This window comes from Tursiops truncatus, chromosome 2 (assembly GCF_011762595.2).
Source record: "Tursiops truncatus isolate mTurTru1 chromosome 2, mTurTru1.mat.Y, whole genome shotgun sequence".
Taxonomy (NCBI): domain Eukaryota; kingdom Metazoa; phylum Chordata; class Mammalia; order Artiodactyla; family Delphinidae; genus Tursiops; species Tursiops truncatus.
Window position 1 is genome coordinate 59615572 of NC_047035.1, and position 254736 is coordinate 59870307.

Consider the following 254736-nt stretch of genomic DNA (forward strand, 5'->3'; position numbering starts at 1 on the left):
AGCAGATTGAAGAGGATCAGAAAATCCAATTATGCTGGGGGTTCCCAATTAGATGGAGCTGTTGCTTATCTTCAGTGTTAAATTACACTCCACTAAGTCTCTCATCATCAGATAAACTTAAATTATCCTTTAGCCTCCAAGGCAGAGCTCCTAGATTTAAATTCCCTTAGCCTTTTCCTGGCAGCTTTTACTTGTCTTCCCTGTGCATCTCAGGGGATGGTTTCATAGGCAGGGCAGAGCATGCCTGAAAGGTCCAGTTGAGTTTTATCAATTTGCAAGTGCATACACCCTATTTCAATTAACTCACATTGCTTATCGACTTTTATCTAATAATAATTTACCCTGAGCAGGTCCTGTGTTTTTATTACACAATATTCTTATCATTGTGCAGCTTCCCCAGACTGAAGCCAGGTTTTTCCTCCCACCAGCAGGCCTCACTATGTCTCACTCCAGGTGAAAAGTATAAATTAACAGAAAAAAAGGGCAGAATTGTTAATATCCTTCTTTCACATTAATAGGAATCAAGATACTAACTAAAGTTTAAAAGAACAAGAAATAGGAGCAAATAAAAGGAATTAAACAAACAAAATTAAGCACTTAAAAAGCTAAAATTAATGTAATATTTAAATAATGAGAAGTAGAGATAAAGTAAATAAATTATATCTATCTTATTTGCAGTTAAAAGTTGGATTAGTTTTCTAATTCTGCATAACAAATTATTATAAGTTTATCAGCATAAAACAAAACAAATTTATCATCTCACAGTTTTCTGTGGGTCAATGTCCAGGTTAGCTGGATCTTCTGCTCAGGATCTCACCAAGCTGAAATCAAGGTGTCAGCCAAGGCTGCATTCACACCTGAGGCTTGTAGTTCTCTTCCAAGCTCTTTAATTGTTGGCAGAATTCATCACCTTGTAGTTATATGACTGAAGTCCCTGATTTCGTGCTGCTGTCAGCAAGGGATCACCCTCCAGAACTGGAAGCCACCCTCAGGTCCTAGCCATATGGCTCTCTTTTCTCAAAATATGGCAGCTTTCTCTTCAAGGCTGTAGGAGTACCTTTTTTGGAAAGGCCCAACCACTCTATTAAGGGCTCATCTGAATAGGTCAGGTCCACCCAAGATAATCTCCATTGCATTAACTAAAAGTCAATTGATTAATAACCTAATTATTAGAGTTACGGCCCATAATATTCACAGGTCTCACCAACCCTCAAAGAGAGATTACATAGGGCATGCACACCACAAGGAGGGAATGAATCTTAGTGGCCATCTTATTAGACTTCCAAATAGCACACAGTCATGATCTAAAGTAGGTAAATGAAAAATCAGAGGAACAGGGCTTCCCTGGTGGTGCAGTGGTTGAGAGTCCGCCTGCCGATGCAGGGGACACGGGTTCATGCCGCGGAGCGTCTGGGCCCGTGAGCCATGGCCGCTGAGCCTGCGCATCCAGAGCCTGTGCTCTGCAACAGGAGAGGCCACAACAGTGAGAGGCCCACGTACCGCAAAAAAAAAAAAAAAAAAAAAAAATCAGAGGAACAAGCATACTATTCGAACTTAAATTTAGACTTTTAACAACCAAAACATAGAATTAAACATATATTGGTTTTGAGGAATGGACCTGGGCAGGGAGAGAGACTGTTACTTTTCATCATATGTTTTTATGTACTATTTCAGTGTTATTTTATATTACACAAGAAATTATGTTACAGTAGAAAAATTAGAAACCGCAGACAGGAGTGGTGGAAAACTCTCACCTTCACAGGCTCACTTTTTCTTCTCTTAAGTGTTCAAGTTACTTTGAGTTGATTCTTTGGACTTATTCTCTTCTTTCTCTACCTACTCTCCCTGGATGATTTCACCCATTCCTGTGGCTTCAACTATCTTCTATATGCTGTTGGTTCTCGAATATATATTTACAGCCCTGACCTGTCTTTTGAGTTCCACACACATGTCTTTAATTCTTCCTACATATCTCCAACTACTTAACTAACCAACATCTCAAACCTAGTAAGTCCAAATTTTAATTTATTATTTGCTACCACCATACCTTCTCCTTCTTTTATTTCCTAAATCAGTTGATAACATAACTATTCACTCAGTCTCTCAAACTATAAATTTTGGAATCATCTGTCACACCTGCCTATCATTCATGGTCACCAAGTCCTCTTGGGTATAATCAGACTAGTTCCACATCCAACACTATCTCACCATCACCACTGCCACACCATGCCCAAGTCTCATTTCTTTTAACTGATTTCCATCTACCAACCTTCCACCTACTAATCTATCCTCCAAACTCCTAAGGGTCATCTTCCTAAAAGACAAATGTGATTACACCACTCCCTGCTTGAAAACTCTCCTTCTCGCCAGTTTCCTTAGGGAAAAGCCCAACCCAAATCTCATCCTCATCTCCATTTGCTTCACATCCCTCCTGTTACTCCTTCTCATCTCTCTGCCATGCAAACACAGTCTATCTTCCAGCCATACTGAATTTCTCACCGTTTGATAAATATGCCGTGTTCCTTTATAATTACTGAATTTTACACACGCAGTCCTCTCTTCCTAAAATGTTCTAGCCTCATACCCATCCACTTTCTTTTTTTTTTTTTTTTGCGGTATGCGGGCCTCTCACTGCTGTGGCCTCTCCCGTTGCGGAGCACAGGTTCCGGACGCCCAGGCTCAGAGGCCATGGCTTACGGGTGCAGCCACTCCGCGGCATGTGGGATCTTCCCGGACCGGGGCACGAACCCGCGTCTCCTGCATCGGCAGGCGGACTCTAAACCACTGCGCCACCAGAGAAGCCCTCCTATTCACTTTTAAAGATCCAATTCAAATGTTGCTTTCTCTAGCAGAGGCTTCCTCATCTCCTCACAAAGAGTTAATTCCTTTTCCTCACAACATATAGTTCTTCTGCATTTTTCATTACCATCTCACTTATTATCTTCCCCACTCAAGGGCATTTTCAGGAGGGAATCTCTATTATTTGTATCTATATCATTAGTACCAAACACAATTCCTGGTGCATACTACATGCTCAATAAATGTTCTATAAAACAAGATTAACTTGCACATATATGGCCACTTGACTTAAGAAAAACGCAAAATTATAACGCATATCTATATGGAAAAGTGAATTTTGTCCTTACCTCACACCATATGCAAACATCTATTCCAGATAAATTATAAAGATAAATGTGATTTTAAAATAAAGCTTCTAGGGACCTCCCTGGCGGTCCAGTGGATGGGACTTTGCCTTCCAACGCAGGGGTTGTGGGTTTGATTCTTGGTCGGGGAGATAAGGTTCCACATGCCTCATGGTCAAAAAACCAAAACATAAAAAAGCCAGAAGCAATATTGTAACAAATTCAATAAAGACTTTAAAAATGGTCCACATCAAAAAAATAATAATAACTTAAAAAAATAATAAAGCTCCTAGAAGATAAATTTGGAAAATATCTTTATGACTTATGACCTCAGAGCAGGCAAAGGTATCTTAAGCAGGACACAAATGTGCTAATCATAAAAGATTGATAAGTTAAACTACATTGAAATAAAGAACTTCTGGCCATTAAAAGACACAACTAAAAAAACAAAAAGGCAAGTCACAGAATGGAAAAGATATTGGCAATGCATCCATTCAACAAAGAACTTGCACCAACTACAAATAAATTTTTCTAAAAATAAAAAACAGACAACCCAATAGGAAAAATATGGACAAATGACTCACAAAAGAATATACCTAAATAACCTATATGGATATAAAGATGTAGTCAGTTTCATTAGTCATCAGAAAAATCAAACTGACAAATGAGATATCAAAACCTACTCATCAGATTGGCTAAAATTAAAAAGACTGACAGTATCAAATGCTGATGAGATTGTGGAACAACAGGAATGCTCATGCACTACTGGTGACAGTTTAAAATGGTACAAACTCTATATAACTATTTGACAGTCTCTACTAAAATCATATACACTACACCCCTTGACCCAGCAGTTCCACTTCTAGGTATATACCCACAGATATCCTTACATATGAATACCAAAGAGAATTAACAAGAATGTTCACAGAAGCACTATTTGTAATAGCCCCAAATGGAAACAACATAAATGTCATTTATCAATAAAATAGATAAATTGTGGTATATTTATCAAACAGAAATTACACACTAACAAAACTGAAAGAACTACCGCTATATGCAAAAACATTGGTAAAGTCACAAAATGTTGAACAAAAGAAGCTAGACACAAAAGAGTACATACTACATGATTCTACTTACATAAGCTTCAAGAAACAGGTAAAACTTCCCTGTGGCAACAGAAGTCAGAGTTGGGTGTAATGGTTGGGAGGGGGCACAAGGCAGACCTCTTAGACCTCTAGTAATATTATATTCCTATCTGGGTACTGTTTATATGGGTTTGCTGATTTTGTGAAAATTCATCAAGTTGCACATTTATGATTTTTGCAGTCTCCTCTATGCATGTTATACTTCAATAAAAAGTTTACTTAAGAAATTAACTTGCACTGCTCTTACTTTCTGCAGCATTAATGACTGCTGGTTGGACTGTAATTTCTATAATCAATAAGGAAGTGAATAGCATGCTACCATGTTATTATTTCCTAGAGTCAGTTTCTGAACTGAGATCATTATCCCAGAATGTTAAATCATTTAAAAGCATTATAAAAGCCTATTACAATTGAATATCCACTTAACCTGTAAATTTTTCTTTTTATTATTATTTATTTATTTATTTTTGGCTGCATTGGGTCTTCATTGCTGTGCACAGGCTTTCTCTAGGTGCGGTGAGCAGGGGCTACTCTTCGTTGCAGTGTGTGGGCTCCTCGTTGCAATGGCTTCTCTTGTTGTGGAGCACAGGCTCTAGGTACTCTGGTTTCAGTAGTTGTGGCACGCGGGCTCAGTAGTTGTAGCTCACAGGCTCTAGAGTGCAGGCTCAGTAGCTGTGGCGCACAGGCTCAGTAGTTGTGGTGCACGGGGTTTAGTTGCTCCACAGCATGTGGGATTTTCCCAGACCAGGGCTGGAACCTGTGTTCCCTGCACTGGCAGGTGGATTCTTAATCACTGCGCCACCAGGGAAGTCCCAACCTTTTAATTTTTCAAAGAACAAAAGTTTGAAGAGCATAATTTCACAATGTGTTTACAGTTAATTGGCTAATAACATTTAAGCACAGCATCAAAGGGTTAAACTAAGTCATTCCGCCCATTTCTAAGAGGTTACACTAGGAAGATTTCAAATGAAAACTCTGTTATTGTCAAAAAATCAGGCTATTCCTTATGTTCCTTTAGAAGGCTGTGTTAGGTTATTATGGTAGGCTGACAATGGTTCCCCAAATATATCAGGTTGTAAATCCAGGAACTTGTAAATGTTACCTTATAAGCAAAAAGGTCTTCACAGATGTGATAAAGTTAAGGGTCTTGAGATGGAGAGATCATCCTCAATTAATTAGGTGGACCTTAAATGTAATTATATGTATACTTAGAAGAAGGAGATTTAACTACATGTAGAAGAAAAAGTGATATAAAGACAGAGCAGAGAGAGATTTAAAGATGCTGGTTTTTAAAGATTGGAGTGATGTGGCCAGAAGCCAAGGAATGCTGGCAACCACCAAAAGCTAGAGAGGCAAAGAATGCATTCTCCCCTAGAGCCTCCAGAGGGAATGTCACCCTGTCAACACCTTGATTTCAGGGTAGTGATAAACGTTCTGTACTTCTGGCCTCCAGAAGAGTAGGAGAGTAAATTTCTGATGTTTCAAGCCATCAAGCTTGTGGTAATTTGTTATAGCAGTTACAGGAAAACAATACAGGTGCTAAATATCAACACTGAAAATTGTATAATATCTCTAAAAATAATACCCTTTTTTCAAACTTGTATGTTTATTTTCCCAATTGATATTATGGATTGTGGCATTTTATAGGACACAGAAGTATTCACAGAAAGTAGAAAGATAAAACAAATACTAGAACATAATTTATATGGTTCATCATGGGGACCTTAAAAAATACAAGTTTGTGATTTTCTACTCTCAAGTTATCTTTTGTCTGCTAAGGGCTGGACTTTAATATTCACTAGTTCTTAAAACTTCAAGTGGTGTTAAAAATGGAATGTAAGCCTTCTAACTCAAAAACTCAAATAAAGAGTATAAAAAGCATTTATTTTATTCATTAAGGATTATTTAAAATGAAAATATATAGGGATATATTGAGATTTCAGAGGGTTCTCAAATAAAACCTAAGTGCCTTATGGTAATTCATTAATCCACTTATCCTCAGTGAATGCTTGAGTTAATTTTAGCATATTGTATTCTCAATGAATATGTCCCAATTCACCCAAAAGGTTAATAGTTTATGCAATGCATTCTTATCAGGTACAGGTACACAAAGCAATGTGCTAGTTGCTGATGTTGGGAGGTGGAGGAGTGAGCCACAGAAAGCAAAAACTTTTCAGTGCTGATTTCTGCTGTATGGGACCTGCAGCAATAAGATACAGAAAGATAAAATGAACACAGATAGCTATATTACAAGATTGTTTCTCTAAGTGTTATACGAGAGTTATAGGTAAAAAGTTAGAGTTCAGAAAAAGGAGAAATTTCCATAGAACTAGGGTGGGAAGAGGGCGAAGACAATGAAAATAGTCCATGGAGAAGGTGGACCTTGAATTATCTAATGTGCCAATTACCTAATTATCTAATGAACAGTCCAGGTGATAAAGTATCATGTGTCCAAGTTACTGTACAGAGATGACTTTGGCTGGTGTTTACAACTGATTGGAAACAACTCAGTAAAAGTCAGGCTAGGGAGGTTGGACTTGTCTATAAGCCATGAAAACCCACAAGAAGTTCTAAAGCAAAGGAGTGATAAGATTGAGAAATTAATCAAGCAAGGTGTAATAGGGAATGGGGCTAGGGAGAGAAGATGGGCAAAAGTGAATCAGATTCTAGCTCTGCTACTTGCACTAATCTCAGGCAAATTACTTGTCTTCCTGTATCTCAGACTCTATTTCCATAAATGGAGTTAACTGAAATGACCTCGTAAGATTGCCGTGAGGGTCAAAAATAAATAAGGAACATAATATTACATAACTTTTAAAACAGGATAAGTAAAAGGTATAAAATACAAAGTATGCACTTACATTCATAATCCAGGCAAGATTTAAGGAGGGCCTGAAGAATTAACTGGGAATCTTAATCAAAAAACATATACCAGAGATATTTCAGTGGTAGACCTGACAGACTCAGCAATTGATATAATGGGGATGGAGACGCAGGGAACAAGGACCAAGAGATTTTAACCTTAGATGACAACAACAATGAGAACATAAAAAGAAGAGTAGGTTTATGGCTCACTAGATCTCTCCTTGACTCAACAAATAATCATCATGTGCAGGTACCACTCAAAGTTCTGGGACTGCTGCAGAAATAAAGTAGACAAAGAGCTGCCGCACAGAGCTTGTATTCTATGGAGGGACACAGGTAATTAAAGATAAATAAACACATGGTATGTCAGTATATTAATCATGTTTTTTAGTATCTGTATTTTATGATATTTTGACAACTCCTTTTATGAGACTCCTGCAATCTGGTATACTATCTCCCAGGCCTAAATCACCCCAGGACCAGGTACCAGACAACTAGGAACCACCCTTGTATCTCAGAGCCTGGAAAAATTACTCAAACTAAACTTGTTCAGCTACTTACTCTGCCTTTCTCAATCCTTCCCCCAAGAACCACAATAAAGGCCCTGGCCCATGCTTTCCCCTCACTCCTGCATCCTGACCTACCCCTGTGCTTCCCCATCTGGCCCTGCATGGCATGGCATGTCTCCTCCTCTTGCAAACTATAACAAACTATCTTTTCAATGGCAATCATCTTTTATCATCTATTAACCAAAAGAATACCCTATCATGGCAGTTAACTGAGGTTTTACTTCACATAGATTAATTTTTAGAGTACTAAATTTTATGGTTCAATACAAATTTTAGGATTGTTTGTTCTGTTTCTATGAAAAATGCTGTTGGAATTTTGATAGAGATGACATTGAATGGACATTTTACAATTTACAATAATCTTCTTCCCCAAATTATCTCTTTTCTCTCATCTATACTGCCTATCTAAATAGAGGATTCATATAATATAATAGTTCATATTTTTCAAGCATATAATATAGTTCAATAAATATTAACATGTTATTAATATTTTATAATCAAAATAAACCTCTACATGAATTTTTACAGTTATTTCAAAATGCCATTTAAGACAAACAGTACCATTATTCAAAAACTTCATGTTGGTATAAATATTGGAAACATTGGAAATTAAAAAAATTTTTAAACCTTGAGATTATACACATTAAAGAGGCTTTACATGTTGCTATTTTTGGCTACCTAAAACTAACTAAAATTACTTTCACCAGCGTGTTTTGAAGAATCTTACTCATTGCTGCAGATTCCCTAAGTAAGGTAAATATAACTATTAATGTCAAAAGATAGGCAATATATAGATACAAAGTATCATAATCCAAATAAACCAACATAAATGTCTCCAGAAAAGATTTGTGATAATTTTGACTTGAAAGCTTATTTATTATCAATTGTTTAGAACAACTCATAGTTATTTGTTATAAGATGCACTTGAATCCGTAATGAAGCCACAATTATTTAAAGCCTCAAGTTGGCAAATCAGTTATCCCATAATGAATGGCAAGTGATATCAGTTGTAAATGTGCATCACAAGGATCATGTACCATTTTAGTAGAAATACTGAAAAAATACCCTGAACAGCATTTTATTACCATGCTAACGCAACACAAGTTTGTGGCAACTATATAGGATCCAGAAAATAATGTCTAAATACCCAAGAAGTACATTTAGAATTTCTATGAACACTAATGTCTTCAAACAACTGTTTACATTACACTAAACCAGCAGTACTCAAACTTTTTGGTCTCAGGATCCCTTTAAACATTATGGAGGGCTCCAAAGAGCTTTTGTTTATGTGGGTTCAGTCAATCGTTTATTACCATATAATAAGTTAAAACTGAGAAAATATTTAAATATGTATTTACTTATTTAGTAAAATTTTTTAAAAAATCATAATAAACTCACCACATATTAATATCAGAGCAACTATACTATCATGTGCTGTAGCCTCTGGAAGAAAAAGGGAGAAATAAAAGTCTGAGTATTATTATGGAAACAGTTTTGACGTTGCAGACTCCCTGAAGAAGAGAACTGCTTTGAGAACTGCTGCTCTAAATCTTTCATTTTTCAGTAGGAAAAGTTGAATTTGTCTACTAGGTCACAAGAAAATGCAGTTTTTAGAAGGGAGAACTAACAGTAACCAAGCCGGTTCTTAGAGTTTTAAGAAACAGCCCAAGCCCAATGACTAAGATAAGGGCTATAACTTCCAGCTTTACATAGAGTTCAAGTTCAGAGCCTGAGCCAACAACAGCATAGCCTGGATACACTCATAGACAGGAGTAATGTTTGTGAAATGCAAATGGTCATCAGCAGTTAGTTAACTGTGACAATGCTCTTAGTTAAAAAAAATAAACTTAATGATTTCTTTATGACTGTTGAATCCATTAGAGTTAATTACATATCAATATTGCAATTAACTGATAAAAGTGATAAACTGTGCTTCTGTTCATCTTGTGTTGTCTAAAACACCTTCTGTGTGCTAAAATTCCTAAGGATAGATAAATAAGTCCTTGAGCTGGATCTGGCAAAATAGCTAATGAAGAACATTTGTACAATATAGTGCATGTGTGAGTAGCAAATGTTTATATTTATTTGGCATATATAAACATGCATGTATATTCACAAATTTCCTAGTCTCCTTAATTTACCATATTAATTTCCTTTTTTAAGCAGAAACAAAATATGAACATTGTTCTACAACTCAATGAATTCCAAGACAAAATTACAAAGATTTTAATTTTTTGATGTCTATATAGTAGACATTTTGTTTGTCCACTATTAGTACCTTAAATGATCCTGATTGTTACAATCTGGCTTCAAATTGATTAAAAGCCAACAGAATATACAGTGGAAAAAAGACAATCTCTTCAGCAAGTGGTGTTGGGAAAGTCAGACAGCCACATGTAAATCAATGAAGTTAGAACAAACCCTCATACCATACCAAGAATAAACTCAAAATGGCTTAAAGACTTAAATTAAGACATGACACCATAAAACTCCTAGAAAAGAACATAGGCAAAACATTCCCTGACACAAATCGTACCAATGTTTTCTTAGGTCAGTCTCCCAAGGCAATAGAAATAAAAGCAAAAACAAACAAATGGGACCTAATTAAACTTATAAGCTTTTGTACAGCAAAGGAAACCATAAACAAAATGAAAAGACAACCTATGGACTGGGAGAAAATATTTGCAAATGATGCAACCAACAAGGGCCTAATATCCAAAATATACAAACAGCTCATACAACTCAACCACAAAAAAACCCAAACACTCCAATTATAAGCTACCTACATCTCTTCTCTTCATCGTCAAATTACTCAAAAGGACATCCTTGAGGGGTAGAAAGCAATATCTTAAGAATGAAGTATATGACAAATAACTGGTGAGCACAAAGAAATAATCACTGTGATGCCACCAAACGAAATGCCCGTGAGCCACTGAGCTGCACATTGGTCCCTCCTCTTCCTGGGGCTACCTGCTTCTCTGGATGTGAAGGAAGACCAAGGTTCAGAGAAAGCACCCCCAGAAATGATGTGTGCTCAGGGGATGTGATTCAACACACTCAAACTGTATACACCAGTTGACAGCAACCTCAGTTCACTTTCCCTTTACTACCAGGTAGCTAAAGGCCTTAACAAAGATTACAAGCTATATGTTTCCAGGCCTCCAACTCAAAACCAGCTCTATTTCTAGGAGTACAACTGAGAAAGTACCAGGTTAGAGTAGGAAGTCAAGTCAAGGAGAGTACACGCGTAATTCTCTAGGTAAGCAGTCCTCTATAGATGAATAATAAACAGAAAGACTTGAATACAGGGCCTGTGCAAAACTATTACAAAATGAACTAAATAAATCTGTGTATGGTATAATACAGGGACCGAGTTCATTCTTCTGCATGTGGATATCCAGTACTCCCAACATTTACTGAAGAGACTATCCTTTCCCCATTGCATATTCTTGCCTCCTTTGTCAAAAATTAACTGACCTTATATACATGGGTTTATTTCTGTACTTGCTGTTCTGTTCCATTGATCTACATGTCTGTTTTTATACCAATACCATACTGTTTTGATTACTAGAGATTTGTAATATAGTTTGAAGTTAGGAAGTGTGATGCCTCCAGCTTTGTTCTTCTTACTCAAGATTGATTTCACTTTGGGGGGACTTTTATGGTTCAATACAAATTTTAGGATTGTTTGTTCTATTTCTATGAAAAATGCCGTTGGAATTTTGATAGAGAGGACATTGAATGGACATTTCAACAATATTAATCCTTTTAATCCATGACCATGGAATATCTTTCTATTTATTTGTGTCTTCATTTCTATTATCAATGTCTTATAGTTTTCAGTGTACAGATCTCTCACCTCCTTGGTTATATTTGTTCCTAAGTATTTTATTGTTTTTGATGCAATTACAAATGAGATTGTTAACTTCTCTTTCTGATAGTTCACTGTTAATGTATAAAAAAGCAACTAATTTTTGTATATTGATTTTGTATCCTGAAAATTTACTGAATTTTTATTAGTCCTAACAGTTTTATAGTGGAGCCCTTATGGTTTTCTATATATAATATCATGTCATCTGCAAAAAGAGACTTTTATTTATTCCTTTTTGATTTGGATTATTTTATTTATTTTTCTTGTCTAATTGTTCTGGCTACAACTTACAGTACTATGCTGAATAAAAGTGACAAAAGTGGCATCTTTGCCTTGTTCCTAATGTTAGAGGTAGTTTTTAGCCTTTCACCATTAAGTATGATGTTAGCTGTAGGCTAGGTGTCTTGGAAACCCATCCCTCATGGGGGAGTCAAAAGTTGGGGTGCTAGGTGTGCAGTCCAAACTCTGTTCCTCAGAGAAAAGCTGGGAGTTGGAGTTCCCTCTCAATAGTATGACACTGCTGGGGGCGGAGTTTATGGTGAGTGTGTGTCTCAGCCTTTCCTACCCATTTTGTATTTTCTCATATGCCTGATACGTAGGAGTTGCTTAGCTAGTTTCTCGAATTTTTTCAGAGGGAATTTCTTAGAATGTAGCTACACACTTGTTGCATCCATGGGAGGAAGAATGTTTGGAGCCTCCTATGTTGCCATCTTGATAAACTCTCCAAATGTTAGCTATTTCTAGGAGACACTGAAATGGCTCACTCAGTACATGTTTTAACTCCTTCTAATATGCTGAAGCTAAACAGCTGAAAACTATTTCTCAATCCCTTTGTACCTAGGGTTCTAGGTTTTATTCAATTTCCTATGATCAGATGTTAATCTTGACTTTTGTATTCACTTTTGTTGGTGTGGCTTGGAACAGCAGTGGCACACTCCGGGACAGCAGCTCTAACAGCAGCTTCCTAAATTGGCAGACTATTTTCTGCTCGTAGCAGAGGCTCAGGAGCTGATAGTTTTGGTGGTGTCTTTCTGATACTATAGTATCCTGCTTGGGGTAAAAGCAACAAACCCTTGCCAGCCAGTGTGAGTTGCGAACCATTCCTGGAAGCTCAACCTAGAATCTGTGAGCCATTTAATACTCCATGATAAATCTCTTTGTGCTTAAACCCATTAGAGTGAGTTTTATTCTCCAAAACTGAACACAGGACAAAATACTACTGTTATTTCTTCTGGAGAAAATTTCCATCTGTGAACAAAAAGATCTGTGACCAAGATAGCATTTGAGAGACAGATTTCACTCTGCATATTTGACTTTAAGTCAGTGAAGCAGGAACCAACTCAAAAACAAAGTATGGCAATTACAAGATATTGAATATAGTTCCCTGTGCTATAGTAGGTCCTCGTTGTCTATCTACTTTATATATAATAGTGTGTATCTGTTAATCCCAAGCTCCTGATTTATCCCTCCCCACTCCTTTTCCCTTTGGTAACCATAAATTTGTTTTCTATGTCTGTGGGTCTGTTTCTGTTTTGTAAATAAGTTCATTTGTATCATTTTTTTAGATTCCACATATAAGTGATATTCAGTACCTTGTAATAACCTATAATGGAAAATAATCTGAAAAATAGTACATATATTTACATAAATATATATTAAACTGAATCACTTTGCTGTATACCAGAAACTAACACAACATTGCTAATCAACTATGTAACTATATTTCGATTAAAAAAAAAAGAATGACAAGCAATGGTTTGTAATGGGCCTCAGTGGACATTTGGGTTGTTGGAATTTGGATGCAGCATTTAAAAAGATATCCGAGGGCTTCCCTGGTGGCGCAGTGGTTGAGAGTCCACCTGCCGATGCTGGGGACACGGATTCGTACCCCGGTCCGGGAGGGTCCCACATACCGCGGAGCGGCTGGGCCCGTGAGCCATGGCCGCTGAGCCTGCGCGTCCGGAGCCTGTGCTCTGCAACGGGAGAGGCCACGGCTGTGAGAGGCCCGCGTACCGCAAAAAAAAAAAAAAAAAAAAGATATCCGAATTTCTTGACTATAAGTTAGTTTAATAAAATAACATGCCACTGTTTTGCTATATATTTCTTTCTGTAAGCATGTATCAGGACTCTTCCATACAAACACCTTCAAGAAGCAGTAACTACTCATCTGCATGAACCTACAGGCCCTGGGAAGGCCAAGCACTGGATGTGAACTCCAACAGGAAGCATAAAAGAACTCAGAATCTAGGTCTCCTGGAACCTCAGTGCTGTTCTGTCTGAATTTAGCTATCATTCTTTCTTTACCTCTGGGCCCTTGAGAAGCTCTATAACTTTACCCTATACCTTTAACCCTACTTCAAGTACTGCCTGATGAACAGCTGAGAAGGATGTGTGACACTCTCCATGGCTTTGACTTCTATAGCCCCATCACTATTTTTTAGGTACACAAACAATAGCCGTAAAATAGACCTAGTAAATTTTTGTAGCAGATAGTATGGCAACAAGAAATATTTATTGAGTGCCAAAGGTATAAAGCATTCCAGGTAGTTGAGATACAGATCAAAAAGTAGACCTAGTTCCTGCTCTTAATTCACAGGCACTGACCATTTTGCTTCTGAGCGTTTCTGCTTACTTGTAAAGTCACTGAGCTCAAACTGAAACAATAGCAAAAAGCACAAATGCAAACCTTAATCTGTGTTTCTGTACCTATAAATAAAACTCACTTAAAATCCCTTATACTATAATAAGTAATTTCTCACCAATAGCGTACTCAGACCTGGAAATGTCTAGAATTTAACCATTTTACACTCCCTGTGTGTGGAAAAACTAACTAACAAATAAATCCTCTATGTACATTTTCTGTATCTTGATAGGGGTTTAGATAACCCAGGCTTTTGCATTGCTCAAAACTTATCTAATGGTATGCTTAAGATTTGAATATCACTGTTACATAAATTTTACCTCAAAAAAAAAACCTGAAAATAAATATTAAACTCTAGTTAATTACATGCATGCTAAAATGTCTAGGAGTGAAATGTACTTATGCCTGCAACTTAGTTTGAAATGCATCAAAAAATTAGATGGACAGAAGGCAAATATAACAAAATGTTAACAATCATAGACTCTAGGTGATAGATTCAATAATTTTTCCAAATATTCTTTATATTGAATATTTCCATAATAAAATATTTAGGGGAAAAAATGGTCCCCTATAGCAGAGCAATCACCAATTTCCTAATTGGCCCTAATTCTGGGACCACATTGACTTGCACAGATAAAGAACCCTATGGAAAGAAAAAATCAAGAGCAAATAATGCAAATATGATAGATCATGGAAGAGACTAGGCACATTTTCTAGGCACATGGAAGATGGAGAGAGGTGCAGAGGACCCTAACAAGCTCACTTAATATCACCCTGCTAAAGAAAAACCTGCAAACACTAGCTGAAAACCATGATCACAGGTGGTGTTTTTTTTTTAATATCTGCAGGGCATGTTTTTTAAAGTATTTTTATTACACTGAAAACAGAAAAATTGTTCTGTTTTCTGTTTCAAGGTAATAAACTGCTACCACTGCCTTCAAGGAAGGGGCGAATCACACAGAGTGAAGGGCCCTCTACTGTAGAGCACCTTAGTGGGTTTGGAGGTGGGAGACCAGGAGGGAGAAAAAGGGAGAAGGAGAGGAAGAGGCAGGGAGAGGGGACAGGGAAATTGGGAGAAGATGGAGAGAGGGGGAGAGGGAGAGAAGGAGAATTTGAAGTTCCAGGGCCAAGAAGGGGAAAAGAGGAGCCAACAGATAAAGAAGGGCTGAAACAAAAGAAGTCTGTGAAATTCCATGATGGTGGGTGGCCAAAGGACATTCTGAGACCTGGGAGGCTGATTCATTTGTGCTTGTTTGCATTGCTGCTGTGTAAACTCTGCTGTTATCCTTTCCCCAAATCTTCACTAAAGTCTCTTAAATTCATGAATATTTTATGCAGATTGGCTTTTAGTGGACATCAGGCAGGGAGCTCAGTTTTGTTTCTGGGTCAATGTAGTGCAGAAGTCTTGAAAAGGGCTTCAGACTCCCACAGGCCTTTGAATGAGAGGTGTCCAAGTCCATTTTATGGAGATCTCTGGGGCTCAGAATGAATGGGAAGGGGGGATTGGGGAGTTCAGACATTGGCTTATTCAAGGAAAAGCTGGCCTGCCAAGAAAAAAATTGTCAAACTCACTTTTTCTCATCCATTTTTAACCCAGAACACCCTCATTACCAGATTTGGAAATTCTGGAAAGTCATTTTCAGCTTTTGGCGATCATTCTTTTTTTATGGGATAATATTGCCACCTGCTGGTATTTGAAAAAAAATACCTTTATAATATTAAGTTTTAAACTTGAAATTGTTTGGAAACCTTAGAGACTCATTGGCAAATGTTTCCTTTGTGCCAGAATACAAACTTGTATAGATGAAGTTCTTTGGCCTCAAAGACTTCATGTTATCTAATGTCAAACTTAACAAAAACACTTTCTTACCTTTCAAGATTCAGTCACCATTTCATCAGTAAAACCTTTCTTGACGGCAGGTTCCCATACTTCTGAGGCAGAAATTGACTACTCCCTCCCTTGGGCCCTAGTCCATCCTGTATATATTTCTTTCTTAGCACATACAATATACTACAGTACTTGGTTTATTACAATACCTGTCTCCTATAACCAGACCATAAACTCCCTAAAATTCAGGGACTGTATCTTTTGTGCATTTATATTCCCAGCACCTGGAACAGAACCTACATATTGTAGCAAGTATATGGCAAATGAATAAATGAATGACAGTCAAAAAGCATAGGCAAAGCAAATATCACTACATATAAACTTTTATTAATTCAAAATAATTTTAAATAAATATTTTGGCTCCAGATATGCACATTATATACTTCCTTATATATGTGCTATCTTTTACCTCATGCAAAAACCCCACATTTTACAAAATTCATATATATGAAATCAGTAGAATAAAGAATAAATATGAAGTTACCTCAGCAGGTAATTTTCCCATCAGCATATAATCCATAAATTCTTCACTTTCATAGGGTAATCTAAAACAAGATACTGATGGACTCTCTTATCAATTAAGAGGACCAACTAAGAGGCAACATTCAGAGTAAATAAATTTTATTTATTTGATAATGAGTCAGCATTGTTGAGGTACAAAGGAATCTGAAAGTTGCATTATTTGAATTATCCATATTAGTTACATAACCCAGGATCACAAACATGAGTTTGAGATCTATTGAGATCCTCATATGAATTCTGTGGAACTCCAGGGCACCCAAGTCTCCTATCTGAGTTTGAACGAGAACTAAAGAGCTCTCTCCTTCAGAACTCTTTGGAAAGGCACTTCCAAGGAGCATGGCTGCTTACTCTCAGTCAAGAAAGGGTCAAAGAATGCGCAAAAGAAGTGTGGTGGGTAGAGAACCAATTTTCACAGGGTTCTGTACACATGCACTCTTAGCAGATAATCTGGACACCTATTTCACTAAGCAAAATCTGATGGAAATTCCTTCATGTTCTTCCCATTTGCCTCAGATCTTCTATTTTCCATTCATTCCTCTTTCCTTCTTGCCTTCCATTCTAAGGTTGATCTCATCCTTTCCCAGTTAAGTTCTGAAACCTTAATTTATAAACCGTCTCTTTCTTCCGTCTTCCTCCTCTTTCCCTCCACTAGTTCCTCCCTACATATCAAAACACCATTTTGATGTGTTTTGGGCCTCTTTAACTTCACTGAAAAGATTACAAAGTCTCTTAACTGATTTTCCTGGGAACAGTGCATGAGGATAGGCCTGTGGGAGTGGACATAAAATACGAGAATCTTTGTATCACATATTAATACCCATCAGAAGACACTCCACCATGGAAGAGGCACTAAATAACTAAGTATACAGAATACTAACCCGCTGACATCATCCAGCTTGTCATTGACCCCCTTAGTGCTGGCATAATGGACATAGTAGCCATGGTGGCATGGACAGAGACTATGCATGGGCCCAACAGTATGGCTCCCTCTCACCAAGGTTGATCTAGCTAACTGCTACAACAGATCATCCAATCTGCCAGTAACAGAGACCAAAGCTGAACCCCCAATATGGCACATTACCTCCAAGAGATCATCAGACAGTGTAAACTGATTACATTGGACCCTTTCCACTCTGGAAGGGGCATCGATTCACCTTGACCAGAATCAGCACATATTACAGGTATGGATTTGCCTTTCCTGACCATAAGGTAGTAACCAGCACCTGAGACCTACCAATGTTTCTGGTTCACTTTATATCCTGCTTAACTTTGCTACAGACCAAGGGATCTTCTTTATAGAGAACGAGATATGAGCACAGACCATTGGTCCACTGGTCATACCACATACCGCAACATTCAGAAGCTGCCAGTCTGAGAGAGCAATGGAAGAGCATTCTGAAGGCATGGTTGAGGAGATGATACCATGTGAAGATACGACACCCTCCTCCAGGATGCAGTTATACCCTAAATCAGTAACAATTATGGTATGGCATCTGTAATAAGTAACATACATGCAAGCAACAAACAAAGGGGAGGAAGCAGGGATGGCCTCATCATTCCCAGTGACCCACTTTGAAATTTATATTTCCCTTCCCTGCAATGCTAGGTTCTATGAACCTAAAGGTCTTGTTCTTACCAAGGGACATAGCCCATTAAACTTTAAGTTACAACTGCTACCTGGTCACTTCAAGTACCTTGGGCCAAGAAACCAGAGGGCAAGGAGTCACCAATCTGGAAGAAGTAATTGACCTTGGTCATCAGAAAGAGGTAAGACTTCTGTCACACAAATGCAGGAAAGAGTATTTTTTATCACCCAGATGACAAACATGTTAGTCATATGAAGGGTATATATGGAAGGTATCTATCTCTTCATACTCCTTTGCCCAATTTTGACAACAAATGGACAAATACAACAGCCATAGTTGGACCATCTCAGGTCCAGAGCTCACAATGCAGAAGATGAACTGCATCACAGGTGAACTTTCCCCTCTTCCAATCCTGCTTTGTTCACTCCCTTACAGGTGTTTTTCCAAAATGTACTCCCCAGTAAATCATCTGTGCGCACTCTCTGCCCTTTTGACAGGTCCCCATTCATCATGGCACATTTCCTTACTTTCTGTCATGTTAAAACAATGCAGGCTCACCTTCTATTTTTCCTGCCCTACAATCAGCCATTTCTAAAGAATTAGAAGTGATATACTACAAGAGAAATTGGTAAATCTAGGTAAAAGTCTTTCAAATTTTTATTTTGAAAATTTTCAAGCTGAAAGGTAGAGAAAAAAGAATACTTCTTTAGAACTTACAGTAAGCATTTTCCAACAATTGGAAACAGCTTCATTAACCACTGAAATTGGACCATGTGTATACTGACGGTTTCATTGCTTACCACTATTTCCTCTTTTATCTTCCCATATCCTACAGTCACTGTTCAAACACTTTTGTTGGTTAGTATACCTTCTCAAGACTTCTCTAATCTCTGACTCCTCAAACATCTGCAGATCTCTCTCTCCTTGACAGATGACTGATAGCTTAGTCTAGTACAGGATTCATGGGGTGTAGTTCTCTCACTAGTCCATTGACATTATCCTACCATCTTCTAGTCTCCAAACTTGGATGCAGGAAATTCAATCTCAGTCTGGTTTTTTTTCCTTCACAAGTAACTTGTTTTTTCTATCTGGAACCCAGCAAGATTTTATTGTTTTCCCTGCATTTTGAAAATTTTATAGGGATATGCCTATTATCAGTTGTTCTCATCAATGCTAACTGAAACTTGGGTCAGGGTGAGGGAATGGGGTATCCTTCAAGATGCAGACTTAGGTCTTTCTTCTAATATGAGTTCTTGTTATTTTCTCTCTCCGTTTTTTTTTAACCTTGTAGAACTCCTCCTTATACATCTCCTGGATCTATTAAGTCTCTGTTGTCTTTCGTTATTCCACTTTATTTTTAATTTAGGTTTGGGGGGGTTATTTTTGGCAAAATCTCACATGTACATCATTTAAAACTTTATAAGACTTGTTATGAAAAACATCAGGCCCCACATATTTCAAATTTCTCACCCTGGGAGGCAACTGCTTCAACTCTTCCTGTTGGTTTTTGGTATTTACTCCCAATCTCTAAATAACATTCTTACAGTCTTACGTTCTTCCTGACTTTCAGTTATAGGCATTACTATCTACTGATAATATCTATTACAAAAGATGAGAATTTAGCTCTCTTTCACATATAACCACCATTCTCACCACACACAAACACACACACATGCATGCATGCACACACACAAACACTTGGGTTCCCTTGTTCTTCCAAAATCTTATAAAGTTATGATAGATCAATATCCATTTTTTTCCTAGTCTCTCTCCTCCATACTACCCTGCTAGCCAGCCCTTCTAAAAGCCTCTGGTATCAATACCACAGGATCATACTACAGGATCCATATCTATTGCTTAGATTAATATCCAATGTTTATGTTGACCATGTAAATACTATGATAGCTGAATCATGTTTACTATGATTATTTTCCCTAATTAAGAATTATCTTTTTTCCATTTTTTACTTTTCTATGCTTTTAACATTAATTTTCCCCCCCATATTCTCCAGAGCTTATATAAATCTCTTCTCAATAGACTCAGAACCATTAGGTATTTTATTAATTTCATCTTTTTTTTTTTACATCTTTATTGGAGTATAATTGCTTTACAATGGTGTGTTAGTTTCTGCTTTATAACAAAGTGAATCAGTTATACATATACATATGTTCCCATATCTCTTCCCTCTTGCGTCTCCCTCCCTCCCACCCTCCCTATCCCACCCCTCCAGGCGGTCACAGAGCTGATCTCCCTGTGCTATGCGGCTGCTTCCCACTAGCTATCCACCTTTCGTTTGGTAGTGTATATATGTCCATGCCTCTCTCTCACTTTGAATTTCATCTTCTTGAAGAAGTCTCTCCTTGAGCCTTCTGACCTGTTCGAATCTAGATTGATTCATTTTAGGCCTACTGTACAGCTGTCATTTGGTGTGTCTCTTCACCAACACTCAGTAAATTCCTTTGCCTCTCTTTTGTGTTGGATCCTGTTCCCTCAATTTTGTTTACACCTTCCTTGATTTATACACCATTATTTTGATGATGCACAGGCTCCAATAATGTCGGTAGAAATGGTGTGTGGAAAATGAAGCTTTAACCAAATGTCTTTGTTATAATTTATCTCTCTGTATGTATTTGTTCTTAGTTTTCAGATATTTCTTCCTCTTGAGTTTTCCAATGCACTAATTCAGGCAGATCTCCAGAGTGACTCTCCTTAAATTCATCCTCTAAAGTTTTATTTCAGTGATTTTTTTTCTATGTTTATACGTATGATGGTTAATTTTATGTGTAAACTTGATTGGCCATGGGGTACTCACATTAAACATTATTTCTGGGGTGTCTATGAGGGTATTTCTGGATGAGATTAGCATTTGAATTGGTGGACTCACTGGATTGCCTTCCCCAGTGTGGAAGGGCATCATCCAATCTGTTGAGGGCCTAAATAGAACAAAAGGTGGAGGAAGGAGGAATTTGCTCCTTTTTTCTAGCTTCACTGTTTGAGCTGAGACATCTCATCTCATCTTCTGCCCTTGAAGTGGAATTTACATCACTGGCTCCTCTGGTTCTCAGGCATTCAAACTCAGACTGGATTACACCACTGGTCTTCTTAGGTCTCCAGCTTGCAGATGGCAGATTGTGGGACTTCTCAGCCTCCAGATGTTATGTTTCTCTGAAGAACCTTGACTGTTACAGATTTGGGTACTGAGAGTGGGATGCTGCCATAACAAATAACTTAAAAAGTTGAAGTGACTTTGCAACTGGTTATTGATAGCAGCTGGAAGGGTTTAGAGGTACATGATAGAAATATGAGCATTAATGGTAATTATGGTGAGGGTTCAGAAAGAAAAGAGGAGAATTGGAGAGAAAACCTCAATCTTCTTAGAGAATATTTAAGTAATCCTGAGCAGAATGTTGGTAGAAATATGGACCATAAAGGCCGTTATGATGAGGTCTCAGATGGAAATGAGGAACATGTTATTGGAAACTGGAGAAAAGGTGATCCTTATTATAAAGTGGCAAAGAACTTGACTGAATTGAGTTCATGTTCTGGTGTTCTGTGGAATGCAGAACTTGCAAGCAACAAAATTGGATATTTAGCTGAGGAGACCTCTATGCAAAGTATTGAAGGAGTGGCCTGGTTCCTCTGGACTGCTTATGATAAAATGTGAGAAGAGAGAAATGATTTGAAGATGGAACTGTTAAGCAAAAAAGAACTAGAACTTAAAGATTTGGAAAATTCTCAGCCTATCTATATTGCAAAATAAGAAAGCATTCCTGGAAAAGAATACTAAAGGTACAGTAAAGTGACTGTTTGATAAGAAGATTTATATGGATATAAACCACAGCCCTCAACAACCATCTCAACAGAAGCCAAATGTTATTCTTCAAGACAAGAAAAGAATAACACCACTCCCCTTCTCCCCCTACTTCCAAGGCACTTCAGATATTATCAGGGCTGCCACTGCCATCACAGGTCCAGGGTAGGGGTAAGCAGAATGGTTTCAAAGGGTGAGGCCACCTCTCTGGTTCAGATAGGCCAGCATGCCCCTGCCCAGTGCCTTAGTAGCAGGACCCTGACAGAGAGCTGCAGCATGGGCAGGGTCACTACACAGAGCCACGGTGTGGGCAGCATACCACCAAGCCATGATGGTGACATTGCCACCCCAGTGAGTCTGGAAGGCAAAGCATCAGGCCAAAGAAGATTATTCTCAAGTCTTAAGGTTTAATAGAATTTGCTGCATTAGGTTTTGTACTTACTTGGAAACTGTCACTCCTTTCTTTTTTTCGACTTCCCCCTTTTGGAATGGGAATGTCTATCCTTTACCTGTCCCACCACTGTATTTTGGAAGCACATAACTTGTTTGCTTTCACAGGTTCACAGCTGGAGAAGAATTCTGCCCCTGAATAAATCATACCTCAGTCTCACTCATAATCTGATTTAGATGATATTTACAGTGACTTCGAACTTCAAACTTTAGAGATGATGATGAAAATGAGTTAAAACTTTTGGGGCTGTTGGAATGGATGGATGTATTTTGCATGTGAGAAGAATATGAGTTTTGGAAGGTCAGGGGCAGGATGTTATAGACTGTATGTTTGTGCTCCTCCAAAATTCATATGTTGAAATCCTAAATCCCAATGTGATGGTATTGGGAGGTGAGGCCTTTGGGAGTGAGGATGGAGCCCTAATGAATGGGATTAGTGCCCTTATAAAAGATATCCCAGAGAGCTCTCTTGCCCCTTCTGCCATGTGAGGACACAGCGAGAAGACAGCCTTCTGTGAACCAGGAAGCAAGTTCTCATCAGACAGGTGCCTTGCTCTTGGACTTTCCAGCCTCCAAACTACAAGAAATAAGTTTTTGTTGTTTAAGCTACCCACCCAGCCTGTGATATTTTTATTAAAGCAGCCTGAACTAAGACAGTATGGAATCTTACTTCACTCAGTGAGACAATTTACACTTTAATTTGCTCACAGATTTATAAAAATTTCCACAAAGCAAACCATAAGAAATATTTAAAAGTAAATATACTATAAGTCACAGTCACTGATAATTCAATAATATAAGAAATAATTTTTAAATGGTTTGAAATATCTTAATGATTTGAAAATTAACTCCTGATCAATGAGAAAAATCATACTCTAGAAATTAATGAAAAGGTAAATACATAAAAATTTATGGAACACAGAAAAAGCCATAATTAGATAAAAATTTATGTCCCTAAATCCTTTCATTATGAAGACAAATGAATAAAAGTCCAGAAACATTATGTTTATCCTAAGTTTTGGGGTTTTTTTTTGAAAAAAAGCACAAAATTAACTGAAAGAAAATTTGAGGAGTGAATGGATAAAAATAACAGATATAATCTACCTATAATCTATATCAGATACAGGAAAATAGTAGAAGAATTGATAAATAATTCCAAAAGATGTTGTTTTGAAGACTAACAAGATACAAACAGACACACACACACACACACACACACACACACACAACGTTTTACGATCCTGCTTAAAAATGTAAGACAAAACAAATATTAGCAAGACCAGGAACAGAAGAAATGTATGATTTCCTAGAAAATACAAATAAACCAAAGTAAACCAAGTAGAAAACCCAAACTGACTACTTACCAAAGAAGGGATTGTAAAGTTGACTATTACTCTAGATAATAAGACAAACAAAAAACCTTTCAATTTGAGTCCACCTAACTGTTAAGGAACAAATAATTACACTATTATTTAAACTATTCCATACAAAACAAAAAGATAAAATGTGTCTCATTTCATGAAGGCAGCATAACTTTATTACCAAAACTTAATTAAAAACTAAACCCGGGCTTCCCTGGTGGCGCAGCGGTTGAGAGTCCGCCTACCGATGCAGGGGACACGGGTTCGTGCCCCGGTCCGGGAAGATCCCACATTCCGCAGAGTGGCTGGGCCCGTGAGCCATGGCCGCTGAGCCTGCGCGTCCGGAGCCTGTGCTCTGCAACGGGAGAGGCCACAACAGTGAGAGGCCTGCGTACCACACACACACACAAAAAATACAAAATAAAAAAATAAATAAACCCCAAACTATAAACCATTCTAATTACTTCAGTTACTAAGACATTTAAAAATTACCCTAAACCTTATTGACCTAAAGCAACAATATTTTTTTGTTCATGAACCTGCAATTTGGACAGGGCTTGGACAGGACTGCTCATCTTCGCTCCACTCAGCAACAGCTGGAAGGGCTCAAAGGCTGGGGACTGCAATTATATAAAGCCTCATTCACTAATCTGGTGGTTGATGCTGTCAGATGAGAATCTGGTGCCAGAATACCTACACATGGCTTCAATATGTGGCCTAGGCTTCCTCACACCACAGTGGGTGGCTAGATTCTAAAGGTAAGCATCCTGAGAGAGGCAGGCAGAAGCAGTACCATCTTTTAGAACCTAGCCTTGGAAGTCATACAGTATCACTTCCCCCAATTTTACTAATCCGTGCAAAGTCCAGCCCAAGTTTAAGGACAGGGGAAGTAAACTCAGTCTCTTGATGGGAAGTGGCAAGTTTCTAAAACAGCATGTGGGACCAAAAATATTGCTGAGACCAGTCGTCAAAAATATAACATACCACAGTCCACCTTCTGGCCACAGCAGTTCACATCCCTCCTACATGCTAAATATACTCATTCCCTCCGACCGATACCCATAACATCAGGCTGAGGTTTGAGGTCCAGGTATTGATGAACTTCTTGAGTATAGTGCCTTAAATATAGCCCCTTGAGAAGAGTTCCTCTTGATCTGAAGAGCTATAAACAAAAAAAGATAAGTTATCTGCCTCCACAAACACGAATACACAAAGGTAGAGCAGGCATAGGATAACACCTACAGACACTCCCATTCAAAAAGGGGGAAAGGAGACAGAAGTCACCGGTCAATTAAACCCAGCTGGGCACATGCTGCTAGTTCCTCTATTACAGCTTAGTTGTACTGCTCAGGAATGATTCACTGTGGCTCATGGCTTCCCAGCTCTGGGTTGTTGGTTCATGTTAAGTAGCCATGTTCTTAGCATGCTTCCTGTCTATAGAAGGTTGGGATCCAAAGCCCTCTTTTCATTTTGTACTGTCTCTGTGCCTTTCAATCCAAGCTGATATAATCATTTTAAAAACCATGTGGATCAAGAGACTGAGAAGACAAGCCACAGACCAGGGAAAATATTTGTAAAAAACATATCTGATAAAAGATTGTTACCTAAAATATACAAAGAATTCTTTTTTCTTTTTAAAATGTTATTGGAAAAGCTATCCTTCTGAAAAAGACTTCTTGAAAATAACTATTAAGAAATGAGCTATCAAGCCATAAAAAGACATGGAGGAAACTTAAATGCATAAGTGAAAGAAGCCAATCTGAAAAGGTTACACACTGTATGACTCCAACTATATGACATTCTGGAAAAGGCAAAACTATGGAGGCAGTAAAAAGATGAATGGTTGTTAGGAGTTGGGGGAGGGATGGAGGAATAGGCAGAGCACAAAGGATTTTTAAGGCCTATAATAGTGGATATATGTCATTATACATTTGTCCAAACCTATAGAATATATACCAAAAGTGAACCCTAATGTAAACTATGAACCAGGCATGATAATGATGCGTCAATGTAGGTTCATCAATTTTACCAAAGGTACTACTCTGGTGTCCGAGAGGGACAAGGGGCTATGTGGGAACTCTCTGTGCTTTCTGTTGCATTTTGTTGTGAACCCAAAACTGCTCTAAAAAATAAAGTCTTTTTTTAACTGTGTAGATTTCTTGTGAATCAATTTATAATCCACTCCATTAGAGAAAAATCACACCCATAAATTTCGGTATAGGTCCTTGAGCTCCTATAAGGGTCCTGAGGGACAATTCTCTTAAAATTCTTAGAGGACCTTTTCGTTTAATAGAGAAGATCTGTGAGTCATCTGTGAGAACAGGCATGGCATGTTCTCAAGATCCTTAGAGGGACTATTTGCCTTTCTGAGGCACGACATTAAATCTCCTGCAGCCTTAACTAGGAGTTTTATAATCACTCCCTTGGCTTTGTAGTTAAACCATGTTTTCTCACAATACTCTAGATTTGATCTCTTTCCATAAGACTTTTCTTAACTTGAAAATTGTCTGCCATCTGGAGAAACTGGAAAAATGAGTTTTATTTTCAAACTCAGTAAGTTCTGCTTCCTCTATATTTAACAATTCTTTCCTTAGCTTCTCTTTCTTAGTCCAGTTGGACTGCTATTAACGAAATGCCAAAGTTGGTGGCTTATAAACCACAAAAATGTATTTCACAGTTCTGAAGGCTGGAAGTCCAAGATCAGTGTGCCAGCATGGTTAGGTTCTGGTGAAAGCCCTCTTCCAGGTTACAGACTGCCAACTTCTCACTGTGTTCTCTCATGGTGGAAAGGGTTAGGGAGCTCTGCGGGGTCTGTTTTATAAAAGCAGTAATCCCATTCATGAGGGCTCCACCATTATGACCTCTCTTTTATAAAAGCAGTAATCCCATTCATGAGGGCTCCACCATTATGACCTAAGTGCCTCCCAAAGGCCCCATCTCCTAGTACCATCACATTCGGCGTTAACACTTGAATCTTGGGGGATACAAGCCTTCATACCACAGCACTGTGTCCTATCAATTTTACTATAGGCAGCAAGTAATAGCCAGAAAACACCTTCAAATTCATGCAATTCATTATAACCGTTTTCTACTTTCCACGTTACCATAAGTACAATGTTGCTAAACTTTCTGCTATTACATAACAAGGATCTTTTCTCCAGCTCCCAATGATACTTTTTCACTTTCCTTTAAACATTCACATCCTCCTTGAGAGCCATTAGGTTTCCACTAACAATCTCTTCAAGGTCCTCCACCGTCTGCCCACTGTCTAGTCCTGTCTAGTTTAGCTTCAGTCACTGCTGCATTTTGAGGTTTCTGTTACATGGCACCCTACCTCCAAACACCAAAATCTAACTCAGTTTCTATGACTGCATAACAAACTACTCCAAAATTTAGTGGCTTAAAAGAGCAACAATATTTATTTTGCTCAAGAATTTGCAATTTGGGCAGGCCTTGGTGGGGATAACTCATTTCTGCTCCATTCAAGGGAGACATAAGCAACAAAGAATTATAGATGTTATGATAGATGTTTAGAGTACAGATGAGGGGCAAAAAGGAGACAGTGGTTAATTCCACCTGGGAAATCAGAAAAAGTAACCTTTGAACCAAAGTTGGGGGCTGACATGAAGAGGAGCAGGTATCGAACAGTGGGTTATATTTGGAAAACCACAACTATATTGGTATGAATAAGTCCACTGAGGTGGGAAAGCAGGCAGGAAGTGACTGGTGAGAGCTGAGGTGAAAAGCAAGGCTGGGATCAGATGATGTTGCTACAGGAGGAAGCAGGGGGCCTGGGGTCAAATCCGCTTAACGCTGCTACGGGGAATGGCTGCAGCTGAGAACTGCTAGGGACCGTGAAGAACTACAGCCGCTGAAGAGAGGCCCCTACGATAAGAGTCAATCAGAAGAAGCGAGACCAAGAGGTGCTGTCACAGAGAGAGGTTGTCGGAAGGTGCCACTTCAGTGGTACCTGAGAGAAAAGCTACCAGAAAGAAAAGCAAGAAAAGCCCTCAAAGGAAGCAGCCTGTAGGTCAGGCTGGGGTTCCCTGCACATTCTGTATTTCTAATTTACCTTTACCTTGGAGAGAGAGGTTTTCCCCAGTATCTACTTAACAGGCAGAGATGGTAATGATCATGAGAATTTCAATACAATTTATCTCCAGAACATCTACAGAAACTCAGTGAGGCCTGCAGTTATTGACACAGGCCAGACTATTTTCTCAGGTTCATGGTGGAGAAAGTATAAACCTGGAAAAGAGATCTGTATTCTCTCACAGTCATATTCTCTCTCTCTCTCTCTCTCTCCCGCTCTCCAGTTTAACCTACTAGATTTCTATATAACTACACATTAATCTCTTATTTCAAGCCCACTAGAAGCCAACAGGATGAACTCTCTATGGAATCCTGACTGTGTATTACATGTTTTCTCCTTGAAATGAAGTTTTATTTAGCAGTGACACTTTCTGGAATAGAATTGAGAACAACATTCAGAGAAAAGATTATTACTCTGTAAAATAAACACTAAGCCTTCCTTTCCTGACAGCCTAACTGCACTGCCGGTGCCTAAGGAGTCATGACGACAACTGAAGACACTGTCAGTTCTTATAGCTCAAGTGGACAGGAATTATAGTGGAAATTTCAAAGAGAATCACTAGCGCAACAACTGTAGCCACTCAGATAAGTAGATATGTATGAAGAATGGAAGTAGAAAAAAATGCCTCTTGTAAACTGACAAACCATGAGCACAACTCCCTGTAGCCTAAATCTCACTTATGCTTGAAAACAAGCTTACATGAAACTTAAATAGAACCTGATCAGATTAAAAAAAAAACATTTTTTAATATTTAGATTCAGGCAGCTCTAGCAGGAGTTGGTGGATCTCTATTTTATTGTTTCAACACTGACATGACTCAGTTATTTACTTGTGTTTTCTGATTCTTGCTCCTATAACCAACTGCCTATATCACTGTAACTTCTGTTTAAAAAAAATCAAAGAAAGAAAGAATCTCATTGACCAGCAAATGACCATTTCCATTATGCAGGCAGTGCATTCATGGCAGCATCTTGTAGGCCCTGGCTGGCTACAGAAGAAGGGATGGACTACTGAGTACAACAATCACCAGTCAGCTGCAGATGAACTGGCAGAGTCACGTGGCACTGCAAAGAGCCACCATTTGCAAGGAACTGCCTAGAACTGCTTTCCTACCAGGGACTGTGGCCATAACAAGTTCTACACAGATCGGATAGTATCCTCCTTGAGAATCTCCAGGCACTGATGTGCTCTGTTCTCAGCTCTGAGACCTCAGCCCAAAATCAGAGGGAAGAGGAAAAGTCCCATTTATCAACTTACTACATTAGTCTACTTTGAAATTTACATTATCTTTTAATTACTTATTTTAGTAGCTCTATTTAATAGCCTTTTTAAAATGTAAATCTTTAGGTAAAATCTTAGACAGTTGGGTAGCAGAAATCCTTACATTCTTTTGATGTATGCAGTAGTTTCTTTATCCCAAAATTGTCCCCAGAGAAATCCCAATACCCCCAAAAGACTCCACAAAAAAATAAACAATTTTCCCATTCTATCCAAAAGAAAATAAGTCAAGATAATTTTCCTTTGTTCAGAAAATATTTGAAGGCCTTCTAGTTACAACAGGTACCATTTGGACAAGTAGATTAGAATCTTGTGTAATCTATTCTCGGGAGTGAGCAAATATATTTTGGCTATTGCCAAAAGAACAGACATGCAGAAAAATAAATGCAGTTGTGTTTGGGTAGTGATCTGGGCAGGAGAGGTTGGGGGAAAGGAAGAGAACATTGCAAACTATGACGCCAGCAACCTGCTATAAAGCCTACTCTCCATCATACCGTTTAAAGATTCTTCAAAACGAATCTATTTTCTGCAAAACCTCCCTACGACAGCTTACAGAATTGCAACATTCATTTTGGAGGCAAGTGGTCTAGTGACAAAAAAGGATGTTAAACTTAAGACCTGAAACTATACAACTCCTAGAAGAAAACATAGGGGGAAATCTCCTTGACATTGGATATGACAATGATTTTATGATTTTACGGATTTGACACCAAAAGCATAAGCAACAAAAGCAAAAATAAATAAATGGGACTATACCAAACGAAACAGCTTCTGCACAGTGAAAGAAAAAATCAACAGAATGAAAAGGCAATCTTCTTTTGCAATTCTATGGAATGCAAGAAAATATTTGCAAACCACATATCCAATAAAGGGTTACTATCCAAAATATACAAGTAACTCATACAACTCAGCAGCAAAAAAAACCCCCAAACAATCCAATTTTAAAATCGGCAGAGAGGGGCTTCCCTGGTGGCGCAATGGTTGGAAGTCCGCCTGCCGATACAGGGGGCGGGGGTTTGTGCCCCAGTCTGGGAGGATCCCACGTGCTGCGGAGCGGCTGGGCCCATGAGCCATGGTGGCTGAGCCTGCTGTGCTCCGCAGCGGGAGAGGCCACGGCAGTCAGAGGCCCACGTACCGCAAAAAAAAAAAAAAAAAAAAAAAATCGGCAGAGAAAGTGAACATTTTTCAAAAGAAGATATATAAATGGCTAACAGGTACATGAAAAGATGCTCAACATCACTAATCATCAGGGAAATTAAGACAACGAGATATCACCTCACATCTGTTAGAATGACTATTATCAGAGAGACAACAAATAACAAGTGTTGGCGAGGATGTGGAGAAAGGGAATCCTTGTGCACTGTTGGAGGGAACATAAACTGGTACATTCACTTTGGAAAACAGTAGGTAGGTTCCTCAAAAAATTTAAACTAGAACCACCATACAATCCAGCAATCACACTTCTGGGTATATATCCAAAGGAAATGAAGTCAGGAACCCAAAGAGATACCTGTAAACCCATGTTCATTGCAGCCTTATTCACAAAAGCCAAGATACAGAAACAACCTAAGTGTTCATCAATGGATGAATAAAGAAAATGTTAAACACACACATATATTATTCAGCCACGAGAAAGAAGGAAATCCTGCCATTTGCTACAAAATGGATGGATCTTGATGGCATTATGTTAAGTGACATAAGTCAGACATAGAAAGACAAATACTGTATGACCTCACTTATATGTGGAATCTGAAAAAAGCCGAACTAACAGAAACAGAGTAGAACAGTGGTTGCCAAGAGCTTAGAGGTGGGGGAAATGGGAAGATGTTGGTAAAAAGTATAAACTTCCAGTTTCAAGATGAATAAGTTCAGGGGATCTAATATACAGCATGGTGACCCTAGCTAACAATACTGTATTATATACTTGAAAGTTATTAAAAGAGTAGATCTTAAACATTCTCACCACACACACAAAAAAATAATAAGGTGATAAAGGTGTTTAGTAACCCTATTGTGGTAGTCACTTCACAATATATATGTGTATCAAATCATCACACTGTATACCTTAACCTTACACAGTGTTATACATCAACTGTATCTCAATAACGCTGGAAGAAAAAAAAGGATGACCATAGAAAAACAGGTGTTTATAATACACAAATAATGAGCAATTTAAAATGTCTACTAATTTTACAAATTTATCAATCTAAGTTAAACCTGTTTACCTCATTAACTAAACATCAATCCATGAGAGTACCATCTTGACTGTAGGTCCTTAAATGTATAAATTCAAAAATATGTCATATTAGAAAGTGCCTGGCTATTCCACACATTGATACATTTCTCAAGTCTCAACATTAAGTATTTATTGTAAGCTATGGTAAGAATTGTGATCTTCATCTTAAGAGCCACAAAAAGTTACTGATACTTTTTTAGTAGAAGAGGATGTGACCAGATTTACATTACAAAAGGAAGCCTCCAGTTGTAGTATGGAGAATGAATTTCTGATGTGTTGGAGGTGGGGAGGTTGAAAAAGGTGGATGTGTGATGCTACTGTAAAATATTATTGCAGTGGTACATATGAATAGAATCTTCGACAGTAATCTATGCCCAGATTATGGACTAGTGTGGTAGCAGCAGAAAGAAAAAAGGATGAATTGCCGAGATAAACTGACAGAACTTGACTCTGCATAGCATACGGGGAGTGAGGGTAAGGGAGCTCCTAAAGACAGGTAGTTTCTGGTTAGAAGAAAAAAATATATGGTGATTCCACTTATTAAGAAAAGGGACGCCAGAACAGAACCAGGTTTTAGGAGAACAGATGACTCTGATCTGAGGCATACTGAGTTTGAGAGGGAGCTCAAAGGAGTGTTTGGCACATACTAAAGGAGCAGATATTATTATTATCATAATCATCCTTAATCTCCCACTTTTTGTCACATGTAGGGTCATATACAAATACTCTTCGTCTTGAGATAGATATGGCTGATGGGGATGTTGTGGCATTGTCTCCTCATAAATTATGGGTCAGATATGAGGATCCCTGAATTTCTTGCCTTGGGGTAAGCTGAAGGAATACAGCTGTATCTCCGAGCACCATCTACCCATGTTGGAGGTAACAGAATCCAATACCCCTAGATGAGGGCTTAGACTTCTCACAACAGTGCTCCCCATCCCACAGCTCTGAGACTTTAGAGTAAAGCCTGCATCTCACCAGACTGTCTTTCCCAAGATTTGGCATCAAAAGTTGAGGATTATCACTTTTTTGCCAGCTCCCTCCCAAAACCCAGCAAGACAAGTAGAGAATCTAGTTACTATTCAAATGTTTTATCTTACTAAGGGAGGAAAAAACGTTGGCAAAAAAAAAAAAAAAAGTATAGAAATCAAAATGTCCTTCTAACTAGGCCTCACTGACCATTTATCATATATCTGAAACAAAAATACACTATCTAAATTCTAAATATAGTATTTTTTCCTTCATTTTTTTCCAAAGGAAGGAAATCATAATAGTCTGTAGGAAATTTTCCAACACACAAGCTGTACACATATTTGTCATTTCTTCATCAAGCTGAAATCTTCACAATAGAATCTTAAGAAATCTTTTAAATATTGAGAAATTCACAGAGTTTTTGGCATATATATACACAAATATATACATTGACAAAGACTCTCACATTGACCAAATTTTAATCAAGCTCCTCTGAACCCTCTTCTCAACTAGGCCTCAACCTTTGGCCTTCCACATTCATCTCTGTATCACCCAGTTTTAGCAAGAATCCTGCTAAGTCAGTTTAGCATGAATCTCCCACCTTGGGTATCTAATCACTCTGGCCTGCCTCCAGCAAGAATCCTGTCAGTTGGTTTAACCAGGATCCACCCTATCCCTGATGTTTCCTCTTAGTAATTTTCCATCCACTGATCTCCACTGATCTCCATTCTGCTCCTTGGCTATAAATGCCCACTTGTCCATGCTGTATTCAGAACTGAGCACAGTTCTATACTTAGGTCTTTTTTCCCCTACAGCAATGGCTCCTGAATAAAATCCATTTTTACCAAGCTCACACACGTGCAGCTCTGGTTTCTTTGACAATATGAAGCTCTATATACAGTGTATATAGACACACACACAGACACACATATAAAGGAAATCATAAAACATTATTTATAAAAGTAAAAGAATATTTAAGTAAATAGCGTATCATATCAAACCCCAGAGAGGATGGCTAAACATAATTTCCTACCCCTTTTTAAATTAATACCCTTTGCAATATGACTTTGTGACCCTTCCCATCAAAAGGGTGTATCATATCAAACCCCAGAGAGGATACCTAAACATAATTTCCTACTCCTTTTTGAATTAATACCCACTGCAGCAATATGACTTTGTAGCCCTTCCCATCAAAAGGTGTAGTCTATTCTCCTACTCCTTGAATCTGGGCTGGCTTTATGACTTGTTTTGCCCAAAAGCATCCAACAGAAGGGATGTTGTTAAGTTCTAAGCCAATCCTAAGTCTGTACTTCAAAAGTCCTTGCAATTCTGCTTACCTTGCTTAAGTCCCAGCAACTGTCATGTGAAGAAGTCTAGGTTAGCCTGCTGCGGGATGAGAGAGACACAAGGCTCATTGCCCCCACTGCCTCAGCCAAGAGCTCATCACCCTCATAAAGAATGCTGAAAACATTTTTCGAAAGAAGGACTAGAAAATTAAGGCAGAGGTATTTCCTAGAACATACAGCAAAAAGAAAGAGGAAAATATGGAACAAACAATATAAGAAATGGAATATAAACCTAAAAGATTCAACATCTGAATAACAGATATTCCAGACAGAAAAAATCAAGAAAATACAGGAGAGGAAATAATCAAATAAATAACAGAAGAAAATTTCAGAGAACTGAAGTAAAATGTAAGTCTTCATATTGAAAAACTATATACCAAGCACTAATCAGATGAATAAAAATAAGATCTTTATCTAGGTACATTCTTGAGACTTTTGAGCATGAGGTGTATATGAAAAATATTTTAGGGATTTCACTGGTGGTCCAGTGGTTAAGAATCCGTCTTGCAATGCAGGGGATGCTAGTTCAACCCCTGGTCAGGGAACTAAGATCCCACATGCTGCGGGGCAACTAAGCCCGCACGCTGCAACTACTGAGCCTGTGTGTCACAACTAGAGAGCCCACACACCACAACTATAGAGCCCACATGCTCTGGAGCCCACATGCCACAACTAGAGAGCCTGCATGCTGCAACTAGAGGGCCCACGCACTGCACCTAATGAGCCCACATGCCACAACTAGAGAGAACCCCATGCACTGCAATGACGAGCCTGTTCACCAGAATGAAAGATCCCACGTGCCACAATGAAAGATCCCATGTGCTGTAACTAAGACCCAACACAGCCAAAAAATAAATAAATAAATATTTTAAAAAAGAGAAAGAAAAATATTTCAAAAGTTTCCAGAAAGGCAAGAAATAAGCAGGTATCAGGCTTCTCAGTAACAACACAGAATGCTAGAAGGCAATGTGCCTTGCCTTCAAACTTCTGAGGAAAAAATGTTTATAATTTTGAACTTAAAACTCTATACCCACAGCTCCATCAACAATAAAAGTCAAGCAAAAACATTCTCAGACACACAACAGCCCTAAAATTTGTGGTTAAGCAACGTTACGAAGACATCAAGGATGTTGTTCAGTGAAATGAAGTGAGAGACAAAGAAAACATAGGATCTAAGAAACAGAATATCTAATCCAGTAACACAGCAAAGGAAAGATCCAGAATGACAACCATGCAGCAGACCTAGACAGTAACAAATCCCACACTGACAAAAGGCTCTAAAAAACTGTCTCCAAGGGCTTCCCTGGTGGGGCAGTGGTTGAGAGTCCACCTGCCGATGCAGGGGACACGGGTTCGTGCCCCCGTCCGGGAGGATCCCACATGTCGCGGAGCGGCTGGGCCCGTGAGCCATGGCCACTAAGCCTGCGCGCCCGGAGCCTGTGCTCCGCAACGGGAGAGGCCACAACAGTGATAGGCCCGCGTACTGCAAAATAAAAAAAAAAATTAAAAAGAAAAAAACTGTCTCCAAGAAGAAAGTGGATTCTTAAAACCGAGTGTGACAGGCCAGATAATTTTGAGAATATAATGGTGTCTTATTCTTTTGTCAGTCAGAAGAAAAAAACAGTAATTCTAAACTCTAGAGAAAAAAAAAGCTATATATGAAAGTCAAGATTCAATTATAAAGAAAACTATAGTATATAATTTTAAGAAATTTATGTAGAAGAAAAGACAACCCTCAGAATGGGGGAAAATATTTGCAAATGAAGCAACTGACAAAGGATTAATTTACAAGCAGCTCATGAAGCTCAATATCAAACAAACAACCCAATCCAAAAATGGGCAGAAGACCTAAATAGACATTTCTCCAAAGAAGATACACAGATTGCCAACAAACACATGAAAGGATGCTCAACATCACTAATCATTAGAGAAATGCAAATCAAAACTACAATGAGGTATCACCTCACACCAGTCAGAATGGCCATCATCAAAAAATCTAGAAACAATAAATGCTGGAGAGGGTGTGGAGAAAAGGGAACCCTCCTGCATTGTTGGAGGGAATGTAAATTGATACAGCCACTATGGAGAACAGTATGGAGGGTCCTTAAAAAATTAAAAATAGAACTACCATACAACCCAGCAATCCCACTACTGGGCATATAACAGGAGAAAACCGTAATTCAAAAAGAGCCATGTGGGCTTCCCTGGTGGCGCAGTGGTTGAGAGTCCACCTGCTGATGCAGGGAACATGGGTTCGTGTCCCGGTCCGGGATGATCCCACATGCCGCGGAGCGGCTAGGCCCGTGAGCCATGGCCGCTAAGCCTGCGCGTCCAGAGCCTGTGCTCCACAACAGGAGAGGCCACAACAGTGAGAGGCCCACGTACCGCTAAAAAAAAAAAAAAAAAAAAAAAAAAAGAGCCATGTACCACAATGTTCACTGCAGCTCTATTTACAATAGCCAGGACATGGAAGCAACCTAAGTGTCCATCGACATGAATGGATAAAGAAGACGTGGCACATACATACAATGGAATATTACTCAGCCATAAAAAAAACAAAATTGAGATATTTGCAGTGAAGTGGATGGACCTAGAGTCTGTCATACAGAGTGAAGTAAGTCAGAAAGAGAAAAACAAATACCGTATGCTAACACATATATATGGAATCTAAAAAAAAAAAAAAAAAAAACTGGTTCTGAAGAACCTAGGGGCAGGACAGGAATAAAGACACAGAGGTAGAGAATGGACTTGAGGACACGGGGAGGGGGAAGGGTAAGCTGTGAGAAAGTGAGAGAGTGGCATGGACATATATACACTACCAAACATAAAAGATAGCTAGTGGGAAGCAGCTGCATAGCACAGGGAGATCATCTTGGTGACCACCTAGTGGGGTGGGATAGGGAGGGTGGGAGGGAGATGCAAGAGGGAGGGGATATGGGGATATATGTATACGTATAGCTGATTCACTTTGTTATGCAGCAGAAACTAACACACCCTTGTAAAGCAACTATACTCCAATAAAGATGTTAAAAAAAAAATCTATTTGAGCTTGATCCTAGAAACGTTCTCCTTAGGGTCATGACTTTGGATACAGAGACAAACGTAATCACAGCATAAACTATTTGGTTCCCTATTATATAATCATAAATTAGGTAAATGTCATTTATTGAGGTTTTTTAATTTAAACAAACTTTTTTAGAACAGCTTGATATATAGAAAACTTACCAAGATAGTGCTGAGAGTTCCCATATACCAGTTTCCCCTATTATTAACATCTTACGCTATATGACATGGTTGTCACAACTAGGGAATGAACACTGGTACTTTAGTATTAACTAAACTACACATTTAACTTGGATTTCACTAATTTCTCCCTGATGTCCTTTCTGTTCCAGATCCCATTCAGGATACTATATCATACTTAGTGATCACATTGTCTTATCTTTTTCTGGTGACAGTTTCTAAGGACCTTATTTTTGATGACCTTAACAGTTTCAAGGAGTACTGGTCAGTTACTATGTTCGTTCTAGCCTTCCCCCTCATGCTTATCTCCAATCTCCCTTTCCAATAGTGAGAAACCTGGCCCCTATCAGCCACCACACTTTTACATATTTGTTCATTCTCAGTACACATGTAGTTTCAGAATTGTTAACCTGTACCCGTGAGACACAACTTTATCAGAGTATAGTGTTTATGTATACCTTTATCTTTAGTCTTACAGTTTCCGAGTCAAAGCATTCTTTTCCAAAGTTATTCAAGTCAAGCATCTTTTTACCCATTCCTTCAGTGAGGCTATGCCATATACATTTCTAATACATTGGTTAGATTCTTTTATCAGTCTGCATTCCATTTTGGAATCCCTCAAACTCCTGGTTGATTTTTTTTAATATGCATACATTAACCTTTTTATGCTATAAAGTTCTATGGATTTTAAAGAATGCATAGCATCATATGTCCACAACAGTTTAGTTCATCACCCTAAAAACTTCCATGTGCTTGCCCAAGTCAAACACTCCCCCTTCCTCAAACCCCAACAACCACTGATTTGCTTTCCATCCCTATAGTTTTGCACTTTCTAGAAGACCATATGAATGGAATCATTTAGTATGTAGTCTTTTCAATCTGGCTTCCTTAACTTAGCATCCATGTTGTAGCATTAATTAATAATTCATTCCTGCTTTTCGCTGATTAATAACCCATTGTATGGCTGTACCATCATCTATTGAAGAACTTCTTGGTTGCATCCAGTTTTTTGATGATTATGAATAAAGCTAGCAGTTGTGAATAAAGCACACATAGGTTTTTGTGAGCATACATTTTCAAATCAATTTGGTAAGTACCTAGGAGTGCAATTGCTGGGTCATATGGTAAGTCTGTGTTTTGTTTTTGTTTTTTTAAACATCCTTACTGGAGTGTAATTGCTTTACAACGGTGTGTTAAGTTTCTGCTGTATAACAAAGTGAATCAGTTATATGTATACGTATATCCCCATATCCCCTCCCTCTTGCGCCTCCCTTGCACCCTCCCTATCCCACCCCTCTAGGTGGTCACAAAGCACCAAGCTGATCTCCCTGTGCGACGCAGCTTCTTCCCACTAGCTATTGATTTTACTTTTGTTAGTGTGCATATGTCAATGCTACTCTCTCACTTCCTCCCAGCTTACCCTTCCCCCTCCCCGTGTCCTCAAGTCCATTCTCTACCTCTGCATCTTTATTCTTGTCCTGCCCTTAGCTTCATCAGAACCATTTTTTGTTTTTAGATTCCATACATATGTGTTAGCATACGGTCTTTGTTTTTTCTCTTTCTGATGGTAAGTCTGTGTGTAACTTTATAAGAAATTGCTAAACTGTCTCCCAAAGTGGCTACACCATTTTGCATTCCCACCAGCAAGTATGAGATCACCAGCATTTGGTACTGCCAATATTTTGGATCTTAACCATTCTAATAAATGTGTAGTAGCTCCTCACTGAGTAGCTCCTCATTATTTGTCATTAGGGAAGTAATTTTCACTTCCCTAATGACAAATAATGTTGAGTATCTTTTCACATGGTTATTTGGCATCCATAAATCTTCCTTGAAGTGTCTATTCAGATCTTTGTCCATTTTTTTAATCAGTTGGTTGTTTTCTTATTGTTGAGCTTTAAAAATTTGTTATATAGTCAGGATATATGTTCTTTATCAGATATGTGATTTGCAAACATTTTCTCCCAGGTATAACCTGGTTTTTCACTGTTTTAACAGTATCTCTTGTAGAGCGAAAGGTTTTAATTTTGGTAAAGTCCAATTTATCAATTTTATCTTTCATAGATTGTGAAAGGACCATCTCCAAGAAGGAAGTGAGTTCTTATAACCAAGTATAACACAGAAGCCAGGTAATTCTGAGAATATGATCAAAGTATCTTATTTTTTGTCAATAAGAAGGAAAAAAGTAATTCCAAACTCTGGCGGGGTGGGGTAGGGCTCTATAAGAAAGTCATTATCCACTTATAAATAAAATTAAAATATTACATATTTTTTTAAATATATGGAGTAAAAAACATATGGAGAAGAAAATATAACCCATTTGACTTTGGTCCTAAAAACCTACTGCTAAGGTTATGATTCTGGACCCCAAAATAAAGAAATATAATCACAATGTACTATTTGTTTCTGCACTGTGATCATAATAAGTTAAACAGTTAAATGTTGTTTATTAACTGTTAGAATAAATTGAAAGCATGGAAGAGTTAATTATGATTACAGAATAATTATGATAACACTAATAGCAGTCATTCATATAGTACTTAGTATGTACCAGGCCTTGTTTTAAATCCTTTACATACAATAAGTCACTTAATTATGACAATAATCCTGTGAAATAAGTACCATTATTATCCTCATTTTACAGTTGAGGAAAGTGAGGCACAGAGAGATTAAATAACTTGCCAACTTCACAAAGTTAGCATGTGGTAGAGCTTGGATTTGAATCCAGTCAACCTGGCTCCAATGTCTACATTCTTAACCACAATGTTATATTGCCTTCTTTAAATAGAATATAAATATTATCAACTTTGATAATTTTAAAATAAATAAATATTTGACAGAAGTTAAAAGACAGGACTTCCCTGGTGGCGCAGTGGTTAAGAATACACTTGCCAATGCGGGGGACACGGGTTCGAGCCCTGGTCCAGGAAGATCCCACATGCCGTGGAGCAACTAAGCCATTGCACCACAACTACTGAGCCTGTGCTCTAGAGCCCGGGAGCCACAACTACTGAAGCCCGTGCACCTAGAGCCCGTGCTCTGCAACAGAAGAAGCCACTGCAATGAAGCCCACACACGACAACAAAGAATATCCCCCACTTGCCACAACTAGAGAAAGCCCGTGCGCAGCAACAAAGACCCAATGCAGCCAAAAATAAATAAATAAATAAAATTTTAAAAATAAATAAAATAAAAGACAGGAAAAAAGGTAAAAGAGTTGAAGTAAAGGATATGAGTGATAATATCCTCACTTTATAAAAAGGGAAATAAGAGATACTGCTCAAAATTAATGGAACATGAAATAGGGGCTTAGTTATACTGGAGTTGCAAAAATAGAGGAAATAACATCAACAATATATAACCATATAAAATCTGAAGGAGAGTAGAGTAGCACAAGAATAGTATAAATGAACTAAAGCCTCATCTTTCTTTTTTTTTTTCCGGCTATGCTGCACAGCTTCTGGAATCTAGTTCCCAGACCAGGGATCAAACCCAGGCCCCCTGAAGTGGAAGCAGGGGAATCCTAACCACTGGACCACAAGGGAATTCCATAAAGCCTCATCTTTAATGGCAGGTCATCAATGGTATTGCCTTAGATGATAAATCAAGAAATAGTGGTATATTATTTTAAATTATAGAGGCACCTATTAGAAGACAAAAAGAAATAATTAAAATTGGCTTGCAGTATTTCAGACAGGCTAGTATAGTACAGCAGTTAAAAATAAAAGCTCTGGATCAAAACTTCCTGGGATCAAACCCTATTCCTCCACTTAGTATTAATAGTGCTATTAAAGAAAGTTACTTGGTCTTCTTTTCCTCAAGTTCCTTATCTAAAAATGGCTATATGCTGAAAATAGCTAATGTACATGATGTTACGAAGATCAAGAGAGTTAATACAGGTACAGCATTAGAACTAACTGGCCCATAGTAGGTAAACTCTAAATAAATGTTAGCTATCAGCTATGAATTAGAGAGAACACACACGCACACGCACACACACACACAAACACACACAAAATAAGTTTACATTTAGTTCCTGACTTAGCCAAGGATCCAAATCTTATCAGCAGTCAGATTGCCACTAAGAGCAGGGACAGATGTAGTATATCTCAGCATAGCTTCCACTGGCCTCTAAAGTCATGCACTACCAGTGAAAGGACAAGGTAGGGTCTTGCAATATTTGGCAAGATCAATTCTTATGGTTCCACTTCTCTTTTATGCTTAGGGCTTACATTACCATTTTGGTAAAAACAAGCTCTAAGAATTTATGCCCTTTAACGGGAAGAAATTATAAACATCTGGGCTCCTGCTAGTTCTTGAGCCAAACTCATTGCTAATAAGGCCACAACTTTTTATCTAATGGGAGAAAGCAGAATCAATGTCCAGATGTTCCTGAACAGCCTTGCTTCCTCCAGGTTTCCAGTGTTTGTAAAGACTGTTTCTCCACAAATATACCCTGAGGAGTAGAACTGGGGTTCTGATCACTGCAGAAGACATTAAAAATCATGGTCCCTGCCACAGATTTCATTACATCATTAGGGAAAAAAAGGACACATAATAAAAATATGTTGAACTTCACAATACAGACAAGGTAAGGGGGGAGTGGAATAAAGACGCAGACTTTTCACAAAATGAAAAAAGTGGTGTTTGAAAAAGAAATAGATCATTCAGTGGTGATAAGATAAAGATGCTTGGGGCTTCCCTGGTGGCGCAGTGGTTGAGAGTCCGCCTGCCGATGCAGGGCACGCGGGTTCGTGCCCCGGTCCGGGAAGATCCCACATGCCACGGAACGGCTGGGTCCGTGAACCATGGCCGCTGAGCCTGTGCGTCCGGAGCCTATGCTCCGCAACGGGAGAGGCCACAACAGTGAGAGGCCCGCGTATCAAAAAAAAAAAAAAAAAAAAAAGATAAAGATGCTTGGAAAAAGCTAGATTTCAGTTGGGTAGAAAGAAGAAAGCATTCTAAGGAAAAGGAAAAGGATGAGCAAAACCAGGAAGGCAGCAATGCAAAAGGAGAACTTAGGAAACATAAGTATCCAATGTGACTGGCATAAGAGATTTGTATAAGACTACACTGTGAAAGGCCATGGAGAACCTGGAGCCTTTCAAGGTATGTACTAAGCAGAGATATGGGGTAAGGTGTTTCAAAAAGTTTAATCTTTTCTTTCTACATTCATTCTCCCGATGACTCAGTCTCATAGTTTTAGACACTATCTCAATACTGATGACTCCCAGATCTCGTTCCTGAACTTCAGTCTAATATACCCACATGATCTTGCTCTGCTTGGATGTCAAGCAGGAATCACAAACTTAGCATGTCCAAAGCTTAACTCCTAACAAACCCACTACCAAACCTGCTCCTCTCAGAGCACCTCTATCTCAGTTGGCAAACCCATTCTTCAGCTGTTCAGGCCAAAGACCTTCAGATAATCCATGACTCTTCATTTCCCCTCATGCTTCACATCCAACCCATCAGAAAATTCTGCTAAACGTCAAGCTTAGAAAATTCTGCAAACCACTGCTAAACGTCAAGCTTAGGTAATGACAAAAATAGTAGTGCTATTAAAAAAAAAAAGAGAAAAGAGGAGGAGGTTTAAAGTGGATGAAAAAATGTTAAGTCCAACATTAGACATGTTTGTTTGAGGTAACACCAGATCACATAAGAGAAAATTTCAGGACAGTTCTAGACTGAGAACTATGACTCAAGGTTAAGAATATAGTTGATCCTTGGACAACACGGGGTTAGAGGTGCCAATCCTCCACCCAATCAAAAACTCATGTATAACTTTATAGTCAGCCCTCTGTATCCATGGTTTTGCACCTGTGGATTCAACCAGCCACAAACTGTGTAGTGCTATTTAAAAACCCACATATAAGTGGACCCACACAGTTTGAACACATATTGTTCAAGTGTCAACTGTATAGACTTAGGAGTTATTTTCTCACAGAGAGATAACCGAACTGACAAAGGTGAGATTTCTAAGCAAAAAACTAAAGGCAAAAACCATGAGAAATAGATAACCTACAGGGCAGGGGAAGGAAGAGGTACAACTGAACATAACAAAGAAAAAGAAGTTAGAGAGGAAGAAATAAAACAATGACACCTCAAAAGATATATATATATATATATATATATATATAGCTATTAAAAATTTCTCCAGGCTTTAAAAAAATAACCAAGCTACCATCCACTTTTATATTTAGTAATTTTGCAAATGTTCATTTAGGTACTCAAAATATCTGATAAAATCAAAGCAATAATTCAGCTCAATCTGGACTTAGAATTGTCAGACTGGTGAAATTAGGCATTTTCCTGGTAATCTCTGAAACAAAAAGCAGCTTGTGTACTTTTGCACATTTAATGGATTGGAGTGTGGATGTAAGATAAAGAAAATGACACAACAAGACCCTGTCACCCAGGATACCACCTAATGGCAAATTGCTCAGCCTTCTTTTTAAATGTAACTCAACCGTGGTCAGCATCTGGCCCAGTTCCACATATATAAGGAGTATTCAATATGTATTCATTTATAATGATAGCAAACAGAACAAGTAAGAAGACACAAAAATAGGTAAATTTAAAATAATTAGTTCAGGGCAGAGATGGGAAATGAGGAGTTATTTTTTAATGGGTATAAAATTTTAGTTTGAAAAAATGAAAAAGTTCTGGAGATGGATGGTGGTTAACAGTCGCACAATAATGTGAATATATTTAACGCCAGTGAACTGTATGCTTAATATGGTAAATTTTATGTTATGTATATTTTACTATAATAAAAAAAACTAGTTCAGCTCATATTTTGTTTTATAAGCTAAATGTTAATTCTTCAGGAGCAATGTTTACCTCAATATTCTTTTTAATCCCAGATCTCTAAATTAATGACTGTAATTCAGAAGGAAGAAAAGCTTTAATCTAAGATAAAACTGACAAAGGAAAATAGAGAACAAGATAAAAACAAGTTTTTTTAATTTAAAATAATTTTTATCAGATTGGATCTAGATCAAGATGGCAGACAGAATAGGAAGATCCCAAGCTCACCTCCTCCCATGGACGCACATAGAACTACACATAGAACAACTATCTCTGAAAATGTCTAAAGACTAGCAGAACAGATTTTCTACAACTAAGGATATAAAGAAAAGGCCACATCAAGATGGGTAGCAGGGGCAGAGAACCCACACCCCAGTGCAGCGACCCACAACTAGGAGGGATATCACAACTGCAGGCATTCCCCCTGAGGAGTAAGGGGTCTGAGTCCCATGCCAGGCTCCCCAGCCTGGGGGACCAGAACTGGGAAGACAAGCCCCATAACATGGATGGACCTACAGAGTATTACGCTAAGTGAAATAAGTCAGAGAAACACAAATACCACATGATTTCACTTATATATGGAATCTAAAAACAAACCAAATGAACAAAACAAAACAGAAACAGAGGCATAGATACAGAAAACAAACTGGAGGACACCAGAGGGGAAGTAGGTGGGGGTTAGGTAAAATAGGTGAAGAGGATTAAGAGGTACAGACCTCCATTTATAAAATAAATGAGTAACCAAGACGTAATGTTCAGCACAGGGAATATAGTCAATAATATTCTAATACATTTGTATGGTGACATTTGGTTAATAAACTTATAGTGGTGATCAATTCATAATGTATATAAATGTCAAATCAGTATGTTTACACTAAACACTAAGATAATATTGTATTCAACTATACTTCAACAAAAAAATAATAAGTAAATATTTTAAAAGAACCAACCCAAATTACAAAAGTAGGAAAAGATAAATGAAAAACAGTCAGTGTTAAAATTAGGGAATAAAGTCAAACACCTAACTGCAAACTTGGAGGAAATCATGAAATTCCTGACAAAGGAATTGTGTGGTAAAAGACAGAAGGATCCTTTCATATCTCAATCTTGAGGAGCAAGAGCTGAAGGCAAAGTCAAAGTAGAACAGTAGAAAAAATAGATGATTTTAATAGTTTGGCAAAACCGAAGCTACAGACAACTATGTGTAGGTAGCTATGAGCGAGTTCAGAATACATAGGGAAACAGACATACCTAGTATGGAGAGTAGATTTTTTTAATTGATATTTTTTAATTGATATTTTCACCATTGTGTTTACTGTGTTCACTCAAAATGAGAGCTGGCAAGCAACTTCCATGACAGGAAGATCACCAACTGAATGGGATACTTCACTCCTCCAGTGTAGCAGAATTTTCAATGCATCTTCATGGTAGTCCTGAAATATAATGAGACCAGAGTCAAGTAAGATACTAAAGCTTCTCTTCAGATGCAGCAATTTCTACCAAAAGAATAAGTACAAATTCCCCTACCGAAGCTGTGAGTTCCAAACCCACCACCTTAGGATTCTGAGTGATTAAAACTATAAGAAAAACTAGCCTCAAATTCCCCCTTTTCATGGGCAGAACTGTTTCCCCCAAATTTCATATACTGAAATTCTAACCCCCAGTACCTCAGAATGTGACTATATATATTTGAAGACAGGAGACATTATATAGGTGATTATGGTTAAATGAGGTCATTAAGGTGGCCCCAATCCAGTATGACTGATGTCCCTATAAAAAGAGGCAATCAGGACACAGCCACAGAGAGGAAAGACCATGTGAAGAAGGAGTGAGAAGAAGGACATCTACAATCCAAGGAGAGATGCTTCAGAAGGAATCAAGTCTGCAGACACCTTTATCTCAGACTTCTAGCTTCCAGAACTGTGAGAAAATAAATTTACATTGTTTAGGCTTTAAAAATAATTTAAAATTTAAATAATTTTTATCAATTATTCTTTTAGTTTATATTTTACTTATTTACTTATTCATATTAAATCTACAATAAATTCAGCAAAAACTAAAGTATCAATAAGCCAACCATAAAGGCTAAATTAAAAAGAAATGTTTCAAACAGGCAAAATGTAAAATGTACTCACTACTACTAGTCCCATGGAAAATCAGCAACAGACATATGGGAATGAAAGGTCTTCATCATGCAGTAGCTCAAGCAGTTACCAAATAAATGCTCCGGTAACTGGTTAGCTCTCTGTGGACTTAATTTTTTTAATTTAATTTTATTTATTTATTTATTTTTGGCTGCATTGGGTCTTCATTGCTGTGCGAGGGCTCTTCTCTAGTTGCGGCGAGTGGGGGTTACCCTTCGTTGCAGTGCGCGGGCTTCTCACTGCGGTGGCTTCTCTTGTTGCGGAGCACAGGCCCTAAGTGCATGGGCTTCAGTAGTTGTGGCACGCGGGCTCAGTAGTTGTGGTGCACGGGGTTAGTTGCTCCGCGGCATGTGGGATCTTCCCGGACCAGGGCTCGAAGCCGTGTCCCCTGCATTGGCAGGCGGATTCTTAACCACTCCGCCACCAGGAAAGCCCTGTGGACTTAATTTTTAACTCTGCTAGGATTCTTTTCTCTCCAGATCATATTAGCACAACTCTCCTCCATTTGTAATCCAAAACCCTGTTATCCCTACTGGAAATGCCACAGTGCTTTCCAACCATCCAAATCCTATGCACCCTTCAAGAAGAGCTCTCATCTCCTTTGTGAAATCCTCTTCTACTGGTCCAAAACATACTGATCTCTTCACTGCTAAATACTCATATGCTTTGTAGTCTAAATTAGTGCTTCTTGGAAATTCCCTGGTTGTCCAGTGGTTAGGACTCAGCACTCTCACTGCTGTGGCCTGGGTTCAATCCCTGGTTGGGGAACTAAGATCCCGCAAGCCATGAGGTACGGCTTAAATAAATAAATAAACAAACAAACAAGTGCTTCTTGAACTGTGGTGAGATGTCTTTTTTTTTAAATTTTCTAATCCTTTGTGGACAGAGCCCTTTATAAAATGAAATTTAAATGAATTACCAGAATTTTTTTAAACATGTAAAATAGAAACCAAATTTTATTATAAATTTGACAGACATATAATTTCTCTGTCAAATTTCTATAAAAGTTTCTAAAGCTTATTCTCAATTTCCGTACTTATATTCCAGCATAGTGGTAACAGTTCATGCTCCAGTATCAGTCTGCAGACTGCACTTTGGTTTTTTTGTTTGTTTTTAAATTTTTATTTTATATTGGAGCATAGTTGATTAACAGTGTTGTGTTAGTTTCAGGTGTATGGCAAAGTGATTCCATTATTCTGCTCAATTTAGGTAATAACCTAAATGGGAAAAGAACAGACTGCACTTTGAATAGCACTGGTCTAAACGACTTAAAGCTTCAATCAATGAATATTTATTTAGAAAAAAAAGTGAAATTTGAATTCAGCATTTGTATCTAAGCAGGACTCAGATACGAAAGGGACAGTAACTCCAGAAAGTAGAGACTACATGTACAAAGGCACAGAGGTGAGAAATGACTGGCATGTTGATGACACAATGAACTGAACAGTTCTCACTTGAGGGGCATGTACTGTTAAGAGAGGGAATTGAAAACCAGGGAGGGTTTACAGAGGGAAAGATGAGCAAGGAAAAAGCACCAAACATTTCTAAAGAAGTACCATGATAGAATCAGTTGTCTGAAAAAGTAAGCCGGTAGTAGAATCAAAGTTGGGACAGAGTGAGTGTGGACTCTACACTTATAGGAATTATATATTATACCTTTTTACATGTCCTCCAGAGCCTGGAGAAAGTGCTCGGCACATGGTAGACAGTAAAGCATCTTCATTAAGCAGCAGGTATTAAAAAATAATTGAAATTCTCTTAGAGGTACTAACTGAAGATATTCTATATTTATTTCAACTGACTCCTAAAACTTAAACAAAAAACAATGTACAGATACTTAGGCCTGTATAACAGTGAAGAAAACTCAGCTTGGAAAGAGCTGATCATTGGCCAGCAAGAGATTTCAACAAATTTCTGAAAGACAAAAATAGAAGTGTATTGACAACTTAAACAGAACAGACTACACTAGGAGGAAGGTGCAATTGAGATGAAAGCTGATCTGCCCACTGGAACCCTAGAGGGATTCTAGGCTCAGGGATACCTGAGGAACTGTCTTAAAGGGGCATTAAGAAAGGAAGTAGCTAAGGACAGAGATGAACTGAAGATCTGAATATAGAAAAACTGTACCAAGTCAAATATTCCATGTCTACCTTCCTCTTCCACCTCTGCTCACAAAGCACACAAGGAGCCTAATATTTACCCCCAGCCAAAAACAAGAAGAGGGTAACTCTCCTTTGTGGCAAAAATGGCCAAATGTCGACCAAAATTCATACACTTCCTCCTATAACATAGAGTTGTCCCTAAGAAATAACTACTTAGCCAAAAACATCATTTCTTAGACCCCTCTTGTATCTAGGCACGACCATAAGACTAGTTTTAGCCAATGGAATGTAAATAAAAGCAATGTGTCATTTCCCTGCCAAGGCAATTAAGAAGTGCCTTCTCTGCTCTCTTCCCCTTCCGCTAGGAGGAGACAGAGAATCACAAGGAATTTTAAGGATGGCAGAATCACAAGACAGAAGAAATTCAGTGCACTAAATCCCACGAAGGAAAGTTGCCTGCTGAGAGGAAGACCTTCATTGGACTAATACAGAAGTAAAAAAAAAATGCTATTTTCTTTAGCCATTGAAATTTTCAGGTTTACTGGTTTCAGCAAATAGCATCCTTATTAATTATAGCCCCTTTTTAAAAAGGAAATAAGAAAGAGAGGGAGGGGAAAACATCACCAGAAAAATTAACTTTAAGCTATGGTTTTAGTGACCCAGAGCCAGGCCTTCCTCTTTGTGGCATTTGGAAGACCAGCAGCCTGATAGTCGGCTATCCACCCACGCTAAAGGAAAGCCTGACAGCTGGCATGTTCCATCACACATACATATGAAGATGAAGAACTACGTCATTGGAACAAAAGGGACATGAATGATTATCACCAAGAGATCAGATGTGGTAGATTGAATTATGCTTGTAGTACCTTATCCTATGCAGCTAACAGCAACTAGCTCATGCTTTCATCTTGAAAGTTCCTTGCCAAATACTGCAACTTAATTAAACTGTCTTCCATGTTACCACAGACAAGTTTTATCAAACATTTTGCTACTACATAACACAGCCATTTCTCCAGCCTCCTATAATAGTTTCCTTGCTAACCACCACCCAGTTCCAAAGCCAATGGGCATGCATTTTTAGTTTTCATTATAGCAGCACCCCACTCCTAGGTACCCATTTTTAAATTGATCAACCTTTTCCTGCAAAACAAGCAAACACAAAAATCTCAGTAACATATGAAAAATAAGCATATATTTCTCACTTAGAAATAAGTTCTTTAGGTCAATTGGGGCATCTCTGTTTCAGGCTGTAGGTCAAGTTGACATCTTTTCTATGTTTCTCCATCTGGGGCTCTACAGTGGCCAGCAGATGCCTGGGACCTGTTTTATTATGCAAAGATTGGAAACTCCCAGAGTGCCAAGTAGAAACATTTAATACCTCTTAAGCCCTAGGCTCAAAACTGGTATACTGTCACTTCTGCCCAAGTTCTTCTGGCCAAAGCAAGTCGCAAGACCAAGGAGTAAACATCTGCTGAAAGTTACCTAATCTGTCATAATCCACTGTCTTGTACACAGAAGATTGTGACTGCTATGCAGTAAAAGCTGATTAATATAAGAACCAAGACATAAAAAAAGATTAAATTTTGCCATCTGGTACAACATGGATGGAACCTGAGGGTATTGTGCCAAGTGAACAGGTCAGTCAGAGAAAGACAAATACTGTATGATTCCACTCACATGTGGAATATTTTAAAAATAACAAACAAAACAAAAAGCACACACACATAGATACAGAGAACAGACTGGTGGTTACCAGAGGTAAGCGGTGGTGGGGAGACAAAATGGATAAAGAGGATCAAGTGTATGGTGATGGATAGAAACCAGACTTTCGGTGGTAAGCACTTTGTTGTGCATAAAGTCGACAAATTATAATGCTGCACACATGAGATTTATGTAATGTTATAAACCAATGTTACATCAATAAATACACACACACACACACCAAGAGAAAAACGTAAAATTACAATTAACTATCAAATATTGGTAGGAATTTGGGGGAAGGAAGGGGAAGTAACTGAATTAAATCTTCATCTTTTATAAAAGGAAGGAAATAGTGTTTAATCAATCAAGGAGTGTAGGTAAAAGCATATAATTTAAAGTTACCTAAAGAACAAACAACAAAATAGTTCAAATGTTTGTTTCTGGGGGCAGGCCTAACAATGGGAGGCAAGGAATGAAAAACTGTTGCTTTTCATCAAAAGTACTTTTGTACTACATTTTTTTGCTGCCATGTTCATGTAATACTCTAAGAAAAAAAAGTAATGAATTTCTACTAGATGCTTCTTGCTTAAAGGCTAGATTTTAGAGAGAATATTCCTGTATATAAACTGAATACCATGGGAAAAAAAAACCCTGTATCCTTCAAGTGAAGGGAAATTTTGTTATATTTTCCTTGTGGGGCAAAAGCATATGAGTTCCCCCTTAATATTCAATATAAGTGAAGTAGTTCACATTCTTAGAGAATGCAGTCAGGAGCTGATAAATTTTAATATTTAGAAATTTACTTAACATCACTTTGGCTTTAAAAAATTCTTAATATGGAAAAACTTACTTATAAAACTTGAGTTATCTGCTGTTACTCACAATATAAGGAATTGATATGAACACTACCCATTGAAAAGTATATAGGTACAACAAAATGAAGGTAGAAAGCAAACACTAATATATTATTTAAACAATAATTACAGACTACAGATAGAAAATACAGGTCATTCAGGTCAACAATTCTTTCCAACCACAGCAGACATCACAAATCAAACATGGCACTCTTCCCAGCAGAACAAGAGAACAATCTCAAATTCCAAAATCCTTCCCAACACAGTAGTACTTAGCCTCGAAAACTGTTTAGAGTTGGCATATCAAGTGAAACTTTCTTGCCCTAGAGCAAAGCAACACTCCAATTAATGTTTGCTGTATGAAAATATTCACTTCATTTCACCTTTTTGGCACTTAAAAGGCTTAAAAGATTTTTCCAAAGGATTAAATATTAAATTCTGCAATTAGAACATTGTGGTAATTGACCATGAAGAATATATCTCTTCATGACAGTCTCATGGCTATTCAACTAGGATAACCTGAAAGTCTGATGAGTACTCCAGGAGTAAGGGAAGCCAAACAGACTGCCCGAACACTATTCAACTATTTAAAAGATCAATTGACAGCTTAGGCCATTTTTGTTCTATACAGAGCTCTAGGCATCTCTGGATAAAAAGTTACTGAGCCATGGTATCTAGTAGATAGATTTCAGAGTGGTCGCTGGCTCACACCCTGTTCGGAACAAAGCTCCTTCCTCTCTTCATCCAAATCCCTAAATCCATCTGTCCAAAGCATTCAGCACATTACTCCATTCTCCCAAATTCAGCTAATTGGACTAGGGCAGGACTCTTTACCTTAAAGCAGCCAATCAACAGGAATACCATCAACTTTTTTTGTTGCCTATCTCCCAAAAATAACCCAGTCAGATCCTCACAAGAACTTCAACAGGAGACAAAGAACAAATTTACAAATGATACTGGATACTTGAACTAGAAGACCATGTAGACTAGTAAGGGCCAGCAGTTGGGCCCTATGCAAAATGAAAAAGCAAAGGAAGCCTACTGAAAAGGAGAGACAGACTATGGAACAATTAGTTCCTGTTTTTAGTTCCCCATGTAGTCCCTGTGAGGATCAGGTATGCTCTAATGCATGTGTATGGATGTCCTCAAAACTCCCTAAAGTAACCAGGAAAAAAGAAAAAAAAAATCCCCTCATTACTTAAGCTAGTTTAGAAACTAAAGGAATCCAGTTAAAGTGACTGCTTAGAGACAGTATCCTTGGAGTAACAGTCCTATGAGCCCCACTGTGGGATACTGCCTATATGTAATATAAGCTGTACAACTCAAACCAAGATCATTAAAATCAGCCAATTACTGATTTTGACCAGAAGTCAAGGAACACTATTGGCTGTATCAGCTGCATTAAAGATAGTGATATTCAGTTTTTAATAATAAAAGGTACCCCTAAAAATACCCATCCTCTTGAATAAAAGGCAAGAAAACAGTAATGCTATAAAATAGACATTCAAGTTAAACCTCTTTTTCTTTCTTTTTCTTTAAACTCTGAAAGGAATAAATGAAAAAAATAGCTCTGGGAGTGGACTTAAAACACAGGAATTAGCTAGCAGGCCTAGTTCTTGGAACACAAAGTGGCCCCAGCCCACATGTATGAGAGCTCTTTGGTTAAAAAGTTGTAACCAGGCATCCTGCAGACTAATCTAGTTTTGTTTGAATCTGGTTTTGTTTGCCCACGGAATATTTTTAATGTGAAAGCTAGCAATCAGGACATTTCATCTTTTAAAAAATTAGTATTTTAGTTTCTCTTGAAAAACTAGGAAATCTGGAAACACAGCCCAGTTTCCCACTGGGAAAAGCATCCTCTGGTAAGCCGCAGTCCTCCCCACTACCTATCATATTGCTTAGGACCCAATTCTTCTCTTATTGCTCCTGTCTCCTTTAGGATATGAGCTATCAATCCCTGCTTTATTGATATAGATCCTCCAGTTCACAAATTTGCACAACCAACTTGTGAGTGGCTTGCTTAAGATCAGTTCTAACATCAACAACATGGTGCAACTAGGAAAAAAAAAACAACAGACTTGGTCCTTTGTCCTGCATCCAGCTCACCAGTGCAGACTTTCCCTACCCTAAAGACAAATGCCTTTCAATCCTTCATTTCTTTTTCCTGTAATATGACCTCACCAGGAACCATTCCAATCTGTCAGACAAGGGTGAAGAGAAAGAATCAAGTTCCCAGTTCTATTCTTCCAGGAGGCTCCTGTGCCTCTAAGTAACTTTATGGGTGCAGATAATAGATAATTGGAAGGACATCATCTCTACCTGCCAAAAGCGTCTGAAACCCACACCCTGCTCAGAAAAAAAAAAACATTCTTTCAAAAAATGTTTGAATTTAGGCAGTTTGCATGTCTATTGGTAGCCTTGAACATCTTTTCATGATGTAGCTAAAATAAAATCTGTATCACAGGTTTTTTCTGTTATGAAATGTCAAGTGATTCAGCATAATAAAAGTTATATTTTTATAACTATTGTTTGGCAATGGAGAGAAAGCTACAGTAAAAATATATTTAATATCCTAATAACCAAACTGGAAAAAGCACTAAGCTTAGTATGTTAGAAAAGGAAGAACATAAGAATATTGAATGTTTAATTTCTCTCCAGAAGAATACATTAACAGGAATTAAGGTATCTCTATAAAAAAATCAATCATAATAAACATAACAAGAAAAACGGAACGAACACTTGACCATCAACAGGCACGCATATCAACCCACCAGGGTACATATCCGTCTTGATGTTATACTCTTATCCACCATTTGTTGCCTGGGTTTCAAATCCAAATAAGCATGGGTAGTTGCTATAGTGACAATATGCCACTTTTGGAACCAGAAGCTTAGTACTACTGAGTACTTATGGGCTTCATAACGTCAGTACTTCCTCCCACACTTTGAATCATAGCTCAGACATTATAACTTCACAAAATGTGATTTCATTCTGTCCTTTAAAGAAGTCAATTTTGTTACTTTATCAAAAAGTTTACCAAAAATAATTTATAATTTACATAGTATAATAAACGTCAAGAGAAATAACCTAACTCACTTAACATGCTAAGAATATACATACTCAATAAGTACTTAATGGAATAATATTAAAGATGTTGGCTTAATAAAACAAATTGTATGCCATCATTGAAATGTACTGTGTTTTAACTGTAACTGAGCAAGATCATAACTTATTAATTCATGTCTTAGCTCATTGTTATTAATAGCAGTATTCCTACCATCCTTCATTTAATATGAAAATTAAATGAAGTTTTAAAAATTCAAAAACAACACTGAGAAGCTTAATTTTATTTTATAGCAGATTGATATAGAGGTCCTTCCTGACTTATAATGAGGTTATGTTCCAGTAAATCCATCATAAATTGAAAATGTCAAAAATGCATTTAATACACCTAACCTACCAAACATCATAGCTTAGCCTAACCTACCTTAAACACACTCAGAACACATTAGTCTACAGTTGGCTAATCATCTAACACAAAGCCTCTTTTATAATAAAGTGTTGAATAGCTCATTTAATTTATTGTATACTGTTCTGAAGTGAAAAACAGAACAGTTTTTTAGTCTATTGGTTGTTTACCCTCAGTACCATGGGGACAACTGGGAGCTGTGGCTCACTGCCACTCCCCAGCATCATGAGAGAGTATCTTACCACGTATCACTAGCTCGGGAAAAGATCAAAATTCTAAGTATGGTTTCCACTGAATGCATATTGCTTTTGCACCACTGTAAAGTTGAAAAGTCATAAGTAGAACCATCTACTTTGGAGACTATCTGTATTTTTATTTCCTTTAGGAACTACTCCTAATACTTAAAGATTAATTATTAATGGTATCCAAGGAGAAGGTAGTTTGTTGCTAGTAAAACACTAAGAATAAGGAAAAATATCGGTCTCAAATCAATCAGAGAAAATCTCCAAATCATCAAAGAGTCAGAGACTAGGAACCTTCATACATTGCTGTTAGGACTGGAAAATAATACAATCACTTTAGAAAACAGTTTGGAAGTTTCTCCAAAAGTTACACATAGAACTATCAAGCAACCTATCATTTTCACTTCTAGGTATCTACCCAAGAGAAATGAAAACATATGTTCACAAAAGACTTGGACATGAATATTTACAGAAATGGTATTCATAATAGCCAAAAACTAGAAACCTAAATGTTAATCAGGGAATTCCCTGGTGGTCCAGTGGGTAGGACTTGCACTTTCATTGCCAGGGCCTCGGTTCAATCCCTGATCAGGGAACTAAGCACGGCCAAAAAAATAATAATAATAAATGTTAATCAACTGGTAAATAGACCAAAAATAAATAAATAAAATAAAATTCTATTCAGCAATAAAAAGGAATGAATTAATGACACATGCTACATCATGGATGAACCTCAAAAATATTATGCTAAGTGAAAAAAGCCAGACACAAGAGATCATATATTGTATGATTCCATTTATATCAAATGTTCAGAAAAGGCAAATTTATAGAGATGGAAAGTGCATTAGTGGCTGCCTGGAGGAAGAAGTGAGGATTAGCTGTAAATGGGTATGTGGAATCTTATTAAAGGGATGAAAATGTTCTAAAACCGATTTACAGTGTTGGTTGTATCATTTGATAAAATTACTAAATTGTTAAGGTGTATACTTGAAATGAATGAATTATATATCTCAGTAAAATAGGTTTTTTTAAAAAGTCAGAGAATATCAGAGTTGCAGGGAACCTTGCCAAAACTCTCTACTTATACAGATGAAGAAAGTGAGGCCTCAAAGGGTTAAGCAACTTGTTTTAATGTCACCCAGCTAGATCATGACAAATGTAAAAAAGAAAAAAGACCAAAATCCAGCCTCACGTTCCCACCCAGTCCAGTGTTACCTCTACTAAAAATGCTCAAGGAATTTTTTTTAAATTATAATAATAATTACATAGATTTCTTTGTGAAGAGTTCTAGAAGTATCAAAATCTGAGAACTGAAAAGAATGATTGATTAAAACATAACAAAAGTGTTATGAGAATGTGATGTTCAGAAAAAATAAAAGCTAGAAAAACTAGTTTGTCACTCTTTGAAGCCATATAACTTACTTTCAAAACTGGTAATAAAAGAAAAAGAATTCAGCATTTTTTCTGCCTTTTCAATAGGAGCTGTATTTCAGGGTAACTAAATGTTGCCAGTTTGTGAAAGAAAGCTTCTCCTATACAGAAGAATGCAAATTAATAAATGTAAATGGAATGAAAGAATTAGAAATTATCGTTTTGGAACCCATAATACAATTAAGATTCAGGCAAGAATTATCAATTATTGTTAAGGCCATTAAGTGAATGGTTGATGGAGAAGTTGGACATTTGTAAAAAATAACATCTCATAGATTTTGTTTTAAGGTTTAACAAAACACAGAACTTTATATGGAGGAAGATCAAAATTAACCTAATCAAGCCTTTAGCATTAATGTCCCGGTTTATTAGAAATTCAGGTACTAGAATAGTAAGCTAAACACCAAGAGAAAGTAGTCAAACAATTACAAAAAGGGAGATATTCTACAGGACAATAAGCCTCCTCTCTTTAGCTAATCAGAGAGGCAAAAAAAAGAAAAAACTGTGTGTTGGGCGGTGACTATTCTAGATTAAAAGAGACTTGAAATACAAACAAAAACAAGTGTGGTCCTTAATCGGATCCTGGTTTGGACAAAACAGCTATAAAGAACATTTGGGAGATAACTAGATAAATTTGAAGATGGGTTATTAGATAACAGAAGTTATTTAAGTGTAATAATATTATTTTTGTTATATAGTAATATGCTTTTAGAGATGCATACTGAAGTACTTATAAGTGGGAGATCCAAATGTCCATGGTTCACTTCAAAATATTTCATGAGTTTAAAATATAAAAAATTTAAATCCAAGTCTCAACTTCCTAATTCACTGCTGTTTCTATTAGTGCTCATTCATAAAAATATAATAATAATTACATAGAAGAATCTCTTGCAGACAAGAGGTTCAGAGAAGTGAGCTACCATGAAGGCTAGCTTTTTTCTTTTTTTTTCTACTGGTACCAAAATGAAGATAACACATCACTGGCAACGTGGTATGTGCAAGACACCAAAAGTCATCAAAGCAACATGAATGGAGAGTTTTGCCTTCAAAGAGCTAAAAATATCTAGTAGAACAGCTTATTGGAGTTAATCACTAGAAAACTAGGCTGTTCCAAGATCATAGTTAAGGCTTTGAAGCGGCAGCCTCACTGAAGCAATCCTCAATTATTACATAAAATCACTTACTCCTTTTCTGACTTCCCTGACCCTTACAATCAGTTAACTACTTCCCAAGTGCGATGAAGTTAAGATACACTCTTTCGAAAGTCCCTCTCTCAAATTAGGGGCGCCAAGCTAAAGAAAACCTTTACCCTAACAATCAGCTTCTTTACACCTAGGGCCTCAAAATCGGGAACTCGGAGCCTCCCTCAAACCGCGGAGAAGAGGCCCATTATCAACCAACAAACCTAACTCATTCGCCTTTTTTTCCTCCTCTCCCTCTAAATCCAAAGGGTGGCGCTGTCCTCACTCCTTCCCCACACACCAGGTGTACGCGCAAGTCCACTTCGAGGTCCGAACAAGGAATGGGGGGTGTCCACTCACGACCTCCGTCCGGCCTCCAGCCGCCCCGCCCCGCGCTTCTCCTCTACGCGACCCAGCCCCTCCGGGGAAGCCCGCGACTGCGCCCGCCCCCCATCCTTAGCGGCTCTCTCTCAGAAACTCCCAACAATACTCCGGGCAGGTGGAATGGCTGAGAAAGACCCAAGCCACCACTCTGGCTCTTGAGTCCTCAGCCCAGCAACAGAGAAACGTATAATGAGAAGCGTCACGAGCCCTTGCACCAACGCGAGTTCCGCCACCTCCACCGCCTGAGCGCCCAAGTTAACCGACTTACAGACTTGACGGAACTCGGCGGCCTCTGTCAGACGGGAGGGGGCGCCCATCGCCGGCACCACCAGCGCTTCCCGCCCCGCCCCGCCCCGCCCCGCCCCGCCCCGCGCCGGTCTGCCTGCCTGCGTCAGGGATCACATGCTGCGTCTCCCTTCCCTACCGTCAATCTGGCGCTCCCTTCTTCCGGAAGTCGCGCCCAGTCACGCAGGGCTCCTCCCACCACCGGTGACGTCAAACTCAGCTCCTACCACTGCTCTGCCTCCGCCTCCAGGCGCGGGGAGGGCTGCCGTTTCCTTACAATAAATCCTGCCGCTTCCGGGCCCCTAACCAGTCCAAGCGAGGGTTTTGAAGTTCCTGAGTGTGCAGGCCTCGGATGCGCATGAGTAGAGGTTGAGAGGCCAGAGCCTGGCTATCTGGAGGCCACCCCCGCAGAGGCCATTACCCCTCTCCGCAACTTGTGCTGCACTTGGTTCCGCCGAGACCCACGACGGTTCCGCCCCCTTCTTCCTTGTCATTGATGTTGTTGTTCTTGTCAGTGCCGCAGCCCCGACCACCGGGAGCCCGAACCCGAGCCGGGGCCGCCCGGGTGGCGCGGTGGCGGCGGCAGCGGCTGCGGCTGCAGCAGCTGCGACGGCTGCGGGGGCTGCTCCGGGGACTGCGGGGGCGGCCGAGGACCGGCAGCCTGCGGCGGGGCCGAATGGCTCTGTGCGGACAAGCGGCAGGCGCCGCGTCGCTGCCCAGCGAGCTAATCGTGCACATCTTCTCCTTCCTGTCCGCTTCCGACCGGCTACGGGCCTCGGCCTCCTGTTCTCACTGGCGCGAGTGCCTCTTCTACCCGGCTCTCTGGCCCCAGCTCCGCATCTGCCTCCGCGTCTCGCCCTCGGAGCAGCCACGGCTCGAATTCCTCATGCGCAAGTGCGGCTGGTTTGTGCGAGAGCTGCGCGTTGAATTCGCCGCGGAGAATTACCTGAGCGGCGGAGGCGGCCCGGGCGATGGAGGCCGCGTCGACACCAGGACTGGCGGGGAAGAAGTCGAAGCCCTGCAGCTCTCAACCCGTTGGCTGGAAGTGCTACGCACCTACTTAGAGCTGGTGCTGTGCGTGCTGGTCAGCATCCGGAACAACAGGTAGGCTCTTCGCGGCCCCTGCGTTCAACCTTCTCTCCCCGTTCCTCCTCTCCGGGGCGCAGGGTCGCCTCCTTCCTCACACCTCGAAACAGATTCAGTGCGGATACGCCCCGCCCGCTTCAGCGTTGCTCGTTGCTCTTTTCAGTGACTGGGGGTGTCAGTTCTAATCCGGCGATTCCTTTGAGGTGGGAGGGCGTAATGGGACTCATAATACTTTATAAACAGTGAAGGACTTAGTGTTTATCAGACAGCACTCCTGGCGCCTTCCAGGCACTGTCTCATCCATCCTTTCGGTACCAGTAGGATGGAGTTGACAGGCGCCGTCATTCTTCTTTTTACAGATGGGAGAGCTGAAGCTTGGAGGGTGAGGCCCAGAGTGAGTCTTGGGAGAAACAAACCATAATCCGTTTTTTTTTGTTTCTGAATCTATCCATTCAGAATAGTTTGTGGTGGAGGAAGGAGTAGGTATGCTACTGGTTTCTCATAGTTACAAGACTCTCCTTGCAAAAAATCTTTGACAGCCATTTTCTTACCGGGAATAGTTTTGATTAACTAGGGCAGGCACAAAGAGTAGGAGGAGTGTTTGTTAAAGGGATTGGGGAACAGCCTGATCATCAGGACTGGAAGTCTCTCCCCGTTTTACCTCCAGACTCAGCTTATCCCCAGTGATTCACCTAAAAGTAGCACAGTACAGCTTGGTGTTTGTGTGTGTTGGGGGAACTGGCCGGTGTCTGCAAAGAGTAAGCCCTAACGGTAGTGGTTTTGCATCAAGACTTTACTGTAATTCTGGGGCTAACTTCCTATGTTCTGGCCCATTGTCCTAATCAGTATTTTCCATTATTTATCTACCGCCCTCTCCAAAATCCTATTAATGTAGATTTTCTGTATCTGGATATTCTAACCAACCTTGCAATTAAACTATGAGGTAGAGGAAAGCTCAGAAGTTCAAAAAAGGAGCAACTTAGCAATAATAGTTTAGCAGTTTGCAAGTACTTTCACATTCACTGTCTTATTTGATCCTTTCAATGACCCTGTGAGTTAGTCGGGACAGCTATTATTATCCCTATTTTATAGAAAGGAAACTGAAACAAGTGATGTGCACATTGTCATACAGCATTGTTTTTCTCTAAGAGCAGTGTTCTTCCTTTTGCAATAAATACATTATGTTGAACAGGGTGGAGTGAAGGTCCTGGTTTAATGCTAGGTGAGATAGATAGATAGATATTCTTAATTCTGTGTTTGAATCATAAGGGTGGGAGATAAGCATATAGCTCCAAGTTGTATCTGGAACATGGCTCCATCATTCCAGTGGGCTGTGTATTTCCCCAGCTTTTCACACCAAGCCATTTCATTTTATTACTTTGATTTTATGTGGCAAAAGAGGCTGTTCAAGGCTGTAAGTTGGTCTTGATCAGGTTGGAGACTCTTTGTCAGAGTTGAATGTATGGCTCGAGGCCCAACTGACCTAGAAGTTAGAAAGATTCAGTCAGGGAGCACTTACTACTGATGAGACCAATGTGGGGGTGGGGGGTGTGGTTTGAATTCAGCAAGTATCAATTAGATTTTTCTTGAGATCAGATAGCAGTTCTGAGCAGCCATCTAAAAATGCGTGTCTTTTGACCAAGTAAGAACAAGTCTTGCAAAGTGCCTGGTTCCTTTTAAGTGTTTTAATAACTGGATGGATAGGTTATATAGGCAAAATAGTGGTACACCACATCAACATTTGACATTGTTCTTTACATTTCCAAGTTAAATTTACAGTGGTTTTTCTTTATGATTTCTACCATTTTGTAGGTAGAAATGGGGGATATGAAACCTACCAAGTCACAAGCTTTATGTTTCCAGGCCTTGTGTTGAATTTCTTTAAACAATTCATACAATTCAGACTGTTATTTTGTTGTATTCAGTTATTTTCATGTCTTTAAAGAAAAGAACTAAAACCATAACCTTGAATTGTGGGAACTTTTCAAGGGTACTGTTCTGAGAGGATAATTGGCATTTTGTTTTGCTTGATTCCTGGGTTTCATATACACACGTACTCTCAAGAGTGACTATAGCCACCTTACCAATATCTTAGGTGTTGGGAACAACTGATGAGTATCAAAGAGGTACAAAAATACCTCGCAGAGGGTAAAATACAGTCCTCTACCTTCAGAGCTCACTTCTCTACAGGGGGCTAGGATACCTACCTTCTTGATCAACAACAGTAAGAGCAGAAATAAAATAAGTACTCATTCAACTGTATTAGAGGTTAAATCGGCTGAGTTTCTTCTATAATTGTTCTACAGGAAATTGTACTTAGAAGTTCAAAACAACAAATTTAAATATGCATTTTTAGGATTTAACCTGTCAAGTTGAGTACTGCCTATTAAAATGCTGTATTTCAGACTCCTTAGGAAAAATGAGACTTCATGGACAATAAGATTTATGATAATAATAGCTAATAGACTCAGTCACTAAAAATACTTATTCTTAAACAGTAGGCATAGGTACATTGTCATCATCTGATTTATGCTTTCCTGGACTGTATAAATATTTTGCATGAACCTTTTTTGGATGAAATACTATTTGGGGGGCAGTACTTTTTTAAAAGATGCAGGCTAGAGAGATTTTGTATAAGGGTGATTTTCTTGTTACAACTCTAACTACATGTATCTAGATTGACCAATTTTATGACTGCTTGCTATATCCCCTCTTAGTAGTAGAAGGTCTATTAATAATTCTTAGATTTGTTTTGCTGATTTGGCACCTGCAGTGACTGAGAGTCTTACCTTTGTATTGTTTTTTCAACATCAGTCTACTAAGACCCAACAGCTGATAAGGCAATTTAAAAATACATCTTAAAATAGATTAAAAATTGTTTGGACATTTCATATTACTACCTAAGAAGGTAGGAAATGTCTTGAAGGTATTACCTCCAGCAACCCTGAGCCTTATTTTTCTTGAAATACTTTTCCCCATCATGGGGTAATAAATAACATGTGATAATAACATTTCACTTTTGAGAGCTTACTTTTATTATTTGCTTTAAAAAACCCATTTACAGAATATGTATACTAAAACATTGGGATTCTGACCCGTCCTCGCACTCCGAGAAATGGTTGCCTTTAGAGAAGAGATACCATACCCAACAGACTCCTTACCTTAAAACTGACAAATTTAAAGTGGCTCCATGGGGACAGCTTCAAGGTCCTTGAGAAGGAAGGAGACTAACCTGCTGAAGAAACTAATCTCCTCTGAGGGCTGCTGAGAGGAATTAGGGCTCTCTTTAGTCTATAGGTCCATTCCTACAATGACTGAGAACTGATAGAGGATAGGAAGATAAAACTCAATAAAAGATTGTCAAAGTAAAGTATTTTTTGTGTTAAAAGAAGCTGTTGAGCAGCTTTTGAATGAAGGGATTAAATTATTTCCATTTTAATGTGTTAGTTCTGAGGCAGCCTTGAAAGAGTTCACCCAGTTTGATCAATTTATGTATGACCAAAGATGATAGTTACAAAAAGTCTGGTTTTTTTCCCTCCAAATATTGAGAGCTTACTATGTGCCAAAGCAGTGAAGACAAGCTCCCTGTTTCCATGGATTCAACATTCCAGAGGGAAAAGATAGGCAGAAACAAGTAAACAAAGATTATTTCAGTTGTAAAAGTAAAAGAAAATCTGAAAATAAAAGAGGACTATGTAATAGTGACTAGGTAGCAAAATGAGATAGAGTGGTGAGGGAAAAACCTCTTCTGAAAAGGACATTTGAGCTGCAGCCTGAATGACAAGAGTCACCTATCTGAAGATATGAGAAAATAGCATTCCAAGCAGAAAAAAACAGCACCAACGCCTTAGGCCAGACAAATTTTGGGCCTGTTGGAGCACTAGGAAAGAAAGTATGGCAGGACCATGTGAAGGGTGAAAAGTGGTGTCACAGTGAGCTCTAAGATGTAGCAGGAGGAAGGAATGGTGCTGTTTAGGTGGGCTTGTGGAATAAAGTTTGGACTATATCCTAAGAATAGAAGAAGTCATTGAAAAAATTTTAAGGACAAGCATAAGGTGATCTAATTTGCATTTTAAGACAATCACTCTGGTTGCTGTGTAATGAATGAATTTTAAGAATGAACAGAGAGGAAGCAGGGAGACTAAAGGGAAGCTGTTGCAATAATCTAGGCAAGAGATGATGGTAGCCTGGAGTATGGTGGAGGAAAAGAAGATTTTAAAAAGTGAATGGATTTGGAATATATTTTGGAAGTAGAGCCAAGAAGACTTGCTGCTGGGATGTAGATAGAGGAAGGGAAGAATCAAATATTTTTCATCATTTCTCTGTAAAACGCACTCAGTTTTGTTGTCCTTAGTACTGTTAAAATTATCTTTTAATAATATGTTAAATAACAATTTTAAATGTCAGTCTTATTTAAGTAAACCTTTTTTTAATAACATCTGGGATTTGAGGATGATGATAATTCTTAGATGGTAATTGAGTAAGTGAATTGGTAAAGCAAATTCTGGGAAATTACTTTTAATTAATGGATCTTAAGAAAGCTAATAAGGAATACTATTATAGGCCCGTGACTGATTTCTGGAATCTCTAAAGCTGTGCCACTAGCCACGTATAGCTATTTAAATTTTAATTACTTGAATAAAATTAAAGATTCAGTTATTTGTACTTGCCACATTTCAAGTGCTCCATAGCCATATGTGGCTAGTGGCTACCATTTTGGACAGCATAGAATAGAGCATTTCCAGCGTGGCAGAAAGTTCTGTTGGACAGCACTTCTCTAAAGTGTTTGTTTTCTTTGTTTGATTTGGCTGTGGTCATTCATTAACATTTCTGAGAGGAGGAAATATGTTATCAAAAAGTGTTATGTGACTCTAAACACATTTGATATTGAACATAGACTAAGAAAATTAGAAGTGATCTGAAAGAATTTCATGCAATGATGTAGATTATTTTAGCTTTTTTCAGTTCAGAAAAGGAAAAAATTGCATTCTGTGAGCTCCTTTACATCATTGAGAAAGACTTCAACCGTTTTAAGTGCATCTTTTTAAAGTACCAATTTCTTATATATTCTCCTTTTCTGTAGTTAATTAAACTTAGCTGTATTAACTCTAAGGTGGCTGTGTTTCACATTTTTACACTGATACTACTTATTACATCAAATAAATAATTTTGGATCCTCTGAAATGAAAGGAAACATACTAGAGTTTCTGCCACGGATAAAGTTTGCCAATTCTGAACCACAGAAGAGAGAAAAGGTCTTCATGACCAAGACATCAGAAGCCTTTGGGTCTCAGTTGTACTAAACAGTCCAATAGAAATCCCAGAGAAAGATGAAGAGTGTTCAGCACTCTGCAGTTAGACCTTGAGGAATCTTTCTTAAGCTCATAGGATGTTAATATTGTTTTCAAAGAATAGTCCAATCTAACACATTGAATCTATATGTTGTAGGTTTTTGTAAAAGGCTGTCAGAAATTGTGTTGGTTGTTTGATTCACAGGGAAATTCTTACGCTAGAAAGAGAATAAGATACCTCTTTTCAGTGATTTTTTTTAAAATTTTTATTGGAGTTTAGTTGATTTACAATATTGTGTTAGTTTCAGGTATACAGCAAAGTGAATCAGTTACACATATACATATATCCACTCTTTTTTAGATTCCTTTTCCCATATAGGTCATTACAGAGTATTGAGTAGAGTTTCCTGTGCTATACAGTAGGTCCTTATTAGTTATCTATTTTACTGAATATATATAGTAGTGTGTATGTGACAATCCCAGTCTTCCAACTCATCCCTGCCCCCCCCAATCCCCTGGTAACCATAAGTTTGTTTTCTACATCTGTAACTCTATATCTGTTTTGTAGATAAGTTCATTTGTACCCTTTTTTTTAGATTCCATTATATAAGCAATATCATATGAAATTTATATATATATATTGAAGTGGTGTGTGTTTTTTTATTTTTTTAATTTTTTTATTGAAGTATAGTTGGTTTATAATATTGTTAGTTTCAGGTGTGCAGCAAAGTGATTCACTTGTATATTTTTTCAGATTATTTTGTTATAGGTTTTTACAAGATATTGAATATAGTTCCCTGTGCTGTACAGTAAATCCTTGTTGCCTATCTATTTTATGTATAGTAGTTTGTATCTGTTAATCCCATACCCCTAATTTATCCCTCCCCGCCTCCTTTTCCCCTTTGGTAACCATAAGTTTGTTTTCTATGTCTGTGAGTCTGTTTCTGTTTTGTTTTGTTTTTTTTTTGCGGTACGCGGGCCTCTCACTGTTGTGGCCTCTCCCGTTGCGGAGCACAGGCTCCGGACACGTAGGCTCAGCGGCCATGGCTCACGGGCCCAGCCACTACGCGGCATGTGGGATCTTCCCGGACCAGGGCACGAACCCGTGTCCCCTGCATTGGCAGGCGGACTCTCAACCACTGCGCCACCAGGGAAGCCCTGTTTCTGTTTTATATATAGATACATTTGTATTATTTTTTAGATTCTACATGTAAGTGATAACATATAATATTTGTCTTTCTCTGTCTGAATTACTTAGTATGATATTCTCTAGGTCCATCCATGTTGCTGCAAATGGCAATATTTCATTCTTTTCTATGGATGAGTAATATTCCATTGTGTATGTATGCCACATCTTCTTAAACCAATCATCTGTTGATGGGCACTTGGGTTGTTTCCATGTCTTGGCTTTTATAAATAGTGCTGCTATGAACATTGGGGTGCTTGTATCTTTTCAAATTGGAGTTTTCACTTTTCCAGACATATGCCTAAGAGTGAGATTGCTGGATCATATGGTAGATCTATTTTTAGTTGTTTTTTTTTTTGTTTTTGTTTTTGTGGTACGTGGGCCTCTCACCGTTGTGGCCTCTCCCGTTGCGGAGCACAGGCTCCGGGCGCGCAGGCTCAGTGGCCATGGCTCACGGGCCTTGTCGCTCCGCGGCATGTGGGATCTTCCCGGACCAGGGCACAAACCCATGTCCCCTGCATCGGCAGGCAGAGTCTCAACCACTGCGCCACCAGGGAAGTCCCTATTTTTAGTTTTTTAAGGAACCTCCCATACTGTTCTCCATAGTGGCTGTACCAATTTACATTCCCACCAACAGGGCAGGAGGGTTCCCTTTTCTCCATACCCTCTCCAGCATTTATTGTTTGTAGACTTTTTGATGATGGCCATTCTGACTGGTGTGAGGTGATATCTCAATGTAGTTTTGATTTGCATTTCCCTAATAATTAGTGATGTTGAACATCTTTTCATGTGCCTCTTGGCCATCTGGATGTCTTCTTAGGTCTAAGAAGAACTCTACCGAACTGTCTGTTTAGGTCTTCTGCCCATTTTTTGATTGGGTTGTTTGTTTTTTTTGATATTGAGTTGTATGAGCTGTTTGTATACTTTGGAGATTAACCCCTTGTCAGTCACATCATTTACAAATATTTTCTCCCATTCTACAGGTTGTCTTTTGGTTTTGTTTATGGTTTCCTTTGCTGTGCAAACGCTTTTAAGTTTGATTAGGTCCCATTTGTTTATTTTCGCTTTTATTTCTTTGCCTTGGGAGACTGATCTGAGAAAATATTGCTACAGTTTATGTTCGAGAATATTTTGCCACAGTTTATGTCTGAGAATATTTTGCCTATGTTCTCTTCTAAGAGTTATATGGTGTCATGTCTTATACTTATGTCTTTAAACCATTTTGAGTTTATTTTTGTGTATGGTGTGAGGGAGTTTTCTAACTTCACTGATTTATATGTAGCTGTCCAGCTTTCCCAACACCACTTGTTGAAGAGTCTATCTTTTCTCCACTGTATATTCTTGCCTTCTTTGTCATAGATTAATTGACCATAGGTGCGTGGGTTTATTTCTGGGCTCTCTGTTCTGTTCCATTGATCTATATGTCTGTTTTTGTGTCACTACCATTGTGTTTTGATTACTGTAGCTTTGTGGTATTGTCTGAAGTCTGGAAGGGTTATCCCTCCAGCTTTGTTCTGTTTCCTCAGGATTGCTTTGGCAATTCTCGGTCTTCTGTAATTCCATAAAAATTTTAGGATTATTTGTTCTAGTTCTGTGAAAAATGTCATGGGTATTTTGATAGGAATCACATTAAATCTGTAGATTGCTTTGATAGTGTGGCCATTTTAACAATATTAAGTCTTCCAACCCAAGAGCATGAGATACCTTTCCATTTCTTTTAAGCAACTTCAGTTTCCTTTATCAGTGTTTTGTAGTTTTCAGTGTATAAGTCTTTCACCTCCTTGATTAGGCTTATTCCTAGATTTTTTTTTTGTCACAATTTTAAATGGGATTTTTTTTACTTTCTCTTTCTGATATTTCATTGTGTAAAGGAATGCAACAGATTTCTGTAAATTAATCTTGTATCCTGCTACTTTGATGAATTCACTTATTCTAATAGTTCTTGTATGGAGACTTTAGGGTTCTCTATGTAGAGTATCTTATCACCTGCAAATAGTGACAGTTTTACCTCTTCTCTTCCAGTTTGGATACCTTTTGTTTCTTTTTCCTGTCTGACTTCTGTCACTAAGACTTCTAGTACAATATTAAATAGAAATGGTGAGAGTGGGCATCCTTGTCTTATTCTTGAATTTAGTGGAAAGGCTTTCAGCTTTTCACTGTCGAGTATTATGTTGGCTGTGGGTTTGTTGTAAATGGCATGTATTATGTTGAGATAAGTTCCCTGTATACCCATTTTGGTGAGAGTTTTTATCATGAATGTGTGTTGAATTTTGTCAAATGCTTTTTCTGCATCTATTGAGATGATCATGTAGTTTTTGTCTTTCCTTTTGCTAATGCGGTGTATCACGTTGATAGATGTGCATACATTGAACCATCCTTGTGACCCTGGAATGAATCCAGCTTGATCATGGTGTATGATCCTTTTTATGTGTTGTTGGATTTGGTTTGCTAATTTTTTTTGAGAATTTTTGCATCTATATTCATCAAAGATACTGGCCTGTAATCTTTTTTAGTAGTGTCTTTGTTTGGTTTTGGTATCAGGGTGATGGTGGCTTCATAGAATGAACTTGGGAGTGTTCCCTCCTCTTCAATCTTGTGAAATAGTTTGAGAAGGACAGGTATAAGTTCTTATTTGTATGTTTGGTAGAATTCTCCAGTGAAGCTGTCTGGTCCTGGACTTTTGTTTGCAGGGAGTTTTTTATTACAGGTTCTGTGTTCACTTTTAGTGATCAGTCTGTTCAAATTATGTTTCTTCTTGGCTCAATTTTGGCGGGCTCTGTGTTTCTAGAAACTTACCCATTTCTTCTAGGTTGTCCAATTTTTTAAGTTGTATGTTTTTCGTACAACTTAAGTATGTATATTAATATACTATGTGTATAAAAACTATGGTTGAAAAGATAAGTGCAAATCACAGGTCTTGAGAAGAGAATTTTCACTTTTCTGAGCAAATATGTTATTTTAGAGGTATTCCTAGTATATAATGTACCTGAAAACTGATCTACATTATAAATCCATGATGTGTGAGGTATAGATAAAAAGCCCCTAGTTTTTGTCATGGATTAAGGTAAATAAACTATTAAACATATTTGTTGAATGCCAGGCCTTGTTCTAGTGACTGGGGATACAGCATTAATTAAAAAGCTGTGCCATCATAGAGCTTATTCTAGTGGGAAAACAAGACAAATAAATAAAATATATAGTATTACAGTTGGTAATACATGCTATGACACAAAATGAACCAGTGAAGGGAGATGGGAATGGTGGAGGTGGGAAGGAGGGTTGCTGTGTAAAATGGGGAATTTAAGGAAGGTCTTAACTGCTGAAGTAGTATTTGAAGGAAGGGAGGGACTAAGCCATGTGTGTCTCTCTCTCTGGAAAGTGATTCCTGGGAGAAATAGCAGTAAGTGGAGGAGTGGCTCTGCAGTGGGACTATGACTGGCATGGTTAAGTAAAACAGCATAGAACCAATGAGATGTAGAAAATGTCAGCCAAGTAAGAGGGAGAGGTGATATGGAAATCAGTAGGCCTTTATTGGGCTTCTATAAAGACTTTGACTCTAACTGACATGAGGAGCCATGAAAGGGTTTTGTGACAAGGAGTGACATGACCTAATAGTTCAAAAGGAATATTCTAGCTGCTGTTTTGGGAATAGTTTGTAGCAGGATAAGGGTAGAAGCAATGAGCTGGTTATGAGGCTATTGCAGTAACCCAGACAAGACATGATGGTGGCATGGACCAGGGTGGGAGCAGTGGAAGTGATAAGTAGTCTGATTATTTATTTTTATCTGGAGGCCTTCTAGAAGTAGAATGTAAGTATGAAAAATTAGATACGATTGTTCAGCTAACATTACAGTGCTCTTTTAATTGCTACTCCCTAAATATATCTATAAAGATATTTCCTTTGGCTGTTTTTATTCATTTTGTTTTCCTTCTGTGTTTAAAAAAAAAAAGAAGAAGAAAAGAAAAAAAAGGAAATACCTAGGCTTTGGACACAGTTTATTTTCTGAAAGCATGGCTTATCTTTGATATTTAGCTCCTTTACCACTGAATACTTTCAAGCAGGGCCCGGTTCATATAGGCCTTACGTAAATTAGAATCAGTTTGTTGAATTTCCTCAGAAACTTCTTGGCCTTCCTTACTGCAGTCATTCGGATTTTTTTTTTTCTCCTCTTCTCCTCCCTCACTTTCCTGCTTCATGTGAACCCATTACTCCTGGGAATTTGCCTAAGTCTGGCCCACATATGGGCTGTGGGTTCAAGATGGTAGGACTAAGTGGAAAAGAATAAGTAAGTGGTACTCTGCACAAGGCTTCTTCCCTTCCTTTGTCCCAAATCACTGGTCTTATCACTGTTAATGCTATGTCAGGTAAATCTGTTTTTCTATCGAGAAACTCATCATGTGTACTCTTCTATTACATCTCTTAAGTGGACAAGGAAAAAGCAGGAAACGGGCCACACTTGAGCTAACTTTTAACCTGGTTTGTTACTCAGATGTTGCTGGTAACTTCCAAAAAGAATCTCATTCTTAGAAACCTCAAAAAAGCAACTTTGGTTCAAGGCAAAGAAGAAAGGCTTCACCTGAGGCAAGAGACTTTGATCTTATGTATCTTAGATTCACCTTCTCAAGCCACACACCTTCTCCGTAACAAAGTCCTAGTAGAGTCACCACCATATTCGTGGGGCAGGGCAAGGTCCAGTCATATTGCCAGTACTGCAGAGAGCTGAGTGGATGTGTTCTTGATAGTCCTTAAAATCCTAAACTAGTTCTCCCAGAGAAACAGCAGTACTGAACAACCATATGAGGTAGGCAGCAGTATTATCTCTATTTTAAGGATGGTGAAACTGAGACACAGAGTAGTTAAGTGAGCTTGCCATTTACACAATTAGAGAAATGACTGCCTTTTTTTTCTAATTTTTTAGTGAAATTTTTGAACACACGCAAAAACTAGACAATGAACCTATCATCCAGATTCAGTATTTAAAGATTTTTGCCACGTTTGCTTTCTTTTATCTGTACTGAAGTATTTGAAAGGAAATCCAAGATATAGATGTCATTTTATACTGCACACTTCAATATAAAATTCTGAAAATTATGGACATTTTTATATATAACCACAGTGGCATTAATACACTTAACAAAATTGTTGATAATTCTTTAGTCTCACCTGATTTTTTTAATTAGTCTTTTTAAAACCTTTATTTCCACTCCAAGAGTCTAAACTCATAGACATTTGTAATTTAATCACAATAACTTTTCATGTAATTGGCACACAATACATATTTTGACAACTGAATGAGCAAAGAGTAGGAGAGCAGTCTGTAGACTAAGTTTCTAAATTATAAGTACTTAACAATCTGACTTCACTCTGAATCTGAAACTGATGACTTTTAAAAATAGGATTAAAGAAGAATGCAATTAGGTTGAAGAAATTCATTCTCTTTTTGCAATAGTATTAGAAAGATTGATTATCAAACACTTTATGATTTTGTGCTCTTTCACAGCATATCTTAGGATTTGCAAAGGGACTATTAAGTAGGTTGTATCCTATTAATATTACCATAGGAACAGAGCTAAGTTGATTTGAAGAATTAAGATGAAAGAAAATATTTCTAACCAACTGAACTGTTTTCCCAGTATGTTTTTGTTACCTGCCTTTTGAGCAAAGGCATGTTGTGGACATTGTACAGGAAAGAACTCAGTATTGTATACCTGGAACTAAAACAGAGATCTTCCAGACAGTCTCCTTATATTAACTTGTTAAATTTTACTAACATGCAGGGCATTAACTTTTTTTTTTAAGATTTTGATGTGAATTAAGCTTTTATGAAGGTGAAAGCTATGTAAAGCTAATCTAAAGTAAAAATTCACCAGAGGTAATTCTAGTAAAATGTGAAACATCCTTTTACAAAATTGGAATAATAATATATATGTGGTTTTGAATAAACCTTTAGCCAGACTCATCAAGAAAAATCTCAAACAACCTAAACTTATACCCAAAGAAACTAGAAAAAGAAGAAAAAACAAAACCTAAAGTTAGTAAAAGGAAATAAATAATAAAGGTCAGAGCAGAAATAAATGAAATAGAAACTGAAAAAACAATATAAAAGATCAATGAAACTAAGAGCTGGTTCTTTGAAAAGATAAATAAAATTGATAAACCTTTAGCCAGACTCAGCAAGAAAAAAGAGAGAGGGCCCAAATCAATAAAATCAGAAATGAAAAAGAAGTTACAGCCAAACAGTACAGAAATACAAGGATCATAAGAGATTACTACAAACAACTATACACCAACAAAGTGGACAAGCTAGAAGAAAAGGACAAATTCCTATACACGTGCACTCTACCAAGACTGAACCAGGAAGATATAGAAGATATGAAAGGACCAATGACTAGTAGTGAAACTGAATTTCATTTTTTTAAAAAACAGCCAATAAACAAAAGTCCAGGACCAGATGGCTTCACAGGTGAATTCTACCAAATGTTTAGAAAAGAGTTAACACCTATGCTCTCAAACTGTTCCAAAAAGTTGCAGAGGAAGGAACACTTCCAAACCCATTCTGTGAGGGCAGCAGCATCCTGATACCAAAGTCAGAAAAAGACACCACCCTGATACCAAAACCAGAAAATGACACCACAAGAAAAGAAAATTACAGGCCACAGTAATTTTCAAATTTCTGTGTTGATCACTGATCAACATAGATGCAAAAGTCCTCAACAAAATATTAGAAAACTGAATTCAGCAATACATTAAAAGGATCATACACCATGATCAAGTGGGATTTATCCTAGGGATGCAAGAATGGTTCATTATCCATATATCAATCATTGTGATACAACGCATTAACAAACTGAAGAATAAAAATCATGTGATCATCTCAATAGATGCAGAAAACGCTTTTGACAAAATTTAACATCCATTTATGGTAAAGAAAAACTCTCCACAAAGTGGGTATAGAAGGAACAAAGTAAAGGCCATATATGACAAGCCCACAGCTTATCAGACAGTGAAAAGCTGAAAGCATTTCCTCTAAGATCAGGAATAAGACAAGGATGCCCACTTTCACCACTTTTATTCAGCATAATATTCAAAGTCCTAGCCACAGCAGTCAGACAAGAAAAAGAAATGAAAGGAATCCAAGCTGGAAAAGAAGAAGTAAAACTGGCACTGTTTGCAGATGACATGATACTACATATAGAAAATCCTAAAGACACCACCAAAACCTATTAGAACTCATCAATGAATTCAGTAAAGTTGCAGGATACAAAATTAATGTGTAGAAATATGTTACTTTTTTATATGCCAACAGTGAACTACCAGAAAGTGAAATTAAGAGAACAATCCCATTTACCATCACATCAGAAAAAATGAAATAACTGGGAATAAATCTAACTAAGGAGGTGAAAGACCTGTATTCCAAAAACTATAAGACATTGATGAAAAACATTGAAAAATGACACAAAGAGAAAAATATACCATGCTCATAGATTGGAAGAATCAGTATTGTTACCATGCTACCCAAAGCAATTTACAGATTCAGTGCAATCATTATCAAAATACCAATTACATTTTTCACAGAACTAGAATAAATAGTTCTAAAATTTGTATGGAAACACAAAAGACACCGAATAGCCAAGGCATTCTTGAGAAAGAAGAACAAAGCTGGAAGTATCACACTCTTTGATTTCAAACTATACTACAAAGCTACAGTACTCAAACCAGTATGGTACTGGCACAAAAACAGACACATAGATCAATGGAACAAAACAGAAAGCTCAGAAATGAGCCCACACTTATATGATCAACTAACCCACAACAAAGAAGCTAAGAATATACAATGGGAAGACGTATAAAGGCAGCCTTTTCAGTGTTGGGAAAACTGGACAGCAACATGCAAAAGAATCAAACTGAACTATTTTTTCACACCATATACAAAAGTAAACTGAAAATGGATTAAAGACTTAACTGTAAGACCTGAAACCATAAAAAGTCTAGAAGAAAACATAGGCAGTATGCTCTTTGATATCAATCTTAGCAATATTTTTTTGCATATGTTTCCTCAGGCAAGGGAAACAAAAGCAGAAATAAACAAATGGGACTACATCAAACTAAAAAGCTTTTGCACAGTGAAGGAAACTATCAACAAAACAAAAAGGCTGCCAACTAAATAGGAGAAGATATTCACAAATGAGATATCCCATATGGGGTTAATATCCAAAATATACAAAGAATTCATAAAACTCAACATCAGAAAAACAAAAAACCCAATTATAAAATGGGCAGAGGAGCAGAACAGACATTTTTCCAAAGAAGACGTACAGATGACCAACAGGTACATGAAAAATGGTTCAGCATCACTAATCATCAGGTAAATGCAAATCAAAACCACAATGAGATATCACCTCACACTTGTCAGAATGGCTCTTATCAAAAAGGCAACAATAACAAGTACTGGCAAGGATATGGAGAAAAGGGAACCCTCCATGCACTGTTGGTGGGATTGTAAATTGATGGGGCCACTATGGAAAACAGTATGGAGGTTCCTCAAAAAATTAAAAATAGAACTATGATATGATCCAGCAATTTCATTCCTGGGTAACATGGTAAAGAAAAAAATTTTAAGGGTATCGTATATATGTTGTATACATACATATGTGTGTATATATGACAACTTATTTTAAAGTTTATAAGAAGAAGCAAAAGATCTAGAATAGCCAAGACAATATTGAAGAAGAAGAACAAAGTCAGAGGACTGAGACTACCTGACTTGAAGACTTACTGTAAACTATACTAATCAAGACTGTGGAATTGATGAAAGTCTAGATAAATAGGTGGAACAGAATAGAAAGCCCAGAAATAGACACACATAAAGTCAAGTCATCTTTGACAAAGGAGCAAAGGCAATATAATAGAGAAATATAGTCTTTTCAACAAATAGTGTTGGAACAACTGGACATCCACATTGGGGGGAAAAAAGAGAATCAAGACACAGACTTTATATGTTTCATGATAATTAGCTCAACTTAGGATCACAGACCTAAGTGTAAAACATAAAACAACTCGTAGAAGATACCAGGAGAAAACTTAGATTATCTAGGGTTTGGTGATAACTTTTTTGATACAATATCAAAGGGATGATCCATGAAAAGAAGAATTGATAAGCTGGACTTCATTAAAATTAAAAATTTCAGTCTGTGAAAGACACTGTCAATGGAATGAAAACCCACAGACTGGGAGAAAATATTCATAAAAGACATCTGTTAAAGGCCTATTGTCCAAAATATACAAACAGCTCCTAAAGTTCAATAATAATAAAGCAAACAACCCTGTTAAAAAGTGGGCCAAAAAAAAAAAAAAAGTGGGCCAAAGACCTTAATAGACATCTCATCAAAGAAGATATATAATTGGCAAATAAGCATGTGAAAAGGTACTCCACATCATATGTCAAATTAAAACAGTGAGACGCCACTACACACTTATTAGAATGACCAAAATCCAGGACACTGACAACACCAAATGTTGATGAGGATGTGGAGCAACAGGAACTCTCATTCACTGTTTGTGGGAATGCAAAATGGTGCAGCCACTTTGAAAGACAGTTGGGCAGTTTCTTACACCACTAATTCTCCTCCTACCATATGATCCAAATATCATGTTCCTACCCAAAGGAGTTAAAAACTTTTTTTGTCCACACAAAACCCAGCACACAGGTGTTTATAGCAGCTTTGTTTCTAATTGCCAAAACTTGGAAACATCCAAGATGCCCTTAAGTAGGTGAATGGATAAATAATCTGGTATGTCCAGACAGTGAAATAATATTCAGCACTAGAAAAAAAAAAAACGACCTATCAAACCGTGAAAAGACATGGAGGAAACTTAAATGCATATTAGCAAGTGAAAGAAGCCAGTCTAAAAAGGATATATACTGAATGGTTCCAACTATATAACATTCTGGAAAAGACAAAACTATGGAGACAGTAAAAATATCAGTAGTAGCCAAGGGCTAGAGGGAATAGAGGGAGGACTAGGTGGAGCACAGAGGAATTTTTAGGGTGGTGAAGCTTTTCTGAATGATACTGTAGTGATGTATACATGTCATTTTGCATTTGTCCAAACTCATAGAAGGTACAGCATGGAGAGTGAACTGTAATGTGAACTATGGGCTTTGGATAATATTGATGTTTAAATGTAAATTCATCAGTTGTAACAAATATACCACTTTGGTGGGGGATGTTGATAATGGGAGGTTATGTGTGTATGGAAGTAGGGGGTATAAACATGAGAAATCTGTACTTTCTGATCAATTTTGCCGTGAATCTAAAATTACTTTAAAAATAAAAAAAGATGTGTATGTATGTTTAAAATTCTTCTCTAAAAGATGATTAGACCAATAAAGCATCTTCTGATAGTTTGTTTTCAGAGAATTAAACTTAGTATACCAAAGCATGATTAGCCTTGATATTGTTTATATCGCAGTCAACTTTGTGTATTAGTCCATGACATGAGAATTATCTTGGTTTTATCTGAAGAAACTACGGGATTTTAAAATACCAGGATTTAACTAGCCTGCGTTCTTAATAGACAAAAGAAATTTATAAATTCCATATGCTTTCCACCCACTTCCCCACTTGAATCTGAAACAAATTACCCTCTATTTCAGCAGTACTCCTTTGCATTTATAATTATTTTCATATGCGAAGGGCTTCTGACTCAGAAGCAAGAAGATTCTGCATTAAAAAGAAAATAGGGGGACTTCCCTGGCGGTCCAGTGGTTAGGACTTCACCTTCCAATTCAGGGGGTGAGGGTTCAATCCCTGGTCGGGGAGCTAAGATCCCACATGCCTCACGGCCAAAAAACCAAAACATAAAACAGAAGCAATATTGTAACAAATTCAATAAAGACTTTTAAAATGGTCCACTTCAAAAAAAATCTTTAAAAATAAAGAAAAGAAAATAGGAAACAATTAAGGCTTCCATTATTATATTTATCTTATACCAGGTTATCTGTGAAAGAATCCAACAAAGTAAATGAAATTTGCCCATTTGCTTAGAGTTTTACTTGGTATTTATGTAGGTTTTACAGGAAAATACAGCCTAGAAATATAAATTATCCTTAGAGAATCCTAAATTGAAATCACCCTGGGAGCTAGTGTGAACAGTACCAAAAAAAAAAGTGCCAAATATAAGAGGCCTTTTTATTTATTTATTTATTTTTTGGTCTTTGTTGCTGCTCATCAGCTTTCTCTAGTTGTGGTGAGCAGGGGCTACTCTTTGTTGTGGTACGTGGGCTTCTCATTGCAGTGGCTTCTTGTTGCAGAGCACAGGCTGTAGGCGCGCGGGCTTCAGTAGTTGTGGCATGCGGGCTCATTAGTTGTGGCTCGCAGCCTCTAGAGTGCAGGCTCAGTGGTTGTGGCGCACAGGCTTAGTTGCTCCGCAGTGTGTGGGATCTTTCTGGACCAGGGCTTGAACCCGTTTCCCCCTGCATTGGCAGGCAGACTCTTAACCACTGCGCCAGCAGGGAAGTAACTAAGAGACCTTATTTTCTTTGAGAGGTTAACTGAGCAGACAGTCTAGCACTTTTGTGAAGAAAAGGTTGGGCTAGAATTTTTTGAGGATGATTAAACACTATATATATGACAAAGTTCTTTAAGAATTTCCAAAGTAAAGCATTTTAACTTTCACCAGAAACGGGGAAACTCCATGTAATTTATGGGTTTTTGTTTTTGGTTTGGTTTCGGTTTTTGACAGCTTTGCCTTAGGTTGATTAAAAAGTAGCATTTCTGATTTAAAAAAGTCTTTTTCTTAGAATTTGAAGGCTTGCCAACAAAATTGACAAACACTCAACACTCTAGGCCCCAAACAAATTAGGTATTGGTCCTAACATAAATGTACTTAAATTTTGCTTCTCCTTTTACTACTTTTGTGTTAATCTTTATAGTAATCTCTGTCATTAGCCGATGGCTGCTTGTTCTTTCTTAAATTACAGAGAGAAGTAGCTCTTAGAACTTGGCAGTTGTGAGAAGGGGTATACATTCGTAAATGTGGTTAGTATTACATTTTAAGTGTGGACGGGTCATGTATGTAAGTCTAGAGTTTTTGTTGTTTTACTGTTGTGTTTTTTAACATCCCCATAGGACTCTAGGCCTAGGTCAATGGTTCCTGATCTTTTTTGGTTAATCTTTGAGGAGCTGATGAAAGCTAGTGATCCTTCTCCAGAAAGTACACATAAACACAATGTTTTGTCAACAGTTTCTAGGATGGACTTCAGCTTAAGAGCCTATAAATCCTTTGTATCATTTGGATGTATTTCTTTATGTAATATTGGGGGGGTATTTTTTTATATTTCTTAAAAATTTTTATCACAGTATAGTTGATTTACAATGTTGTGTTAATTTCAGGTGTACAGCAAAGTGATTCAGCTGTATATATACATATATTCATTTCAGATTCTTTACTTATATAGGTTATTACAGGATATTGAGTAAAGTCCCCTATACTATACAATAGGTCTTTATTGGTTATCTATTTTGTATATAATTGTGTATGTTAATCCCAAGCCCCTAATTTATCCTTCCACCCGATGTTTCCCCTTTGGTAACCATAAGTTTGGTTTCAAATCTGAGTCTGTTTCTGTTCTGTAAATAAGTTCTTTTGTATCATTTTTTAATTGGATTCCACATATGAGTGATATCATCGTACTTCATTTCATATAATAATCTTTAGGTCCATCCATGTTGCTGTAAATGGCATTATTTCGTTCTTTTTTATGCCTGAGTAATACTCCATTTTATGTATGTACTACATCTTCTTTATCTATTTATCTGTCAATGGACATTTAGATTTCTCCCATGTCTTGACTATTGTAAATAGTGCTGCAGTGAACACTTGGGGTGCATGTATCTTTTTGAAGTAAGGTTTTTCTCCGGATATATGCCCAGGAGTGGGATTGTTGGATCATATGGTAGCTCTATTTTTAGTTTTTTGAAGTAATCTCCATACTGTTCTCCATAGTGGTTGTACCTATTTACATTCCCACCAACAGTGTAGGAGGGTTCCTTTTTCTTGACACCCTCTCCAGCATTTATTATTTGTAGATTTTTTAATGATGGCCATTCTGGCCAGTGTGAGGTGGTACCTCATTGTAGTTTTGATTTGCATTTCTCTAATAATTAGCGATGTTGAGCATCTTTTCATGTGCCTCTTGGCCATCTGTATGTCTTCTTTGGAGAAATGTCTATTTAGGTCTTCTGCCCATTTTTTGATTGGATTGTTGCCTTTTTGATATTGAGCTGTTTGCATATTTTGGAAATTAAACCCACGTGGGTCGCATTATTTGCAAAAATTTTCTCCCATTCCATGGGTTGTCTTTTCATTTTATTTATAGTTTCCTTTGCTGTGCAAAAGCTTTTGAGTTTAATTAGGTCCCATTTGTTTATTTTTGTTTTTATTTCCATTATTCTAGGAGATGGATCCAAAAAATATTGCTGCAATTTATGTCAAAGAGTGTTCTGCCTATGTTCTCCTCTAAGAGTTTTATAGTATCCAATCTTACATGTAGGTCTTTAATCCATTTTGAGTTTATTTTTGTATAAGGTATTAGAGAATGATCTAATTTCATTCTTTTACATGTAGCTGTCCATTTTTCCCAGCACCACTTACTGAAAAGACTGTCTTTTCTCCATTGTATATTCTTGCCTCCTTTGTCATCAATTAGGTGACCATAGGGGTGTGGGTTTATCTCTGGATTGTCTGTCATGTTCCATTGATCTATATTTCTGTTTTTGTGCCAGTACCATACTGTTTTGTTTATTGTAGCTTTGTAGTATAGTCTGAAGTCAGGGAGCCTGATTCCTCCAGCCCTGTTCTTCTTCCTCAAGATTGCTTTGGCTATTCAGGGTCTTTTGTGTTTCCATACAAATTTAAAATTTTTGTTCTAGTTCTGTGAAAAATGCCATGAGTAGTTTGACACGGATTGCATTGAATCTATAGATTGCCTTGCGTAGTATGATCATTTTAACCACGTTAATTCTTCCAATCCAGGGACACAGTATATCTTTCCATCTGTTTGTATCATCTTCAGTTTCTTTCAACAGCTCCTTATAGTTTTCGGAGTACAGGCCTTTTGACTCCTTAGGTAGGTTTATTCCTAAGTTGTTTTTTTTTTTTCATGTGATGGTAAATGGGATTGTTTCCTTAATTTCTCTTTCTGCTATTTCATTGTTAGTGTATAGAAATGCATCAGATTTCTGTATATTAATTTTGTATTGTACAACTTTACTGAATTCATTAATTATTAGAAAGGTACAATCTCCCAACTGAACCAGGAAGAAATAGAAAATATGAACAGACCAATTACCAGTATTGAAACTGATTCAGTAATTTAAAGACCCTCAACAAACAAAAGTCCAGGACCAGATGGCCTCAAAAGTGCATTCTACCAAACATTTAGAGAAGAGTTAACACCTATCCTCTGAAATTATTACAAAAAATTGCAGAGGAAGGAACTCTTCCAAACTCATTCTATGAGGCCACCATCACCATAACACCAAAATAAGACAGAGGTATCAGACAAGAAAAGAGAACTACAGGCCAATATCACTGATGAGCATAGATGCAAAAATCCTCAACAAAACACTAGCAAAATAACTCCAACAATACATTAAAAGTATCATACACCATGATCAAGTGGGATTTGTCCCAGGGATGCAAGGATTTTTCAATATCCACAAATCAATCGGTGTCATACACCACATTAACAAACTGAAGAATAAAAACCATATGATCGACTTCCGGGAAGATGGCAGAAGAGTAAGACGCGGAGATCACCTTCCTCTCCACAGATACACCAGAAATACATCTACGCATGGAACAACTCCTACGGAGCACCTACTGAACGCTGGCAGAAGACCTCAGACCTCCCAAAAGGCAAGGAACCCCCCACGTACCTGGTTAGGGCAAAAGAAAAAACAGAGACAAAAGGATAGGGACGGGTCCTGCACCAGCGGGAGAGAGCTGTGAAGGAGGAAAAGTGTCCACACACTAGGAAGCCCCTTCGTGGGTGGAGACTTCGGGAGGCGGAGTGGGGGAGCTTGGGAGCAGCGGAGGAGAGCACAGCAACAGGGGTGCGGAGGGCAAAGCGGACAGATTCCAGCGCAGAGGATCGGGCCGACCGGCACTCACCAGCCGAGAGGCTTGTCTGCTCGCCCGCCGGGGCGGGCGGGACTGGGAGCTGAGGCTCCGGCTTTTGTCGGAGCGCCGGGAGAGGACTGAGGTTGGCGGCGTGAACACAGCCTGCAGGGCGTTGGTGCGCCGCGGCTGGCCGGGAGAGAGTCCGGGGAGGGGTCTGGACCTGCCGAAGAGGCAAGAGACTTTTACGTCCCTCTTTGTTTCCTGGTGCGCGAGGAGGGGGATTAAGAACGCTGCTTGGGAGGGCTCCGGGGACGGGCGCGAGCTGCGGCTGGGAGGGCGGAGCCCAGAGACGGACATGGGACGCTGAGGCCGCTGCTGCCGCCGCCAGGAGGCCTGTGTGCGAGCACAGGTCACTAGCCACACGCCCTTCCGGGGAGCCTGTGCAGCCCGCCACTGCCAGGGTCCCGGGATCCAGGGACGGCTCCCCGGGAGAGCGCACGGCGCGCCTCAGGCTGCAGCGTCACGCCGGCCTCTGCCGCTGCAGGCCCGCCCCGCACTCCGTGACCCTCCCTACCCCCCCGACCTGGGTGAGCCAGAGCCTCCGAATCAGCGGCTCCTTTAACCCCGTCCTGTCTGAGCAAAGAACAGATGCCCTCCGGCGACCTACACGCACAGGCGGGGCCAAATCCAAAGCTGAGCCCCTGGGAACTGTGAGAACAAAGAAGAGAAAGGGAAATCTCTCCCAGCAGCCTCAGAAGCAGCGGATTAAAGCTCCACAATCAACTTGATATACCCTGCATCTGTGGAATACCTGAACAGACAACGAATCATCCCAAATTAAGGAGCCCTGTGGATGAAAGGCTCTTGGTGCTGCAGCCAGGAGTCAGTGCTGTGCCTCTGAGGTGGGAGAGCCAACTTCAGGACACTGGTCCACAAGAGGCCTCCCAGCTGCACATAATATCAAACAGCAAAAATCTCCGAGAGATCTCCATCTCAACGCCAGCACCCAGCTTCACTCAACGACCAGCAAGCTACAGTGCTGGACATCCTATGCCAAACAACTAGCAAGACAGGAACACAACCCCACCCATTAGCAGAGAGGCTGCCCAAAATCATAATAAGTCTACAGACACCCCAAAACACACCACCAGACGTGGACCTGCCCACCAGAAAGACAAGATCCAGCCTCATCCACCAGAACACAGGCACTAGTACCCTCCACCAGGAAGCCTACACAACCCACTGAACCAACCTTAGCCACTGGGGACAGACACAAAAAACAACAGGAACTACGAACCTTCAGCCTGCAAAAAAGGAGACCCCAAACACAGTAAGATAAGCAAAATGAAAAGACAGAAAAACACACAGCAGCTGAAGGAGCAACATAAAAACCCACCAGACCTAACAAATGAAGAGGAAATAGGCAGTCTACCTGAATAAGAATTCAGAGTAATGATAGTAAGGTTGATCCGAAATCTTGGAGATAGAGTGGACAATAGAATGGACAAATTGCAAGAATCAGTTAACAAGGACCTAGAAGAACTAAAGATGAAACAAGCAACGATGAACAACACAATAAATGAAATTAAAAGTACTCTAGATGGGATCGATAGCAGAATAACTGAGGCAGAAGAACGGATAAGTGACCTGGAAGATAAAATAGTGGAAATAACTACTGCAGAGCAGAATAAAGAAAAAAGAATGAAAAGAACTGAGGACAGTCTCAGAGACCTCTGGACAACATTAAACGCACCAACATTCAAATTATAGGGGTTCCAGAAGAAGAGAAAAAGAAAGGGACTGAGAAAATATTTGAAGAGATTATAGTTGAAAACTTCCCTAATATGGGAAAGGAAATAGTTAATCAAGTCCAGGAAGCACAGAGAGTCCCATACAGGATAAATCCAAGGAGAAATACGCCAAGACACATATTAATCAAACTGTCAAAAATTAAATACAAAGAAAACATATTAAAAGCAGCAAGGGAAAAACAACAAATAACACACAAGGGAATCCCCATAAGGTTAACAGCTGATCTTTCAGCAGAAACTCTGCAAGCCAGAAGGGAGTGGCAGGACATATTGAAAGTGTTGAAGGAGAAAAACCTGCAACCAAGATTACTCTACCCAGCAAGGATCTCATTCAGATTTGATGGAGAAATTAAAACCTTTACAGACAAGCAAAAGCTGAGAGAGTTCAGCACCACCAAACCAGCTCTACAACAACTGCTAAAGGAACTTCTCTAGGCAAGAAACACAAAAGAAGGAAAGGACCTACAATAACGAACCCAAAACAATTAAGAAAATGGGAATAGGAACACACATATCGATAATTACCTTAAATGTAAATGGACTAAATGCTCCCACCAAAAGACACAAATTGACTGAATGGATACAAAAACAAGACCCATATATTTGCTGTCTACAAGAGACCCACTTCAGACCTAGAGACACATACAGACTGAAAGTAAGGGGATGGAAAAAGATATTTCATGCAAATGGAAACCAAAAGAAAGCTGGAGTAGCAATTCTCATATCAGACAAAATAGACTTTAAAACAAAGACTATTAGAAGAGACAAAGAAGGACACTACATAATGATCAAGGGATCGATCCAAGCGGAAGATATAACAATTGTAAATATTTATGCACCCAACATAGGTGCACCTCAATACATAAGGCAGATACTGACAACCATAAAAGGGGAAATCGACAGTAACACATTCATAGTAGGGGACTTTAACACCCCACTTTCACAAATGGACAGATCATCCAAAATCAAAATAAATAAGGAAACACAAGCTTTAAATGATACATTAAACGAGATGGAGTTAATTGATATTTATAGGACATTCCATCCAAAAACAACAGAATACACATTTTTCTCAAGTGCTCATGGAACATTCCCCAGGATAGATCATATCTTGGGTCACAAATCAAGCCTTGGTAAATTTAAGAAAATTGAAATTGTATCAAGTATCTTTTTGACCACAACGCCATGAGACTAGATATCAATTACAGGAAAAGATCTGTAAAAAATACAAACACATGGAGGCTAAACAATACACTACTTAATAATGAAGTGATCACTGAAGAAATCAAAGAGGAAATAAAAAAATACCTAGAAACAAATGACAATGGAGACACAACGACCCAAAACCTGTGGGATGCAGCAAAAGCAGTTCTAAGGGGGAAGTTTATAGCAATACAAGCCCACCTTAAGAAGCAGGAAACATCTCGAATAAACAACCTAACCTTGCACCTCAAGCAATTAGAGAAACAAGAAGAAAAAAACCCCAAAACTAGCAGAAGGAAAGAAATCATAAAAATCAGATCAGAAATAAATGAAAAAGAAATGAAGGAAACAATAGCAAAGATCAATAAAACTAAAAGCTGGTTCTGTGAGAAGATAAACAAAATAGATAAACCACTAGCCAGACTCATCAAGAAAAAAAGGGAGAAGACTCAAATCAATAGAATTAGAAATGAAAAAGGAGAGGTAACAACTGACACTGCAGAAATAAAAGAGATCATGAGAGATTACTACAAGCAACTCTATGCCAATAAAATGGACAATCTGGAAGAAATGGACAAATTCTTAGAAATGCACAACCTGCCAAGACTGAATCAGGAAGAAATAGAAAATAGGAACAGACCAATCACAAGCACTGAAATTGAAACTGTGATTAAAAATCTTCCAACAAAGAAAAGCCCAGGACCAGATGGCTTCACAGGCGAATTCTATCAAACATTTAGAGAAGAGCTAACACCTATCCTTCTCAAACTCTTCCAAAATATAGCAGAGGGAGGAACACTCCCAAACTCCTTCTACGAGGCCACCATCACCTTGATACCAAAACCAGACAAGGATGTCACAAAGAAAACTACAGGCCAATATCACTGATGAACATAGATGCAAAAATCCTCAACAAAATACTAGCAAACAGAATCCAACAGCACATTAAAAGGATCATACACCATGATCAAGTGGGGTTTATTCCAGGAATGCAAGGATTCTTCAATATACGCAAATCTATCAATGTGATAAACCATATTAACAAACTGAAGGAGAAAAACCATATGATCATCTCAATAGATGGAGAGAAAGCTTTTGACAAAATTCAACACCCATTTATGATAAAAACCCTGCAGAAAGTAGGCATAGAGGGAACTTTCCTCACATAATAAAGGCCATATATGACAAGCCCACAGCAAACATCATCCTCAATGGTGAAAAACTGAAAGCATTTCCACTAAGATCAGGAACAAGACAAGGTTGCCCACTCTCACCCCTCTTATTCAACATAGTTTTGGAAGTTTTAGCCACAGCAATCAGAGAAGAAAAGGAAATAAAAGGAATGCAAATCGGAAAAGAAGAAGTAAAGCTGTCACTGTTTGCAGATGACATGATCCTATACATAGAGAACCCTAAAGCTGCTACCAGAAAACTACTAGAGCTAATCAATGAATTTGGTAAAGTGGCAGGATACAAAATTAATGCACAGAAATCTCTGGCATTCCTATATACTAATGATGAAAAATCTGAAAGTGAAATCAAGAAAACACTCCCATTTACCATTGCAACAAAAAGAATAAAATATCTAGGAATAAACCTACCTAAGGAGACAAAAGATCTGTATGCAGAAAATTATGACACTGATGAAAGAAATTAAAGATGATACAAATAGATGGAGAGATATACCATGTTCTTGGATTGGAAGAATCAACACTGTGAAAATGACTCTACTACCCAAAGCAATTCAATGCAATCCCTATCAAACTACCACTGGCATTTTTCACAGAACTATAACAAAAAATTTCACAATTTGTATGGAAACACAAAAGACCCCGAATATCCAAAGCAATCTTGAGAACGAAAAATGAAGCTGGAGGAATCAGGCTCCCAGACTTCAGACTATACTACAAAGCTACAGTTATCAAGACGGTATGGTACTGGCACAAAAACAGAAAGATAGATCAATGGAACAGGATAGAAAGCCCAGAGATAAACCCACGCACATATGGTCACCTTATCTTTGACAAAGGAGGCAGAAATGTACAGTGGAGAAAGGACAGCCTATTCAATAAGTGGTGCTGGGAAAACTGGACAGCTACATGTAAAAGTATGAAATTAGATCATTCCCTAACACCATACACAAAAATAAGCTCAAAATGGATTAAAGACCTAAATGTAAGGCCAGAAACTATCAAACTCTTAGAGGAAAACATAGGCAGAACACTCTATGACATAAATCACAGCAAGGTCCTTTTTGACCCACCTCCTAGAAAAATGGAAATAAAAACAAAAGTAAACAAATGGGACCTAATGAAACTTAAAAGCTTTTGCGCAGCAAAGGAAACCATAAAGAAGACCAAAAGACAACCCTCAGAATGGGAGAAAATATTTGCAAATGAAGCAACTGACAAAGGATTAATCTCCAAAATTTATAAGCAGCTCATGCAGCTTAATAACAAAAAAACAAACAACCCAATCCAAAAATGGGCAGAAGACCTAAATAGACATTTCTCCAAAGAAGATATACAGAGTGCCAACAAACACATGAAAGAATGCTCAACATCACTAATCATTAGAGAAATGCAAATCAAAACTACAATGAGATATCATCCCACACCAGTCAGAATGGCCATCATCAAAAAATCTAGAAACAATAAATGCTGGAGAGGGTGTGGAGAAAAGGGAACCCTCTTACACTGTTGGTGGGAATGTAAATTGATATAGCCACTGTGGAGAACAGTATGGAGGTTCCTTAAAAAGCTACAAATAGAACTACCATATGACCCAGCAATCCCACTACTGGGCATATACCCTGAGAAAACCATAATTCAAAAAGAGTCATGTACCAAAATGTTCATTGCAGCTCTATTTACAATAGCCCAGAGATGGAAACAACCTAAGTGTCCAACATCAGATGAATGGATAAAGAAGATGTGGCACATATATACAATGGAATATTACTCAGCCATAAAAAGAGATGAAATTGAGCTATTTGTAATGAGGTGGATAGACCTAGAGTCTGTCATACAGAGTGAAGTAAGTCAGAAAGAGACAAATACCGTATGCTAACACATATATATGGAATTTTAAAAAAAAAAAATGTCATGAAAAACCTAGGGGTGAAACAGGAATAAAGACACAGACTTAGCAGAGATTGGACTTGAGGCTATGGGGAGGGGGAAGGGTAAACGGTGACAAAGCGATAAAGAGGCATGGACATATATACACTACCAAACGTAAGGTAGATAGCTAGTGGGAAGCAGCCGCATAGCACACGGAGATCAGCTCGGTGCTTTGTGACCGCCTGGAGGGGTGGGATAGGGAGGGTGGGAGGGAGGGAGACGCAAGCGGGAAGAGATATGGGAATATATGTATATATATAACTGATTCATTTTGTTGTGAAGCTGAAACTAACATACCATTGTAAAGCAATTATACTCCAATAAAGATGTTAAAAAAAAAAAAACCATATGATCGTCTCAATAGATGCAGGAAAAGGTTTTGATAAAATTCAACATTCATTTATGGAAAAAAAAAAAAAACTCTCCAGAAAGTGGGCATAGAGGGAACATACCTCAACACAATAAAGGCCATATATGACAGAGCCACAGCAGCTTGGAAACCCTTTCCAGGCCATTATCTGAAGCAGTCATAGTGCTCATCTCATTTTATTCCATTCTTCAGTGATCACATCCTATATTGTTTATTGTCCAGTGTGTGAAAACAGCTGTCTCACATATTTTGTCCACTTTTCTTGTTGTTTACAGTGGGAAGGCAGTTCTTGTAGCTGTTTAATCCTTTGTGGAAGAAAAGCTTCTCACACATGTGTTTTAATACCACAAAGGACAGTGTTACGGTTATACAGTGATAATTAATGGAAACTGGGTTGGAAGGAGAAAAATACTAAGATTGTGTGACTTGTTTAGGACGCTCTGAACATTATTAGAAATCGAATGTGATATCTTTATTTTCTACTTTATATAAAAACTTGTTCTCCAAAAATAAATATTCTTTTAGATACAAGGTCTTAAATTTTCCTTTCTAGAAGAGGCTATCAACATCTGCTCTGAGAAGCAAATCAACCTCTTTATAATTCATGGATGTGGTGGCAACTTCAGAATAAAGAAAGGGTAAAAGGGAAAATACTTTAAAAGCAGTCATAATTATATATATAGCAGTGTACTTTGGAGTCTGATATGGTAGCCATGCTCTCAGGAACAGTTTTATAACCTTTTTTTAAATGGGAAAAAAGATTTAAGTAGGTGTCTTCCTTTGAAATGTTTTTAAGAATACAGTTTCATTGGTAATCACATGGAAAGTTCATTAGGTTTTTTAGAGTGATTAAATTTTTTTTAAGTCAAGAAAATATTAGATTTTTTCCATTAGCAATCCTAATATATTCCTTGACATGTTCTACATTGGTTATTTTATAAGCTTTTACCATTTACCAGTATGATTCTTAATGCTTTTGTTCTTGATTTATGTGGAGTCCTCTTATATCTTAAATAATGACTGTAGCATTTGTTACAAATTTTTTTCTCATTATGTTGGTTTGCCATTTTTAGTATACTATTAAATATCAAGGTTTTTATTTATATATAGTCAAAATTTTACCTTTTCCTTTCTGATTTATTCTATTATTTCTAGGCTTAGAAAGCCTTATCTCAGAAATTAGATTAAAATTCATTACATTTTCATGTACTTTTCATGTACGGTTTTACCTTGACTTTTTAGTATGTAATAATATCTCTGCAAATTATTTTGGTCTATTGAGTCAGAATTGGCTCTAATTTGATTTTTCTCCTAAACTGCTAATCACTTATCCCAATGCCATTTATTAAATATGCCTTTCCCTATTGACTTGTAATACCTTCTTTATCATTTATTAAAATCTTTCATGTAACAGGGTCTACTTTTAGCTATCTGTTCTATTCCATTGATTTGTCTTCTTGTTTTTCTGCTAATACCAATACTGATTTTGATATTGTTGGCCACATAGTACGCTTCACTATCTGGTATGAAAGTCCTTCATCCTTCCTTATCTTGCTAATCAAGAGCCACATCCATTCTCCTCTACCTTTACCTCTCATCTGGAGGCTTTTATGTATTCTCTAGTCCCTTCTGTTACTCCTTTTCATAGCATATTTTTTAAAATATTTGTATCCACTATCTCTATTTCTAAACATCCAATCTGACCTCTTCTCATCACACTGTACAAAACAACTTCCATTCTGATCACCATGTTGCTAAGCCAAAGGGACATACATGTCTAGTCCTCATCTTATGAGACCTCATGACTCTGCTGTGGATCACTTTATTCTCTGTAAAATACTTATCCCTTGGTTTCTGTGACTTCGTATTTCTGGCTTTTCTCCAACTTCTGACCTCTTCTTTTGAGCCTCATCCTTCTCTAATTATTGGAATTCCTCATAACTTAAATTTTTGCCTGCTTTTCTTCTCATTTATGCTCTTTTCCTAAGCCCCATTCCCCCCATCCATGACTTCAATTATCATCCAGATAACTGCTCAGCTCTAGAACTGGAATAGCCTACTTGACATCTTAATTTGACTATCTTAAAGGCACTCAAGCTCAACATGTGCAAAATAGAGCTCATAATCTAACTATTCTACCACCTCACCTCCACCCCGTAAGCCCCCCAAAGCCCTAATTAATTTCTGATTCATTTCTATGAATCCTTGTCTGAATGAAAAGCTCTACCAGCTATGCAGTTCCACAACCTCAAAAATTTAGGAGTTATTCTTGACTTCTCTCTCCCTCCAGGACCTTTTCCTGTCCATTTTAGTAACTAAATATAGTTTTCAGACTGTCTTTTTTCCTTCACCTCTACCACTAAAAATCCAGTTCAGGATACCATTTTTTAATCTTTATTACTAAAATACGCTCTTAACCAGTTTCCCCACTTAGACTCTGCCTCCTGCCAGGCTATACCAATGCTACAGCAATATTTTCCAGACACAAATTTAATCATTATTATTTCCTGCTTAAAATCATTTGGGGGCATCTCATTATTTTGAAGGCAAAAACCAGAAATTTTTATTTAGCATATAACTCAGTCTACCTCTACAACCTCATTTCACTTTATGTTCACACTCTCTGTATTCTAGATTCCTTTCCTTGAGTGTCTCAAGCTCACTTTGTTCCTTTCAACTTCAGGGGCTCTGCATATGCTTTTCCTTTTCCCTACAACAGCCTCTCCTCATGCTCCTTCTCCTGGTTAGCTCCCACATTTCCTTCAGGTCCCGTTTTTCATCAGTTTATTTAGGGAAGCCTTTTCTGACTTACACAGTGTCAGATACCCCCATTAAGATGTGACACCATGTGCTTGTCCTTCACAGCGCTTGATCCCTGTCATGTCTCTGATGGAGCACACAGTGCCTGGTATTTAGTAGGCCCTCAGAGAAAATTTGGTTGAATGAATTAATGATTTATTCTTCAAACTAAGTTTTAGAATCATCAGGTTTTTTAGTGAAACTAAGGCTATTAATTTGGGAAAATGTGACATACTATCAAGAAGTGTTATCTTTCATTTACTTAAATCTTCTTTTGTCACTCTTGTGATTATACATTTCTTATTAAAGTTATCCCAAACTTCTGTGTTACAGATGTAATCTCTAGTGCTTATGTTAAAAAGGAAACAGCAGACCCAAAATGGAGTCACTTATGCTAAACCCTGTGTCACCAAACTAAGACTTAATACCTAGCGCAATTGCAGTTTCAGTCTACCCCAGGAATGTAATCAGTCAACCTGGTCAGCATTAGTAAGGTAATCTGCCCTATAGGCCCTTCAGTTCCCTTTAGGAGGGTGACCATTGCCTGCAACAGTGCATTATTTGCTAATAATTTACTTTTTCTGCCCCCTTTCCACCTTTAAAAGCCTTTCCTTTTCTACAGCTCTGCAGAGCTCCTTTCTGTTTGCTACATAGGATGCTGCCCAATTCATGAATCTTTTTTTTTTTTTTTTTTGCGGTACACGGGCCTCTTACTGTTGTGGCCTCTCCCGTTGCGGAGCACAGGCTCCGGACGCGCAGGCTCAGCGGCCATGGCTCACAGGCCCAGCCGCTCTGCGGCATGTGGGATCTTCCCAGACTGGGGCATGAACCCGTGTCACCTGCATCGGCAGGCGGACTCTCAACCACTGCGCCACCAGGGAAGCCCCATGAATCTTTTAATAACCAAGTTGATCTTTAAATTTACTCAGTTGAATTTTTGTTGTTTAACCATTATTATTAGCATTTAGGAATTTTTAATCTTTATTCTGTAACCAACTTTCTCCTACTTTATTTAGAATTTTACTGTTAGAAAAATATGTTTTGTAGCTAAAGTTACTAAAATTGAAAGATTTTTACATATTTTTTTTGATAAGCTGTACATTTGGTCATAAAACTGGGGAAGGTTCTCTAGATTTTAGTTAAAGAATATTTCTTACTGAGACGATATCTCCGGGGCAGTGCCCCACCCTTGAGCATTTAACACACTAAGTTAACTGGTTTGGGGAAATTTTATATTACAGTTAACATATATATAAAACTTAGAGCTTAAATAGTTCTTTCATGTGTCATTTTGTTATTTATTCATCCCTAAACCTTTAAGGTAGCTAGTATTATTACTGATAAAGAATTGAGTCCCAGAGACTTTAAGAAGACTTTTTCCTGGTCACTAAAACATTGAGTTTCTGAACTAATTGTTATGCCTCATTCTTTAACGCTTATGCTATTTCTCTTGTATCACATTGCTTTTCATTGTATGTTAAAAGCAATCTGAAAGTACTTAATTGGATTCTAAATTATAAGATAGGAACATCTCTAGAATATTGGATTCTAAGTTATAAGATAGAAACATCTCTAGAATATCCCTTCTGCATATTTTTATTTTTAACATTTATATTTTTATGTTAATTATTTAGACAATTACTTTAAATTACTTCTCTTGTAGGAACCTCCAGAAGTTTAGCCTTTTTGGAGACATAAGCGTTCTACAGCAGCAAGGAAGTTTGTCAAATACATACCTCAGCAAGGTGGACCCTGATGGCAAAAAAATTAAACAGTAAGTTATATAGTTAGTGGAAAGGGACTCATATTAATAACAATTTCAGTTTTTTCTGAAAAATTAGAAGATACAATTAGAAGAGTAATGATACTTGTTTCTGAAAAGAACATCTACCCTGGAAATGTCTTAACTATGAAATACAGTGATCAATACATGCCATTCCATGTCATAAATCTTTCAGACATATCAAAGAATTTACTGGGTAATTATTGCTATTTAAGACTGTTATTACTCTACTTGTCTTTGCTATAACATAAATTGTAAATCATCAGTCTTTTCTGACGTACTGGTGTAAAATGCTCCTTTACTTGAAGAACATATTTCTATATGTTTAATACATCTATTTGTTTAGTACTTCTTATTCATTATATTTTATAACTTTTTTTTTTTTGCGGTACGCGGGCCTCCCACCGCTGCGGCCTCTCCCACCGCGGAGCACAGGCTCCAGACGCGCAGGCTCAGCGGCCACGGCTCACGGGCCCAGCCGCTCCGCGGCACGTGGGACCCTCCTGGACCGCGGCACGAACCCGTGTCCCCTCTGCATCGGCAGGCGGACTCGCAACCACTGCGTCACCAGGGAAGCCCCCCATTATATTTTTATGTGAATTTTAATGATAATATTACTTGTAGGTTGAACAGAAATTAACTAATGAGAGCAAATGGATCTCAACATTGTATGCCATTTAATTCCCTATTTTCAAAAATCAGTGTTAAAAAAAAATCAGTGTTAAAGATTAGAGCTAAGTCTTAACAGGATCGTGTGGCATGTGTTTTCCTTACAGAATTCAGCAGCTGTTTGAAGAAATACTTAGTAATAGTAGGCAACTGAAGTGGCTGTCTTGTGGGTTTATGCTGGAAATAGTAACCCCAACATCACTGTCATCTCTCTCAAACTCTATTGCCAACACCATGGAGCACCTGAGTTTACTGGACAACAATATTCCTGGTAACAGCACCCTTATCACCGCAGTAGAACTGGAGCAATTCGTGAATCTACGCTCACTTGCCCTGGATTTCTGTGACTTTACAGCTGAGATGGCAAGAGTCTTAACCGATAACAACCATGTGCCTTTGCAGCGACTTTCTCTCCTGGTCCACAATGTTTCCGTGATGCACAAGTCTCTGGACAACATGCCAAATGATGAGCATTGGAAAGCCTTGTCAAGAAAGAGCACCAACCTCCGAGTCTATATAATGGCTTTTGATATCAAGAGTGAAGATATGTTAAAGATTCTGAAACCCAGTATACCACTAGAGAGGATTCATTTTGACAGCTACATCACTTGTGTTTCAGGAGCTATTGTTGATCTTATATCTAGGCAGTATGACAAGTTCCTCACTCATTTTATATTAATGAATGATGTGATTGACACATCTGGTTTTCCAGATCTTAGTGACAACCGAAATGAAGATCCGTTGGTTTTATTAGCATGGAGGTGCACAAAGCTCTCTCTTCTGGCAATTCATGGTAGGTGATTTTTGTTCACTATAATTTGATATTGATATTACACCTAAAACATTTTATACCAGTAAAAAGATAGCACTGGCATTTATACTGTCAAGAACTCTTACTAACAAGTTGATACACAGATTTTTATACTTTTTAACGTGTATAAGATATACCACTTTTACAAGTGGAAAGTCATATTTTACCCTAAGTGTAGTGTTTTGTTCCAGCTCTCATGTTACTTTTTTCTTTTACCATGTGATTGATGGTATTCACAAAAATGGCATTTGAAATTATCTAAGAAAATATACATACATATCCACCTGCAGTAGATATATTTCTTTCTCTAATCATAAGAGCTCTTAAAAATATAACACAGAAGGAAGAAGAAAGTATGATTTCTTTCATGCTCACTGCCTAATCTTCTAGATTCTAGGTATCAACATGTTAATTTGTACAGTATTTTTTAAATGATGGTTCTCTTGGCTGGGATATGTTCTTTTCTTACTGGCGGGCCTGTCATCTTGCTGTGAACTGTTTTCATTTGGAGAGCATTCCTCTTCTTACAAGTTTGAAGAACATAATACTTCCTTTCTGTAACTTATAAGACATTTAAAGAATACAAAATAGGAAGTCTCTATGAACATCTTAAACATACTTTATTATCTCTGTTTCATTATTTTTGAATTAATTTTTTAGCTGCATTTGAGCGGGAGTATATTTTGCTTTTCAAGTTTTGCTTTATGATTTGGCCAGTCATCAGAGGTAATAGCAAAGAATAGATCAGTATTGAAGGTAATAAATAAATAAGGATTTTTTTAATAGGATGAAGAAATGGCAGGTTATTGAAAATTAATTTAAGCCAGTCTTTTTAAACCTTTTATTTTGGGGGGGGGGGGGCGCTGTGCCACGAGGCTTACGGGATCTTAGTTCCCCAACCAGGGATTGAACCCAGACCCTGGCAGTGAAAGTGCCAAGTCCTAACCACTGCACCACCAGAGAATTCCCTAAAGCTTTTTCCTTTTCTTTTTTTTTTAAACAGGCTATTTTAATATTTTTATTAAGGGCTATAAAAATATCCAGAAAGATAAATAAATGTGATGCAATGATATATGTCCTAATATGAAGAACTTTCTTTCACTGCATTGTTTTCCTTCACAATGGCCTTCAAATCACAGGAGGCAGTGATTCCATGCCATTTCCTCTTCTTTCATTACACGCTGCAGAATTTCTGAATCGGTATCCCGCCCTCAGTCTTCTCATTTATAAATCAAATTCATTTTCAATCCATTGTTTAGAGGGAGCGTATTTTTTTCTGTTCCACAAAGAGGACTTTTTTTTTCACTAGTGGATCATAATGCAAGACAGTTTCTCCCGCAGTCGGCTTCTCTTAGTGTTGAAGGAAAAACCTCTTCCAGCTTGGCTCAACATTTTCACCAGAATTGTTTTTGACTTGGTCTTGACAAAGGTGACCGCGGACAGGAACATGGCGACAGCAGCCTCGGTAACAGGTCCAAATTCCTAAAGCTTTTTTTCTTTTTTAAGAAGTAAAATGTAGCTACAGCTAAAGCTCCTCCATCTATTCAACTTTATTCCTTTCCAGAGGTAACCACTATTCTAAAGTTAGTACCTATCATTCCTATATCTGTTTTATACTTTACATATTTGCTACTGACAATTAACAGTTTATCTTTAAAGTATCACTTTATAACTTTGGACTGTGAAGCACCATAGGAGATGACTTTTACTAATGAAAAATACCAGTTTACTATGTATTGTTTTGTTTTTTAATTTTTATATATTTTATTTATTTATTTTTGGCTGCATTGGGTCTTCGTTGCTGCGCACGGGCTTTCTCTAGTTGCAGTGAGCAGGGGCTACTCTTCGTTGCGGTGCACGGTCTTCTCATTGCAGTGGCTTCTCTTGTTGCTGAGCACGGACTCTAGGCACGCGAGCTCAGTAGATGTGGCTTGTGGGCTCAGTAGTTGTGGCTCACGGGCTCTAGAGTGCAGGCTCAGTAGTTGTGGCGCACGGGCTTAGTTGCTCTGCAGCATTTGGGATCCTCCTGGACCAGGGCTTCAACCCATGTCCCCAGCATTGGCAGGCGGATTCTCAACCACTACGCCACCAGTGAAGTCCCCTATGTATTGTTAATAGATACATACATATGAAATAAAACTCTTTTTTTTGATACGACACTGTCAGAAGCTATAAAATGATACTTTAAACTTTAAATGTCTTCAGTTTGACTAACTAAAATGATATCAGAATACGATTACAGCACCTATCTGTTCACCAGTCACAGTAATATTCTTGGAGACAGTATCAAGTTTCTAGTCTTTTTTTCCCTGAGCTAAGCAATCATACTTCCTTTCAAATTTCAGCATATTTTTAAAGGCAAAGGACCCCCAAAGTGCTAAGTGAGATACAAATTTGTGGAAAAGACTAACTTATAAAACAGACAAAATAAAATGCAAGGAAATGACTGCTTCTCTTTTGCTTATTTTTAAGGTTACACAGTGTGGGCACACAACCTCATTGCCATTGCTCGTCTTCGTGGCTCTGATCTAAAAGTACTTGAAGTCACTGAAGAAAGCATTGATTTTGACCAAGGTGAACTGGCCGACCAGGATGTGGATCCAGTACATAACCTTATTGAGCAGGTATCCCTGGGCCTAGGTCAACCTTGGCACGCGATCATGGACATCGAATCACTCAGTGTCTTCACTGAACCAAATCGTCATTTTTACAGAGAGATGCAAAGCTTCAGCGAAGACATTTAGCTTTTTTTAAATGTACAATTCCTGTGGTTACATATGCAAGTAGGGTCCTATTACGTTTTTTTTCTTTCAGTAGTGTGAATTAATCCCTTTGTGCTGTGTTTAATCAGTATTAGCTTTATAGAATTATATATGTATATTCTACTTCTTGATCAAAGAACGTAGTCAGGTATTGGTTTAGAAGTTCAAAGTGACAATGTATAGGGCTTTCACGGTTAATGGACTTGTTACCAAACCTTAAGAATATACAACCGAAGGTTGTCTGAGGTTGCTGGCTAACTTTATTTTTTCACTGAGTTACTCTGCCTTTTGATGTTTTTATTCTTTGTGTGTCAGAGCTCAGGAGCCAAAATATTTTTATACATATATAGATATATATCCATAGCCTGGTGGATTTGTATGCAATGCACTGCATTCATTCATTGTGTGATAGCATTTCATTAATTTTTCTTTGAAATGGAAGGAGGGAGGATAATACAATCCCAAATGAGTTATCTTTAACAGAAAAGCCAAGCCTTTAACTTTCATTACATATATAATAGTTGATATCACCAATTACCATTCTCAATTTTGTATAGTACTAGGTTAGAACACTGCTGAATCCTTTTTTAAATGCATTTACATCAATACAAATACTCAAATTATTGGATTTTTTTAAACTATGTCTGACATAATTTAATTCATCAATTACATCATACATTCAAGTTAGCTTTTTAGCCAAGATTTCAAATAGTGGAGGAAGAAAGAAACAATATTCCAGGGTAAAACCTCCTAAATGAATATCAAAACACAGAGTTTGTAAACACACATGGCTTGCAAACAAACATTAGTCGTGAAATCCCTAGCAACAAGTCACTGGATTTTTCTCTGTCAGCGCGCGTGTCAGCTGCCAAAGAATAGATTTAACTGAAGAAGTGCCCACATGCTGGCAGGGGCTGGCCCACTCTGGCCAGCCAGATACTGCTAGATTGTAATATTTAAGGTCGAATTTCGACCTGTGGTACACAGCTGTGCTGTGGCTCAGTCAGCAACCTCAGAACTCTGAAAAACAAAAAAAAAAAACAAAACAAAAAAAAAAGAAAAAAAAACCATGCACCTGTTTCACTGTGAATAGTGAATGTAAAGGAAAGAAAGGAAAAACTGAAAGCTTGTTCTATCACAGGTATGAGCTGCTATGTTACATGAAGAACATTCCATGAAGTATGTTTTAAAACCTTGTTATATCTGAGAGGCTTTAAAAGCCGACTTAACTGTTTCAGGGCAACCGCGGTACAGACGTGGTCTCTGTGAGACTTCCACCTGACCCCAGTTTTAAGTGGTACGAATGTTGTGCATTTAATGTTAAAGGACAGTCTGCAATAATAAAGTAAGTAGCCAACGTGGGTGCCCAGCAGTGCTGAGACCTGGCTGCTCTAGTGTAAGCTTTGGAAACACAATTTATGCAACAAATGTCCAGATATGATTCTATTTATGGAAAAAGTTTATATGTATTTTACAAATGGTTTTACCATCTTATATTAAAATGACCTTTTGACAGGTGTGCACTGTTTTGTCTCCAGTGAGCACATACCATGCGGATTTTATATGTACATCAGTAGTGTGAATCCACTGGCACAGTGTGTGTAAATGCCAGATGTGGTGAGATTTTATCTTATAAATGTGATCAGATAAAATAACTCCTGACAGAAACTGTAAGGAAACCAGCTGAATGTTTGACCTGATGACTGATGTTGTTGTATGGTTTATGTTAAATGTATATTCTTTTAATCAATGAATAAAGCATTAAAAAGTGATCACTGTAACATTTTATTGTTCATGAAGCATGAAAACCTTTAGTGTTAAATAAACTGCAGTAATCCTTATAATGTGTATAGTCATGTTAGCTCCTATTGTATTCTGATGCAGCAAAGCTTAAATTTGAGAATATATCATAAAACCTATAGGCAGAATAATTTGGAGGGTTTTAATTTTTTTTAACTCACTATGGCAAAACATAAGCTTAAAAGCAAACAACAGACTGTTTAGCACAAAATCCAAGTGTATTATGCATTTAGAGTACATTATTTATATTGTAAAACTTAATTTATAGACTATAGGAACTTCTTACTTTTAAAAATTCCTCTACTGGGTGAAGAAAGTACTTCAGTATGCCAGTACTGAATAGTTCTTAAACCCTTATACTGCTTTAGTTTGGCTTTGTCATCTCCATTCTTGGTTGCTGAGGCAAACTGCTGTGGTTGATGAGAAAGAAAATGGCTGCTTTTCTTTCTTCCTTCTCTTCTTCCCTAATCGTTCCAGACACTGCCTCTTCTAAGCACTGCCTCATCATGGAATAATCTGGTGTTCACAAAGAACTGTCATTATACCTATTGCTCCCTTATTTCATGGACATATCTAACCCCTTTGGATGAATCAACATGTCTATGTATTTAAGGACTTCCTAGGTGGCTCAGTGGTTAAGAATCCACCTGCCAGTGCAGGGACACGGGTTCGAGCCCTGGTCCGGGAAGATCCCACATGCCGCGAAGCAACTAAGCCCTTGCACCACAACTACTGAGCCTGCGCTCTACAGTCCGCGAGCCACAACTATTGAGTCCACGTGCCATAACTACTGAAACCCACGCGCCTAGAGACTGTATTCCACAACAAGAAGCCACCGCAATGAGAAGCCCACGCACAGCCACAAAGAGTAGCCCCCCGCTCGCTGCAACTAGAGAAAACCCGCACGCAGCAACAAAGACCCAACACAGCCAAAAATAAATTAATTAAAAAAAAACATGTCTGTGTATTTAAAATACCAAAACAGTACCCAAAACATATGAAAAAAGAAAGTCTATTAATATATATATATGTAGTATACAAGTGAAGTTGCACATAGTAAAGCACTAAACTGGGAGTGTCGACCTCTGTTTTCTCCACTAAGCTCTGACTCTAATGCTACATGAGCACAGACTCTTCCTTGAGCCTCACTTTCCTCATCTGTGAAATGAAGGATTCACCTTGGTTACCTAAAACTGATTCTTTATTGAAAGTTTCAGCTGTTAGTCTGACAGCTTATAGAAATGTACAAGGTCATCTTTGAACAAACGTATTAAATATTTTCAAAACACAGCTTACTATATGAAATTTATGTATCTAAAATTACTTTCCCATTTCCTCCACCACCCTGGGAATAAAGAAGTTAGGGAGCTGGTAGGGTGGGGCTTGGGAAGGACAGTGTGCTTATGACTGAACACACAGATTCAGCAACTAACTTGCTTGAGGCTTATACAATAGCATGAACCAAACTGGATTGTTATGAAGCCAGTAGTATTAAATGGTGCTGATGGAGTAATATACAGCAGGTGTGACTAATACCCAAGAGTCACACCACATTGTCTATATCAATGCTTCCTAAGCTTTTTCATGTCCTGACACATAGAAAATATTATGCAGCATACTCGTTTAAACTAGAAGGAATTGAAGCAAAAAAAAACCCCAAAAAACATTGTTTTCTTTATTATATAATTGATGAGAAAAATAAAATGCAGAGGCTTGGAGGAAATAATTGCTGAATGTGTATAAAACTTTCAAATAAAATCTTGTCAAATGTTTTAACTTATAACCTATTAAAAATTTTAACATTCCTACCAAGAGAAACACCCCACAAATGGGTGATAATTTTTAAACCTTTCTGTCCACAACATTCAAAAATTTATGCAGCTGAAATTATACTTATGAAATCTAACAGCTTTAAATGTAATGGTAAGTGTAATGTTGAGATTTCTTATGTAATGTAAATTAATTTCAAATTCAAGTGATTTTTTTCACTACAAATATTTCAAAATAATGACGAAGCTCTAATTTTTACATACATAACCCTGCTGCTAGTTTAGCCACCGTTGAGAACACACATCAGCCACCAACATGCAGAAGTATCTGATTTATATGCAAGCAATTCAAGGCCTGCAGGGAGCCCTGCTCCCCCCTCCATCTTGCGACCCCCTCACACCCACCCGCTCCATCTGGAGCTTCACACCTGGGCTTCCTACCTGCTCTTCAAACATTTGCAGCATACTTCTCTCACAGCTTCATAGACCCCCGTTGTCCACGATGGACAGTGGAACACTCTGCATCTGGCAAGGGAGAAGTGAGTGCCTAGGTACAATTACAAGTACACATCACTCTGGTACACTTATGATTACATTGCCATAGTCATTCCATACTTACTACCATTCATCTATTTTAAAGATGCCCTAAGCTCCTGATCATCTATTTTAAAGATGCAATAAGTTCCTGATCATTTGGAAATTTTATATCATTTTCCTCCTTAAACCCATATATTGTATCAATTATTAATTTACTGCCTCAGCTCTGAAGTCACCCTTCAATATATTCCCTCCAATAATGGAACTCCTTTAAGTAACATACCTTTAAAGTCAGCACAATGTTAAGTTTTTTCAGTAAGGGCCATGGGGGATATGGTAGAAGGCAGAGGTTCTCCTGTAGTTCCCAGGGCAGGCCAAGGTAGGCCATGGTAGGCAGCCTGGATATAAGACTTGCGGTGGAGCCTCCCCCAGCCATGGTCCCTCTGCCACCTTGCAGCCTCAGCCTGACCTTCCTTCACACAGAAACTAGAGCTGCTATATAGCTCATATGCTTTGAAGGCCTCCTGCCTGCACTGGACTCCCATTCCCTGCCCTGAGCAGCCTGCATGTCGTGTGGCCCACCCACTGGCTCTGAAGACCTCCCCATCCCTGGCATCCACACTCCCACTGCACACCCAGTGCCAACGGTTGCTGTTCACCTGCTCCCCACGTGCACCCTGGCCAGTGCCTATTGCTTGCTCAGCATCTCCAGACCAGCTCAGGCCTTGTGGATTCAGCAATCTTCTCTGCTATCCTGGGAGATGAAGTACACCTTCACCAAAGAGGGCTGAACCCCTTCCAAGTTTGTCCTACCATGAGTGACCTCCCTCAGCTCTAGGGGGTTATATACAGTTTCCTCACATTTTGTAATTATTCTTGCCACAGTTAATAATTCTTTATATTAAACTTTCCCACTTTGAACTACTGTGTGCTTTGTCTCCTGATTTGACCCAGACTGCTACATATATCCTTTCCAACTATCCCACAGCTTTTTATGCAAATGTAATGCTTTTTGTTAGTCTTTCATTGATTACTTACATATTTTCTGCAAAAAAACCCCATAGAATTTAAAATGTGTGATTATTTTCTTAAAAGCCATGTTAAATTTTTTCTCTTACTAGATTTCATACATATTAAATATAATTGATCAAAAATATTATAAATTTAAATTAGTATAAAGAAACTTATTAGAACTGCATTTCTTAATGAAATGGATAAGGCTGGGTCTTTTTTATTTTACCCAAATAGTTCATATTCCATGGATGAATATTACCTGTTCCTGACATGAGTCAGGTCCATCATTCATTCTATTCCTATTTTCATTTTTATAAAAACAAGTGCTAAAAATCTTTTTCACATAAAGTAGATAAGAAGAGAAAGTTTTGTTACAGCAATGTCACCCATTCTTCGAACTTCTGAGCTTTTAGGACCAAAAAAAGCACTGGTCTATTACCAAAAATTATTTTAGATAAGTCAACTGGTTGAAAGCATTCACTAGAGTTATTCACTTTCTCAGCACTGACACCAATATTTCATATTGTCTCTTGAACTCCAGAGGTTTACACACCTTAGTATGATGCATCATCATAAGACTAGGACCAGGTTAAAGGTGTGTGCTCATTTTATACATGCGAGAAGGGTAACTGCAAAATGAACAGTAGGAAAGGAGAATCTGCACCTTGTTCACAAGTTCTTCCTTAGGCAGAACAACTTTGAAGAAGAATATACATGGAAGGTGAAATTCTGTGAATTTGCCTAGAAGCATACCTGTATACTGCTCGGAAATTCTTTGCATACTCTGAGGGGGTGTACCCCAGTTTGAAAACTACAGCTCTAGAAAACTGCTTCTGTGACAAATATTAAAAGGCTTATTTCCACATTATTTATAACAAAAAGTCAGCAGCAACCTAATGACCATTAATAACAGAATAAAGTTATTGTGGCAAAGCCACACAGTGGAATACCACACAGTGGTCAGAATGAACTAACCTGACATACATTTCTTAACTTTGATGGATCTCAAAAAATGTTGAGTAAAAAAAGCTGACTTCTAAAGGATATATATATATATATATATATATATATATATAAAATGAGGCTATTGATGTACATTTTTAAAAGGCAAGAAAAATAAACCTACATACTATACATAAACTCATTTAACTGGAAAAACAAAAAATATTCACATCATTTTCACAAGAGTACTTACCTCTGCAGCATGAGGACAACTATCTGTAATGTTTTTTCTTGAAAAAAATTAAGGCAAATGTCAAATTTGCTCTCTAGGTAATAAGGAAAAGAGTATTCTTTATATTATTTTGTTACAGAAAACCTTACAGAAAAAAACCTCAGCTATTTGGGGTGTGGCCAAGAATACACAAGTAAGTAAAAAAGGCTTGTGGAACCAGGTTATTCCCTGCATTAATGCTTAAAAGGCATCAAATTCAGAAGAGCCACTTGTTTCCTTTTAGCTCATTTATTCTTATGTTCAGCATAATTCTAATAAGCCTGTTCGTCTTGTTTCTCAGTCTCCAGTAGATTAGAAATGGAGAGAGGTGACTGTGAAAGGCATAGAAGTTTACAATCCTAAAAAGAGAACATAACTAATCTTAAGCCATTTGTAAAGGAACTTGAAACAGAATTAAATACCCCTATAACAAGCTTGAAATACACAGCAATGATAAATGTTTGTAATGACCCTGAATCAATAGGAAAGTATATTCAAAATATCTCTGCAGTGAGTTAATAGAGCATTTAATACATCTTAGAAATCTTTTCACATAAGATGGTTAAAATAAATATTTGTGTTTAAAAGAATGGATTTTAGTTAATCAAGAAACATTCATTTAAGTGAAATTTTCTGAGAAAACACAGATAAATTAGCTAAGAAATATCATGACTGACAGAGAATATTTACTGTGTGCCAAGCATGATTTTAACCAGGTAATTACACATTATCAGTTCACTGATTTGATCATGTTTTCCACTAAATTAATAAAATCAACAGAGTATTTGGACATTTTGTAATCCAAGGGGTCAACAAATTCACAGATCCAAATTTTTCAGACCTAGGTAATTACCTGACTCCTTTCACCAAAAAAAGAAAATTAAGTTCTCTTTTTATCATAGTGCATTCATTCTTTGATAATACTTCCTATTATACTAATAAGTATAACTTTATGAAAGTATCAGTTAGTTAAGTGAGACTTTAAGATTTCTTTATATAAGTTTAAAGACTAAAATAAAACAGACTCTGAGGGCAAACTATTTCAAAATATAAAGTTAACATAAATATCTAGCAATTTGAAAAACTATCAAAAAGACTTGAACTTAAGTTGAGAGAAAATCAGTTAACTTTGGTTGAAATAACCATAATTCAAAATGACAAGTTCCAACAAAGAAGTGGTAATAAGTCTTAGAACATCACTTATATCATTTCTAAATAAAGGAGAATCAATATAATTATAGGTTAATGAAAGAACATATGCCAAAAATTGGAACAACCAAGCAAAACTAGAGGGAATGTACCTCAACTTTAAAATAACCATACATGACAAGCCCACAGCTAACATCACACTCGACAGTGAAAAGTGGAAATCCTTTCCTCTAAGATCAGAAACATGACAATGGTGCCCACTCTTACCACTTCCATTCAACATAGTAATGGAAGTCCTAGCCAGAGCAATTAGGCAAGAAAAAGAAATAAAGGATATCCAAATCAGAAAGGAAGAATACTCTGCATTGACATGACATTATATATAGGCACACCTTGTTTTAGTCACTTCACTTTGTTGAGCTTTATAGGCACTGCAGTTTTTACAAATTGAAGGTTTGTGGCAACCCTGTGCCATTTTTCCAACGTTTGCTCACTTTGTATCTCTGTGTCACATTTTGGTAATTGTCACAATATTTCAAACGTTTTCATTATTATATTTGTATGGTGATGTGCAATCAGTGATCTTTGGTGTTACTATTGAAATTGTTTTGGGGTGCCATGAACTGTGCCCATAAAAGATGGCAAACTTAATTGATAAATGTGTGTTCTGACTGTTCCACAGACCAGCTATTCCCCTATCTCTCTCCCTCTCCTCAGACCTTCCTATTACCTGAGATACAACAATACTGAAATTAGGACAATTAATAGGCCTCAAAGTCCTCTAAGTGTTCCAGTGAAAGGGAGAGTCATTCATCTCTCACTTTAAATCAAACATGTCGAAAGATGAGATAGGCCAAAAGCTAGGCCTCCTGGGAACAAACAGTTAGCCAAGTTGTGAAGGAAAAGGAAAAGTTCTTGAAGGAAATTGAAATTGCTGCTCCAGTGAATACACGAATGATAAGAAAGCTAACAGCCTGATTGCTGTAATAGAGAGCGTTTTAGTGCTCTGGAAAGAAGATCAAACCAGCTACATCATTCCTTTAAGCCAAAGCCTAATCCACAGCAAGACCCTAACTAATTTCAATTCTAGGAAGTCTGAGAGAGGCAAGGAAGCTGCAGAAGAAAGTTTGAAACTAGCAGAGGTTTGTTCATAACGTTTAAGGAAAGAAGCCGTCTCCATAACATAAAAGTACAAGGTGAAGCAGCAAGTGCTGATATAGAAGCTGCAGCAAGTTATCCAGGAGATCTAGCTAAGACAATTAATGAAGGTGACTGCACTAAACAAAGGATTTTTAAGGTAGATGAAACAGCCTTCTATTGGAAGATGCTGCCATAGAGGACTTTCATACCTATAGAGAAATCAATGCCCGGCTTCAAAGCTTCAGAGGACAGGCTGACTCTCTTGCTAGAGGCTAATGCAGTTGGGGACTTTAAGTTGAAGCCAACACTCATTTACCATTCTGAAAATCCTAGGGTCCTGCGGTAGATTATGCTAAATCTACTCTGCTTATTCTCTATAAATGGAACAAAAAAGCCTGCATGACAGCACTTCTGTTTACAGCATGGTTTACTGACTATTTTAAGCCCACTGTTGAGACCTACTGCTTAGAAAAAAAAGATTCCTTTCAAAATATTCCTGCTCATTGACAATACACCTGGTCACCTAAGAACTCTGATGGAGATGGACAATGAGATTAATGTGTTTTCATGCCTGCTAACACAACATCCATTCTGCAGCCCATGGATCAAGGAGTAATTTCAACGTTTAAGTCCTACTATTTAAGAAGAACATTTTGTAAGGTAGAGCTGCCATAGAAAGCAATTCCTTTGATGAATCTGTGCAAAGTAAAGTGAAAACCTTCTGGAAAGGATTCTTCATTCTAGATGTCCTTAAGAACATTCTCATGGTTCATGGGAAGAGGTCAAAATACCAACATTAGGACCTCCCTGGTTGCCCAGTGGTTAAGAATCCGCCTGCCAATGCAGGGGACACGGGTTCGAGCCCTGGTCCAGGAAGATCCCACATGCCATGGAGCAACTAAGCCTGTGAGCCACAACTACTGAGCCTGCGCACCTAGAGCCCGTGCTCTGCAACAAGAGAAGTCACCGCAATAAGAGGACCATGCACCATAAGGAAGAGTAGCACCCGCTCGCCGCAACTAGAGAAATCCCGCACACAGCAATGAAGACCCAAAGCAGTCAAAAATAAACACATAAATAAATAAAAATTATTAAAAAAAAAAAAAAATATATATATATATATATATATATATATAAGAATTACATGAAAAGGACTCAAATTCCCTAAGGGCAATTACTTTAAAAATTGAGATATTTAGGAAAGAAAGAAATTTTTTTAAAAAATCAACATTAACAGGAGTTTGGAAGAAGTTGATTCCAACCTTCATGGATGACTGTGAGGGGTTGAAGACTACAATGGAAGAAGTCACTGCAGATGTAGTGGAAACAGCTCGAGAACTAGAATTAGAAGTGGAGCCTGAAGATGTGACTGAATTGCTACAATCTCATGATAAAACTTCAACAGATGAGGAGTTGCTTCTTATGGATGAGCAAAGAAAGTGGAGATGGAATCTACTCTTATGAAGATTGCTGAAATGACAACAAAGGATTTAGAATATTACAGCAGAGTTTGAGAGGATTGACTCTAATTTTGAAAGGAGTTCTACTGTGGGTAAAATGCTATAAGACAGTGTTGCATGGCTAGAGAGAAAACATTCATGAAAGGAAGAGTCAATTGATGTGGTAAACTTCATTGTTGCCTTATTGTAAGAAATTTCCAGTCACACCAACCTTCAGCAACCACCACCCTGATCAGCCAATAGCCATCAACATAGAGGCAAGGCCCTCCACCAGCAAAAAATTATGATTTATTGAAGGCTCAGGTGATGGTTAGCATTTTTTAGTAATTAAGTATTTTTTCATTATGGTGTGTACTTTTTTTTTAGACATAATGCTATTCCACACTTAATAGACTACAGTATAATAGAAACAACTTTTATATGCACTGGGAAACAAAAAAAATCATGTGACTCTATTGTGATACTCACTTCACTGCAGAGGTCTGGAACCAAACCCACAACATCTGCAAGGTATGCCTGTATAGTATACCTTAAAGACTGAACCAAAAAACTGTTACAACTATAAAAAAAATTTAGTAAAGTTACAGGACACAAAATTAATATACAAAAATCAGTTGTACTTCTAAACATTAACAATGACCTACCTGAAAAGGAAATTAAGAAAGCATTAAGAAAACAATCCCATTTATAACATCAAAAACAATAAAATACTTAGGAATAAACTTATCCAAGGAAATGAAAGATCTGTGCACCAAAAACTATCAGACACTGATGAAAAAACTGAGGAAGACACAAATAAATGGAAAGATAGTCCATGTTCATGGGTTGAAAGAATTAGTACTGTTAAAATGTACATACTACCCAAAGAGATCTACAGATTTAATGCAATTCCTATTCAAAATTCCAATGACATTTTCCATAGAAGCAGAAAAAAAAAAAAAACTAAAATTTCTATGGAACCACGAAAGACTCCAAATAGTCAAAGCAATATTGAGAAAGAGGAACAAAGCTGGAGGCATCACATTTCCAGATTTCAAACTGCATTACAAAGCTATAGTAATCAAATCAGTATGGTATGGGCAAAAAAACAAAAACATAGTCTGATAGAATAGAATAGAGGACCCAGAAGAATAAGCCCATGCATATATGGCCAATTAATTTTTGACAAGGCACCAAGTATACACAACAGGGAAAGGATAATCTCTTCAATAAATGGTGTTGGGGAAACTGGATATTCATATGCATGCAAATAAAACTGGAACCCTGTTTTACACCACACATAAAAATCAACTCAAAATGGATTAAAGACGAACATAAACCTAGAGCCATAAAGCTAGAAGAAAACACAGGTGGTAAGCTTCTTGACGTTGGTCCTCGGAATGATTTTTTGGATTTGACACCAAAAGCAAAGCCAAGCAAAATAAAAAATAAACAAGTGGGGGCTTCCCTGGTGGCGCGGTGGGTGGGAGTCCACCTGCCGATGCAGGGACGGGTTCGTGTCCCGGTCCAGGAAGATCCCACATGCCGTGGAGCAGCTGGGCCCTTGAGCCATGGTTGCTGGGCCTGCGCATCTGGAGCCTGTGCTCCGCAACGGGAGAGGCCACAACAGTGAGAGGCCCGTGTACAGCAAAAAAAAAAAAAATTTTTTAATAAAATAAAATAAACAAGTGGCATTACATCAAACTGAAAAGCTTCTGCACAGCAAAGGAAACCATCAACAAAATAAAAAGGCAACCTATGACATGGGAGAAAATATTTGCAAACCATGTATCTGATATGGAGTTAATATAAAAAATACACAAGGAACTCATACAACTTAATAGCAAAAAAACAAATAACACAATTTGAAAAGTGGGCAGAGGACCTGAACAAGCATTTTTCCAGATATACAAATGCCAACTGATACATAAAAAGATGCTCAGTATCACTAATCATCAAGGAAATGCAAATCAAACCCACAATGAGATACCACCTCACACCTGTTAGGCTATCTATTATGAAGAAGTCAAAAGATAACAAATGCTGGTGAGGATGTGAAGAAAAGGAAACCGTGTACACCGCTGGTGGGACTATAAACTGGTACAGCTACTATGGAAGAATTATGAGGAAGTCCCTCAAAAAATTAAAAGTAGAATTGCTATATGATCCAGCAATCCCCACATCATGGTATATACCCAAAGAAAACGAAATCAGTATCTTGAAGAGATTTTAGTACCACCATGTTCATGCAGTATTATTTACAATAGCCTATATATGGAACAACCTAAGTGTCCATAGACAGATGAATGAATATACAATATACATAATATATAGAGAAACAGTTATCAGATAGCTCTCGTGTTCCACGAAAAAACCCACCATCTCTTTTGTAGCACTTGTATCAAATTCTGTCAAAGTAGCTGCTACTTCGAAAGAAACAGGAGATTTAATTTGAAAAGGTTATCAAGCTAGATGCTTATTTAAGTAAACTCATGATGAACCCTGAACCACACCTGCAGAAACAGACTAAAAATCACCAACTATACTCATAAAATAATTTTATAGCATCTAACCACATCTACAAATTGTCTGGGTTTAAAAAAAAAAAAAGTCAATTTTTTTTCAACCAACCTGGTTCCAAAGAATGTGATCCTTCCTCTTAACGATCCTCTCTCCCCTGCCCCAAATACTGGTCCCAGAATATATTTTAAAAATATATCCCTAAAGAATTATCCTAAATTCAGGGCGGGGGGCATGGGTAGAGTGTATATACTTCTTAGATGTTATACTATCATATATAATTCTTTAAAAATTCTAAAGAGAAAAAGAAAGAAAACAGCTTTAGTGCTCAGCAAGAATAGTCAAGTAAACTATATTCACAAAAGGGAAACTTAGACAACCATTAAAAATGAGCTTTACCATGACTACATAAAAATTATTTATATTAGGAGATTACATTTAAGAATATAAAATTATAGACATAATTACAACAATACAAAAGATACTTGAAGGATAAAAGGCCTGACAAACTACAACATAAATGCAAAAAGTGATTTTGTTTTGGTGATGACCCTGGATGGTTGTTTTTTCTTCGGCTTTTGAACATTTTCTAACTTTTCTTATAGGACCACATTTTACTTTTCTATTTAAAATATTATACAGAGGGGAAAGTTATCCAGCCAGGACCAAGAAGCATTCTTTCTTGAAATGTCCAAGCCTATTGCATATCAGTCCAAAATAATGCTCCGTTCAATATCTTGAATGTTGCCTTATCCCTTTAACTATCCCTTCAGATGCTGTCCTGATGTTATCAGGGGCTGGGAGTCAGTCTGCCTGATAGAACCTGAAGCTGGGCTCAGAGCCAGTCCATATACTATGTATAGAACCGAGGTATGAGTGTGAAAACAGGGAGATTAGCTGAAAATCTGTATACAGATAACTAATAGTTGCTACCGCCATTCCCCTGACACAACCCCAAGCACAAGGTAGTAAGCCAAGATTTGGCTCCAGCTAAAATAATGTATAGATATTCCCTAAAGATACTAAACTGTCTGGAACAAGCAAAAGCGTCTAGTGTGAATGGCGGTGTCCTAGATGAAGTCCTTCTAATTCTGGTATCTGGAGGGCCTACACACAGTCAGCCAGATCCCTATCTGCTCATCCTAAGACAAAGCTCGTCAGTCACAGATGCCCTGTCTCCACTCCTGCCTGCCTCCACACAAAGATCTCCCAGTCTGAATCCTCACTCAAGAAAGAGATCTAACAAGAAAACCGTCTTTCTTACATACAAAAAGGTTTAAACTACAATCAGCTGATCAGTTCATCTTTATTAAACGTGGACGACTTTATGAGGCATATAAGGAGAGAAAGGCCAAGATAAGCAAACAAAATTATTAACGTCAGAGAAAACAGATAATTCAGAAGAACGCTTTTAGAAACCTCTAATTTACTATGGAGAAATTCAAGGTATTAGATCCTTACAAAAAAGACAGAATCTAAGGAAAAGGAAAGAGGTATAATAAAAAATGCTCTTAACGATTAAATATCATTGGTGGAAACAAAAATTTTAAATGAGTAGAATACACAGTTAAGAAAATTTTCCAGAACAAAAAAAAAGGAAAGAGAGAGAGGAAAATTATGAGAGAAAAGGAATTTACCAAAGATAAAGAATTTCCCAGGGTTTTAGGATGTGAGACATGAGTCTTCAGAGTTTACGTGCCTAACAATGTGGGAGCCAGGAGTGCACAAGTCAAATATGCCCCCAGGAGAGAGATTGCTGTGAGGAGTCTAGTTAGCTGACAGCCTCTGGCCAATGCAGCTTCAGCATTCATGCCAAGCCCAGGTCCTCCCTGGTGTCTGCTTCTGGCAAGGAAGAACATGCAGGGGTACTAGGTACTAGAGCAGACCATTCCTACCCAATGAGGAACCCTTCTAATAGGCCGTCTCTGCCCTGGGGACTGCCACTGCCCCAGCTCGGGCTTTCTTGGAGATGCACTGTAATCTGAGGCTCTTCCTACCCAACCTTCCTTCCTGCCCTTCTCTCTTTTCACAGATGTGAATCTGAACCACAGTCTGAAGGTTTTCTCCACCTCATTCTGCATTCTCACCCCTTAATCCTTCACAGGTGTTCTCCCTAAATAAATCTCTTTATGTCTAATTACATCTTAGAATCTGCTTCTCAGAGGACCTGAACACAGAAATGAGTGAAAAAAGTCTTACTTGTAGATGCATCAAACTGTGATTTTTTAGAATACCAAGGATAAAGAAAAAAATCCTAAAAGTTTCCACAGGAAAAAGGTCACCAACAAAGAGAAAAGAATCAAATTCCCTTCAAACTTCTCATCAGCAACAACAGATATTACAATATACTGATGCTAATTAACTGATATTAAAAGAACAATACATTCAAAATTCTGACACAGAATTATATACCCATATAAACTAACCCCAAAAAAGGGGTTGGAGGGCTGAATTTTCAGACATGCAAGGATTCACAAATTTTACATTCCCTACATCCTTTCCTAGGAAATTACTTGTGAACTCCAGCAAAACAAAAGACTTAAATTTAAAAAACGGCAAGATAGAGGGTTTATAAAACAGGAGCAACCCCAAGAAATCAGTTAAAATGCAGGCTCTATTCCCAGGCCTAGAGAGCAGGCAGTGTGGTTTGCAGCAGGAGGACAAAGGCCTGCAAAATAAAAGTCTTTAACAAATGCATATAGAATAATATATCCAACAGAAAAGATATGAAAGGAAATTTTTTTAATTAGGGTATGATAATGGCAAATAATATGAGGGGGGAAAAAACTACATTAGGAAAGTGGGTGGGGGGGTTGTATTCTTGGCCCAAGTATAAAACTAACCAAAATATGTCATTATTTTAGGATATTATTGGTAAATGGGGGAAGAGAGAATAGGTAAGAAAAAATTACTCATTTGACCCTGATGTTTAAAAAACAGGCTCTTCAGAGTGGCCCAGAAATTATGATACTGGCATTCATAGAGAAGGAAATGCAAACTTTGTACAGTTGACCCTTAAACAATGTGGGTGGCAGGGGTGGGGGGCAGTTAAGGGTGCCGACCTTCCATGCAGTTGAAAATCTATGTATAAACTAGAGTCAGCACTCCTTATCCGCAGTTCCTCCATATTCAAGGTTCCTCCATATCCGAGGTTCTGCATCTGCAAATTGCAACCAGCCGTGGATTGTGTAATACCGTAGTATTTACTATTAAAAAACATCTGGGTATAAGTGGACCTGCACAGTTCAAACCTATGTTGTTCAAGAGTTAACTGTATATGATTTGGCCTGCTGGTGAACAACATTTAATGATGATAATGTTGTAAATGCTACTTATGATTTTCAAATTTTATTTTATGTTTTGAAAGATTTATTTATTGTTTACTTATTTATTTATTTTTGGCTGCGTCAGATCTTACTTGCAGCACGCGGGACCTTCATTGAGGCATGCAGGATCTTTCATTGCAGCGCGCAGTCTTCTCTCTAGTTGTGGCGTGCAGGTTTTCTCTTCTCTGGTTGTGGCGCGCAGGCTCCAGGGCGCGTGGGCTCTGTAGTTTGAGGCACTCGGGCTCTCTAGTTGAGGCGCACGAGCTCAGTAGTTGCAGCGCATGGGCTTATTTGCCCCACAGCATGTGGGATCCTAGTTTCCTGACCAAGGATCGAACTGGCGTCCCCTGCATTGCAAGGCAGATTCTTTACCACTGGACCACCAGGGAAGTCCCTGATTTTCAAATTTTAGATCAACTGTGCGCCAAGTACAGAAAGTAGGTTATGCTTGTAAATCAACTATACTTCAGTTTAAAAAAAAATTTAAACAAAAGAAGACAGGTTATGCTTGTAGGCATAATATAATTATTAGCAACCTTGAAAATATAAATGTATAGCTAAGAGAAAATAGGATTTTGGCCAGGGTAGGGGAAGAAGGGAAGTGGAATAAAGAGAAGGGATACTAATAGGGTTTAAATATGTTAAAAATTACAAAGGCAACAATAGAAAACTTTAATTTGGATAAACATCAAACATGAAGAGGAAAGGAAAATGTGGATGGTAATAATACAAGTGCATTAAGTCCCAATTTTTCATCTCAAGGAATCAATATACAAACTGATAAATTTAATAAATTAAGTTGATAAATCAGAGATTAGAGGTATAAGATATCTTCTAAAATTCTAAAATCATCAGAATTAAAAAGGGAAATAAGAATTAAAAGAGAAACTGACTAGGATGTATAAATGGGGATAAAGAGTAAACAGAGAAAACTTGCTATTCATCCTAAAATACTATTATTTGATTTATTCCCATTTGTTTATATTACTTTAATAAAATATACTTTAAAACTAATTATGTTCCTTTATTCTGGAATCCCAAAGTATTTTAGACCAGTCAGCCCATATCAAGTCTTCTTGCCTTCCACCATGCTCTCATCCAATGCTCTCCTTGCCTCCTCTACGATTCTGCCTCTCAGTTTATTACCACTCTCTCTACTAATGTTTGTTTGCCTTCCCCTCTCTCCTTCTCTTCTGTCTTAAGCCAAGACAAGTCTCCCCTATCCCAGGGCAAACAAAAAAATTTTACTTGATTGGAGCATTCTACATCACTCCTCTTTCGTTGCTCTTCTTTCTTTCACTTTCCAACTTGAAAAAATAGTCTATTTCCCCCTGAAATCTGGCTTTTAACACCAAATGTAATGATGCTTTTATAATCCTCATTCTACTTATTATTTTACCCAGGCATTTCACACAGATCCTTTCTTTTTAGCCTTTTTTCTAAGCCTATTTAGCCTATTTTCTGTACATAAATAGTATAATATTTATTACCTATACTTAATTGCCTTTCCTTTCATAATCATACTAATGTGCCAGATGACTAATAATAGAACACAAACATGAGTTAGAGAGACATTCTAAAGATACTGAGTCCAAAGCTCAAAATGACACACTGCCTCAATACAGTTACCTTACAGTAAATCTCAACATTCCCCACTAAAAACAGTAAATATCTTACAAATGAAGAGAAAAACAAGAAGAAAAAAAAACTGCATAGGAAATCAGTGAATGAACTAAGAAGATTCAAATTCTGAAATTTGCCATTAGACAATATCCTGGTTTTCTTTAAAATACAGTGAACTTTGACTTTTAAGAGTATTAATTTGTTGCTTTGGGTCGTTCATGTCTATTTGCAAGAAAGAGAACACATTTTTGGTTAAGATAACTGAATGGGAAAGACCCATATAGAGCATTAGTTTTGAGCCTCAAAACTATCGGCAGAAGTAAAGAAACTAACTAATGGAGCCATATTTATTTAAAAAAACTAGCTCATTTTATTATTATCAATGCCAAACAAGTCTTTAAATCAATTAATATTTATTTAATTAAGCATAAAGTTACTTTCACATTTGTCTACAACCATAGTAAATACAGTTCTTGGAATAAAGACACAGCCTTTGGAGTTCAAATTATCCCCAACTGCAAGATTACATATATAAAACTCTCATTATTGTTTATGTGATAGTGGATGTGTTAAATTAAAATAATTATACTATCTAGAATAAAATAAGATGGAAATAATTTACTCATAAGATTCATATTTAAATCATCTTTATTTACAAAATACTATCCTGAGAATTATAATTCCATTAAGCTTCAATTTGAGCAAAAATATAATCACTTAAGTAACAGCAGTTACTTAAACTGAAAATGAGAGAGAAGTCAAAATTACTTTTGAGGAAAGACCCAACAATATTGTCAAGTTTCTTGCTGTGGTTCTGGATGTTCAGTAGTAGGCTCATTTGAGGGCGGAATCAGCCCTGATGGGAAATCACTTCTACTTTCAGGATGCGGGGGTGGAGGGAAAAATCCAGCTCTTGGGGGAAGATAATGAGGAAAACCTCTTGGTGGATAGACATTTCTCACTGTTCAAAGAGATTGGTAAAAGACATTTTTTAACTTTCAGCACCTGTACTGCAGCCCCAGTAAATCATTAGCTTATAACTGCTAGTACCTATCTTTATTTTCAAAAGTTGACACCAGAATAATTACCTGATCTAACAAATGAATTTTTACAACATTGAGCAACACATATTCTCTTCAACTACATGCGATTAAAGGGAATATCATTAATCTAGGTGCAACTTTTTTGTCCTATGAAAATCTAACATCTTAACACTTTTTGAAAAGGAGAACAATTATTTCAAAATCTAGTAAAACTTGCTCTAAAAAAAGCTTTCATGTAATATAATTTTCACGAGACTTAAAACTCAAGTCTAATTTGATACTACCCTAAAATATTTCCAATTATATCAAAAACTGTCTTTAAATTTCCCAATTAAAATTCATTTTAATTCACCTTAAACTTTAAAAATAGAGGTGGAATGAGGGAAGGAATGACTATATTAGGCAAATGATAGGCTTTTTCCTAGTGTTTGGTAACCCTGTATTTATTCTGCTGAAACCTATAGTTCTAAATGGCAATGCATAGACATAAAAGCAATAACTATTCCGTTTTTCGTATGTGAGGCTATGAGGAATTTCAATAAATTCAACAATTAGTCCAAACATGATAAACACATTTTAGGTTTTAAACAAATAAGACTGCATGGGAGCTACTTATGAAAAAAAGATTTTAAAAAATACTTTAGCCAGTGATTTTAATGCAAAAATATAAATTGAAATTACTTTTACTAATTGACAGAGTACCCAATTTCTATCAAATAAGATACAAACAATTTTAGTCTTAACATAAGACTGCTGCAAAGAGCCAATGATTTTCTTGATTACTGAATCATAGAAATAATTCCACATTATTAAGATGAATCAAGTTGAAGCCTCATTACTGATGAGGCCTCATTACTGAGGCCTGGCTATCTTCCCAATCTGGAAAAGTAATGGCACACTCACAGAAGCTGAGAAAAATTTTCCTCCACTGTATTACTACATGAATAGAAAGTAAAATTAATATTTCTGATCTACTCTATAAGACATATATTAAGCTTAAAAAAAAGCATACTTGCAAATAGAGGAGGTGCTGGGCCAGGGAAATCCCTTGGTGGAAAATAATCGCGGGAAGCTCCGTACATGCTTCCTGGAGGAGGTGGAGGAAAAGGAGGACCCCTTCTAATGAAAGGGCCCCTTGTACCCATTGGAAACAATGGGCCTCTGATTGGAGGGTGAGGTGGGGGAACCAAGCCGGGGCCAGGTGCTTCATTTTCAATGGGATGAGATGAATCAGGCACGTTTAAATTCTACAGCAAATTGACAAATGGCAGTCATTAAACAACAGCAAAATTTGCAATAGTTTTCCTGAAAAGCTTAGGCTTAGAAGAAAGCATCTAGGCACCTAGGCAGAAAGCAGTCTATGATATCCTAAAAGGCTCCAGAGAAATATTCAGTTTTCTACATCAGATGAATTTTAGCTATCATGAATATTTTATTAACTCAACAGAAAACAGCTTTAACCAACAAAGTAATAATCTGGCTAAAGATAAAACATAAGAATAGTCCAAGAGTACCAAAATATACATTTCTTTTATCAAGCATATACTGAGAAAAAGAAATGATGCTTATGTTAATATTTCCAAGGTGACCAAAAACCAAGACTGTAAGCGCAGTAAACAGAAAACATACTTTAAAACATTAAAATAAAAATCCAAGGGGGAAAATTCTAGTTCTTGTTTAACTATATAAACTAAATCAAACCTCAAGTCTGTACCTTGTACTTTATCACCATAGGGTACAATCCAGAAAGGAAATAGCTATAATGTTAAGTACGAAGTATATTTGTGGAAAATAAAAAAGCAGCTTTTAATCAAAAACTAGATGGCTAGCTAAATTTCTATTCTAGTAAACCAAGAGATTAGAAAGATCCTGAATACATGGATAAAATTCCACTTTCAATACTTACTCCAAGATCATCTTTGCTATCATTTCTACTGGATTCCATTTCTGAAGACACTGGCCCATCTAGATATAAAAGTTAAACCGTGAAAAATACATGATTTATCGCTCCATTCTTAGATCAAGAGATCACAAAGGACACTGACAACCAGCTTGACACCAGCATCCTGTATTAGGGCCACAAGAACAGCTTGAGGTCCCTGGAAATTTTGGCAGACTCACGAGTTCTGCAAAGGCATGTGACTGTGGTTTCCCTATCCTGTGCCTAGGCAATCCTGAAAGGAGCATCATTAAGGAAGCTTCCAGGAGGTAGCATCCCTCTCCCTCCCTCCTTCCTTCATATTTCTCCTGCCTTCCTTCTTTCCTTTCTTCCTTCATTTTTCTCCCGCCTTACTTCTTTCCTTTCCTTTCTTCCTCCCTTCTTCCCTCTCATCTTTCCTTCCTTATTCCTCCATCATGTAACACAGACTAACAATTGGATTAGCCACTGTTTCAAAATAAATATTTCTGGACTTTATCATCAAGAACTGCTTAGGCTCTAAGAACATAAATTCAAACAACCCTCTCTCCGACCAGGACCACCTATCCTCTCCTAGCCTTCTCATTTAGTTACTCCCGCTATACCTGTCCTTGGATTTCACTGAAGCTTCCAGTCCTCTGATCTCTCAGTTTCCTCCTTTCTTCATTTCCTTCCCTAATTAACAGACTTCAAACTCCATCACTAACAGCCCGTCACTAGTGTCCTTATCCTATTGGCCATTTTTCACATGTGCTTGACAACATTCAGCCCTGGATTAATTCAACTCTCTGCTTCCACTCTGCCTATACCTGAGCCACTTAGCACTTGTCGGGGGTAAACTACACCACAGAGCCATGTAGACTCTCTCCACTCCAGGCTGGCAGACCTCTAGCCACATTTCCAGCTGCCTGTTGCCTAGCCTTCCTTCTGCATCTTCTAAGCCAGTTTTCCCTTCAATTTGAAACCTCCATTCTCCTCAAACCTACTATACCAGTCACTTAGAAACTCCCTTAACTTTTTGTAGTCAAACATATCAATGTATCAGCCACTATATTCCTATGATCTTACTTCCTATTATCATGGGAAAGGATTCTTCTAGACAATCTAAGACCCTGATTCTGTACTCAGAGTCCCCCTCCTCCAGCTTCCACAGGGATCTTCCTCTCTCTGTTGCCTCCCTCCACCCTTTCGGCTAGACCCATCCTATCAGCAGGTCTCTCCCAACTACTATTTTAAAATAAGACAGAAAAAGAGAAGCACCTCCTTACAGCTAGCTCTCCCCTTCACAGTGAAAAACTGTTCTATATATATTATTCAGAATGCCTCCCATTTTGTCCTCACTGTAGTGCAATCTAGGTGCAACATCCACTGCTCCACTGAAGTTACTTCCCCCAAGATAGAAAAGTCTCTTTTTTTGCTAAATTAAAATAGAACTTTTAGTCCTCATTTAATTTGTTTGTTTGTTTTTTTGCTGTACGCGGGCCTCTCACTGTTGTGGCCTCTCCCGTTGCGGAGCACAGGCTCCAGACGCGCAGGCTCAGAGGCCATGGCTCACAGGCCCAGCCGCTCCACGGCATGTGGTTATCTTCCCGGACCGGGGCACGAACCCGTGTCCCCTGCATCGGCAGGCGGACTCTCAACCACTGCGCCACCAGGGAAGCCCCCTCATTTAATTTTATTTCTCACCATCGTTGACTACTCCCTCCCTCTTTAAGTCCTCTCAGCCTTCAACTACTGGGATGGCACCCTCTCTACCTCTCCTTTCTAGCTGCTCCTTCTCAGTCCCCTCGGTGGGCTCCACTACTCCTCAGTGGTGTCTCCTCAGAGTTCCACCCTCAGCCCTACTCTCTTCTCATTCTTGACTTGAGAAATCTCATCCACTCCTACAGCTTTAATTTGATGTATATCACTACAGACTTCCAGACGTATAATTCAGATCTAGATATTTCCCCCAGGACTTCAGAGCTTGAAATGCCTACTTGAATAGTAGTGCAGGTGTATCACAGGTGCAGCTAAGTCTGTAAGTTCAAAATGTAACTTATAATCTTTCCTGTCAAATGTTCTGCTGCTCCTTGTTCCTTGTCTCCAAACAATAAATGGTCCAAGTGCCCTAGCCAAGAACCTGAGCATCAGCCAAGACTCCTCCTCCTCCTTCACTACCACATGCCTTCAATCTTAAGTCCTCCCAATTCTATCTTTTCTGTGTCTGTTCACATCTATCTGATCTGCTAAGTCACCACCATCAACCCTGTAGACTTGTCACAGTCCCCTAAAAAGTTACCCTCCTGGGCTTCCCTGGTGGTGCAGTGGTTGAGAGTCTGCCTGCCGATGCAGGGGACACGGGTTTGTGCCCCGGTCCGGGAGGATCCCACATGCCGCAGAGCAGCTGGGCCCGTGAGCCATGGCCGCTGAGCCTGCGCGTCCGGAGCCTGTGCTCTGCAACGGGAGAGGCCACAGCAGTGAGAGGCCCGCGTACCGAGAAAAAAAAAAAAAAAAAAGTTACCCTCCTTCCAACCTTTAACCGCACCCTCCAATCTATTCCCCATAATGTAACCAGAGCAATTTCTCTAAAATGCAGATCTGATCTGATTATTTCTCTGTTTAAAGTCCTTTAATGTGTTCCTATTATCCTGCAAATAAGTCCAATATTTCTGAACAGGTTTGCAGGTCCTTGAAAACTTTATGCACTGCTTACCTCTTCACTACTTGTTTCAATATTCCCTGACGTGCACCTTCCACTCCATGTTGCAGCCATAATTTAAGAGGCATTCTTAATTCTAAGTCTTTAAAGATGCTATTCTTTCCTCCCAAAACATTATCAACATCACTTTGGCCCAGCTAATTTCTCCTTTAATTCTCAGCTTATACGTCACTTCCTCCAAAAAGATTTTCTTGACAATCCCACATTCAAAATACCGCCACCTAGGGCTTCCCTGGTGGTGCAGTGGTTGAGAATCCGCCTGCCAATGCAGGAGACACGGGTTCGATCCCTGGTCTGGGAAGATCCCACATGCCGCGGAGCAACTAAGCCCGTGTGCCACAACTACTGAGCCTGTGCTCTAGAGCCCGTGAGACACAACTACTGAGCCTACATGCCACAACTACTGAAGCCCACATGCCTAAAGCCCATGCTCTGTAACGAGAAGCCACCACAATGAGAAGCCCACACACTGCAACGAAAAGTAGCCCCCGCTCGCGCAACTAGAGAAAAGTCCATGTGCAGCAGCGAAGACCCAACACAGCCAAAAAATAAAATAAATTTATAAAAAAACAAAAATACCACTCTCATCTGGGTTAGTGGCTAGTGGCCCATATGCTCCCATAACATTTTGCACTCATTACTTTTGTCACTATATAGTGCAACTGCCTACAGACCTTTACTAGACCTCAAGGTATAAGGAATGCTGACCTATTCACCACTGAAATACAGCAGCTACCATAGTGCCTATCATACAGTAAGCATTCTATAGGTACTTAGTGCATCAATGGCAGGGTTGATGCACTAAATTGATCCACTACCCTCTCATTTCAGTATAGGGATCAAGACAATGGCTCTGGAGTCATACAGACATGGGATCAAATCCTGGCTCTAATACCTCCTACCTGAGACCGTGAGCACCTTTTTGAGCTTTGGTTTCTTCATCTGTAAAATCAGGATAATAGCATCTACTTTATAGGTTCATTGTGAAGATTAAATGAGATAATTCATTTCATTCAATAAACATTTACTGAGCACTAGTGCTAAGTTAATGTATCAACCTATCTCTCACCACTCTCCTTCATGTAAATACCATAAACTGATAAACCAATAATAACATATTACATATATAGAAATTTTTCTATTTACAAAATACTTCCACACACATTAACTCATTTAACCCTCTTAAGATCTTGTATCAGGGGATTAATAGCTCAGTTTTACAGCCATTCTCCTTCAATAACTCATGCTCTTTTGTTTTTGCTTATACTGTTCATTATTACTAGCACAGACCCTTACCTCTTAACTAATTTTTCAAATTCCCTCAAAAGCAGCTCAAATGCCACCTCCTTCATGGAGTTTTCCTTTATCCTTCAACTATATGGGAGCTCTCCCTTTCTGTGAACATAACATATTCTCTCATAGGACTTACTATTCTAACCACTATTAGTTAAGCATATATATTTGTCCTTCTCTCCTATTTAATTATTAGCTTCTTACAGCTAAAAACTATACTTTACTGTAATTATATTATCTACCACGTCATGCAGGCTACCTTCCAAACAGAAAGCACTTTAAAATTATTTGCTAAATTGGATACTGTTCTATTACAAAACAAAATGGACATGTGAAAAATTTTAAATAGTATTAGTTTAGAAACAGATGTTCAATCATACATGTACTTTCATTCCATTAAGCTTGAATTAACGAGGGAAAACAATTTCAAAAGCCAAACAATCAGAAATAATTAACTTAATTATAATAACAGAAAAAACAGGCCACAGGTCTGCTTTTTTGCCTTATTATTCAGAGAAGAATGAGTTTCTAAAATAATACATGTTTCAACTGGATAAATGCCTCCCCTAAAATATATACCCTTTCCTGAAGAAACCTTCAACTCATAAATTTTAATTTTCCACTTACTTTTAATCTTTTTATTTCCTTAATGTTATGTACTTCTAATAGATTCACTGGATATATATATTTCCCAACTTCAATGGGTTGCTGTGAAGTGGTTTAAGAAAAAGAGCCCCTGACAAATAGTTGATTGCTCAGTAAAATTTAAATCTACCTAAGCATGAAAGGTTTAAACAAGGTAATTGATTAACCCATCAACAGAGTATGCACTCAAATTATTTTTCTGGTAGACTGTAACATATCCATTCACGCCAGCCTAATTTCCCTAATTACTAAACAGGATATATGTCAGTGGACTGGAAAAACTAGAAAATTAATCACGGAACACAGTAAAATTTACCGTCTTGGGTTCATATAGTAAACTCATCACAATGGTGCCCAAACCAACCACCAACATATGTGCAGACGCCATGGATGTGTACAAAATAACAAGAAACATAAAACCAGGAAGTTCTCAGGAAAGAGACTGTGGCCTTAAGAGCTAAGCAGAGATCACAATTATATTAGTCCTTTATGCAGCTTCCAGTTCTTTAGTATGCCACCATTATTAAAAAACACATACACACAAGTATTTCTTACCCGTTTTATCCAAAGATGGCATATTAAAACTTCTGAGTTCTGCTGGTCCAGAAAGTCTACCAGAATTAGAATAAAATCTGTCTTGCCTTTGTGGAGGAAGAACTGGATCAGGATACGGTTGGCCTAGAAAACACGTTTTTAAAATATCTTCATTACGATAAAAATAAATCGAGTTTCCTTAAGTTTCATATAATGAATGTAGATATTTTTCTTGCTTTCTAAAAGACTGACACAGGGACTTCCCTGGTGGTGTAATGGTTAAGAATCCACCTGCCAATGCCCGGGACACGGGCTTGAGCCCTGGTCTGGGAAGATCCCACGTGCCGCGGAGCAACTAAGCCCGTGAGCCACAACTACTGAGGCCTGCACGCCTAGAGCCCGTGCTCTGCAACAAGAGAAGCCACAGCAATGAGAAGCCTGCGCACCGCAACCAAGAGTAGCCCCCACTCGCCGCAACTAGAGAAAGCCAGCGTGCAGCAACAAGGACCCAATGCAGCCAAAAATAAATAAATAAATTTTAAAATAAATAAAAGACTGACATATATTCTGGGTAGATAACAGTGGACAATTTTAGGAAAATTACACACTTTACTAAAGGCAATAACTTTGTTTTTGCAGTAAACACAAGTATAAATGCTACCCTGGAGTTTGATAGATTCCATGACTATGTGTAAATTAGAATATATGAATAGAATTTAGTTACATATATTAACTTTCAATTTTAATAACAGTGGAAGGAAGCAGATACATCAATATATCAAAAAAGGCTGTGAGAAGCTAGCTACTAGCAAAGAAAGAAAAAACAGAATATGCTGTAAACATAGCAAGAAATTTAGCAGAACTGACAACGATAAAAGAAATGGTCACCAAAGCAGAAAGAGTTATCATTGAGGTCATCAAGTGATCAAATTTTCAGTAACTTCAACATTTTGGAATTTAGCATCCCTCCAAGACTAAAGGGAAAGATCTCTGACTCAAAAGAGGAATGGAAGGTTCACAATACTCAGATTAAGTATATCTGGAGAGACACAAATTTAGGCACAGACTCTGAGGTGCTTCTACAGCCAGACTCCTTTGTCATTTACAATGACAAACTGGTAATAATTCATGGGTCTTTGTGGAACTCATCATTCTTGAAAAAATATAGGTAGTCTATCTCATCTCCGATAGGTGATGGTAGACTTTGATAGATTAAGTAGGCATTTGCCAATCTCCAAAAATATGGCAAAGGACAAAGGGGATAAACTGTGTGACTCTCCCCCACCCTAACAGATACAGACAGATGGCCTCAAACTACCTTCCATGACTGTCTCAGGCTGTGGTTCATAATGTGAACTCCATACAATGTTGGATGTCACTTGTCATCTGACTCAGCCACATGGGACCTTATTGACACATCTTTCCCACACAAAGCGAAGGATACCACCTGGCAACAACTAGAGTCAATGAAGAGAATATTTAATGAGCTCTCAAGGTTCAAGGGATGTGACTTAGAAGAGGAAGATCCAGATAGTCTTGAAGGCTCATTTCCTCCCCGTTTCAGAGCTGTCTCAATGGTCTGAATGAATTAGCCCAGTGGAAGAAAAGGCCAATAACAACCACTGAGATCTAAACTGAATTTTCCCTTTCTACTTTAAACATGGGATTAATTAAATGGCAGAGCTGGGCAAGGGGATAAGGATAAGATGGGGAAACCTGAAAACTTCCCAACTCTTTCTCAATCAGCTCTCAAGATACCATATCATTATTTTGCTTCTAAAATACATCCCCACAATATCAGTAACCTCAGAAATACAAAATTTTGCTACAAGTATTCTATTTTATCAATTATATGTCCACATTGCCCTCCTCTGGGATAATTAAATCTACCAGCTCCTATTATGTGCCAGGCATTAGTGATACAAAGTTGGTTTTGATACAGTCTGTGCCCTTATGGTGACAGAAACAAATAAATTAATGCCTTAAATAAAAGGGCATACAAATAATATGAGAGATGGCCTATCTAATTCTGATTAGAGGAGTCAGAAATGATATCACAGAGGAGGTAAAGCTTGCCCTGAAAGAAAAATAAGGAAGGATGAACAAGTAAACAATGGTATTCTGGTCAAATTCAAATACACATATACATGTATATGTACATGTACACACACACACACACACACACACACACACACACACATTTAATGTAATAAGATAAAACTATGTAGAAAGCATATGACTAATCAAAGACTAAAATACAAATAAGGACATGAATGGTTCCCTTCTTTTTTGCCTTTTTACCTTTGTTTCCTACCACCCTTCTAAGAAAAGAGCTGATTAAAAAGAAATAATGGGAGAAGGAAAAAAATCAGAGAAAAAATGAATAAAAGAGTGGGAAGGAATGTACAGTGCATTGTGAAGCAATTTCGTAAACTAAAAATCAGAAAAAAATTCAAGATGTCTAGTTCAAACAGAAGTGTTATTCATCTCTTTTCATTCCAAAACAAGTCTTGGATTGCAATAGTTCCTTGGGTAACTGTTTAATAATTTGGGGGTCTATCACATAACAAGAACATCAGCATGGTTGAGAAGAGAATTATAAAGATGGATAAAGGGTTTGAATTTTTTTTAATTCAATACTGTTTGCTAATCAAGTACAATAAGCACCTTCACATAGAATGTGAAGAAATAGTTTAATCTAATGATTAAGGAATTTAAAAGGAATGGAAAGCAAAATTTCCAGGAAGTAGTTGATAAAAGCATTGATATGGACAGGTTATGGCTCTGGAATAAAGAGACCGATGGTACAGAGAAAATGTCTAAGAAACAGACCTATGCAAATATGGACATTTAAGATAAAAGTGATATTTCAAATTGATATACCAATATACAGTATTAAAACAACTGTCTATCCAATGGGGAAAAAAATAACTCTCCAACTAAACATTAAAACAAAAATAAAATCCAGACTAAAGGCTTAAAAATCAAAACAAAATTTTAAATATTTAGAAGAAAACAGAGAATATATTTTTAATCTAAAGATAAGTCTTAAAGAAAACAAAAATTCCATAAAAATAAATTAACTTACCTATAACAAAATTTGAAAACTTGTTTTTTGATGTATAACAATAACATACATAATAATAAACTAAGAAAATATTTGCAAAATATAAAAGATTAGTATCCAAAGGATACTAAGAATTCCTATTAAGCAAGAGGGAAATGGATCAGGCAATTTACAGGAGGAAATACAAATGATCAATAAATACGAAAAGAGGCTCAAGCTTACTAATAATAAAAGAACTACAAAAAATAATCAAAGGAAGAAAAATGAGAAAACTTTTAACTCATGTGGCTGGAAATATTCAAAAAAGTTTTACATCAGGTATTGAAGAAATAGCTACTCTCAAATTCTTCACACATAACTACTCTTGAGGCCAAAGGGCAACATTTATTAAAACCGAAACTACACATATCTTACTTCCCAGCAATTTCATTAACTGGACTCATCTCTAAAGAACACATGTGTAAAACAAAAAGTGTTAATTGCAGCATTGTTAGTAATGGTGAAACACTGGAAACACCGTATATGTTCATCAGAGGAGATTAGATAAGACTGGATAAATATATTGTGGTATATTCATATATTTATTTATACAGCAATTAAAATAATAAACTTTATATTAAAATGGAAAGAATTCAAGAATATATGCTGATAAAAACTTGATAAAATAGAAAAATACTTTTAAAAAAATCATATATAGACTGTAACTTTACACACATTAAACTCATGAGTGGTTGCCTCTGGGAAAGAAGGAACGTAATGACCTTCGGAAAGGAAACAGAATAGACTTCAACTGATATAGTGTGCTATTTATTTTTATGTTTTATGTACCCATTCTCTCTCTCCCCTTCTCCCTCCCTCTCTCTCTCTCACACACACACACACACAGCTACACACACACACACACACACACATATATATATATATATATATATGAAACAAACATTAATATGTAAATTCTGGGAGGTGATATACAGTATTTTGCTATATTATCTATGTTTTTGTTTCTTAATCTGTAAAATGGGAATAACACTCTTAAGATTCTTCAAATGATTAATATAAAGCACTTAACATAACATCTGGCACAAAGTAAGCACCCCAAAGTAACTGTAATGATAAATTAAATTTTTTATGATTATAAACTATATTAAAACATAGTATTGGCTAGTCTCTTTCAAATCTAGGACCATAAGCTTCAAGTAGATATTCAACATTGCTCTGTAATCATACCACATTTCACTGACATTTAAGCAGCTTCACTCTCCTAAATGGCTACTCTGTACCTTTTTCTCCCTCCAAATCTCTGACAATCCCCTCCTCTCCTATCCCAAGTTAATGATCTTGCATATCAAGAAACTTGATGCAGGGACTTCCCTGGTGGCGCAGTGGTTAAGAATCCGCCTGCCAATGCAGGGGACACGGGTTCAATCCCTGGACCAGGAAGATACCACATGCCGCAGAGCAACTAAGCCCGTACGCCACAACTACTGAGCCCGCGTGCCACAACTACTGAAGCCTATGCGGCTAGAGCCTGTGCTCCTCAACAAGAAAAGCCACCGCAATGAGAAGGCCACGCACTGCAACGAACAGTAGCCCCCGCTGGGCACAACTAGAGAAAGCCCACATGCAACAATGAAGACCCAATGCAGCCAAAAATAAATAAATTTATTTATTAAAAAAAAAGTACAAGGAGGGGAAATGACATAATTCACCTTTAATGCATATCTCTCTACATTAAGTAGCACAAGATCTGCTGAGAATTAAGATTCTCATTCTTCTCTATTACTTCTCTATTCCTAGAAAAGGAGGCTGTGAGGCTAGATAGAGGAACAGAAGGACACTGAAGTCAGAGTACTGAAAGATCAAGAGGGGCACTGAGAGGTCAAGAATACCAAAGGGTGAAAAAATGATAAAAACTGAAACTTTTTTCATTGAAGTATCTGTGGTTTTCTTACTTTTTTTTTAACTTAAAATTCTAACAAAATAAAGTATTTACATGAACTTAGACACAATTACTATCTTTCTTGTTAGATTCATGAATATATTACTGATTAATACCTGCACTACATATTATTTGTAGATATAATTCTCAAGAATCAGTTAAAAGACTAAAAGCCAAGAATCCTGCAGATTCATACCCTGACAGTCAAAAAACTATCCTTTAAATTCTAGCATTACTTTTCTTATTTGAATTATTTGTTACTAGTATTGTTGAAACATAGTTACTAATTACAGTTTATAAAAAGCATAAGAATATTTTGATATGCATGCCTCTTAAAATGTATTAGTAACTACTAAATATGGGAGTTAAGAGATCGTATTTTAAGACTTTCTAAAAACTTGCTTAAATTATTACTCTTCAAGATTGCTTACTATGCACAGCTTTGTAAATAAGAGCAAGTACAAAGAAAACAAGGCAATTACTTAAGTGGAACTAAACAGAAAAATCATATATTCCTTTCTTCCAAAAGGTAATTTTAAAATCTAAGAAATTATGTTACCCCAATATATTTTTAAAAAGATAGTTATATAATAAGTGAAAACACATTATAAAAGTATAACCCCTCTGGGTAGACTGCATTCATGACCTCAATTCTTCACCCTTCCTTGTATCCCTGTTCTTAAGAGGTAGAATATATATCCTGCCCAATGGTTCCAAATTCTGTCATGTGACTTGCTTTGCCAATCAAATGTTAGCTACTGTGATTCAAAGAGAGGTTTTAAAAAGCACTTTCATGTGTTTGCTTTTCTACTCCTGAACTTCAACAGGATGAGAACCGCACAGAATAAAGTTCCACTTCTTACAGAATGAAACACTGAGCAAGGTAAGTCACACTGATTAAATTTTTGTTGCAGTCCAATATTTATTAAGAATTTATAATGGGCTTGTTATTTCCAGAACATTTTCCTGTTAAAATTCTAATTCTGATTACTTATGATATGTGAATATTAACCTATTTATATTATTTATCAAGAACTTTTTTCTGCTTTAATTGTAAAGATTTCTATCTAAATTCATAAGATGAATAAAAATAATCAGAAAACTGTCCCTTAATCTGAATGCTGGTTTATAGGTGTGCTCAAATTGTAAAATAATCATCAGGTTAATATGCTTTAAAACACCTGCACTTTACTATATGTGTATTGTATCCAGATAAGAAGGGTTTTTTTTAACTTTTGATTTTAAAATAAAGATTCCCAGAGAGCTGCAAAAATAATACAGAAAGTTCCTGCATACCCTTTACCCAGTTTCCCCAAATGTTTACATCTTTCACAAATATAGAGCAATATAATAACCAGGAAACTAACATTGGTCCTATGACTAACGTGTATAGTTCTTGCCATTTTATCACGTGTAGATTTGTGAAACCACCACCACACTCAAGATACAGAACTATTCCATTACCAAAAAGATCTCTCCATGCTACCCTTTAGTCACATCCACTCTCCTCCCCCTTCCATCCCTAACTCATGGCATCCACTAATCTGTTTTCTAGTTCTATGATTTTGTCATTTCAAGGATGTTATATACATGAAATCATATAATATGTGACCTTCTGAGACTTTTTTTTTTAGTCAACATAATGCCCTTGAGATCTATTCAAATTATTGCATATATCATTTCTAGTTCATTTCTAGTTCATTTCTAGCTTGATTCCACCAATGTCAGAGAACACACTATATGATTTCAATTCTTTTGAATTTGTTAATGTTTGTTTCATGGCACAGGATATGATCAATCTTGGGAAATGTTCCCTTGGGGCTTGAAAAGCATGTCTATTCTGATGATGATTTATCTGATGATTTTTGAGGATTTTTTTGGTGGTTGCTCTAGGTATTAACATAACTTATCACTGCTTACTGGTGTCAACATTTACCAATTTGATTAAATTGTAGCTTGACCTAGAACAGGAACTCTCCCAATAAGAAGTTTTTAAGAACTGAAAAAGGTATGTTCATCAATTAGGTTTAGAAAAGAATGTGTAAATAGTCTTTGGTTTTACTAACATTGTATATTACAATACGCTATTTGGTCTACCAACTAGATTGAACATTATCTAACAAATTCAGCATTAACCATTAATACCTAACTAAATTTTCTTTTTTTTTTTTTTTTTTTTTCGGTACGCGGGCCTCTCACCATTGTGGCCTCTCCCGTTGCAGAGCACGCGCAGGCTCAGCGGCCATGGCTCACAGGCCTAGCCGCTCCGCGGCATGTGGGATCTTCCCAGACCGGGGCACGAACCCGTGTCCCCTGCATCGGCAGGCGGACTCTCAACCACTGTGCCACCAGGGAAGCCCTACCTAACTATATTTTCTACTACTCAGATAAACAGATTACACAGCTCACTCAGTTCATCTCTCTCACTGTATATAAGGACTGAGGTCCAAAGAGATAAAACAAGTTTCAAAACACATAAAACGATTAAAAAGAGTGAAGATTAGAAACCAAATTTCTTAATTTCCAGTCCAAATACTTTTTCAGCTGAACCATTCTTGCTCTACAACATGCACTCTAAATTATAAACACATAAAAGAATGTTAGATGAACATATACATTACACTGCAGAATTCTGGAAGAAAAGATGATTAAAACCTATATTGGTCTATTAAAAGATTGATTTGCAGCTAAAAATAGTGAAAATAAAATGTTGATTACTTGAAGAAACTAGATCTATACTGTTAACAAAACTTCTAAGTAATAAAAATATCTGAAATATAATATACAGGAAAAAGACAAGTTAGAGTATATCTTTTTTGACTATATAAGGTAAGAACATTCCCCCCACCCCGAAGTATTTAACAGTGCAAAAACAAATGATTCCTTGGAATTATAGAATCATTTAAAATTATTTCTGCTTACTCATCTTAAGTAAAGAAATTTTTTTTTAATTTTGGCCAGGTACTAACATGTTAAGGGAATATATGAATTTTACAAAGTATGCTTAATAGGACTAAATTACAGAAAATCTGAAACAACTACGGAGGCCACATCATTCAGAAATTTAGTTATTCTCGTTGTCATTATTTTTTAACACAAGTGTTTTAAACTAAAATATTTTAAAATTTAAGAAAAATCTTAAAGACACAATTATTACTAGAAAGCAGGACTCTTCATGAGTCCTGATAATTCAACATAATATAAAATGTACGTAGGGGGAGATTAGATTATTGCCATCTCTTATTTTATGCAAGTCCACATTTTAGAGCTGAGAAAACAGTGACAGGTAAAATGAAAAACTCAAGATTATACAAAAAATTAATATCAGTGTTATGATAAAAACCTAGGTCTCCTCCTTCCTTATTCAGTGTTCTAATTTACCAATTAGCTAAGAGTAATACAAAATAAAAGAATCAACCCAGAAACCTGTTCAGTGACTATTTAGATGAAATAGGGATGTACTGAGGGCAAACACAGAATATTTTTATAATTTTACTCTAGGTGAAAACAGGGCTAATAGCTAAATACATTTATCAGCATTGCTCCAATTCAAGTAGAATCTTTGGAGTCATTTAACCCCACTCATTCGTAAAGTATAGGACAGTCTCTAAAATTCCTTTGCTCTTTCTGTAGAGTTATCCTATTTCATTAAGATTAGCACTGGCACAGGTGCCCCTGTGTTAAACCAAATGGATCAGCTACATTATTTGGAAACACTCTCTATCGAATGGATATATATCTCTTCTATGAAGACGTTAATTCAGAAGCTCACGATTTTGAATTTTCAGTTAGACTTTGAAAATAATGGATACCAGGTTCCACTTCTAGCATGGCAGATTCAGAAGCTCACAATTTTGAATTTTCAGTTAGACTCTGAAAATAATGGATACCAGGTTCCATTTCTAGCATGGCAGAGTAAGCTCATAACAGACTAACCCTCCTACATATAATAAGTCCAGACAATTTACAAAAAATAACTACCTGAAGTGTAGTTACTATAGAAAACAGTATCAAAGTTCCTCAAAAAATTAAAAATAGAACTACCATATGATCCAGGAATTCCACTTCTGGGTATTTATCCCAAAAAAACCCAAAAACACTAACTTGAAAAGATATCTGCATCCCCATATTCACTGCAGCATTATTTACAATAGCCAAGACATGGAAACAACCGAAGAATTCATTGATGGATGAATGGATAAAGAAAATGTATATACACATACAAACAATGGAATATTATTCAGCCATAAAAAAGAAGGAAATCTTGCCATATGTGAAAACATGAATGGACCTTGAGGGCATTATGCTACGTGAAATACAAATCCTGCATGATCACACTTACATGTGGAATCTGAAAAACCAAAAACCAAACTCATAGAAAAAGAGATTCGATTTGTGGTTACCAGAGGTGGGGGGAGAGAGAAGGGAAACTGGGTGAAGGGGATCAAAAGGTACAAACCACCAGTCATAAAATAAATAAGTACTAGGGATGTAATGTACAACATGATGACCGTAGTTAACACTGCTGTATGATACATAGGAAAACTGTTAAGACAATAAATACTAAGAGTTCCCATCACAAGGGAAAAAAAAATGTTTTCCTTTTTTTTGGCTGAGTCACGGGGCTTGTGGTATCTTAGTTCCCCGACCAGGGATCAAACCCAGGCCCCGGGAATGAAACCACCGAGTCCTAACCACTGGACTGCCAGGGAATTCCCAAACTTTTTTTCTTTTATTTTGTATCTATATGAGATGATGGATGTCACTAAACTTATTATGGTAGGTAATCATTTCACGATGTGTGTAAGGCAACACATTGTGCGGTACACCTTAAACTTACACAGTGCTGTGTGTCAATTATGTATCTCAATAAAACTGGAAAAAATCAAAAAATTTAAAAATAATGAAATAAATAGCTGAAGACTCAGGACCATGAACAAAAGTAGGCAGATTTGGGAAAGGAGTGGGAACTTGAAAGAAGGGACCCATATGGGGTGAGTTTTCCTTTATAGTTTAGCCTGAAAGCAGACCACAGTCAAACTATAGCACAGAGCAGTCAAAATTCACAGAACTTTCTGGCTTGAAAAACCAAAGGACAGAGCTCATGAGAGCCAGAGAAGTGGAACCTAAAATTCTGAGTTTTCTGCCCAAGTCTATTGCTGCCCCTGAACCACATACATGTGAGGCAAACTTAAGCAGTTCTCAGCAAAGGCTAAAAACTGAACTGATATTTGAGCTGCTACCCACCACAGGAGAGAATAAGTCTACAGTTTCACCAACTTAATTGTCTTGTAACACAAAACAAACAACAGTCTTCAGAGAAATACGGTAGAATCCTGAACCTCCACAATGTCTATAATACAATCCAAAATTAATATACAAAGAAACAGAAAAATGTGACCCATTCTTAAAGGGAAAATACAATTAATAGAGGCCATCCTCAAGATGACCTTGATGTTAGAATGACCATACAAGGACTTTAAAGCAGATATTGGGGTTTAAAAAAATACTTATAGTGATTTTTAAAAAGTAAGAAATTTCAGCAAAGAAATCAAAACTTAAAAAAAAAAGGAAATTCTAGAACTGAAAAATACAATATCTAAAATAAAATTGTACTGGATGGGCTTAACAGCAGACTGGAAGTGACAGAGGGAAGAGTCACTAAACTTGAAGACAGATCAAAAGAAATTATTCAACTGAAAAAAGAAGGGAAAAAAATTGGAAACAAAATGAAGAGACTGAGACCTGGGACAACACCGAAATGTCTGAAAAATTACAGGTTTCAGGCAGTTTTTAAAGGACATGTAAAATTTGTTCCAATTTTATGGATAACAGTCACTACTATTTGAGCTCTAGTCTCAGCTCCTCACCTGGCTGTTTTAACCTAAGATTGTTAGCTAATCTCTTCAGGGACTCAATGCCCTTCTGCATTTAGTAAGGGCACTGAATAGATTAGTGGTTCTTAAATTTAGCTAATCCTCAGAACCTCCTAGGGAGTTTTTTAGAAATACAGAGCTTACCTCCAGAGTTCATGTTCAGAAGGTGTAATATAAATCAACATTGTAAATCAACTATACTTCAATAAAATTTACCCAAAAAAAAGGTGTAATGAGGTGAAACCCAAGTATTTGCATTTTTTTTTGAAGTTCCCTAGATTATTTCTGATGATAAGCCAAGTTTGAGAATCACTACACTGGATAATACTTGGGGAGGTAGGCAGAGCATGTGACAGGGACTCTTGGTACTGACAGCTTGTAAATTCTCAAAAGGAATGTCCTCTACAAAGATATACAGAAATATGATATCCAACAAAATCCTGAAATCAAGTTCCTTAAGAAAGGGGCTGTAGTTTATTAATCTTTATTTTTATCACAGCTAAACTTTAAAATGAAAGTTACTCAAGAAAAAGTCCTTGAAAAAAGGATGTTCTATGCCACCTGCTAACAGATTCTTAAGTTTTTAAGTCACAGCATATATATTTCTAAATATAAAAACAATGAGAAAAAATATTCAGCTTTCTGTGAATTATTGGGGTATTCATTCATTCAACAAATATTTACTGGGCAAGTACTACAGGTCCAGCATTGTTCTAGGTGCTGGAGATACAGCAGTGAACTAAAGTGACACAAATCTCTGTCTTTATGAAGCTGATATTCGAGTGATATCAAGCCGAGGAAAGTGATATCAAACCAAAGGAGGTACCACTTCATAGAACATACACACTATCAAAGCAAAGGCTAATTCTTGCAATTAAAGGTTTTTTTATCACAGTATTCTTACCTCCAACTCCTCAGGAAGCAATCTGAACTAGTATATTTTTTTAATTGTAACTAATTTATACAAAGCAGGCATAGTTCATTTTACATAACAGTGTCTGTCCGTGAAACACTATGCATAAATAAAAGTTTAGCAAGCTGAATAATTTAAAATACATCCCTTGAGAATGTAGGGGAGATTTTAGTTCTATCAGGAGAACAGCAGTTATTGCCTTACTTCAGGATGTTCTGCTGTGAGTCTTCTGGTAAATATATTTATTTTGGCAATTAATCTAAGATATACTGTTCAAGGTAAAAAGACAATTACAGGCTTCCCTGGTGGCGCAGTGGTTGACAATCTGCCTGTCTACACAGGGGACATGGGTTCGAGCCCTGGTCTGGGAAGATCCCACATGCCGCGGAGCAACTAGGCCCGTGAGCCACAACTACTGAGCCTGCGCGTCTGGAGCTCGTGCTCCACACAAGAGAGGCCATGACAGTGAAAGGCCCGTGCACCGCGGTGAAGAGTGGCCCCCGCTCGCCGCAACTAGAGAAAGCCCTCGCACAGAAACGAAGACCCAACACAGCCAAAAATAAATAAATAAAATTAAAAAAAAAAAGACAATTACAAGAAGGTGAATAGTATAACTGCACAGAAGTGATGAAGGAATTGGTATACCTAGGTTTATGAATGCATACCAAAAAGGAACTCCCTAAAAGATATAAAACTAAATTCTGGGAAGGGCATGCTTAAGATGATGAGGGGGATTTTTTTCACTTTCCTAATTATACATTTCTCCATTGTTTGGATTTTCTAACATAAATATAAACATGTATCACTTCTATGAGCAACAAAAACAATAAAGACATTCCATGGGGCGGCGGGGGGGCGGGGGGGGTGCAGAGAGGACAGCCTTCTGTGATGTGAACAATTATCCCTAATTATTCTATTTGGAAATGTGTGTATTGTTGTTTTCTAATATATATCATGGCTTTTCTTAAGACAGGGCACACACGTTCTCTTCTTTTCTTCCATTCCTGTATGTTGCACATACTGCTTGCCTTTCAAATAAACATACTAACATACTCTTTCCATACCTGATGGAGGAATCATCATCCTACGATCTTGTTCCCAGGGAGGTGAAAGGGACCCAGTGTCAGATGATGCTCTATGAGGATCAGTTAACCTATCAGAGCTTGATTCTCCTCTTTCATTGGTAATCTGATGGTCCAGAGGATTCCCTGGGCCTCTTGAGCCTAATTAAAGAAGAAAAATACAACTATGTTTTATCTAAAAAAGTATTACAAGATCCACCATCAAATAAAATCCAGACCTTTTTAAAACGGAAAAACAATCAGATTCCAACAAAGTTTCCCTAAGACACATTAAACTGTAACTCTATCCTACCAAAGCCATTTCTAAGACAAAAAGGAAAAAATAATTGTCATGTACATAAGCAAACACTTGCCTATAAAATATTTCTAAATGTTATCACCATCATTATTTACACATAAAATCGGTGGTTAAATTGAAAATTATAACCACTAAGTCTGAAAAATAAGGGTAGAAAGTAAATTGCAAAGCAAGAGATGTCTATACCAGATATAATAATTACAAAATCAGGTTTTTGTTGCTTAAACTAATATGCCAATAGTCAAAAAGCACATGATGCCTTTAAAACAGTCATCTTAGAGGCTAATATACCTATTTCAATATTTCTGAAATGACTCGAGGTTTTTTTTTTTTTTTTTTTTTTTGCGGTACGCGGGCCTCTCACTGTTGTGGCCTCTCCCGCTGCAGAGCACAGGCTCCGGACGCACAAGCTCAGCGGCCATGGCTCACGGGCCCAACCGTTCTGCAGCATGTGGGATCCTCCCGGACCGGGGCACGAACCCGCGTCCCCTGCATAGGCAGGCGGATTCTCAACCACTGCACCACCAGGGAAGCCCTCGAAGTATTTTTTTAGAACAACTCTTTTAGAAATGTACTCAGATTAACTTAAGAGCCACTCAAAAAATTGGATCTTAATGTTGTAGCATGACTCTCTACTTCTGCCCCAAAATGATTTTAACCAGTCTGATTACAAACTTTATATCTGCCAAATAAATTTGGCTTTAAATGGCTTCTAGCAATTTCTAAATATCAAATTCACCTTCAAAGACAGCTCACAACTCTGAAGGCGAGTCTAAAACAAGAGTTTCAAAAACAACAGCACTGTCGAAATAAACAGTTTGAACAAGGTAACACTCATTTGGATAAGAAAAACTGACATGCTAACATTTATAAAGAAGGAGAATCATTTTAAAGTTCCTTTCCTATGATCACAGAAAGAATGGTACCTCAATTAATAACCCATATTCAATTAAAATGAAAAATATTAAAAAATTTTTAACATTAAATAACAAAATAAATTAATACTTCATCTGTCATTGAGGGGGCAATGAGTTCAAAAAACAGTTTTAAAAAAATTGTTTTAATAGAAATCTTTCTACAATGCTTCCCACATTTCAGTACCTCCTTTAAAAGAAGAGACTAAAGCAGAAACTAACACACCACTGTAAAGCAATTATATTCCAATAAAGATGTAAAAAATAAATAAAATATAAATCTTAAAAAAAAAAAGAGACTAAAACTAATATGACCTTTTCATGGTAACTTGTACAAGTAAGTATAACCATTTTTTTTTAATATGTAGTAATCTTTAAAATTGTCCTATCTACTCCCTTTTGTAGAGTCAGGAGGCCAACTGACTTTTATATCAGAACGTCAACTTTTCCTTAGTCCTTCTAGCATGTTCATCTTTCTAATCAGTTCATTAGAAGAAAAAGGCTGGGAAAGCAGAAAATTAAATCAATGAGACATGTGCGAGAGTCCATTAGGCTGTTTGTCTAGAGTGAAGGACAGATCTTTAAAGGAGACATTCAAAGGCTTTCTCCTGATTGTTTACTTCCAGAGAACAAAGTACAGGCCAAGTGACTACCAGGTGAAAAACTGCAAACATGAAAACGCTAAAGGTTAAGATTTTTCATTCAGTCCAAAAGTTACATACAATTTACTCTAAAAAGAAATTATTTTCCTATACTCAACCTTATTCAAACATCTATCTCATCCAAACTTTCAAAAAAAAAAATGATAACAAGAGGAAGGAAAGGAAAGGTCATTCTTCTCTGGTGGGTCACAGAAATTTTTAGTTCAAAACAACTCTTTTTAAGACCTGCTGATAACTTACCTAAAACTTCTGTAGCTTTTCTAATGAATAGTAAAACACACTTGCAAATGCTAACCACACTGTATCTTGAAAGTAATTTAAAAAGAAAGGAAAGTAATTTAAATAGGAGAGGAGAAATCAAAGGTAATTTTTACTGTTATTCCAAATATTCAGTTGACTACAAGCAATCCTTGACTTATGTCATTCAACCTCCAGTGATTCACATTTGCAGTTTTGCCAATTATATACCCTTATTTCTAGGGCACTGTTTTTCAGACTGCTGGCTACACCCATTGTGGTACATGAAATTAACTTAATCTTAACTAGCATTCTTTTTTAATGAAATGGAATAGAACTGAATAGAAAATACCAGAAAGCATCAAAAATAGTAAGGGTAGTGCTATTTCATGTGACTGGTTTCAATTACATTTATGTTGGTGTATATAATATGACATGATATAAACACAGATTTGGTGCTAAAAACCTAAGACTCTTGATTTTGGAATACATAGGTTTGAATTTTGCTACAACTCAAGGGAAAATTTTAAAGTAACTTGACAAAGTAAACAAAATATAGTTGAGAGATCAAAAGAGTAAAACTCCAGATATACAGGTAACATCAGGGTAAGCGCTGATGAGGTAAATGCAGAAAGATCAATAGCTAATGCTTGAAGTGGCTCTGGAAATTCTCAAAAACACATAAGAAGGTAACAAAGCAGACAATTTGGGGTCAGTTTCTCAAAGTATTAACAAATGATTTAGGTCTCTTTTAGGTTCCCATCAAAACTCTGCCTTCAAGAGAGCACTTCTGAATTCCTTGTTTTTTGTTTTTTTTTAAAAAAAAAGGATCTTTCACTTGTTGATTTTCTACCATGAAAAAGATCATGATAATAAGGTAAAAAAGATTTTTAATATTCTATATTCCAATAATGTTTCATTAAAATTCAATTTTATGTATCCTTTATAAAGTGATATATAGTATAATACAGTTTTTAAGAAGTTAAAATATGATTTTAAAAGATATATATCAAGTCCTTGAACAAAATGTAATCCATTATAACAGTGTTTCTAAGGGAAAAATATATTCAAATTAGATGTCACAGAGCTCCTTTTCCAAACAAAAGTAACCCAGAATAAGTGCAAGGAATGCCTGTATTTTGCAAAGGTTTATTTTAAAGATCATTTTAAAGATAAGTTGAGATGAAAATATAAAGTAAGGAAGAAATCTAGAGTAATAAAGATGTTTAAACAATATACCTCTTCCTCCTCCCCCTGGAAGCAAAGGTGAGAGTCTGAGTGGACCCTCCAACAAAGTTGGAGGGGAGAGAAAAGCTCTCATTTCAGGTGAAGGTCGACCCAATGGTGAGGGACCATATGGGGAATGCTCTGGAATAATTAAAACAGCATATTTAAATTCATAGTTTCAATTACCTACACTACAGATTAGAATCCCATTTCAACAATTACCTTCGGGTCATTCTATTGCCAATTTAAGTTTAATCCCTGTCTTAAATACTAACCATGCCTTGGGTTTTGCTGATATGGGATAGAATTAAATATTGAACCCTCTGTTTTTAAAGTCTATCTACCAAATGGACACTTCAGTCAATAAAAACATCATCTCCTTGGTAACTAATACACTTGAATAACCATACAATATTAAGCAAAGGACATCATATTTTACAGTAGTAAGAGGACTTCAGGGGCATGAAGTTTGTTTGGTTTTGTTTTGTTTTTAATGGCAGTATGTTTCCAGATATTTAAGCTGGTGAAGGTTGTAACATGGAAGGGCTCTGTTTAAATCAGGGCCAGTCCCAGATAGGCTGTGTTGGGCCATGAATTACTTGAGAAAAGCTCACATTTTGAAAAGTAGGAAAAAAAAACCCACAAAATACTCTGAAACATCAGAAATTACTTTTGATTCATCACCAGTGAAAATTCAGTTTACATAAAATAATTCATTAAATAAATCACTTTATCTATAAACCATATAACCAAGAAGAGCCTTATCATTTTACAAACTTCACCATTCTCAAATAATGGTTATACTTTCAAAGATCAAAAATCAACAACATCAAAAAACAAACAAACTTAAATGCCACCAAAGTAACACTTTTCCAAACATGTTAAATTTTATTATGTAGCTTATATAATATTCAAATATAGTTACAACAAAAGATCAAAGCATTATTTACCCTGAGACTTTTTTGCTTTAGATTCAGATAAAAATTCCTTCTGAATAATTCCCCCCACTCCAGATTTTGTTCCTATTTGAAATCCATAACAATCTTCTATTTTTTAATGTAGAAATACTTTCATTTTAATGAAACTGGACTCTCAAAAGTGATTTTTATAACTTTTCAACAGTTATTAAAAGGGGAATCTACCTATATAAAAATAAGTTTGTTTTCACTGCCCTAGAAGCTTAATTCCAATTCAACCAAAATTATTTGGGAAAATTTTAACTATTTGGAATAGTATGAGATCATAAAGATGCTAACTCATTAATGAATGGACAGAAATATTAAATACATCTTCTAAAGAACTGTTTCTTTTAGGGATAATTAAAGCAATCAAAACTCATATTATTAAGGTTTTCCCAACTTTTTAATGAATACTTTTAAATAATTTAAAACCAGTTGTTTTAATTCTTATTTTTATAATTCAAGCAAATTCCAAAGAATAGTTAATATATAAACAGTCACAATGCTATTCCATTTAAGCAATCCTTATTCATTCTCCAAAAAAATAACTAATGAGTACCTTACTATGTACAAAGCACTTTGCTTCTCAAGGAGCTCAAGGTACTAAACATACTTTATCTTACCAAATGCCACTGAGAAAAGGAGGCAGCCATTATTTACATTATTGTGAGAGAACAAAACTCAGAAAATTGGGAGACCATGAGAGAACTCAGATTAGAACCTTAGCTCCAAAATCTAAAATATTTATTAGCAGTGTTAATTCACACTAATATAAACTATATATGCAATATGTATAAAAATATATGCATTTTAAATGAGGGATTAAAAAAAAAAAAACTACCTCTGCCAAATGCTGTATTTGGAACATCAAGTGCGTAAGGATCTTTTTCTAAAAGTTCAAATTTAAACTCTGTTTCAGTTAACCTGCAAATAAAGAACAAACATCTCTAAGTTACTCATCCAAGAAAAGCACCCACATTTCAAGAAACTGCCACTATTAAGTACAAGCTACTCTTCACTATCTCAATATCTACATGAGAGAAACAGATCCTTTAAAATTATTCTGACCAAAATACCTTTCCATATCCCCCACTATTTATTTTGGGGTAACAGGTTCCTTTTTGCCTAGTAATAGTGATGTTTTGTTGAGGCTTGGAATTGTTTTGTTTCTTCAAAAACAGAGTATAAAGAGTATTATATCACAGAATCCAAATTTTAGAAGGATCTTGAAGGGTCCTCCAAGGTCAACCAGTTCAAGTCTATTATTTTACAACTAAGGAAAGTGAAGCTAGCAGTTTAAATGATTTATGCAAAATGAAAGTACCAGGATTAAAACACAGGGCTCCCAGCTCTGAGTCCCATATGCTTTCCATTATGTTATCCATATGATTCCAATCATAACATAAAATTGGAATCTGATTAACTCATCCTACTATTTTACTCCTAAATTTTTTTATCTGAAAAATATGACATTTTAAAAGAATCTTATTTCTAGTTCTTGACCATCAGATCTGAAATGAAACATTTAATCATTCAGTTTTCATTTGTGAGTAGAAAAGACAAGAAGACTAAAATTAATACTGGATAATGTTAATAGTACATTCTGTCAAGAAATTATAACACTATGGGAAGACTTTCACAATCTTCATAGAAATGTGTTTACTCTTCCCTTCGACTGTACACTGTACCCTTTTATCCTCCTATTCATTTTGTTATTGTAAAGCAATGCCACCCAATGCAATAAAACCAGGGAAAAAGAGAAATAATAAACATTCTATCCACTTATTCATTAAAAGATGCTAATACTCTGAGAGGTACTATATCAGAGAGATTCATCCTGTCTATCTCCATCTCTGGTAATCTCCTGCTACCTACACTGGTTTAAAAAAAAAAATTTTTTTTTAAGTTACTTTTTACAAAAGAATCTGTGAAAAGTTTCCTTCTGTTAGAGTAACCTCTCCAAGACAAGTGTTTCAAACAAAAATCTAGTAACTCCTAGTAAAACTAATAGATACTTTACCACTAGATACGTTGGGTTCACTGAAAGCTTTCTTGTTTATCCTTATAAAAGTATTAACTAATTACTAAAATGACAACTAAGAATAAAAGTCATAACTAAAGTTTTTAAAGTATTCCCACTAAGATACTTACTTTTGTCTGTTGTGAGCATTTTCTTTCCTTAAATCATTGAGGTTTCTTTCAGTAGTTCGAGCTGCCAACTTAAGGAAAATAATATATCTTTAAAAACATTTATGAAAACTTAAAATGAAAGATAAGCATATATAAATATCTCAATAATGGCATACAAATATCCCAGTCACTTAAGTAACTAAGTATCCATTTCAGTAAACTCAATGTAAAAAAATTCTAATTCAGAAAATTATTTTAAAAGGGAATGAGTTTCATATAACCAGAAGACATGAGCCTAAGGCTGCAGTTTAATCATGTACTTGCAAGAAATGCTTTTAGCTAGATGTGAAGTCAAGGATTAGCATTATTTGGTGCTGTAAATATCCAAATAAAATGACAAGAGCAATGTAACAGGACCCAAGCTTAGGAATTGAGACTCAGGATCATTATGCATGGCCGCATTGGCTATGGAAACAAAGTAACCGTCTCTGGAAAGAAATCACTATAATTCTGTGAACCTATAAAGGTCTAAAACAGTTTCAGAGCTGGTAAAGGCCATTTTTTTTAATGGCTGAATATAATCAAAGCATGCTGTGTGTTTATTAAGTACACAGCACTGTATAGATACATTCCTTTAGTCTTTTACATTTGCTTAGAGACACTTACATTTAATAAAAATCAGAGTATATATGTTTTAGAAAAAAAAGCTTACACTTACACCAAGAACATGCAATATACCCAAATAGTTGTGGGCAAAATTAAGCTTGTATAGAATACTGCATGTTTCCCAGTTATTCTGTGAACTCTCCAGATTACAAGCAACAGGGTGTGGAACATCAGACCTGCCAGATTAATGCAATCCACTAGAGCAAATGTAACGATCACAAAAAGGTAGATAAATTAACTCAGTCTGTAACTTTTTACAAGTAAAAAGAACTATATTATCAAATGTGTTCACTTAAAATGGTGAACTGCACCTGAGAATTGACTTTAACTGGGCAAATATTCACCAAAAATGTAGCTTAACCACATTTTAGCACTCAATATCAAAAAGATTCCATGTGTAAACTTTTTCTGATATATAATTATATAATCAATTTTGTACTAACAAAAAAGAATACTACACCATAACAATTTTAGTTAACAAAATGCCAATTCATTTCACTTTTAATAATGCAGAACTAAAATCATTTCTAAATGTTGTCTATAGTGTAACATATTTACTATTCAGCATATGGCAAAAAAAATGCATAGTTAAGTCAAAAGTAAGTTCTACTCTGATTATAGTATCGTATATATTAAAGATATACCTACAACAGAGAAATATAAAAATAAACTGATGGCAATGATTCATACTTGAAAAGTTTATACCCAAAGGTTAGCAAAAACTGTAATTACAGTGAATAACTGCACTGTATTCCAAAACATTCGTATTCAGATATTAAATATTTACAATATGCAAAAAAGATTCTATTAGGAACAGGTGTTATGGAAAACGAAACAGTCCCTATAAGCTTAAATCTGTGGTAAGGACAAATATAAATGACCATAGTACCTGCCACGGGATACAAAAAAGCAAAGTACTATGACAGTTTGAAGGAAGAAAAGATTAAATCTAACAGGATGGAGCAAAGAAATGCTCAATAGAGAAAGTAACATCTGAAATTATGAAATTATTTATAACAGTAAAATAGTGGAAACAAACTAAAAGTTTATAAAATGAGAAAGGTTTATATAAATTATAAAACATTCATAAAAAATATCTGTGATACATTAAGAAAGCAGGGTATAAAACGTTAATATATGATTTTGTTTTCTTAAACATATATATGTGCTTTATGTCTAAATGTATCAAAAAAGTATGGAATAAATTAAAGTAATACTGCTGATTACTTCTTTGTACTTTTCTACATGGTATGAACTTTTGTTCAATAAGTATATATTATTTTTATAAAATCTGAAAAATATCTTTTCAATTTGAGACATGAAGGGCATATTTTCTGCATATTTTAATTTAAAGTCAATGTCATTATTTACTAAACAAGAGATTCAATGTATTGAAAAGAAAAAGTACAAGACTTATGAATCTGAAAGGTCAATTTTTCAATTTCCAATCTTCCCTCTCTAATCATGTGACCTTGGGCTATTTCCTCACCAGTAAGACCTGAATAATAATACCTATTTTACAGAGTTACAGTGTGGATTGAATGAGTAATATATGTAAAATGCCTTTAAGTGCAGTGCCTAGAACATAGGAGATATTAATAAACATCAGTTCCTCTCCATGTTGAAAAAGTAATTTGCATCTGAGTATTTAGAAACTGGTGAGAGGGCTTCCCCGGTGGCGCAGTGGCTGAGAATCTGCCAATGCAGGGGACACGGGTTCGATCCCTGGTCCGGGAAGATCCCACATGCCACAGAGCAACTAAGCTCGTGTGCCACAACTACTGAGCCTGTGCTCTAGAGCCCGTGAGCCACAACTACTGAGCCTGCATGCCGCAACTATTGAAGCCCATGCGCCTAGAGCCCGTGCTCCACAATGAGAGAAGCCACTGCAATGAGAAGCCTGCGTACCGCAATGAAGAGCAGCCCCCGCTCGCCGCAACTAGAGAAAGCCTGTGTGCAGCAATGAAGACCCAACACAGCCAAAAATAAATAAATAAAATTTTTAAAAAAAAGGTGAGGAGTGGTGAAGAAGACTAAATTCATTTCCAAGCCCAGCTTATTAATTCAAAAACAAATCTTCACTTGACCACTCAATACAGAAGCATACAAAAATCTCAAAATTGGGAAGGACCTTTATATTCAACACATATAATCTCTCACTGTAAGTTGAAATCTCCATTCCAAGAAACATCCATGCCTAAAAACAAAAATACTTTCCAAGCTTCAGTATAACAACAGTGATAATTTAACAGTTAATATCTACTGAGTGCTTACTATATGTCAGGTACCTGGCTAACAGAATTATCTTATTTAACCATCACAATAACTCTATGAAATAGGTACTAATGATATCTCTGTCTTTAGGTAAGGAAACTGGTGGTAGATGATAGAGTCAGAATATCAACCAAGACAGGTTGACTCCAGACCCCATATTCACCCACTGTGCAAACTGCTTCCCCTTGAAGACTGCAAGGGACAAGTCTTCCAAAGGCCAGCTATTAACAATAGTTCTTCATTTTAGAGGGATCATCCTGATCACTAGCCAAAATCTACATGCTTATCACTTCCTCATACAGTTCCTCTGGAGCACTGACATGTCATTTCTCATGATGGTCTTTTTCTTAATGTGTAACAAGTAATTCAACAATGAGAATCAGATACCTGAATTGTATAACTTTTAGAATTAGGAGGGGCTCTAGATTATTACTTAGTACAGTCCCATTGTTTTACAGATGAGTAAACAGGCCCAGAGAATTTTAAGTAATTTGTCCACAAGTAATTAGTTGACAATCCAGTGCCTGAAACAAGTCCATGAACACTACCTCACCTCCCCCAAAGAGTATAAGCTCCTTGCAAAGAAGCAATGTGCTGAAAGCGGAGAAGGAAAGGTCAGATTTTGTGAATAACTGTATCATAACAAAGTATGTTCATAAGGAACATAATTTCACTACTGGTGAAATTAAAAGAAACTGATTTCTTTAAACACCACCTTTTTTCTCAGTTTTAAAAGTGTACTTTTTACACTGCTCATTTAAATTAGGAAAAAGAACAATTTGATGAAAAAGCCTAAGAAAATTTAATACTTACCCAATTATCATGTGCTTTTTTCTCATGAGAAATAATCTGAAAAAGAAAGTCATTAAAATAGTACTGACAACAATTTTTTTCAGTAAAAAACATTCACACCTACCACTATGATTTAGTACGCAACTCATAAACTCAAAAATAACTCAAGCATCTCTAAAAAGTCAGCAACTAACATTTTAAAGCAAATTTTCATATACATATGATCTACTCTATTATACTTTTAAACAAAAACTGAATGTAAAGACAACTAAAATTTTTGTCTAGTAACATTTCTATTTTACACAATTATCAACTACAATAGGAGGTGCCAATTAAGAGACAACTAGCCAGACTAAACAAAGGCCCCAATGCTGATATATGTTTATTTATTTATGCAACCCAAATTCCCAAATCAGCATCAGTTCACATGGCAACTTTAAACAATATCTTTGGTTCCAGAATCTCTGCCTACCTAGAAATGTTCCACAGCCATGTGCAAAACCTTAAGAGAGTAACTATACTCCTGCATCAAAACAGATACCAATTCAAACAAATCACAACTGTTTTAAGTCACTCACACACACAAACACACACACACGCACACACACATGCACGCACATACCTACCTGTCCTTGATAAGAATGAATGGTTCTCTCCAATTCTTCTTCTAGATCTTTGGCTCGCTTTCTATAAAGAACAAATAATCATTCTACTATTAACATATACTAAGAAATTATAGAACACACTATCTCTACTGAAAATATTAATTAAAACACCTAGAGTGCTTTGTTTCATGTAACTCTAGAACTCCACATGTTAATCACCTTTATGAGGTTCTAAAGTATATTTTTTCCTGATATAATTTCAACATTAATTAAGCTTTAGGAGTACTACTACTTGGGTTTACCTAAATCAAGATCATGAAAAGATTAGATGGTATACTGGCTTATTTTTATTTTTAAGAAGCATAGTATTGGGAGATTTATTCAGACTTCATATAATCTTAATAGAACTCTAGGAAATTAATGATCTATAAGAAATAAATTGTTATTTATTACCTTTATAAGACTAAAAAGACAATTCCTTCTTTTGGATAAAATTCAAGCTTACTCTTCCCAATGTAAAATGAAGTATCACAACTATTTGGAATACTGTTGAATCTTGCCACTTATTTTCTCTGGGTTTTTATTATATCTACTATTTTACCTTAGCTCAGTGAGGATTGAGCTAAGGTAAAAACCAGACTTACGGTCTTATAAACACTTCTTCATAACTTTAATTAAGGCTTACTCTCCTTTTGATGGCATACTTCTCAAATTGATTAACATTATATACATTCTTCCCCATGTGAACCAAAGAGGAAAGACCTTAAAATTAATCACATTCATAAAGTTCTTAACATTAACATAAAATAGGATCGCTCATATTCAACTCCAACTAATGTGAGAGATTTAAAATCGCACACACTGAAAGTGCGATTCCTTTCTATATTTTCTGTGTAATTGCATAATAGCAAGACATCTAAGGGAAAAATAATGAATCAAAAATATGTGGGGTTTTTTTGGTTGCTTTATTATTTTTTCTGGTATTGGGCTTTTGGATACTCTTCCCACCTCAAAAGAAAGGGGTAAAATATATTCAATACCTATAGGTCTCCAGCTCTTCAGCTGCATGGCTGATCTTTTCATCTGCTTTGGAAAGTTTCTCCTCTTTCTCTAACCGGTAGTTTTCCTCTGCTGTTAACTTCCTTAAAACAAAAAGTGTTTTATTTCTTTTACTATATGTCATAAAATAATCAATAATCAATTACTGCTTCCCATTTTACTGATTTTACTGATACTGCAAATATCAGTAAAAACATCACATGCAAGAAAAAAATGTACCTGAGTGTGGAATTTAACATTATAAACTCAAATTGTAAAGCACCTTGTCTAATACAGTACTAGTAATACAGAAGTTTCAAGAATTTTCTATAAGAATTTATCACAGAAATAAGATTATCAAAGGTAAATATTAATAAAAAATATTATGACTCTATATTATTTACCAAGCTTTCTAGTATAAAGTATTACATTTATTAGACAAGAAGTCACCAACTAATGAACTATGTTTCAATAATTTTTAAATTGATTGTTAGTTGTTAAAATAGTGATTGGGCTTCCAGGCCAGGACACACGCACATGCACACACACACACACACACACACACACAAATGAACCCAAAGTAAATAAAATTTAGTGTCCAACTTACTACTTCTACTTAACCATAATAGCTAATTTAATGAGCCCTTGAGCATGTGCCAGAAACTCTTCTTTCACCTCTATATATATTATCTTATTTAATTATCACAATAGCTCTACAAGAAGGGTACTGTTGGGCTTCCCTGGTGGCGCAGTGGTTGAGAGTCCACCTGCCGATGCAGGGGACACGGGTTCGTGCCCCGGTCTGGGAAGATCTCACATGCCACGGAGCGGCTGGGCCTGTGAGCCATGGCCACTGAGCCTGCGCGTCTGGGGCCTGTGCTCCGCAACAGGAGAGGCCACAACAGTGAGAGGCCCACGTACCGCAAAAAAAAAAAAAAAAAAAAAGAAGGGTACTGTTTACAAAAAGAAAAATGAAACCCAGAGAAACTAAATAACTAGACCAAGGCATACAGTCAGCAGTTAATGACTCCATTATACTACATCACCCATGTTGTTTCACACGGTATCATTAATAACACTGGTCCCTCAAGATATACTTGTTGAAGGCCACCGGAAAACATATTTGGAGTCCTACCTATGGATGCCTCACCTTTTTCATGAGCTTTGGGGAAGAACATGACAAACCACTGAAGAAATTCTACATGTCAACAATAAATGTTTTATATTCCACACACTACATTACCTATTGCTTAGGAAGCACTCCCCAACTCAATCCTAACCTAAAAAGAAGGACTCATTCCTAGGTTTACTGACAGAAACCATGAGGCTACCCTCATGGTAGCTCTTCCATTTTGTCAAGTTTATTTCTCTTTTATGCCTGGAGCAGTCCCCAGTGGCCAGAAGTCCATGATGAATAGAAAGGTTGTAAATTCTGAACTGAATCCAAAGCATGATTGAAGTACACAGCTTGGTAGTCAAAGAGCCTAACAAATCACCTAGCATCCTGATGTCAGTGGAGTTTTAATATTCTCTACCAGTTTCCGAACACATACAATAGAATCTCGTTATTCCCGCTAGTTATGGTCTATAAAGTCACCACAAATCCTAAATTAGCAAATACTGCTCCTAGGGGAAATACAGGGTTAGATTCCTATGAGCTCTGATCACAGCACTTTTATCATTAATACATAACCCTGTTGTATGTGTTTCTGGTTAAAGACACCTTATTTAATATATACTGCTGATTCATAACAAGGAACTCATGGCCCACAGCATTATAACTCATGCCTGAACAAAGTTTATCTGCACATGTATTTTCTCTAGAAGGCGCACCCCTGCCTTCCTGCACTTAGCAACGCTAGACAGCACTTCAGTACTACACTTGGGGACCATTTTAAACAGCTAAATCACCAAAAAAATAAAAAATTAAGATGTGGCCCTAAATAAAGAACACTTGTTTACAGAATGAGAGCTGAAACGAGAAGGCAGAGTTCTTGTTCGACATCAACTGGGAACATGCACACTGGGCAATTCAAATTTTCTGCCATTCTGTGCAAGTTTGCAAATGACCACTAAAGCTTTGCAAGTATTGATTTTTTTTAAAGATATTTTAATATACATGTTTATTTATATTTATTTATTTTTGGCTGTGCTGGGTCTTCATTGCTGCGCGTGGGCTTTCTCTAGTTGCGTCGAGTGGGAGCTACTCTTTTGTTGTGGTGCGTGGGCTTCTCACTGCGGTGGCTTCTCTTGTTGCAGAGCATGGGCTCTAGGCGTGTAGGCTTCAGTAGATGCAGCAAGCGGGCTCAGCAGTTGTGGCTCGCGGGCTCTAGAGCGCAGGCTCAGTAGTTGTGACGCACGGGCATAGTTGCTCCACGGGATATGGGATCTTCCCGGCCCAGGGCTTGAACCCGTGTGTCCTGCACTGGCAGGAGGATTCTAACCGCTGCGCCACCAGGGAAGTCCCACTAGTATTGATTTGGGGTTACAAATAAATTTTCACAAGTAGGTGAATTTACAAATACAGAATCCTCGAATAATGAGGATCAACTCTAAAAACTTGCATTAAGTTATAAAGAGGCTTGAAAGTCTGTTACATTTTATTTCCTTTAATGATGAAAAACATGTGATATAGTAGTATTTGAAAATCTGGTGTCTCCAGATAGATATCTCAAGGGTCTTCTGTGTATCTATGCATTCAAGCATCAGCATACATACACATACACACACACACACACACACACACACACACACAAACACAATCTTTCACTACAATATATAAAAGCACTAAACATATTTATTCATATATTTAACAAATACTTATTGAATAACTACCATGTGCATAGTTTCAGGCACTGGGAATACAGAAGAGAAGAGAATGAAGTAATTATCTCATGGAGTTTACATTTAATGTGGGGAAGATTAAAAAAAAAAGATAATCAATCATCAGAGGATAATGAAGAAAAATAAAGCAAGATACAAGATAAGGGGATAGGAACGGGCAGGTATTATTTTAGTTACAGTAGCCAGGGAAAGATTCTTTGAGGTAACATTTGAACCTAGACTCAAGTGAAATGAAGGATTGAACCTAACACAGGGGAATAACCACTCCAGGCAGAAGGAACAAGTGCAAAAGGCCCTGAGCTACAGATGTGCTTGGCATGCTAAAGATCATCAAAAAGGCCAGCATGGCTGGAAGATAGTGAGGGAAAAAGAAAATGAATAAGCTAAAATTAAAGAGGTAGCAACAGGCCAGATCTTATAGGGTCTTGGAGGCCATGATAAAAGCTGTGGATTAAATTCTGAGTGTGATGTGCAGGCACTTGGAATTTCCAAGCAAGAGAGTGACAATACCCATAATTTATGTTTTAGAGGGCTATGCTACTGAAAACACATGCAGGAAGTTAAGAGTGGAAAGATGGAGACCACTCATGAGGCTACTGCAATAAACCAGGTACTAACAGATGATGGCTGGGATCAGAATAGCAGTGTGGAAGGTGGTAGAAAGTGGTCAGATTCAAGACATAGGAAAGCTGACAGAATCTGACAATTGACTGAATGAAAGAGAGAAGGCAAGGATGGCTTAAGCACCTGCTCTGAACAATTCAGCAAATAACACTGCCTTTTACTGAGACAAGGAACACTGGGCTGCAGCAATTTACACAGGGGAGAGGAATCAGTTTTATATATATCCGAGATGGAATTAATGGATACTTCAATTAGTAAGATGTCCACCCAGATTCCCAGACCTAGCTTGCAATATTGGGAAGTTTAATTAGCAATAATTTGCTGACTACTTATTAGAAGTTAAAGAGGATTTTGTGAACCAGCCTGGAAAGTCTACTATCATTTATATTTTCTTCCTTGAAGAAAAATGTGTCAAAATCAAATAACTTTCTTAAAAATAAATTGATGAAAAGCAACCCAGTCATAAATTGAGAACTGTGAATAATCACATAAGCCGCATGCATATGCAACATTTTTAAGCTACTTTACTTCCCACTCAGTGGAGTTACCAACATAATTTTTATTACCTGTGAAGTGTCATTTCATTTTCTTGATACAGTTCAGTCATTACTTTAAGTTTCTGCTGAAGCTTTTGAGTCTCACTTTCAAACTCTGTATTTTCTGACTGTAAAGATGCTTGTTCAGTCTGGAGATTTTTAATACACTCTACAGAAAAAGTTTTTAAACCACAGTTAAAGGAGCAAATATTCTAAGTTGCACAGTAACATTTCATAAAAATAAAGATTACCAAAAGTAATTAATAAACTAAATTCTTTGCAACAGAAAATTTATAAGGTATTTTGTTCACCTAAATACCTTTTAACATTTTAAAGAGCTATATAAATTATTATAAATTTTTTTATTATTTAAAGATTTACTTTAAAAACAAATTTCCTAAAACCTTCAATATTCTAATTCTAGCATCTAATTTTCAGTTTAGGAGACAAAAGCCACTAAAATTCTCAAAGTTTTGGTGATGAGGGTTTTGAAGGCAAATATTTTTGTTCAATATTTTCCATGAAACTACTTCCACATGATGAATAATGCATGTTTTTTATCTAGTAAAAACTTTATCCATTAATACTTAACTTCAACCCAGCCTCTTTTTAAGCCAAAATTTTGATATGTGTTATAAATCAAGCCAGAAATTTGGATCTTCTGATAACAAATGCTCTAAAGTCTTGCTAGTTTAAACCATATCAAGACTGGAAAGAAAAATACCAATTTTAGCTTTGTTTCAACCTAAAAGAATTACCTATGGAACTAAAATTAACAATTCTAATTAATTATGAATATTTTATAATTAGTGCAACCACTGTTTTTAAAACCTTATTACTCTTCCAACATAACTTAACTCAACTCCTCTAAGACTGAGGTGATATCTCCCCAAAAGTGTGTATGAATCACCACTATACCATATATCTTAAAACAAGGCAAAACACTCTGCCTAAAGAGGACAGTTTCAAAATCATACTAACAAGCATTAAAATTTTATTTACATGTAATAGTATATAATTATTCTAAAACATCTATTAATTAAAGGTACACACCAAAATGATAGTTTAAGTAAATACCTTAACATTGAATGATTAAATGTGCAAGAAATTGTTCACATCTGTCTTTCCACAGAAATTTTTAAATCTGTATCAGTTAAAAAGTCTGTTGAGCTACGCTTTAAGCCATTGCCACTGTTAAGTCTTAACAATTCTTAACAAGCCACTGTTAAGTCATTTAACTGAAATTAATGTTGGATATTATCTCTATTAAAATTGGATCATCCCTACTTTTTTTAAAAAAATTAAACCAACAGTTAAATCTTCATTATATTTTTGTACTTCTACCTTAACTATTTTGTTTCAAATCCTCTGTATCTTAAAAGAGGACTGTAAATGATTACTGAAAAAGGCAAGATCAGAGGAGAAACAGTTTAGAAGAAAACTTTCCTGTTATGAATAGAAGATCAATTATAGAAATTTATCTTTCATGACCCATTAAAAAAAAGAAAGATTTGGAAGAAGCATACAAACACAAAGCCTCCAAATACTACTTTTAGAAAATAATAATTTGCCAAGAAATTTTATTAAGTGATGGGGTAACTGGTGAGCAAATTCCTTGCTTTTCTAGCACTTACTACAGTTCCTCACTGAGAGCCTGTTAATGTACTAAAATATGGCTTCCTGGAAAGCAGGCTCCATATCTTTTCCTCCTGTAAATCTCCCATGGCTTTTAGCACTATGCTTTACATATAGCAAAACGTTATTTTTAAGTTAATATTAATGTTTTTCAAAATCCAAAAATAATCCAACTACCAGTATCGTGTGAATAGGACAATGATAATTTTTTAAATAATCTGTATCTCTGGTGGTTCAACCTTTTCAAAAAGTGTCTTATTATAAATACAGTTCATTTATTTTAGAAATTATTGAAAATACAGATAAGTACAAAGAAAACAGAAATCTGTCCCATATTCAAAGAGAATCATGGTTGACATTTGAGAATGTCCTTCCATTATTTTTTTATGCTAACAGTTACAGTGATTTTTTTTTTTTTTTTTACAAAATGGAATGTTACTTATATCAACTTTAAAAAATTTCAAACATAACTAACTGCATTTGTTTACTTTAGGGAAAAAACACTATCAGCAAAATAAATAAAAATCTTTTCAATAAAAAAAAACTTCAGTTCTACAGGTCTAACATCATTCCTGTATGTGCTAATACAGTATGCATGTACATTAAAGGAAAAAACTATTCTGTAAAAAGTTCTGTAAAATACAGTAGTACCACTACTAAAAATCAATTTTGCAGTCAACAAAGATTTTTTTTTAACATCTTTATTGGAGTATAACTGCTTTACAATGTTGATAGTTTCTGCTGTATAACAAAGTGAATCATCTATACGTATATATATATCCCCATATCCCCTCTCTCTTGCACCTCCCTCCCACCCTCCCTATCCCACCCCTCTATTAACATTTTTAATTTGCTACTTTTTAACAACTAAAACCATACCATGCGTATGACACTGAAATTCAAAGGTAAGTAGTTTACATGTTTTTTAAAATAATGCCATTAATTTTATATAAATATGGAGAAAATGATATGGCTTTACCAACAACAATAAAACCTCATGACTAACTTTTCAGATAACCGACAAAAGTAAAAGTAAAAAAAAAAATCAAATTGTATCTCCCCATAATTGATTCAATTAATGTACCATTCTCTATAAGATGTATTTATTTAGAAAAACTTTTTAAGTATGTAGATTACCTACCTGTAAGCTCTTCTTTTGTTTTATCAGCTTCGGATAATTGAGTGTAAATTTGGTTTCTTTCTCCTTCTAGGGTTTTTAAAGAAGCTCTTAACTTCAAAGAATGGGAGAAGGAGAAGGAAGAAAAGCAACATTAATCAATTATACCAAAAAAACAAAAAAATCTCAATACACCATCCCAATCCCTTGAAGCTCTTTTACACTCTGATGAAATTATTGCCTAGACTACACAAACCAACAATGTAGCTTCCATCCTGGAAAGTTAGCAAAGTCATCAATAGCTGTAAATCTCCAAAAAGGAACAGAGAAGATCAGTGAGAGATGCTTGAATAGTGGCTATCTGCTTTCAGCACGTAAGATTTTTTTTTCGTTTTTTGTATTTTTGTGTTTTTTTTTCCCCCTGCAGTAGAAGCTTTGGAGTCTTAATGACTGGACCGCCAGGGAAGTCCCAGCACATAAGTGTTGATTAAAGCAGCCTTCAAACTACATTACCAAGACTTCACATAGATCAATAAAGATCAGGATACCACTACTAGGATGAAAAAGGTTAGGGATAAACCACAAGAAAATGAATCTAATACCTACTTCTCAAAATAAGATATTAGGCAATAGAGGATCAGAAAATACTGAGACCAGAGGATGAAGAATGCACAAAGAGGGAAGTATGGGAGAATATATAGTAAACATTCTTAATATATTCCTTATCCAAAGAAATGAGTGTATACCTTGAAAAATTTTATGATAAATTCTAAAAATTAACAATATGAATTTTATAATAACAATAGTTACTATAAAAAAGAAAAAAGCAATTGAAGAAAATTCTGATCACTTCTAAAAATTCTATCACTTCATGGTAACTATAAAATGGACTTTTAAAAGTTACTAGGACATATGGATGTTTATTTCTTTGTCTATATTCTTTACATTTCTGTAGTAATGCAAACCTTAGCAGCATGAATCAGTTTCTTCAAAGCTCCTTTTGGTTGATTATCTATAGTGAAAAACAAAAACATAATAATAAATTGAGAAAACAGTGCAATGCCACAACAGACATTCCAATGATTTTATTAGTTCACTCAACTAGAGCCTTATAATCCCTCTTCTTGCTACAATAAAGAATTTAATATAAGGCAGAACAGCCTCGAACCTGCTCCCAGGAAGCTAAACTAAAAAAGCACTGGAAGTACCATAGTATCATCTAACAAGGTTCTTCACCACTAACTCCAAGAACAGAGTTATAACAAGGATTTGGTATTCACCTAAATCCAGCCCACCGTCTCAATTATTCTTAGAATCCTTCAGCATACAAAATATGAGTGGAATTGTACTCCAAATTAAAATAACATTAAAAAGCATGAGTTTTCTCATTAGAAAAAGAATTATTTCTTACAAGATAAAACAGAAGTGAAAAAGTATAAACAGAACTATACGTATTTACTTTGAAATGTACTTTTCTTCCAACACATTAATGCTATCATCAAAGAAAATCTTTTAAAAAATCACACCTTCTCCTTAATATTTGTTAATTATACAGGGGATGGAGGGAGAGAAAAGAGAAAGGGCACAAAAGTCGAAAGAACTATCATTGGGGGAAACTGGATGAAGATACATGAGACTTCTCTGTACTGCTTTTACAACTTTCTGTGAGTCTATAATTATGTCAAAACAAAATGTTCTTTTTTTAAGTCAAAGGAATTGGTTTGAAAATACACTAAGTGGCTACAGTGAACCTAACTTTGCTGAGTTTCCAGACTGCAACCGGCAATGGCAATAAGAATTTGGGATGGCCAAGATTAAAGTACTGTAAACATCTGAACCATCTAAAAAAAGAGGTATCCTGAGGCATTCATTTACATAACACTCGTTTTTCAAACTACTCACCCAGCCATTTGATCAGTTTACAGTACAGGGAAAAACAGGCATGGAAATGATTATGATGCAATGTGAAGAGTGCTGTAATGTACAACATATAAAAAGAACAGAGAGGAAGAAGACTGAAGGTCTATCTGAGAGGCTGAAAAAAGATTTACTGAAAAGGTGTTATCCCAGCCGAAACAACCATAAGGGATAGTGAGAGAGGGACAGAATATTACACAAGTATATAAAGAACATGGTGCACATGGGGAACTAAAAGGAAATACAAGAGCCAGTCATCGTTTTCGGTAAAAGAGGATAAGTCATGACTTAATACCTAAGTGCGCACCATTCCCTGAATCACTCTTCATTTCCAATTCCAAGTTATCATCATCTGTTATGTCTTCTCCAAGCACAGCAGCCCAGTCTTTCATCTTTTGTAAGCGCTCAGTCAGAGACTTGACATTTAGCAACGGGGGAAAAAAAGAGAGAGGGTAATACCTTATGCTAACAGCTTTACAACTTCTGAATGCATACTTGTAGTCTAAAAATCAATCCACATAGATGACGGTACAGGAGCTCTTATTCTCCACCTGGCATAAAATATGTAAACACTCTCAAAAACTCACATTTATTTACTATTAAACTCTGCAAGTTAAAAATCAAAACTGGTTACTCCTAAATCAAATACAATACTTGATAAGGGCCCATTTTTGCTAAAAGTATCACATGACTATAAAGCAACAAAACATATCTTAACGTGATGTTTCTCACTTGCCATAGTAAGAGTGGACATTAACATGAGAGTCAATTTTGTGTGAAGTCAAACAAATCCTCAAGTGAGGTACATGATATATAAAAAAATCACAGATTTCACAGATTCAATTTATTCAAGTAAACAACTAGCTGAGGAGCTCAACTGACATAAAGAAAAGGAAATTATAAAAGAGAATCTGAATTGGAACATTAAAGGTTTTCCAACAGTACTTTTTTGAATTTTCTTAAATAAAGGAAGATTTTCTTAAACCACAGAGAATAAAATAGACTGTCCCACATATTTCTGTGGAAGGACCCACCTAAAAAAACCATTCTGCTCTACAATTTCCACCCTTCGATCTCCTCCCTCTTGAGTTCCAGGCACAAATATCATGGCCTACAACTTTGAGTAGAGCTTGAGATTAGCATCTCATTCTTGTTCTGTTAGGAAGAGTCCCAAGTTCTTTAGTAGAGTAAGTTTAGGGGAAAAAAATGAAACAACAAAACAAATAAAACAAATTATGAATACAAATCCTAAAGATGGAATCTTAAAAACATCCTTAGTAGCAACGTAAATAGCATAAATGTACAGCTTCCAAGATGAAAACATCCATTTCACTGTGTAGATTACAGAATGTTAATTGTACAGCTTATTACTTAGTATTTACACTTGAGTATCTGTTTGCAGTTTGAAAGTATAAGATCTAAAAGGGTAGGCAGGTGGACATATATACACTACCAAATGTAAAATAGATAGCTAGTGGGAAGCAGCCGCATAGCACAGGGAGATCAGCTCGGTGCTTTGTGACCACCTAGAGGGGTGGGATATGGAGGATGGGAGGGAGATGCAAGAGGGAGGAGATATGGGGATATATGTATATGTATAGCTGATTCACCTATATATAATGCAGAAACTAACACACCATTGTAAAGCAACTATACTCCAATAAAGATGTTAAAAAATTAATTAATTGATTAATTAATTAAATTTAATTAAATAAAAGGGTAGGCAGGAAAAAGTGGTAGGAGGGAGAGACAGGGCGTAGGGGAAAAAAATCAACAAATCCGAATAGTAATATCAACTATTTTATTCCTATTGGAGTCAAATTTCAATTAGATTTACTTAAAGTAGTCCTCTCTGTAAAAAGTACATGTATCAGTTAATCTAGTATTAAAGACATTCACCTAATACACATAACCTCATTTGTCCAGTTTATAAAATTCTTTCCAACCTCTTCTTTTCAACAAAAAAAGATGGCAATCTTAAGATAAAAGGTAAAATCCAATATCCTTTGTCTTTCTTCACTAAATACCCAGGCTAAAATACAGAGGAGAGAAGAAAAAAGGACACAGGGAATATAGATGTATATATACTACAAATCTACAAAGTCTTCAAGGAACATTAGGCAGCAAGGATATCAACACTGGTACAAATTGGAATGTATGCCCAAAAGTATACTTCCTCAAATTTGGCCAAATAAATTATCAAAATAAAAGCTGCTAAAAACAAAAATTTTCAAATTCCATAAATTAGTATAAAATTCTAGCTTAACTCATTCACTAAACCAGCAGGGTCATTTACCTTCATCTGATTTTCTTTATCACATAGAACTTGTTCCACATGTACTTTGGAGTCTTCGAATGTTATTTTCTGTTTATTAAGTTCATTCACTTTTTCTCTCCATTCTTCAGCTTCTTGTAAAAGCTAAAATTCAAATCCCAAATAAAAGGAAAAGCAACTCATATTAATCTCATCATACTTATGTGTAGGTACACTTATTTATATATCTAAGGTGTATCATTAATAGAACCTCACAAAAAGGAAAAGCACCTCATTATCTTATCATATGTAGGTGTAGATGCACTTATTTATATACCTAGGTGTACCACTAATAAATATGCAACACAATGTGTTACTGAGAAGGGAGAGAGAAAGGGAGGGGGGGAAGGAGAGAGGAAGGAAAGGAGGAATGGAATGAGGAAAGAAGGGAAGGAAGGAAAGCGGGAAGGAAGGAAGGGCTCCTGTTTTCAAAGAACTTTCAAAACAGGGGTAAGGCAAAATAAGACACTTAAACATTCGTCAACTGATTTACATAATAAACTTATATCAAATAAAAAGGTTTCTAAGACAAGCATATTTGTTAGATTTGGCCATTCCTTATATCCCATATAACATGCCATACCTTACTTGTATTAAAATTTATTTTTTTAATCATGTGCCATTTTGTGGTTAATTAACCTTCAGAATACCATTAATCTAGAACAGGTCAAATTCTGCATAAATAATCTTTTACTGTATATACTTTTACAGGAGAGGAAAGATTTTCTCAACATGAATAAAAGATAAAGATTGTTATAAAAGATAAACTTAACTACATACTGCTTAAAAGCTTTGCAAATCAAAAAATAACAGAAATAAAATTTAAAAACAAGTAACGAGAAAGAAATTCTTATATATACCAAAGCGTTAATAACCTTAACATGCAAAGAGCTCTTAGAAGTCATTAAGAAAAATAGCCCCCCCCCGAAAAATAGAATCAGCAAGCAATTTACAAAAGAATCGGCCTATATATATATATATATATATATATATATATATATGAAAAAAAAAGGCCAATTTTATTTAGTCTTTAAAACTCTATTCTATCAAATAGTAATTACTGGGTTTCTCTGAAAAACTAAGGCTTCATTAGCATATTCCCTAGCACAAGAAAAACCAATCCTTCTCCATGCATGTATAATAGAATAAGACAACACTGACAGATTAAAAATAAATAAGAATTGAAGAATGAAAGATTTGGTGATTGGCTGGTCTCTAGTGATTTACTAAAGACACTGCATACACAGCATGCAGTCTTATAAGGTTAAAGAAGGAACGTGTTAGAACATGGAATCAGTGAATACAGAATAGTTTATTTCAAGAACTCTGGTGATTAAAAAGGAATTAGATGAAAGCAGTTATAAAGAGTAAGACAATCTAGGTGAAATTTTTTTTTCAAGGTACAAAAGGTCACTTTTGATTATATTGATAACATAGCAAAATTAACACAGGGTGTACTTTCTCCTGAAATCTACTAAGATGACAGTAAAGAGGTTTAAGGGAAAAAAAGCATAAACCCTCAAGGAAAAAGAGAAAACGTGATGAGGAAAAAGATAATTCTAGAAGTGGAAAGTGGAAAGAGATGGAAGCACAGTAAAAGACCAGACAGAAGTGAAATCTAAGGCAGAAGATGGGAGACTCTAAAAGCAGGTTGACTTGATACAACTCAGAATGGCTTATGATTTGGAGGCACAAGTACTACGGTATATGTGGAATGAAAAGAGGAGGACTACTCAAAAGTCTTTATGAAAAGCAGTTAGAAAATCCCCTAAGTTCTCCCCGCACACATATACACACACTCTAATGCTCAATCCATCCCTCTCCCCCACACACACCACTGTCTTTCACATGCATGCACACATGCACGTGCACAGGCACACTCACACACATACACACACATCTGGCAAGAACCTGGAAGGTTATTCTCTGGAGAGCTAGAATCTGAAACTCTGGGACACCTGACCCAGGTAAAGGTGTGAGTAACAAGCTGAAAACATAAAAGCATTAAGCAAAAGTTGACTTACTGAAATGAAGAGTGAGATACCAGCCCTCCTGACCTCACTAAGCTGCTTACCTCACTGCTGGGAAACAGGCTTATACCTCCCAAATGGGAACTATGGAGGAGTCATCCCTGTGGAAAATGGTCTTTGAATACCAACAATCAGGGATCCTCCAATGAAATACCCTAGCCAGATTACCCTATGGAGGGGTCCACAAAAAACACACACAGGGCTTCCAATTAGATTTGGAGAGCTTCACTATTAAATGAGCAGACACCCAAGAACCATCAAATACCTGAAAAAAGAAACTCTTAGATAAAAGACATAGACTAAAACAGAAAATAAAGGAGCTCAAAGGAAACAAGGCAACTCAGGGAAGAACATGTCAAAAAAGAGAAAAAAAAACCCATAATATCCTCAGCAAAGTAAGACACTGCACCCATGAAACCAGAAAAAGGCATAAGCAAAAAAAGAACTCTTACAAGTGAAAAATAGCAGAGAATAAGTGAATGAAAGTTCCACAGACACAAAGAAACCAAAAAAGACATTTTCAATAATTTCATATATCATACAAAATACACCCCAAAAAGTATGAAATAATTTAAGTAAATTTCCCAGAACTGAATCAAGAGCAAGTTTCCAGACTGAGAGTATCCAACAAATGTATAGAAAAAGACCCACACTAAGGCACACCATCATGAAATTTTAGAGAACTGGAAACAATGAAAGATATTAAAATTTTCTACCGGAGAAAAGAGTAGGTCACAAAAAAGGTTCAGTAATCCAAATAGCACTTGACTTCTCAAAAGTAATATGGAAAATGAAGACAATAGAGCAATTATGTCAAAATATCAAGAAAAAAAAATTTCAACCCAGAAGATACCCAACCAAAATGTTAACAGTATGAAAGAAGAAGACAGTCTAAGTCATGAAAGTTTTTTAAAAGTTACCTCCTATACCTTTTCTCAGGAAGCTAATCAAGGGAATTCACCACATAAAAGCACAGGTAGGACACAGGAAATAAAAGATCTAACACAAAAGAAAGACAAGGGAAAGGATGGGGGTGAAGTGAAATCTCAGAACAGCAGAAGTATAACAGACCTAGAGAACAAGTTCCTACTGGACCAGGAGGATGGAAGACCCCAGGAAGGACTGCTTCAAGGAAAAAATGAAATTAATAGATTAACCAAAGCATTTGAACACATAAATATTTACATAATCTCTAAAAGAGATATATATGATTGAACTACAGATGAATTACAGATAGGTATAAAAAGAAGACAATTATTAACTCTCGGGCAAATAAAATGTTGAGTGAAATGGAATATGTAATCAGAGCACACCATGTGTCTCAGCTGTAATATTTAGAAAATCATAAATAATGTAATCATTAAAAAATTTTCCCACTGAAAAATTATAACTATCGGGAGAACAGTTGGAGAGGGAATATATTTGGGTATGTGGCAGTGTATACATATGTGGGGAGGAAGAGGGTAAAAGTTAAATCCTCATTAGATCTGCCACAACAACTGCTTCTGTCTTCAGGGCCCAGACACACAGCTGCAATAACTCACGGTATTCTCTGCCCTCCTTCAGTCTGGCTTTGAAGATTTGTGCTAAATGCTATTTGTTATTATTATTATTAAAATGCTGAGTGCCCGGGCTTACTTTCACTCCTGGGGGAAGAGGGTTCCAGGAATACAGACCTCTGTATCCTATATAAAAGAGACACCATAGGACACACAGGAGATTGTCCTGATCTTGTGGTCTCCAGAAAGAGCCTACTTTTGCCCCTAGCATGGGTCAGTCATGACTATGCCCAGAACGTTTATAATTACATACTCACAAGCTGGAGTCCCTTTACAGTACAAACCTGTTTCTGGCTTTCCTGAAGTTGAGAATTTTCACTCAAAGCCTCTTTTATAGCTACCTTAAGTCTTTCTTCATTCATCTGAAATATTTTGAAGGTTGTTTTGGCCTAAGTAAAATACACCATATTGAGATTACAAGAATTAGTTTAATACAATAGCTCTTTTTTACACACACTCCCTGAAACATGGAATTAAAGTCAAAAACATGCCAATATTAATGGGAGAGACAGCATGCTGTAGCAGAAAAAAAGTCTGGCCTAGACTCAAGGTCTAGTCACTCAAGGTCTAGTTGCTCCGCCACTAACTTGCCACATGACCTTGGACAAATGATTTAACCTCCTGTAACCGTCTATGTACTATGCAGCAAATTCTGTTAACTTTCTACTCTCTGTCTCTCTTACCAGAATTTAAAATCCACAAGAGGGGCTTCCCTGGTGGCACAGTGGTTGAGAGTCCACCTGCCGATGCAGGGGGCACGGGTTCGTGCCCCGGTCCGGGAAGATCCCACATGCCGCGGAGCGGCTGGGCCCGTGAGCCATGGCCGCTGAGCCTGCGCGTCCGGAGCCTGTGCTCCGCGACGGGAGAGGCTACAGCAGTGAGAGGCCCGCATACAGCAAAAAAAAAAAAAAAAATCCACAAGAGCCTTTCTATTTTGTCTACTAATATTAAGTGCCAATCACCTTCAACAGTGACCAGTACATAGCAATGGCTCAATAAATACTGTCCAATGAAAAAAATGAACTTTCCTCAGATACCCTGTATTTTTAAAATATATCTGAATTCTATTATTATAGCTTATTCTTTAATTATAAAAGTAATAGTAAAATGTAAGTGATTTTCAAAAGCAACAGAGCTATTAAAGTAATTCAACTTACTTCAGATACTTGTGATTTGAGGGACTTTGATTCATCTTCTAGGGACTGTATCCTTTTTGAAATATCCACCATCTAAAAAGGCAGTATAAATCAATAAACAAGTATATACTAAACTCCTCCAGTTTCCAAGATGCCATATATATTAACTATATTATTAACCTAACACTTTTGCTCCAAAAGTGAGGGTTCAAATTAAGAAACATTCTCAGCCATATGCTTAAAGGGATTTCATACAAAAGTTACATAACAACAGTATTTCAACTCATCTTTAATATTTCGTAACACTTAAGTTATATAGGCACAAAAGAAGTCCACTAGCATCATATCTTACTAAATAATCTCACACACATCAAGATCATCCTTAAGACAGATTTTAAAATAGAAAGACAAATAAAGGAAAGTTAAAGTTCTTAATACAAGTTTTGAGTAATTTAAAAAAATCCACTATGTATGTGACTGTTCAACTTAAATTATTTGTGTGAGCTACTTCCATAGTGCAAATAGACAATTTCTATAAGAATATGAAAGAAATGTAACATAATAATGGTAACCTCTAACAAATGAAAAGAGCTAGTGGATCTGGAAATTTTTATTCTCCACTTTACAGCCTTCTGTACTCTTTGGATTTCTTTTTTTTTTTTTTTTTACAGTGCATGTAATACTTTAACCAAAATCATATCATTTTTTTTAACTCAATAACTTTCTTTTTCCTACAGTTTCCTCAAACACAAGTCTTACCAATTCATCTTGTTCCGAATGTTTAGATTTCTCTTCTTTTAACTCTTTTTCTAGAATGAGTATTTCATCCTCAAGTTCAGATGTGGACCTAGTCAGCTTTTCACAGACTGCCTAAAAGAGGAAGCCAACTTTATAAGACTGACATGGGAATTTTTGGTCAAGATAAATCAGATGAGTGTAATCAAATGCATACACTATAAGTTAAATAAGTCTAATTTATATATTTGTTCATTTTTATAACACTGAAATAACAGCAATACTAGCAGGTATCGCCAATTTTTTCTATAAAGAGACAGAAAGTAAATATTTTAGGCTTGAAGGCCACATAGTTTCTGTCCCAGCTATTCAAGTGATATGCATATGTAGTGAGAAAGCAAAGGCTATATGTAAATGAATGAGCATGGCTGTGTTTCAATAAAATTTTATTTACAATAACAGGTGGAGAGCTCAGAGTGTAGTTTGCCAACTTCTGCTCTAAAGCATTGTAAAAGAAACGATAAGAAAAAACCAAATTTAATATAAATAAATAAAATAAAAAATAAATTCAAAAAACAATCAAGATAATATTCTACACTGAATTAAGACATATTTTCTGTGACCTTTTTAATTTAAAATGATTAGTTGTTGGATTATTCCAATTGGATTTTAAATACTGTAATAAACATACCTCTGATATTTGTGATCCTTCAACAAACTTGTTAAAAAAAACCAAAAGAATCAAAGAATTTAATGCAGGCCAAAATAAAAGTAGCACAAGTACATACGATATCATACTGGTTAAAAAACTCATTTATATATATATATATATATATTTCCCCAAATTTGACTATCTGATTATATGAATTCTCTGACTTGAATCAAAATTACTCTATTGTTTTGATTTTATCTATAGAGTCAAACATTAATTTTTGTAATTATATCACATTATAGTTTATATTCAACTATGTTTACCAATCTTGAAAATAAACACTATATGTTTAAAAAAATAACTAAAATTAGAGGAAAACTTCCAAAATATTCATTATAAAGTAAAAATTTAGCTAATTTTATGGCCAGATTACATAAATTCAATGCCTGAGAATAAATCGGTGTGTTTTATTTTATCCACAACATCACAAAGCTTGAGTAAATATTTTTGCTACCAGTTTTTGCTGTTTTGTCAGCATACTAAATTCCTTATAAAATTATCTTTTAATCAATCTAATAAATTACTACCATAACAGCAGTTAAAACAGAGGGTCAACAAATAAAATACAACAATTTTAACAAGTTCTTAAGAATATTAATAGGTAACAAATGAAGAAAGAAAAGGTTAAGAAATTCATTTCATTTGGAATTCAATTTATAATTTCCTTTGGACTCTACTAAGAAATTTTGATTCATGATACATATGCTTTCTGATGATTACAGACATCAGTGATTGAGAACCGCCAAGCTGAACTGACTGAACTCGTACAACAAAGGTACAAAGTCCATTGTTTTCTACTTTAATATTAGTATGCTTTTTACAACATTTCCATCTCTAAAGAAATTGCTATTACTTACCCTAATCTGTCGTAGCTTAGCTAAATGACAAATTATCACAGCTTCCTTCCTTACTATTACCTAAATCATGCCTCACTCAGGAGAGCTGACTCTTTATCTCTTCCAAACTCCACATTCAGTGGCATCATGTTGGTACCTTGAAATTGGTCAAGGTGGGAGTATTTACACAACAGAACCCAGCAAATGCTACAAACAAAGGCTCCTGCTTTCTAAACAGCCAGTTGTTAAACATTTACCAGCACACCACCGTGTATAACATAAATCTTTGGTCTAATTCTAGTCAGCTCCTAATACATTGGTATGAGGTAAAGGCAAGTACTGCCTCAACTTACATAATTTTTCATTGCCAACTATTCCTAAATTTATGAAAATAAATCCTATTTTTCCTTCCTAGAGCAAACTGAGTCAAAAAAGAAATGGTTACCTTAATACACTTCCCAGGAATGAAGAATCAAGAGCTTCTATATAGCTCTAGGTTACATTGAACTGAATATGCTTCACTCAAAACAAGTTACCAACAAGAGCTCAAATTTTTAAAATACCTTACGCTACTTACTAATATTCTGTTTCCTATATTTAACTTCTTAAGTTTTAACATCTAGAGATACTCTTTCACATTTCCTTTGAAATGTGAGTTTTGAGAAGATACATGACTTTCAAAATTTATGTTATTTAGTAAGAATCTTCCCCCTAACTTTTATAATTATACTATTTGTTTTTACCTCCAAACTTTGTGCTTCTGTTGACTCCTTCTCAAAGCTGGCATCCTTTAAAGATGACTCTAAGCCTTCATACTGAAAGAAAGCAACACTGTAAGTAAAGGGGCTGTAAATTTTATTCCAAACTACACCTGCCCTATGACCCACCAATTCCATGAGAAGGAAGAGTAAATCCTCACTGCAGAAAGATAACATTGCCCACAGTTTCAAATTTACCACTATAATTTCTGTTATACTATTACTGATACTCAACATAAAATAATCTGGCATTCAAGAAAACAAGAGCTGACTGAGAACCAAGAGAAAAAAATAAGCAAGAGAGCAGACTCTTGGAGGATTCAGGTAATACAGTTCTCCTTCAGACATTAAAATAAGTAAGCTTGATATGTAAGAGGAACCAAAATAATTAAACCAGAAAAAAAGAACTACAAAAACAGCCACACAAACTTTAGAACTGAAAAAGGAAATAAAAGAAATTAAGATGGTTTAAAAGATGATTAGATACAGATGAAGACAATTAGTAAAATGGAAGCTAGATTAGAAGAAAACATCTAGACTGAAGTGTGAAGAAAGAGATAAGAAACCCAGAAAAGAACATAAGAGATACATGGGATATAGTAAAAAACTAAAATACAAGTATTTAAAATTACAGGAAGAGAAAAAAAAGAAAGCAATAACAATATTTGAAAAGGTTATGATCAAGAGTGTTACAAAACTAAAGAAAGTCATTAAGCCACAGATTCTAGAACATCATGAAGCCCAGGGATGATAAATAGAAGAAACCACATCTAGACAACTAGTAACGCTGCTGAAAATCAAAGATAAAGAGAAAATCATAAAAGTAGCCAGATAGTTTCTTATAAAGTTATACAATACCTGCCCTATGACCTACCAATTCTAATACTAGATATTTACAAAAGAGAAATGAAAATATATACCCCACACACACACAAAAAAAGATAGAATGATCATAGCAACTTTATTCATAATAGCCAAAAGCTAGAAATAACCATATTAAGTGGTAAATGGATAAAAAAAATTGTGATATGTTGATGTAATGCAAATTTACTTGCAAGTTAAAATAAAAAACTACTAGTATATGCAACAACATAGTGAATCTCAAAAATACAATGCTAACTGAAAAAAGGCAGAAACAAAAGTATGATTTCATTTATACAAACTCTGAAAGAGACAAAAACTAATTTATGGTGATAGAAATAAAAACGGTTGCCGGCAGGGGTAGGGGACTGAGTGAAAATGAGCACAAGGGAAATATAAGGGTGATAGAAATGTTTTATGTATTGATGGGAGTGGTAGCTTCATGGGTGAATATACCTGTCAAAATTCACAGAACTGCATATTTAAGAATGTCCTTTTTATTATATGAAAATTATACCTCAATTTTTAAAATTGAAAGAGAAAAAATACAAAACAAGATCACCAAATTGCAATAAAACTTATAGCTGACTTTGACCCACAAACAACATGCCAAGGAAAAAAATCAGTAAAATGAGATGTCCAAAGTGCTTAAAGAAAATAACTGCAACTGCCAACTCAGACTTCTATAAAGAGCATTATACAAAATGGAGAAATAAAGACGTTATCAGACAAACAAAAACTAAGAGAATTTATCAACAGTATATTCCAGAAAAGAAAAGACCAGGAAGTTTCTCTATCCTTCAGGAGGAAGGAAAATCATCCCAGATAGAAGGTGGAAACGAAAGAAAGAATAAAGAACAATGGAAAGAATAAATGTGTGGATAAATTCAAATGAATCTTGACTGTTTCAAAGAATAATAAAATGATTTGGAGGTTTATATAAAGTCAAAATACAGTGCAACAGGGCTTCCCTGGTGGCGCAGTGGTTAAGAATCTGCCTGCCAATGCAGGGGACATGGGTTCGAGCCCTGATCTGGGAAGATCCCACATGCCAGGGAGCAACTAAGCCCGTGTGCCACAACTACTGTGTCTGCGCTCTACAGCCCGCAAGCCACAACTACTGAAGCCCATGTGCCTAGAGCCCATGCTCCGCAACAAGAGAAGCCACCACAATGAGAAGCCCGCGCACCGTAATGAAGAGTAGCCCCCACTTGCAAAAACCAGAGAAAGCCCGCATGCAGCATCAAAGACACAACGCAGCCAAAAATAAAAATAAATTAAATAAATTAATAATGAGAAGAAAAATACATATATATATACTGCAACAGCACTTAAATAAAAGGGGGCAAGTGGAATTAAAGCATTCTAAGATCTTTGCATTATCCAGTAAGTAGCAACAGCACAAATTTATATTAGAATTTAATAAATTAAGGATACATGTTGCAATCTCTAAGGTAACCATTAAAAAAATAAAATCTATAACAAATGCATTGATGTAGAAAATACTGAATTAATAAATGACTATTTCAATCCAGAAGAAAACAAGAGAAGAGAAAAAGCCACATGGGACAGGTGGGTCAAATAGAAAACAAACAGTTAAGATGGTTGATTTGACCCCTAATAAATTAGAAATTACATTAAATGCAAATGAACTAAATAATCTAATTAAAAGATTTTTTTAGACTGATTAACAAAAGCAAAACCCATCTGTAGGCTGTTTCCAAAAGAGACAGCTTAAACAAAAGTATATAATAAGGTTGAAAGTAAAATAATGGGAAAAGATCTACCACGCAAATGTTCACCAAGTGAAAATTGGGATTGTTACACTGTATATCAGACAAAGTCAATTACTACAAATACAAAACAAAAAGACAACCTTCAGAATGTGAGAAAATATCTGCAAACAAAGCAACTAACAAGGGATTAATCTCCAAAATATACAAACAGCTCATGTAGTTCAATTATCAAAAAAAACCAAATAATCCAATCAAAAAATGGGCAGAAGATCTAAATAGACATTTCTCCAAAAAAAGACATACAGATGGCCAAAAAGCACATGAAAAGATTCTCAACATCACTAATTATCAGAGAAATGCAAATCAAAACCGCAATGAGGTATCACCTCACACTGGTCAGAATGGCCACCATCAAAAAATCTACAAACAATAAATGCTGGAGAGGGTGTGGAGAGAAGGGAACCCTCTACACTGTTGGTGGGAATATAAATTGGTACAGCCACTATGGAGTACAGTATGGAGGTTCTTTAAAAAACTAAAAATAGAACTACAATATGACCCAGCAATCTTACTCCTAGGCATGTACCCGGAGAAAACCATAATTCAAAAAGATACATGCACCCCAATGTTCATTGCAGCACTGTTTACAATACAATAGCCAGGACATGGAAGTAACCTAAATGTCCATCAACAGAGGAATGGATAAAGAAGATGTGGTACATATATACAATGGAATATTACTCGGCCATTAAAAAGAATGAAATAATGCCATTTGCAGCAACATGGATCGACCTAGAGATTGTCATACTGAGTGAAGTAAGTCAGACACAGAAAGACAGATATCATATGATATTGCTTATATGCGGAATCTAAAAAAAGGGGTACAGGGGCTTCCCTGGTGGCGCAGTGGTTGAGAGTCTGCCTGCTGATGCAGGGGACACGGGTTCGTGCCCCGGTCCGGGAGGATCCCACATGCCGCAGAGCGGCTGGGTCCGTGAGCCATGGCCACTGGGCCTGCATGCCTGGAGCCTGTGCTCCGCAACGGGAGAGGCCACAACAGTGAGAGGCTCGCGTACCGCAAAAAAAAAGAAAGGGGGGGGGTACAAACGAACTTATTTACAAAACAGAAGTAGAGTCACAGATATAGAAAACAAACTTATGGTTACCAGGGGATAAGGAGAAGGAGGGATAAATTGGAGACTGGGGTTGACATATACACACTACTATATATAAAATAGATAACTAGTAAGAACCTGCTGTATAGGACAGGAAACTCTACTCAATACTCTGTAATGGCCTATATGGGAAAAGAATCTAAAAAAGAGTGGATATATGTATATGTATAACTGATTCACTTTGGTGTACACTTGAAACTAACACTATATTGTAATAAATCAAATATACTCCAATAAAAATTTTTAAAAAAGGAATTACTACAAATAAAACAGGGGTATTCATAATGATAAAACGGTCAATCTAACTAAGAAAATAAATAATTTTAAATCTATATGCATCTAACATAGCCTCAATATTCATAAAAATAATAAAACTAAGAGAAAAACGAATCTACAATATTAATGGGAAATTTTAACATATTTCTCTCAATAACCAATAGACGATATGAATAAAAAATTAACAAGTGACAATTTTTATATTTACATACCAATAAACTAGTAAATAAAATGGTATGGTATTGACACAAGGATAATAATAGTATATATGTATATTGTATATGAAACATTTACCAAAATCAATCTTATGCAAAGCCAGAAATTAAGTATCAACAAATAAAGGAACGAAATCATACAAAGGATATTCTCTGAATTAAATATAATTAGGTAGAATTAGGCTAAAACTTAATAACAAATAAACTATTGGGAAATCCCCATATGTTAGGAAAGTAATAAATATCCTAACAAATAACCAATGTTTCAAAGAAAATATCACAATAAAATTTTTAAAATATTTTACACTGAATGATCAGCAAACCATGACATATCAAAACGAACAAGATGCTTTAATAAAAGCCAAACTTGCCAAGTAAATTATAACTTTAATGCAGAAATTATAAAAGAAGGCTAAAAACTCAATGATTTTAGTATCCATCCCAAGAAGTGATAAAAAAGAAAAGCAAGTAAACCAAAGAAAAGTTAAAAATGAAGTAATAAAGACAGTAATGAATTAGAAAGGAAATAAAGTAAAAAGAATCAACTGAGCCAAAAGATTGTTCTTTGGAAACACTAAAAAAGTTGATAAACCACTGTCAAGGATAAGGTGACAAAGAGAGAAAGACAGACAATCAACCTAATGTCAGAAATAAAAGAGCAGACCTCTCTGAAGGTCCCATAAATGTTTAGAAAATAACAAGAGAATAAACACTATACCAGCAATTAGCAAATAAAAGATTTTTTTTTAAAATTCCATTTGCAGTAACATCAAAAAGAAAAAATACTTAGAAATAAATTTAGCAAAAGAAGTGTAAACCTAATACTCTGCGAACTACAAAATATTACAGAAATAAAGAAGACCTAAATAAATGGAAAGGCAGCCCATATTCATGGATCAGAAGACATAATACTGCTAAGATGGCAATAACCCCAAACTGATCTACTGATTCAACATAAGCCCTATCAAAATCCCAGCTAATTTATTTGCAGAAATTGCAAGCTGATCCTAAAATTCATAGAAAATGCAAAAGGCTCAGAATGATCTTGAAAAGTTGGAGGACTTATACTTCCCAATTTCAAACCTTACTGCAAAGCTACACGAATCAAGACAGTGTGAAACTGGCATTAAGGATAGACATATAAATCAATGAAATACAACTGAGAGCCCAGAAATGCACCCTCACAATTATGGTCAGCTGATTTTCAACAAGGATGCCACAACAATTCAATGGGGAAAGATTAGTCATTTCAACAACAGTGCTAAGACAACTGGATATCCACATGCCAAAAATAAAGCTGGACCCCTACCTAACAATATACAAATATTAATTCAAAATAGATCAAAGATCTGAACATAACAGCTAATCACATAAAACTTTTAGAAGGAAACACAGATGTAAATCTTTGTGACCTTGTTTTAAGCAACAGTTTCTTAGAAATGACACCAAAAGCATAACCAACAAAAGAAAAAATAGATAAACTGAGCATCACCAAAATTAAAAATTTCTATGCTTCAAATATACCACCAAGAAAGTGAGGAGAACATGCCACAGAATAAGAGAAAATATTTGCTAATTACATATCTGATAAGGGGCTCATATCTATAATATATAAAGTTAGAACTCAATAACAAAGACAAATAACCCTATTTAAAAATAGGCAAAGGGGGCTTCCCTGGTGGCACAGTGGTTAAGAATCCGCCTGACAATGCAGTGGACACGGGTTTGAGCTCTGGGCGGGGAAGATCCCATATGCCATGGAGCAACTAAGCCCATGTGCCACAAATACTGAGCCTGCACTCTAGAGCCCACAAGCCACAACTACAGAGGCCGCATGCCACAACTACTGAAGCCCGCGCGCCTAGAGCCCGCGCTCTACAACAAAGAGAAGCCACCACAATGAGAAGCCTGCACACCGCAACGAAGAGTAGCCCCCGTGCACCGCAACTACAGAAAGCCTGTGCGCAACAACAAAGACCCAACGCAGCCAAAAATTAATTAATTAATTTTTAAAAATTAAAAATAGGCAAAGGAACTGAGTAGACATTTCTCCAAAGAAAATATATAAATGCCAATAAGCAAATGAAAAGATGTTCAACATCACTAGCCATCAGGGAAACGCAAATTAAAACCTCACTGACATAACACTGTAAACCAACTATACTTCAATAAAATCAAAAAAAAAAAAAAGAAACACCTCATTGAGACACACTTCACATCAACTAGGATGGCTATAATCAAAAAGACATAATAACAAGTGTTGGGAGGGAATTCCTGAGGGGTCCAGTGGTTAGGACTCCACACTTCCACTGCAGGGGGCACGGGTTCGATCCCTGGTTGGGGAACTAAGGTCTCACATGCTGCATGGCGTGGCCAAAAAAAAAATAAGTGTTGGGAAAGATGTGGAGAAAACGCAACATTCACAAACTGTTGGTGGAAATATAAACTAGTACGGCCACTGTGAAACACAATCTCGCAGTTCTTCAAAAAGTTATATATAGACCCAGCAATTCTACTCCTAGGTATATGCCTCAAAGAATTTAAAACATATATCCACACAAAAACTTGTACAAGAATGTCCACAACAGCATCATTTATAACAGCCAGAAAGTACAATAACCCAAATGTCCACCACCTGAAAAATGGATATATCAGTTGTGGTAGGGAATATTATTTGGCAAAAAAAGATATTAAGTATTGATACATAGTACAACATGGATGAATCTTGAAAACATTATGCTAGGCTTAAAAAGCTAGTCACAAGGAAGCACATGTTGTATCATTCCATTTATGTAAAATGGAATCTAGAGTAGGCAAGTTTATAGAGACAGAAAGTAGATAAGCTGTCTAGGGCTTACAAGTAGGGGAGATTGGGTGAAGGGTGACAGCTAAAGAGGTACAGGGTTTCTTTGGGGTGTAAAAAATATGTCTGAAAATATTTTGTGGTGGACATACAACTCTGTGAATATACAAAAGCCATTCATTTGTACACTTTAAATAAATAGTATAGTATGTGAATCATACCCCCGAAAAGCTGTTAAAAAAACTATACTATTTATAATAGTTTCAAAACTCATCAGATACCAGGGAATAAATCTAAGAAAAGATGTACAAGACCTCAACACAAAAATGTATGAACAATACTGAGAGAATTTTAAAAAGACATAAAAAGAAGGATATATCACAGCCCACGGATAAACACTCAACACTGTAAAAAGGTAAATTCTCTCCAAATTAATCTATATATTCAATGCAATCCCAAACTCCTAAGAGGCTATGTGTATGTGTGCATGTGTAAACTGATGAAGTGATTTAAAATTTACACAAAAAGACGAAGTGCCAAGACGGCCAAGACAATCTTGAAAAACAAACCTGGAGGTTTATATTGTCAGACATCAAGACGTGCTAGGTAGACTTTAAAAAGCATGATATTCCAATAAACATGTTAAAAAAATTAAAAAATTAAAAAAAAATAAAAAGCATGGTATTGGTGCAAGGATATATTTTTTTTAAAAAACAGACCAACAGAATAGAAAATATTATAGAAACAGACTCAGATATATACAGTCACATAACCTAAGACTACGACACTACAGAACAAAAGGAAAAGATGGTCTTTTAATAAATGGTACTGGTAAATTCAATAGCCACATGAAAAATATTGAATACTGGGCTTCCCTGGTGGCACAGTGGTTGAGAGTCCGCCTGCCAATGCAGGGGACATGGGTTCGTGCCCCGGTCCGGGAAGATCCCACATGCCACGGAGCGGCTGGGCCCGTGAGCCATGGCCGCTGAGCCTGCGCGTCCGGAGCCTGTGCTCCACAACAGGAGAGGCCACAACAGTGAGAGGCCCGCGTACCGCAAAAAAATATATATATAATATATTGAATACTAACCACCAATCACACCATCACAGATTCAATTCTAGATAGATTAAAGACTGATTAATTTAGGGCTGAACTGTTTCCCCTCAGAATGTGTATGTTGAAGCCCCAATACCTCAAAATGTGACTGTATTTGGAGACAGGCCCTTTAAAGAAAATTAAGTTAGGACTTCCCCGGAGGCACAGTGGTTAAGAATCCACCTGCCAATTCAGGGGACACGGGTTCAAGTCCTGGTCTGGGAAGATCCCACATGCCGCAGAGCAACTAAGCCCATGTGCCACAACTACTGAGCCTGCGCTCTAGAGCCCGTGAGCCACAACTACTGAGCCCACATGCTACAACTACTGAAGCCCACGCACCTAGAGGCCGTGCTCCGCAACAAGAGAAGTCACCACAATGAGAAGCCAGCGCACCGCAACGAAGAGCAGCCCCTGCTTGCCGCAACTAGAGAAAGCCTGTGGGTAGCAACAAAGACCCAACACAGCCAAAAATAAATAAAATTTAAAAAAAATAAAGGTTGTTAAGTTAAAATGAGCCCCTTGGATTAAGATAGGCCCTAATCCATCTTACTGGTGCCCTTACAAGAAGAGGAAATTTGGACACACTGAGAGACATCAGAAACGTGCACCTGCACAGAGAAAAGACAATGTGAGGACAGGGCAAGAAGATGACCAGTTATGTCAAAATGATAAGCCTCAGAAGAAACCAAACCTGCCAACACCTTGATCCTGGACCTCTAGCCTCCTAAACTGTGAAAAAAAAATTAATTTCTATGTAAGTCATCCAGTCTGTGGTATTGTGTTATGGCAGTCCTAGCAAACTAGTACAAAGACTAAATGAGTAAAAAAATTAAGTTTCTAAAAGATAACACAGAAGAATATCTTCATACTCTTGAGTACACAAAAAAATTTAAGTAGGAAACAAATAACAGTCATCATAAAGAAAAGACTGAAAAATTAGACTATGTTACAATTAAGAACTTATGCTTACCAAGACACCATTTGAAATAAAAAGGCAAACCACAGAGTGCAAGAAGATATTTGCAATACGTATACCTGACAAAGGACTTGTATCCAAAACATAGGAAAAAATCCTACATATCAAAAGGAAAAAGAGAGATAAGCATACTTTTTAAAATGTGAAAAAAAAAAACTAGGCAACATGACAAAAAGGATATCCAAATGGCCAATAATCATGAAAAGGTGATTAACCTCATTAGTCAGGGAAATGAAAACTGAAACCACAATGAGACATCACTATGCACCTACCACAATGGTTAAAATTTAGACTGGTAGTATGAAAGCCACTGAAGTCTCACACTTTGCAAACAAAGCATGAGTGATCTTCAACTAACACAGAAGTAGCTGCATTGAAAAGTATCAAGTCTTCTGATTCTAACATGAATGTCAACATATTCAAAAACGTCTTACCTCCTTTTGAACAACACTAAATTTTTCAAGTAGTTTACATTTTTCTTCGATCAGTGTAGAAAGTTCTGCAGCAAGCTTTTTCTCTCTTCCTAAAAACAGAGTTAATGCTATCATGTTTTTAAGTTGATTTAATTGTAAACAACAATGATGAGATCTAAAATAGAAAAAAGAGCTTACCCACATAGAGCCGGCTTCTAACCTGAAACAAATTTTTAACAAAAATTACATTAAAACACACACACATGCAAGCACATATAATTTATTTAACTTCTATTGCCAACTTAAAAACAAAAGGTTTGTCATTGCCTTAGTATAAAGGTAAGTTCGCCAAAAAGTGTTCTATTTCCAATGAGAAAAATACATATGAAAGTCGTCCTACTGAAGTCACATTGTGTATTAGCATATTAAAGCCTCTGAAATAAGTCTACCTTAAAGATATCTGTTTCATTTCATTTAGCCCACTGCTCCTCAAACATATTTGACCCTAAAACAAATTACTTAAGGAAGCCCCTGTATCATCTCCCCAGTAATGATATCCAAAATAACGGTTTGAAAAATGTTACCATGCGGCCATGGATCTGCTGACTATAAAGTAAAAAAACTTTTTTCTTCTTTAACCTCTCTCTCAAACAATGAAGGAAAAATTCCATTTATAAGGGAAGCAGGTTTAGGACTAAGGTAATCTAAGTAGAGAAAACAGTGGGGACTTAAATGATCTACAGAAGATATACAGGAATAAAATTAAATAAAACAAGATTTAAAAGTCAAGGTACAGGGTTTACGTGGTGGCGCAGTGGTTAGGAATCTGCCTGCCAATGCAGAGGACACGGGTTCAAGCCCTGGTCTGGGAGGATCCCACATGCCGCGGAGCAGCTAGGCCCGTGTGCCATGGCTGCTGAGCCTGCGCTCTGGAGCCCGTGAGCCACGACTACTAAGCCCGCGAGCCACAACTGCTGAGGCCTGCGTGCCTAGAGCCTGTGCTCCGCGGCAGGAGAGGCCACCGCAATGAGAAGCCCGCGTACCAAAGCAAAGAGTCGCTCCCACTCGCCGCAACTAGAGAAAGCCCACGCACAGCAATGAAGACCCAACGCAGCCAAAAATAAAATAAAAATAAAATAAATTAATTAAAAAAGAAAGTCAAGGTACAATATAGTAGGTATAGATGAGGAACAATTAGTGAACTGAAACATCAGATTCAGAAACTATCTCAAAAGGTAACAGTAAACCATTAAAAAAAAAAGGAAAAAAAGTTAAGAGGGAAGTGAGAAGTAGAAGAGCCAACATCTTAAAAAAATAATAGTTCCAAAGAGGAAAAAAAAATGTAAAATGCAGAAGAAACTTCCCAGAATTAATAAAGATAAAAGATTTCATATTTAAATATTCAAGAGAATTTAAAGAAATAAGAAAAAAAATCAAACCTGAACATATTATATTGAAATAAGGATATCAAATTAAAAGCCTCCACAGAGAACAGATCACTTACAAATGAATAAGAATCACATTGACACTAGACCTTTCAAAAAGTAACAACATTAGATGTAAAAAGACAAGGAAGTAAAAGGATAGAACTTTGCACACAGAATGCTTGTATCAAGCAAATTATCATTTCAGTGTGAAGACTTAATTCAAACATCCTCAAGCATACAAAAGGTTTGCCACACAAAGACCAACACTGAAAACAATCTAGAAAGAAGTATTCAAATATGGGAAGAATTAAATTCAGGAGCCCCTGCAAGAGATATGTCAATTATGGGTGATCAAATATCTTGGTAATATATGTTGTTGTCTTGAGGACTGGAGAAGGGGTGGAGGAGAAAGTAAAAAACAAAGCAATGGAAAAGGAAATATTTTTAGAACTAAAATTCTAGATTATACCAATATGAAAGGGGATTGGAAAGTGAAAGAGACCAAGGGATGTGAAAGTATGCTAAATAAGGTTTTTGTTTTCTCAGAAGGAAGATTTACTTACAAATGTAGAAAAGAAACATTAAAAGTGGAACAAATTAATAAAGTATGCTAGAAGAAACTGGTCCAAATACATCAGTAATCAATAATCATAATATATGTAGATACACTAAACTCAGTGAAAAAACAGATTTTCAGATTATATAAAAGAAATTCATACAGAACTGAATTACTTTGCTGTACATCCGAAACTAATACATTGTAAATTAACTATACTCCAACAAAATAAAAATAAAAAAAGAAATTCATACAGGACATACATTAAGTAAAAGACCACAGAAAGACTGGAAAATATAAGGATGGAAAAAGACACATGAAATATTACCAAAAAGAAAACTGGTCTGGCTATACTAACATCAGATAAGAGACTTTAAGACAAAAGCATCGGAAGAGTTATAGAGGGTCACTAGTTATTGATAAAAGATTCAATCCACCAAGAAGAGATGTAGCAATTCTAAACATGTATCCACCTAACAAAATACCCTCAAAATATGTAAAGCGAGAATTGACAAAACTACAGAAAGTAACTGATAAATCCATCATGACAGTGGAATTCAGCCAACTTCTCTTCACTCTTGACAGATGAAGGAAACAACAAAAAAAGAGCAAGAATATGTAATACACGAACACCACAAATTAGATAATTAGCAAGCCTGACCTAATAATGGATGGATATAGAATGATATACATGTATCTGCTTTCAATAATAATCAGGAGCATAAAGAGCACAGAAAAAGTCTACATGTATGTGGAACTCTCATATGTAGCATGGCAGATGAATGGGAAGAAGGGAGACTATTCAATAAACAAAGCTGGGGAAAAGGTTATATTGCGGGGGAAGAGGGGTGGGGAATTACACCAACTCCTTACCCCACACTAAACAAAAAATCAACTCAAGATGGATCAAGCAATTCTGTGCTAAAAGAAAACTGTTTTAATTAAGAATTTCTACTCATCACAAAACATCTTAAGAAAAATGAAAAGATGTTTCGTACTGGGACATATGCAATATAGATAATCAACAAGGATATCATCAAGAATATATAAAGAACTACAAATAAAAAAGAAAACAAACTACTCAAAAGAAAAATGGGTATAAGACATAAATATTTCCCTGAAGAAAAAATACATATGGACAATAAATTTACTGAGTTTTCAATCTCACTAGTGATCAAGGAATACAAATCAGAACCATGGTTAAGATACCATTCAAGTGGCAAAAATAAAGAATTTCAACAATAACAGGTGTTGGAGATGACACAGATCAAATGGATCTCCAGGATCTCTTATATACTACTGTTGGGAGTATAAATTGGTACAGACAATTTGGAAAAGAATTTGGTACTATGTTTTAAAAGCAGAACTTCCAATATACTATATAACCCAGTAATCTCACACCTAGTATATTCCCAAGAGAAACTTACAAATATACAACAGGAGACAAGTATAAGAAACTACCCAGCAGCATTATTTGTAATAGAAAAAAACCTGGAAACAACTCAAAGGCCCAAGACCATAAAATATATAAATTAATTGTAATATATTCTTACAATATAATAGTCTTAAAACAATCAAAATGGGTCAAAAATATGGATGAATCTTAGCAATATAGGATGGAGTAAAACAGTTCCAAAACATGACATATGGCATGAGACTAAGCAAAATTACTACACTTCTGAAGGATTTGTGTACATATGACCAAAAAAAATTTTTTTTAAGGCATGGGAATAATTAACACAGGATCCAGAACAGGATTACCTCTAGTGCAGGGAGGCAGGGGGATGAAATGAGGGAGGATCACCTAAATATAGGTGACAGTCAATATCTTTGATTCCAGGTTGGGTGGTATATTCACAGATGTATAGTATACTGTTAAAAATAAACACAGACCCCAAATAATAAGCAAGTAAGAAATAAAGGTAGGTTTTGCTGTACACCTGAAACTTACACAACATTATAAATCAACTATACTCCAATAAAATTTTTTTTAAAAAAAAAGAAATAGAGGTAGGGTTTTAGTATTAGTGTGGAATACTCCTACAGAGAATTTTTACACTTTAAAAAATTCCTCTAAATCCATATTCAGTTTCTAGCAGCCACACATTAACATGAGTAGCCCACACAACAATAACCTGTTTCCTTAAAACAAAAGATATGTTTCTCATATTACTTGTTCAACATGAAGACAGAACGAACATTCTCTTAGTATACAGAGCACTGGTTACTTACCGATCGAAAACTTCTCCACAAAAACAAAAGAATAGCAAAAAATCCAACAACAGTTGCAAATATCACTAATTCCCATGGAAAACCATAGAAGTTAGAACCTGGTCTCATATCTTCAGGCAATGCTGCCACAACCTTCAAGACAAAGAAAATTAACCTCTTAAAAATACACTTTTGATAAAAATTGTTGATTACAAACTGCTAAACACTGAATTTTTCTGTGTCCCCCTGCAACCCCAAAATTCTTATGTTGAAACCTAATCCCCAATGTGATGGTATCTGGAAGTAGGGCCCTTTGGAGGTGATTAGGTCATAAGAGTGGAGCCCTCAGAAATGGGATTAGTGATCTTAGAAGAGAGGCTCCAAGCTCCCTTGACACTTCTACCACGTGAGGTTATAATAAGAAGACTATGAACCAGAAGTGTGCCCTCACCACACACCAGATCCGTGGCATCTTTATCTTGGTGTTCCCAGCCTCCAGAACTGTGAGAAAAATGTTTGCTGTTTAAGCCACCCAGTCTATGGTATTTTGTTATGGCAGCCCCAACAGATTAAGACACAAATGTAAGTACAAGTTTACATGTAAATACTATTAACACCCTTTTCATGAAATGGGTACCAGACTATCACCAAACAGCAGGTATCAGAGGGTATTTTTCTGGCAATTTTCAACCACTATCACCAAGTGATGAAGGAAAGTAGTATGGTGAAATTTAATGATTTTTCTGACCAGAGTTCTACAGAGATGCCTCAGAGCTTCTGAAAATGAGAGTAAGAGGAAAGAAGGCCAAAGAAAGACGCTGAATCAGGTGGTCTTACCCTGATTCAACCAGTTTAGGCTTTTTCCATAGAGTATATGGGGTTCCATATAAGATTTCCCTATGGGGGGAAAAATGGATCTGCTGCTTTATTAAAGTTTGAAAACCACTGATGAAACCTTGGGTTTAGAATTTGAATCCCTCTACCCTACCTCAGTGGCTCCCTTCTCTTATCTGTAATGGGAATAATGCTGTATGAATATGGAGTGCAGGTACTCAATAAAGGTAGCTGTTTCTATTAGTCCTCCTCCAAAGACCATGATCCTATAACCACAGCCTTTCCACATTATTTCTCTCCCTAACAAGTTTTCAGCACAAAACAGCTTAAGGCTTTTGCAGTTGCTTCTGTATTTCATCTTTCTCTAGGTCAGTTCATTATTCACTGTCATCCAATGAGGTTATTTTTCTTTGTTACCAGGCCCCACATATTATTCAATCCCATAAAAAGGTGAAAAGTAGGGGGGAAAAATACCCTTTTTTAAGAACAACCTCAAGTCTGATCAGGTTTGATTCTTTCCAGGGTTCAACCCAAAACCTCTATGGCAAATCTTCCCTTTTTAGGCCCCTTCTATCTAGAAAAACACCTTTTAATATCTATTCTCTTCCCCAAAATCTTTTTTGTAACTGTGACCCATATATGCTATCAACAGTTCATTAACCTGTATTAAATAAACCTGATTATACCTTTTCTAAAAAATAAAAAAAAAAAAACCTTTACCCTGATCTCTGCCTCTGCCTCTCCCTACATTACCCTTGTTACCAGCTCACAGAATTGTGACATCGCTAGAAACAACCAGTGATTTAAAAAAAAAAAAAAAAAATCTATTTCTGCCTCTGAGTAAAAGAGGCATTTGACACACAATACTGGGAAGAAAAGATGCTTTCTTTACAGTTTACATATTCTCCAACCATCTTACTTTCAGCTAACTATGTCAAAACATAGAATGCACATCACTTCAAAAACCTAATAATCGGAATGATTTCTTTACAACACTACAACGCTTTAAGAGACAATTCTAAAAGCATCTCTCAGATTAAACATGTAATTATCTTTAGTATAGTGATATTTCTTAAATCCAATAACATTTTATCAGTCCTTCTATTCTAAAAGGAGATGGTAAATTCTACGTTAAAGCCTTGAGCTGGTGGAATCTGGTGGGATCTGGTGGACTGAGGAATAGCAAAGAATCTGAGTCTCAAGAATGCATCTCAAATCCATTGCTCAGGTCTTAATTATGCTGGTTTTCTCATGGAGATTTTTCACCCTTAAATTTTAACTAAAATATAGAACCCTATCTCACAAAAGTATAGAAAGAATAACCAAATTTATCAAACATCAATAAATATAATGCAATACACAATTACACATGATTTGATAAACTGGTCCTAAATTTTAGAATAGGTAACCCTCCATACAACATGGTAGTGATTAATCACGGAACACTTAAAACCTATTCCACTCCCAAACGTGAGTATTAAAGGAATTCTAGACCACGTAACTTAAAAGAAGCAATTAATCAAGCTGACAAAATACAGTGAGGTTAAATTAAAATTATTTTTCATTTTACCTCAAATAAATATTATATTAATAAAAACAACATAATAAGATGTCAATATACAGGCCCTGATAATACTTGACTGTAATGCAAAGTTTTATGAACCTACACTCTCCAATACATAAAACTTAAAAAATAATTTCCACTTTACATAAAGAGATTTTTTCCTGTAATTAGTGATAAACCACCAAAAAGTTTAAAAGGGGCACTGATTCACTCATTATTCATAATCAAGTTTGATAAAAACTATTTTTAGTATATCCCTTTCTTAAATTCTTTTCTTTACAAAAAATGTAAACTTGTAATCATTAATAATTCTCCCTTTAAAAGGGTATCAAAAGAGCTTTAGAATCAAATGGTCTAAAAAGAGCTAAGGCAGAATAAGAGTTCAACCCAAACAAGATGAAACACGATCTGTAAAATTAATAATTACCTCACAAGAAGCAGTTAACATTCGTTCAGTCATTCATCCATCTACCCAGCAACTAATTCCACATTTATTAACAAGTTACATTCCAGACACTTTTAAAAACATACTCTTTTCATTTTATCCATTTCCATTGTTTTAACGGAAACTAAACACTAAAACCACTATGCTAATAACTCACAAATCTGTGACTCCAACTCTGAGTTTTATCATACCAGTTTATTGGACAAAACTACATGGATATCCTGGAGGGGTCACTGTACAGAAAGATCGTCTGATACAGTCTATGTTCCACTGAAACGGGAAAGTTTCCTGCAAATAGTTATGATATCATCCTTAATGTGGTGAGGGAAGTGATCATTCCCAAAGCCAACCATACAGATAAAGGGAGAGGACCTCTAAAAGGAAACCAGTATCTGATCTTAAGCTGGTAAAACAACTATTTCTACTTCGGTCATTCTCTCTTGGGACCTAGACATTGAGGAAGGTAGGAGTAAGGATGGGTGCTAAAATGGTACCTAGCCCATAAAAATATACCAGGTCCTGGGACTTCCCTGGTGGTCCAGTGGTTAAGAATCTGCCTTCCAATGCAGGGAACACAGGTTCGATCCCTAGTCAAGTAACTAAGAGCCCACATGCCACGAGGCAACTAAGCACACAAACTCTAGAGCCCATGCACCACAACTAGAGAGCCCGTGTGCCACAACTAGAGAGCCCGTGTGCTTCAACAAAGAGCCCATGTGCTGCAATGAAAGATCTGACGCAGCCAAATAAATAAATAAATATTAAAATATATATATATGCCAGGTCCTAAAATGGGACACAGGCTGAGAGGAAGGTATATTATTAAGACTAAACTGTCTGATTCTTATTCTTCTCCTTTCTTTTTTTTACCCTCAGTATAAAACCACTTAGTAAAGGTTTACTTAAATGTTTCAGTCTTGTTTCAGCCTTGTTTCAGCAGCCTTATCAGATATTAGGCTTAACCTAACGTTCTAAATAAAAGCAGGGCAGGGTTATAAACACATTTTTGTTTATAACTCCCTTTTTCTCTATCTAATTTAAAACACAATTGCATAATGCAATAATTAGAAATTTATTTTGTTGGATGTAAAATACATAAAGATGTAAATTGTAACAAAAACAGCATACAGAATGCAAGGATGGAACTATATAGAAGAAAAGTTGTTGACATTAAGTGGATTAACCCAAAGTAAATGATTATAAATCAAACACATACAGTTAAGGGGCGGGGGGGGAACACTAAAACGGCACAATATAAAACATCTATATAACACAAAAGAAATGGAGGAACTAAGAAACAAAAAAGACCTAAGAAATATAGAAAATAGCAAAATGGCAGAAGTATCACTAATTATATTAAATGTAAATGAGTTATACTGTCCAACTAAATGGCAGAGATTGGCAGAATAGACAGAAAAAAAACACGTTCCAACTATATGCCATCTACAAGACACACACTTTAGATTAAAACACATAAATAGGTTGAAAGATGGAAGAAGAAGCAAGACTAGTTCAAGATGGCAGAGTACAAGGACGTGTTCTCACTCCCTCTGGTGAGAGCACCGGAATCACAACTAACTGCTGAACAATCATCAACGGGAAAACACTGGAACTCATCAAAAAAGATACCCCAAATCCAAAGACAAAGGAGAAGCCATAATAAGACGGTACGAGGGCGCAATCACAATAAAATCAAATCCCATAACTGCTGGGTGGGTGACTCACAAACTGGAGAACAATTATACCACAGAAGTACACCCACTGGAGTGAAGGTTGTGAGCCCCACGTCAGGCTTCCCAACCTGGGGGTCTGGCAATGGGAGGAGGAATTCCTAGAGAATCAGACTTTGAAGACTAGCAGGATGTGATTGCAGGACTTCGACAGGACTGGGGGAAACAGAGACTCCACTCTTGGAGGGTACACACAAAGTAGTGTGCACATCGGGACCCAGGGGAAGGAGCAGTGACCCCAGAGGAGAATGAACCAGACCTACCTGCTAGTGCTGGAGGGTCTCCTGCAGAGGCGGGGGGTGGCTGTGTCTCACTGTGAGAACAAGGACACTGGCAGCAGAAGTTCTGGGAAGTACTCCTTGGCGTGAGCCCTCCCAGAGTACACCATTAGCCCCACCAAAAAGCCTGGGTAGGCTCCAGTGTTGGGTTGCCTCAGGCCAAACAACCAACAGGGAGGAAACCCAGCCCCACCCATCACAGACAAGCGGATTAAAGTTTTACTGAGCTCTGCCCTATAGAGCAACAGCCAGCTCTACCCACAACCAGTCCCTCCCATCAGGAAACTTTCACAAGCCTCTTAGATAGCCTAATCCACCTGAAGGCAGACAGCAGAAGCAAGAACAACTACAATCCTGCAGCCTGTGAAACAAAACCACATTCACAGAAAGAGAGACAAGATAAAAAGGCAGAGGGCTATGTACCAGATGGTGGAACAAGATAAAACCCCATAAAAACAACTAAATGAAGTGGGGATAGGTAACCTTCCAGAAAAACAATTCAGAATAGCAATAGTGGGAGAAGGGGAAGAAGGCGGAAGAGTAAGACGCGGAGATCACCTTCCTCCCCACAGATACATCAGAAATACATCTACACGTGGAACAACTCCTACAGAACACCTACTGAACGCTGGCAGAAGACCTCAAACCTCCCAAAAGGCAAGAAACTCCCCCACGTACCTGGGTAGGGCAAAAGAAAAAACAATAAAGAGACAAAAGAATAGGGGCGGGACCTGCACCAGTGGGAGGGAGCTGTGAAGGAGGAAAGGCTTCCACACACTAAGAAGCCCCTTCGCGGGCGGAGACTGCGGGTGGCGGAAGGGGTAAGCTTCGGAGCCGCGGAGGAGAGCACAACAACAGGGGTGCGCAAGGCAAAGCGGAGAGATTCCCGCACAGAGAACTGGTGCCAACCGGCACTCACCAGCCTGAGAGGCTTGTCTGCTCACCGGCCGGGGCGGGCGGGGCTGGGAGCTGATGCTCGGGCTTCAGTCGGGGCACAGGGAGAGGACTGGGGTTGGCAGAGTGAACAGAGCCTGAAGGGGTTAGTGCACCATGGCTAGCCACGGGGGAGTCCGGGGAAAAGTCTGGACCAGCCAAAGAGGCAAGAAACTTTTTCTTCCCTCTTTGTTTCCTGGTGCTCGAGGAGAGGGGATTAAGAGCGCTGCTTAAAGGAGCTCCAGAAACGGGCGCGAGCCACGGCTAACAGCACGGACCCCAGAAACGGACATGAGACGCTAAGGCTGCTGCTGCCGCCACCAAAAAGCCTGTGTGTGAGCACATGTCACTATCCACAACTCCCTTCCAGGGAGCCTGTGCAGTCCGCCACTGCCAAGGTCCCAGGATCCAGGGACAACTTCCTCCGGAGAACGCACAGCGCGCCTCAGGCTGGTGCAACGTCACACTGGCCTCTGCCGCCGCAGGCTCGCCCCACACTCCGTGCCCCTCCCTCCCCCCGGCCTGAGTGAGCCAGAGCCCCCGAGTCAGCTGCTCCTTTAACCCCATCCTGTCTGAGCGAAGAACAGACGCCCTCCGACGACCTACACGCAGAGGCGGGGCCAAATCCAAAGCTGAGTCCTGGGAGCTGTGCGAACAAAGAAGAGAAAGGGAAATTTCTCCCAGCAGCCTCAGGACCAACGGATTAAATCTCCACAATCCACTTCACGTACACTGCATCTGTGGAATACCTGAACAGACAACGAATCATCCCAAACTGAGGAGGTGGACTTTAAGAGCAACATTTATTATTTTTTCCCCTTTTCCTCTTTTTGTGAGTGTGTATGTATATGCATCTGTGTGAGATTTTGTCTGTAGAGCTTTGCTTTCACCATTTATCCTAGGGTTCTATCTGTCCGTTTTTTTGTTGTTCTTTTTTTACTTTTAAAAAAAACTTTTTTCTTAATAATTATTTTTTATTTTACTAACTTTATTTTATTTTTTATTTTTATTTTCTTTTATCCTCTTTCTTTCTTTCTACTTCTCCCTTTTATTCTGAGCCATGTGGATGAAAGACTCTTGGTGCTGCAGCCAGGAGTCAGTGCTGTGCCTCTCAGTGGGACAGCCAACTTCAGGACACTGGTCCACAAGAGACCTCCCAGCTCCACGTAATATCAAACGGCAAAAATCTCACAGAGATCTCCATCTCAACACCAACACCCAGCTTCACTCAACTACCAGCAAGCTACAGTGCTGGACACCCTATGCAAAACAACTAGCCAGAAAGAAACACAACCCCACCCATTAGCAGAGAGGCTGCCTAAAATCATAACAAGTCCACAGACACCCCAAAACACACCACCAGACGTGGACCTGCCCACGAGAAAGACAAAATCCAGCCTCATCCACCAGAACACAGGCACTAGTACCCTCCACCAGGAAGCCTACACAACCCACTGAAGCAACTTTAGGCACTGGGGACAGACACCAAAAACAACAGGAACTACGAACCTGCAGCCTGCAAAAAGGAGACCCCAAAAACAGTAAGTTAAACAATATGAGAAGACAGAAAAACACACAGCAAATGAAGGAGCAAGACAAAAACCCACCAGGCCTAACAAATGAAGAGAAAATAGGCAGTCTACCTGAAAAAGAATTCAGAATAATGATAGTAAAGATGATCCAAAATCTTGGAAAAAGAACAGAGAAAAAAGCAAGAAACACTTAACAAGGACTTAGAAGAACTAAAGATGAAACAAGCAACGATGAACAACACAATAAATGAAATTAAAAATACTCTAGAAGGGATCAATAGCAGACTAACTGAGGCAGAAGAACGGATAAGTGACCTGGAAGATAAAATAGTGGAAATAACTACTGCAGAGCAGAATAAAGAAAAAAATGAAAAGAATTGAAGACAGTCTCAGAGACTTCTGGGACAACGCTAAACGCATCAACGTTTGAATCATAGGGGTTCCATAAGAAGAAGAGAAAAAGAAAGGGACTGAGAAAATATTTGAAGAGATTATAGTTGAAAACTTCCCTAATATAGGAAAGGAAATAGTTAATAAAGTCCAAGAAGCAGAGTCCCATACAGGATAAATCCAAGGAGAAACACTCCAAGACACATATTAATCAAACTGTCAAAAATTAATTACAAAGAAAACATATTTAAAAGCAGCAAGGGAAAGACAACAAATAACACACAGGGAATCCCCATAAGGTTAACAGCTGATCTTTCAGCAGAAACTCTGCAAGTCAGAAGGGACTGGCAGGACATATTTAAAGTGATGAAGGAGAAAAACCTACAACCAAGATTACTCTACCCAGCAAGGATCTCATTCAGATTTGATGGAGAAATTAAAACCTTTACAGACAAGCAAAAGCTGAGAGAGTTCAGCACCACCAAACCAGCATTACAACAAATGCTAAAGGATCTTCTCTAGGCAAGAAACACAAGAGAAAGAAAACACCTACAATAACTAACCCAAAACAATTAAGAAAATGGGAATAGGAACATACATATCGATAATTACCTTAAATGTAAATGAATTAAATGCTACCACCAAAAGACACAGACAAGCTGAATGGATACAAAAACAGGACCCATATATATGCTGTCTACAAGACACCCACTTCAGACCTGGAGACACATACAGACTGAAAGTAAGGGGATGGAAAAAGATATTCCATGCAAATGGAAACCAAAAGAAAGCTGGAGTAGCAATTCCCATATCAGACAAAATAGACTTTAAAAGACTATTAGAAGAGACAAAGAAGGACACTACACAATGATCAAGGGATTGATCCAAGAAGAAGATATAACAATTGTAAATATTTATACACCCAACATAGGAGCACCCCAATACATAAAGCAAAAACTAACAGCCATAAAAGGGGAAATCGACAGTAAGACATTCATAGTAGGGGACTTTAACACCCCACATTCAACAATGGACAGATCATTGAAAATGAAAATAAATAAGGAAACACAAGCTTTAAGTGATACATTAAACAAGATGGACTTAATTGATATTTATAGGACATTCCATCCAAAAACAACAGAATACACATTTTTCTCAAGTGCTCATGGAACATTCTCCAGGATAGATCATATCTTGGGTCACAAATCAAGCCTTGGTAAATTTAAGAAAATTGAAATTGTATCAAGTATCTTTTCCGACACAACGCTATGAGACTACATATCAATTACAGGAAAAGATCTGTAAAAAATACAAACACATGGAGGCTAAACAATACACTACTTAATAACGAACTGATCACTGAAGAAATCAAAGAGAAAATCAAAACATACCTCGAAACAAATGACAATGGAGACACGACAACCCAAAACCTGTGGGATGCAGCAAAAGCAGTTCTAAGAGGGAAGTTTACAGTGATAAATTCCTATCTTAAGAAACAGGAAACATCTCAAATAAACAACCTAACCTTGCACCTAAAGCAATTAGAGAAAGAAGAACAAAAAATCCCCAAAGTTAGCAGAAGGAAAGGAATCATAAAAATCAGATCAGAAATAAATGAAAAAGAAATGAAGGAACAATAGGAAAGATCAATAAAACTAAAAGCTGGTTCTGTGAGAAGATAAACAAAATTGATAAACCATTAGCCAGACTCATCAAGAAAAAAAGGGAGAAGACTCAAATCAAAAGAATTAGAAATGCAAAAGGAGAAGTAACAACTGACACTGCAGAAATACAAAAGACCATGAGAGATTACTACAAGCAACTCTATGCCAATAAAATGGACAACCTGGAAGAAATGGACAAATTCTTAGAAATGCACAACCTGCCAAGACTGAATCAGGAAGAAATAGAAAATATGAACAGACCAATCACAAGCACTGAAATTGAACCTGTGATTAAAAATCTTCCAACAAACAAAAGCCCAGGACCAGATGGCTTCACAGGGGAATTCTATCAAACATTTAGAGAAGAGCTAACACTTATCCTTCTCAAACTCTTCCAAAATATAGCAGAGGGAGGAACACTCCCAAACTCATTCTACGAGGCCACCATCACTCTGATACCAAAACCAGACAAAGATGTCACAAAGAATGAAAACTACAGGCCAACATCACTGATGAACATAGATGCAAAAATGCTCAACAAAATACTAGCAAACAGAATCCAACAGCACATTAAAAGGATCATACACCATGATCAAGTGGGGTTTATTCCAGGAATGCAAGGATTCTTCAATATACGCAAATCAATCAACGTGCTACACCATATTAACAAACTGAAGGAGAAAAACCATATGATCATCTCAATAGATGCAGAGAAAGCTTTCGAAAAAATTCAACACCCATTTATGATAAAAACCCTCCAGAAAGTAGGCACAGAGGGAACTTTCCTCAATATAATAAAGGCCATATATGACAAACCCACAGCCAACATCATCCTCAACGGTGAAGAACTGAAAGCATTTCCACTAAGATCAGGAACAAGACAAGGTTGCCCACTCTCACCACTCTTATTCAACATAGTTTTGGCAGTTTTAGCCACAGCAATCAGAGAAGAAAAGGAAATAAAAGGAATGCAAATCGGACAAGAAAAAGTAGAGCTGTCACTGTTTGCAGATGACATGATATTATACATAGAGAATCCTAAAAATGCTACCAGAAAACAACTAGAGCTAATCAATAAATTTGGTAAAGTAGCACGATACAAAATTAATGCACAGAAATCTCTGGCACTCCTATAGACTAACAATGAAAAATCTGAACGTGAAATCAAGAAAACACTCCCATTTACCACTACAACAAAAAGAATAAAGTATCTAGGAATAAACGTACCTAAGGAGACAAAAGACCTGTATGCAGAAAATTATAAGACACTGATGAAAGAAATTAAAGATGATACAAATAGATGGAGAGATATACCATGTTCTTGGATTGGAAGAAACAACATTGTGAAAATGACTCTACTACCCAAAGCAATCTACAGATTCAATGCAATCCCTATCAAACTACCACTGGCATTTTTCACAGAACTAGAACAAAAAAATTCACAATTTGTACAGAAACACAAAAGACCCCGAATAGCCAAAGCAATCTTGAGAACGAAAAATGGAGCTGGAGGAATCAGGCTGCGTGACTTCAGACTATACTACAAAGCTACAGTAATCAAGACAGTATGGTACTGGCACAAAAACAGAAAGATAGATCAATGGAACAGGAGAGAAAGCCCAGAGATAAACCCACGCACATATGGTCACCTTATCTTTGATAAAGGAGGCAGGAATGTACAGTGGAGAAAGGACAGCCTCTTCAATAAGTGGTGCTGGGAAACGTGGACAGGTACATGTAAAAGTATGAGATTAGAACACTCCCTAACACCATACACAAAAATAAGCTCAAAATGCATTAAAGGCCTAAATGTAAGGCCAGAAACTATGAAACTCTTAGAGGAAAACATAGGCAGAACACTCTATGACATAAATCACAGCAATATCCTTTTTGACCCACCTCCTAGAAAAATGGAAATAAAAACAAAAATAAACAAATGGGACCTAATGAAACTTAAAAGCTTTTGCACAGCAAAGGAAACCATAAACAAGACCAAAAGACAACCCTCAGAGTGGGAGAAAATATTTGCAAATGAAGCAACTGACAAAGGATTAATCTCCAAAATTTACAAGCAGCTCATGCAACTCAATAACAAAAAACAACCCAATCCAAAAATGGGCAGAAGACCTAAATAGACATTTCTCCAAAGAAGATATACAGACTGCCAACAAACACAAGAAGCAATGCTCCACATCATTGATCATTAGACAAATGCAAATCAAAACTACAATGAGATATCATCTCACACCAGCCAGAATGGCTATCATCAAAAAATCTAGAAACAATAAATGCTGGAGAGGGTGTGGAGAAAAGGGAACACTCTTGCACTGCTGGTGGGAATGTGAATTGGTACAACCACTATGGAGAACAGTATGGAGGTTCCTTCAAAAACTACAAATAGAACTACCATATGACCCAGCAATCCCACTACTGGGCATATACCCTGAGAAAACCATAATTCAGAAAGAGTCATGTACCAAAATGTTCACTGCAACTCTATTTACAATACCCAGGAGATGGAAACAACAAAAGTGTCCAACATCAGATGAATGGATAAAGAAGATGTGGCACATGTATACATAGAATATTACTCAGCCATAAAAAGAAACGAAATTGAGGTATTTGTAGTGAGGTGGATGGACCTAGAGTCTGTCATACAAAGTGAAGTAAGTCAGAAAGAGAAAGACAAATGCCGTATGCTAACACATATATATGGAATCTAAGGGGGAAAAAATGTCATGATGAACCCAGGGGTAAGACAGGAATAAAGACTCAGACCTACTAGAGAATGGACTTGAGGATATGGGGAGGGGGAAGGGTAAGCTGTGACAAAGTGAGAGAGTGGCATGAACATATATACACTACCAAACGTAAAATAGCTAGTGGGAAGCAGCTGCATAGCACGGCGAGATCAGCTTGGTGTTTTGTGACCACCTAAAGGGGTGGGATAGGGAGGGTGGGAGCGAGGGGTAAGTGATATGGGAACATATGTGTGTGTGTGACTGATTCACTTTGTTATGAAGCAGAAACTAGCACACCATTGTAAAGCAATTATACGTCAATAAATATGTAAATAAATAAATATATATATATATATATATATATATATATATATATATATATATATATATAAAAAAGAATAACAAGAGTGAAGATGATCCAGGACCTCGGAAAAAGAATAGAGGCAAAGATCGAGAAGATTCAGGAAATGTTTAACAAAGACCTAGGAGAATTAAAGAACAAACAAACAGAGATGAACAATACAATAACTGAAATAAAAACTACACCAGAAGGAATCAATAGCAGAATAACTGAGGCAGAAGAACAGATAAGTGACCTGGAAGACCGAATGGTGGAATTCACTGCTGCAGAACAGAAGAAAAAAGAATGAAAAGAAATGAAGACAGCCTAAGAGACCGCTGGGACAACATTAAATGCAACAACATTTGCATTCTCCTTCTGGGGTCCCAGAAGGAGAAGAAAGAGGAAAAGGACCTGAGAAAATATTTGAAAAGATTATAGTCGAAAACTTCCCTAACATGGGAAAGGAAACAGTCACCCAAGTCCAGGAAGTGCAGAGAGTCCCAGGCAGGATAAACCCAAGGAGGAACACACCAAGAAACACAGTAATCAAATTAACAAAAATTAAAGACAAAGAAAAATTATTGAAAGCAGCAAGGGAAAAATGACAAATAACATATAAGGGAACTCCCATAAGGTTAACAGCTGATTTCTCAGCAAAAACTCTACAAGCCAGAAGGGAGGGGCATGACATATTTAAAGTGATGAAAGGGAAGAAGCTACAACCAAGATTACTCAAGATCCGGCAAGGATCTCATTCAGATTCAATGGACAAATCAAAAGCTTTACAGACAAGCAAAAGCTAAGAGAATTCAGCACCACCAAACCAGCCCTACAACAAATGGTAAAGAAACTTCTCTAAGTGGGAAACACGTGAGAAGAAAAGGCCCTACAAAAACAAACCCAGAACAATTAAGAAAATGGTAATAGGAACATACATATCAATAATTACCTTAAACGTGAATGGATTAAATGCCCAACCAAAAGACACAGGCTTGCTGAATGGATACAAAAACAAGACCCATATATTTGCTGTCTACAAGAGACCCACTTCAGACCTAGGGACACATACAGACTGAAAGTGAAGGGATGGAAAAAGATATTTCATGCAAATGGAAATCAAAAGAAAGCTGGAGTAGCAATACTCATATCACATAAAATAGACTTTAAAATAAAGAATGTTACAAGAGACAAGGAAGGACACTGCATAATGATCAAGGGATCAAACCAAGAAGAAGATATAACAATTATAAATATATATGCATATACATGCACCCAACATAGGAAAACCTCAATACATAAGGCAACTTCTAGCAGCTATAAAAGAGGAAATCGACGTTGACACAGTAATAGTAAGGGACTTTAACACCTCACTTACACAAATGGACAGATCATCCAAACAGAAAATTAAGAAGGAAACACAAGCTTTAAATGACACAATAGGGCCTTCCCTGGTGGCGCCGTGGTTGAGAGTCCGCCTGCCTATGCAGTGGACACGGGTTTGTGCCCCGGTCTGGGAGGATCACACAAGCTGCGGAGCGGCTGGGCCCGTGAGCCATGGCCGCTGAGTCTGTGCATCCGGAGCCTGTGCTCCGCAACGGGATAGGCCACAACAGTGAGAGGCCCGTGTATCGCAAAAAAAAAAAAAAAAAAAAAAAAAAAAAATGACACAATAGACCAGATAGATTTAATTGATATTTATAGGACATTCCATCCAATAACAGCAGATTACACTTTCTTCTCAAGTGCGCACTGAACATTCTCCAGGATAGATCACATCATGGGTCACAAATCAAGCCTCAGTAAATTTAAGAAAACTGAAATCATATCAAGCACCTTTTCCAACCACAACGCTATGAGATTAGGAATCAATTACAGGGGAAAAAACGAAAAAACACAAACATATGTAGGCTAAACAATATGTTACTAAATAACCAAGAGATCAGTGAAGAAATCAAAGAGGAAATCAAAAAATACCTAGAGACAAATGACAATGAAAACACGATGACCCAAAACCAGCAAAAGCAGTTCTAAGAGGGAAGTTTATAGCAATAAAATCCTACCTTAAGAAACAAGAAACATCTCAAATAAACAACCTAACCTTACACCTAAAGCAATTAGAGAAAGAAGAACAAAAAAACCCCAAAGTTAGCAGAAGGAAAGAAATCATGAAGATCAGAGCACAAATAAATGAAATAGAAACAAAGAAAACAATAGCAAAGATCAATAAAACTAAAAGCTGGTTCTGTGAGAAGATAAACAAAATTGATAAACCATTAGCCAGACTCATCAAGAAAAACAGGGAGAGGACTCAAATCAATAAAATTAGAAATGAAAAAGGAGAAGTTACAACAGACACTGCAGAAATACAAAGCATCCTAAGAGACTACTACAAGCAACTCTATGCCAATAAAATGGACAACCTAGAAGAAATGGACAAATTCTTAGAAAGGTATAACCTTCCAAGACTGAAGCAGGAAGTAATAGAAAATATGAAGAGACCGATCACAAGTAATGAAATTGAAACCGTGATTAAAAGTCTTCCAACAAACAAAAGTTCAGGACCAGATGGCTTCACAGGTGCATTCTATCAAACATTTAGAGAAGAGCTAACACCCATCCTTCTCAAACTCTTACAAAGGCTCAAGAGGGAGGGGATATGGGGATATATGTATACATATAGCTGATTCACTTTGTTGTACAGCAGAAACTTACACAACACTGTAAAGCAAAAATACTCCAATAAAGATAAAAACAAACAAACATTGGTTTTGGGGGGGGAAGAAAATCAACAAAATCTAGCAACAAAATTGACAAATCTGTAGCTAGATTAACCAAGAAAAAGAGAAGACTCAAATTACTAAAACCAGTAAGTAAAGTATTACTAGCAATCTTACAGAAATGAAAAAGATCTTGAGAACAATAGTATGTCAACAAATTACATAACCTAGGTGAAAATGACAAATTACTAAAAACACATAAACTACTAAACCTAACTCAAGAAGAAATAGAAAATCTGATTAGACCTAAAACAAATAAACAGACTGAGTTAGTACAGTTGTCCCTTCATATCCATGGGTTCTACAGCCAGATTCAACTAACTGTAGATTAAAAAAAAAAAAATTTTTTTCATTTCCAGAAAGTTCCAAAAAGGAAAACTTAAATTTGCCACACATTGGCAACTACTTACATAGCATTTACATTTTATTCAGTATTATAAGGAATCTAGAGATTATTTAAAATATACAGGAGGAAGGATGTGCATAGGTTATTTACAAATACTATGCCATTTTATGAAAGGGACTTGAGCATCCTCCGATTTTGGTATTCATGGGGGTCCTGGAACCAATTCCCTGTGGATACCAAAAAGAATAACCCAGGGCCAGTTGGATTCAGTAGTGAATTATACCAAAAGTTTACTGAAGAATTAACACCAATCATTCTCAAACTCTTCCAGAAAATAAAAGAGGAGGAACTCTTCCTAACTCATTCATTCTATGAGGCCAGTATTACCCTGATATGATAGTCAGACAAATACATCACAAGAAAAGAAAACCACACATCAATATTTGTTATAAATATAGATGCAAAATCCTCAACAAAATACTAGCAAAGCAAATCCAGCAGCATGTAGAAACAATTATATATCATGATAGTGGAATTTATTCCAAGAATACAAGGTTGGTTCAACATACAAAACTAAACCAATAAACACAATATTAAAAGAATAAAGAAGGAAAAAACCCATGATCACTCAACAGACAAAGAAAAGAGATTTAAGAAAATCCAACACCCTTTCAGGATCAAAGCACTCAACAAACTAGGACTGAAGGGAACTTCCTCAACCTTATAAGGGGCATCTATGAAAAACTCACAGCTCACATACTTAACAGTGAAAGGCTGAAAGCTTTCACCTTAAGACCAGTAACAAGACAGGGATGTTCACTCTCTCCACATTGATTCAACATTGTACTAGAGATTCTAACCAGGCAATTAGGCAAGAAAAAAATAAAAGGCACCCAGACTGGGGGGAAAAAAGGTAAAACTATCTCCATTTGAAGATGATATAATCTTACACATAAAAAAAAAATCCTAAACCATACACACACACACACACACACACACACACACAATTAGAGCTAACAAACAAGTTCAGGAAAGCTGTAGGATACAAAATCAAAAGAGAAAAATCAGTCATATTTCTATACAACAGCAATGAGCCACCTGAAAATGAAATTAAGAAAACATTTCCATTTACAATAGAAAAAAAAAGAATAAAATACTTAGGAATAAATTTAACAAAGTTAAGTGGAAATCTTATACTCTGAAAACTACAAAACACTGTTGAAAGAAAGTAAATAAGATCTAAATAAATGGAAACACATCCCATGTTCATAAATTGGAAGACTTAATATTGTCAAGATGGCATACTCTCCAAATTTATGTACAGAGTCAATGTAATCCCCATCAAAATTCCAAATGCCTCTTTCGTAAAAACAGACAAGCAGATCCTAAAATTCTTATGGAAATGCAAGGGATAGCATTTCCTTTTACAGAGATATATAGTCATAGATACATACAAACATACATACATATGGCTGTCTACCTATCTATCTACACACATATTAGCCAAAACAATATTGAAAATGAAGAACAATGTTGGAGTATTCATACTTCCCTATTTCAAAACTTACTACAAGGTTACAATAATAAAGACAGCTTGGTAATAGCCTAAGGAAAGACATATAGACCAATGGAGTAGAAATGAGTATCCAGAAATAAACTTTTAGACTTACCGTCAATTATGATGGAAAGTTATACCATGTTCATGGACTGGAAGAATTAATATTGTTAAAATAGCTATACTGCCCAAGGCAATCTACAGATTCAATGCAATCTCTATCAAATTACCAAGGGCATTTTTCACAGAACTAGAACAAATAATTTTAAAATTTGTATGGAAACATAAAAAAAAAACCCGTATAGCCAAAACAATCTTGAGAAAGATGAACAGAGCCAGAAGAATCACGCTCCCTAACCTCAGACTATACTACAAAGCTATAATAATCAAGCCAGCATGGTACTGGCACAAAAACAGATACATACATCAATGGAACAGAACAGAGAGCCCAGAAATAAATCCACACACTTATGGTCAATTAATCTATGACAAAGGAGGCAAGAATATACAACTGGGAAAAGACAGTCTCTTCAATACGTGGTGCTGGGAAAACTGGACAGCTACATGTAAAAGAATGAAATTAGAATATTTTCTCACACCATATACAAAAATAAACTCAAAGTGGATTAAAGACCTAAATGTAAGATCAGAAACCATAAAAACTCCTGGAAGGGGGCTTCCCTGGTGGCTCAGTGGTTAAGAATCCACCTGCCAATGCAGGGGACATGGGTTCAAGCCCTGGTCCAGGAAGATCCCACATGCCGTGGAGCAACTATGCCCGTGCGCCACAACTACTGAGCCTGCTCTAGAGCCCGCGAGCCACAACTACTGAACCCACGTGCCACAACTACTGAAGCCCATGTGCCTAGAGCCCATGCTCCACAACAAGAGAAGCCACTGCAATGATAAGCCCGTGCACCACAATGAAGAGTAGCCCCCACTCACTGCAACTAGAGAAAGCCTAAATGCAGCAACGAGGACCCAACACAGTCAAAAAATAAATAAATAAATAAATTTTAAAAAAGAAAAAAAAACAACAACTCCTGGAAGAAAACATAGGCAGAACACTTTTTGACAAAAATTATAGCAATATTTTTTGGATCTGTTACCTAAGGCAAAGGAAACAAAAGTAAAAGTAAACAAATAAGGCCTAATTAAACTTAAAAGCCTTTGCACAGCAAGTGAAACCATCTACAAAATGAAAAGACAACCTAATGAATGCGAGAAAATATTTGCAAATGACCTGACCAATAAAGGGTTAATATCCAAAATATATAAACAGTTCATACAATTCTATGTCAAAAACACACACAACCCAATTTAAAAATGAGTGAAAGACCTGAAAAGACATTTTTCCAAAGAAGACAAACAGATGGCCAACAGGCACATAAAAAGATGCTCAACATCACTAATCATCCAAGAAATGCAAATCAAAACCACAATGAGATATCACCTCATACCTGTCAGAAAGGTTATTATCAAAAAGACCACAAATGCTGGCAAGGATGTGGAGAAAAGGGAACCCTCGGACACTGTTGGTGGGAATGTAAACTGGTGCAGCCACTGTGGAAAACATTATGGAGGTTTCTCAAAAAACTAAAAATAGAGTTACCATATGATCCAGCAATTCCACTCCTGGGCATACATCCAAAGAATACAAAGATTAATTTGAAAAGATACATGCACCACAATGTTCATTGCAGCATTATTTACAATTGCCAATATATGGAAGCAACCTAAGTGTCCATCAACAGATGAATGGATAAAGAAGATGTGATAGATACAGATACAGATACAATGGAATGTTACTCAGTCATAAAAAAGAATAAAATTTTTCCATTTGCAACAACACAGGAACCTGGAGGATATTATGCTTAGTGAAATGACTGAGACAGAGAAAGACACTGTATGTTATCACTGTGTGTGGGATCTAAAAACATAAAACAAGTGAATACAACAAAACAGAAACTGACTCACAGATATAATGAACAAACTAGTAGTTACCAGTGGGGAGGGGGGAGGTGCAGGAAAAAGGGAGGGGGTTAAGATGTACAAACTACTATGCATAAAGTAAATAAGCTACAAGGATATATTGTACAGCACAGGGAATATTGCCAATATTTTATAATAACTCTAAATGGAGAATAATCTATAGAAGTTCTGAATCACTATGTTGTACACCTGAAACTAATATAACATTGTAAATGAACTATATCAATAAAAAAAAATTATGGTCAATTGATTTTTAACAGCAGTACCAATAAAAAATTAATGAGGAAAGAGGAGTCTTTTCAACAAATGGTATTGGGACAAGTGAATATCCACCCACTAACAAATGAATCTGTACCCATACTTTATACCATATATAAAAATTAATTTTAAATGGATCACAGACCTGAATGTAAGAGGTAAAACTCTTAGAAGGAAGCACAGATGTAAATATTTGTGACCTTATTTTAAATACTGGTTTCGTAGATATAACACCAAAAGCATATGCAACCAAAGGAAAAAAAAGGATAAACTAGATTTCATCAAAATTAAAAACCCTGGTGCTTCAAAGGTCACCATCAAGAAAGTAAAAAGACAATCCACAGGAGAAAATATTTGCAAATCATATACCTGATAAGGGTCTAATTTCGTTAATGTATAAAGAACTCTTATGACTTCAACAGTAAAAAGACAAATAATCCAATTTTTTAAATGGTAAAAGAACTGAAGAGATATTTCTCCAAAGAAGACAATACAAACGGCCAATAAGCACATGTGAGGTTGCTCAACATCATTAGTCATCAGGGGACTGCAAATCAAAACCACAATGAAATATACCACTTTACACTCATCATTAGAGTGACTATTTAGAAAAAAAAAGTATCGGAGAGGATGTGGGAAATTCGACCCTCATAAACTGCTGGTGGGGGTGTAAAATGGTACAGCATCTGTGGAAAACAATTTGGCAGTTCTTCCAAAAGTTAAACATACAGTAAATATGATCCAGTAATTCCACTCCTAGGTATATACCCAAGAGAACTTAAAATATTCATTAAAAAAATTTGTACATGAATGTCCATAGCAGCATTCGTCATAGTAGTCAAAAAGTACAAACAAGGGCTTCCCTGGTGGCGCAGTGGTTGAGAGTCCGCCTGCCGATGCAGGGGACGCGGGTTCGTGCCCCGGTCCGGGAAGATCCCACATGCCACGGAGCGGCTGGGCCCGTAAGCCATGGCCGCTGAGCCTGCGCGTCCGGAGCCTGTGCTCCACAACGGGAGAGGCCGCAACAGGGAGAGGCCCGCGTACCGCAAAAAAAAAAAAAAAAAGTACAAACAACCCAAATATCCATTAAACTATGAATGAATATTCAAAATATAGTATATCTAGACAATGAAATATTTTTCAGCCATAAAAAGGAATGAAGTACTGTTACATGGTACAACACGAAAGACTCTTGAAAGTGTGCTAAGTAGATGAAGCCAGACACAAAAGGCCACATATCGTATGATCCATTTACATGAAATGTCCAGAATAGACAAATTCATAGAGACAGAAAGTAGATTAGTGGTGGCCAAGGGATGGAGTGAGGTGAGAATTGGAAATGTACTAATAAGGACAGGGTTTCTTTTTAGGGTGATAAAAATATTCCAAAATTGTGGTGATAGCTGTACAATATAATGAACATAAAAAATAATCACTGAATTCCATACTATAAAAGGGTAAATTTTATGTTATATGATTATACCTCAATAAAAAATTATTTTTTAGCTTAAAAAAAAAATTTTAAAACAGCAGTGTTGTGCTATCCTAGGCCCCAGGCCAGTGTTGTGAGCATAGTGCATTTAGCCAAAAAAATCATCCAGATGAAGATATTGTTCACAGAGTTGTTCTTCGTGAAGAAAGGGAAATATGTGCAATCTGAAATTCTCTCTCATCCCACAAATCCTTATCTTTCTATATATTCTATCTCTTTGAATGAGTAAGTTGCCATAACCAGAAACTGGGAGTCATTCTAGATTCCTTTTCTCTCTCTGATCCTTTGCATACAATCATTAAATTCCTACCCACTATAGTTCTTAGCTACTAAATATTTCCAATTCAGTACCCTCTTCTCTACCCCTACTTGACGACTCTGTCACCTCTCCCTTACACCCTGCTTCTAGTTTTGTTGTCCTTACACCTAACCTACATACTACTATCAGGAAGATCTATTTAAACCAAAAGTCTAACCACTGCAATACTTCAAGGGCTCTCCAGCACCTACATCACTTGGAACAAACTTACGTCTCCAGCAAGCATCACTGCACATCACTCCCTAAGCCCACTTTACACTCTAGTAATACTGCTCCCAGTCTGCTGTACACAAGAAACCGATCATCATAACTGCCCCAATGTTTAAACGGGCTTTTGACATTTTTAATGCAAATAGTTTTTTTAAAATACGGCGACATAAATGCCCCTAAACATGTCAACAAAGACACCTGTAAATACTTAGTGAGAAAAATCCCTGCAACCTGATTATAAACTGAACCTAAAAAAAAAAAAAAGGAAATTGTGAACACTGGGAGCTCAGTATCTCCAGATTTTACATTAACATGACCTCTCACATTAACAAGACACAGAAAGAAACGAAGAACAATCTCACTTACGGTAAAGCATCTCAAAAAAGCATTCTTTATTAAAAGAAAACGCAGAATTAGAATACCGATTCCCTACCCAGGCTTAGGTGTCTTTTCAAGCAACCTGAAGTTTCAGTACTACAAGGAACTCATTTCAGAGGATCTGTCCTCAAGTTTCTCACTGTCGGGGAAACCACGTGTTATTGACCTCTGTTCAAAATAAATAACACGATCGAAAGGCTAATTCATTTTAGGAATCGGGAAACACACCCTTCTTTGCAAAGTCCTGCTAAGCTAATATGCTCTGTTCACCTTCCTGATCTCCAGGTCCCCTTACACCACACAAAAAAACCGCCCAGGCATCCTAGGAACCTGGCTACTGTCTCGGACACAGGCCGTAGCCCGGCGACAGGTGAGAACTGGCTTCAGGACCTCCGACCACCGCCGCTGAGACCCCAAAGCCAAAGTCGGCTGCTACCTTCCCCGGGCGTCTCCCGCGACCCCTGAGCCAAGTGACCCGGATCGCGCCTGGACTCACCCGGCGAAGCTTTCCCAGGACCAGCCCCAAGTGCGGCTGAGAGACAGTCCCGGGGCCCTCCATGGCGTCAAGCCTGCCCTGGCAGTCGGCACCGTATCCAGGGCCTGGCCGAGCCACCACCAGCGGCACCGGACACGCAGCGTTCGGTCCGGAACCCAAACCCGCACCCGGCAACCGGAGCAGACCACTGCGAAGCCGGCTGCGGGGAGGTGCCAGAGATGAAAGGCGCCTACGGGCCTCAAGTGTCCACGCTGCCCAGCCGGGGAGCTTCGGCCCCTAGGTTACGCTTTGCGTCCTGAAGATCCGAAGGTCCAAGCCCGCCCGCATGAGCCTGCGACCGGCACTCTCCTCGCCGCCCTACCCCTCGGTTTGGTTTCGGCCAGACCTCCGCACGGAGGCGGGGTCGCGGGGACACCGTTAATTTCCCCTCCTACTTCGCGCGAGGTTAGTAGACGTGTCCCGGTCGTTCTCTCTTAAAGGGGCCGGGGCTCTACCTGGCGGAGCTACCCAGCCTTGGAAATCGAGAGGCTTGGGGCTGAGAGAATGGGATTCGACCTCCGGGCCTGCTCTGTGGTGTGGGCCGCACCGCCCCGAACGTCAGGACTAGGTCTCAGGAGTCCCCACCTCGGGTGCCGGCGGCGAGGCTTCTCCCGGAAGCCCCTCGGCGTAACCTGGCGGGGTGAGCGCGACGCGCCCCCTCGGCCCGGGTGCCGGCGCCTGGCCCAGCTCCAGCCCCCATCGCTTTCCTCTCGCAGCCCCGCTAGAGCCTGCTGTCCGCACCCCACGGAAGCCCTGACGGCGTCGTACCCTGGGGGAGCCCGCCGGCCCAGGGAAACCGGCCGCCGTCTTCATGCCTGTCAGAAAATGGTTTGCAGGGCCCGCGCCTCCTGCCAACCGTGTCCGGACTTTGGACAGGAAGGCGTCTCGGGTCAGCTGTGGTCTGGGCAAAGTTTAACCTCTCCCACGCAAGAGGACATCGATCGGGCCTCCTCTGCCCAGCGAAGGGTTCGAGGGCTTTACTCACTTTTACCTGAGTTACCTGGGCACTTGCTGGGCAAAACTCTTTAAACTCCATGAGCTCCTAGTTACCCAAATGCTAAATCAAACCCGTATGGACCTTAGCTGGGCGCGTGCTGTTCTCCTCTGAGGAAGGGAAGCTAAAAGTAGCATCTTGCCCTCTAAATTTAGGACCCTATATTTAGGTCTGTTGAATAAAATACCCAGGGCTGGATCTGTTCTTGGGGATGGGTTTTAGCTAACACAGGTGTAAAGGATCACCCATCTCTGAGTCTTCTAATTGAAGTCCTTAATGAAGCAACTCAAAAAGCCACAGCTACTTCTTCCTAAACAAATCACCCGAGAGAACTCAATAATTGAACAGAATCTTAGTTCCTTAGGAAACTTCCCTAATGTTAAGCTCTAGCAGCAACAGAACTATTGTGCCAAAAAGAATCCAGAAATGACCCAAGTTCACGGCAAGTGATTTTCAGGACCAAAATGCAGGCTAGTTTTTTGGAACTCAAAGTGCTCTCTCTCATTTGCCACATCAGCTTAAGGAGTTTCAGGAACTTTCACAAGTAGCAAAGAGTAGCAGAAATTGCTTGATGATTCTCCATTTTTAAGGTATTACACAACCTTCATATGTGTTGGACAGTGTGTGCTGAAACTAAACTATGTGAATAGCTTACTAAAATCAGAAGATAAGGGGCTTCCCTGGTGGTGCAGTGGTTGAGAGTCCACCTGCCGATGCAGGGGACGCGGGTTCGTGCCCCGGTCTGGGAGGATCCCACATGCCGCGGAGCGGCTGCACCCGTGAGCCATGGCCGCTGAGCCTGCGCGTCCGGAGCCTGTGCCCCGCAACGGGAAAGGCCACAGCAGTGAGAGGCCCACGTACCGCAAAAAAAAAAAAAAAAGAATCCGCCTGCCAGTGTAGGGGACATGGGTTCAAGCCCTGACCGGGAGGATCCCACATGCCGCAGAGCAACCAAGCCCGTTCATCACAACTACTGAGCCTGTGCTCTGGAGCCCACGAGCCACAACTACTGAGCCTGTGCTCTAGAGCCCATGCTCCGCGACAAGAGAAGCCACTGCAATGAGAAGCCCGCGCACTGCAACGAAGAGTGGCCCCCACTCTGTCGAACTAGAGAAAGCCCGTGTGCAGCTACGAAGACCCAATGCAGCCAAAAATAAATAAACTAATTAATTAATTTAAAAAATCTAAACAGAAGCATAACCAAAATTTAGAATTTCAAAGGATCTTAGAACAACATATGCCTCAATTAAAACACTGTATTACTGAATGAAAATTCTTCAGTTAGTCTGAACATTTTCAGGGAACTCCAGAATCGTTAGCTTTCAGGATCTATTTTACAATGTTTTACAATGTAAAACATTTTTTTAAAAATCCCTTTGCCCTCCCTGAGACAGTCTGTGTCCTTTTCTAGTTTTTCAATAATTACCATTCCAAATATTAAAAACAGAGCAGGAACAAAAGGATAAATGAAATTTAAAAGAAAAATCTACAAGTTTCCCATATCAAAAACAGTAAAACTTAAACTCAATGCCAGGTTCAAACCTAATTTCTTTTCTGCACACTTAATAGTCATATAGAAACTTACCTCTTCCTCTAGATGTTTCAATCCCATTTTTTAAAAGGTTCATGTTAATATATTCTAATATGTAAATAAAGTTCTACTAAGCTCCTCATATCCTTGAGAAAGATTTCAGATTCTAATACATCATCCTGCACTCTTGTGTTTCCACACTGTGATCCTGCTTTGACACTTGTGTGGCAAAGGGGTGCTATTAGGTGGAGTTGTGACTACCAACCCATAATCTAATTTCATGGACATAACTCCTGATTAATTCTTCCTTAAATGTCATGCATAGTACTACCCTCTTAAAATCTACAATTGAAAAGAGAAATACTAAATTAGGTAACTGATAAAAATAAAATTGAATGTTTTATTCTATATTCATATAGAGTACATGATTTTTACCATGTGAAAGATATCAAAGTTTGTCCTCCTTAAGTAGATATGGGATTTTGCCATTTTATATAAGCTTACTTTAAAGGAAATGGAGAACAAATGCTGTTAGTGTTTGTGACAGCTGCTAGAAAGCATACAAGAACATTAGAAACATGCTAACCAGTAAACCTTGTCCACAACCTAGAAACTGATTTCCCTTATGAAGGGCCCTGTTGCTAAACTGTAAACACTAGTTACTCCCATTTAATTAAACAGTCAGTGTCACAGGCTGTACAATCTAGTCCTTCAAAAGAAAGTCAAACATGCTGAGCCACATCTTCATTCTCTGCACTAGTGATGTAAGAGCTGTTCTCAGAACATACTAAATCAGGAGCTACCTGTTGAACAAGAGCTGGGTAATTTCCATTGTTTATTCCACATATAAATGAATATATTTATATATATTTTTTATTCTAGTTAAGAATATATAAAGGTTAGAACCAAAAGAGCCTCCTCAATTATAAAATAAAGTAGATTAAAAAGTGGTGTTGATTCCTATTATTTAAACAATTCAAAAAAAGTATTTTGTATACAAAATCTAACTAAAATTATCAGCGAATAGAAACAATTACCTGAAGCATTTAGGCAAGAAGAAAAGGAAACACTTTTGCCTAAATTTAACTGGAAAATTGCTCAAATTTTCCATTTACTGCAGCTATTATGGATGCTTAATAGACCCACTAAGACTTAGAATTCCTGACCTGGCAGAAACTCTTCAGAGCATTTAGCCCAAACATTATGAACTTAAAGCCTTATAGAGGCCAAACAGTTGAAATAAGTATAGGGAAATGAAAACCGCATGTCTATTCAATGCAAGCGCTATTCAGCTTGAGCTTCTTGTTGCCACAGAAGAATGGAAGACTATGTATTACAGTCTTCTACTTTTTCAAGAGAACGCAGAAATCCAGATTTTTATATGAACTAACCTTTGAAATGTAGTCAGCTGGTTCATAACTTTTAAACAATGCTCAAGCCAGCCAGTGACCAGTCTGTCATCTAGTCTCTGCTACTGGTATTACAGTTTTAAACCGAGACTTCCCCAGAGAAAAAGTGACTCTCCAAGGTCACAAGATAATTAACAAATTTAAATTCAATATTTTCATGTCTGAAGAATTTCAACCAAAATGGTTCAAGTAAAATGTATTTGATGATATTTAATGAGTCCACAAAAGTAAGCTTACTTAGCATAGCCTGTATTAAGTAAGCACTTTATATGAAAGGTGAATATGGTGTACTAATAAATTATTTTTTAATTTAGTAACTTCACTGGTATAATTTATGGGAGAGGGGGATGACTAGTGAGGGCTATGTCAGTTGGACATACTAATAAGTAGAATTAATTAAATGGGTAGTTGAAAGTTTTATTATGACTATTTTTATAAATTACATCATTATTATTAGTTTTCCTTTTCTCCTATGCTAGAACAGATTTTTAAGTAATGTTTTTAATCAACATCTTCAACACCAAATCATACAGAGTAAATTAATCACTTCTCTGAACTTAGTTACCAAGTAATGTCAACTCTCTAGAAACCAGCAAAGAAATGAAGTAAGGAGGAAGCCTCTGAAAGCAAAACAATATGTGTCATTAAGCCTAGTTTTCACAAATACTCTTACAGTCAGTGGCACCTGGTCACCATAACTAAAAATCTGGTAAATTATCCTCACTTTTCCATTTTCTTCTCCTTGCTACATTCAATCAATCATTAAATCCAATGAATTCTATCTACAATCATTTTAACAACCACTATCAGATATTAGGCCAAAGGTTAAAAAATGTGGCTAGTGGGCCAGACCCAACCCACAGAATGCTTTGTCTGAACTGCATGATATTTTTTCTAATCTAAATATTTGCCAGCATTAAAAATTGGGAGATTTCACACAGAAGAACCCAGATTTCCAACTTTTCTTGAAATATCAGAAGATCTGGCAAAAACTAGGCTGAAGGTAAGTAGCAGCTACATGTTTCAGAGAAAGCATACACTCTCCAGTTGGTTACAGCTCTCACCTTTACCTGTGCTGCACTCATTTCATTTGAGTTTATAAACCCTGTTTTAGACCTTCAACATTTATTTCCTGAACTAAAGTGATAACTTCTTGATTGGCCTCCCTTTCTCTGGTCTTTATCCGGTTCAATTCTTATTTGACAATGTTGACAGATAGACTTTAAAATGAAACTTTTTCAGTTCACTCCCTACTTAAATTCCTCAATAGTGCCCCATCATTTGAAAGATAGAGTTCAACTTCCTATCATAACATGCAAAGCTATTTTTTACATAATCCCAGTATACAACTTCAGTCCTACTCTGTATTCAATCAGACTGAATTGCTTATAGATCTCCAAAAATGCCAAGCTCTCTCCCACTTCTGTACTTTTAAAAATGCTCTCTCCTCAACCTAGAATGTTTATCCTTTCTTGCCTGGCTAACTCCTACTCTTTCTTCAATATCAGCTCAAGTAAGATCTCTTCTGGGACATTTTCCCAGGCTCCTCCTTCCCACCCTCTCTACCTACCACTTCCAATCAGTCTACTAGGCAGCTCCTCCTGTATATCAGTAGCATCCTGTGGCTATTACAGCACCATATTATAATTATTTAATTTTTTTTTTTCTGGTGTCCTCCAACTAGACGGAACTCCTTGAAGGCAACCACTGTTAAATTTCATCTTAAAATGTAAATGAGAAGACAAAAGTGCTTCCTCAATTATTTATTTGGTAGCAGTAGATGAGAAAAGGAACAAACATTTGTAAAAGGCCTCATGTGCCAAGTACTACAGCTAGGTCCTTTTGCAATATTTAATTTACAATAAATGAGATAGAATTTAATAGGATTTACAATAAATGAAAAAGTGGACAGATTTTAGAATTTCAGTTATGAGTTGGTTAAATTTTGAGGTACTAGTTGCTTTTGCAAGATTCTCACATTACACCATTCTGAGGTCACAGCTGTCGTTCAAATACTAATAATTTGCTTAAGATTAATTTTCAGTTCATATTATTTCTGAGTTAACTCTTAGTGTAATTTCCCCTGATCTGAAAAAAAGGGGAAGGAAAAAACCCAAATGCTCAAGATCAACAAAGCTTAAGGAAAGTTTTAGAAAAAATCCTTAACAACATCCATGCAACAAAACATTCATGTAAGGAGAAAGCTTACATGTAAAATCTTATGTAAAGAGAAATATTATGTAACACTCACATAGGAAGGATTCACTCAAACATAATTTTCAGCTGTTCCTATACTTAGTAAAATAGGTAAAATTATTGAAAAACATCTAAAACGTCAACTTACCCTTTCTGTAAGAACTACAATTGGTGAAAATGCAGAATTCAGGAAATCATAAACATCAATTTGATATAAATATTTCAGAATCTGACACTCAGAAGCATCTTCTGTCAATTTATAAATAAAAATATGTTAACACTTGATGCGATGTAATTTTGAATCTAATTTTTTCCGTACTTGCTGCATTGGAGAACAAATAGCTTGTTTCTTACCTTTTAGAGCAACATAATTTTGAGAAGACAAAGAATAATCAGTTGAAAAGATCTGACTGTTTGACAGGGTATTTTCCACAAATGTGTCTATTTCCACTTGAGTAGGTCTTTCAGTGTCTAGTGATGTTTCTGATTTTTCATCATTATTTTCAGAAGATAGAGTTTTGAAATATACTTCTTCGTGAACTCTCATAGATAACTCTATTTTAGAGACCATATCTGTAAATAAATAAGGAGAAATGTTTGGGATTTTTTTTTTTACATGCTTGCTTTGTTGTGGGCTTCCTATTTTTTTTCTAGGCAGGTCATTCTTTGAATCTTGTGGGCATTGTGATACTTCATTATGGAAAGAATTCATTAAAACATAAATTTGTAGCCTCTATTAGTTGCTACTTCTGATGTAATAAATTACCACACACTTAGTGGCTTAAAGGATACAAATATATTCTCTTAGAGTTCTGGAAATCAGAAATCCTACAACCAAGGTTTTGGCAGGGCTGTGTGTTCCTTCTGGAGGCTCTAGAGGAGAACCCATTTCATTGCCTTTTCTACCTTCTGGAGGGCATCTGCATCCTTTGACTCATGGCCCTGTATATATGAAGATATATATGTACATCTCGAGAACCTTCATTTAAAAAGGATTACCAGGCTTCCCTGGTGGCGCAGTGGTTAAGAATCCGCCTGCCAATGCGGGGGACACAGGTTCAAGCCCTGGTCCAGGAAGATCACACATGCCGCAGAGCAACTAAGACCGTGTGCCACAACTACTAAGCCTGTGCTCTAGAGCCTGCGAGCCACAACTACTGGGCCTGCAGGCCTAGAGCTCATGCTCCACAGCAAGAGAAGCCTGCACATTGCAACGAAGAGTAGACTCTGCTTGCCGCAACTAGAGAAAGCCCGTGTGCAGCAACAAAGACCCAATGCAGCCAAAAATAAATAAAAAAAAAAAATTTATTTTAAAATTTATAAAAAATAAAAAGGACTACCCTTCCTCAAAATAAAGAAAAAAATTAATTTGAAACATATGTCATAATTTTACACGTTTGTAATGTTGCATCATATGCATACCATGTCATCATATGCATACATGTGCATACCATGTCAAATAGCCATCAATTTAAGACAATTCAATTTTCAAACATAGTTTAAACTGATCACCTGATTCAATGAACTAAGCAAACAGGATTAAAAAAAAAAGTTCTAAGTAGTCCTAGCCTGAGCTATAGTATTCAAGTAAATTGTGGGATTTATTCCTCAGTTACTTTTTAAGACAAGGATAGAAAAGTATCAGTGCAGCCCTGAAAAACAATATTAAAGAATAGTCCTGGGCTTCCCTGGTGGCGCAGTGGTTGAGAGTCTGCCTGCCGATGCAGGGGACACTGGTTCGTGTCCCAGTCCGGGAAGATCCCACATGCCGCAGAGCAGCTGGGCCCGTAAGCCGTGGCCACTGAGCCTGTGCGTCTGGAGCCTGTGCTCCGCAACGGGAGAGGCCACAACAGTGAGAGGTCCGTGTTCCGCAAAAAAATAAATAAATAAATAAATAAAAATTAAAATTAAAAAAAAATATATATATATATATAAAATAAAAAGAAAAAATGAATAGTCCTAACTGAATTATTCAATGTCTATCTTTGCTCTTTGAGTTATGAATTTAACACATGGCTTTGATGCTGTCACTTACTTAGCATTGTTTAAAAGATGAAAGTCCCAAGTAAGCAAACACATATCTGTAATTTACTCATGCCACCTGTGGACATTAAACTTAAAAATGAACAATCAACTCAGGAGTCTGAATACAATAGAACTGTTGTAAATACAGGACTCAAATAGTGATCTACAGTTATGTTTAATGGCATTAGGGGAAAAAAAGGCTTATTCGACAATTAATTACACCAAATTTATATGTGCCTAAATTGGTTTATTTTAAATATTGTTTTACACTGCATTTGAAATAAATACATGTGAATAAAATGAAAATTTCCTATAATAATTTCATATTTGATTATACTTTTGAGGTATTATTTTCACATTACTTAAATCTAAGCTTTAAGGTTTACATTAGAAGCCAAAACAATCTTGAAAAAGAAGAGCTGGAGGAATCAAGTTCCCTGACTTCAGACTATACTACAAAGCTACAGTCAAGACACATGGATCAGTGGAACAGGATAGAGAGCCTAGAAATAGACCCATGCACTTATGGTCAATTAATCTAGAACAAAGGAGGTGAGAATATACAATGGAGAAAAGACCGTATCTTCAATAAACGGTGCTGGGAAAACTGGACAGCTACATGTAAAAGAATGAAATTAGAACATTCTCTAATACTATATACAAAAATAAACTCAAAATGGATTAGAGACCTGAATGTAAGACTGGATACGATAAAACTCCTAGAGGAAAACATAGGCCAAACACTCTTTGACATGAATTGCAACAGTATTTTGGGGGATCTGTTTCCTAGAGATGGAAATGGAAACAAAACCAAAAGTAAACAAATGGGACCTAATTAAGCTAAAATGCTTTTCACAGCAAAGGAAACCATAAGCAAAGCAAAAAGACAACCTATGGAATGGGAGAAAATATTTGTGGATGATGCAATTGACAAGGGATTGAGTTCCAAAATATACAAACAACTCATAGAGCTCAATATCAAAAAAGCAAACAACCCAATCAAAAAAATGAGTGGAAGACCTAAATAGGCATTTCTCCAAAAAAGACATCTGGATGGCCAAGAAGCACATGAAAAGATGTTCAATGTTGCTAATTATTAGAGAAATTCAAATCAAAAGTACAATGAGGTATCACCTCACACCAGTCAGAATGGTTATCATCAAAATATCTACAAACAATAAATGCTGGAGAGAGTGTAGAGAAAAGGGAACCCTCTTATACTGTTGGTAGGAATGTAAACTGATACAGCCACTATGGAGAACAGTATGGAGGTTTCTTAAGAAACTAAAAATAGAACTACCATATGATCCAACAATCCCATTCCTGGATATATATCGGGAGAAAACTATAATTTGAAAAGATATAGGCACCCCAATATTCATAGCAACAATATTTACAAATAGCCAAGACATAGAAGCAACCTAAATGTCCACTGACAGATGAACAGATAAAGAAGATGGTATGCATATACAATGGACTATTACTCAGCCATAAAAAAGAATGAAATAATGCCATTTGCAGCAACATTGATGGACCTAGAGATTATCATATTAAATGAAGTAAGTCAGAGAAAGACAAATATCATATGGCATCACTTATATGTGGAGCCTAAAAAATGATACAAATGAACTTATTTACAAAACAGAAATAGACTCACGGACATAGAAAACAAATTTATGGTTACCAAAGGGGAAAGTGGGGGAGAGATAAATTAGGAATTTGGGATTAACAGTTATACACTACTGTATATAAAATGGATAAACAACAAGGTCCTAATGTATAGCACAGGGAACTATATTCAATACGTTATAATAACCTAACATAGAAAAGAATCTGAAAAAGTATATACATATATTCTTATACATATATATTCAGTTATATATGTATAAGTGAATCACTTTGCTGTACACCTGAAACATTGTAAATCAACAATACTTCAAGTAAAAAAAGTACATTAGATACAGATATGACTTTCTTATAATTGTTAATAAATTAATAAACAATTTAATTCAAATAAAATAATGAATAGTTTTCATATTTAACTGTACTTGGGAAATTCATTATTTAAATAAGCTCAGTTTGGAGTCCTTTTGTAAAATAGAGTTCTAATATCCTAATATTCCCTTAGGATCTATTAATATTGTAATATAAATAATTGTTCCCTAATTTATCTGTTTTGTAAATTCTTATCTCAGGATATTAGCTTTTTATAAATGTGGTTATCTCAAACCTCAGCTTTTCACAAATACTTTTTCAAGATCAGTGATTCATTTTCCTTATGCACTCTTTCTAAATAAGTCAAGTTTTCATTTGTTATTCCCTAAAAGAGTTGTTGAAATTATCTGAAAATATTGGCTATTTTAGCTATTTCTCCAATATTGAGAAAATAGAGTCTGTGATTTTATCTGAATCCCTCTTTCAGTATTCTTCTTTTTTTTTTTAATATTTATTTATTTATTTGGCTGTGTCGGGTCTTAGTTGCAGCACTCGGGATCTTTGTTGCAGCACTCGGGATCTTTGTTGCGTCATGAGGGATCTTCCGTTGCCACGTGCCAGCTCTTCGTTGGGGCTCTTAGGCTCTAGAGCACGTGGGCTTAGTTGTCCTGCAGCATGTGAGATGTTAGTTCCCCAACCAGGGATCAAACCCACGTCCCCCTGCATTGGAAGGTGGATTCTTAAACACTGGACCACCAGGGAAGTCCCTAGTATTCTTTTTTTAAAACAAATTTTGCATGACCCCAGCTTGTTTTTCATTTAATTAATAGTGAAATGTTTTGAAGTATTTATATAGTAAGACATCTTTTTTCTGAAACTTAAAGGAATTTCTTAACATTTTTATAAAAGTCCCTCAAAATTAGTTATAATTGAATAAATGCCCTGTTCTCATTTGACTATCTACCAAGTTATTCATATTTATAAATTCTCCCAGCATCACTATATGAAATGATAAATTCTACTAAAATGATATTCAGAATGCCCTGAAGTTTCTATATATAAGCTCTAAAATATTTTTATATATCTATATTTTGAATACTGTATTTCTGGGTCTGATATTGTTTTCTTTTAGTCTCTCTTCTTTCCAATTACCATCTGCTTTTTCACAAATACTCCCTTAGGATCTAACAAGTTTAGAACAAAGTAATTTCCTCTAGCCTTTGAAAATCTAGGTCTCTAATGTTTTCAGTCATGAAAATCATCACACCACCTTATTTAGAAAAGGGTTAGAATCTAAAGTCTATATTCTGGTTGAGGATGTTGATCAAGTAAAGAACTCATATTTTGTAGAATATTAAGAAATAACATATAGTTCTTCTGGAAATTCAAGATAATCAACCAGCACCAGTGAAATGTGTTTCCTTCTGAGTTTGCAACATTGTTGATCTCTTCTTGTGAAAATTTTTCTGTCATTCTAGGATTCGATTGTTTCTGTATTATTGGCCAATATTTGTTGAGTTTCTAATCTGTCCATCATAGAGACATCAGAATGGAGATGTGGGAAAGTCATGTTATATAATTCTTTACTTAAAATACTATCCACTTGTTTTTAATCATAGGAGTTGCTAGATACCTGGACATCTAGATCTAGAAGTATCCTCTGATACTCTGCTCTCTTCTGTTGCCCTCTGTTGATCTCCCAGAATTGAGAGGCTTGAGGAAGAAAGCTGAAAACTTTTTACATTGTTTTTGCTTGAGTTTCATTATTATCTTGTACACTTAAAGAAAACCCTTGTTATCATAGATCTTCTTGGGGGGAGGAGCTATAGATCTAAAATAAAATATCATTCAGGAATCAAGACGATTTTAAATTACCTTAGCTTAGGTTTCTAAGAACACAATTCTGATATAGCTATATTGGGAAGGTGTAAATGAGCTAAAAAGTGAGTGCAAATAAGAAAAAATTCTCACCTAACAGAACAGGAAGTCAATGAACATCATCTAAAATAGGTTACTCAAAGAAGAATATAAGTATTTTATTTAGAAAATAGAGATAAACACTAAAAGAAATTTTCTTAAAAAAATAAAGGAGGGCTTCCCTGGTGGCACAGTGGTTGAGAGTCCGCCTGCCGTTGCAGGGGACACAGGTTCATGCCCCGGTCCGGGAAGATCCCCCATGCCGCGGAGCGGCTGGGCCCGTGAGCCATGCCGGCTGGGCCCGTGAGCCATGCCCGCTGAGCCTGCGCGTCCAGAGCCTGCGCGTCCGGAGCCTGTGCTCCGCAACAGGAGAGGCCGCAACAGTGAGAGGCCCGCGTACCACCAAAAAATAAAATAAAGGAAATTATTGTCCCTGGGACAGAAGTAGAAGTAGAAATGGACAGAGGGAACAGAAATTGCTTTTGTTAAAAAAAAAAAAAAAAGCCTTAGCACTATTTATATTTTTAACCTGTTTACGTATAATAGATTGATTAAAGCTTATTGTAAAAGACCTTGAGATCTCCTTGAAACATCCATGTATAGCCAATCATTCTTTGTCCCTTGGGATTTTATTTTATGATATTAAGATCTACTAAATCCCAGAGTAAACCAGAAATTGATAAAAGGGTGATTGATAAAGTTGTTGTTGATTATTGAGTATTTTGAGAAATATGGATTCCTGGATGTTTCATGTGATTTTCACTTTTTAAAATAGATTATGTTTAATGTATGGACCAAGTGAGGAAAGTGGTGGGGGGGAGGGGTGGTGGTGTGATGAATTGGGAGATTGGGATTGACGTCTATACACTAATATGTATAAAATAGATAACTAATAAGAACCTGCTGTATAAAAATTTCAAAAAATAGATTATATTTTAAAAAGAAATCATATTATAGATATTTTTATACTAACCTGGCTGACCGTATCCGTTTTTCAACATCATATCTTCCGTATTATCTGTGGGGTAATACTCAACTGAAAATTCTCTTTTATCATTTTCACCTCCATTATTTTCATCCAGTGTCTCTTTGGGAAATGGCAATTCTGTCTCCTTTGGAATGTTCTGTAAGTTCCAGGGGTTGTCAAAAGTATACAAGAACTTTTTAAAATATGGTAAAGTATCAGAATCGTCTGTTTTCTCTAAGACCCTTTTCTTGCCTATTTGATTTTCAGTTTCCATAATTTTTATTATTTTTATTTCTTGTTCCTTATCAGGGTCAAATTCACTTGTTGGAGGATGTCCATGTTTATCTCCCCCACCTTCTTCTTCATTTTTTCCATCATCTGATATAATTTTGTCTTCATTAGCATATGAAAATCCTAGCATAGCAAAACCAAAATCAAACCAACTTGGCTCGAGAATTGAGCTATCATTAGTGATTGTGTCTTCTTTTTCTGTTAATATTTCTGTATAAGGAACGGTGGGTTCTTCCTCAGAGGATATGGAACTAGGAACATCTTGTAAAGGTGGGTTGCTTTCTTTGGACAGTAATTCAAGCCCTGTATCCTCACCCCCAAAATCAAAATAACTTGTAAATCCACCACCAAACCAACCAGTGTCTTGAGGATTGAGGATGTGCTCTGACTCAGACACTAGTTCAGACTGTTTCTTTGGCACTGAATCAAATTCTGATTCAAGTTCTTGCTTATGTTCTCTTTGGGGCTCACCATTGTTTAATCCCTCTGGGTCATTCTCATCTTCCACTGTTATTTTTCTATTTCGAAATGAGCTTTCTTCTAGAGGTTCAGTAACTGATTCAAAAGTCTTTTCTCCAGCTTGGTCCTTTCCAAATCCAAACCATCCTTTCACTTCAGGAATAGCTGAGGATGGTAGGACATGATCCCCTTCTGGAATAGGATACTGTTCCACATTTCCAGCTTCTACTGATTCCCAATCTTTTGATTCACTGGTACTTCTGATATCTTCAGGAGCCTCTGATGCTGGAAATTGGTCTTCAAACAAAGTACTTTCAGAAGTTGAATAAAAGCCAAGGTCTATCTGAAAATCATTTTCATATACTCTAGATTTGGGCTCCTTGCCCTCTTCATATGGATATATATTTTCACCATTACCACTGTTTAACTCACTATCTTCATTTTCAAATGTGTAGCTTATTCCAAGAAGACAGAGAAAGTCAGATTCCTGAAAGAAAAACAGTTACGATTGACATTAATATATAAAAACTCCTTGTTTCTCTGAAATCATTTAAAATGGATGAGTATGATTTCCCAAGGCCACACAACTAGCTGAACAGCAGAGCAAAAACTCCTAATCTCAAATACTTGTATCATAACTGACTTTTCAGGGTTACTGATGTAAACCTAAATGAAAATCCTCTTGCATTAGGATTTATTTATTATCAAATAATTGAAGAAATTAAGAAGCAGAGGCAATCAAGTAGTGAGTATATTCTGCAAATAAACTCTAGTGAACAGGCATACATGGCCACAAAATCTTGCTCCTGGTAAGGGTACACTGAATGGACATATGCAGCTCTGCAGCGCTTTCAGGGAGGGGAATGTACAGCACATGGTCACAGCTCAGACAAATCAAAGACTCTAAAGCATGAAGGCCTGGTTAGAAGTTGCACTAAAAAAACTTCTTTTTTTTGGCTGCGTTGGGGTGTAGCTGCGGCACGCGGGCTTCGCTCTACTTGTGGCATGCGGGCCCCAGGGCACATGGGCTCTGTGGTTCGCGGCACGCAGGTTGAGCCGCGCGAGCTTAGCGGTTGCAGTGTGCGGGCTCAGTTGCCCCGTGGCATGTGGGATCTTAATTCCCCGACCAGGGATCGGACTTGTGTACCCTGCATTGGAAGGCAGATTCTTTACCACTGGACCACTGGGGAAGTCCCCACTTAGACTTCTTTTATTGAGATATTGCATGTAGCCGATGGAAGCAGTGATCCCCTTGCTCATCTCACAAAACAACCAAATCATCAAGAAGAAAAATGGTGAAGCTATTTTTTTTTAATCTGAAGGTATGAAACAGTGATATACACTGCTCTTTGGATATCACCATTATGAAATGAGAATAAAGCTCAGAATTTTACAAAAAGAAACTTCAGAATTGCAATTTTACAGTATTTTTTGGCATTGCAACATAGTAGGTGATTAACAACAGACGCTGGAGCCAAACACTCTGGGTTCAAATCCTAATCCTGACGTTTACTAGCTCTGTGACCTTGGGCGAATAGGATGACCTTTCTATGCCTCAGTCTCCTCAACTGTAAAATGAGAATAATGACAGTACCTACCTTATAGGGGTGTTGTGAAGATTAAATGAATCAAGTAATTAAAATAGCAACTGTCTCTAGTAAATACTAGCCTAACCTAGCCCAAGGTTACACTACCCCAGATGAACCAGTCATGCAAGGATAAAAAGGCCCAACCCCTTGCCTCTGTTCAGGACAACCCTGAAAGCCCATTCCAGCTTCAAAGCTCCTTATGGAATCACCTGAAACCTTTGTTGCAACCGGATCACAGTTCAACTTCTCTGTCTGCCCAATCCTGCTTTTTCTTGTATTCCCTCACAGGTGCTATTCCCAAGAGTACTCCCTAGTAAACCTCTTGGATGCAAAGATCCGTCGCGGATTCTATTTCCCAGGGAACTTGACCTAAGAATTTGGGCCTTCTAGGGACTTCCCTGGGGGTTCAGTGGGTAAGACTCCACGCTCCCAATGCAGGGGGCCAGGGTTCGATCCCTGGTCGGGGAACTAGATCCCACATGTATGTCGCAACTAAGACCCGGTGCAGCCTAAATAAATACATGTTTTTTAAAAAGTAAAGAATTTGGACTTTCTATATGCTTACTATGTGCTCTGCACTGTGCCAGGTGCTGAAATTCTACAGTAAACAATAGAAAAACGTAATTATAAATTGTGATAAGTGCTATGTAGGAAGTAAACAGGAAACTGTGATGAAGAAGCAGTAATTCCTTTAGAATTATCATGGAAGAGCTCTCTGAGGCACTGATGTTTCAGCTGTGACCTAAAGGATAAGAAGGAACTAACCAGGTGAAGAACTTAGGGGAAGCGTTCCAAACAGAGGGAAGAGCCCGTTTGGGTTTCTGGGCTAGGAAAGAGCTTGGCATGTTCTAAGAACTATCAATAGGCCAGTGTGGCCAGGAGCATAGTAAGTGCGGGGAGAGTGGCACGTGACAGGGTCAGCAGCGGGAGCAGCAGCAGATCATGTAGAGCCAGGGTAAGGAGTCAGGGCTTGATTCCAGGTTCAATGCAAAGCCATAAAAAGGCTTTAAACCAAGCAAATGACATCATCTGATTTCTTTGTTTTTGTATCTATAAGATCCATTGCTGTCTGGAGAATGAATTGGAAGAGGGCAAAAGCAGGGGCAAGGAGACCAGTTAGAAACCTATTGCAGTGTTCTACTCAAGAGACAATGATGCTTTGAATCAGGGCTATGGGAAGAGTAAAAATGGAGAGAAGACAGATATATTTTGGAGACAGAACTGACAGGACCAGTAGTTATACAGTGAATAGACATTTAATCCCAGAATTTGTGCTGGAAAAGAGCCAGATAATAGTTTACTTAACTAGGCAGACTGACTTCACACTGACCTCACGTAAGGTAAATAGGCTTAACCTGGAATGTGAATTAAATGGGCTAATCAAATTCACATATTGAAGAGTCACCTTCTGATTCCCATTCTCATTATCAAGCCCAGCATTATCAAGCTCATTTAAAACTCCAACAGCAAAAGAGGTTTACAGATATGACACCTAGAGAGTGTGATGGGAAATAAACTCTGTCCCAGTAGGACAATAACATTAGTAATAATATCTAACACTTACATAGTACTTACTAAGTGCTGTTCTATGTACTTTACATATGCTAATTTGTGTGTGTGTGTGTGTGCGGTACGCGGGCCTCTCACCGCTGCGGTCTCACCCGTCGCGGAGCACAGGCTCCGGACGCGCAGGCCCAGCGGCCATGGCTCACGGGCCCAACCACTCCGCGGCATGCGGGATCCTCCCGGACCGGGGCACGAACCCGCGTCCCCTGCATCGGCAGGCGGACTCTCAACCACTGCGTTACCAGGGAAGCCCAATATGCTCATTTTTTGCTCAATAAATTTGTTAAGGTAGCACTATATTATAATCATCATCTTCATTTTACAGATGAGAAAAAAGGCACACAAGACCACGTGGGAACTAAGTGGCTGAGTCAGGCTTTGAACCCAGTCCACTTCCAGAATCCATGCTCTTAACCACTATACTTTACTGCCTGTTAATTTTTCAGTAAGCAAAATCCTTGTCATCAATCTCGCCTTACCTGATTTTATTCACATACTCAAACTATTCCTAGAGTGAGTTTTCAGACTATTTTATATATCCACTATATAAGATGTATAACTGATGGGCACTTATACTACAGAAAACTGTTTTAGCCAAAAATTTTTAAATTCAGTTAATAACCGATAAAGCAACTAAACTCCAATATCAATTAATAAAAATAAATAAATAAAGTAATACATTCATTAAAAAAGAAGAAAAAAAAACTATTGGTAATTGGAAAAGAGAATTCTTGGGTGTTTACAACTATTTCTTTTGTTAGAGAAAATAAAATACAAATTTTCTTTAATAAATAAATAAATAAATTCAATTAATAACCGAAATGAGTTTACTCACTTTTGTTGATATTTCAACTTCCTCAGATATGAACACCTCTTCAATCTGGACTGCATCTTTGGGAAAATACCCAAAGTCCTTTCCTTTCTATCAAAATGAAGAATGAAGATTAGCAAGGAAGAGTGATCAGAGCAATAATGGCCATTGAGCTTAATTTTGTTTCATGTCCTTGGCTTTCATCTATTTCAAATTACAAACATTAACGGCTTTCATTTACCATCTAAAAGAAAGTCAGTGAAATCATATTCCTTTTGCTACTCGACAGAACAGCATAAATCTGAGGGAAAAAAGGGCCAAGCTATAAAATGCCACATTTTCAGATTTCAGAGGGAAAACCACACATTTTCTTTCTTTTTCTGTTCTTAATGACCTTTCTTGCCCAGGTGGACCACAGATTTACACTAGTAAACCTGGAATATCAAAAAGCAAGAGAATTGTGACTGTAGCCAAGCAAGATGGAGCTGTGACATACGCAGCATTTTCAGGATGTCAGAATTGGGTAAGATGTTTAAACTCTGAAGGGCTGAGGTGGATTCATCAAGATAGTAAAGAGCTATGAGTCTTCCAGGGTGCATTTGGTTCCATACAACTTTTCTGAGGGTGCCTTGGTAACAGAGATCCTCTCAATCGGTTTAAGTGCATACAAGATGTCCCCCAAGAGTGAAGGCTTCACATAACCACACTCGGCCCATTTCCCACCCCTGTCAAAGTTTAAAGAGCATATTTCTTTTGGCCCTTTGATTCAGCACCATTATACCTCAACTGTGATTCTTCCAGCTCTCCAGTTGCTGCAATTATTTGGAAACTGACAGAATGAACTCCACAGTGTGGCTTCTTTTTCTTGGCCATGCCAGTGGGGCTTGCGGGATCTTAGTTCCCTGACCAGGGATTGAACCCGGGCCCCCTGGCAATGAAAGCCCAGAGTCCCAACCACACAGTGTGGCTTCTTAAACAGTTATCGCCTGGGTTAGACACCTAAGGCACAAAACCAAGTGTGCTTGAAACGTCACCCTGGTTCCACACATTACATGCTGCTTTTGTGTGGAACTATCATTTTCACACATAGTAAACAAGAAAGAATGCTTTCTTTTCCTCTTATGATACTGTGTCATTTTCCTTATAGTTGCATTGGGTACCTCCCATGCATTCAAGACAGAGAAATGGCATGTTTAAGGCACCATAAGCAGTAAGAAGTCTTGGGAGCTGCAAAGTCCAGGTAAACAATTCTGGCCAACAAGAGTCTGAGGTTCAGTCATGTAGTCCCTCATGCTAAAAAGCAGGATAGACCCAAATAGAATCTGCTCCTTCAAATAAAGATCACAGAGGCTACACAGGGAAGAGATCTTATGCATACGCAATATGGAAATGATGTATGTATCAGGTTGGTCATGCTTGTTCAGCTTGGGAGTAAAGTCGCTTGTCATGGTATCTTTTCATTCTGAGGCATGATATAATCTAAGATAAGACCCATATTCAACTGAAAATATTAATCATTAATTTTTCTATCTGTATATTCAGAGAGGTGATTGAGGCATCTAGGCGTTTCAGTGTAATAGGACTTTGGGCCAAACAGTGGTCTCTCTCAGTTATTCTTTTTCTCCACGAAAAATTCATATACCTCGCTTCCCTAGGTTACTGATCTTTCTAAGGATCTCTTCAATAGCAACTCAGTCCTTTATTTGCTCAGAAAGACATGTCTTTTTTTTTTTTTCTTTTTTTGGCCAAGTGGGATCTTAGTTCCCCAACCAGGGAATGAAACTGCGCCCTCGGCAATGAAAGCTCAGAGTCCTAACCATTGGGCCACCAGGGAATTCCCAAGACATGTCATTTAATCTGATTAACTAAAACTTCCCAGTCTCTCTTAAACTTGGCCATTGGTAGCACCAAGGGATGGCTGGGGTTACCTAGTCATCCCATAATCTCCACTGGCACCTCTAAAAGTCTCTTCAAATAAATATAAAACCTAAGTTCAAACACTATGCATGCTGTGTAAAAGTAATTTCAAGGCACTCTTAAGCCTTCATCCCAACCAGACTGGCTTCCCCAAAGCTACTTTTTATAGAAATTCTGGAACCAACACTGAACATGACCATATTTTGTTTGTTTGTTTAAATATGTTAAGGGTTTTTAATAGATATATAAAGTACTTTGAAATTCTTAAAAGTTCCTTTAGAGATGAACACCAGGCATCCTTGTGCAAGCTAGTCATTTATTCTGTATTCAATTTGTAAGATTAGATACTTACACTTCCTGCCCACAAATCTTCACTTTCTCCTGCAAGTTTAACATAAACAGATATCTCTTCTCCCTTAGTGAAGTTCAGGTATCGACAGTCAGGTCCTCTGTAATCTCTTATGGCTAAAACTCTGCTTATTAAAGCTATGTAAACATGCAGAGAAAAACACACAGTAGAGAAGGGAAGGAAAAGAAAATTAGTTTTCTTCTGGCACCTACTATACTCCAGGCATCATGATAAGCTCTTTCATACCTTTTATTACTGCTATTATTAAATCCTCAGAACAGACTTATGAGATAAATAATCTCATCTCAGACTAAAAAATGAGCCTTTAATTAAGTATCAAAGAGTTGGTCACACACCTGACAAATGGTGGAGCCAGATTTGAACTGAAGTTCTTTTCACTGTAACATCCGCCTTCTGTATTCTGAGTTTTCTTTCTGTTTTTTCCTAAGCCTTTCTAAAAACCCATCAGTCTCTCTTCATGGACAACTCATATCCTACTTCCGCTATAAGACATCCCTAATTGGTCCATCCTACTCTGCCGCTTCTCTGAATTTCAATATTATCTATTATCCTTATGTTGTATTACTATTTACTGTTTCATATTGACCTGTCTTGTCATCATTCACTAGAATGAAAATCCCTGGAGGACAAGAAACTTACCTTACATTTCATTTTATCCCTCTTAGATACACACCCCTCATCCCCCAGACCCAGCACATAATAGGCCCTTAATAACTATGAAAGACCATAACCACATATGCTAGATTTAGCCCTTCAGCACATAAAGTAATATACATACCTTATTAACGATTATAATTATACTGGCATATGTAAAACATTTTCATTAAGTCGTGCAATTGAAGTTAAAATAACTTTTATCAATTACTACAAATTTGAATGTTCTCTTTTCATGTTATGTGCCTAGCCCTAAGGAAACTAAAATGAGGCTGTAAAGAAGGAAAGAAAAGTTGTTATAATAATATTATTATAAAACATCATCTCGTAAACATTCTCTATATATTAAATTATGTATCCAAATGATTAAGGAAAATGTTTACACATAAAAAATTTACTTTTAAATCATTTATGTTCATACTAATAATATTTTGCATTTTTAATTACATGTTGCAAATTCGAAGTAATTCTCATATACTGGAGGGATAGAACAATATAAAGCAATTCTAATATACTGGGATGCTATTCATTTTGTACCATAATGCCAATTTCAGAAAATAAGTTCTTAAGCAATAAAATGAAAATTAATTTCTCTTTGTAGAAGAAGGAAGTTTAATATTCAAAGATATAAATAAAATTATGTATTCCTAACACTGATTTCAGTATTTTTGCATAATAAGGGAACACAGAAATAATTAATATTTGATAAAGTTTACACAATAGATCATGATGGTTTGAAATAAAAACAGTCTTAGAAAACTCATGAGAATCAGAAACTTCTGATTGTGAAATAGAAACTAAAAAATGTAAGGGCTTCATAAAAATAACTATCAAATGGCTTGATATCTTTTTTAATACAAATCAATCACATTTATCTTAAAAAATAGTAAAAGTGCTAATTAGTTTGTTTTTGAGATCTGGATTAATAGCCTTAAAATTTCTTATATATTTATATATCAGGCTGATCTTTGCCCCTTTGTATATTTACATTAAAAACGATCACAAAATACTTTGCTTCCAGCATTTCTCTTTTATAGTGTACTATACCTTATAAATATTTCTCAGTGATATTAACGTTCATTTTTATCATACATGTCCACAATAACATTTTACATTATTTCAGAGCCTCATTTTAAGAGGAAAAGAAGGGAAAAAAAGAAAAGCGACTTACTTTCACATTCCAAGTCACCACATTTTTTTAAGTCTGCCAGCAGTTTTGTGCCCTCCAGACATTTTGTCAGAGAAATAACCAGAAGGAGGATTCTGTGAACTCCAAGATCCGCCATGCTAAAACAAGCAGGAATCCCAAACAAGGTTTAAACCAGTTGTTTAGGCGCTAGATATGCCAGCCAAAACAGGAGATACCCCACACCCTTTACTAAATATAAGAGGAAAAAGTTGGGGTTTTTTAAATCCCTTGATAACTACCTTTTTCTACTGGTGTTTAGGCTTAACTTGAGGGACAAAAACTCTCTGTTCTCAATCTGCAGTATCAGCAGTGTCAGGTATCCAGATTATACATAAGGGTTTAATAATTAACAGGGATTTTTAGTTGGAGTCATGTTTTATAAAGCCAGTGCAGTAAAACTCTCTTGCTTAAAGGCACCTTGCATTCCACAGAACAATTCTTAAAGAGGCCTTCATAAAAAGGTAGTTCATCTCCTTCTGTTAAAGTCTTCAGGTAGATCAGTCAATAAGTTCATAGTATTTGCTGCATGCAAATACCAGCGTCAGTGGAGATATAGTTATATGTAGAAGCAATAATAATTTATGTTAAAAGCATGGTTTGGGATTATCATGATGAAAGTTATTTGAAAAAAATATCCCACGTTCGTATTTTAACAACCTTCAGTGTTACTATGAAGTTGAAACTTATATTTAGTTAAGATAGTTAAAATGTATTAAGTACTTATTAGGTTGCAGGTACTGTCAAACAACTATGTGATCTGATTTTACTCTCACATCAACTCTCCGAGGTAGGTAATATTATCATCCCCATTTTTGCATTATGAGGAAACCGAGGTACATAGAGATGGGTTAAATCACTTGCCCAATGTCACATAGTGAGTGGAGAAGAAATTAAAACCTAGGCTCTGTGACTCCTCCTACCCACAACCACTATGCTTTACCACCAAGAATCAAGTCATCTGTCACAGAAAGATGTCTACTCCGTCTGCAACAATACCATTCCGGAAACAGAAGATACAATATCATTTTATGTACTTAAATTCATATGCATATTTCTGTATATATAGAGAGAAAGTGAGAGATGTCTGAAAGAATCCTCCCCCATATGGTGGGAATATATCATGTGAGCTCCAGTTGTGTTCACTTTCTTCTTTGTATTTTTCTCTATTGTTTGACTTTCTTTTTAAAAATCAGTGAGCATATATAATTTTTAAATAACAATAAGGTTTTGAAAATCAAATTATTTGAAAGATATTGTCACTAAAAAGGAATCAAATCCCTATATTGGGAATTTTGGTGTAAAACACTAGATCACAGTAGATTTTTGGAAACCAAAGTTGTCCTTTTTTAATCTCAGGAAAATATTTTTCTAAGCCCTTCTTTGCTGTACCTTTTCCCAGTATCTGGGCATGCCAGGGTATACATACTTTGCAGAATGCAGCACTTAATGACACCACGCTCCCCTCTAGCGTCTGAGCAAGCTAATATGAAAGACTGTTCCTTTCAAAGTCCTAAAAAAAAAAGACGTGTGTTTTCTATTTGTTTGTTTTCCAGAATCAATAATTAGTAAGAAGCCTGCTCTCTGAGATCAAAGATTTTTTTTTTTGCAGTACGCGGGCCTCTCACTGTTGTGGCCTCTCCCGTTGCGGAGCACAGGCTCCGGACGCGCAGGCTCAGCGGCCACGGCTCACGGGTCCAGCCGCCCCGCGGCATGTGGGATCTTCCTGGACCAGGGCACGAACCGTGTCCCTTGTATCGGCAGGCGGACTCTCAACCACTGCGCCACCAGGGAAGCCCAAGAGATCAAAGATTTTTACATCCTCAGAAAGAATCTGATAGAGCATGGGTTTGAGGATCCTTTGGTTTACAATCAGAGCGCTGCATAGCCGTACACGTGCACACTCAAAAAGGTGTAGGTTGAAAACTTTTGCAAATCTATAAACTATGTTGTCAAGGACATTAAAGAACAATTAGCTCTTCAGCTTCAAATTTTGGCACATAATTATTTACATAATCTATAATATCAAATCAAGAATATTTAATAACTGGGACTTCCCTGGTGGCTCAATGGTTAAGACTCTGAGCTCCCAATACAGGGGGCCCAGGTTCAATCCCTGGTCAGGGAACTAGATCCCACAGGCATGCCGCAACTAAGGAGCCCACAATCTGAAACTAAGGAGCCTGCCTGCTGCAACTAAGACCCGGTGCAACCAAATAAATAAATATATTTTTTTAAGAATATTTAATAATTAATGTACTTCATCATTTTTGTATTCAATACTAAAGATGTTATGGCTAAATTCTGAACTAGTTAATTTAATTGTGTTCTAAGTTAAGATAGAGAAGAACCCAGATAAATTTAAATTTGCCTGTTCATTTGAGTCCAGAAAAACAAGAGAACAATCCTTGCTTAAGATACCAGCTTGGAGGGATTTGCTCCTGCTAGAAATGTTCCCACTTTCTTGCTACTTAATGCACTCAAATGATCTCATTTTATGTCCAGATCATTACTTAAATATATTTTAATAGGATATCTGAAAATGTGGGTAGCACAATGTCAACTATCTCTAACAGATCCAGATGAAGAGGTGGTACATGAAAGGGATAAGAATATTTAGTTTAAAGAAACCAAAGCATCAGGAGTTCCCTGGTGGTCCAGTTGTTAGAACTCTGCGCTTCCATTGCAGTGAGCGTGGGTTTGATTGCTGCTCAGGGAGCTAAGATCCTGCAGGTTGCTGCGCTGTGGCCAAAAAAACCCAAAGTATCAATTTTCACCATAAAAACAGGCATATTGACTTAGCCAGACATTATATAATGGCTGATGCATTTTGCAACTCAAGTGTTGTGTCAATATTAAAATATACTACTACTGCTAAGGAATGGTAAGAGTCAGGAATACGGATTTGGAAAGCCTATAGCTTTCTTCAGAAACCACATAGGAGGTAAGAGTACCTACTGCACAGAGCTAAAGAATTAATTGTCAAAGCCACACGTGTTCAGTGTCTTAGAGGTAATATCACAAAGCAACCCTTTCCATGAGTATATACAGACAGAAGCATGAATGCTGCACTTCTATTACTTGGTGATGTTATTTCTGATACTATATAGTACTATCTTTTCTCTTACTACCTCAGATTTCCTAAAGTGGGAACATATTTCTTCAATCAGCTGCCTGTTACTTTGGCAGTTTATAAGATAGAGAAACTTGATTACAGTGGTGCCATCTTATCCACGGTTTCACTTTCCGTGCTTTCTGGTACCTGAGGTCTGAAAACATTAAATTGAAAATTCCGTAAATAAATGAGTCACAAGTTTTAAATTGTGCACTGTTCTGAGTGGTGTTGATGAAATCTCATGCTGTTCTGCTCCTTCCTGCTTGGTCATGAATTAACCCTTTGTCTAGCATGCCCTGCCCATCAGTCACTTTGTAGCCGCCTTGGTTACTAGATTGGCTGTCAAGTTATCACAGTGCTTGTGTTCAAGTAGCCCTTGGTTTACTTTTTTTTTTTTTGGAGTATGGTTGATTTACAATGTTGTGTTAGTTTCAGGTGTACAGCAAAGTGAATCAGTTATACATAAACAGATATCCACTCTTTTTTTAGATTCTTTTTCCATATAGGCCATTACAGAATATTGAGTAGAGTTCCCTGTGCTATCCAGCAGGTTCTTACTAGTTATCTATTTTATATATAGTAGTGTGTATATGTCAATCTCAGTCTCCAGTTTATCCCTCCTTCTCCTTATCCCCTGGTAACCATAGTTTGTTTTCTACATCTGTGACTCTACTTCTGTTTTGTAAATAAGTTCATTTGTACCCCTTTTTTTTAGATTCCACATATAAGCAATATCATATATTTGTCTTTCTGTGTCTGACTTACTTCACTCAGTATGACAATCTCTAGGTCCATCCATGTTGCTGCAAATGGCATTATTTCATTCTTTTTAATGGCTGAGTAATATTCCATTGAATATATGTACCACATCTTCTTTATCCATTCCTCTGTTGATGGACATTTAGGTTACTTCCATGTCCTGGCTATTGTATTGTAAATAGAGCTGCAATGAACATTGGGGTGCATGTATCTTTTCGAATTATGGTTTTCTCTGGGTACATGCCTAGGAGTAGGATTGCTGGGTCATATGGTAGTTTTAGTTTTAGTTTTTGAAGGACCCTCCATACTGTTCTCCATAGTGGCTGTACCAATTTACATTCCCACCAACAGTGCAAGAGGGTTCCTTTTTCTCCACACCCTCTCCAGCATTTATTGTTTATATATTTTTTGAAGGTGGCCATTCTGACTGGTGTGAGATGATACCTCACTGTAGTTTTGATTTGCATTTCTCTTATAATTCGTGATGTTTACATCTTTTCATGTGCTTTTTGGCCCCAAAGTGCAAGAGTAGTGATGCTGGCAATTAGGATACGCCAAAGAGAAGCCGTTAGGCGCTTCCTTTAAGTGAAAGGGGGAAAGTTCTCTACTTAATAAGGGAAGAAAAAACATCATATGCTGAAGTTGTTAAGATCTAAGGTAAGAATGAATCTCCTATCTGTGAAATTGTGAAAAAGGAAAAAGAAATTTGTGCTAGTTTTGCTATCACACCTCAAACTGCAAAAGTTACACTCACAATGTCTGATAAATGCTTAGTTAAGATGAAAAAGGCATTAAATTTGTACAATAATATTGAGAGAGAGACCACATGACTTTTATTACATTGTATTGTTATAATTGTTCTATTTTATTATTAGTTATTGTTGTTAATCTCTTACTGTGCCTACTTTATAAATTAAACTTTATCATAAGTATGTATGTATAGGAAAAAACATAGTATATATAAGATTCAGTACTATCCGTGGTTTCAGGCATCCACTGGGGGTCTTGGAATGTATCCCCCATGGAGAAGCAGGGAGTATTGTAGAAAGTACTTAGGATAAGTTGAACTAATTAAGCTGGGGTGTTTCTTACTAGGGAGGAGGCATTAGAATGGAGCCTTTGGAAACAGTTCCTGTGGTAGACAGGCACACAGTGAGAGACTGGGATCAAACTGGTGTGGAAGATGTGGGGATGGCACCCCACATCCCATCTTCAAGGTAAGACTTTCTGCCCAGCTGCAGGGAGTGCAGTGAGCTGGCAGCCTCCGGCTGGCACCTACTTCCATGTCTGCCTCAGCTACAGAGAGCCACTTTACCCAAGATCACCCTTCCTCGGTGATCTAGTGAATCTAGTTAATAAATGACGAGCGAGTACAAAGGTAGGATCATCTCGGCCTAATGTGGGACACTCTGACAGGCATTCCTCACTCTAGAGCTCCCTGCTGGGTTGACTGAAGTTTTGTAAAGCCTGAATTGGAGTTTGACTTCCCCCTTTTCCCAGCCCTGCCTTCTCCCCATTCCTTTCATAGGTGTTGATCCCTTCAACCCAAAATTCCGTCTCAGTGTTTACTTCTAGAGGACCCAACCTCAGATGCTAGTGATCCACAGATGCAGAAAGAGGAGATGGCAGAACTTGCACATTTTGGTGCTAGTCACTCTATGGCTCTTCTTACTTTTGTTGCTTTTCTGTTGCTAAAGGCCAGGTTTTAATTCTACCCACTTTTTCTCATTCTATCAGTCAGAGTTCTACCAGGAAACAGATGGGTATTCCATTTTGAGGGAGGCGCTCTTCAATGACTGAGGAGTTTCTAATGGACTGTTAACAAAGGTGTGGGCAGGGTTAAGGAAGACCAGCAGGGGATGTAACACCTCCAGGCATGAAGGAACAGTCACCACAGCCTGGAGAGAACTCTAGGAAAGGACTGCCCAACAGAAACTTGAAGCCTTCAGGGAATTCCCTGGTGGTCCAGTGGTTAGGACTCCACGCTCCCACTGCAGGAGGCATGGCCCTGGTCAGGAAACTAAGATCCCACAAGCTGTGCAGGTAGCCAAAAAAAAATTCCTTAAAACTAATCCAGAACATAAAAAAATAAAGTTTCCCAATTCTTAAAAAAAAAAAGAAAAAGAAACTTGAAGCCTTCAGTAAAGGAACTCAGTCAAGAGAATATCACTCTTTTTTCTGATCTCCTGACTGTACCTCCCTGGTGTTGTACCATACCCAGTCAGATGCCAGAGAATAAGGGAACCCTTCAAAGCAGTTCTAAAGGTCTGTGCTCTAGGGACACAGAGCAAAGTGGCAAAGAGTGGACCGAGAGGAGCAGAAAGAGAACACCCCACACGTCGTCTTTATTCCTTTACTCTGTGTTTTTGAATAATATTATGCAATATCCTCTATATCCAAGATGGTATGTGTGTGATATTTGTTGATCAGGGACTGAACTGATGAGTCTCATCAGTGGGTGGGAAAGGAATTTAATGTTTGTTGAGTACCAACTTTGTGTCAGTGAGCTTAATATTTCACATGCAGATCCCATCTTCCAGGATAGGTATTATTTATTGAATGCCCATGTTGTGTCAGACACTATTCTAGGAGCTAGAGGTACAGCAGTGAACCGGACAAAGTCCTGCACTCATGGACTTTGTATGCTAGTGAAGGGAGACAGAGAAGAATAAACAAGCAAATAAATGAACAAGAGGACTGCAGTGATAAGTTATGGAAAAGTTCATCATCTGCTTAGATAAAGCTGTCAGGAAAGGCATCTCTGGACAGCGACATTTGATTTAAGATTGGGAAGTAGGAAAGCAGAACATTCTGTGCAGAGGGAAGAATTCACGAGAAAGTCATACTTCATTGTCTGAAGTTTGATTACCAAAGATTTAAAGACAAAAACAAAAGAGGCATATTGAATGCATTCTAGTATGTCAGAAACAAGGCTCTAAGGTGGAAACTAACTTGGCATATGTAAACAAGAGACACAGAGGCAGGTGGAGAGTGGTCAGAGATGAAGTAGAAGACACAGACAGAGGTCCAATCATGTAGGGACTTTTGGCTGTGGAAATGAATGTGAGCTTTATTCTAAGTGGGAAGCCATAGGAAGTTTTAAGGAAGAGAATGATGTTATTTGTGTTTTTTATCATATAACTTCACTTTTTTGCTTTACTAACTCATTATTCAGGTCTCTTAGGTTAAATCAATTAATGAATACATCACTCAACTTTTTATTGAATGAATAAATGAATGCATTCATGATGAATAAATGAATCGATTTCTTTTCAAGGGCAAGATTCTTCATGCCCCATTACTAAACAAAGTTCTATCTTCAGCTGTGTAGCTCAACGGCTTCTCTTTCTCTCATTTCAAAAAGAAAGTCAACCAACCCTTTCGATTAAATTTTCTCTTTGGTAAAAAAATTTTTTTGAGAAAAAGAACTGGATCTCCTATTTATCTTTGTCATTGGGTTGATATTAGTAGCAGCAGTAAAAGTCTAAATATCCAGCAAGCAAAGCTATGAAAAGCCTTTGGATTCCCAGATAGCGTAGAGGATGCTTGACAAGTTGCAATAGATGAGTAGGTTAATGAGCAACGGTATGAAAATATTTAGTATCCTACTAATTTCCAATCATCAATAGCCTGAATGTCTTTTAAGAACCCATATGGGCCAATTTTATGTACTCTTACACTATCTCCTCCAAAATCATCCTCCTTCACTCCCTGCTGCCATTTTCTCCCCATTTATATACTCTTTCCTTCTTGCCTCTTTTAGTGTCCATGTCCCTAAGAACGTCATGAGCTCGTTTCTTTAAGAAAAAAAAATAGGGAATTCCCTAGAGGTCCAGTGGTTAGGATTCCACGCTCTCACTATTGCGGGCCTGCGTTCAATGCCTGGTCAGGGAACTAAGATCCTGCAAGCTGCACAACACGGCCAAAAAAAAAAAAGAAAAAAAGAAAAAATAAACTAACTCACAAAAACTCAGCAACTTCATGTTCCCCCAAATAATTAAATTTTAAAAGAAATTATAGAATAAAATTTCTACATAGGAATGAATAGACAGATTCTTTATGATTATTATTTATTATTTACTTTATCCACTTCTTTCAAAGATGTATAGAATAATGGGCCTGATGCTATAAGTTTCCTTATTTTTTCTCTCCTCCTTCTTCCAGATTCTCTAGGACATAGAAATAAATGCCCCCTCTGCTAGGACTTGGCAAACTACTTAGCCTCTTGAAGCCTCAAAGTTTTTGTTCATGGAATGAGAGGCTTGCACTAATGACTTTCACAAGTCTTTCCAGCTCACATGACTCCTGCCATCAGAACATCAGATTGGACTTAGTGAAACTTCTGTTAATGAGGAGGCCACACTCGATTTCTAAAACTCAATTATCACAGATTAAAAATAAATAAATAAAGGAGACATATGGATGCATCCCACCATGGTAGATACAAGGGGATGTGAAAATACCATTAAATAGCAACGTACAATAAAATATGCATTCATTCTCTCATTTAGCAAATAGCTTTTGAGTGCTTGCTATGCACCAGGCACTGTGCTAGGCACGTGGAACACATGGGGAACAAGGAAGACAGTGCCTTGCCCCCAGGGAGATTATAATCCATGGGGAAAGACAAAAAAGACAACTGAATTCAAGAATATGAAGAAGATATTCAGGATAGTTGATCAATTCATTGGGAAGTGAGGGAGAAGGAAAAGGAAAGGATGACTCTCAATTTCCTAGTTGGACAACTGAGAGAGAACACGGTAGTGCCATTTACCGAGACAGGAACACAGCAGAGGAGCAGGTTTGGAAGACAGGAAGAAGACAATCTGTTTGGTTTAGGACGTGCTGAGTGAATAAAAGTAAAGCAATGCAAATTATTTGCAGAAAAAAATAAAAATTCAATGGTCTTGGAAAATTGTATGTAAGCCTGCTTTCAGAAGGCTTATGTTGAAATAAGTTTAAGATCTTCAGAAAAGCTGCAAATATAGAATTACTGTATACCCTTCACCTAGCTTCCCCTAATGTCAACATCTAATATAACTGTATTACAAAGATCAAAAATATGAAATTAGGGCTTCGCTGGTGGCGCAGTGGTTGAGAGTCCGCCTGCCGATGCAGGGGACGCGGGTTTGTGCCCTGGTCCAGGAGGATCCCACATGCCACGGAGCGGCTCGGCCCGTGAGCCATGGCTGCTGAGCCTGCGCTCCTGGAGCCTGTGCTCCGCAGCGGGAGAGGTCACAGCAGTGAGAGGCCCACGTACCGCAAAAAAAAAAAAAAAAAAATATATATATATATATATATATATGAAATTAACACTAGCACAAAACATTAAACTATAGACTTTATTGGGATTTCCCTTTTTTTGTCCAGGGATCAAATCTAGTATACTACATGGTATTTAGTTGTCATATCTCCTCAATCTTCTATGACAATCTTCTGTGACAGTTTCTTATTCTTTCCTTGCGTTTCATGACCTGGACACTTTCAAATATCCTTAGTTTGAGTTTGTCTGATGCTTTCTCATGTTTAGACTGTGGTTGTAGATTTGGGGGGAAGAATATCACAGAGTAGTGTGCGCTTCTCATCATAGTCTATCAGAGGGCACACATAATATCAATCTGTCTAGTTACTGGTATTGTTAACCCTGATTATTTGGATAAGGTGATATCTACCAGGTGTCTCCAATGTAAAGTTACTGTTTTTCTCTTCCATACTCTATTCATTTGAAGGGAGTTACTGAGTCTAGCCTACTTTCAAGAGAAGGGAATTTAGCTCTACCTCCTGGAGGGAGGAGTATCAAAGAACTCAACAGTAAGTTCAACAGTAAGAACCTCATTATCTGCAATATATTTACTTACATGTTCGATCCTAGTATATATGCAAAGTAGTTCTTAAATTAGTAATCCATACCCTGTGATAAATGAATTTACCAATCAGACTTAGATGTTTGTGTACAAGTCTTTTTGTCTATGGCTTTACAGTATCTAATCAAAACACTTTTTTCAAAGTTATCTGGGTGAGCTCCTTTCTTCCCCATCCCCATCAGTATGGTTATGTTATACATTTGCAATACAGTTAGATTTATTTGCCATAGCCTACATTCCATCTTGGGCTCGTCTGACATTCAAGCTGATTTTTTAAAATTTGCATGCAGTAAAATTAATTATTTGTGGCATACTGTTCTATGGGTTTTGACAAATGCATAGTCATGTATCCACTACCACTGTACCATACAGAACAGTTCAAAATCATATTAAAGTTAACATTTAAGCCAAAAACTTATTTTATCTGAATTATGTGGAGAATTCTTTTTTTTTATTTTTAAATTTTATTTATTTTTGGCCATGCCAAGTGGCTTGTGGGATCTTAGTTCCCTGGCCAGGGATTGAACCCACACCCTCGGCAGTGAAAGTGTGGAGTCCTAACCACTGGACCACCAGGGAATTCCCTATGTGTAGAATTCTTAACTTTACCAATTCCATTCATGAGGCTTATTAATCTTTTAGCAAACTAGAAAGATACTGAAATATATAAGACCATTGAAAGCAAAATAAATATCTTTTAATCTTTGCAAAACAAAACTCCAATAAAGGTTACCTTTGAGACTTTCTACAAGTTCAAAGTTAAGAATGTTTAAACAGATGTATCCCTTGTGACTTTTTTTCTTCAGTCAGGGATTAAATCAATCACACAAATCTGACATGGAGTATACAAAAAGAAATGCAGAATCAAAATGAATTATAAGACTCATCAAATTTAATTAAAATACATTTGAAAACAAAGTAACTGAATTTTAAAATATTGTTTCTCACAGAAGTAATTTCCATGATCCATTCTAGCTCAAATACACTACCAAACAACCTCACCTGCTTTTACATAACTGTCCTTCAACTAGGCTTGTCTCCTGATGAAGTGGTGGCATAAAGTTGCAGGAGGGAAGGAAGAGAGAAACAACAGGAAGGTTAAGAAGTGGGGGATGGGACTTCCCTGGTGGCACAGTGTTTAAGAACCCGCCAGCCAATGAAGGGGACACGGGTTTGAGCCCTGGTCCGGGAAGATCCCACATGCAGCGGAGCAACTAAGCCCGTGCGCCACAACTACTGAAGCCCTCGTGTCTAAAGCCTGTGCTCCGCAACAAGAGAAGCTACCACAATGAGAAGCCTGCGCACCGCAATGAAGAGTAGCCCCTGCTCGCCGCAACTAGAGAAAAGCCCGCGCACAGCAACGAAGACCCAACGCAGCCAAAAATAAAGTAAATAAATTAAAAAAAAAGAAGTGGGGGAAAAGCAGAAGCGTCAGTCTCTGCAGCTTCAGGTGAGGGCTGAATGAGGTGAAGTGGGTGTAGCCTGGTTCTGGGCCATGAATACTGGCCTCACCTGCCCAGTTACCTCACGGAGCAGAAGGACTAGAGATGGAATGGATCCAACAGGCGGTACCCTAATTCAAGCACACATGTCTATTCTTCTACTAAGTCTGTATCTACAGGATAACACTCAATGACTCACCACACACAAGCCTACTATTTAGTTTAAAAAACAAGAGCACAGACTTACCTGGTGGTCCAGTGGTTAGGACTCTGGGCTCCCACTGCAGGGGGCACAGGTTCGATCCCTGGTTGGGGATCCTGCAAGCTGTGTGGCCAAAAAAATAAAGAATGAACAAGAACAACCACAAAAATGTACAGTCTAACCTCAAGAATAAGCAGATGGTACCATTTTAACTTATCAAACTCTATTAACAATGTACAGCTGCTGATGAAGACAACAAGAAACCATTTGAGAAGGTTCTTTCCAAGACTTTGCCCACCAACCAGAATTAATCCACTAAATCCACTACAATTCTACTACTAAATATACCCATCCTTTTAGCCTCAGGAGTCACCATGACTTGAGCTCACCTTAGCTTCATAGAAAGCAGCCACATAACAAATGCCTCAAACTTTTTTCTTTTTTTTTTTTTTTGGGGTACGCGGGCCTCTCACTGCTGTGGCCTCTCCCGCCGCGGAGCACAGGCTCCGGACGCGCAGGCTCAGCGGCCATGGCTCACGGGCCCAGCCGCTCCGCTGCACGTGGGATCCTCCCGGACCGGGGCACGAACTCACGCCGCCTGCATTAGCAGGCGAACCCCCAACCACTGTGCCACCAGGGAAGCCCTCAAACATTTTGTATTACTATCACCTTAGAAGTTTATTTTACATTTCCTAAAGACAAAATATTTTCAAACACTATTTACCATCTATGATTTTTATATGAGTCTACATTTTTCATTACAGCAGGATTTCACAGAACAACCTTCTTAAGTATATGTTTCCTCCACCAAATAATATTTTACTTTACATCAAATCAATAGGATCCAGGGCAATTTTTACCGATTTATAAAGCTTTTGTGGGGCAAGGTTGCTAGTTGAGATCCCAGAAATATGTGGCATGATGTCATCCAGGCCAGTGAGTCTGAGAAGCCTGATAACTTGTGATTTTTTCCTGGATCATGTGGGATTATGTTTTGTTTGTTTCTTTATCTCCTACAATGTGATGAAAGAGATACTGGGAATTCATCTTCACATGTCACTCTATTTTGGAAGTTTCTGGAATTATTTGAATGTTGTGATTATTATGGTTGGTTGAGAATGACAAATTTTCTTTCTAGTTATAAAATTTTAAAGCGTGTTAATTATGTCCTTGTTCACGTCACAACATTGTACATCTTGATACCTCTGAATGAAACTCCAAAGTGTCTCCACTATTATATCAACTTTACTGTTCTTAATAATTGTTTCATTCTACATGAGTTACCCCTCTGGACTAACCAGTCTTCTATAACTGGAGGAACATCTGATATTAACTCTCAGTCAACTTCATTAACAATGAGAATAATTGAGTAATAGATATTTGTATTTGGAACATATTATGAGATCCTGGGAAATAACTGTCATCACTTTTCTAGGGACATTTTTCTTGAACTTATATTAAAATGAATTTATATTCCTTTACACATGTGTGAACTGATGGCAAAAAGAACTATCTTGAAAGTAATTTTGGGGGCAAGCAAAATTTGGCTGGGATATTAAGTTTCCTGCAAATAACCACAAAAGTAGAAATTCACTTTACAACCATTAGGTACTATGACTAACCTTGACTCTATTTTAACTTCTAATATTTTCAAGATCTCATACCTATGCCATCTTCAATATCTCTTTTTTTTCTTTTATTCTTGCCATCTAAAATATCTCATTCCCAAAGGCAGCAGTGCAGAAATTTTGCACCTTTGCACATTTCAGCATTAGAAGCCCTTGTGACCCTTGAACTTCTAAGCATGTGCATTTTTAGAAACAACATTATGGGAGACCATGACATTGTCACTAATGTAACTATGAGGTGTATGATTCTGTGTCTCAGCTGGCCAAGACAAAGTGCAAAAATATCCCTCTGAACTCTTGGGAGAGTAATGAATCACTCTACAAATGTCTTCTGTTTGATTATCATTCTTCATTGCCTTTATCCCTTCTCTTACCCTCACCCCACTTCCTCCTTCAAAAAAGTACAACTTTGGCTTTGTGACTCACTCACTGGTAGCCTTGATATGAATCTAGAATTCAAGACCAAATGTCATTTCTCACAACAATTGGGTGATTAAAATTCAAAAAACGGTTTTTGTTTGTGTGTTTATAAAGGATTTTTAAAAAGAATAGCAGCTAACCAGTGGCTACACCATCTGGAATATGAGATATCCAAGGCCGCAGTGATGGGAGAAAAGAGCTGGAGAACTACATTCGATGCTGTCAAAGACCAGGTCTGGAAGTGGTTTATATTATTCCTATTTACATTTTTTTGGCCAGAACTACGTACAGGGCTCCACCTAAAGGCAAGGGGGAGGAGGGGGGTAAAATTTCATCTACCTGTCTGCTCAGGGATAATGATTACACAGCATTGCCTCTGACAGAGAGAGAGAGAGCCTCTCACACACCAAAGTTCCTCAACAGGGACATGGACTGCTGGGTGATAACCTTACAGAGTCTGAATTCTGCCAGGCTCATGAAGCTTTCTTTACCATTCTCAAGGTGCAGTTTTTACTATCCTGGCCCCTTCTCACTTGACTATTTTTCTAACGTGTACTAACTTTTCATTTTATTTTCAATTGAAAATATGGGTCAGAGGTTAAAAACCATTCATTCAAACCTACAGAAACAAGGAAAATACTGAGGGAACAAACTGAAATCATAAAGATTTGTGATGGTTAAGGTAGTGTTCCCTTAAGCCCTCCAGCCCAGTGCCTACAATAGTTATGTTTACTTTATGCTGTAGTCTACTAAGTGTGCAATAGCATATTATGTCTAAAAACAATGTACATACCTTAACTAAAACTACTTTATTGCTAGAAAATGCTAACCATCATCTGAGCCTTCAGCAAGTCATAATCTTTTTGCTGGTAAAGGGTCTTATCTCAGTGTTGATGGCTGCTGACTGATCAGGGTGATGGTTGCTGAAGGTTGTGGGTGCCTGGGGCAATTTCTTAAAAATAAGAAAACAGTGAAGTTTGCTGCATCAAATGAATTTTCCTTGAGATTTCTCTGTAGTATGCAATGCTGTTTGATAGCATTTTACCCACAGTCGAACTTCCTTCAAAATTGGAGTCAATCCTCTCAAACTCTGCTGCTGCTTAATCAACTAAATTTATGTAATATTCTAAATCCTTTGCTGTCATTTCAACAATCTTCACAGCATCTTTGCCGGCAATAGACTCCATCTCAAGAAATCAATTTCTTTGCTCATCCGTAAGAACCAAGACCTCATCCATTCAAGTTTTATCATGAGATTGCAGCAATTCCATCACATCTTCAGGCTCCACTTCTAATTCTAGTTCTCGAGCTGTTTCCACTACATCTGCAGTGACTTCTTCCACTGAAGTCTTCAACCCCTCCCAGTCACCCATGAGGGTTGGAATCAACTTCTTCCACACTCCTGTTAAGGTTGATATTTTTATGTCTTCCCATGAGTCACGCCATGTTCTTAATGGCATCTAGAACAGTGAAGGTTTTCAATTTATTTTGCCCAGATTCATCAGAGGAATCACTATCTATGGCAGGTATGGCCTTACTAAATGTATTTCTTTAATAATAAGACTTGATGGGAAATTCCCTGGCAGTCCAGTGGTTAGGGCTCTACTCTTTCACTGTCGAGGGCCCAGGTTCAATCCCTGGTGGGGGAACTAAGATCCCACAAGCTACGCTGCGCAGCCAAAAAAAAAAGACTTGAAAGTTGAAGTTACCCCTTTTTTGGTGGGGGGGGGGTGCCGTGCCATGTGGCATGTGGGATCTTAGTTCCCCGACCAGGGATCGAACCCCCGCCCCCTGCATTGGAAGCGCGGAGTCTTAAACACTGGACTTCCAAGGAAGTCCCTGAAATTATCCCTTGATTCATGGGCTGCAGAATGGATGTTGTGTTAGCAGGGATGAAAACAACATGAATTTCATTGTCAGTCTCCATCAGAGCTCTTGGGTGATCAGGTGCATTTTCAAAGAGCAGTAATATATTGAAAGGACTCTTTTTCTGAGCAATAGGTCTCAACAATGGGCTTAAAATATTCAGTAAGCCATGTGGTAAACAGATGTGCTGTCATCCAGGCTGTGTAGTTCCATTTATAGAGCACAGGCAGAGTGGATTTAGCATAATTCTTAAGGACCCTAGGATTTTCAGAATGGTAAATGAGCATTAGCGTCAAATTAAAGTCACCAGCTGCTTTAGCCCCTAACAAGAAAGTCAGCCTGTCCTTTGAAGCTTTGAAGCCAGGTATTGAATTCTCCTCTCTACCTATGAAAGTCCTTGATAGCATCTTCTTCCAAGAGAAGGTTGTTTCATCTACACTGAAAATCTGTTGTTTAATGTAGCCACCTTCATTAATTATCCTAGCTAGATCTTCTAGTGCTTCTACATCAGCACTCGCTGCTTAACCCTGCATTTTGATGTTATGGAGACAGCTTCTTTCCTTAAACCACACGAACCAACTTCTGCTGGCTTCAAACTTTTTTCTTCTTCACCTCTCTCAGCCTTCCTAGAATTGAAGAAAGTTAGGGCCTTGCTCTGGATTAGGCTTTGGCTTAAGGAAATGTTGTAGCAGGTTTGATCTTCTGTCCAGACCACTAAAACTCTCTCCATTACAACAGTCAGGCTGTTTTGCTTTCTTATCATTCTTGTGTTCCCTGGAGTAGCACTTTTAATTTCCTTCAAGAACTTTTCCTTTGCCTTCACACCTTGGCTAACTGTTTGTTGTCAAGACACCTAGCTTTTGGCCTGTCTTGGCTTTTGACATGTCTTTCTCACAAAGCTTTTGATTTAAAGTGAGAGATGTGGGACTCTTCCTTTCACTTGAAGACTCAGAGACCGTTGTAGGGCTATTAACTGGCCTAATTTCAATATTGTTGTGTCTCTGGGAATAGGAAGGTCTGAGAAGGAGAGAGACAGGGGAATGACCAGCAGGTGGAGCAGTCAGAAGACACACATTTATTGGTTAAGTTCACCATCTTAAATGGGCACGGGTTCGTGGTGCCCCAAAACAATTACAATAGTAACATCAAAGATCACAGATCACCACAACAAATATAATAATAATGAAAAAGTTTGAATTATTGTGAGAATTACCTAAACGTGACACAGGGACATGGAGTGAGCAAATGCTGTTGGAAAAATTGTTCAAATAGAATTACTTGAGGCAGGGTTGCCACAAACCTTCAATTTGTAAAAAGCACAGTATCTGCAAAGCGCAATTAAGCAAAGCACAATAAAATGAGGTATGCCTTTATATGTTATGCTTTATACATTGCAGTATTCAAGGCTCAAATTGTCCCAAATTTGGCCAATGTGAACTCCTTGAAGTTGACCCCTGTATCCACACAATCTCAGTGGTATTGATAGCATTCCTGCTTTCTGGCATAGCAAGAGGTATCAAGCTCATCTGGTACATTTCCTGCCCCAGACCTAGAATCAGCCATTTTTTTCAAGGAACCCTTCTTCCTTTTGTTGAGAAATGGCTTTTAGAGACTATGATCAGCACTGGGGATGCTCACTTCTACCAGACTGTCATTATTTCTATGCCCTCTCAGTAAATAAAACTAGGAAATATGTGAATTTCAGAAAGAAAAATAAATCATGCATTCATATGGATATTTCCAATTCAAGTGAAAAATTAAATCATCGATTATTATATTTGTACCTCTTTGCTTTCACACTGAAAATCTTGGTTTTAATGACATTAACATGATTACATATTTGATTATGCATATACATATATAACGTATATTATGCGTAAAATAGTTTCAAAGCAACAATACTAGTATTACTACTAACAATAGAACTAATAGTACTAACAATAGAACTATCAATTGTGGGAATTCCCTGGTGGTCCAGTGGTTAGGGCTCCAAGCTTTCACTTGCACAAGCTGTGTGGTCAAAAAAACAAAAAGAACTACGAATTGCAACTAAATATTTCATTGTGGTTCTTTTTGCTCTCTAGGATATAACTCACCATGGAGCTACATTAAAAGTTTGAGTTTTAATGTCATTTGAAATAATTTTTTTTTTCTGTGTGGCTTATACTGTCAATTTTATATACTCCTAGGTTCATTTGTATCCATTTGTTTCAGATTTGTAGTTTTTTTTTTCCTTTTTGATCCAAGTTTTTTACTTATAGGAAATGTTCACATGGTTCCAAAATCAAAACTATAAAACAAGGTGCAGTCAGAGAAGCTTTTTAAACACTTTTTGTCCCTCCTTTTCACAATAAAGGTGTTTTTTAAGGTTATGATATTGGACTGACTTGTTAAAGAGAACCTGATACCAGAGGGAGATTCAACAGAGTGCATTGTTAGTAACAGTTACAGGGGGGAAATTACATGTTAATGAAATAAGCCTTATTTAAATCAGTAAACATATTATAGATCCAAAATAAATTTTACACAAAAATAAATTTTCTTGTCTTCCTGGTGAAGTGCCTCTCCTGATCTTTTCAGCTAGGATCCAATCAACTATGGGGTGGGGGAGGGACTGGGGGGGCTGTGGACAGAGACACAGAAGTCTCTACTTCAACAAGAGGAAAACAAAAGAGCTTCCTGCAAATTGGAAAAAAAATTCAAAAGTTTCCTATATACAAACAACAACTAAGTGGAAATACAGAAAAGGGAAAAATTCTTATTAAAAAGATACCTGCACACAAACCCTGTGGCTAAACCTAATAAATATGTGCAGGACCTGTATAAAAAAAACTATAAAATTTTACTAAAATGGATGACAGAATAAATGGAGAGGCATACTAGTTTCTGTTTAGACAGATCAATATTCCAAAATTGTTGATTATTCCTAAATTATAAAGTCAGTGCAATCACAATCAAATTACAACTTTGGGGGGAACTTGAAAAGTGATTCTAAAGTTTTCAATTAAAAATAAATATATATTTTGGGAAATTTGGAAAAGCATAATTGGGGGCACCCCATGTGTGTCCCTAATCCCAGCTGGTCTGCCTGAGACCCCCTGAGCGCCAGAACTGGTCCCCCCACAGGGCCCCATTTCCACTCCCTCAAGATGAAAGAAACTATCATGAACCAGAAGAAACTCACAGAACTGCAGGCCCAAGTGAACATTGGTGGGAAAGGAACTGCTCACAGAAAGAAGTTGGTTCATAGAACAGCTACAACAGATGATTTAAAACAAACAAACAAACAAACTTCTCCTTAAAGAACTTAAAGAAACTTAGGGGTAAACAACATCTCTGGTATTGAAAAGTTAATGTGATGCACATTAACAACTCTAAATTTCAAGCATCTCTGGCAGCCAACACTTTCACTGTTATTGGCCATGCTGAAACAAAGCAGCTGACAGAAATGTTACCTGGCATCTTAAACCAGCTTGGTGCAGACAGTCTGACTAGTTTAAAACAACTGGCTGAAGCGCTGCCAAAATAATCTGTGGATGGAAAAGCACTGCTTGCTACTGGAGAGGATGGTGATGATGAAATTCCAGATCTTATGGAGAATTTTGCTGAGGCTTTCAAGAATGAGACAAACTGCATTGAGTCAACTTCTGAAGATGAAACTTGAAGTTACTGGGTGCTGCTATTTTATATTAAGACTACTTTTTAAAACTTTGTCCCTGTGTCTGATAAAATATGCACTTCTAATATTTTAAAGCCCAAGCCCCTTGGACACTGAAGCTCTTTTCAGTTTTTGCTTATACACAATTCATTCTTTGCAGCTAATTAAGCTGTAGAAGCCTGGTAATAAAGTTTGAAACAAAAGTTAATAAAGTTTTTCACTTAGTTTTTTGGGTTTTTTTTTTTTTTTTTTTGCCGTACGCGGGCCTCTCACTGTTGTGGCCTCTTCCGTTGTGGAGCACAGGCTCCGGATGCACAGGCTCAGCGGCCATGGCTCACGGGTCTAGCCGCTCAGCGGCAATGTGGGATCTTCCTGGACCCGGGCACGAACCTGTGTCCCCTGCATCGGCAGGCGGACTTTCAACCACTGAGCCACCAGGGAAGCCCATCTTCACTTCGTTTTTAAAAAATGCATAATTGGGGAGGATCTAGCATAGATAAAAAATAGATATTAAAACCTACTATAAAATAACTTTAAGTAATACAGTACAGCACTCAGTTGAGTAGACTAGGGTCCATAAATAGATCCAGGAACACATGGTAATTTGCTATATGAGTGCATTTCAATATAGGGAAGGCAAAGGTTATCCAATCAATTATACTGGTACAACTAACAGAAACTTGGGAAAAAAAGAAGCTGATCCCTACCTGTTTTTTTGTGTGTGTGTGTGGTACGCGGGCCTCTCACCGTTGTGGCCTCTCCCGTTGCAGAGCACAGGCTCCGGACGCGCAGGCTCAGCGGCCATGGCTCACGGGCCCAGCCACTCCGCAGCATGTGGGATCTTCCCGGACTGGGGCACGAACCAGTGTCCCCTGAATCGGCAGGCAGACTCTCAACCACTGTGCCACCAGGGAAGCCCCCCTACCTGTTTTTTTTAACAACTAAATAAATTTCAGATAAATTAAAAGTTAAATGTAATATATACAGTGGAATATTACTCAGCCATAAAAAAGAATGAAATAATGTCATTTGCAGCAACATGGATGGATCTAGAGATTATCATACTAACTGAAGTAAGCCAGACAGAGAAAGACAAATATCATATGATATCACTTACATGTGGAATCTAAAAAAAATGATACAGGGAGTTCCCTGGCCGCCTAGTGGTTAGGATTCCAGGCTTTCACTTCCATGGCCTGGGTTCAATCCCTGGTCGGGGAACTAAGATCCCGCAAGCCACGTGGCATGGCCAAAAAAACCTAAAAAATAAAAATTTAAAAATAAAAACAAACAAAACAATACAAATGAACTTGTTTACAAAACAGAAATAGACCCACAAACATAGAAAACAAACTTATGGTTACCAAAGGTGGGAGGATAAACTAGGAGTTTAATATTAAAATATACATACTACTATATATAAAACAGATAACCAACAAGGACTTACTGTATAGCACAGGGAACTATACTCAATATCTTGTAATAACCTATAATAGAAGAGAATGTTAAAAAAGTATATATTTATATATATATTGATAACTGAATCACTTTGCTGTACACCTGAAACTAACACAACATTGTAAATCAACTATATTTCAATAAAAATTTTTTAAAAATTACAAACAGAACTACCATATGAAAAAATATTAAATGTTAAAAAAAATCCTCAAATTATAAATGTACTAGAAAATATGTTTCATTCTTTATTAAAGAAATACAAATCAGTACAAGGTTTTTATTAATGAGATTGCCAAAAAAAAAGAATATAGTTGACAAAACTCAGAATTGATAAGGATATAAGGAGAAAAACAATTTCATATGTAGTTGGTAGGAGTATAAATTTGTATAATTTTCCAATATGCTTCAAAGGTCTCCTTGACCCATCAATTTTATGTATATGAATTTACTTAAGGCCAGTTTTGACACTGCCTGAGAATAAAGGTGAGGCTCACATAATAATGGAGAAAATTTGTTTAATCATTAAGATGAATTAATTTGGGGTCACTAAATGACAGGCAAGCTGAGAAAGTGCCCTTGTTAAAAGACATTATAAAGTGATGAATCTTAACATGCTCAAAAAGTATATTTAAAAAACTTAGGAAAAAACTTAAAACTTGACTCTTGGTAGTGGGGGAAGGGAAATTAGGAACACATTTTTTTATTAGCTAGATAATAAGTTCACAGGTGTTTGCTATGATTTTGGCTATTTTTTTAAATGTCTGAAACATCATTACATAGCAAAAGGTATTTTAACTGGATGAGAGACAGGGATGAAGTGAATTCTTCTTTTTGGATAAAATTACACACTGTACTGACTTTTTGATTATTTATTCCTTGTTTGCCATATTTGATTTGATGATATCTGAGAAGACATTTATTTTCAAAGTGAAGAAACTTTTAACAAGATATATGAAAATTTTGTGAACTTGGAGTCAACCAGAAAAAAATGCATAGTTATAGCCAAACCTACTACAAGCAAAACTTCAGTAGTAGCTGGCAATGAGGCTGCTATGCACTTGTCACACAAGCATGTGCAGCTTGTGTAACATTCTCTAGGAATACTTCTTATCATGAGGGAGAATGCATATTCATACATCATTTAAATATTTTAAATTGGATTTTTAACTGATAGATTATAGATATATGTGTGTGTTTGCACAATGTGCACATATACATGTACATACATAAACAAAATAAAATAATAGTGATTTGAACACTTGTATTTATAAAAGTTGATTCACTGAGGGGGAAAACATGTGTGATTCCATTACATGAATTAATGCACTAGAAGATTTATCTGAAGAAATTATCCATAATTTAGGATGGAGACACAGAGATGCAAAAGGTAGGTTCAAAGATACTGAGGAAAGACTGAGGTCTAACATACATTTAAGCTGAACACAAGGAGAAAAGGGAGAAAAGGACAGAAGGAATATTTGTAGAGATATTGGTTAGGAATGTAGCCCCCATGAAGGTAGAGATTTTGTCTGTTTTTTTCAGTACCATATCCCTAAACCTAGAAGACAGCCTGATATAGTAAGTGATTAGTAAATGTATGTTAAATGCTATTTAATTCTACTTCCAGTAGTATGGGAAGGTTGGCCTTCCTAGGCCAACCATCCCACTGAAAGCCTTCAAAATGCCTGGGTAAAATATCAAATCTTAAAAGTATTTATGAGATCCCAAGGGACTTTTTGTTAAATGAGAGGCAGAAGATGAAAGAGTTTTTGCAGGGACAAATACCAAACAACTCAAACGTTACATCTGAGAAAGGAACCAAAGAAAAAGAAATGAGGTCCAGAAAAATACCCCTTAGGAGAAATAAGCATTATATACATGATAGAGTTGATGGTTTGTTGGACCAGTAGAGTTGATGAACTGTTGGGCCAGAAGAGGAAGAAGTCACCAGCACAGCACTTTCCATTTTAACTTAAAGATCAGGTGGCTTATATACACCACAAGAAATGTGAACATACGTTTATCAAAAGACATGAACAAGTATGTCATTAACAGCACTGTTCATACTGACCTCAAATTGTGTGGAAACCACATAAATGCCCATCAACAATAGAATGGATGCACAAATTATGGGGTATTCATTCATGCAATGGAATAATACACAGCAATAAAAAAGCTACAGTTACAAGCAACAAAATTAACAAACATCACAAACCTAACATTGAACAAGTATAAAATAATCCATTTATATAAAACACAAAACAGGCAATAACCATTATCCTGATTTCTAACAATGTGTCATATTCATGGATTGGAAGACAGTATTTTATAGGAACCAAACTGACCTATAGATTCAAAGCAGTTCAAATCAAAATCCCAGCAAGTTTTTTGTGGATATTCAGACTGACTCTAAGATTTATATGAAAATGCAGGTGGGCAGGAGAGTCAATTAAAACACGGTGGGAGAATCTGCTCTACCTGATATGAAGTATTAACATGAAGCTATGGTATTAAGACAGTGGTACTGGCTCAAAGATAGAATCATAGACCAATGCATGAAGAACCTAGGGGCAGGGCAGGAATAAAGATGCAGACGTAGAGAATGGACTTGAGGACGCGGGGAGGAGGAAGGGTAAGCTAGGACGAAGTGAGAGAGTGGCATGGACATATATACACTACCAAATGTAAAACCGGGGCTTCCCTGGTGGCCCAGTGGTTGAGAGTCCGCCTGCCGATGCAGGGGACACGGGTTCGTGCCCGGGTCCGGGAAGATCCCACATGCCGCGGAGCGGCTGGGCCCGTGAGCCATGGCCGCTGAGCCTGCACGTCCGGAGCCTGTGCTCCGCAACGGGAGAGGCCACAACAGTGAGAGGCCCGCGTACCGCAAAAAAAAAAAAAAAAAAAAGTAAAATCGATAGCTAGTGGGAAGCAGCCGCATAGCACAAGGAGATCAGCTCCATGCTTTGTGACCACCTAGAGGGGTGGGATAGGGAGGGTGGGAGGGAGGGAGACCCAAGAGGGAAGAGCTATGGCGATATATGTATATGTATAGCTGATTCACTTAGTTATAAAGCAGAAACTATCACACCATTGTAAAGCAATTATACTCCAATAAAGATGTTAAAAAAAAAAAGCATCATAGACCAATGAAATAGAGAGCCTAGAAAGAGAAACATGCATATATGGATATGTGATATAGGAGAAAGGTGGTACTGCAGAGCAGTGTGGAAGGCACAGACTTTTCAATAATTGAAGTTGGGCAATTTGACATTCACAAGGAAAAAAGAAATGAGACTTAACCCCAGCTCACACCATACACAAGAACCAGTTCCAGGAAAATGATACAATTATATATGAAAAGTAAGATAATAAAGTTTTAGAAAGTTAAAATAGAAGACTATCTTCTTGACCTTGAAATAGGGAGATACATTTTAAATAGGACACATAAAGTATCAACCACAAATATTGATAAACTGAACATTATAATCAAGAAATTCTTAATACCATTTAAAAAGTGAAAATCCCAGCTACAAGGTGGGAGATGTTTGCAATGCATACAGTTGTTCCTTGGTATCCCCAGGGGATTGGTTCCAGGACTCCTTTCAAATATCAAAATCCACAAAAATGCAAGTTCTTCATACAAAATGGTGTAGTATTTGTATATAACCTACACACATCCTCTGGTATATTTTAAATCATCTCTAGATTACTTATAATACCTAATACAATGTAAATAGTTATAAATACAATGTAAATGCTATGTAAGTAGTTGTCAGCATGTGGCAAATTCAAGTTTTGCTTTTTGGATCTTTCTGGAATTTTTTTCCCCAAATATATTCTATCAGCGTTTGGTTGAATCCATGGATGCAGAACCTGTGAATACGGAGCGCCGACTGCATACTCAACAAAGGATTCACTTCCAGAGTATATACAGAACTTGTAAAATAAAGAAGAGAAAGTCCCCAAAGAGGATATCCAAAAGGTTTAAAAAAAATAGGAAAACACACTCAACCACAACAGCCATCTAGAAAATGCAAATTAAAACCACAATGAGATACCACTACGCACCAACCACAATGGTTAAAGTTAGAAGACTGACAATACCAAATGTTAGCAGGTATATGGAGCAATGGGAACTTTTATATACTGCTCGTGATACAATGACTTCAAAGAACTGTTAGGTGTTACCTACTAAAGTGTGTGCTCCGTGTGTGTGTGTGTGTGTGTGTACACATATTTGTGTATAACTTACAACCTAGCAATTTCATTCCTAAGTATATATCTGTGCACATGTTTACCAAAAGACAAGAAAGTTCTATAGCAGAATTATTTGTAAAACCCCCAAATTGAAAAGAATCTCAATATCCACATACTGGTGATAGTTATCTACAGTGACATACAAGAATATGAATGAGTCACAGGAACATAATGTTGGGCAAAAGAAGTCAAACACAAAAAAATACATACATTATGATTTTATTTATGTGAAGATTAAAAAACAGGAGAAAAAATAATAATGTTTAGGATGCATTCATCACTTTTAAAATGATGAAGGAAATCAAGAAAGCAATTACCAGAAAGTCAAAATAGTGGTGTTAAAAGATAAACTGAGGAACATCAAAATTTTGAAGAGTGTATTTGAGCAAACATTGATTCCAATAAGAGCAACACCAAACTGAAAATGGTTCAGTGCACTCCTGTCAGGAGTTAGGGGAAAGGCTTTTTTTATAGGGCAGATAGGAAACAAAGCAAGGAAATTATTTGATTGGCTATAGCTTAAGCAATTGCCTTATTTGGGAAAGCCTAGTTGGCTGTTTGTGACTGGTTGTTCTTAGATTTCAATTTCTTCCTTCAATGCATTTATGGGACTCTGCCTGAGGTTTCAGTTTGCTTTCTTAGGCTGACAAGCATTAGGGCCACTCAGTCTAATGACTTCTTTGATTACTTTAACAGTGGTTACTTCTGAGGGTGGGAGAGGGAGGGAGAAATCATTGGAAGGGGATATGAGAGGGGCTTCTTGGGTCCTGGCAATGTTGTAGTTTACCTGGGTGATTGCATAGGTGTTAGCACTGTGATAATTCATTAAGTTGAATATGGTCTGTTTTGTATACTTTTCTGTGTGCTCTTCACAATGAAAGAGTAATCTATTTATCCACGTATGAGTCAGGTAGCTAGGAATAAGTCTTACGAAAGATGAATAAGACGTTTTTGGGAAAGGCATTAAAGGAAATTTGAATAAATGTAGATATGCCAATTTCATAGTTTGGAATACTCAATATTGTAAAGGTGTCGATGTTTCTCAAATTAATCTGTAGCAGTGCTGTCCAATAGAAACATAATGTGAACCACAATTGTAATCAAATTTAATTTTGTTAATTAGCCACATTAACAAAAAGAGACAGGTAAAATTAATTTTAATAATGTATTTTACTTAATCCAATATATCCAAAATATTATTTTAAAATGTAATCAGTATGAAAATTATTAATGAAATATTTTATTCTTTTTGTCATATTAAGTCTTTGGAATCTGGTGTGTATCTCATGCTTACAGCACATCTCAATTCAGACTAGTCACCACCTCAAGTGCTCAACAACCACAGGGACAGCATAGATCTATCTAGACAATGCAATCTGAATCAAAGTCCCAACAGATTATCTTGTGGCATTTAACAAGCTGAGCTTAAAATTATATGGCAGTTCAAAAGCCAAAAATAGCCAAGTACCTACTGTAAAAGAAGATGCAGGTGTTTCCCTACCAGATATCATTTATTAAAAAGATTAAGTAATTAAATCAGTGTAGTACTGGTTACAGACATAGACAAATAGACTCAGGGAACTGAATAGAGCCAACAAACAGACCCAATTAAAAAGGTCTTTCAGTAAATGGTGCTGGGGTAACTGATAATCCATTTGTTTAAAAAAAGAAAAAAAGGAAAGAAACTGGATTCCTTATACCATACTTAAAATTCAAACTTAAGGATTTAAAGACTTAAATGTGAAATGCAAATATAAAAAGCTCTGAGAATGAAGTATAGGCAAGTATGTACACAAATTCAGGGCAGGAAAGGATTTCTTAAGATGTAAATGATTTATAGCTTTGACATGTTAAAATTAAGAACTTCTGGGAGAAAATATTTGTGATGAACATAGCCAACAAAGGACTAGTGTCTGGAATATATATGCAACTCCTACTACTAAAGACAAACAAACAAACACACAATCCAACAGAAAAAGGAGCAAGAAATAGGCACTTCATAAAAGTTCAAATTGCCAAGCAAAAGCATATGAAAATATACTTGAATGCTTTACAAGATACTAATAAAAAAGTAAAAAGCAGAGTAACAGGAACATCCATGCATTGATGGTTGCAATGTAAACAGATACAATCACATTGGAAATCAGTTTGGCGTTATCTAGTAAAGGGGAACATATCTAATAACCTAACAATGTCACTCCTAGGTTACTTACCCTAGAGAAACTCTTGCACCTATGCAGCAAGAGATGTACAAGAATATTTATAAACAATATTTTTTGTAACAGCCACAAACTGGAAAGAACTCAAAGGATCATCACCATAAATAAAAAGAATAAATTATTTTTATGTAATGGAACACTATACAGCAATGGAAAGGATTAACTACAACAGATGATTCTTAGGAACATAATTAAATGAAAGAAGCAAGTCACAAACAAGTACAGTATGGTTTCACTTATATAAAATACAAAGTCAGGCAAAATTAAGTGATTTTATTTTATTTTATTTTAAAATTATTTATTTTTGGCTGTGTTGGGTCTTTGTTGCTGTGTGCGGGCTTTCTCTAGTTGCGGTGAGTGGGGCTACTCTTCGTTGTGGTGCGCGGGCTTCTTATTGTCATGGTTCCTCTTGTTGCGGAGCACGGGCTCTAGGCGCACAGTCTTCAGTAGTTGTGGCACATGGGCTCAGTAGTTGTGGCTTGTGGGGTCTAGAGCTCAGGCTCAGTAGTTGTGGCACATGGGCTTAGTTGCTCTGCGGCATGTGGGATCTTTCTGGGCCAGGGCTCGAACCCATGTCCCCTGCAATGGCAGGCGGATTCTTAACCACTGCGCCACCAGGGAAGCCCTGATATTTTAAAGATACATTTTTAGGGATGCCATGCATAGGTTTTATAAATTTTATTTATTTTTTAAATAAATTTATTTATTTTATTTATTTATTTTGGCTGTGTTGGGTCTTCATCACTGTGCATATGCTTTTTCTCTAGTTGCGGCAAGCAGGGGCTACTCTTCGTTGTGGTACGCGGGCTTCTCATTGCAGTGGCTTCTCTTGTTGCGGAGCACGGGCTCTAGGCGCATGGGCTTCAGTAGTTGTAGCTCGTGGGCTCTAGAGCACAGGCTCAGTAATTGTGGTGCACGGGCTTAGTTGCTCCGCAGCATGAGGGATCTTCCCAGACCAGGACTTGAACCCGTGTCCCCTGCACTGGCAGGCAGATTCTTAACCACTGCACTACCAGGGAAGCCCACAGGTTTTAAAATTATAAAGAAAAGCAATGACTATCACAAGTCAGAATAATGACACTCCTTGGGTGGAGGACCCAATAAAGAAAGGATGGACATACAAAATGTTGCTAAATCATGGTCGATGTTCTGTATCTTAATTCATGTGGTGGTGACATGGATGCTCACCATATTCACACTTCCATAGTTATATTTCACAGTGTATTAACATAAAATAAAAATATCATATTAAATTTTTAAACCCTGGATAAAGTGAGTGATAAAGAGTATCTCAGAGTGTTGGTTTGTTTAGTGGACAGTTTTTCAAGGTGTTATAATCTAAATCAACAAAGGCAAGGAAAAACTGTGAATGTTTTAGTGCCTATGAAAAGATTGCGCCTGTAAAAATGAAGTCTGTATTTGGAATGAAGAGTCGACTTTCCTCTAGGGTCATTTAAAACTGTTAGTTCATTTAATATGTGAAGGAAATCACACTGCTGAGAAACTACAAGAAAATGATAAAAAAAATTACAGCATGTGAACTTATATCAAAGGAATATCATCATCAGTCATCTTTCTTCTTTCAGAAAGTTCTTTCAGGATTTCCCAGATTAGAGTGAAAGAAACCAGCAGGTCAAAAATTCTTTCAATATTTAACACTTGTCTTCTCACCAGAAGGATACACTTATTGAACAGCTGCATGAGAACCACACATTGTAATATTGTGTTGGCCAGTAATATTACAAAAAGTTCATTTGGGTTTTTCTGTAACATCTTATGGAAAAACCCGAATGAACTTTTTGGCCAACCCAATATATTTTTAGCTTTTTTTTCTTTTAAAGTTCTGTCTCTTCATTTATAACATTTGTTGGTAAGATAGGAAGAAATTACCAGAGAGTAAATTGCTATTGGGTGAACCTATCACACACATTTTGTCCCAAAATTGATAACTTTTCACTGTAATTGATAAATGTTAAAAAGGAAACTTTTTGCTTTGTGCTCATCCTATGTTCCATTTGGGGGCATTCTTTTTTTCTCTTCTACAAATAGGAGGTATTCTGGAGAATAAATTTAAGCAGCACTGGCTATAGAATGTAGTTTGTTAAGATCTTTCACTTGAAACACTATATTCCTACTCTAGTACATTCTTTTACCTCTTCCTGATAAATAAAAACTACAGTAACAGAAAAAGGGGGTAACTAGAAGAAAATTTTTTTTATTGAAGAACATACAAATTTACATTTTACATTTTAAAATATGAATTTTATTTTATTTATTCCTAATCTAAAACCTAACTTAAAAACTTCTAATAGCTTTACATTTAAATGAGAAAATAATTCCACAGTCAAATCAATTTAGAACACAAAATTAATTTGAGTTGCTACAGAATTTCTCAAAGTCTTTAATATGCTGATATACATTATAAATCTCTAAGGAAGGGATACACAGCTGTAATTTCCTAAACTTATTTAACCAAACCTTTTGTAGCTTTTAAAACTGAGGCTACTTTGAAAAATCATGTAGTATAAACTCCATAGGCTGTTTGGACATTCTGGACCACCTACACTATAACCTCAAACCTTTCCAAACCAAAACCAACTAAATATGATCTATTAATTGTCCCTGAAACACTGTGTGTTGCTAACATACGTTTTCCTGACTCCCTCAGAGCCAATGAATATTTGATGTATATATATATATACATATATATATACACATATGTATATATGTATGTGTGTATATATATATATATATATATATATATATATATAGTCTTTGCACTGGCACTTGGAGCCATTTGACCTTGCATACCTTGGCTGGAAACATAAAATGCCATTTCCAGGTTTAGCTCATATCCTTAGGATTCCTAAGTTTTCCACATTCTGAAGATATATAGAGATTTTCCTTGGCTTACAACAAGGTTACATCCTGATAAACCCATTGTAAGTTGAAAATATCATAAGTCAAAAATGCATTTAATACAGCTAACCTATCAAACATCATAGTTTAGCCTCGCCTACCTTACACGTGCTCAGAACTCTTACATCAGCCTACAGTTGGACCAACTCCTCTAACACAAAGTTTATTTTATAATAAAGTGTTGAATATCTCACATAATTTATTGAATACTGTACTGAAATTGAAAAACAGAAGGGTTGTATGGGTATAGAATGGTTTTAAGTATATTTGCTGTTTACCCTCATGATCTCAAGTCTGACAGGGAGCTGTGGCTCAGGCCACTGCCCAGCATCACGAGAGTATCCCACCACATATTATTAGCCTGGGAAATTATCAAAATTTCAAGTACAGTTTGGAAGTAAAAATTCCAAGTACAGTTTCTACTGAATACTACATACTGCTTTCCCACCACAGTAAAGTCAAAAAATCATTAAATCGAACCTCGTAAGTCAGGGACCACCTGTACAACTTTTTTTTTTCTTGTACCACCTATCTCCCAGTTAATTTCCTCCAAAAGGAAAAAAAATCTTAGACTTTTCCAAAAACTGCTCAGCATACAATAATATTTCTCATTGTAAGTACTTTTGTTCATTAAATGAACACTGTTTTCACCTCAAAGGAAACTGATTCCATGATGTAACCATTAGAGTCTTAGTTTTGCTAAGTATTCTTGTGGGAAGATTGTGAAAAATCTGTAGAAGCTAAACCACAGTGCATTGCAAACGTCTGAATCTTGACTATTCTCTAGGAAGCAGTGAGGTCTATGTGAATGCGCTCCATTTCCAGCACCAGGTGTTGAATAGATGCTCAATAAATGTAGAGTGAAAGACTATTATCAGTCCTTAAGAGAGTAAAAGAAATCAGCTTAAAGTTCTTCTCTTAGTAATGAAAGGCAAGGACTACCACTCAATCTCTAATGCCCCAAATGTCTTCCCTTTCCTTAATAAATAGGCTTTCAGGGACTTCCCTGGCATTCCAGTGGTTGGGACTCCACGCTCCCAACGCAGGGGGCACAGGTTGGATCCCTGGTCGGGGAACTAGGATTCCGTATGCCGCATGGCGTGGCCATAAATAAATAAAGAGATAAAGAGATAAATAAAGAAGTAGGCTTTCAATAAATGTTTCCTAAATTGAATAACTCAAAAGACAAACTGAGACTGTTAACATTGATATGTTGAGAGACTAACTTGTTTGGGTTGATTTAGAAGTAGTAATGCACTTCCCTAGTGGCGCAGTGGTTAAGAATCTGTCTGCCAATGCAGGGGGCATGGGTTCGATCCCTAGTCCGGGAAGACCCCCTATGCCTCGGAGCAACAAAGCCCATGCACCACAACTACTGAGCATGCACTCTAGAGCCCGCGAGCCACAACTACTGAAGCCTGTGTGCTCTAGGGCCCATATGCCGCAACTACTGAGCCCACATGCTGCAACTACTAAGCCCATGTGCTGAAACTACTGAAGCCCAACACAGCCAAAAAAAATAATAATAAAAGTAGTAATAATCTATAAGCATCGTTCAGATGGTCTTAAGTATAACAAAGGTACAGAAAAGTGCACAAGTCGTAAGTATACGGTTCAGTGGATTCCCACAAATATAACCATTACCCAGGTGAAGAAAGAACTTTACCAGCAACTTAGAAGTTTCCTTCAAGCCCCCTTTCAATCTTTAACCTCTCTATTCTCCCTGAAGGCAGCACTATCCTGATTTATAACACCATAATTTCTAAAACCATAGATTAGTTTTTGAAATTTGTGTCAATGGGATATTGGGTTGGCCAAAAAGTTCATTCGGTTTTTCTGTAAGATGTTATGGAAAAACTCGAACAAACTTTTTGGCCACCTCAATGATATGTATTCTTACCTGGCTTCTTTTGCTCAGTATTGTAGTTGTAGGAGGTATCATGTTGATGATGTAGCTGTGGTTCATTTATTTTAATTGCTGAACAGCATTCCATGGTATGAATATGCCACAATTTGTTTATTCCACTGTTGAGGGAATTTGGGTTTTTACAGATTGAGCCATCTATAAATAACACTGCTAGAGACATTATGTACATCTGTTGGTGAAGAGTGCATACTTTTCTATTGGATTTATACCTAGTGATAAAATTGCTTGGATATAGGATATGCAGAAAAATGTACTTCAGCAGGTATTGCCAGTTTTCTAAGGTGGTTTTACAAATTTACTTTCTCACCAGCAATATACGAAATTTCTCTTTGCTCCATAACCTTACCAACAATTGGCATTGTCACTCTTTAATTTTAGC

General features: G+C 37.2%; 2 protein-coding genes, 1 long non-coding RNA gene and 2 pseudogenes across 21 annotated transcripts; 2 read left to right on the forward strand and 3 right to left on the reverse strand.

Moving 5' to 3' along the window:
* Positions 1–23996: 23996 nt before the first annotated feature.
* On the reverse strand, positions 23997–57929 carry LOC109548079 (uncharacterized). Of its 7 annotated transcripts, XR_012329997.1 has the most exons (5): positions 57607–57645; positions 47631–47888; positions 45082–45263; positions 24837–25014; positions 23997–24207 (listed from the first exon to the last, which is right to left on the reverse strand). It is a non-coding gene; the product is annotated as an uncharacterized lncRNA (long non-coding RNA). The 7 variants fall into 7 exon arrangements; XR_002174094.3 differs by lacking the exons at positions 47631–47888; positions 57607–57645 and adding an exon at positions 57763–57929; XR_002174092.3 differs by lacking the exon at positions 47631–47888 and having other exon boundaries at positions 57607–57704.
* Positions 57930–57976: 47 nt separating this feature from the next.
* FBXO33 (F-box protein 33) lies at positions 57977–97415 on the forward strand. Of its 2 annotated transcripts, XM_019923976.3 has the most exons (4): positions 57977–58727; positions 91282–91392; positions 92178–92863; positions 95354–97415. In XM_019923976.3, exons 1-4 carry the CDS (start codon positions 58120–58122, stop codon positions 95623–95625), a joined length of 1677 nt encoding a protein of 558 aa, XP_019779535.1. In that variant the 5' UTR covers positions 57977–58119; the 3' UTR covers positions 95626–97415. The 2 variants fall into 2 exon arrangements, with proteins under 2 accessions (XP_019779535.1, XP_019779536.1); XM_019923977.3 differs by lacking the exon at positions 91282–91392.
* LOC101338511 (large ribosomal subunit protein bL33m pseudogene) lies at positions 93882–94371 on the reverse strand (annotated as a pseudogene).
* Positions 97416–113803: 16388 nt separating the features above from the next.
* On the reverse strand, positions 113804–222724 carry MIA2 (MIA SH3 domain ER export factor 2). Of its 12 annotated transcripts, XM_019923987.3 has the most exons (29): positions 222609–222724; positions 220766–220899; positions 218521–218607; positions 213787–215017; positions 207291–207509; positions 207085–207185; positions 178512–178643; positions 174495–174516; positions 174318–174406; positions 164725–164796; positions 162458–162568; positions 161720–161791; positions 160847–160951; positions 156956–157078; positions 154955–155075; positions 153708–153754; positions 152767–152857; positions 150021–150159; positions 145989–146090; positions 144970–145030; positions 144365–144400; positions 140633–140700; positions 139323–139405; positions 137535–137663; positions 134167–134325; positions 121329–121451; positions 116123–116181; positions 115229–115463; positions 113804–114134 (listed from the first exon to the last, which is right to left on the reverse strand). In XM_019923987.3, the coding sequence occupies exons 1-29, from the start codon at positions 222721–222723 to the stop codon at positions 113968–113970; spliced, it is 4233 nt and encodes a 1410-aa protein (XP_019779546.2). In that variant the 5' UTR covers position 222724; the 3' UTR covers positions 113804–113967. The 12 variants fall into 12 exon arrangements, with proteins under 12 accessions (XP_019779546.2, XP_073656628.1, XP_073656627.1 ...); XM_073800527.1 differs by lacking the exons at positions 207085–207185; positions 207291–207509; positions 213787–215017; ... (1 more) ...; positions 220766–220899; positions 222609–222724 and adding exons at positions 163125–163151; positions 203386–203404 and having other exon boundaries at positions 174318–174424; XM_073800526.1 differs by lacking the exons at positions 207085–207185; positions 207291–207509; positions 213787–215017; ... (1 more) ...; positions 220766–220899; positions 222609–222724 and adding exons at positions 163125–163151; positions 200768–201128 and having other exon boundaries at positions 174318–174424.
* An 18344-nt stretch (positions 222725–241068) lies between these two features.
* Positions 241069–241583, forward strand: LOC117310311 (transcription factor BTF3 pseudogene; annotated as a pseudogene).
* Positions 241584–254736: the final 13153 nt, after the last annotated feature.

Excerpts from the sequence above, each read along its gene's own strand:
- MIA2 (XM_019923987.3), bottom strand. The coding sequence starts at position 222,723 with ATGGCGGATCTTGGAGTTCACAGAATCCTCCTTCTGGTTATTTCTCTG. Across the intron at positions 162,569-164,724 it reads CAGAAGCACAAAGTTTGGAG|GCAGTCTGTGAAAAGCTGAC; the intron begins GTAAAAACAAAT and ends TTCCTCTTTTAG. Across the intron at positions 145,031-145,988 it reads GAAGAGCTGGAGACCTATAG|AAAGCGAGCCAAAGATCTAG; the intron begins GTATTGAATATA and ends TGTTCTTTATAG.
- FBXO33 (XM_019923976.3), top strand. The coding sequence starts at position 58,120 with ATGTTGTTGTTCTTGTCAGTGCCGCAGCCCCGACCACCGGGAGCCCGA. Across the intron at positions 91,393-92,177 it reads GATGGCAAAAAAATTAAACA|AATTCAGCAGCTGTTTGAAG; the intron begins GTAAGTTATATA and ends TTTTCCTTACAG. Across the intron at positions 92,864-95,353 it reads CTCTCTTCTGGCAATTCATG|GTTACACAGTGTGGGCACAC; the intron begins GTAGGTGATTTT and ends CTTATTTTTAAG.